Source organism: Pseudorca crassidens, chromosome X, assembly GCF_039906515.1.
Source record: "Pseudorca crassidens isolate mPseCra1 chromosome X, mPseCra1.hap1, whole genome shotgun sequence".
NCBI lineage: Eukaryota > Metazoa > Chordata > Mammalia > Artiodactyla > Delphinidae > Pseudorca > Pseudorca crassidens.
In genome coordinates this window covers 92658303-92946660 of record NC_090317.1, presented here as the reverse complement: position 1 = coordinate 92946660, position 288358 = coordinate 92658303, and the positions used below count along the sequence as shown (strand labels likewise).

The 288358-nt window shown below is 39.6% G+C and overlaps 1 protein-coding gene and 2 long non-coding RNA genes across 15 annotated transcripts; 1 reads left to right on the top strand and 2 right to left on the bottom strand.

Moving 5' to 3' along the window:
- Positions 1–1168: 1168 nt before the first annotated feature.
- Positions 1169–10596, bottom strand: LOC137216779 (uncharacterized). The gene is made up of 3 exons (XR_010939854.1): positions 10432–10596; positions 8217–8296; positions 1169–2102 (listed from the first exon to the last, which is right to left on the bottom strand). It is a non-coding gene; the product is annotated as an uncharacterized lncRNA (long non-coding RNA).
- Positions 10597–140492: 129896 nt separating this feature from the next.
- On the bottom strand, positions 140493–265018 carry LOC137216778 (uncharacterized). Of its 9 annotated transcripts, none has more exons than XR_010939846.1 (7): positions 264881–265018; positions 258586–258716; positions 185611–185696; positions 178319–178487; positions 143632–143763; positions 142103–142309; positions 140493–140796 (listed from the first exon to the last, which is right to left on the bottom strand). It is a non-coding gene; the product is annotated as an uncharacterized lncRNA (long non-coding RNA). The 9 variants fall into 9 exon arrangements; XR_010939845.1 differs by having other exon boundaries at positions 142121–142309; XR_010939849.1 differs by lacking the exon at positions 143632–143763 and having other exon boundaries at positions 142121–142309.
- Positions 264941–287680, top strand: KRBOX4 (KRAB box domain containing 4). Of its 5 annotated transcripts, XM_067722831.1 has the most exons (9): positions 264985–265098; positions 267297–267366; positions 267961–268004; positions 281650–281776; positions 282094–282192; positions 284262–284305; positions 285815–285941; positions 286259–286357; positions 287548–287680. In XM_067722831.1, exons 2-9 carry the CDS (start codon positions 267315–267317, stop codon positions 287613–287615), a joined length of 660 nt encoding a protein of 219 aa, XP_067578932.1. In that variant the 5' UTR covers positions 264985–265098; positions 267297–267314; the 3' UTR covers positions 287616–287680. The 5 variants fall into 5 exon arrangements, with proteins under 5 accessions (XP_067578933.1, XP_067578932.1, XP_067578931.1 ...); XM_067722830.1 differs by lacking the exon at positions 287548–287680 and having other exon boundaries at positions 264985–265083; positions 286259–286502; XM_067722829.1 differs by lacking the exon at positions 287548–287680 and having other exon boundaries at positions 286259–286502.
- Positions 287681–288358: the final 678 nt, after the last annotated feature.

Below are 288358 nucleotides of genomic sequence, written 5' to 3'. Positions count from 1 at the left end.
GTTTGTTAAAGAAAAAGATACATTGTTATACACATATTTATCATTCTTTGATGTGTCAATAGACTACAACATGAAAGTTAAATAAAGTAATCATTAGGAAGAATGAAAGAATTTGTTCATCTGATGATCTCTAAGAGGAATTAGCTTCCGTATTTATAAGCTGTTAAATCATTTATTTTAGTTGCATTAAATCTTCACAATAACTAGGTCCAGTGTTTTCACTTAAAAATTATTTATTGTTAATTATTCTAAACATAAAATGTGAATGAAATTAATATAATAAGCCCCATATATTACCATCTAGCTTAACCAAATATTAACATTAAGTGCTGCTTTTATTATAGCTCATGATTTTCATAGGTAATATTTTCATTATTATTTATTTCTAAATATTACATATTTTTCAAAATGACCCATAAGTGATTTAGGAGTGCATTTTAAGTTTTCAAATGTGTCCTGTATGTTGTTTATGTGTGTGTCTGTTTGCATGTGCTCTTTTTTTTTTTTTTTTTTTGCGGTACGCGGGCCTCTCACTGTTGTGGCCTCTCCCGCTGTGGAGCACAGGCTCCGGACGCGCAGGCTCAGCGGCCATGGCTCACGGGCCCAGCCGCTCCGCGGCATGTGGGATCTTCCTGGACCGGGGCACAAACCCGTGTCCCCTGCATCGGCAGGAGGACTCTCAACCACTGCGCCACCAGGGAAGCCCGCATGTGCTCTTTTTATTGTTGATTTCTAATGTAAATTTCATTATGGTAAACCAACATTATCTATACCATATTGGTTCTTTGAAATATCTGATACTGCTTTGCAACCTAGTATGAGGTAATTCTTTATAAATGCTTTATGTGAGCTTGAAAAAAATGTATATTTTCTATCTGCTCTATATACCCATTAGATATGTTATTAATTTTTCTGTTCAAAGTTTTAAAATTCTTACTAACATTTTTGTCTCCTTGTCTGATAGAGGTATATTAAATTCTTTCCCCATGATTGTAGACTTCTCAACTTCTCTTTATAATCCTAATTTTTTAAAATTTCATATATCTTAAGGATTTGTTATCAGGTGGCTACAGGTTCACAATTATTATATCTTTGGCTATTTTAATGTGTATTGTGTCAGGATAAGCTGTGTAATTCTATAGTGATAAATAATCCCCAAATCAAAGCCTTACAACAATAAATATTTATTTTTTGCTCACATCACACTACCTATTCAACATGGGTTGACATTGAAATTTTATCTCAACATCTCACCTGCTTCCATGACAACCATAGCACAGAGAACATGATGACTTGTATACTGGTTCTTAAAGCTTCCACCCAGAATAACATACATCCCTCTGCTCACATTTCATTTCTCAAGACCAATCACATAGCCACATCTACTGGTAAGGGGCCAGGAAAATGCAATTTTACCATATGTCGGAAAGGTGAAAAAGCTGAAAACATTTGATGAAAAGTATTAATGACTACAATATTTAATGTCCCACTTAATTCCTAGAGAAACCAAAAGCAGTAGCTAGTGAATAGGAAAGGATAAAGAATAAGGAGGAAAAAGAGGTCTTGCATCACCCCTTCTCCAGTGCATACTTCCGAGCCTGAGGTAGGCTTGAGCTTTGGGGATGGGAAGATGCTTTCAATTCATTACAGAGTGAAGTTTTGATTTATACTGACTTTAAAAAAATAAATTTATTTATTTATCTATTTATTTTTGGCTGTGTTGGGTCTTCGTTGCTGTGCACAGGCTTCCTCTAGTTTCAGAGAGCAGGGGCTACTCTTCGTTGCGGTGCACGGGCTTCTTTTTGCAGTGGCTTCTCTTGCTGCTGCGGGGCACGGGCTCTAGGCGCGCGGGCCTTAGCAGTTGTAGCTCGCGGGCTCTAGGGCGCAGGCTCAGTAGTTGTGGCGCACAGGCTTAGTTGCTCCGTGGCATGTGGGATCTTCCGAGACCAGGGATCGAACCCATGTCCCCTGCATTGGCAGGTGGATTCTTAACCACTGTGCCACCAGGGAAGTCCCTATACTGACTTTTTAATGCCTGAAAATGGGACTTTCCTGATGTCAGAGAATGATTGAAAAATTATTGGATCTTCTAGAAATATCATCTAGTTAGGAGAAAAGAGGTAAATTAGAATAGTTCTGAGCAACCATGGTGGGAGAATCATAGATTTACTTCCATTAACACATCCAATTCAATACATCGGTTATGCATTTCTAACCCTACATTTTGCTAATAAAGTCTAAAGTTTTTCATTATTTTTATTCTGTTCCAGTCTAGAATCTAGACACTGTTCATTGAATATGATGGGATTCAGGGCACACTATCCCCCAAATGTGGCACCTTGGCAGATTGAATATTTTAAGCTAAAAGAGTTTGAGAAAATGGCAGAAGCAGGAAGGTTACTCTGACCTTCCCCCCTGAAGCAGGTCATAAAATCCTCATGTGACAGGTGCCCTCCCTTTACCCAAAGGAAGGGAGTATCCTCATCTACAAAGACAAAGGGAGCTGAAAGAATCCTAACAAACAGGACTAAGTTTCCCCCAGGTTACTATTTTACCTCATATTCCTTGACCTATCATATTTTTCCACAACTGTCTCCTCTTCATCAAACCTAGCGGTAAAATACTCTGATTTAACCATTTCTTCTGGTCTTCATTTCCTTATGAAGGTTCCCATGTCACATAAAACTAAATTAAATAAATGTGCATGCTTTTCTCCTGTAAATCTGCCTTTGTCAGTTTAATTTTCAGTTCCAGCTAATCTGGTTGTAGTTTAGAATTTTGACTTTGCCTTTAGAAACAAACAAATAAAAAATAGGATGCAAACAAAACAATCTAATTTATTTCACTTCTCCCTTTTAAATTTATTTGTTGAATAATTTTTTCTTACCTCTGAATGAATAACTTTTCTAATTAGTACTATAGCTTTTCTAATTATTGATAGTATTATATAATAAAAAGTCTTCCTATCACATTCCTGCCACAAGAATACATTCATTTTGGTACTTCAAAACACCCAATCAGTATAAGAATTGAAACTCTGGTCTAGTCGACTGTTATAAACCACTCCAGTTTATGCCCACTTGAGTTTTGGATGCCCCTGGTTTGGGAGGGAACATGATTAGCTGCTTCTAGCTTCCTCACTCATCTCTTCCTATTTGTTAGTTGTCTAGTTTCTAGGGACAAAAGGGATTGAGGACAAGGGCACTGTCTTAAGTTTTTGGTCTGGGTGCTCTCTGATACTGGCCCCTCTAGATGTGGCATATGTACAATTGCTGTCTTTTTCCCTCCTGGAAATTATGTGGGTTCTTCAGAGACAGTCGCACTGGGGAACTGCTGACTGTGGTTCCCTTGGAAGAAGTTTCAACCACTAATGGTTAACACACATAAAAGGTTTTTATGAGTAATTATTGTAATTGAACAAATATTGCTTGCAATTAGTACTATTTATTGAATGAATAAAATAAAGTATACTGGTGATACAAGTCTTGACAACTCATAGTTACTTAACATTTATCTGACATTTGGTTTTATAATTGTACCTTCACTTTAGCGTCTCATATTCTTGGAAATTAATCCACCCACCATAGCTGGAAATAACCAAACTTTCTCAATATTTAATATAAGACACATAAAGGTTAAAAAATGTTTCTGCTATGTAGCTATAGAGACTATTGGGATTTCAGCTCTATTTAGGAGTTCTTTTTTTATATATATAAAATTTATTTATTTATTTATTTTTGGCTGCGTTGGGTCTTCATTACTGCATGTGGTCTTTCTCTGGTTGCGGCAAGTGGGGGCTACTCTTCTTTGCAGTGCCTGGGCTTCTCATTTTGGTGGCTTCTCTTGTTGTGGAGCACAGGCTCTAGGTGTGCGGGCTTCAGTAGTTATGGTGTGCAGGCTCAGTAGTTGTGGTTCCCGAGCTCTAGAGCTCAGGTTCGGTAGTAGTGGTGCATGAGCTTAGTTGCTCCATGGCATGTGGGATCTTCCAGGACCAGGGCTCAAACCCGTGTCCTCGGCATTGGCAGGCAGATTCTTAACCACTGCACCACCAGGGAAGTCCCTATTTAGGAGTTCTTCACATAATCAGCTATGTGTTCAGTGTCCTGGGTCATATTTCTAACTCTTTCTAATAAAATCCCTTCAGTGATATACACACAATGATAAAAAGGAAAAATAAGAGCCCTTGTTTTTAAACCAGGTAAGATCATGTAGTCAGGGGGTTGGCAAACTACTGCCAACAAGCCAAATCCAGCCCACCACGTGTTTCTGTATGGCCTGCGAGCTAAAGATATTTTAAAATATTTTTAGACAGTTGAAAAAAATCAAAAGAAGAAATATTTAGTGACACATGGAAATTATATGAATTCAAATTTCAGTGTCCATAAATTAAGTGTTATTGGGACACAACCACACTTATTCATTTACTATTGTCCATGGCTGCCTTCATGCTACAAAGGCAGAGCTGAATACTTGTGACAGAGATTGTACCGCCCTCAAAGCCTAAGCTATTTACTCTCTCGTCCTTTATAGAAAATGTTTGTTGACCTTTGGTGCAGATTGTAAGTTTTGTTTAATTGAGATGAAATATTGTTCAATTAATGTATCAATTAAAAACTCTCTTCAGAGCTAATTGAAGTAATTCCATAAATATCAAATTATTTCTGCCTGATTAGACATCCTAACTATGATACCAACCCCTAATGTCTTTATGTTCAGTCAACCCTATTAGTTGCCTACCCAGATCACTCAGACCATACTAGTTCAGTGCCTTTGGTTAACTTAAATGGTTGGTATCTGCATCACTGTGTCCAAGGGCTTTTTGCCAGAATTGTGAAAGGCTGTTCTCTCTGCCTACTCATGTATGGCAGGCCAAAAATGCCAGGCACATAATACTTTCCCTACCCCAGTAGCTCTCAACCAATGATTTACAGAATTTAGTGTATAAATACCCCAGCTCTGTTGTCTCTTTTTTTAAATTAATTAATTAATTTATTTATTTTTGGCTGTGTCTTGGGTCTTCGTTTCTGTGCGAGGGCTTTCTCTAGTTGCGGCAAGCGGGGACCACTCTTCATCGCAGTGCGTGGGCCTCTCACTATCACGGCCTCTCTTGTTGCAGAACACAGGCTCCAGATGCGCAGGCTCAGTAATTGTGGCTCACGGGCCTAGTTGCTCCACAGCATGTGGGATCTTCCCAGACCAGGGCTCGAACCAGTGTCCCCTGCATTGGCAGGCAGATTCTCAACCACTGCGCCACCAGGGAAGCCCAGTTCTGTTGTCTTTTGACTGGGCTAATTTTGAGGTGTAGATTTTTATACCATTTATCAGCGTTTTTCTCTGAGATTAAGTTCCAATTGCCCACTACAGTAGCTAGCTTAATAATGCACCTTTTCTTTTTGGCTACCTATCCTTCCCAGTATCATTTCTCTACCTCCCTACTAGTGTTCTTTGCACCCCCCAACCATGCCCAAACAAACTACTTATACTGGAAGTCTTGTCTCATTATCTGCTTTGAGAGTCCAAATCAAGACACCACATAATTAAATAATTTTTAGCTTCTAATTTTGGCTACATAGACAATCTCAAAATATCTTCATTCTCAGACAGCAAGGCTCCTCAGTTTGAATATTATTATTATAATTCTGAATTGTCAGCATCATTTAACAATGGAGATTGAGTGAATGTGAAGGGTAGAGACCATGATGTAAATCAAAGAAAGGCTTGAAACACAACATTAGAAGAACTGATGCTGATAATATCTTCCATATGTATGTGCTCCTTAGCCAGGTACCCTAAACACTCCCCACATTTCACCAAATTTTTTCAATATATTTCTATTGGTCACCATTTTTCACATTAGGATATTGATATTGAGAATGGTTATGCCAAATTGCCAGCATGCTGTACATGGAAGATAGACCAGAGAGAAGACACTTTCTTTACTCTTTTTCATTCTTTTTTCTTTGTTTTCCTATGACTGGATAATTTAAAATGACCTGTCTTTGAGTTCACAAATTCTTTATTCTCCTTGATCAAGTCTGTTTCTGATACTCTCTATCACATTTTTCATTTCATTTATTGTATTCTTCAGCTCCAGAATTTCTATTTGGTTCTTTTTTTATGATTTCTTTCTCTGTGTTAAATCTGTTTTGTTCATGTACTGTTTCACTGATTTTGTTGAATTGTCTTTCTGTGTTTTCTTTTGGCTCATGAGCTTCCTTAAGACAACTATTCTGAATTCTTTATCAGGCAAATTATAGGTCTCCATTTCTTTGCAATCAGTTACTGGAAAATTATTGTGTTCCTTTGGTGGTGTCATGTTTCCTTGATCGTTTTTGTGTCCTAAAAGTCTTGCATTGCTGTATTCACATTTGAAGACGCAGTCACATTCTCAATTCTTTACTGACTGGCTTTGAGAGGGAAATATCTTTGCAGCACTGCTAGGGATTCTGTGGCTTTCTTAGAATTTTTCTGTGGATACACCTGCTGCACACTCCTCTTGGGAGAGTATTCTTAAGATTGTATGCCTTATCTCAGTCCTGCAAATCCAGGCCAGGTACTGACAGTCCCCCATTTGCTTTCCCTAGGGTTGTGCTTAATGCTCAAGTTTGTGTGCTTCCTCTCAATACCTTGGAGTTGGGCCAGCTTTCTGTGCATGCTAACTAGCCATTTCTAAAGATTTACAATTGTCGCCCTTGTGGGCATGCAAAGAAAGCCAGCCACAGAATGTAGATGGGGGGAGAGTTTGTGGGTGAAGTATGCAGAGCATTGGGGGTACTTACTGGGGAGTCCCACAGGTTAGGCATCCCCAGTAGCTTGTGCCTGGTCTTCCTGACGGAGTCTGTGAAGTGGTTAGTAAGATCTGCATACTTTTGATGCCCTCCAAGCCCTGGTTGCTGTGCTCCTAGACCCCTCTGTCCCTTAGTTGTACAACACACCTCAGTATTCTAGATGGGGTGAGAAGAAAGTGAGCCTCTTTGGCAGTGTCCCACATGGCTGGGGAAACCAAGCACTCACGCATATGTCTTCACTTTCCCCTCTGGGAGAAGTAGAAGGTCTCTCTTGGCACTGAACCAGGTAAAGTGAAACCACTCTTCTTACTCTCTTTTATGTGTCCAATGTTAGATTTTTTTCTCCAGTAGTGTGCTGGAACTACTCCTCTGGACTCTCACTTGTCAAAATCAGCATTATTTGGGGGGAAGATGGTAGAAAAGTTCTATTCTGCCATGTTGCTGATATCACTCCTGGCAGTTTATTTTTAAATAAGACAGTGTTTTGGCTGAAAATTGTGACATTTCCCAGTTATCCCACTCCCATGTGGAGGAGGAGCTGGCCTTCCAGTGATTCATATTCGGGATAAAACGTCAAACCTCTCTCCTGTCCCAGAGCTTACAAATTTATACTTATTTTTTAGACTCTTTTTTTAAAAAACTTTTTTGGCTGCATTGGGTCTTAGTTGCAGCACGTGGGATCTTCGATGAGGCATGTGGGATATTTTGTTGCAGCACTCGGGCTTCTCTCTAGTCATGGCATGCGGGTTTTCTCTCTCTGGTTGTGGTGCATGGGCTCCAGGGTGTGTGGGCTCTGTAATTCGTGGCACGCGGGCTCTCTTTTTGAGGCATGCAAGCTCAGTAGTTGTGGCGCGTGGGCTTAGTTGTGCTGCGGCATGTGGGCTCCCAGTTCCCCGACTAGGTATGGAACCCATGTCCCCTGTATTGGAAGGCAGATTCCTCACCACTGGACTACCAGGGAAGTCCCACAAATCTATACTTAAACAGGAGAATGTCATGGTTTTTGTCACTCATTAGAGACTATAACTTAAATTGTCTGTTATTCATCCTCTGTTGAAAGGTCAGCAAAAATAAATGACATATAGGGAAAGTAATCATCTTTCTACCTTTGGAAATAGGAAAAACTTGGATTCATCCAGTTGACATTAATACTTTTTTCTGGTAAGAATAACCATGTACTTTTCCCCATTTTCCTCTTTTATTTGACTTGGGGGATTTAGACCCAGATTCTCTATTCTGTACCTTTTTGAGAAGATATATGAAAGGAGCAGTATCATGCAGAGTTGTATAAGCTATTGAAAAAGCCTTTGGTTTTATTCTGAGTAAAACTGGAAACCATTTGGGGGGGGGGAACATAAATTTAAGAATGACATTGTTTGACATATTTTTAACTAAGTCCTTTTGGCAACTGTAGAGGACTGTCCTTACCCATTGTTGCCACTTCCTTTCCTCCAATTTCTCTCGAACACATTTGATTCATCTTGCCCCCCATGCTTTCCACTAAGACACTGCAATGTAGACACAGAGAAACCAGTTAGGGAGCTGTTGCCATAATCCAGGCAAGAGGGTATTGAGACCTGGAACAGAGGATATAGTAAGTCATCAGTGGTCAGAGTCTGGATATATTTTGACAGTAAATCCAACTAGAATTTCTGATGGGTCAAATGTGGGATGTGGTAGAAAGAGAGAAAACAAACAATTTCCCACAGACTTACTTCTAATAATGAATCTGGGCACCATTTCATGAGATGAGCACCATAAGATAAGTTCATATTCTGATATGAATTCTGGCCTTGCCTCTTCATGTCAAGATATCTGGTGAGTCAGCATAGTGAGCAGTAGGTGTATTCCTAGAAACCATTTGTATAGCTAGCAATAACTTAACTGTATATGGAAGTAACTGTGAATATAACCCAAACTAGAGGTATTTTCAACTTAACTTCACTTTAACTAGATTTCAAAATTACCCATGGCCACTCCAACATCACTCATCTCAAGGGAAAGTATGATGGAGGGGTAGCTGGAGTGGAAAGAGCCAGCAGTTTTAACTGTTTTCAGTTAAAATGCCTAATTTTTGCAAATCTGGCAAAACTGGATGACTATGTGAACACATTGTTAGGGCTTTTCCCAGTACCTTGGAATGGACTTGTGTAAGTGCATGTCTCTACAAAGTAAGCCGATTAACTTCACAGTAACCTCTCTACATGTAGAGTTTGGAGAAAAGAGCAGGAATCAACCTGGGAGACTGAGAATGAACTACCTGTGCAGAAGGAGGAAAACCAAGAGCAAAGGGTACCTTAGAAGCCAAGAGAAGATGTTGATGGGGGAATTCCCTGGCAGCCCAGTGGTTAGGACTTGGCACTTTCACTGCCATGGGCCCAGGTTCAATCCGTGGCCGGGGAACTAAGATCCCACAAGTCGCACGGTGCGGCCAAAAAGATGTTGATGATGAGGCTGGTCAGATAATGACTAAAACTGAACAATGTATTTGGCAACATGGAGGTCATAGTGAACTTGAGAGGAGGTGTCTTGTTGGAAGGCATGGGTGGCAAGGTGAATCAAATGTGTTGGAGAGTAATTGGAGGAAAGGAAGTGGAGACAATGGGCTAAGACAGTCCTTTTCACACTTTTTACTGACTGTCCAGATGCAAACCTTTTGTGGGTTATATAAGGAGTTACTATATCAGAATTTCTTCCTGTAAAGAAATAATTCCAGAAAGGATGAAAATAGAAGATGGTGGAGTAGAATGACGTGTGCTCACTCCCTCTTGCAAGAGAACCGGAATCACAACTAACTACTGAACAATCATCGACAGAAAGACACTAGAACTTGGGATTTCCCTGGTGGTGCAGTGGTTAGGAATCCACCTGCCAAGGCAGGGGACAGGGGTTCGAGCCCTGGTCCGAGAAGATCCCACATGCCATGCAGCAACTAAGCCTGTGCATCCCAACTACTGAGCCTGCGTTCTAGAACCTGTGAGCCACAGCTACGGAGCCCATGTGCCACAATTATTGAAGCCCGTACACCACAACTACTGAAGCCCTCACACCACAACTACTGAAGCCCACATGCCTAAAGCCCATGCTCTGCAACAAAGAGAAGCCACCACAACAAGAAGCCCACACCCTGCAACAAAGAGTAGGTCCCACTAGTCACAACTAGAGAAAGCCCACGTGCAGCAATGAAGACCCAACGCAGCCAAAAATAAAATAAGTAAATAAATAAATTTATTAAAAACAAACAAAAAAAGACACTGGAAGTCACCAGAAAAGATACCCCACATCCAAATACAAAGGAGAAGCCACAATGAGACAGTAGGAGGGCCACAATCATGATAAAATAAAATCCCATAACCACTGGGTAGGCGACTCACAAACTGGAGAACAATTATACAATGTAAGTCCACCCACTGGAATGAAGGCTCTGAGACTCATGTCAGGCTTCCCAACCTGGGGGTCTGGCAAGAGGAGGAGGAATCCCTGGAGAACTGGACTTTGAGGGCCAGCAGGATTTGATTGCAGGACTTTGACAGGACTTGGGGAAACAGAGACTCCACACTTGGAGGGCACACTCAAAGTAGTGTGTGCACCAGGACCCAGGGTGAAGGAGAAGTGACCCCATAGGATACTGAACCAGACCTACCTGCTAGTGTCAGAAGGTCTCCTGCAGAGGTGGGGAAGCGGCTGTGGCTCACTACAGGGACAAGGAAACTGGCAGCAGACATTCTGGGAAGTACTCATTGGCTTGAGCCCTCACAGAGTCCGACATTAGCCCCACCAAAGGGCCTGTAGGTTCCAGTGCTGGGTAACCTCAAGCCAAACAACCAACAGGGAGGGAATACAGCCCCACCCATCAGCAGACAAATGGATTAGTTTTACTAAGCTCTGCCCACCAGAGCAACACCCAGCTCTACCCATCACTGGTCCCTCCCATCAGGAAGCTTGCACAATCCTCTCAGATAGCCTCATCCACAAGAGGGCAGACAGCAGAAGCAAGAAGAACTATAATCTTGCAGCCCACAGAATGAAAGCCACAATCACAAAATGATAGACAAAATAAAAAGGCAGAGGACTATGTCCCAGATGAAGGAACAAGATAAAACCCCAGAAAAACAACTAAAAGAAGTGGAGATAGGCAACCTTCCAGAAAAAGAATTCAGATTAATGATAGTGAAGATGATCCAGGACCTCAGAAAAAGAATGGAGGCAAGGATCGAAAAGATGCAAGAAATGTTTAACAAAGACCTACAAGAATTAAAGAATAAACAGAGACCAACAGTACAATAACTGAAATGAAAAATACACTAGAAGGAATCAATAGCAGAATAACTGAGGCAGAAGAATGGATAAGTGACCTGGAAGACAAAATGATGGAATTTACTGCCATGGAACAGAATAAAGAAAAAAGAATGAAAAGAAATGAAGACAGCCTAAGAGACCTTTGAGACAACATTAAATGCACCAACATTCGCATTATAGAGGTCCCAGAAGGAGAAAAGAGAGAGAAAGGACCCGAGAAAAATATTCAAAGAGATTATAGTTGAAAACTTCCCTAACATGGGAAAGTAAATAGCCACCCAAGTCCAGGAAGTGCAGAGAGTCACAGTCAGCATAAACCCAAGGAGAAACATGCTGAGACACATAGCAATCAAACTGACAAAAATTAAAGACAAAGAAAAATTATTCAAAGCAACAAGGGAAAAATGACAAGTAATATACAAGAGAACTCCCATAAGGTTAACAGCTGATTTCTCAGCAGAAATTCTGCAAGCCAGAAGGGAGTGGTACGATATATTTAAAGTGGTGAAAGGGGAGAATCTAGAACCAAGAATATTCTACACAGCAAGGATCTCATTCAGATTTGATGGAGAAATCAAAAGCTTTACAGACAATGAAAAGCAAAGAGAATTCATCACCACCAAACCAGCTCTACAACAAATGTTAAAGGAACTTCTCTAAGTGGGAAACACAAGAGAAGTAAAAGACCTACAAAAACCCAAAGCAATTAAGAAAACGGTAATAGGAACATACATATCGATAATTACCTTAAATGCTCCAACAAAAAGACACAGACTGTCTGAATGGATACAAAAACAAGACTTGCATATATGCTGTCTACAAGAGAATCACTTCAGATCTAGGGACACATATAGACTGAAAGTGAGGGGATGGAAAAAGATATTCCATGCAAATGGAAATCAAAAGAAAGCTGGAGTAGCAATACTCATATCAGATAAAATAGACTTTAAAATAAACAGTGTTACAAGAGACAAGGAAGGACACTACATAGTGATCAAGGGATTAATCCAAGAAGAAAATATAAAAATTATAAATATATATGCACCCAACATAGGAGCACCTCAATACATAAGGCAAATGCTAACAGCTATAAAAGGGGAAATCAACAGTAACACAATAATAGTGGGGGACTTTAACACCTCACTTACACAAATGGACAGATGATCCAGACAGAAAATTAATAAAGAAACACAAGCTTTAAATGACACAAGAGAGCAGATAGATTTAATTGATATTTACAGGACATTCCATCTGAAAACAGCAGAATACACTTTCTTCTCAAGTGCATATGGAACATTCCACAGGATAGATCACATCTTGGGTCACAAATCAAGTCTCGGTAAAGTTAAGAAAATTTAACTAGTATCAACCATCTTTTCTGACCAAAACACTATGAGATTAGAAATAAATTACAGGGAAAAAAACTGTAAAAAACACAAACATATGGAGGCTAAACAACATGCTACTAAATAACCAAGAGATCATTGAAGAAATCAAAGAGGAAATAAAAACATATCTAGAGACAAATGGCAATGAAAACATAACAACACAAAACCTATGGGATGCATCAAAAGTAATTCTAAGAAGGAAGTTTATAGCAGTACAATCCTACCTCAAGAAACTAGAAAAATTTCTAATAAACAATCTAACCTTACACCTAAAGAAACTAGAAAAAGAAGAACAAAAAAACAAAGTTAGTAGAAGGAAAGAAAACATAAAGACCAGAGCAGAAATAAATGAAATAGAAACAAAGAAAACAATAGCAAAGATAATAAAACTAAAAGCTGGTTCTTTGAGAACATAAATATAATTGATAAATGTTTAGCCAGACTCATCAAGAAAAAGAGGGGAAGGAATCAAATCAATAAAATTAGAAATGGAAAAGAAGTTACAATGGATACTGCAGAAATATAAAGCATCATAAGAGACTACTACAAACAACTATATGCCAATAAAATGCACAACCTGGAAGAAATGGACAAATTCTTGAATAGAATCTTCCAAGACTGAACCAGGAAGAAATAGAAAATATGAACAGACCAATCACAAGTAATGAAATTGAAACTGTGATTAAAAATCTTCCAACAGGGGAGACCTTCAAGCTGGTAGAGGAGTAAGACATGGAGATCACCTTCCTCCCCACAAATACATCAGAAATACATCTACATGTGGAACAACCCCAAAAGAACACCTACTGAATGCTTGCAGAAGACCTCAGACTTCCCAAAAGGCAAGAAACTCCCCCCATACCTGGGTAGGGCAAAAGAAAAAAGAAAAAAAAAACAGAGACAAAAGAATAGGGATGGGACCTGCACCTCGGGGAGGGAGCTGTGAAGGAGGAAAAGTTTCCACACACTAGGAGGTCCCTTCACTGGTGGAGACGGGGTGTGGGGGTGGGGGGAAGCTTTGGAGCCATGGAGGGGAGTGCAGAAACAAGGGTGCAGAGGGCAAAGCAGAGAGATTCCCACACAGAGGATCACTGTGACCAGCACTCACTAGCTGGAGAGGCTTGTGTGTTTACCTACCAGGACAGGTGGGGCTGGGAGATGAGGCTCCAGCTTCGAAGGTCAGATCCCAGGGAGAGGACTGGGGTTGGCTGCGTGAACACAGCCTGAAGGGGGCTAGTGCACCACAGCTAGCCAGGAGGGAGTCTGGAAAAAGTCTGGACCTGCCTAAGAGGCAAAGAGACCGTTGTTTTGGGGTGTGCGAAGAGAGAGGATTCAGAGCACCACATAAACGAGCTCCAGAGATTGGCGCAAGGCGCAGCTATCAGCATGGACACCAGAGATGGGCATGAAACACTGAAGTTGCTGCTGCAGTCACCAAGAAGCCTGTGTGCAAGCACAGGTCACTATCCATACCACCCCTCCAGGGAGGCTGTGCAGCCCAACACTGCCAGGGTTCCCTGATCCAGGGAAAACTTTCCCAGGAGAACACACGGTGCACCTCAGGCTGTTGCAACATCATGCTGCCTCTGTTACCACAGGTTCGCCCCACATTCCATACCCCTCCCTCCCCCAGGCCTGAGTGAGTCAGAGTCCCCTAATCAGCTGTTACTTTAACCCTGTCCTGTCTGGGTGGGGAACAGATGCCCTCAGGCAACCTACACGCAGAGGTAAGGCCAAATCCAAAGCTGAACCCCAGCAGCTGTGCGAACAAAGAAGAGAAAGGGAAATCTCTCCCAGCAGCCTCAGGAGCAGTGGATAAAATCTCCACAATCAATGTGTTGTACCCTGCATCTGTGGAATACCTGAATAGACAATGAATCATCCTATAATTGAGGTGGTAGACTTTGGGAGCAACTGGAGACTTGGGGTTTGCTTTCTGCATCTAATTTGTTTCTGGTTTTATGTTTGTCGTAGTTTAGTATTTAGAGTTAATTATCATTGGTAGATTTGTTTATTCATTTCGTTGTTCTCTTCCTGCTTTTTTTTTTACATATACATATATATATATTTGTTTCCTTTTTCTCTTTTTGTGAGTGTGTATTGGAATGCTCTTTGTGTGATTTTGTCTGTATAGCTTTGCTTTTACCATTTGTCCTAGGGTTCTGCCTTTCTATTTTTTGTTTGTTTGTTTGTTTGTTTGTTTGTTTTGTTTTTTTAAAATAAGATATGGGGTAGGAGTTTATTAATTAATTAATTTATTTTTGCTGTGTTGGGTCTTCATTTCTTTGCGAGGGCTTTCTCTAGTTGTGGGAAGTGGGGGCCACTCTTCATCACGGTGCGCGGGCCTCTCACTATCGCAGCCTCTCTGGTTGCAGAGCACAGGCTCCAGACGCGCAGGCTCAGTAGCTGTGGCTCATGGGCTAGTTGCTCCATGGCATGTGGGATCCTCCCAGACCAGGACTCGAACCCGTGTCCCCTGCATTAGCAGGCAGATTTTCAACCACTGCGCCACCAGAGAAGCCCTGTTTGTTTGTTTTTATAGCATAGTTTTTAGAGCTTGTTATCACTGGTGTATTTGTTTTTTGGTTTGCTTACTCTCATCTTTCATTCCTTTCTTTTTAAATTATTTTTTAATTTTTAATAAATTTTATAATTTTTATTTTGATACCTTTGTTTTATTTTATTATTTTTTTCTTTCTTTCTTTCCTATTTTCTCCATTCCTTCTGAGCCATGTGGCTGACAGGGTCTTGGTGCTCCAGCCAGGTGTCAGACCTGTGCCTCTGAGGTGGCAGAGCCAACATCAGGACATTGGTCCAACAGAGACCTCCTGGCTCCACATAATATCAAACAGCAAAAGCTCCCCCAGAGATCTCCATCTCAACGCTAAGACACAGCTCCACTCAACAACCAGCAAGCTACAGTGCTGGACACCTTATGCCAAACAACTAGCAAGACAGAACAAAAGTGCATCCATTAGAAGAGAGGCTGGATAAAATCGTAATAAGGTCACAGACACCCTAAAACACACCACCGGACGGGGTCAAGTCCACCAGAAAGACGAGATCCAGCCTCATCCACAAGAACACAGGCACTAGTCCCCTCAACCAGGAAGCCTACACAACCCACTGAACCAAACTTAGCCACTGGAGCACACACCAAAAGAAACAGGAACTATGAACCCGCAGCCTGCAAAAAGGAGACCCCAAACACAGTAAGATAAGCAAAATGAGAAGACAGAGAAACACACAGCAGATGAAGGAGCAAGGTAAAAACCCACCAGACCAAACAAATGAAGAGGAAATAGGCAGTCTACCTGAAAAAGAATTCAGAGTAATGATACTAAAGATGATCCATAATTTTGGAAATAGAATGGAGAAAATACAAGAAACGTTTAACAAGGACCTAGAAGAACTAAAAAGAAAACACACAATGATGAACAACAAAATAAAAGAGATTTAAAATTTTCTACAAGGAATTAACAGCAGAATAACTGAGGCCGAAGGACGGATAAGTAACCTTTAAGATCAAATAGTGGAAATAACTAATGCAGAGCAGAATAAAGAAAAAAGAATGAAAAGAATTAAGGACAGTCTTAGAGACTTCTGCGACAACATTAAATGCACAAACATTTGAATTATAGGGGTCCCAGAAGAAGAAGAGAAAAAGAAAGGGATTGAGAAAATATTTGAGAACATTATAGTTGAAAACTTCCCTAATAAGGGAAAGGAAATATTTAATCAAGTTCAGGAAGCTCAGAGAGTCCCATAAAGGATAAATCGAAAGAGAAACATGCCAAGACATATATTAATCAAACTATCAAAAATTAAATACAAAGAAAAAATATTAAAAGCAGCAAAAGAAAAATAACATACAAGGGAATCCCCATCAGGTTAACAGCTGATCTTCAGCAGAGACTTTGCAAACCAGAAGGGAGTGGCAGAACATATTTAAAGTGATCAAAGGGAAAAACCTACAACCAAGAATACTCTACACAGCAAGGAACTCATTGAGGTTCGACAGAGAAAATAAAACCTTTACAGATAAGCAAAACATAAGAGAATTCATCACCACAAAACCAGCTTTACAACAAATGCTAAAGGAACTTCTCTAAGCAGGAAACACAAGAGAAGGAAAAAACCTACAGTAACAAACCCAAAACAATTAAGAAAATGGTAATAGGAACACACATATTGATAATTACCTTAAATGTAAATGGATTAAGTGCTCCAACCAAAAGACATAGATTCTCTGAATGGATAAAAAATATGACCCGTATATATGCTGTCTACAAGAGACCCACTTCAGACCTAGGGACACACATGGACTGAAAGTGAGGGCATGGAAAAAGATATTCCATGCAAATGGAAATCAAAAGAAAGCTGGAGTAGCAATTCTCATATCAGACAAAATAGATTTTAAAATAATTACTATTACAAGAGCAAAGAAGGACACTGCATAATGATCAAGGGATTGATCCAAGAAGGAGATATAACAGTTGTAAGAATTTATGTACCCAGTATAGGAGAACTTCAATACATAAGGCAAATGCTAACAGCCATAAAAGGAGAAATCAACAGTAACACAATCACAGTAGGGGACTTTAACACCCCACTTTCATCAATAGACAGATCATCCAAAATGAAAATAAACAAGGAAACACAAGCTTAAATGATACATTAAACAAGATGGGCTTAATTGATATTTATAGGACATTCCATCCAAAAACAACAGAATACACTTTCTTCTCGAGTGCTCATGGAACATTCTCCAGCATAGATCATATCTTGGATCACAAATCAAGCCTTGGAAAATTTAAGAAAATTGAGATCGTATCAAACATCTTTTCTGACCTCAATGTGATGAGACTAGATATCAATTACAGGTTAAAATCGGTAAAAAATACAAACACTTGGAGTCTAGACCATATACAACTTAATCACTCAGAGATCACTGGAAGAATCGAAGAGGAAATCAAAAAATACCTAGAAACAAATGACAATGAAAACACGACGAGCCAAAATCTATGGGATGCAGCAAAAGCAATTCTAAGAGGGAACTTTATAGCAATACAATCTTACCTCAAGAAACAAGAAACATCTCAAATAAACAACCTAACCTTATGCTTAAAGCAATTAGTGCAAGAAGAACAAAAACACCCCAAAGTTAGCAGAAGGAAAGAAGTCATAAAGATCAGATCAAAAATAAATGCAAAAGAAATGAAGGAAACAATAGCAAAGATCAATAAAACTAAAAGCTGGTTCCTGGAGAAGATAAACAAAATTGACAAACCATTAGCCAGACTCATCAAGAAAAAAGGAAGAAGAGTCAAATCAACAGAATTAGAAATGGAAAAGGAGAAGAAACAATTGACACTGCAGAAATACAAAGGATCATGAGAGATTACTGCAAGAAACTCTACGCCAATACAATGGACAACGTGGAAGAAATGGACAAATTCTTAGCAAAGCACAACCTTCCGAGACTGAACCAGGAAGAAATAGAAAATATAAACAGCCCAATCACAAGCACTGAAATTGAGACTGTGATTAAAAACCTTGCAGCAAACAAAAGCTCAGAATCAGATAACTTCACAGGCGAATTCTATCAAACATTAAGAGAAGAGCTAACACCTATCCTTCTTAAACTCTTCCAAAATATAGCAGAGGGAGGAACACTCCCCCACTCATTCTACGAGGCCACCTTCACCCTGATACCAAAACCAGACAAAGATGTCACAAAGAAAGAAAACTACAGGCCAATATCACTGATAAACATAGATGCAAAAATCCTCAACAAAATACTAGCAAACAGAATCCAACAGCACATTAAAAGGATCATACAGCATCATCAAGTGGGGTTGAACCCAGGAATGCAAGGATTCTTCAATATATGCAAATCAACCAATGTGATAAACCATATTAACAAATTGAAGGAGAAAAACCATATGATCATCTCAATAGATGCAGAGAAAACTTTCAACACCCGTTTATGAAAAAAACCCTCCAGAAAGTAGGCATAGAGGGAACCTACCTCAAAATAATAAAGGCTATATATGAGAAACCCACAGCCAACATCATTCCCAATGGTTAAAAACTGGAACCATTTCCTCTAAGATTAGGAACAAGAAAAGGTTTTCAACTCTCACCGTTATTATTCAACATAGATCTGGAAATTTTAGCCACAGCAATCAGAGAACAGAAAGAAATAAAAGGAATCAAAATCAGAAAAGAAGTAAAGTTGTCACTGTTTGTAGGTGACCTGATACTATACACAGAGAATCCTAAAGGTGCTACCAGAAAACTACTAGAGCTAATCAATTAATTTGGTAAAGTAGCAGGATACAAAATTAATGCACAGAAATCTCTGGCATTCCTATACACTAATGATGAAAAATCTGAAAGAGAAATTATCAAAACTCTCCCATTTACCATTGCAACTAAAAGAATAAAAGACCCAGGAATAAATCTACCTAGGGAGACAAAAGACCGGTATGCAGAAAACTGTAAGACACTGATGTAGGAAATTAATGATGATACAAACAGATGGAATAATATACCATATTCCTGAATTGGAAGAATCAACATTGTGAAAATGACTATACTACCCAAAGTAATCTACAGATTCAGTGCAATTCCTATCAAGCTACCAATTGCATTTTTCACAGAACTAGAACAAATAATTTCATAATTTGTATGGAAACACAAAAGACACTGAATAGCCAAAGCAATCTTGAGAAAGAAAAACAGGAGTGGAGGAATCAGTCTCCCAGACTTCAGACTATACTACAAAGATACAGTAATCAAGGCAGAATGGTACTGGCACAAAAACAGAAAGATAGATCAATGGAACAGGATAGAAAGCCCAGAGATAAACCCACACACATATGGTCACCTTAGTTTTGATAAAGGAGGCAAGAATATACAATGGAGAAAAGACGGCCTCTTCAATAAGTGGTGCTGGGAAAACTGGACAGCTATATGTAAAAGAATGAAATTAGAACACTCCCTAAAACCATACACAATAATAAACTCAAAATGGATTAAAGATCTAAATGCAAGGCCAGAAACTATAAAACTCTTACAGAAAAACATATGCAGAACACTCTATGACATAAATCACAGCAAGATCCTTTTTCATCCACCTCCTAGAGAAATGGAAATAAAAACAGAAATTAACAAATGGGACCTAATGAAACTTCAAAGCTTTTGCACAGCAAAGGAAACCAAAAACAAGATGAAAAGATAACCCTCAGAATGGGAGAAAATATTTGCAAATGAAGCAACTGAAAAAGGCTTAATCTCTAAAATTTACAAGCAGCTCATGCAGCTCTATTGCAAAAACCAAACAACCCAATCCAAAAATGGGCAGATGACCTAAATAGACATTTCACCAGAGAAGATATACAGATTGCCAACAAACACATGAAAGAATGCTCAACATCACTAATCACTACAGAAATGAAATCAAAACTACAATGAGGTATCACCTCACACTGGTCAGAATGGCCATCATGAAAAAATCTAGAAACAATAAATGCTGGAGAGGATGTGGAGAAAAGGGGACCCTCTTGCACTGTTGGTGGGAATGTAAATTGATACAGCAACTATGGAGAACAGTTTGGAGGTTCCTTAAAAAACTACAAATAGAACTACCATATGACCCAGCAATCCCACTACTGGGCATATACCCTGAGAAAACCATAATTCAAAAAGAGTCATGTACCACAATGTTCATTGCAGCTCTATTTACAATAGCCAGGACATGGAAGCAACCTAAGTGTTCATCGACAGATGCATGGATAAAGAAGACGTAGCACATATATACAGTGGAATATTATTCAGCCATAAAAAGAAACGAAATTGAGTTATTTGTAGTGAGGTGGATGGACCTAGAAACTGTCATAGAGAATGAAGCAAGTCAGGAAGAGAAAAACAAATACCATATGCTTACACATATATATGACATCTAAGAAAAGAAAATGGTTCTGAAGAACCTAGGGGCAAGACAGGAATAAAGCACAGATGTAGAGAATGGACTTGAGGACACAGGAAAGGGGAAGGGTAAACTGGGATGAAGTGATAGAGTGGCATGGACTTATATATACTACCAAACATAAAATAGCTAGCTAGTGGGAAGCAGCCGCATAGCACAGGCAGATCAGCTCGGTGCTTTGTGACCACCTAGAGGGCTGGGATAGGGAATGTGAGAGGAAGATGCAAGAGGGAGGAGATATGTGGATATATGTATATGTATAGCTGATTCAGTTTGTTATAAAGCAGAAAGTAACAGAACATTGTAAAGCAATTATACTCCAAGAAAGATGTTAAACAAGAAAAATCTTCCAACAAACAAAAGCCCAGGACCAGTTGGTTTCTCAGGTAAATTCTATCAAACATTTTGAGAAAAGCTAACACCCATCCTTCTCAAACTTTTGCAAAAAACTGTTGAGGAAGGAACACTCCCAAACTCACTCTACGAGGCCACCATCCCCCTGATACCAAAACCAGACAAAGATAATACAATAAAAGAAAATTACAGACCAATATCACTGATGAATATAGATGCAAAAAGCCTCAACAAAATACTAGCAAACAGAATCCAACAACACGTTAAAAGGAGCATACACCATGATCAAGTGGGATTTATCCCAGGGATGCAAGTCTTCTTCAGTATATGCAAATCAATCAATGTGATCCACCATATTAACAAGTTGAAGAAAAAAAAACATGATCATCTCAACAGATGCCGAAAAGCTTTTGACAAAATTCAACACCCATTTACGAAAAAAACTCTCCAGAAAGTAGGCATTGAGGAAACCTACCTCAACATAATAAAGGCCATATATGCCAAACCCACAAGACACATCATTCTCAATGGTGAAAAACTGAGAGCATTTCCTCTAAGATCAGTAACAAGACAAGGCTGTCCACTGTCACCTCTATTATTCAAGATCGTTTTGGAAGTCCTAGCCATGGCAATCAGAGAAGAAATAGAAATAAAACGAATCCAAATTAGAAAAGAAGAAGTAAAACTGTAACTGTTTACAGATGACATGACACTATACATGGGAAATCCTAAAGATGCCACAAGAAAACTACTAGAGCTAATCAGTGAATTTGGTAAAGTTGCCGGATATAAAATTAATGCACAGAAATCTCTTGCAATCCTATACACTATCAAGGAAAGATCGGAAAGAGAAATTAAGGAAACATTCACATTCACGATTGCAAGAAAAAGAATGAAATACCTAGGAATAAACCTACCTAAGGAGACAAAAGACATGTATGCAGAAAACTATAAGACACTGATGAAAGAAATCAAAGATGACACAAACAGATGGAGAGATATACCATGTTCTTGGATTGGAAGAATCAATATTGTAAAAATGACTATACTACCGAAAGCAATCTACAGATTCAATGCAATCCCTATCAAATTACCAACGGCATTTATTTTTTACAGAACTAGAACAAAAAAATCTTAAAATTTGTATGGAGACAAAAAAGACCCTAAATAGGCAAAACGATCTTGATGGAAAAAAAAATCGGAGCTGGAGGAATTAGACCCCTTGACTTCAGACTATACCACAAAGGTACAATAATCAAGACAATATGGTACTGGCACAAAAACAGAAATACAGATCAATGGAATAGGATAGAAAGCCCAGAGATAAACCCATGTACCTATGGTCAACCAACCTATGACAAAGGAGGCAAGGATATACAATGGAGAAAAGGCAGTCTCTTCAATAAGTGGTGCTGGGAAAACTGGACAGCTACATGTAAAAGAATGAAATTAGAACACTCCCTAAGACCATACACAAAAATAAACTCAAAATGGATTAAAGACCTAAATGTAATACTGGACACTATAAAACTCTTAGAGGAAAACATAGGAAGAAAACCCTTTGACATAAATCACAGCAAGACCTTTTTTGACACAGCTCCTAAAGTAATGGAAATAAAAACAAAAATAAACAAATGGGACCTAATGAAACTTAAAAGCTTTTGCATAGCAAAGGAAACTATAAACAAGATGAAAAGATAACCCTCAGAATGGGAGAAAATATTTGCAAATAAAACAACTGCCAAAGGCTTAATCTCCAAAATATACAAATAGCTCAATCAGCTCAATATCAAAAAAACAAACAACTCAATCCAAAAATAGGCAGAAGACCTAAATAGACATTTCTCCAAAGAAGACATACAGATGGCCAAGAGGCACCTGAAAAGCTGCTCAACATCACTAATTATTAGAGAAATGCATATCAAAACCACAATAAGTTATCACCTCACACTGGTTAGAATGGGCATCATCATAAAATCTACAAACAGTAAATGCTGGAGAGGGTGTGGAGAAAAGGGAACCCTCTTGCACTGTTGGTGGGAATGTAAATTGATACAGCCACCATGGAGAACAGTACGGAGCTTCCTCAGAAAACTAAAAATTGAACTACCATATGACTCAACAATATCATTACTGGGCATATACCCTGAGAAAACCATAATTCAAAAAGAGTCATGTACCACATTATTCATTGCAGCACTATTTACAATAGCCAGGTCATGGAAGCAACCAAAACGTCCATCAACAGGTCAATGGATAAAGAAGATGTGGTGCATATATACAATGGAATGTTACTCAACTATAAAAGGAACAAAACTGGGTCATTTGTAGAGATGTGAATGGACCTACAGACTTTCAAGCAGAGTGAAGTAAGTCAGAAAGAGAAAAACAAATATCGTATATTAATGCATATATGAGGAATCTAGGAAAATGGTACAGATGAACTGGTTTCCAAGGCAGAAATAGAGACACAGATGTAGAGAACAAATGTATGGACACCAAGGGGGGAAAGGGGAGGGGTGGGATGAACTGGGAGATTGGGATTGACATATATACACTAATATGTATAAAATAGATAACTAATAAGAACCTGCTATATAGCACAGGGAACTCCACTTCGCTGTATAGTAGAAACTAACACAACATTGTAAAACAACTATACCCCAATAAATAATAATTCCACCCTCCATTAAGTTGTTATATCACACTCCATGCCCTGCGTATTTCAGCATTTTCCAGACTCATATCCACATCCTTGGCACGCTGCAAGGATCATTGTATTGCTTTATCTTAGGAAATATAGTGAACTCAATATTGAGAAAAATAAAGAGACATTTATAAGAAATGTGGGAAATTCTGTATTCATTTCCATGCTAAGCCACTTTTGTGAAAACTGTAGGACATGAGGGGACACTTGTCTGTGGCACACACCAATGTGATTAAATCCTGGCACTTAAAATATCACAGGAATTTTGGGAGAAGCCCAGTACTATTAAACCTAGGAGAAAGAGACTACAGAGTAACATGAAAAACATTACTTGTTTAGGAGAGTTATGGACTAAAAATAGCATTGCTACACCTATTGTGATTGAAGTGAAAAGAGGTCTTTAAAATACAGAAATAATGAACTTCCCACCCTGTTAATATTGGCAAAGATCTGGCTAAACAACTGCCATCAAAAACAGAGGAATGGGGCTTCCCTGGTGGCGCAGTGGTTGAGAGTCCGCCTGCCGATGCAGGGGACGCAGGTTCGTGCCCCGGTCCGGGAAGATCCCACATGCCGCGGAGCGGCTGGGCCTGTGAGCCATGACCGCTGGGCCTGCGCGTCTGGAGCCTGTGCTCCGCAACCGGAGAGGCCACAGCAGTGAGAGGCCCGCGTACCGCAAAAAAAAAACAAACAAACAAACAAACAGAGCAATGGCTCAGACAAGACACCACGTAGTGTGTATTCAGGATGTGGGGATGTTAGTAAGGCAGGTTAAAAACTAAAGAGGAAGAACAAAACAAGATGTGCTCCACTGTGATTCTGAGGAAGGGAAAGCCAGTGAATACATTTCCCTCTTGCCTTTATTCTGGGGGATGTGCCTTTGGGCAATTTGCAAAACAAAGTTTAGCTCCTTCCCAGTTTTGTGAGCATACATATTGCTCTGAGGGTAGCTATTTCTAGACACAACCAAGCTAAGATAAATGTATAAGCTTGGGAATGGGATAGAGGCAGAGCACTGCAGTGGGGAAGAGGCCTGCATTCAGGGTCAGAATAGTTGGGCCACATCCTGATTTTTCAATGAACTTTACAATTTGGAGCCAATCTCTTAAACTCTGACTTCAGCTCCAATATCTATTATTGCAACTCTAGTCATTTCCTTGCCTAAAACCTTCCAGGTGCTAAAAATTATGAGAAAAATGGGTCACATGCTCCTCATGGTACACAAAGTCCTCTATGACTGGATCCTGTTTCCTTCAGCACGGTCATCTCTCTCTACCCACCACCCAACTCCCAACAGCCTAAGTGATATTGAAGTGCTTGAGATTCCTTCATGAACTGTGTCGTTCCAGAGGAGAGACTGTTCCTTCATTTCTTTGGAAAACTGTTAATTTACACTCATCCTCTAGGATTCAGCTCACTGTCATCTCCTCCAAAGAGTCTTCACTGGACCCTCCAGTCAGACTGAGGCCCTTTTCTTGATATTTCCATAGCACTTCATATTAGGTTGAAAAAACATCTTTGACCCTGCCTATGAGGGCATGCCCTGTGTCATGGTTGTCTGTGTCTCCTTAAGCCCATCAGAGGGACAATAGTCACTTTGTTAAAAAAACTATCTGACCATACAATAGTAAATTGAGAGAAACAATGCTTGCTTTGACACCTCATAGGTTTCTGGTAAGCAAAAGTTGAATATTAATATAATGCATGTAAAGGTGTATGGGAAAATGAGCATTTATTTAACACTTAATATATTCATTTATGCATTAATTCCCCCAATACTTATTGAATATCAACCAGGTGCCTGGGGTACTAGAGACATAGAGAAAAAAGTAGATCAAGTCTCTTTTTTCATGGAACCTACATTATAAGTGGGAAACAGTTAATATAGAGATGAATAAATATATATCACATTATGTGAAGTTGTATAAAGAGAAACAGAGCAATGTGAGCAAATAGAGATGGATAGGGGTTACTATTTTAAATAGGGTGGCTAATAAGGGCCTTTCTGATGAGGCAATGTGTGGGCCTGAAGGAAGTAACAAAGCAGGCTATTTGACAATATTGGTGACAGTGTTCTAGACAAAGAACACATCAAATATGAAAGCCTGGAGATAGGATCATGTTTGGCATATTCAAGAAATAGCATGAAGCCAGTATGAATGAAGGACACTAAGTGAGAGAAAATCTGATGGGAAATGAAGTAGAAGAGGTAACAAAGAGACCAGCTGATGTAGGGCCTTGAAAACCATGGACTTGGCTTTTATTTTAAGTGAATGGAAGTCATTGGTGGAAAAGAGCAGGCTTTCATGGTATAGAAGGCTTCCTCAGGCAAGCTGGACTATATGAGGAGCATACATGGAAGCCAGTAACCAACGATCACTGCATGGACCAGGGAGGTACAGATCAGATTTGGGATTTAGTTTGAAGACAGGGCCACCTGGATTTGCTGATTGAATATGTGAGAAAAATGAGTTAAAGATGACTCTGGTATTTCAAGCAGCCAGAAGATTGGAGTTACAGTTTTTGAGATGTGGGAGGCTACAGAAAGAACAGGTTGGGGCAGGGTGTGGGTAGTTAAGCACAGATCTGGTTAATGGATGTCAGAGCGTGGTTATACGCTGACAAGAGTGAAGCAGCAAAGATTTTTAAAAAATCATGTAGGAGACAGGGGCGAATTGCTTAAGTGATGTCCATGAGATGACAATAGGGTGTGAGCCATAGCAGATGGTGCACGCTGTAACACACTATACAAACATAAGGCTCTATTAGATACATCTTTATTAACTAGAGTGATGTATATTCTAGCTGTTGTATTCTTCGGGGGCTAACTATATTTTCCAGTTGAACTAGTCCAGTGAATTAAAAGGGCTAAAAGACCACAGCAATGACACAGAGTCACCCTCAGGCACAGCACTGTAAATATCATCTGCCCTTTTCAAGATTATATTCATATCTATGGTCTCCCTTATAGATGAAAAAACAGAGGCTCAAGATTTTAAAGGGTTTACCTAAAGTCACATAGTTTATTAGTGAAAGAATTAGGACTAGAACCTGGGTTTTCTGTCTGACATCCCAGGGCTCTTCCTAATAATTGGGATCTCAGTCATATTTTGTACCTGCCTTCTAGACCTTGTCCCTGACCAAGAAGAGACTTAAACACATTTCCAAAGGGGCATTTACCTGGCAACTTGGTCTCTCAATTCACTGATTTCCCCTGCTTACTTTCTTCATCATTCTCATCCTCAGCATAAAAGAAAAGGCTTATAATCTTCTCTTAAGAAAGTGATTAATTATGGGGAGAAAGAACTGGCTTGCTGTCAGGATGCATAAGGAAGACCACGTCTCTCTCCTCCCCAGGAAACCAACCAACCAACCAACCTGTTGCCATGGTTCTTTCTGATTTCTGGGCTTAATGCTCCTGGTTTGCACCTGGAGGACTTAAGAGGATTGATTTTCCGGGCAGTTTAGATAAGCAGAGAAGCTTCCACATGTTTATTTATAGGTTATATTGCAGATTTCACCTTTCTTTTCTTCTTCTCCTTCCCCTTACTCTATTTTCCAAACACACTTAAAGGGGTTGCAGAATTCAGACTATAAATTTAGCAAAAACAAATAGATGAGACAAAAAAGATGAGGGAAAATAGAGGAATGAGGATTGGATGATTCTGAAGTAAGATTAGACATGAAGGCCATAAATCCCTACACATCTAGAAATAGCCTGCACACTTGGCTCTGAGCTCAGCAGGCAAAGCAAAGGGGAAAACACAACTAGTACAATATCCACAAGGGTTCACAAGATTTTAATAAGACAGTTGTTCAGAAATATAGCTTTTTCTAGTACTAATATATGACTTTTGTCCCATAGGCCATTGAAAGAGGGCACTGGGAAATAGAATAGATGAAGTCCTCATATCCTCACAGTGAGTACAGGTGTTTCCTGACTGTTCTCCAAAAGGAAAGAAAAGAAAAAGACAAAGAAAAGAAAAATGTTTGATGGTATAAGGCCTTAAATGAGCTAGTTCAGTAATAGTAACTCCATGAAGAAACATTGCAAATTGATCCAGATGAAAACTTTTTGTTAGTCTGGCTTGATGCATTTCTTAAAATTTTTATTAAAAAAATTTTTTTTTAGTCTCAGGACTGCTTTACACTCTTAAAAATTATTGAGGGCTTCAAAGTACCTTTGTTTATGTGGGTTATATCTATAAATATTTACTCTATTAGAAATTAAAATGACAACTTTGAGAAATATATATTTATTGATTTATTTAAAATAATAAATCCATTAGTTACATGTCAACATAATAACATTTTCCAAAACAAAAACTTTATTGAGAAGAGTAAACTGTTTTACATTTTGGTAAATTTCTTTAATGTGTGGTTTCATAGAAGACAGCTGAGTTCTCATATTTGCTTCTGCATTCTAGCTGTTAAGACGTTTTCGTGGAAGTATATGAAGAAAAACATCACACAAATATGTCATTGGAAAATGGAGGAGTATTTTAAGAGCTTTTTCTGACAATTGTGGATATTATTCTCTAATACTACAACAAAATTTGACAAGTGACTATTTCTTAAAGGCTAGTTGCCATGCAGAATCTGAAAGTATGTTAATGATCTTTTCATATGCTACTGTTACATTACAACCCATCACTCTGTCTTATACTTTAAATGGATCTTTTACCCATGCATGATTTTGTAGCATCATGTATTGGTCATTTGGGAAATACTAGCTCACTGAGTTGTTGACACATTTCATTATACAATCTCAAAAATCACATTTGTTAATGTCACAACTGATCTCATTAGAAAGTCTTGAGAAGCTGTCAAGCTCACAGTAGCAGGTACAAGTTTTCCAAATTTCTAATTTTCAGTGGAAGTTCAAATCTTATCACTGACAACAGATACATTCAATTGTTTCCCTTGAAGTGACAGGCTCCTTTTTTTCATTTTGAAGAAAATGTTTGCCAAATACCCAAATCTGAATAGCCATAGCTTGACTGTCAGTTGTTCTTTCAAGAAAAAAATGGTGTTTGAAGAAAAAAGAGGCGAGTTCAGCTCATAACTCAGTTGCACAAGTGCTTTTCCTAGAGAAAACCATCATGCTTTTGTATGCAACGGAACTGCTTCATTCATGCTTTCCATTTCATCACACAGAGTATCATATTATTCTGTGTATTTCAAGGTTGAGATTAAATAAAATTAGTAATTTACTTTAGCATCAAGGACATGAAATAAATAAATAAATAAAATTTGTTTTTTGTTTGCTTATGTTTCTTCTTGTGTTGGTTTGTTTTCTACTGTGAGGGTATGGTAATGAAGAAGAAAAAGATGAACACTACTAGTATAGTTGGCGCCACTGCCTTGATTCATGCTAAGGCACCAGCAGTTTACCACTGCATCTGCACCATTCATGCAACACATGTCAACTCAGTAAAAAAGGCAACATTAGTAATTTTAGTACTAATTAGTATAATATAATTACATATTTGTATATACTCAGAATAATTAGTCTTTGTATTAATATGCAAATAGAATTGATCTTGTGAACCCTCTAAAAAGGTCTCTTTGAGCGCTCTTTGAGAACTACTGATCTAGAGGAAAGGATGAGATACATATTCACCAGGTAATAAATTTTATGTATAAATTAGATATATATATAATATATATTTATAGCATTCAGATGCTACAAAATAATGGATGTACAATATAGTGATTCACAATTTTCAAAGGTTATATTGCATTTATAGTTATTATAAAATATTGGCTATATGCCCCATGTTGTATAGTATATCTGTATAGCTTATTTTATACATAGTAGTTTGTATCTCTCGATCCCTACCCCTATATTGCCCCTCCTTCCTTCCCTCTCCCCACTGGTAACCACTAGTTTGTTCTCTATATCTGTGAGCCTACTTTTTTTGTTGTTATATTCACCAGTTTGTTGTATTTTTTAGATTCTACATATAAGTGATAGCACACAGTATTTGTAGTTCTCTGTCTGACTTATTTCACTAAGCATAATACCCTCCAAGTCCATCCATGTTGCTGCAAATGGCAAATTTTTTTCTTTTATATGGCTGAGTAATATTCCATTGTATATGTATGCCACATCTTCTTTATCCATTCATCTGTTGATGGGCACTTAGGTTGTTTCCATATCTTGGCAATTGTAAATAATGCTGCTATGAACAACTTGGTGCATGTATCTTTTTGTATTAGTGTTTTTCGTTTTTCTGGATGTATACCCAGGAGTGGAATTGCTGGGTCATATGGTAGTTCTATTTTTAGTTTTTTGAGAAACCTCCATACTGTTTTCTGAAAATAATGGACTTTTAAATTAAACTTATTATTTTGAGATTATTCACATGTAGTTGTAAGAAATAATAGGAAGAGATCCTGTGTACCCTTTACCCAGTTTCCCTTAATGGTAACATCTTCCAAAACTATAGTACAATGGCACAGCCATGTTAATTATATTGATACAGTCAAGATATAGAATAGTTCCATTACCACTAAGACCTCTTGTGTTGCCCTTTTATATTTATGCCCACTTTCTTTCTCCCCATTGCCTCCTATCTTCCATCCCTGACTCCTAGCAATCATTAATCTATTTTCATTTCTGTATTCTGTCATTTCAGTAAGATTATATAAATGGAATCATAAAATATGTAACCATTTGAGATTTTCTCTCAGCATAATTCCATGGAGATTCATCCATGTTATTGCATGTACCAATATTTTATTCCTTGTTATTGCTGAGCAGTGTTCCACTGCATGGGTATGCCAGAGTTTGTTTATCCATTCACCTTTGAAAAGCATTTGAGTAGTTTCCAGTTTGGGTTATTATAAATAAAACTGCTATGAAAATTAATGTATGGGTTTTTGTGCTGTGAAGATTAATGACAACATAAGTTGTCATTTCTCTGGGGCAAATGCTCAAGGGTACAATTGCTGGGTTGTATGGTAATTACATGTTTGCCTTCCAATAAACTGACAAACTCTTTTCCAGAATGGCTGTACCATTTTTCATTCCCACCAGCAAAGTATGAGTGATCCACTTTCTCCACCTCCTTGCCAGCGTTTGGTGTTGTCACAATTTTTAATTTTAACCATTATGATAAGTTTATAGTGATATCTCATGTTTTAATTTACATTTCTCTAATGAATAAAGATGTTCAACATCTTTTCACGTGCTATTACAGTATATCCTTGCCATCAAAATGCTGTTCATGTCTTGCCCATCTTCTAATTGGGTTGTTTCCTTTTTTTTTTTTTTTTTTACACATAAGTTCTGAAAGTTCTTTATAAATTGTAGAAGGCATGAGACTCAGGTTGGGATCAATTTTTTGCCTATGAATGTACTAGGACTTATGCATTCCATTTAAATTTTAGAATAAACTGGTCTATGTCTACAAAAGCTTTGCTAGTATTTTTATAGAAATTGCATTAACCTACAGACCAGTTTAGGGAGAACTGACATCTTTACTATGTTTTGTCTTTCCAATCTATGAACACAATATATCTCTCCATTTCTTTATTTCTTCTTTGATTTCATTCATCAGCATTTCATAATTTTCAGAATACAGATACTGTACATTTTTTCTTAAGTTTCTACCTAAGTATTTAATTTTATTTAGAATAAGTATAAATGGTATTGTGTTTTAATTTTGGTTTCTACATGTTCATTGTTAATACATAGATATGAGATTGATTTCTGTGCTTTTATCTTGTATCCTTGACCTTGTTAAACTAACTTATTAGTTCTAGATTTTTATAGATTCCTTGGGATTTTCTATGTAGATAGTCTCATGTAATCTGTAAAATAGGACAGTTTTTTCCTTCCTATTCAATTGCTATTTATTTTCCTTGCTACACTGTAGTGTCTAAAACTTCCACTACTATGTTGAACAAGAGCAGTAAGAATGGACATTTTTTTCCTTGCTCCCAATCTTACAAGGAAAGCATTCAACCCTTCTCCATTAAGCATGACGTTAGCTGTAAGTTTTTTGTAGATGTTCATTATCTAGTTGAAGAAATTTCCCTCTAGTCCTAGTTTGCTGAGAGTTTTTAATCACAAATGGGTGTTGGGTTTTGTCAAATAATTTTTCTGCATCAATTGATATGAACATATGGTTTTTCTTGTTTACCTTATTGATGCAATGGAATATACTAACCGATTTTTTTTTTTTGGCTGCATCACACAGCTTGTGGGATCTCAGTTCCCTGACCAGTGATCGAACCCATGCCCCCTAAACTGGGAGTGCAGAGTCTTAACCACTGGACCACCAGGAAAGTCCCTCTTTTTATGTATTGATGGATTCAATTTGATAATATTTTTAATTTTATTTATTTATTTATTTTTTTCTGCGATACGCGGGCCTCTCACTGTTGTGGCCTCTCCCGTTGTGGAGCACAGGCTCCGGACGTGCAGGCTCAGCAGCCATGACTCACGGGCCCAGCCGCTCCGCGGCATGTGTGATCTTCCCAGACCAGGGCACGAACCCGTGTCCCCTGCATCAGCAGGCGGACTCTCAACGACTGCACCACCAGGGAAGCCCTGATAATATTTTTGTTGAAGTTTTTGCCTCTAATTTCATGATAGATATTGGTGTGTAGTTTTCTTTTTTCCTATTGTCGTATTCCAAATTTGGTGTAAGTAATACTAGGCTCATAAAATGAGTTGAGAAGTGTTCTCTACTCTGAGACTTCCTGGAAAAGATCGTGTAAAATTGGTGTTAATTCTTCTCTAAATGTTTGTTAGTATCTCCAGTAAAGTCATCTGGGCCTAAAGATATCTTCTTTGTTAGCTTTTTAATTACAAATTCAATTTCTTTAATGTTTGTAGGGCTATTCAGATTGTGTATTTCATCTTTCTTGAGTTTTGATTGTTTGTTGTTTCTAAGAAACTGGCCCATTTCTTCTAGGTTGTCAAATTTATGAATGTAAAGTTAGTTGTAGTATCCCCTTATTTTCCTTTTAATGACTACAGGATCTGTTTTAATGAAACAGGATCCCTGTTTCATTCCTGATATTGGTGATTTGTGTCTTCTCTTTTAATTTTCTTGAGGTTTATCAATGTTACTGATTTTTTTCTGAAGAACCAAATTTTTGTTATATTGATTTTATTATTTTCTTGTTTTCAATTTCATTGATTTATCCTCTTGCTATTTCCTTCTTTATGCCTGCTTTGGGTTTAGTTTTTGTTTCTTTTCCTAGTTTCTTGAGGTAAAACTTAGATTATTGATCTAAGAACTTTCTTCTTTTATAATGTATGTATTTAGTGCTATAAATTTTCTTCTCTGCTTTAGCTATATCTCAAATATTTTGATATGTTGTATTTTTATTTTCAATTTCCTTTGAGCCTTCTTCTATGGTCAAAGGAATATTGAGGATTGTGTTGTTAATTTCCTAGTGTTTGGATATTTTTCTGTTATTTATCTCTAGTTTGATTTCGTTATGGTCAGAGACCATATTCTGTATGGTTTCAATTCTTTTAAACTTGTCGAAATTTCCTTTAAGGCCCATGCTATGATCTATCTTGGTGATAGTTCCATGGGCACTAGGAAAAAATGTATATTCTGATGTTGTTGCATGGAGAGTTCTATATATGTTGGTTATATTCTGTTGCTTGGTGATAGTGCTCAGTTCTCCTGCATTCTTGCTTATTTGATGTCTACCATTTCTATCAATTGCTGAGAGGGAGATATTGAATTCCTCAAGTATAATTGCGGATTTGTTCATTTCTCCTTTCAGCTCTATCAGATTTTGCTTCATTATAGTGAAGCTCAGTTGTTGGTGCATACACATTTAGGATTGTTATGTCTTCCTTGTGAATGTATTCTTCTATCATTATATAATGTAACTCTTTGTGTTCATAATTTTCTTTGCCCTGAAATCACTATACCAGTTATTATTATAGCTACTTCTGCTTTTTTCCCATTTTTATTTTATTATTTTTAATTGGTTACTTTCTCCAGCTTCACTGAGGTATAATTCACAAAAAAATTGTATATATTTATGGTGTACAACTTATTGTTTTGTATACATATGCATTGTGAAATAATTACCACAATCAACGTAATTAACATATCCACATGTCTACCACCTCACATAGTTGTTTTTTTGTGTGGTATGTGTGGTGAGAATATTTAAGATCTACTCTCTTAGCAATTTTCAAGTATATAATACAGTATTATTAACAATAGTCACCATGCTGTACATTACATCTCCAGAACTTATTCATCCTATATAACTGAAACTTTGTACCCTTTGACTAACATCTCCCCATTTCCCCCTCCTCCAGCCCCTGGCTCCCACCATTCTATTCTTTGCTTCTATGAGTTTAACTCTTTTAGATTTCACATATAAGTGATGTCATGCAATACTTGTCCTTCTGTGCCTGGCTTATTTCTCTTAGCATAATATCCTCCAGTCTCATCTAAGTTGTCTCAAATGACAGGATTTCTTTCTTTGTTAAGTCTGAATAATATCCCACTGTGTATATACCATATCTTCTTTATTCATTCATCCATTGATGGATGCTTAAGTTGATTCCATATCTTGGCCATTATGAATAATGCTGCAGTGAATATAGGAGTGCAGATGTCTCTTCAAACTGTTGATTTCAGTGGGATTGCTGGATCTTATGGTAGTTGTACTGTTAATTTTTTGAGGAATCTCCATAGTGTTTTCAATAATAAAATTTACATTCCCACCAACAGTGCCCAGGTTTCTCTTTTCTCTACATCCTCACCGACACTATTTTTAAAAAACATCTTTATTGGAGTATAACTGCTTTACAATGGTGTGCAAGTTTCTGCTTTATAACAAAGTGAATCAGCTATACATATACATATATTTCCATATCTCCTCCCGCTTGCGTCTCCCTCCCATCCTCCCTATCCCACTTCTCTAGGTGGTCACAAAGCACCAAGCTGATCTCCCTGTGCTATGCAGCTCCTTCTCACTAGCTATCTATTTTACATTTGGTAGTATATATAAGTCCATGCCACTCTCTCACTTCGTCCCAGCTTACACTTCCCCCTCCCTGTGTCCTCAAGTCCATTCTCTATGTCTGCGTCTTTATTCCTGTCCTGCCCCTAGGTTCTTCAGAACTTTTTTTTTAAATTTTAGATTCCATATACATGTGTTAGCATACAGTATTTGTTTTTCTCTTTCTGACTTACTTCATTCTGTTTGACAGTCTCTACATCCATCCAGCTCACTACAAATAACTCAATTTCACTTCTTTTTGTGGCTGAGTAATACTCCTTTGTATATATGGGCCACATCTTCTTTATTCGTTCATCTGTCGACGGACACGTACGTTGCTTCCATGTCCTGGCTATTGTAAATAGAGGTGCAATGAACACTGTGGTACATGACTCTTTTTGAATTATGGGTTTCTCAGGATATATGCCCAATAGTGGGATTGCTGGGTCGTATGGTAGTTCTATTTGTAGTTTTTTAAGGAACCTCCAAACTGTTCTCCATAGTGGCTGTATCAATTTACATTCCCACCAACAGTGCAAGAGGGTTCCCTTTTCTCCACACCATCTCCAGTATTTATTGTTGGTAGATTTTTTTATGATGGCCATTCTGACTGGTGTGAGGTGATACCTCATTGTAGTTTTGATTTGCATTTCTCTAATGATTAGTGATGTTGAGCATCCTGTCATGTGTTTGTTGGCAATCTGTATATCTTCTTTGGAGAAATGTCTATTAAGTCATCTGCCCATTTTTGGATTAGGTTGTTTGGTTTGTGCTATAGAGCTGCATGAGCTGCTTGTAAATTTTGAAGATTAACCCTTTGTCAGTTGCTTCATTTGCAAATATTTTCTCCCATTCTGAGGGTTGTCTTTTCGTCCTGTTTATGGTTTCCTTTGCTGTGCAAAAGCTTTGAAGTTTCATTAGGTCTCATTCGTTTGTTTTTATTTCCGTTTCTCTAGGAGGTGGGCCAAAAAGGATCTTGCTGTGATTTATGTCATAGAGTGCTCTGCCTATGTTTTTCTCTAAGAGTTTGATGGTGTCTGGCCTTATACTTAGGTCTTTAATCCATTTTGAGTTTATTTTTGTGTATTGTCTTAGGGAGTGTTCTAATTTCATTCTTTTAATATAGCTGTCCATTCTTTTACATGTAGCTGTCCAGTTTTCCCAGCACCACTTATTGAAGAGGCTGTGTTTTCTCCATTGTATATTCTTTCCTCCTTTATCAAAACTAAGGTGATCATATGTGCATGGGTTTATCTCTGGGCTTTCTATCCTGTTCCGTTAATCTATATTTCTGTTTTGGTGCCAGTACCGTACTGTCCTGATTACTGTAGCTTTGTAGTATAGTCTGAAGTCTGGGAGCCTGATTCCTCCAGCTCCGTTTTTCATTCTCAAGATTGCTTTGGGTGTCTTCCCTGGTGGCGCAGTGGTTGAGAATCTGCCTGCTAATACAGGGGACATGGGTTCGAGCCCTGGTCTGGGAAGATCCCACATGCCATGGAGCAACTAGGCCCGTGAGCCACAACTACTGAGCCTGCGTGTCTGGAGCCTGTGCTCCACAACGAGAGAGGCCGTGATAGTGAGAGGACCGCGCACCGTGATGAAGAGTGGCCCCTGCTTGCCGCAACTAGTGAAAGCCCTCACACAGAAACGAAGACCCAACACAGCAAAAATTAATTAATTAATTAATAAACTCCTACCCCCAACATCTTCTAAAGAAAAAAAAAGATTGCTTTGGCTACTCAGGGTCTTTTGTGTTTCCATACAAATTGTGAAATTTTTGTTCTAGTTCTGTGAAAAATGCCATTGGTAACTTGACAGGGATTGCATTGAATCTGTAGATTGCTTTGGATACTATAGTCTTTTTCACAAGGTTGATTCTTCCAATTCAAGAACATGGTATATCTCTCCTTCTGTTTGTATCCTCTTTACCTCCCCAACATTTTTATCTTTTGTTTTTGTAATAGTACACATTCTAACTGGTGTAAGGTAATATCTCATTGTGATTTTGATTTGCAATTCCATGATTAGTGATGTTGAGCATTTTGTCGTATACCTATTGGCCGTTTATATGTCTTCTTTTGAGAAATGTGTATTCCTTTGCCCATTTTTAAAAAAATTTATTTATTTAATTTATTGATTTTTGGCTGCGTTGAGTCTTCATTGCTGCACGTGGGCTTTCTCTGGTTGCAGTGAGAGGGGGTTACTCTTCGTTGCAGTGTGCAGGCTTCTCATTATGGTGCCTTCTCTTGTTGCCGAGCATGGGCTCTAGGCATGCGGGTTTCAGTAGTTGTGGCATGTGGGCTCTAGAGTGCAGGCTCAGTAGTTGCAGCGCACGGGCTTAGTTGCTCCACGGCATGTGGGATCTTCCAGGCCCAGGGCTCAAACCCGTGTCCCCTGCATTGGCAGGTGGATTCTTAACCACTGCACCACCAGGGAAGCCCCTTTGTCCCTTTTTAAATTGGGTTATTTGTTTTCTTGCTATTGAGTTGTCTGAGTTCCTTATATGCTTTAGATATTAACCCCTTTTTGGATGTATGGTTTGCAAATATGTTCTTCCATTCTATAGGTTTTCTTTTTGCTTTGCTGATTGTTTCCTTTGCTGTGAAGAAACTTTCTATTTTGACGCAATCCTATTTGCCTATTTTTGCTTTTGTTGCCTGTTCTTTTAGGGTCATATCCAAAAAATCATTGCCCAGACCAATGTTAAGAAACTTTTCCCTTTGTTTTCTTCTAGTTTTTGTAGTTACAGGCCTTATGTTAATTCATTTTGAGGTGGTTTTTGTATATGGTGTGAGATAAGGGTCCAATTTCATTCTTCTGCATGTAGATATTCAGTTATCCCAGCACCATTTATGGAAGAGCCTCTCCTTTTCCCACTAGGTGTTCTTGGCACCTTTATCGAATATCATAGAACATAAATGTGTGAATTTATTTCTGGGCTCTCTATTCTGTTCCATTTTTTGTATTTCTACTTTTATGTCAGTACCATGCTGTTTTGATTACTATAGACTTGTAATATAGCTTGAAATGAGGAAGTGTGATGCTTCCAGCTTTGCTCTTTTTGCTCAAGATTGCTTTAGCTATTCAGGGTCCTTTGCAGGTCCATATAAATTTTAGAATTTTTTTCTACTTCTGTGAAAAATGTCATTGGAATTTTGGTAGGGATTGCATTGAATTTGTAGATCTTCTTGAGTAGTATGGACATTTAAACAATATAAATTTTTCCAAACCATGAATGTGAGATATCTTTCCATTTATTTGTGCCTTCATCAATTTCTTTCATCAATGTTTTATAGATTTCAGAGTACAGATTTTTTAACTCCTTAGATAAATATATTCCTAAGTATTTTTTAATATTATTGTAAATGGGATTGATTTCTACATTTCTTTTTCAGATGGCTTTTTTTGTTAGTATATAGGAATACAGCTAATTTTTGTATGTTGATTTTGTATCCTTCAACTTTATTGAATTCATTTATTAGTTTTAACTGCTTTATTTTTTAGTGGAGTCTTCAGGGTTTTCTATATATACAATCATGTCATATGAAAACAGATAATTTTACTTCTTCCTTTCCAACTTGGATGCCTTAAAAATTTTTTTTTTCTTGCTGAGTTGCTCTGGCTAGGACTTCCAATGCTATGTTGAATAGATGTGGTGAAAGTGGACATCATTGTCTTGTTCCTGATCTTAGAGGAAGTGCTTGGTCAAGTCTGCTGTTGAAGCTCTCTACTGAATTCTTCAGTTCAGTCATTGCGTTCTTCAGCTTCAGAATTCTGTTTGGTTCTTCTTTATGGTTTCTATCTCTTTGTCGAACTTCTCATTTTGTTCATATATTATTTTATCAATTTCATTTAGTTGTCTATCTGTGTTCTCTTTTTGTTCACTGAACTTCTTTAAGACAAATTTTAAAAATTCTTTGTTGAGCAGTTTGTAGATTCCATTTGTTTAGGGTTGGTTATTCACGCTTTATTTTGTTCCTTTGGTAGTGTCATGTTTTGCTGATTATTCTTGATCCTTGTAGTGTTGTGTTGGTGTCTGCACATTTGAAGCAGTAAGCACCTCTTCCTGTCCTTATGGATGGACTTTAGCTAAGAAAGTCCTTCACCAGTCAGCCTGTCAAGAGAGTCTGGGTGGATCATCTAGCAGGGGTCCGTGGGTAGGCTCACTGCTGTAGCATCCAGGAAGGCTTGGTGGTCTTGGTGCCTGGGTCTGTATGGGTGGGCCTGGAGTCTGAGTCCAGGGTGGAAAGCTTAGAGCTTATGCTCACATGGGCTGTCCTGAAGCCTGTGTCTATGGGGGATGACCTGGCACTGGGGCAGAACTGATACCTGGGTTCAAGATGATGGTTCTGGTCCTACGTTCATGGGGCCTGTCCTGGCACCAGGGTCCATAGAGTGGATCAGGCATATGAGTCTACTGGGGGAGGTTTAGCACCTGGGGCCACAGGGGTGTCACTGTCACCCAGGATTGCAGTGTTGGATCTGGAGCCTGGATCCATGTTGTTGGGCCTGGGGCCTGGGTCTGCAGGGGTGGTCCTGGAGCCTGGGTCATGAGGGCTGGCCTGGCACTGGGTTCTACTGCACAGTCCTGTACTCTGGATCCACTGGAGCTGACCTGGACCCTGAGCCTGCTGGAGTCATGTCCACAGGGGCTGTCTTTGAGGCTGGGGCCATGGGATCTGGCTTGGAGACTGGGGTCACAAGTGTGGGCCTGGAGCTTGGTCTCCAGGGTCCAGCCTAGAGCCTGGGGCTGCAGGAGCCAGCCTGGCACTGGGGCATGCTTGGAGGCTTGGGTCAGTGGGTACTAGCTTGGAGCCTGTGTCCATGGAGACTAACCTGGAGCTTGGGGTCCGTGGTAAACCCACATGCTCACTCCTCTCACCTTCTCCACTGTGAAGTTTACCTCTTTCTGATCTGCACTGCCAAGACTTGGGGGAAGGATGACATGAGTAATGTGGAACTGTCCTTCTTGCTCTCTTCAATGTATCTTATTTCTGTGCTCCACCCAGGTTCTATAACCTCTCACCTGGAATCCTTAGCTCTTGTGAAGGTATTTTTATGCATGGATACTTGTTCAAATTGATGTTTCTCTGAGGTGATAAGCACTGGAAACTTCTATTCTACCATATTGCTACTGTCACCTCCCCCCACTTATTTTTTTTAAATTAATGTTTGCATGGTGCTATGGACTGAATGTTTGTGCCCCCTCCCAAATTCATCATATGTTGAAGCCCTAATCACTAAGGTGATTGTATTTGGAGGTGGGCCTTTGAGAAGTAGATAGGTTTAGGTGAGGTCATAAGGGTGGGGCCCTTATGATGGGATTAATGACCTTATAAGAAGAAGAGACCAGTGCTCACTCTTTCTCCACTATATAGAGATACATTTGTAAGCCAGGAAGAGCTCCCACTAAGAACCAATTTTGTCAGCACCTTAATCTTAGACTTCTTAGCCTCCAGAACAATGAGAAATAAATGTCTGTCATTTAAGCCACACAGTCTATGGTATTTGTTATAGCAGGTGAAGATGACTAAGGCACATAATATATCTTTTATCATCATTTTACTTGTAATCTGTTATTAATTTTCCAGGGCTACTATAATAAAGTACCACAAACTGGGTGACTTAAAACAACAGAAATTTATTCTCTCGCAGTTCTGGAGGTATACAAAATTAAGGTTTTGACTAGGCCGTGCTCTCTCCAAATCCTCGAGAGGAGTATCCTTCTTTGTCTCTTCCAGCTTCTGGTATCTCCAGACTTTCCTTGGCTGTGGTAGCATAACTCTAATCCCTGCCTTTGTCTTTACATCATGTTCTCCCTGTGTATGTGTCTTCACATGACCATATTCATATCAGAGCACTAGTCTATTGGATTAGGGGCCCACTCTACGCCAGTATGACATCATCTTAACCTATTTCTGCAATTACCTTATTTCCAAATAAGGTCACATTCTGAGGTACTGGGGGTTATGACTTCAACATAACTTTTTTGAAGGGATAAAATTCAACCCCATAACACCTCTGTCATTGTCTTTGAAGTAAGTTTTTTATAAAGAGAATATAGCTGGATCATTTTTTAAAAAAATCAACTCTACTAATCCCTTTTAATTGTTGTATTTAGATCAGTTACACATAAGCTAACTATTGATATACTAGGGCTTAAGTCTCCATTTTATTATTTGTTTTCTGTGTGTTTTCTCTGTTTCTCTTTTTTGCCTTCCTCCAGGTTACTTGAACATTATATTGCTTTGTATAATTTTCTCAGTGGTTTTGCTACGGATTACAAAATACATATGTAACTTATCATAGTTTACTGGTATCTACCTTTTACCATTCTGAGTTACATGTAGAAAACTTACTCCCACTTGGGTTCCTTTACTCTCTCCACTTTTTAAATATAACTTTTAAGCATTTCCTGTACATACATTGAATACTATATCCAATAATGTTACAATTTTTCTCCAACCCTCAAAGGTGATTTAAGAATCCCATGAAGATAGTCCATTATATTTCCCCCTTATTTTTTTACCCATTCCAATGTTATTCTTTTCTCACTGACATTCTGATCCTTCTGTTATCATTTTCTTTCTGTTTAGAAAAATGTCTTTTAGCCATTATTCAAGGGTGTATTTACTAATGACAAATTTTCTTAGTTTTGCTTTGCCTGAGAATGTATTTTCCCTTCATTCCTGAAAGGAAATTTTTTCCAGATATAGAATTCATAGTTGAGAGTCCTTTTCTCTCAGCACTTGAAAAATATTGTTCCATGCCATTTTGTACTCTATGGTTTCAGATCTGCTGCCATTCTAATTGGTGTTTGTCTATGAGTAATGTACCATTTCCCTCTGGTTGTTTTGATTTTTTCTTTGCCTAATTTTTAGAAATTTAATTACAATATGTCTTGGCATGAGTTTGGGGAGGTTTATCTTATATGGGGTTGACTCAGCTTCTTGAATCTGTAGGTCTATGTCTTTCACCAAATATGGAGAGTTTTCAGCCATTATTTTCTCAAATTCTCTTTTAATCTCACTCTGTTCTCCTCCCCTTCTAGGATTCTAACAGTACAAATATTAGCTTTTTGGTTATTCTCCCTGAGATTCTGTTCATTTTGTTTCAGTATTTCCTCTCTGTTGTTCCGAATGGGTAAATGTTATTGATTTGCCCTTAAGTTCAGTGATTTCTACCCTTTGTCATCTCAACTCTACTACTGATCCCATCCACCGAGTTTTTATTTTGGTTATTGTATTTTTCAGTTCTATAATCTCCATTTGACTCTTTTTTATAACTTCTGTTTCTTTACTGAGATTTTCTAGTTTTTCAAGAGAATTCATAATTGATTGTTGAAGCATTTTTAGGATGGCTGTTTTAAAATCCTTGTCAGATAACTCCAACATCTGATTCCTCTTTGTATAAAGGTCTGTTAATTGTCTTTTTTCACTTATTTTGTGGTTTTCCTGGTTCTTTGTATAAAACATCCTTTTTATTTAGGACGTTATAAAATTCTGGATCCTATTTAATCTTTTTTTAAAAACTGGCAGTTGACATGTAGCAGGAAGACCAGGTGGGTGTGTATGTTCAGCCTGCCCCTGGTTTCCACTTACATCAACCCAGCAAAGATGAAGTGCTGACTCACAGTGCCTTATTGAAGATGGATGAAGTGGAAGTTCAGCACCCCTCTTGGCCCTGCAGACATCTTCCCAGTGAAAGTAGAACACTGACTCACACTGCCTCATTGTCTCCAAGTGGGGGTGTAAGCTCAGTTCCTTGCTGGGCCCCATTAACATCAGGAGAGGGGAAGATGAGAAGGGAAGTGCCAACTAAAATCTCCCACTGGGAGATTGTTGAAACTGAGTGGGAGCTTACCACTGGGCTCTACTGATACTACCCCACCTGGGAAATCTAAACTTTCCCTGGTCCCACCAAACAGGGGATAGAATATTAGCTGCCTGCTTAGTCCTGCTGACACTCTCCCAGCAGGAAACTTGGATCACTGCTACCTGCTTCTTCTGGGTAAGACATGGAAGATCAGCTCTTTCCTTGGCTAATCAACACCATCCAGCACTGGAATCAAGGTGTGCTTTCTGCTTCTACCAGGTTGGGAAGTGGGGTGAGGTGGAACATCATCTTCCTGAGTAGGATAGGTATTTCCTAGTAGGTTTTATGTTGTTATATCACTCTTTTACAAGTACTTTGGCTAGAGAAAAACAGGCTTTTTCTTGGAACTTATTTGTCTGAGCCTGTTGGCAGTTCTGGGTTGGAGACTTCTGCAATGCCATGTCCAGGATATTTGGAAGGCAATGAGGAAACCCAGGAAACTCACCTCAGTGTTGTGTCTCAAATTCTGAGATCTCTAGGAAGGTTGCCAACTTCTTTCCACTTTTCAGAGTCTATCTGTTCTTGCTGGTTTTGTTATATCCAGGGGGTTTTAGTGGTCAATATATTGAAATTGAATCTCAAATGTTTCTTGGTCCCTACCAGTTTATATGGTCTGGAAAGAACATGTTAATAGGTTGTACCTCAGTCCCCTTTCCTTCTTAAGAAATTTTAGAGGATATTCCCCATCGAAGAGCTTTAAATGTTTTTTTTTTATTGAAGTGCTATATGAATGCAGAAAAGTACACAAATCATCAATGAATTTTCACAAACTGAACACATCCATGTAATTAGCACCTAGATCAAGAAATAGAATATGACCAGCATCCTCAAGGCCCCCATTCTTACCTGCTTCCAGCTATTACCCTCCCTTGGATAACCATTAAACTGTCTTCTAATAGTATAAACTAGTTTTGCCTACTCTCTTTTCTGTCTGGATATTTGACATTTTTGTTCAACACTATGTTATGAGATCCATCTGTTCTATTGTGGGTCATTGTAAAATGTTCATTCTTCTTGCTGTACAGTAATCTGTTTTGTAAAAATACCACAATTAAGTAATCCATTCTACTGTTGATGGGCATTTGGGTGATATATTTCAGAGTTTTCCACAGAAACAGACCCAATAGGATATATATATAGAGAGAGACAGAGACAGAGAGACAGAGCAAGACAGGGAGAGATTATAAGGAATTGGTTCACATGATTATGGTTCCAAGGTGCACAGAGTAAGTCAACAAGCTGGAGACCCAGGAGAGCCAATGGAGGAGTTCTAGTCCAAAGTCTGGCAACCTCAAGTCCCAGGAAAAGCCAATGTTTCTATTCAAATCTAAAAGCCAGGAAAAAAACCATGTCCCGGTCTAAAGGCTTCCCGATGGGAAGAATTCTCTATGACTTGGGGGAGGGCCAGTTTTTTATTCTATTCAATCCTTCAACTGATTGGATGAGGCCCACCCACATTGGGGGGGTGCAATATGCTCTACTCATTCTACTGATTTAAATGTCAATCTCACCCAAAAATACCCTCACAGAAATGCCCAGAATAATGTTTGACAAAATATCTGGGTACCCTGTGGCCAAGTCAAGTTGACACATAAAGTTAGCCATTGTTTTCTAGTTTGGGCTATTATGAGTATGCTGCTATGAACAATCTTGACTATGTCTTTGGGTGAATATATGTGCACATTTTTTTGAGTATATACCTATCACTGTGTCATAGTATAAGTATATTCATCATTAGTAGATAGAGCCGAAGAGTTTTCCAAAGTGGCTGTGTAAATTTACACACCCATCAAAAGTATATGAGAGTTCTGGTTGCTCCACATACTTGTGATGCCATAACACTTGACATTTTTTGTATTTTTCATTTTAGTCATTCTGATGAGTGTGTATAAACATTGCATTGTAGCATCAATTTGCATTTCTCCTTTTGATGCTTATTGGCCCTTTCATTTCCCTCTTTTGCAAAATGTCTGTTCAAGTCTTTCACCCATTTTCTATTGTGTTGTCTGTCTCTTTCTTAGAAATGTATAAGAATTCTTTATATAATCTAAATGTGAGTCTTCTGTTGAATATATGTATTGTAAAAATCACTTCCCAGGCTGTGGCTTGCCTTTCACTTTCTTAATGATGGTATTTGATGTACAGAAGTTCTTAATTTTTGTATAGCTCAGTTATCATTTTACCCCTATAGTTAGTGCTTTTTGTGTCTTGCTTAAGAAGTTTGGGGGCTGTTCTTTTGTTAAATTTATTTTTTATTTAAGTATAGTTGAATTACAATGTTGTGTTAATTACTGCTGTATAACAAAGTGACTCAGATATATATATATATATATATATTTCATATTCTTTTCCATTCTGGTTTATCATAGGATACTGAATATAGTTCCTTGTGCTATACAGTAGGACCTTTTTGTTTATCCATCCTATATACAATAGTTTACATCTGCTAATCCCAAACTCCCAGTCTTTCCTGCCCCTACCCACCTCCCCCTTGGCAACCATCAGTCTATTCTCTATGTCCCTGATTTTGTTTCTATTTCAGCGATAGGTTCATTTGTGTCATATTTTAGATTCCACATATAAGTGATATCATATGGTATTTGTCTTTGTCTTTCTGACTTTCTTCACTTACTATGATAATCTCTAGTTGCATCCATGTTGCTGCAAATGGCATTATTTCATTCTTTTTTTATGGCTGAGTAGTATTCTATTGTATATATGTACCACATCTTTATCCATTCATCTGTTGATGGACATTTAGGTTGTTTCCATGTCTTGGCTATTGTAAATAGTGTTGCAATGAACATCATGGTGCATGTATCTTTTTGAATTATAGTTTTGTCTGGGTATATGCCCAGGAGTGGGATTCCTGGATCATACGGTAATTCTATCTTTAGTTTTCTGAAGAACCTCCATACTGTTTTCCACAGTGGCTGCACCAACTTAACATCCCTACCAACAGTGTAGGAGGGTTCCCTTTTCTCCACACCCTCTCCAGCATTTGTTATTTGTAGACTTTTTAATGATGGCCATTCTGACTGCTGTGAGGTGGTACCGCATTGTAGTTTTGATCTGCATTTCTCTAATAATTTCAGGGGCCCTTCTTTTAATATATCTTTCTCTTTCCCAGAACAACGTTGCTCAAGAAGGAGTAAGGTGGCCAAAGAGGATGGAGTGGGAAACTGGGTCAGGTGGTATTCATGCTTATCCTTGCATTATTCCTGAAGCCATTACCACTTCTAGCCCTGGAAACTTTGTGCTAAATCAAGGTTACCTAGCTCAACTTTGTCCCCACCCATGGTGATTTCTCTTTCTAATGGCAGTGCTTCTATTCCTCATGAATTCTATTAAACTCTTCCATCCACATTTCATCAGACATGTCTGTACATATCTAAACCTCCAATTCTGTACATAGCTCCAGAGTTCTTTCCCACTGAACTCCTGAGATGCAGGCCAATCATGAAATGGTATATTGTTTAACTCTTCTTGAGAATGCCCTTGAAGTTAGGGAAACTTTATCCAATTTAGGTCATTGAGGACTTTGGATGTGCTTTCTAATTGCACAAGCTACCATATTTAAGCATCAGTTCCAGGCCAATCAAGATACCCCCATACACATATTTCTGTTAGGCTGCTTTTCAAATTATCTTTTTATTGTTTAAATAAGAGCATAAAGAGTTCTCTTAAGCTAACACTTTGTATATGTCAGTAGTAGAAATGTGAACTGATGTATCAGTTTAGGGAATAAGATGGAAAAGCATTATGGTGACAATAGTTCAGTAATTATGATTAAATATTAAGAGCTCCCAACCTGCCAGTGATCCTTAGCAAAGAGCTAAATGATTGGAATATGGTGGGAATGAAAGAACAAATTCACACAAAAGGGAAAGAGAGAAGAAAAAGAAAGGGCCCAAAGGAATAATATCAAAGCTAAATTGTGTTCCAAAAGAGCATTTAAAAATATTTGGAAATTGAAGTGTAATTTTCCCTGGAAGAAAAAAGTTAGACAAAGTAGTTCAGTGTATAGGGTAGCCTACAAAGTTTACTTAACCCACAATGTAGCAGCAATAGTACTACACTTGCCCTTAGTTCCAAGTTCCCCCGAGGTGTTTACGTCTTAGTCCTTGAGCCTAAACCATCTAAATTCAGCAACAGAACTTGAGCTTCAGGGAGACCTGAACCCAGAGAGTAGTCACATATGAAAGAGGAGGAGGTGGGAAATGTAGCTCCATGGCAGCAGGGGGCTATATACTTCTGTAGCTAGGAGATGGGAAGAAAGGTGACTTGAGCCTGCGGTGTCCCCAGATCTGCTATGAGTAGTGGGAGGGTGTGTCATGGGTCCCTCAGAAACATAGGTGAGGACTGCAGTAAACCAGCCATCACTACTTGGCCCAGACAGCTATGGTGGGAGCATGGATGTCAGCAGATACCTACAGGCTATTTGGAAAGTGTCGCTATTTGGTACTTCTCTGTAGTCTTGATCTAGTTTGAAGGGACTGAGCATCTAAATTAAATCAGAGCTGACAGACATTGTAATGCCTCTAGTTTATTAATTCTATGGTGATTTAAAGCAAATTTACCAAAAGTCTTAATTAGATTCTTGAAATTCCAAGAGCACTAGGCAAAAACTCAGTCTTGGCAAAAACATGTTAGTCCCACCCACATCCCCTTCTGCACACCCAGCTGCCAAATTGCTTAACTCTCTGAATAATCACTTTCTAGATTAAATAAATTAAGCTCATTCATTTGTGCTTAAGTTTCAAGACTTACCTGCACATCCTTCCTCCCAAAGTTTGTTATGAGCAAAATAGTGGTACAGTTTGTTTGATGTTACACACACACAGACACACACACACACACACACAGACACACACACACACAACTAGTAAAATGTATTTTTAAAATGATATTATCTGGATGTCAGAAAGAACCAAATCAGTAAATATTTAAAAGGTTTGTTATGAACTTAAAGCTACTTTTACCATCTAGGACAGAATGAAGGGGAAAGAGAATTATTTAGCCATGTAGACATGCTTGTAATCAATAGAATTACACATACAGGCTATGGTAATAAGATGAATCACTTACAAAGAAGAATGCCTACAGAAGATGAAAGAGAAGATGAGAGAGGAAAATGTATGCCATTCACCTCAGTAGGAATAGGTGAATAATGCAGCTAACATTCCTAAAAATTACCCACCCAAATCCAGTGGTACATTTGGGAACTAGCTTTCCTGAAGTCCTGTGCTACACCATCATCAGGTGAGAGGCAAGAGGACAGCCCCCTCCAGAATGAGGCTGCCTCTCCCCATCATCCAATCTAGCTTTGAGTGTGGTCCCTGGACCAGTAGCAGCAGCATCTGGGAACTTGTTAGAAATGTAAATTCTTGGATCCCTCCCGAGATGTTCTCTTAGGAATCTGTGTTTTTATAAGTCCTTCGGGTGATCCTGAGGCATGCTAAAATTTAAGAACCATTCATCTTGCAGCCTTTAAATTAAATTTGTGAAGCTTCAATGAAATGGCTTTAAAAATTGATAGTTTACAGATTCACCAGAAAATTTTACAGGGCATCTGAGGAGTAGTTGAATCACATGGGCCTGGGTTCAAATTCTGACTCAACCAACTGAAGAAGGATCACTCTGGGCAAGTGATTGTTAAACAGTGCACTGTTTCCTTCATCTGTAAATACAATCTCTCATGGTGGGATAGGGTCCAGAGAAAACGTAGGCCTAGGTTCAATACATTCATTGGAGTTGCCGGAAATCAATTAAGGAGCAAGCTGTGGCTTTGGGAAATGTTTCTTTCTCACTCTTCCCTATGATCTGGAAAGGCAAAAATAATGTGGATCTGGAAAATACCACATTAAATGAGATATATGTCCAGTAAATAGATGAACAGAATATGGACACAGACCCTGGTCTTTCTAAGAAGAATGAACTAAGACTCACCAAGCATTGCCAATTTTTAAAAATATTATTTTGTATTACATAGGCAATATAACCAAATAATACAAACTTCAAAAAGTCAGAGTGAAAAGCAAGCCTCCTTCTCAATACCTTCCCTCAGACACCCAATCCAGAGTTTCTCGTGTACCCTTTCAGTGCTATCCTATGCATACATGGGCATATAAATATGTGTATATGTTTTTTTAACATCTTTATTGGAGTATAATTGCTTTACAATGTTGTGTTAGTTTCTGCTGTATAACAAAGTGAATCAGCTATACGTATACATGGCCCCATGATTTACTCAACGTATTCCTTTCTTTTCCACTTAAAAGTCTATCTTTGAAAAGGTGCTTGACATCACTAATCATCAGAGAAATGCAAATTAAAATCACAATGAGATATCACCACACACTTGTTAAAATGGCTATCATCAAAAGACAAAAGATAACAAATGTTGGCAAAGATGTGGAGAAAATGGAACACTTGTGTACTGTTGGTGGAAATGTAAACTGGTGCAGTTACTATGGAAAACAGTATGGAGGTTGCTCAAAAAATCAAAAATAAAACTACCATATGACCCAGCAATTCCACTTCTGGGTATATATCCAAAGGAAATGAAAACAGGATCTCAAAGAGATATCAGCACTCCCGTGTTCACTGAAGCATTATTCACAATAGCCAAGATATGTAAACCAACCTAGGCGTCCATCAACAAATGAGTGAGTAAAGAAGATGTGGAGTACACATATAATGGAACATCATTCAGCCACGAGAAAGAAGGAAATTCTGTCGCTTGCGACAACTTGGATGAACCATGAGGGCATTGTGCAAAGTTCAGTAAGTCAGAGAAAGAAATACTGTATGATCTCACTTATATGTAGAATCTAAAAAAGCTGAACTCAGAGAAACAGAGAGTAGAGTGGTGGTTACCAGGTGACGGGGGTGGGGGAAACTGGGAGATATTGGTCAAAGGATAGAAACGTTCAGTTTTAAGATGATCAAGCTCTGGGATATAATGTGCAGCATGGTGATTACTGTTAATAATACTGTATTATATACTTGAAAGTTGCTGAGAGAGTAGATCTTAAATGTTCTCACCACAAAAAAGAAATGTTAATTATGTGACAGTATGGAAGTGGTAGCTAATGCTATGATGATAATCATTTTGCAATTTATAAATGTATCAAATCAACACATTGCACACCTTAAACTTACACAATGTCAATTATATCTCAATAAAGCAAAAGGGGAGTATATCTTTAAAATATTTCGATACCCATACAGATACAAATCTTCCTCATTTTTCTAACAGTGGCATAACATTCTACTGTATGGATGTATCATACTTTTTGGGGGGACCAATTCCTTACTGATGGATATTTAAATTGTTTGCAAGCTTTTGCTAATACAAGTAAAGCTATGATGAATATCTTTAAATATACATCGTTTTGCCCATCTGTGTGCATGTCACATAAATTCTTAGAAGGTAATTGTTGATTATGCATTGGATGGTTTTACTAGATACTCTCAAATTTCCAACATAGTGGTTTTACTAGTTATCTTCCCATTAGCAATGTATAAGAGAGACTATGAGTTTCCCTGATCTCATCTTCAGCAATGTTGTTAAGCTTTGACAAACTAATGGGTTGAAAATAGTACTTAATTTTAATTTAATTTATTTTTCTCTTACTATGATATATTTTTATCTGTAGTCTGACTATATGCCAGAGTTCCATGTAGAACTTGCCACTAAAATGCTTATATAGGGACTGAATCTTTAACAAAACCCCATTTCAGCAATATTTTATGAGCAGAAGCCATTGGAGACAAGGGAACATGGACAAGAGAATTCAGATTATTTCTCAACTATACTCAACTGATGTCCCATCAAGAGCATCAGCAACACAGATGAAGGACTGCATCATTACCACTAAGAATACATGTAAAGTGATAACTAATTTAATCTATGCTTCACTTAAGAGTGGTGTTTATGAGGAAAAATGGATGAGATGAGCAGATTCTGTTCTATTTCGTTTATAATCATTTAATCTAGTTCCTTTTCTGTGCTCTTATATGCTAGTAGTACCACCACTACCAACAACAAAGCAAAAAATACCCATGTTAAAATATGAGCCATTTTAAGTAGATGTTAGAAATTTAAGTGTAGCTTCATAATTCAAATAAATTTTACCATGTTTCTTTTTCTATTTTCTTCTCTTCTGGAATTATATTAAAATATTAAGTCCATTAATAATGCAATGCATGGATATTTTGTACTAATTTAACAGGTTTTATAAAGGAGATATTTTTTTGAATGTAGCCTATACCTGGGCAGTACTTTTACTTATGTGATAAATATGACACAGCTTTAAATGAATTCAGGTCTGAAAAAAGACACTTGAAATGACACTTGTATGTGCACTATAATATTTGTTCAATTTAGACTGATATATAGAGAAGTCAAAAATGAATATTGCTAATTATTGTATTTAATTTATTTTTAGTAGATACCAATTAAGAAGAAATGAGGTAATTAGAAGAAACTTCAACTGAAATAAATATAATAATCCCAGACAATCCTTTAAACCACAGAGGACCTGGGCCCTCCTTTATCATTAGTTAATGCTAATCTCTCTGTAGAGTCATTAATTATTGAGAAAATCTGTCAATATTTAAAGTCTATCAGAAAATGAAAGCTACAAAAAGAGGAAAAAATCTCAGGTCTTCCCTGGTTGTGCAGTGGTTAAGAATCCACCTGCCAATGCAGGGAGCACGGGTTTGAGCCCTGATCTGGGAAGATCTCACATGCCGCAGAGCAACTAAGCCCATGTGCCACAACTACTGAGCCTGCGCTCTAGAACCTGTGGGCCACAACTACTGAGCCTTCGAGCCACAACTACTGAAGCCCATGTGCCTAGAGCCCATGCTCCGCAAAAAGATAAGCCACCATAATGAGAAGCCCAAACACCGCAACTTAGAGTAGACCCTCTAGCCGCTCGACGCCAACTAGAGAAAGGCCACGCACAGTAATGAAGACCCAATGCAGCCATAAGTAAATAAATAAATATTTTTTAAAAATCTTAGTACAGTTACCCCATGACAAAGATATACATGTATGTGTGCACATCTCTCTCTCTCTCACACACACACATAAATAAAGCTAGTAATAACCATGTACTTTCGATAGGCTTGACACTTATATTTCCTGAAAATAATCATTCCACAGCTTAGATGGAAGTAATATAGTACATTGCCATTATAGGTGACATTTACTCTAAATCAGCAGTCCCCAAATTCTTTGGCACCAAGGACCGGTTTTGTGGAAGACACTTTTTCCACAGACGGTGGGGTGGGCGCGAGTTCAGGCAGTAATGTGAGCGAAGGGGAGGGGCAGATGAAGCTTCTCTCACTCGCCTGCCGCTCACCTCCTGCTGTGTAGCCTGGTTCCTAACAGGCCATGGACCAGTACTGGTCCACGGACTGGGGGTTGGGGAACCCCTGCTCTAAAGTACAGATTAGACTGTGGGTACTCAAATTTTACTATAATTAATCTAAACTGTTAAATTCAGTGAAATAGTTTTTGAATGTTTTGAGGCACTATCAGTACATTCATGGCTTCTCTCTAATGGTTAGTACTTTGGAGAGAGGGTACAGTTAAGTTCTTCATGAAACTTATTTATCATTTCAGTGATATTGCTTCCAGGGATAAAAGTCAGTTGAGAATTATAAAATGCAACTAGGCAGAAGATGAAAAGGCTAATCATGCCTTGTTAGGAATCCACTTAAAATGATTCAATGGTGTTTTTCAATATTCTAAGGCTAAGGGTAGTTTACATTTTAAGTTGTAACCATTTTTTGAAACTTCCAATGTATTAGGTAGCAGATTGGACAACCATCAGAAATGAGAATAATAAAGTTTTTTTAATGATATTAGGTCCATTCACGTTACCCATTTCATTTCATGCTTATAAAATAACTCTGTCATTAAAGATGAGAACATGGTACATCTGAGCAGCTTATTAGATTAATTTGGAATCTAGAGATCGTGACTTTCATGTTTAGCAGGTAAAATATGAGGTGAAATTAATGAATATTTATAGTGATTCCACAATATGCAAAAAATAACTGTATTATGATCCCACAGTATGCAAAAAAAAATCTGCTTATTTCCCGAAAAAGACTTATAATTTAGTTTGGAAAGGTCCCAAGGGAAAAAGAATCAGTTCATTGAAGTAGTAATTAAGAAAACTTGAGAGTCAGTTACCATCATCACTGAAGTATCAAAAATCTTAGGCCAAAATGACTAAAAATTCCATTTACTTATAGACCTTCAACATCTAGTGAAAATCTCACAGGGTGAGAAGCTTTCACTGGTGCATGGGAACTAGTTCATATTGGCCATGAAAGCCAGTTTTTAAATTTTCAGGAATTTTTTGAGATCGCTGTGAAAGATACATTATTAAAACTTAAATTATATAAACTTACATTTAAAGAAATTATATTATAAAGCAAAGGTAACAAATACTTGTAACTCATCACTTCCTAATTATTTCACTATTTTTTTCTATTATCTATTTTCTTGAAGTTGTTAACGTCTACTCTATCTGTGTGGTGGAAACACCATGTAATGGTGGCTACCATGTACCTCTTCCCAACTCTGCATTCAATCATGTCGTGTTGGTAGCTTGAAATCAGCCATGGTGGGAGTATTAATAACATGGAAATTGGCAAATGCTGCAAATCACTGCTTTTTGTTTGAGAGAGCCACTGGCTAAACATTTATCAGCACAGTACTGCTCATTAGAACATTATGCTGGAATTCTAGGTCTGAGGAAGATTTGAGAATTAGATTCAAAATATCTCATCAAGTAGATGAGTAGGGTGTCTCTGAAAGTGTTTTGTGAAAGAAAATTGGGCAAGATAGGTAATATTCCAGATGAGTTAGGCCTCATGATTACTTGGTATCCCAATGATCAGGCACTCCATCTCTATCAGAGCACATCAGGAGTTTTTTTTAGAAGGTGTGTATGATATGGCTTTCCTCCAGAAGCCCAGGGGTCTGTATTGTGTTGCTCTGATGGGAGATTATTATAAAATCCACACAATTTTCCCCACTACTGATACCTCTAATACCATACAGTCTGCTGGGTCATATGATTCAAACAATAGGGATGCTTGCATCATAGCCTGGATCTGCTGCAGAACTTTTCCTGCTCTGAGCCTCACTTAAAGCTGGCAGACTTTAGTGTCACCCCAATGTGTGGTCATAGTACTATTCAAAGATGTAAGCACTTTTCCAGATACCCCTAGAGCCCAATGAGACCTGTGAAGTGATGTGCTTCTTTGTGATGAGAGGGGCAAGATGCAAAAATGTTTCCTTTATTGTTAAGGGGATGTCCTGGCATACCCTAGACCATTGAAGTCGTAAAACTGTTGTTATTTGTGGCAGTCCCTTAAATTTTCATAGGGTTTATCTCCTGCTTTCTGGAGTACATGAGTCTTTTATTTATTTATTTATTTATTTATTTATTTTTGGCTGTGTGGGTCTTTGCTGCTGCGCACAGGCTTTCTCTAGTTGCAGCGAGCAGGGGATACTCTTCGTTGCGGTGCGCGGGCTTCTCATTGCAGTGGCTTCTCTTATTGTGGAGCGTGGGCTTCAGTAGTTGTGGCACACAGGCTCAGTAGTTGTGGCTCGCGGGCTATAGAGCGCAGGCTCAGTAGTTGTGGCACATGAGCTTAGTTGTTCCGCGGCATGTGGGATCTTCCTGGCAGGGCTTGAACCCGTGTTCCCTGCATTGGCAGGCAGACCCTTAACCACTGCGCCACCAGGGAAGTCCCAGTACATGAGTCTTGACATTGGAAATATTCTAGGTTTTTTTTTTTTTTTTTTGCTTAACAAGTCAGATTGGCAAGATATCATCAATAGAGAGGACCATTATGATGTTCTGTGGGATGTGTAGCTGATCTAGGTCTCTTTGGACTATTTTAAGACAGAGGACAGGGCAAGTCCTGGGGCAAGACTGTAAAAGTATTCTGTGGTATGTTCCCGATGAACAAAATTTCTGATAAGAATAAAAATAGATGCATTCTTCAGATCAACAGCCACATACCATGTACCTGAGATCATGTTAATTTGATCTGGAAAGGTACTATGCCTGGCACAAGCAGCTGAAACTGGAGCTATTACTTGGTTTGTAGTAGTCCACTTTTATCTTCCAATATATGTCCAGGTTTTACAAGGACCAGACTGGTTACTCAAATGGAGATATGAAGAAGACTACCACCACTGCATCCTTTAGGGCGGCATTAATTTCTGCCATTTCCCCTAAGATTAGATTTTATTTTTTGTTTACTATCATCTTTGGTATTTCTTGGAGGGGGTGCAATTTTAGAGGCTGCCACTTGGCTTTCCCTACTATGATAGCTCTCATCCTGGTAGTTGTGCCAACCACTAAGGATGTCCATTTCAATTACACGTTTAGGGTCAAGGAAATTACCACTGGGTGGGTCTATAGACTCAGTAGAACCACTGTGATCCAAACCATGACTCCACTTTTTACCTGGCACTCACTTCCCCCCACTCCAATAGAGGGTCCATCATGATGCTTTGGGTATACAGATTTCAATGTCAAATTGGGTCTAGTGCCCAAAAGTTCTTAAAATATTTGGCTACTACCTCTTCTTCAGTGTACAGTTACCTAGGTAAATAACTATGGGTCCCTCTCAGGATAGACTGGGGTAATAATTACTGGTGTGCTTACCACCGTGTTGCAGGGTCCTTTCTCCTAGTTACTTACTCCTCTTTCAGTTAATAGGTTCCTGTTCCAAAAACCGACTCAAGTCCAGAACTGGGAAAGAAATAGGAACTTTTACTGGAGTAATTGTGCTTAGCTACCTGATCATCTATCCTTGATTTCATTTGATTTTATGGACTGAGTAGCTGCCTTCTGTTTTTCTCCTAGTGATGCCATGTTCTCTCTCTCTTTTAATATCTTTATTGGAGTATAATTACTTTACAATGTTGTGTTAGATTCTGCTGTATAACAAAATGAATCAGCTATACGTATACCTATATCCCCATATCCCCTCCCTCTTACGTCTCCCTGCCCCCGCCCCCGCATCCCACCCCTCTAGTTGGACACAAAACACAGAGCTGATCTCCCTGTGCTATGTGGCTGCTTCCCACTAGCTATCTGTTTTACATTTAATAGTGTATATATGTCCATGTCACTCTCTCACTTCGTCCCAGCTTACCCTTCCCCCTCCCCATGTCCTCAAGTCCATTCTCAAGTCTGTTCTGTTAAACATCTCCATTACTCTTTGAAGGTCAGAGTCCCCTGGCTCTTGCTCTAAACTTGTTGCTCATTACTGTAATTATATTCACCTGGCTTCTAATGGTTATAGCACTTCCACCTGGCTTCTAGCATCCCCATTTCTATCAGTGAGGCCATTTTCATAGCAGCACCACCACTGGCCAACAGAAGACTACCACCATAAAACATTTTGGTGATGTTGGTCCCCTCTCACCATCACATCTGGCAAATGTGATGATAAGTGCTGTATCCTCTTAGTCTTCCCAATAAATACAGCCCTCCAGTGGGTTTTCTGGACTTACATATTATGTCCACTTTCGCATTCCCACTTTTGCCATATAGTCTTCCACTACCTGCCATGGCAACTCTGGTGTTTCTATCTAAACTAACATTAACCATTGCTTTGTCCATGTTTGGAAAGGAACCATCCTTGGAGTCCTTGCCAAGGAGTCAAATCCTGTTTCCTGGAAGAGTGCTCCCAAATCAATAAACTCTCCCTTTTCCAACTTTATGTTATGTCTCCCTCCCCTGCTTAGTCAAGTGCCCTCAGAATCCAGTCCCACCTATATTCCTCCAACTCATACCAGTATGTATTGACTGGGAAGTGCAGATCTTTTGAGGTCGAGTTCCTTTCCTACCTTATGAGACCATCATTTCCCTGGAGAAGCCATGATATATCTTAACCCTGGTTATTGGGCTAGTGACCAGAATGGTGATGGGGCATATCTTGGGGTGTGGGGTTGGATGGGGAACACAGGTGGTTTTATGTGGTAGACATCTCTGCATCATCTTCAAACAACTAGAGAGAGCTAGCTTTTTATAGAGAAGAGGGGCCAGAGGTTCAGGGGAACCTGGGTATTTAAACTATTGAGACTATTAACCCATCTGTCTCTATCCTTTGTGTCGGGGTCGTATTCTTTCCCAGCGCAGATCAGGAACTTGGCATAACAAAACTTGGTTTTTTTTTTTGGAGGGGGGAAAGTTTATCTTCTTTGGAGCTCTTTTCCTCTTAAAATTAAGTCCTAGGCTTGGTCTTCAGTTTCCACTCAGTTCCACTGTCCTTATAGTTACTCTTTCCCTCATGTTTCTTAAATGCCAGAATCATATCATCAGCTAGTGAATTCCTTTCCACCAGTATACCATTCCATTTCACTAGCACTGAAAGTTTTAACAATGGCACTGCTGTCTTGTGCCAAAAGCTCCTTCTGTTCCACCTATCACCAGTGGCGGAATTCTCATTGCCAGTTGGGTGGCAAGTGATCCAGTTCCTAATTCTATTCTCAGTATTTGCTTTGTCAGATCTGGCACCAACTGTGGTAGGTCAGGTAACTGGGAAACAGTCTCAGAGACAGAGCTTACAGTGCAGTAGGGTTATTAGGGAGTGCATTGGGTTCAAAGCCTACGGAAGAGTTGTGAGAAAACAAAATTGGGAGGAGAGAGAAGTTAAGTTGTGTTTTAGAGTCAGTGGAGGTCTCAGCTGACCCTACAGTCAGCTTAGGATTTATTATGAGTTGAAGTGAGATGATCAGACCTTTCTATCCCTTCTTGAATCAGTCATTATGTGTGGGCTGCCCTGGGAAGGGAGCATGACCTTGGGCCAGGCAGCGCTGAGGCAATCTCTTAAGGGGCTCAAGAGCTGAGGGCTACCTGTCAGCAGTATTCCCAGAGGCTGGCCAGAGTGGGTGGGGAGAAATTGTTTCCCCCTGCAGGAGAATCTAGGTGGCACATCACAGCATTCGTCAACTATAACAGCAAAATATCTTTGATAATTTCTAGATTTCCAACTTCCAAAGAGTGCAGAACTGCCTAGAGATGGAAGTGGTAAACAAATACAAGTGTTATTTAATGATCTATTAGGTTGAAGAATATGACCTTGACATTTCTGTAAGTCAAAATGATTGAATACCAGCAATTTCATACTGTCCAACTTAATTGTAGAATAAACAAGGAAGGAACCTACATTGGGCATGTGGTCATATTTAAATGTTTATGCATTCTAAAGTAATCTATCAAATAGCTTCACCTCCCTCGCAAGCCTGACACCCTCGCCATCCTCCCCATTTTGGTTATACTCATTAAAAACCCTGCTTTTAAAGCATTTGATGTCACCCAAAACCAATGGTAAAATAATGCCTCATGAATGCAATGGAAACTTATCTACTTCTATACAACACTTTCATTCCACCTCTGAGTCTTGACCCTTGTTCCTCTCCTCACTTGGAATGCTTCTTTCTGCATTGCCCCAACCAAACAACAACAAGAACACTACCCTTTTCCAAACCGACCTCCTCCTTATAGCCTCTTTTGATGATACCAGGTTCATCATAGCTTCCCTGAGTTTCTTTAGCACTTAAAGTCCTGTTCAACACAATCTAGGATTTAATAATGGTGCGGTCTGTCTTATGGAAGGATTTTTTTCAATGTGGGTTACCTTTGTTTCACCAGATAGGTATAAGTACCTTGAAGACAGAAGTAACATTTACGTCCTCTGTTTTGCCCACATCCCTAGCACCCAAATGGAAACTCATGACTGAGAATTATGTGGACTATAAAGACCTTTGAATTTGTATATTTCCTATTTATCTACTTTAACTGTCTTTTCAAAGTTGTATATACATAAAAAATTAAATCATTCATAAGCACTCAAAAAGTCAAGGAATGAAGTTTAGGTTCTTTCAAAGTATTCTTGGAGGGTGTGAAAAAGATGAGGTGAGAAGAAAAACTGTAGCCAACCAAAGAGCAGAAGCTATGTTTGGCTTCTTAATTCTTCCTCTCACAGAACTCTGCACTTTCTTTAATAACACCTCTCATCATTTCTAACTATATGTTTATGTCATTATTTAATTAGTTTCTGTTTCACTCCAACTAACTGATAAGCCCCAAGAGGGCAAGGACCATATTTGTTTTATTCATTATATTTCTAGTGAGTAGCATATAATACATGCTCAATAAATGTTTATTGAAATAATTATTGAAGGCAATAACTAAATGACTATCATTTGATGGAAGGACTTATGCTTTCAGCTCCAGGGACTTCTAATCACCAACCCTTGTCCCTGGCTAATGCTCCAAGGTGGCTTCTTTCACCCTGTCATATTTCTCATTTGAGAATATCCCTAATGTGTAAATATAATGTATAAATATTCTTAGTCTTTTATCCCTACTACAAGAACCCATCTTTTCCTCTTCCGGGCATATTTTTAGAGTATGCCCAGAGGTTCTTATTGCCATCATTCCAGAGGTTCTCTGTCCTATGACTGAATCTTCTGCTTGAACCAACAACATCTACCCATAAGATCATGAACTTCAGCAAAACAAGTTCATCTCCTGGCAGTGGCACCTGCAAATTGGCACCACAAACTCTTGAAATCCCCCTAAGAAACATTTCCCCCAATTTTTCCCTTAATATCACCCTCTGGACACACCATCCCTAAACTGTCTCTCATGTTTGACTCAAATATTGGAAGTGATTTCTTGCATTTACTACTCAGTACAAGTTTATCAGACTCATGAATTCATTCTCTCCCTTCCTCTCCCGCTAGTTTTCACAACTCTTATCTCTCCTCTACACTATTATGGGTGTGTGTGTGTGTGGTGAATTGTGGAGTGTGAACGCGTTTGCAGCATGGCAGAGTGAAGAAAGAGTGTCAAGGGAAAGAAGATAAAGTCATTTCAATATCTTTTTATTCTGCATTTACGAGTTCTCTATTGCTGCATAACAGATCACTCTAAGACTTAATGGTTTGAAACAATACCAACAATTTTGCTCACAAATCTGAAATTTAGGCAGGCCTTGGCAGGGGCATTTGTATCTGCCCTACATGGCATCAGCTAGGGCAGCTCAACTAAGGGCTGAAGGATCCATTTCCAAGATGGCTCATTCACACATGACAAGTCAGTGCTGGCTGCCAGCTGAGAGTTCAGCCAGGGCTGAGGGTGGCAGGGAGGTGGGGCTGTTGGATTCAGTGTGTTGGCTGAGTTCCAAGAGTGAACATCCCAAACCTAAATGGATTATGTTTGGATATTATCAAAGAATTTAGCTGAGAATCCCAAGTATTGCCTGATCTTTTCTCCATCTGTTTTTCATTTATAACCAGCTTATTTCAAAATGGATTTGAGGCAGAAGCTCCTTTTATTTAAGGTAGACACTGTAACCTTTAAAAGCAATTCTTATACTCTGGATTCTAAGAGATGGTCTACATTTTGGAGAGAGAAAAAACAGTATGTGCACGGTGCGGGGGAGATATGCTTGTGAATTTGCATGCTGTGTGGACACGTGTGAACATGCCTGTGTGTTTTACGTGTGTGTACATTATATATGTGCCTATATGTGTCTACTCGTGTGTGCATGTGAGAGTGTGTGTATATATGTGTGTCTGCCTATGCTGGTGAAACTGTCTCTGTATTAGCATTTGTATGCATGTGTGTATGGTGTGTAGTTTCCATAAGGATATCAATCTTTATTGGTAGTTCTACAGTGACTTGGAGAATTGCTCCAGGACTGACTAAACGATAGCATGATATTTTTTTAAAAGAAAATTCAGTTCTATGTGCAAATTCAACAGACTGTAATATAATTATTTTAAACTGCATATATATTAGCCCAAACCATAGCATTTTCTTAAGTGACGCCTTCGTTTACAAAACTGACTAAGAGGGCTTATTTGAGCCATCATCTTTTAAATGTTATAGTACCAGAAGTCCTGTAGATTGTCCTGATAAAATACAAGGGATGCTGTAGAAGAATCTGCTGAATTTTCCCTGACAATTATGATTCATGACATACTACTTATACTTAGAACTATCTGAGAAATGCTTATGAAATTATTCATTTGTTCCTGGTTCAAGTTAACAAAGAATGCAGCACATTTTTACCATTGTTTTTAAAGCAAAGATTTTGGTTTCCAAAGAATGCACTACACGACCACCCTAACCTTGGTTTCTGATAATGCTAAACCTTATTTCTGTGGTGCATGAGGCACTTACAGCAGTTACCTTTTGCTTAATTTTGTTATTTATATACAGTAATATACACCATTTTACAGTTCTATGAGTTTTGACAAAATGCACAGAGTTGTAAAATTGCCATCAAAATCAGGATACAGAATAGCTCCCTTACCCCAAAATATTAGCTCATCATACCTCTTTAGAATCAAACCTTCCTTCTCCTCTAACCCTTGGTAACCACTTATCCGTTCTCCCTCCCTATAGTTTTGCCTTTTCCAGAATGTCATAGAGATGAGATTACACCACACATAACCTTTGGAGTCTGGCTTCCTTCACTGAGAAAAGTGCATTTGAGATACACCCATATCATTGCATGTATGTACATTTAGCTTGTTTTTATTGCTGAGTAGGATTTCATTTTATGGATATACACTATTTGTTCATCCACTCACCAACTGAAGGACATTTGGGTTATTTCTAGTTTGGTGCTATTGCGAATAAAGCTGCTATAAACATCCATGTACAGTTTTAGTGTGGGAACATAAGTTTTAATTTCTCTAGAGTAAATAGTACATACTTAGCAAGTGGGATTACTGGGTCAGACAGTAAGTTTATTTTTAACTTTATAAGAAAATGTACCTTGAGTTTCCATCAGCAATGTATGAAAGTTCCAGTTGTCCCATATCTACTTCAATATTTTGTATCGTCAATATTTTTTATTTTAGCCCTCTTAATAGGTGTATAGTAGTATCTCATTGTGGTTTTCACTTCCATTTCCCTAGTAACTAATGATGACAATCATATCTTTATGTGTTCATTTTCCTTCCACATAGTTTCTTTGAGAAGTGTCTGTTGAAACTTTTGCCTATGTTTGAGGGTTGTATGCTTTCTTATTGTTGAATTTTGTTTGTGAGTTCACTACATATTCTAGATATAAGTACTTTGTCAGATATAATTTGCAAATATTTTCTCCAGTCTTTGGCTTATCTTTTCATTCTTTTAACAGTATTTTAAAGAGCAAAAGCTTTAATTTTCACAAAGTCTGACTTATAAATTTTTATTTTATAAATCGTGCTTTTGGTTCACATCTAAGAACTCATTCCCTAATACAAGGTCACAAAGATTTTCTATATTTCATCTAAAAGTTTTATAGTTTTATATTCATATTAAATCTAGGAATCATTTTTAGTTAACTTTTATATCAAGTGTGAAGGATAGGATATGGTTCATTTTTATGCCTATGATGTTCAATTGTTCTAGCACCATTTGTTGGAAAGTCTATCCTTTCTACATTGAATTACTTTTGCATCCATTGACCATATTAGAGTGGGTCTATTTCTGGAACATCTACTCAGCTGCATTGATCTATGTGTCTATCTTTTCACCAATATCACACTAACTTAATTACTGTAGCTTTATAGTATGTATGGAAATCAGGTAGTGTGAGTCCCTCAATTTTTTTTCTCTTTTTCAAAATTCCTTCACTTATTCCGGTTTCTTTATCTTACAACACAGATCTTAGAAGCACTTTTAGATATCTACAAAAAATCTGGTGAAAAATTTGGTTGTGATTGTGCTAAATCTATAGATCAGTTTGGGGAGAATAGACATCTTAACAATAGTGGGTCTTCTGACCCACGACCATGGCATATTTTTCCATTAATTTCGGTATTATTTGATTAAAAAAATTTTTATTGGAGTATAGTTGATTTACAATGTTGTGTTAGTTTCAGGTGCACAGCAAAGTGAATCAGTTATACATATACATATATCCACACTTTTTTAGATTCTTTTCCCATATAGGCCACTAAAGAGTACTGAGTAGAGTTCCCGGTGCTATACAGCAGGTCCTTATTAGTTATCTATTTTATACATAGCAGTGTGTATATATCAATCCCAATCTCCCAATTCGTCCCGTCCCCCTCTTCCCCCCTTGGTAACCATAAGTTTGTTCTCTACATCTGTGACTCTATTTCTGCTTTGCAAATAAGTTCATCTGTACCATTTTTCTAGATTCCGCATACAAGCGATATTATATGACATTTGTCTTTCTGTGTCAGTCTTACTTCACTTAGTATGACAATCTCTAGGTCCATCCATGTTGCTGCAAATGGCGTTATTTTGTTATTTTCTATAACTGAGTAATATGTCATTGTATATATATACCACATCTTCTTTATCCAATTTCTCACTTGAAATTGGGGGACTTCTAGAATGCTGGGTTTATTTATTTCATAAGTTCTAGAAATTAATAGCCATTATAGCTTTATTCTCTCTCTACTGCCCTTTTGGGATTCTAATTAAATTACTGTTAAACCCTTTCCCTGTATCCCTCATGTCTCTTAATTTCTCTTTTGTAGTTTCCATCCTTTATTCTTTCTGTGGTGCATTCTGGATAATTTTTTCTGACTTATCTTCAAATTCTCAATTATCTTTTTACCCATGAATAATTTTTAAATTCTACGCATTGATCCATAATGTATCCACGTATGTGTGTGTGTATATATACATGTATATATATGCATGTATATATACATATATACATGCATATATATCCATACAGATATATATCCATCCATGAATATACCTATATTGATCTATTTATCTATATAAATATATTCATTTCTAGAAGTTCTAACTAGTTCTTTTCCAGATCTGATTTTACTTTATAAGGTTTCCTGTTTGCAAGGATATTTTCAGTTTATCTTTTATTTATTTAAACATTGAAAGCATAGTTGTTTTACAAGCCTTAACTAATAATTCCATATCCATAGTCTTTGTGGATCTCTTTCTGTTGTCTGTTCTTTCTGCTTGTTCTCATGCACAGTGCTTTTTTTCTTGTGTGAATGGCACTGTTTGCTGCTAAATATCTTTGAAAATGTATTTATAGGAATAATTTGAGCTCTGCTATAAAAGGTGCAAAAATACACAAAAGAAAATACACATTTGCTTAAACCAAATATCTAGGGACACTCTCTGTTCAGTATCACTTCAAACTAAATTCAGCTAGAGGGTTTCATTTTTATGTTGTTGTTTCTGGGTTTGCTTTTTTTTTTTGGCCATCCATAGGACGTCAATTTCAGCTAAAAATACATTCAAAGGCCAATTTACTTCTGCTTCACACTGACCCTAAGAGTATAGCCCTTTAGGATTTCTACTTATAATGCAAAGCATCTCCTCTTAACTTCCCACCTTGGACAGACCATGTCAGCCTGGCTGTTAACACTAAAGTTCTAATTTTTCCTGGTTGACAAAGGCCTTCAGAGGTCTCTGGGCTCCCTTTACCTGTCTGGGTTCCTGCTTTCCCTTCAAGTTTGCCCTGGAAATTCCTATCTTGTCAGCTCTTCAATGCTTTTTCTAAAAAAAATTCATTTTTTTGCATTTTATCCATAATTTGCAGTTGTTTTTCTGAAAAAAGTTGGTCCTAATAACCTAACTTGCTATTACTAGAAACAGAAATGAATTAATAATGTATACAAGAAGAGTCTCACTGCAGATTGGAATTGTATGGGTCCTGATGTGACATGGCTGTAGTATTTTTATTTATTTTCATTTTATTTTTGTGGGGAGGTGTTGCCCATTCTAGTTTCTGCACACAACTATTTTATTTTAGGGATAAAAAAATGAAATATTCAGTAGGAGTCTTTGTCTTTTGGCGTCAGCAATGAACAGATTATCCTCCCCATCTGTTAGTGGGGGGGAGGGTCAAAAACATTTTCGTTTTCTCTTTTCAGACATACTTATATAATTTTACAATTACCTTTATGTTACAGAATATTTGTTAGCACTTCTCAAATTGACCTTTCTTATTTTGTGCTCACAAGTCTTTGTTATTATTTTTTCCTTCCTTTCTCTTGTTTGTATGATAATGAGGATCAGGGTTTGTAAGTTTCATTTTCTGGGTTTGTTTTTTTTTGGTAGGAGTGTGTGGGTGAGGGAAAACTATCTTTTTTTTTTTTTTGTCTTACCTGAACTCTTGTTATTCTATTTTCCTTATTTAAATTTGTTTTATAGAAATAGAACCACAGACATAGAAAACAAACTTATGGTTACCAAAGGGGAAAGGGGGGGAGGGATAAATTAACAGTTTGGAATTAACGTTCACACACCACTATATATAAAATAGATAAACAACAAGGACCTACTGTATAGCACACGGAACTATACTCAATATTTTACAATAACCCATAGGGGAAAGGAATCTGAAAAAGAATATATATATATATATATATATATATATATATATATATAACTGAATTACTGTGCTGAACTAACACAACATTGTAAATAAACTATACTTCAATAATATGTATACACACACACACACACATATATATAAAGAAAAGAAAAAAATTTTTGATTTAATCCACTTTATTTTTCTTGGCTACCTATGAAGTGCTGATAAAGACATTTCTCTAAGTTTTATGGTGATGGGATTGGATTCAGAAAATTTTTCTAAATAAATAAGAGAGGATTATAAGAAGTTTCAAAGAAACTACAAGTCAGACTTTTGGTAACAACTGGATTATCTCATCTATTAATAAATCCAACTTCATCAAGCAATAACTTGCTACTCTCTCATTATAATCAATGCTTAAAGTGTTTATAGTCTTGTCATTCATGAGTCACCAACTATTGGAAGCTGTACCTACCTAGGGGTTTTGTGAAGAAGGGAGACTCCACCCTTACACACCCGCACTGAGTAAACCAAGAGTTGATGCTTGAAAAGAAGACATAAAAGATAAGTAACGAGCCAATAAAATAACAGAGGCTGATAAAAATTAAAAGATAGCATGCAGAAAAGAATTAGATATACAAAAATTAATAATTATTTGGGATTATTGCAAACTTAAAGACCATACTATCACTTTATTAAAAAATGTGTAAGCTAGGACCTCCAGTTTTCCAGATGAGACATTATAGCTTCACTGTGGACACTCCTGATTTCCCCTAAATTCAGTGATCCTTTTTTTCCGACGGTGCCTTAGAGGATCCATTCTCACAGTGTGTTTTCATCAAAGAGTCATTCAGAAAGCTGGTAAGAGGTATCATCAGAAACAAACAAACAATCCTCTGGTCAAATAAGATTGGGAAACACCAAATTAAATAAAAATCAACCGGTTTTCTCTTCTGTATAATTCCTGAGTCTTCAACATGCCAATTGGTATAATGAATCTCTGAAAGGGAAGTTAGGGTGTAGTGGTCCCTCTTTTTGTGAACATGTCTTAGAACATTTGTTCTGTGGAACACACAAGAAATGTGTCTTTAGATAGAGAGTGAGAACTTTAAAAAGGAGGGGGAGAGAGGAAAATCTAATTCTTCATCCTGTTGAAAGTTGCAGTACCAGTAAAGCCCCCAAGAGTCTTTATCTCACTTCCTAATATTGTGTGAAATATGTATTATCCTTAGAAAACTGAGATACTAAGAGGTTAAGTAACTTGTCCAAGATCACACATTTGTAAGTGTCAGAACTAGGATTTGAGTCCAGAAGTTCTTCACTCATACCCTTGACAGTATCTCTTCTTTCATACAAGAAAAAAAAAATCTTCCTGATGTATCCACGAATTTTCCAGTAAGAAAAATTCTTTTAAGAAAATGTGCATAAACACATAAATCCACACAGGTCACTGACATTCTGATAGATGGACATTTGTGCAGCCAGGAATGGATTGAATTTTACAAAATATGTTTGGGTGTTTATCGTGTACCTACACTTTGATTAATTGACCTAGCACACAGGTACAATTTAGAAGAGCCTAACCTTCCACCCTGCCCATCAGGAATGAGAAAAATGCCTGTGGCATTCACTAAGTACACTAGCCTGCATGGTTTCCCTTATCACTGGGAAGGAGGGGAGTCCAGTTTCACCAGCAGCATCTCCTGCCTGCTCCTCATACATTCACTCTCCTTCACATCCCTTCCTGATTCTATTCCAAGTTTCTGTTTTAGAAGTGATTATCAAGGAAAAAACTTACTGGTGGAATTCTTATGTGGTTCATGTTGGACGTGAGGTTCACAGAGAATTTGACATGTACCAAGTCTCATTCCTTTTGAATGATACACTAAACATGCCCCGAGATGTTTCAGATTGTTCCGGGGCATGCATACCAGGATTCGTTAGGGCATGATGTGTATCTCTGCATCCAAGTTAAAATGGTGTGTGCCTTCTCAAATCTGATGTCTTCCCCAGGAAGATGGTGCTACTCAGATGCTGTGCATGGTGACACACACATGATTCCTTCCAAGTCTTCAGCAATTCATTACTAAGGAGGCAAGATTTTAAATCAAGTAGATTTTAAATCAAGTACCAAAGAAAAAACAAACCCCACAAGTACAATAATAGAGTATCCATTAAACGAAATATACCCCAATTGACAAAAGATCAAAGAGTCTTTAAAATGTTCATGACTTTTTAATGATATGGAGAAACATTCATGATATAACTTATTTAGCACATACTACTTGTCAGGTTCTGCTTTAAGGACTATCTTGGGGCTTACATTCTGTTGGAGGGATGGGTGTTAACAGGTGCCAGATTCGTGACAGATGTGTCTCATCCACTGAGGTTTTTATGAAGGCTGGAGTGTCTCCCGCACTCCAGTTTCACTAACGCCAATCACAATTGGCTTCCTCCATTTTCCCCAGCATGCTGTTCAAACAGTATCATTTTCTCAGTGTGCCATGATGGAAAAAAATGTTAGGATGTCTTACCAAAGGAAAATAAACAAACAGGTAATGTGATAGATGTTGATATGAAGAAATATAAATCAGAGTCAGAAGGAGAATAATAGCAGTGTCATTTTATGTGCCTAGTAAAGAAAGATCTCTTCATGGAGGTAAATTTTAAGCAAAGTGTGGATATTTCCAGGCAGAGGGAACTGCAAGTGCAAAGGCTCTGAGGAATAAGCATATTTGGCATGCTAGAGGAATAGTAAGGAGGCTAGTATAGCTAAAGTGGAATAAAGGGGAAGAGTGAAAAAAGATAGAGATGTAGGCAGGATACATTAGTGAATATCCTTTAGACAGAGGGACCATAAACTAGAACCAGTTTATGCCAAACCCAGCAAGCTAGAGTTGAAAGTTGAAAGCCTTTAGATCGGGCATGAGCTCCCCAGATGAGTATAATATTCACATAATCAGTGTCTTTTTTATGTTATCCACCTGGCCCAATAACCAGCATTCAACTTTGTACCTCTTGCTATGTGATATGAATATGCCATAATGGTAGCTATTACCAGGTGATTTTTAATTTCTCCTTGAAAGGTTTATTTCCCAAATTTTCTACAAAAAGTATGTGATTTTTTTACAGTGAAAAAAAAATGAAGTTGGTTTTGAAACAATTGAGTGGAAGTCTACTCTAAGAGGAAAAGGCAGTTCAGGATTCCATGCCAATAAAACTTTCCAGCCAGTAAAACTCTTTATAATAAAGGCGGTTGAAGATGTAGTTCTGTTCAGCCCAAGGCAGCCTGAGAGGATGAAGAGAGGCCAGCAGGGGTGAGGCATTTCTAGGCTCAAGTCCAGTGCAAGCTGGAGGTCTCTCCTTGTGGTCTTAGCATAGGCCCCTCTGAGGCAAGCAACTGCCTTGTCTCAAGGGAAGAGTTACATCTCACAGGACAGTTAACAGGCTCAGAGACCAGGTGGCACAAACAGCAACCAGGGTTATCTTGTCAAAATGCAAATGGATCCTCTTACTCTCTATTCAAAATTCTTCTATGGATTCCCATCTACTGCATCTAGGAGAAAACCCAAACTCTTCCATAGCTTACAAAATCATGCATGACTTGGCCCTTGCTTACCTCTCTAGTGTAATCTCCTTCCATTCTATCTTGTCTACCAGGACCTGTCCACCCTAAGGACATTTATTTTCTCTTTCCACCTGTTGCAGGTTGGGTTCTCCTGGAAATAAAACCTGTGGCAGGGTTTAGCACGCAGGGTGTTGATGTAAGGATCAATACCAGTAAGAGGTAGGGGGCTCAAGCAGCCATGAGCAGAAGGAGAAATCCAGGCTTTTGGGTCAGTGCCAGCCCAAAAAAGACATTAGGCAACACTGGGGGGCACTCTGAAGTTAGAATGGCCCTTCGGAGCTGTTCCAAGTGGAGACAAGATAGCCAGACCTGCCTCCATCAGTCACCAAGTATGGGCCACCCTGGCCAAGGGCATGGCCTTGAGTGAGATGGTTTTCTGCAGCTGAGGCAGGCCTCCTAGAGGCTGATAGCTTGAAGCTGTTTGCAGGCAGCATTCTCAGCAGCTAAGGCAACAAGATCTTCCTTAAAGGGGGTGTTATGGGTTGAATTGCATCCCCCAGAAAAGATATGTGGAAGGCCTAGCCCCCAGTACCTCAGAATGTGAACTTATTTGGAAATAGGGTCTTTACAGAGATAATCAAGTTAAAGTGAGGTCATCAGGGCGGGCCCTAATCCAATATGACTTGCGTCTTTATAAAAAGGGGAAATTTGTTAGCATACTAAGTGAAGTAAGTCAAACAAAGACAAACATAATATGATATCACTTGTATGTGGAATCTTAAAAAAAATGATACAAATGAACTTGTCTACAAAGCAGAAACAGACTCACAGACTTCGAAAACAAACTTATGGTTACCAAAGGGGAAAGGTTGGCGGGGGGAGGGATAAACTAGGAGTTTGGGATTAACATATACACACTAATATATATAAAATAGATAATCAACAAGGACCTATTGTATAGCACAGGGAACTCTACTCAATATTCTGTAATAACCTATAAGGGAAAAGAATCTGAAAAAGAATGGGTATATGTATATATGTATAACTGAATCACTTTGCTGTACACCTGAAACTAACACAGCATTGTAAATTAACTATACTCCAATATAAAATAAAAATTAAATTAAAAAAATAAAAAAAATACAAAATAAAAAAGGGAAATTTGGAGACAGACATGCACAGAGGGAAGACTACATAAAGAAACATGGTAAGAAACACCCTGTGAAGGTGGAAGATTGGAGTGAGGCATCTACAAGCCAAGGAACTCCAGATTTCCAGTAAACCACTAGAAGCTAAGTAAGAGACATGAAAGAACCAACCCTGCCGACACCTTGTTCTTGGACTTCCAGCCTCCAGAACTATGACCTTTCCATTATTTTAAGCTACCCAACTTGTGGTACTTTGTTACTGCAGCCTGAGCAAACTAATACAAGGAGCCTTAGGCAGTGAGTTGCAGTGAAGACCACAACCTGCACAACCCCATGTACTATGTGGAGGCAATATACTGGTGTTTTTTCTTTAACCACTCTCTTCTCTTTCATCTCTCTTTGGTGATAGTGGTGATTGTCTCTTTCTGATGAACTTGTACAGCAGGATCAGTGTTGCCTAAATGTTTGTCAGTCACCTGATACTAGAACTCTATGCCACCTGGGTCAGATACTCTACCTATTTGTGTTCATGCATTACTGTGTCTATAGAGTCTCTCACATAATAGGTGTTCAATGAAACTGTGTTTGTGAACAAATAAATTAGTTCATGAATATTCAATATTCACATGCCTATGGACATTCAATTATGTCTGAAACTCAGCCAAGGGAATGCTCTTTTGAACTGGGCTGGAATCAGACCTGGAAGAAACACATCAGTTTTATCCTACAGTAGCAATGCCAGGGAATGAGTGGAGGAATCTGGAAATAAGACCACGTAAAAGGCAAACAAACAAATAGAAATAGAGTCAGATCAAAGTGATGACTAAGAGCCTGGTATGAGGAAGACATGAGAGTATGGAAATACATATACCAGGAAGCAAAGCATCAGAAGTCACACCCAAGCAGGGAACAAGAGAATTATATTTTCCAACCTAAGGAATTTAATCAGAAACCAAGAAGCTAAGGGATTCTGGGTGTCAGGAACACAGTCAGCGAATAGAGGACATGAGCAGTAATGGATACTTTTGTACTCTTGAAACTGAGGCAGTCTTGCTGGAGCCAGAAAATAAAAGACCATGGGCCTTGGAGTCAGACTTTGATCCCTACACTAACTCTGCCATTTACTAGCTGGGAGACCTAGGTAAGAGAAGTCTCAGTTTCTTCTTGGACAATATGAATATAAAAATGACTATCCAGGTGACAGCAGAGTATTTATTAAATGTGATTTGCCTGCCTTTATGTGTTTCCTGCAAGGTTCAGAGTTGTTTGTTGGGGGTCATCTGCGTAGTGGACAAAAACAAGCATTTTAGGGAACTGATGAGATAAAGAAGTTAGTGGTCCTGGGGTTTATCAAGGCAGGGTGACGGCAGTGCTTTCCAAGTGGGGAAGCTACCCCCTCAGGGACTTTCCTGGCTGAGGCAACCCACCAACCCAGAGTGGTTCCAGCCTAGGCCCCATTCAAAGAGCTGTTCTGAAAGAGACATAACTTTCTAACATACTATGATATGTATCTCTTTCTCTTCTCCATCCTGATACCTCCAAAAAGCCCCAGATTCCCTCCCATGTGCTGGTCCCTCATGACCAGGGAGCTTATATGTATTCTTCCCAGTGTTTAGCGCATTACCCTTGTCCATAAAAGTTGCTCAGTAAATGTTGAATTATGAAATGTTGCTCCTCTTGTATAGGCCCCTATTTTATAAACTTCTGTGATCATAGCAGGTATAATATCAAGCATATTTGAAAAATAATATCTCTACTTTCCCTTCTGGTCAAGTTGAAATAACAGGGACCACCCAAAAAAAACAACTAAAAAACTGGAAAACTATATGAAACAATGGGTTTCAAGATATCAGACCTGAAACAGTGGAGAAGAGTGATTGCCAAGACATGGGAAATAAACGAAGTGAACCTGTGATTACCACAGCTTACTGCTTGGAGAGAGATTCCAGGCTGTAGGGCAGTCACCCTGAGTTGAGAAGCAAGAACAAGGGGTCCGGTGAGGCCCAAAGTTGCTAGATTTCAAGGGAAGAGTAACAGACAGAAGAGAACGGGACACAGAGAGAGCTCCAGAGATTTGCAGAGGGATCCCCTCAAGTATTTAGGTGAATATAGATCAGCACGTGCCAACGAAGAAAATACCCAAGGTTGGAGAAAGAACTACTTAAAGGATTGGAGGAAGCAATCCTCAAAACTCACACAGGACAAAAAATAGTTCTTATTCCCACAAAACAAAGTAGAAAACCTCATATATGGTGTGGTAGACTAAATAATGGGCCTCCAAAGTTGTCCATGCCCTAATCCCCAGAACCTGCAAATATGTTGTATTACATGGCTAAAGGGACTTTGCAGATGTGATGACATTAAGGGTCCTGTGATGAAGAAATTATCCTGGATTGTCTATGTGGGTCCAATGTAATCACAAGAGTCCTTATAAGAGGGAAGCAGGAGGGTCAGAATCAGAGAAGGAGAGGTGACAATGGAAGCAAAGGTAAGAGAGGAAGAGAGAGAGAGAGATTGGATGATGCTATGCTGCTGACTCAAAGATGGAGAAAGGGACCTCAAGCCAAGGAATCAGGCAGCCTACAGAAGCTGGAAAAGGCAAGGAAACTGATTCTCCCCCTGAGAGCTTCCAGAAGGAATCAACTCTGCTAACATTTGACTATAGCCCAATTAGTTTGATTTTGAACTTCTGACCTCCAGAAATTTAAGATAAAAAATTTGTGTTGTTTCAGGCCACTAAGTTTGTGGAAATTTGTTACAGCAGCAATAGAAAAATATACACATGAGTATTGAGTAGAGTACTCAGAAAGGTCTTGCCTCAGTAGTATGGCAAAATTATTTTTCGACTAAATGGTACTCTAGTCCTGCCCAACAAAGCTTAAAAAGCAAGACTCAAAAGGATTAAACTGTTTCAGGATAGTTCAAACACATCCCAGAACAAAGCTCAAGAATACTTATAGGAAGACAAAAATATCCAGTACCTAATAAGGTAAAATTCACAATGTTTGTCATCCAATCAAAATTACCAGGTAAGCAATGAGGCAAGAAAATATGACTCATGATGATGATAAAATCAATCAATTGAAACTGGCCAAGAAAAAAACAGGTGATGAAGTTAGTAGACAAGGTCACAAAACAATTACTATAACTGCATTTCATATGTTCAAAAACCTAGAATAAAGATTGAACATGTTAAGCAGAAAGAGAAAACACTAAAAAGACTGAAATAGAAGTCCTAGAGATGAAAACTACATTTGAGATGAAAAATACACTGGATGAGATTAATGTCAGATTATACATGGCAAAAGAAAAGATTACTGAACCTACAGCCATAGCAATAGAAACTAGCCAAAATGAAACAGAGACAAAAAGAGTAAGAAAGAAAGAAAGAAAGAAATTAAAAGAAACTAAAAGAGTATCACTGAGCTATGGGATAACTTAAAACAACCTAATATAATTAGAGACCCTGAAAAGAGAAGGGACAGGAAAAATACTTGAATACACAAAATTTTTCCAAATTGAATATTATAAAGTCACAGATACAATAAGTTCAACAGACCCCAAACACAAGAAACATGAAGAAAATCACACAAAGAAATCACACATATCATACAATCATATGTGTACATATATATATCATAACCAAATCACTTTAAACCAGTGATAAAGATACCTTAAAAGCAGTCAAAGAAAAATACACACTATGTAATAAGCAAAAAGATAAGGATAACAGCAGATTTCGTGTCAGAAACAATGCAAATAAAAATAGAAATAATATCAGTTATAAATAAACTCTTATACAAAATTAAAGAGGAAGGGATGTTTCCTAACTCACTCTCTGAAGCCAACAAATGAGATAAAGATATTACAAGAAAGGAAAGCTACAAACCAATATCTTTCATGAACAAAATTGATAATGAAATTTTAGTGAATTGAATCCAACAATGTATAAGAAGGATAACACATCATGAGCAAGGAAAATTTATGCAAGGATTCCACAGTTAGTTTAATATTCAGAAACCAATCCATGTAATTTGCCAAATTAACAGATTAGAGGAAAAAAATATGATCATTGCAATAGACACAGAAAAAGCATTTGACAAATCCAACATCCATTCTGGATAAAACTCTCAGCAAACTAGGAATAATAGGGAAGCACCCTCAACCTGAAAAAAATGATCTATGAAAAACCTACAGCCAACATCATGTAATAGTGAAAGACTAAGTGTTTCCCCTTCTATTCGGAAACAATGTAAGGATGTCTGCTCTATATTCAGACATCTATTCCACATGTCTGCTCTTCTATTCAACTGTGTACTGGAGACTCTATCAGTGTATCAAAGCAAGAATAATAAAAGCTGTCCAGATTAGAAACTCTATTTGTAGGTAATATGATCAAATATGATCAACCATACAGAATCTCCAAAAATGTGAAAATCAGTGAGATTAGCAAGGTTGTATGACAGAAGATCAATATTTAAAATTTAATTGAATGTGTTCTAGTAAAGAATTGGAAGTTAAATGTATTATAACATAACTGAACACTAAGCAATGACACATTGCTGAGAGAAATTAAAGAATTCCTCAATACTCCCTGTTTTGACAAGTTCAGCTTTTTTAGATCTCACATATAAGTGATACCATACAGTATTTATCTTTCTCTGTCTGACTTATCTCACTTAGCATAATGCCTTCAATATCTTTAATATAACATTTTTAATATTGAAAGACAAAAAAGCCAAACAACCAATAGAAAAATGTAAAAAAGTCATGAATAGTCTTTCTCTCTCAACATAAAAATTTTCAAACTCACTCATAATTAGAGAAATGCAAATTAAAACAACACTGAGATACCATTTCTCAACTATCAGACAGACAAAACTTTAAAAGTATGGCTACACGTTTAGTTCGTGAGGCTATGGGAAAGCAGGCACTCTCATACATTGCTGGTGGGAATGCAAATTAGAATAATCCTTCTGGGGCGAAATTTGACAATATCTGACAAAACTACTTATGCACTTACCTTTTGACTCAGCAATTCCAATACTAGAAATCTACCCTGAAATTATACCTCTAGCAATACAAAAATACATATGCACAAGGTTATTAATTGCAGCATTGTTTGTAATTGCAAAATATTGGAAACAATCTAAATGCCCATACATAGCATGGTTGAATAAACTATGGTGTATCCGCACAGTGGAGTGCTCTGCAGCTTTTTGAAAAAGAAAAGAATGACTAAGATCTCTATGAACTGATTTAGGGTGAAAATAACAAAGTGCGAAAAAGTATCTATAGTTCTTGTAAGAAAGAGATATAAGAAAATACACGCAGGGAATTCCCTGGTAGTCCAGTGGTTAGGACTCTGTGCTTTCACTGCCGAGAGCTCAGGTTCAATCCCTGGTCAAGGAACTAAGATCCCACAATCTGTGTGGCCAAAAAAAATAAAAGTACATGCATATCCACTCTTTTGTGCAAAAGAAATATAAGAAGAATAAACCATACATTAAAAGTGTTTCTCTCCTATTAGGAATGGTCAACAAAAGAGGGAAAAGAAAGGTGAAATGGGAATGGGTTAGTAGGGATGAAGAAGGAGCTACACTTCCCTGATTATACTTTTTTGTATAGCTTTGACTCTTAGAAACATAATAATGCTTAACATATCTTCCCCAATAAATAGCTGAAACAAACCAAGATGTGAGAGCAACCCAAAATGGAATACAAACAATAATAAATGAACAGAAGTGTATTACAAATGAATAGCATAACCACACTGAAGGAAATCAGGAAGAAAATTCCTAATCTAAGTATACTTGGAGAAGAGTATTTTGACTGGATACTGGAGTAAGGCTAAAGACAAAAAGAACTGGACAGAAATACTGTATTATAGTTAGTAAGTCTGGTTCTCACACGCATATGGGTTAGCAATTCTGAAATTATTTTATATGAAATCTAGAGTTGAACAAATAGGTAAATATATTTTAGATAATGAGAGCCAGGTTTTTCACTCTCAGAATTCCAAATAAGGAAAGTGTTAGAATGAACCCTGTGGTGTGGTATTAGAATTGGAGGTATCAGAAGGAACTCATAGTTTTATATATATATATATATATATATATATATAGTTAGATAGCTACAGAAATAAATACAGACATGTGTATATATGGGTTAGTACACACAGATATATTTCCTAGCTCTGTTTACTGAGAGAGCCTAGAAGCAGTGATATCCCAGTAGCAATAAGCACCCCTAGTGTCCAGAGCTTGGTTTCTAAAACACCATTCTCCAATAAAAGAAACAAGGACTCCTTGGAGAAGTAGTTGATTCCAAGACAGGGACAAGAATAATGCAAGATGAGCCTGGAATATTTTGTGGTGCCAGGAAATAAAGAAGTACTCAGAAAAGGATGAGGGTATGTCAAAAGGACATAGGACCCAACTTGAAGAAGGTCCCAATGGCCAAAGATGGAACAATTTGAGAAATGAAATGAATAATGATAGTATTAGATTATAATCCACAGAAAAAAATAAATGTTCATGAGTCTATGTTGATAAAAATAATTAACACATGAATCAGTGAGTGAGAATGGACAGCTCTCCCTTACTGAAGAATTCCAATTTTAAAACGTAGAAAGAATGAGAGAAATGCAAAAATGACCATGGGGCAAACACCACAGTGATCATTGTTGTGGGAAAGATCCACTGATGGATGCTAAAATCAGTGAGTGAAAGTTTGAGGAGAAACAGAGTATTAGCATACCCTAAAAATATCTCTCTCAAGGTATTTATCAATTCCAAAGGAAAAAATAGTAATTTTCAGTAGAGAAACTTGGAAGGCACCACCCTTACCAAGTAATCAAGGTTCATAGTAATAAAACATATTGACATCATGTACCCCCAGTATGATGCACTGAGAAGGACACGACATAACTTCTATATTGGTCTTGTCAAAAATGCATAACCTCAAACTAATCATGAGAAAACACCAGAAAAACTCAAATTAAGGGTTCTACAAAATAACTGACCTGTACTCTTCAAAAGTTTCACAGTCACAAAAGACAAGGAAAGACTGAGGAATGGTCACAGATTGGAGGAGACAAAGGAGACACAGTGACATGCAACACAGGATCCTAGAACAGAAAAAGTTAATTTGGGGGGAAAAACTGGTAAAATTCAAATGTGCTCTGTAGCTTAGTTAATCATGTTGTACCAATGTTAATTTCCTAGTCTGGATAATTGTACTGTGCTTATATAAGATATTAACATTAGAGGAAGTTGGGTGAAACATATACCTGAAATTTTTCTACTATTTTTGCAACTATCCTGCAAATCTAAAATTATTTCAAAAGGCAAAGTTAAAAATAATCTGTGTGTATGTGTCTGTAGGCAGCGGAGAGAGAGACAGAAAGAGAGAGAGAGAGAGAGAATGAGCGAGAGAGAGAAATGTCACGAGAGTCACCAGAGATGTATGGCAGTAATCAAATATGACATGAGTCCCACTAAAAACCAACATGTTAAATAGCATAAAGGTGAATGCCCACCTACTGGAGCTACGAGAAAGGCAAAGTAGGGGCATCAAGCCTCCTTAAATTACAGAAATACCATTGTATTTCTGATATCTAATCCACTGAAAGATAAACCAAAATGAGATTAGTCTAGTTAAACATGACAAGCCTGCACAGGTTTAGTGAAAGCAGACATGGGCAGGCATTACCTCAAGACCAGAACAAACTCAAAAAGACAGGTGAAAGCTCACCTTTACTGAGAAAGAAATGACCATTCTCCCAGAATCTGAAGGTCCCCAGGATTTCAGAAACTCCTTTTTCTCTGATGTGTGAGGTTACCCACCCATGGAGATAGGTACAGAGCCGCAACAAAGGGTCTAATGGCTGAGTTTTTGTGCTACTATCTATTCCCTGTGTTCGTTACAATCTTACCAGCTCCCTTTTGTTGATCTTGGACTAATGCCCTCATGCTTAAAAGCCGCTTCAAAAGATAGATTATTTAAATATCTTTGTTCTGACTTTTATTTTTTCATTCTGAAGAATTTTTCTATTATCTTATTGCTACACTGGTTTTCACCTTTAATCCAGATGGAAAATATATGCCTAATGCAATACCCTGCAAGTATTTTTAGTCTCTGAACTTTTTTGCCAAGAGTAGCCATTTTAAAGGTGGAGTTTGATAACATCACTTTTGCTGATTAATTGCCTCCATGTTAGATAGATGAGTGTTAAGAGCTTTAAGTTTGGCAAAATGACAAGACAGACAATAATTAAAGACTAGTAGAGAAAAGACAATTCTTTTCATTTCAGGTTGGACAAGAAAAAGAATAATAATGGTAGTGAACCATGGGTACAATCTTTTGGATTAAAGAAAAATGGCTTTGTGAGTAGTGATTGTAAAAGTAGGGAGAGCAAAGAGGGTTTCTTTTGTGGCAGAAGAGTTCTAGCATAGAATGATCATGAAATGCTTTTATTAAAAGTCAGTTGATGTCATATCTTATAAGTCACATTTTGTTTTAGCCTGGGTTCCCTAGAATCTGAGGAAGGCTTATATACCAATGTATTTTTTTTTACATTTTTATTGGAGTATAATTGCTTTACAATGGTGTGTTAGTTTCTGCTTTATAACAAAGTGAATCAGTTATACATATACATGTCCCCATATCCCCTCCCTCTTGTGTCTCCCTCCCTCCCACCCTCCCTATCCCACTCCTCTAGGTGGTCACAAAGCATTGATCAGATCTGCCTGTGCTATGCGGCTGCTTCCCACTAGCTATCTATTTTACATTTGTATACCAATATATTATTCAGGAGGATACAATCCTAGGGAAGCAAGAAGGAGGGAAAAAGGAAAGTGGGGCAAGGAAGGAAAGAGAGCATATATAGGTGATGAGCTGGCCACAGCTTCTCAAGAAAATCTAACTAGTTCTCAGTTGTGTGGGAAGTTTTCAGAGAAGCCACACAGAGAAACTCCTTCTATGCCCTTTCTCATTCATCATTGTGGGAGTCGTTTAGCAAACATAGGACTAGAATAACTGACCTCTTCCAGCGGGGGACCAGACACACCACTGGTTTATTATAGGCTTACTAGTTCATCTAGTGGTGTGAGAGGAGAAAATGTAGGGAATGTTATCATTATTGGCAAACCCACTGCTATTGCTCATCTACACCAGGTTCTCCAACATCAATACAGCTAATGTTTTAGTCTCCATCAGCCACTCTGCTGCTTATAACCATTGGTATAGAGCTCAGGCATGGGAAAGAAGGGTGTTATCTATTAGCCCCTTCAACCTATAATAGCTATGATTATACTGTGTTATTTGATATTACATATAGGAGTCCGGGTGGGGGGAGAAGGGAGAGAGGCAGAATGTACCTATGGTTCACAATTTTGGACATACCACTGTAGAAAATTCTCACATTCTCATCCTTGGAACAAAGTTTTGATTTAAGAGACAAAGTTCATCACAGCCAAGTCCAATGGATGTAGTGAATGACTTTGGTGTGGGTAACAGGATTGCTTCTTCTTAGGATAGTGAAAAATAGTGTGAGACAATGAGAGAAAAATGCAGAATAAGAAGGGATTAAAAGGAATTGGATGGCTCTTGTGAATATTTCATATTCTAGTCCTGCCAGTGATTCCAACAGTATAATTCTAAAAATGTTTGAGTCAATGACAGCATCTTTGGAACAAGTATTTATTTGGTCTTTTAAGATGATTCTTTTGAAGCATAACAGTCATTTGGATATTCAAATTCTCTCTGGTATCTGTAAGGTCACCATATAATGTATTATACCCAAAAGGGGCACTTTTGAGAGTGAAAAGGGTGCTATTAATAATTATGCTGGAATAAACTAACACAACAACGTAAAGCAATTATACTCCAATAAAGATGTTAAAAAATGAGTGTGGGTGAGTCTGGGGGTGTTGGGGTGGAGAAAGTATAAAGCCATGTAAGCCATTTAGAAGAGCAATGCTAGAACTTTGCCCACTTAAGAGCATTCATGGGACTCCCCATCCCCAATTTGGAAGCTTTGCTGTAATGTGACCTCTCTAATCTAAATGGAGTGGCAAGAACAACACAGCAAACCTAAAGTCAGGCCTGGTACAGGGATTATGAAAATTCAGAGAACTAAGATCCTCAACATATAAGCACTTCAGGCCTACAGGATTGCTCCCTGAATGAATGTCCTAGACACAGAGCTCATCTGAGCTTCCCTAGCTGGCAACATCTCACATGGGCAGGGAATTAGGCACATCCACTGGGAGAGGACCCCTGGAATCTTGCTCCTGCTTTCTCTGGACGCTGCACCATGTCTCTTCTTCCTGTGCTGATCCTACTCCACACCTTTTCACTGTAATAAACCATAACTGTTAGTCTAACAAAAAAATAATAATTATGCTGCAACAAAGGCACAAATCAGGACTGTACCAGGCAAATGGGGACATATGGCGGACATATGTAAAACATACCATTGTCTTTCCATATAGTCACCCTTTTAAATACCATCAGATGTCTCTTTTTGAAGAATTTCCATTGTGAGGTCCTATGGAAGGAGAAACATTTACTGAAATCTCTTATTGAGATGATATCATATTTAGAGAGTAGGGAGGAACTTTATTCTTTTTATACCAGTGAAGGGGACCAGAATATGCTATCCCAAAATATGCCACTTTGGCATAAGAATTATTTTGAGCTAAAGGCAATTGAGAAGCAGCAGACCCAAGAAAAGCTTTTTACCTCCCCCAACTGCCTAAAAATAAGGTATAAATTTCCCCTTTTGTAAGGACATTTACATTTATATAGGAAATTTCCTTATTTCTTTTTCTTTTCTTTTTTTTTTCCAGTACGCGGGCCTCTCACTGTTGTGGCCTTTCCCGTTGCGGAGCACAGGCTCCGGACGCGCAGGCTCAGTGGCTATGGCTCACGGGCCCAGCCGCTCCACGGCATGTGGGATCTTCCCGGACCAGGGCACGAACCCGCGTCCCCTGCATCGGCAGGCGGACTCTCAACCACTGCGCCACCAGGGAAGCCCAGGAAATTTCCTTATTTCTTTTTGTAAAAATGTCTGTACCAGGCAGACAGCTACTCCTAGAGCCAACTCTCATCACCTACGTGAGAGACTCTTATCTGCATACAAAATAACACTTATTTACCACACATTTCCTCCCCTCCCCTTCCCATAATTTACCTCCCCTGCCCAGAAGTCACAAACCCCTTTTCCTTTGTTTAGCCTAAAATGGTATATAAGCCTCAATCATATGGCCACCTACTTGAGCCACATTTTTCTTTCTAACTCCCTTGTACATCATTAAAACCGTTTTTTCTCTTGTTAATCTATCTTTTATCAATTTGGTTTGCAGGCCCCAGACGTTGAACCTAGAAGAAAGGAAGCAAAAATTTTTTCCTCCCCTACACCAGCTGTGTTGTCAACAAAAAATGCCAGAACAAATGTCAGAAAAGAAAAATTTAGTCAACTGACTGGAATTTAATTACTAGATGTTCTGACTGTATCATTCCAAGTGGCTAGTGGGGATGACATTTCTTCCCCAGGCAGCCTGAATTCCCTGGTTTTATTGGATCTAGAAAAATTGCCTTAGTGTTACCCCAAAACTGGGTTTACCTCGTGGTGGGTGTTGAGCCAATAGACACAACCAAGCCAAAGATCAGGAGAAGGAAGGATTTATTATTACTTGCAGCAAGTAAGGAGAACACTGGGGATCTTTCCCAAAGCAGTATCTCCCCAGAACAAAGAATGGGGAAGTTTTAAGCTAAGGGTATGAAACCAAGCAGGACCCTGTGGGGCTCCTAGGCATGGAAGCCTTTTCTGTGTCCCCCATTTCTTGTTTGCAGGGAATAGGCTTTAGCCTCCATGACCTTCCCTGAGTTCCAAAGGATAGGTTCAAACCGTTGCTAATCAGGTGAGGGAGGGGATGCAGAGACATGGGAGGATCAGTCAAGAAACAATAGTGCAGGCCTGGGACAGGATTCCGCCTCTAGGGATACACATAGCAATATCTTTGAGCTCTTCTGAAGAGCTAAAACCCCCAACAAATGGAAGATGTTAACTACTTGATGGAACATTCTTCATTCCAGGCAAAAGGTCACAGTTTGATAACATTGAGAACCACAGAAGCTCATCAGGAGGCCACCTGAGGACAGATTAAAGGAGTGCAGGCCCTGCACACACCCTGATCCTTAACAGTAACCTCACCCTTGAACCATTGCTATAAAACTCCTCGCCAAATTCCCCCAGATTGGGACACACAGTTTTTTTTTTTTACATCTTTATTGGAGTATAATTGCTTTACAATGGTGTGTTAGTTTCTGCTATATGACAAAGTAAATCAGTTATACATATACATATGTTCCCATATCTCTTCCCTCTTGCGTCTCCCTCCCTCCCACCCTCCCTATCCCACCCCTCTAGGTGGTCACAAAGCACCGAGCCGATCTCCCTGTGCTATGCGGCTGCTTCCCACTGGCTATCTATTTTACGTTTGGTAGTGTATACATGTCCATGCCACTCTCTCGCTTTGTCACAGCTTACCCTTCCCCCTCCCCATATCCTCAAGTCCATTCTCTAGTAGGTCTGTGTCTTTATTCCTGTCTTACCCCTAGGTTCTTCATGACATTTTTTTTCTTAAATTCCATATATATGTGTTAGCATACGGTATTTGTCTTTCTCTTTCTGACTTACTTCACTCTGTATGACAGACTCTAGGTCCATCCACCTCACTACAAATAACTCAGCTTCGTTTCTTTTTATGGCTGAGTAATATTCCATTGTATATATGTGCCACATCTTCTTTATCCATTCATCTGATGATGAACACTTAGGTTGCTTCCACGTCCTGGCTATTGTAAATAGTGCTGCAATGAACGTTTTGGTACATGACTCTTTTTGAATTATGGTTTTCTCAGGGTATATGCCCAGTAGTGGGATTGCTGGGTCGTATGGTAGTTCTATTTGTAGTTTTTTAAGGAACCTCCATCCTGTTCTCCATAGTGGCTGTACCAGTTCACATTCCCACCAGCAGTGCAAGAGTGTTCCCTTTTCTCCACACCCTCTCCAGCATTTATTGTTTCTAGATTTTTTGATGATGGCCATGCTGACTGGGGAACACACAGTTTTTGAGGGCATGAGCCCCGCTGTGTCCCCCTTTGCCTGGCAAAGCAATAAATCTATTCTTTTCTACTTCACCCAAAACTCTATCTCTGAGATTCAATTCAGCACCGGTGCACAGAGGCTGAGTTTTCAGCATCAGGTACATGCATATTCATGCGGGGACTTGAGCAGAGGAGAATTCAGCATAGAATTGGGGAAAATGTTGACAGAGTCCAAGCTTTACTTGATTGAGATCAGGAGCGTCAACATCATCATTCCTTCTCCAGCTGGGTGGGGGCCTTAGTTCCTGAACTCAAAGATATATTATTATGTATATCCCTTGAGAAACCAGGACCTTGCCCCAAGGCTGCACTAGTGTTTCTTGATCGTTCCTCCTTAGTTTCTGCATTCCCTCCCTTAAGATCATGAATTACTGAGACCTGTTCAAGGGCAGGAAGTGCAGCCAGGCTTAGATCACAAAATAGCTTAGGCCAAAATGGGTTCTCTCATGTCAAGAAAGCTATTCCTGGTTCTCCTTTTTTGGGAACCCCCTAATCTATCTGCTTACATTAGTGTCCTCAGAACTGATTGCACAGAGTTGTGGTAGACACTATGATGTGCTGCCCAGATCCTCCTTCAGAAATGAAGAACTTGTTCCATAGCTACTGGGAGTGCCGCCTACTAATAGCTCTCAGTTCTCAGCCCCCTTCAGGGCTTGCCTTGGCTGAAAAAAAAATTCCTTCACTCAAAGTGCAACTGGGGAAGCCCACATCCAATGCCTGAACAATGCAGGGGTTATAAAAGCCTGGCCCCCTTGCATCAAGTAGAGAAGCTCTGAAGAGCTATCCCAATTCCATTGCTCCCCAGGACATCAGCTGAAGGCTTCATTGAGACTGGCAGCTCAACTTCTCCCTCAACCCAGTCTTGTTTCCTTCCCCTCCTTTCAGGTATTGATCCCAAGAGCACTTCCTAATAAATACCCTGTATGCTGATCTCCATCCTGGAGTCTGATTCCTGGTGACCCCACACTGTGACAGTCAGCTTTAGTCTAACATTTGATCCATTCTGGTCTCAACTCCTAAGTAAAAGGCTCAGATTTATTCTTGGCTCACAAGTTCTACTTTCCATGAATGCCCAGATGGAGAGATTAAAGGCCTCTGCTCTTAAAGTTGCCACTCTCCTTTGAGGATAGACATTTAAGGAGGAATAATGGAAATATCTGTACAACTTCAACAATCAAAACAAACCCATTATGCATACTACAGCAACAGTCTTTGTAGCTTGGAAGCCACTTGACTCATCAGAATTGTGAGGTCCTACTCCCTGTCTCTCTATAAGACAGAAACTGTCTTATTCCAGGTGGATCCCTGGTGCCCTGCACATAGTCAAGAACAGAAGAGATACTTGGTAAATGTTTGTGAATGAATGAATATATGCCTGGAGAGAATGATGAACCAACTCATGCAGTCCCCCAGGGCAGTGCCTGAGAGCCGTAGAAATGAAATATCCAGCTCAGGATGAGGAGATGAGAAGAAAGAGCTGAAGAATTAAGTGAATGGGAGGCAAGTAGGAAGGTCCATAAAAGGGAGACAGAAGACTGAATAAATTCAAGCCAGTCTTTTACTAAAGAAGGAAGCATTCTGCAAGCTTAGTCACTCCTTAGACTTCTCTCCCCTTAGTTACTTTTCACCAGATTCTCACCTCCATTCAACCTACTAAAGTAAAGGAGCATATTACAGGCCCTGCTTTATTGCAGAATTATTTGTGGCATTATGAGAATTTGTCTATAGCACCAGAACAGTGCTGGTTAACTCTGAGTTCTTTTTATAGAAAACATTTTCTACAGCAGTTGGAATTGAAATTGGAAACATGCAGGCCTCGAGTGTTAAGCTGGAGATGATGAGCAGGAAGTGGTAAATGAATAACTACCTTATTAGATCATATTCTCATTTTTACAACTCTTTAGAACAAAGACATTTGCTGCCACAAAACTTGTTACCTAGTGGTATAGTTGTGTCCAAGCCAATAATGATTGTACCAGGCTAAAAGCCTGTTCAAATCCATCACTGGTAAGTATAAAGAAACCTCAGACACTTCAGGATTTACTATAATTTTTTCTGGATAAACTATGACTTAGTAATGGAAATTTCTGAAAGTGATTCCAGGCATCAACTAACATAAAATATTTTAAACAATGGTGTGAATGGATTAGTGTTCTCTTGATCACAAATAAAATCTATTCTTTTGTTTCTATTTTAAGAGAAAAGACAACTAAGATAAATGCCTTTAGGGATCCTTTCAAACTCCCAAATGTCTAACTAGGGTTTCAAATAACAATGGATCAGAGAATGAACCAGTCCACCCCATGTCCATAAGTATGGACAACATACTTATTCACACTACACGAGGCTGAATGAACTAATCCTGAATGCTCAGCAATATTATTAGTAGGGGCAGCTGTATTTGAAAGCTCTGACTACCTCTAGTAATTATGCTAATTACAGGTGTAAAAATTTTTTTCATAGTGTGTGTCATAAAATTCACTGTGAATGTTAACCATGTTTCATCTTATGTGGCGCATTAGGCATGTGTGTCGATAGGCTAGGATAAAGCATGAAGCACTAATCAGATGATTATAAAGCATGAAGCAGAAATCAAATAAGAGGGCACTTTCTACTGACAGCACTTAGAATTGCCCCATGAGGTCACTCTGAAGAGTTCAGGTTCTAGTAAAATTATTTATGGTTAAGTGCTATAAGGCTATTCAAAGAATGTATAAACAATAACTAAATCGAATTTTTCATGGATGCCATAATTACTTAGAGTTCTTGTTTTTAGTTAACTTTTAAAAGTACAGGTTTATTTCAGAAATGGATTTTTGGGAATGCTTAAGAATTGCAATCTTAAAAAAATTAATAGTCAAATAATGTACCAACAAATGAATAGTAGTTCAAATTTAGTAAACTATAATTCAAGAAACTCTATTGTTCATAACTGCTCCCAGAATAGCTTAGTTCAACAATGTTCCAAGTTTACCCTATGACCGCACCCTTGCAGAGCTCTGTCAGCTACTTGCATTCCTATACCTGGGGGTGGAAGGAAATCATGTAAAAAGTCAATAATGAAAGGGGTGCAAAGCATTTTCAGAACCTGATTTTCCCCATTCCTTACCCTAGTGCTCAGAGCAAAGGGAGGGCAGAAAGAGAAAGAATACATACATTTCAAAGGAAACTATAAAAGTTTATCCACATTTAGATAACCCAGAAGGCATAAGTTTTACACAGGTCATGGAACCACCCACTTCCATTCAGGAGGTAGTCACACCTATTTTGTGTCCAAAATAAACCTATACAATTGTAGATATTGTGGAGGAGAAGGAGTCAAAGGTTAATACAGAGTGTTCAGAGGAAAAACTCATAAATTGTGCTCTTGGGGAAAATACTAGTACAAATGAATATGAATCAGAAAATGCATTCTTCAATAATTGGTGGGAGAGAAATAAATCTCAGAGTTTATATTTATTCAAAATGTATTTTCTCTTTTTTTCCCCCAGTAAGCCAGAAGCATATGCCTCTTAGCACCATCATTGCCCTGTGAGATCTCACCAGAAGTACAGCTAAAAATGGGTTCATATGTACCTTTATGCACCTTTGGCAATAAAGATTTTTTTTAATAACAGCTGAAATTTGCTTGCGTGCTTGTAACACAAAATTTAGCCAGGTTTACTATTACACCTGATGTTGTATATAAAACTGTGTGCTATTTTAAAAGCTCTGACAGAATTACAAAAATAACCATAGCACAGGAACTCTATGCTAACGTGATGAGTGAATGAGTGAACATGTGAATTTCAGCTTACATTATTGGAAAACATTTCCCCTCATGTATTCTTGCAGCTTAATCTCCAATTTTATCTTCCCAGGAACAGTGTTGATATTAGAACAGAACCTATGAAGTTCTCCCCCAAGAAAGTACTCCCTTTTAAGTGGAGAGTAAAAAAGACTTCAGCTTTTTTCCTATTCTTTAAAGTAACAGTTTTTTAAAAAGTATAATTTACATACCATAAAATTCACCAGTTTTTAGTATACAAGTTAATGATATTTAGTATAAAGAGTCTTATAACTATCACTACAATCCAACTTAGAATATTTCCATTACCCCAAAAAGATCCCTTACACCCATTTACACTCATTCCCTATTCCTATCCCCAGCCGCAAGCAACCAATAATCTACTTTTAGTCTCTGTAGATTTATCTTTTCTGGACATTTTATATAAGTGGAATCATACAGTATGTGGTCTTTTGTGACTGGTTTCTTCATTATCCCATTGTATGGATATATTACATTTTGTTTAATCATTCAAAAGTTGGTGGACTTTTGGAGTTGCTATTATAAATAATGCAGCTATGAACATTTGTGTACAAGTCTTTTTGTGAACATATGTTTTCATCTCTCTTGGGGAGATATCTAGGAGTGAAATTGCTGGGTCCTATGGTAGATTTATTTTAACTTTTTAAGAAACTGCCAAATTGTTTTCCAAACTGGCTCTACCATTTTACATTCCCCTCAGAAATATATGGGGGTTCCAGTTTCTCCACATTCTCATCAACACATTATTATCGTATTTTTGAGTATAGCCAATCTAGTGGATGTGAAATAGCATCTCGTTTTAATTTGCATTTTCCTAATGACTAATGGGATCGAGCATCTTGTTCATGTGTTTACAGGACTTTAGTATATGTATTTGCTGAAATGTCTATCTCAAAACTTTTACCTATATTTCAATTGGGTTATTTGTATTATTATTGAGTTGAAAGGATATTTCCTATATTCTAAAAACAAGTTCTTTATAATATATTTGATTTATTAATATTTTCTCCCTATCTGTGGCTTGCCATTTCATTTGCTTAATTGTGCTTTTGAAGTCCAAAAGATTTTAATTCTGATAAATTCCAATACATCATTTTTTCTTTGGGTGTCATATCTAAGAAATCTTGGCCTAACGCAAGGTCACAAAGATTTTTCTGCTATGTTTTTCTCTAAGATTTTTTTTTTGTTTCTTTGTTTCAGCTCTTACATTTAGGTTTATGATCTATTGTGAGTTAATTTTTGATTATGGTGTAAGATAAGAGTCGTTTATCTTTTTTTATCTGTATGTACAATCGTCCCAGCATCATTAGTTGAAAAGACCATCGTTACCCTATTGGAATACATTGGTGACTTTCTCAAAAATCAATTGACCATAATTTTAAGGGTTTGTCCCTGGACTCTCAATTATGTTCTCTTGATCTATAATATGCCTATCCTTGTTCTTGTTTCTGACTTTAGAGGCAAGCATTCAGTCTTTCACCATTAATTATAATGTTAGTTCCAGGCTTTTCATAGATGCCTTTTATCAAGTTGAGGAAGTTCTCCTAGTTTGTTGCGAGATTTTATCAGGAATGTTGAATTTTGTCAAGTGATTTTTCTGTGTCTTTTGAGATGATCATATGATTTTGTCCTTTATTCTATTAATATAGTGTATTAATTACTTAATTTTTGGATATTAAATCAACTTTGCATTCCTGGGATAAATCCCACTTGCCATGGCATATAATCCTTTTTCTATGTTGCTGGGTTTGGTTTGATAATATTTTCTCAGAAATATTTGTGTATATATCCATGAGGGATATTAGCATAGTTTTCTTGTAATGTATTGTCTGATTTTGCTATTAGGGTACTGGCCCTATAGAATGATTTGGCAGGTGTTTCCTCCTCCTATGTTTTATGGAAAAGTTGTGAAGGACTAATATTATTTCTTGTTCAAGGGTTTGGTAGAATTTACTAGTAAAGTCATCTGTGTCTGGACTTCACTTTGTGGTAAGATTTTTATTTACTAGGTCTGGGACTATACATATTTTCTATTTGTTCTTCAGTAAATTTGGGTAATTTGTATCTTACTGGGAATGTGTTCATTTCATCTAAACTGTAATGTTTATTGACATAACTTTGTTCACAGTTTTGCCATATAATCCTTTTAATATTTGTAATTTAATAGTGGCATCTCCTCTTTCATTCCCAATTTTTGTAATTGTCTTCTCCTTTTTATTGGTCAGTCTAGCTAAGGTTGGTCAATTTTGTTGATCTTTTCAAAAAACCAACTTCTGGCTTCAATGATTTTCTGCATTTTTTTTCTGTTTTCTGTTCCATTGATTCCTGCTCTAATCTTTATTATTTCCTTACTTCTGCCTGCTTTTGGTTTAATTTGCTCATATATCACTAGTTTCTGAAGGTGAAAAGTGTGGTTATTTATTTGAGATCTTTCTTCTATTCTAAAATAGGTGTTTATAACTATAACTTTCCCTCTAATCACTGCTTTGGCTGCATCCCATACATTTTGATATGGTGCATTTTGTTTTCATTCTGCGCAAAGTATTTTCAAATTTCTCATACAATTTCTTCTTTGACCTATGACTTATATAGATGTGTGTTGTCTAATTTTCAAATATTTATGGATTTCCCAAATTTCCTCCTGTCATTTATTTATAATTTGATTCCATTTTGGTTGTAGGTCACACATTAATTTATGGCTGGATGCCATTCTGCTGCTTGTCCCAACCAGTAATGTAACCTCAGTCTAGCTGTGATGTTGTTCTTCCCTGATTGTTTGCCACTGAAATTGGTATTGTTTTTGACAGTCCCCCAGGTATAGAATGCTGCGAACAAGTCATCATTCTTGCACGGCTGCAGAGCACAACATGCCCACCTAGGTAGGATTATGGAGCTAAGGGGAAGGAATTGGAGTTGTACAAGGCTAAAACACCAGAGACTCTTACTGTTTTTATAGATGTTCATTAAATTTTCATGAATAAACACTCTTTGATTTGTTCCATGTCTTTAGTCAATTTTCAGAGTCTTTAAAAGGTAATTTTTGACAATTGTGCCCAGTTTAGCATTGCCTTTTGGAGAGAGGCTTATACAGCCTTTCTAGATGCCCTGCAGAATTTCAGCTTTTTAGATAAGTAAGACAGTCTAAAGGCCAGACGGCTTTGGGACATTTTAGTTATTTTGGTGCAATTAGTACTTAAATTTTACTAATTTCTTTAAAACGTTTTTTTAGAGTGAGTAAATTGGCCATAGAATTATTTTTAGAATTCAACCATTATTGTCACTTACTAAGGATTTGTTATGTGCCAGGTACTTGGCATAACTTATATTCAGTAGTAAAAATCTTCCTTTAATATATTATTATTTCACTTTATAGATAAAGAAACTGAGACTTTAAGTTCTTTGCCTAAGAACTCACAATGAATAGGTCCTTGATCTGGGATTTGAATTCACAAATACCTGACTTCAAAGCCATTCCTTTCCATACACCATGCTACAGAACTAAGCACTACCAGATATATTTCTCCCCAAGACATAATTGCAGGTTACTAGATGAATCTTGGATAAGAAGTAAATTTAGATCATTAATAGAATTGGCATTTATCTACTTGGTGGGACATTAGAGGATAAAAAATGCCACATAAATTAAAATAACCTCTAGTGCCTGCAATTTATTCTATTAATTTATTAGTCAGTTTTTTATGAATGATTTATGCTCTGCCTACTTCAGAAGACTAGAAGTGACTTAGGAGAGTCTTTAGATGCAATGATTTTAAACATTTGGGGGTTCATACATCATTGAAGATCAGATAAAGTCTCTCCCAGAAAAATGGAAAAATATATACCCAATTGTGAATAATACTTCTAGGAGTACATGGGCTCCAAAAGTCATAAACTCCAGTTTGAGAACTCTTGCTTCAATAATGGGGATGAAACCTAGAGCAACTGCTTGCCCATACAACACCTTTGTCAAGTATTAGAAGAAGGCAGCCATCACAGTCAAATGCCCCTGTACAATAGAAAACCTGCACGGCTGTACATGATGATCCTGAAAAAGACCGTGGACTTCCTAATGAAGGTGTCTATGCTTCCTTTGTTTTGTATCCCTAGTTCCCAGCACAATACCTGGTACACAGTTATGTTTGATTCATGAATAAATGATTACTAAAACACTTTATTCCAAAATAAGATATGACTTAAAATGCCAATGACCTGAGAAAGGTAACAGTGAGTCTAAAATTTAGAGTAAGGGTTAAATCCCTTGTTTGTTCCTTTGAGATGGACTAGGAAGGTCACAATGTAGAATTTGGGCATTTCAAAAAGACTTTCACCCAGGCCTGAGTCAGACAGGATCTTAGTCACCTAGTTCTTTTCTGAAGAAAATAGTGAATAAAGAGTGAAAGAATAACTTACTTGTGGGTTGTCACAGATTAAGTAGACCTCCATAGATAAAAACAACACAACTTTAGCAGTGCTAGAACACCTTAGTGTTTTCCACATCTCTGCAAGTTCATTTTGCTTCCATGTAAATTATTGATTTACATTGACTCATAACAGCTTCTACAGGCAAAAATTTAGAGAAAGTCAAATGCAGGTATGTTGGGTTCCATGTACTCAGCGGTCTCCAATCATCCTGTTCATGGAAGGCTGTCAGGGCAGCCAGCACACATTCTGACCTTCAGTTTATTTTCAACACTCTTATAGGCATTACTGAATATATCATATTGAATCCCCAAACTTCTGATTTTTACAATTCAATTCAGCAAATATTTATTGAGGTTCTACTATATGCCAAGCATGGTCCTAAGATCTAGAAATATAACATCTGTGATTAATGCATTATTGACCACAGGGGAAGGGCTAATGAAGCAACATTCAACTGCTATGAAATTCCAGGTGCTTATTGGGGCTCCTCAACACCTAAGTGATAAGTTGTCCTGCTTATCCACCACCAAGACACCTTGGGGATTTCCTTTGGTAGCACTGGCCACATTAGTTTAATGGCTAATTTCCTATTATACTGGGAGACCCATACTCTCTTATTCACTATTTTATCTCTTACATCTAGTATAAAGAATGCTACAGAGTGGTATCTCATAAATGTTTGTTGAATAAAATACATGTTAAAGCAGGTTAAATATTTTCTGATGGCAGGATTATTTTCTAAGCGTAAAGAACCAGCATTCTGGAGAGAAGGGAACACAATAGAAGGTAGGGGTTAAGGCAGAACTGTTTCTCTCTTAGGGCAATTAGACCATAAGCCTTCATTCCCAGCAATATTTCTTAATGCTGTATCTCTAGCACTTTAGTTTTTTATTCAGTCAGCTGTTTTCTATTGACAGGAACTTCTAGGCTTAAGAGCTAACTATACATAGATACTTTAAAGAAGCCTACACTTTGTCCACCTCTAGGAAAGGAGAGTTTGGTGGGCAGACTCTAAAAGGATCCCAGCCTCCTGATATTTACACCCTTGCATGATCCCCTGCCCTCGAGTATGGGTGGGACCTGCTTCTAACAAACAGAACACAACAAAAGTGATGGGATATTGGGACTTCCCTGGTGGCACAGTGGTTAAGAATTCGCCTGCCAATGCAGTGGTCACGGGTTTGATTCCTGGTCCAGGAAGATCCCACATGCCATGGAGCAACTAAGCCCGTATACTACAACTACTGAGCCTGTGCTCTAGAGCCTGCGAGCCACAACTACTGAGCCCACACACCCTAGAGCCCGCACACCACAACTACTGAGCCCATGCACCACAACTACTGAAGCCCCCACACTGTAGGGCCCATGTGCTGCAACTACTGAGCCCGTGTGCTGCAACTACTGAAGCCCGCATGCCTAGAGCCTGTGCTCCACAACAAGAGAAGCCACTACAATGAGAAGCCCGCTCACTGCAATGAAGAGTAGCTCCTGCTCACCGCAACTACAGAAAGCCCGTGCACAGCAATGAAAACCCAATGCAGCCAAAAAAAAAGTGATGGGGTATCACTTCTGTGATTATGTTACATAAGATTGTAACTTCTATCTTGCTAATTGAATCTCTGACTTGCTTGCTTTGGTAAAACAAACTGCCATATTTTGAGTTGCCCAATGGAGAGGACTAGGTGGCAAAGAAATGAAGACAGCCTCTGGCAAATAGCAAGCAAAGAATTGAGGTCCTCAGTACATCAGTCTTAGAGGAAATAAATCCTGCCAACAACTACATGGTCTTGGAAGCAGATCATTCTGCAGTCAAGTTTCCAGATGAGACCTCAGTCCTGGCTGACATCATGATGGCAGCCTTATAAGAGAGTCTGAATCAGAGAACCTAGCTAAGCCATGCCCAGATTCCTGACCCACTGAAATTGTGAGACAATAAATGTTCATTTTTTAAGGTGCTAAATTTGTAGTAAATTGTTATGCAGCAATAGATAATTAATACAGAGGGGTAGCTTATTTTTTGCATTTTCCTTTAGGCAAATAACTTTTGTAGCATTATATTCCATCTGTCAATTTTGTTCTGGGATTCAATAGTAAGAAGAGAGAACAGTATCCAAAGTGATAAATAAATTTCAAGGCTAATAATATCAATAGCTATTAACAGAACTGCTAGAATCTCAGTAAGAGAATGGAAATGTACAGTCACAAAAAAAGAAAGAAAGAAAAAAGAGGAATAGCAAAACTCTTCTTTATAGATCATAAAAGGAAGCACCTGAAGACTTCAGTTTCAGGCCAAGAGGGTATAATGTTGCCAGGATTTAACCTACACATTGAAACAACTAAAAAATAGACTTGTCATATGAAATAGCAATTTGTAAGACACTGTACATCAGAAAAAAAAGGATTGTGATCTATGAGAGATGGCAAACAAAGGAAGTGAGCCCTACAATTTTCCCAGCTTACTGCTTTGAAGGATTTTCCAAGCCATGCATCAGGAAGGGGAAATGCAAGCAGAGTCCAGGGATTTCCTGAATCGAAGAGACAAATCTGAGAGCCTGGGGACACCAAGGCAACTAAAGTTCTCATGAAAGAGTACTGAAGAGGAAATGACTGTTCACAAAAAGTTCTGGAGATCTGCAGATGGTCCCCCTGAAGTATTCAGCTTAGTAATGATCAGTGCATATGTGTGAGGAAATTACCTGAAGCCAAGGAAGGAACCACCTAAAAGGATTAGAGACAATGCGCCAAGCCCTCACATAGGGCTGGTAATAGTGCCTGTTCCCACCATCCAAACTGAAAAGCCTCAAAATTCACAGAGCATTGGTTTTTTTTTAAACATTGAGTCTAATTTTTTTTTTTTTTTGGCTGCTTTGGGTCTTCGTTGCTGTGCGTGGGCTTTCTCTAGTTGCAGTGAGTGGGAGCTAATCTTTGTTGTGGTGTGCAGGCTTCTCACTTCAGTGGCTTCTCTTGTTGCAGAGCAGGAGCTCTAGGCATGCAGGCTTCAGTAGTTGCAGCACGCGGGCTCAGTAGTTGCAGCACATGGGCCCTAGACCGCGAGGGCTTCAGTAGTTGTGGCGCATGGGCGCTAGAGCGCAGGATCAGTAGTTGTGGCTCATGGGCTTAGTTGCTCCATGGCATGTGGGATCTTCCTGGACCAGGGATCGAACCCTGGTCCCCTGCATTGGCAGGTGGATTCTTAACCACTGCACCACCAGGGAAGTCCCATGGTTTAAGTATAGAGAGGGGTCTTGCCTCAGTAGTGGTGATTAGTCCTAGAGTGAACACATCTTTTGTTCTGACTAACAAATCTTAAAAGGAAGACCCAAAACAATCAAACAGTTTCCAAGTAACTTAACTGCATACCTGAACAAAGCTCAAAAATACTTTTAGTATACAAAAATATCTGACACATACAGAGGTAAAATTCACAATATCTGGCATCAAATATAAAATTATCAAGAAAATATGACTCAAAATGAGGAGAAAATTCAATCTGTCAAAACTGACAGAGAAGAGACACAGATGTTAAGATAGTAGAAAAGGATATTAGAACAGCTTGTAACTGTATTCCATATGTTCAAAAGGAAAAGTGGCTATGTGAAAAATATTAAAAGGCCCAAATAAAACTCCTAGAGATGAAAATTATAATGTGTGAGACAAAAATAATATACTGGATGGGATTAATGTCAGATTAGAGACTGCAAAAGAAAAAAATAGTGAATTTGAAAACATAGCAATAAAAATTATCCAAATGCAACACAGAGGGAAAAAATATATTTTTAAGGAAAAAAGGAGGTAAAGAAGAAAACAACAGAGCATCATTTAGCTGTGACTTCAAGCGGCCTAATGTATGTGCAATTGGAGTCCCTGAGATGGGGAAGAAAAGTGGGGAGAGAAACATATTTGAAGAAATAATGGCCAAATTTTTCCAAATTTCCAGATCAAAGACACTTAACAAACCCAGTCACAAGAAACATGAATAAAACTATACCAAACCACATCATAAACAAATTTCTGAAAAACAATGAGAAAGGTAAAATCTTAAAAGCAGCAAGAGAAGAAAAAACATTATGTATAGAGAACCAATGATAAGGATTACAGCAAATTTCTCATCATAAACAATGCAAGTGAGAAGACAGCAAGCAATATTTTTAAAGTACTAAAAGAAGAAAAACTCTTAACCTAGAAATCTATATCCAGTGAAAATATCTTTCAAAAACAAAGGAAAAATACTTTTCAGACATACAGAAGATAAAACAACTCATGACCAGCAAACTCACACTACAAGAAATGTTAAAGAATATCCTTCAGACAGAAAGAAAACAGTATCAGATGGAAATATGAATCTATGCAAAGGAATGGTAAATACATGGAAAAACATATAAGATTTTTTTCTTATTTAAATCTCTTTAAAAATTGCTATTTAAAGAACAATAATAATAAATGGAGATGGACTTCGTAACATATGTAAAAGAAAACTGTATGGCAATAATAGCACAAAAATTGGGAGGGGAAAAATAGAAGCATAGTGTTGTAAGGTTCTTATACTCTAGGAGAAGCGGTACAATATCACTAGACGGTAGATCGTGATAAATTAAAGATGCATACTATTACCCTAAAGCAACCACTAAAATAACAAAAAAAAAGTCTACCTACTAAGCTATTCAGGAAATAAAACACAACAATAAAAAATAAATACTCCAAAATAAGATAGAAAATAAGGAAAGGGGAACAAAGAGGAGATGGAAAACAAGTTGGTAGCTTTAAACCCAACCATATCAACAATCACATTAAATGCTAAAAATGTGAAACACCCCAATTAAAAAACAGAGATTGTGAGATTGATTTAAAAGGCAAAACCCAATTATATGCTGCCTATGAGAAATGAACTTATATAAAGTCACAAGTAGTAAAAGAACTGAAAAATATATTCTATCATAACAATAAGCAAAAGAAAGCTAGAGTGGCTATATTAATATCAAGGTAGATTTCAGAGTAAAGAATATTACCAGGGATAAAAAGAGTCATTTCAAAATGATACAGTGGTCAACTCATCAAAAGGACACAGCAATTCTAAACATGCACCTAATAACAGAGCTTTAAGATATTGATACATGAAGAAAAAACTAACAGAACTGCAAGGAGAAATAGACAAATCAACAATTATAGTCTGATATGTGAATACTTCTCTCTCAATAATTGATAGAACTAGTAGACAGAAAATTAGCAAGAATATAGTATACTTGATCAACATGATCAACTAAAAGCATGATTGGCATTTATAGAACATTCCACCCAACAATATCAAAATACACATTCTTTTTAATTGCAAATGAAACAGCTACCAAAATAAACTGTTTTCAGAGAAAAATACATTAAAACAAACAAAAGGAATTAAGTCATACAAAGTATGTTCTCTGACAACAATGGAATTAAATTAGTAATCAATAACAGAAAAATATCTGGAAAATCCCCCAAATATTTGGAAACCAAATAATACACTTTTAAATAATCCATGAATGAAAGATGACATCAAAAGTGAAATTAGAAAATATTTTGAACTAAATTAAAATGAAGACATAACATATCAAAATTTGTGAGGTGCTACTTAAACAATACTTTGGGGAAATTCTTTAGCATTAACTCCTATATTTGAGAAAGAAGAATGGTTTCAAATCAATGACCTCAGCTTCTACCCAAAGAAACTAGAGAAAGAAGAAAAAAATTAAGCTCAAAGTAAGTAGAAGAAAGGAAATAAATCAACAAAAACAAAAGCTGGCTGTTTGAGATGATCCATAAAATGGATAAACCTCTAGCCAGTCTAATCAGGAAAAACAGCTTTAGCTTTATTGAGGTATAATTGACAATAAAATTGTAAGATATTTAAAGTGTACAATACCTTGTGAAAAGATTCTTCCCATCAAGTTAATTAATACATCCATCAGAGAACTTAAAGAGCTCTGAAACCCTGGTTATAGAATAACAAAATCATAATATATTTGAGCAAAGGATTTAAACAGACCAAAGAAGATATATGAAAGGCAAAGAAACAAATGAAAAGTCATTAGGGAAAAACAAGTTAAAATCACAATGAGAGATTACTATATATTTATTAAAATAGCTAAAATTTAAAAGACTGACCACACTAAGTATTGGTGAAGATGTGGAGCAACTATAACTCTCATACATTGGTGATCAGAATGTAAAATGGTACAAACACTTTGGAAAACCATTTGGCAGTTGTTTCAAAAGTTAAGCATGCACTTACTATATGACCCAGCCATTCCATTCTTAGGTATTTATCCAAGAGAAATTAAAGCATATGTCTATTCAAAGATTTGCACATGAATGTTCAAAGCAGCTTTATTTATAATAGCCAAACCAACCCAAGTCTCCATCAACCAATGAATGGATAAGCTGTGCATTCAACAGAATACTACTCATCAATATAAAGGAATGAACTATTGATACAAGCAATAACATGGATGAAGCTCAAAATAATTATTTTGAGTGAAAGAAGCCAGAAGAAAAGAGTGCATGATTTATGATTCCATTTTCATAAAACTTTAGAAAATGCAAACTAATATACTTTTGACTTTTGGGGGTGATGGATATGTTCATTGCCTTGATTGTGGTGATAGTTTCAAATATATATATACATAAATTTCACAGATATATACATAAATTTTTACAAAATGATAAAATGTATATATACATTTTACCAGTTTGTAAAAATTTATTAATTTCATGGTTAAATTATATGCAGTTTATTGTATGTCAATTATTCATCAGTAAAGTTTTTTTTAAAGAGAAGCCAAAAATATTGGCATTGAACATTTGAATGGAAGACCAGATGGGGAAAAAAGAGCCTCTTGGTATGGGCATTCAACAAAGAAGATAAATATCCATCATTTATTGCAATGGAGGTAAATTTTGAAACATTTACAGGTATCAAAAGGGGAAAAATATAAATTGTATGTATAACATTGATTTTTACCAACGTAATTTATGTCAAGTATCATCTTTTCCTTATTAAAAAAATAATCCACTGAAATGTACATTCCTTATAAAGCTAACATGATGAACCCTACATGGAAAAGCACACCCTGCCTGTTACAAAATCCAGATTTACAAATGCATCACATTTTGCTCCTAAACAATCTGGAGATTTGTCTTCAATGCATAATTAGTTAGGAAGGCAGTTTTGAAGGTACCTTCCTAAAGGACCAGTCAAATCTTTGAAACTGGGACAGATCAAACTCTTAGGCAGGGTTTTCTGTCTCACTGGTGCTGAATACTTTCCTCATAATATCCCTTCAAAATAATCATTATTGTCTCCATTTTGCAGATAAGAAAAACTGAGGCTCAAGAAGAGTAATTTTCTCTGGCTCACTCAATTGCACCAGAGGGCATCATGAAGCTTTGTATTAGATAGGCTAGATTATAAAGTCTAGGATATTCACACAAAGAGCTCTCTACTCATGTTATCCTATTTAATGATGATAAAAATTCTGAGTGATTTTACTATTTCTGACTTACAGATGGGTAAACCAAGCCAGAAACGGATCAGTGCTGGTGAGTCAACGAAGAGCTGTGGGTGGATTACAAAGATGATAATGCCATAAACAAGCCCAACAGCCAGATGAGTTTCAGAAGCAGAAGAGAGGGGACCAAGGAGATGGTAGAGGTATGCAGGCTACAGATGGGGACCAAAGAGATGGTAGAGGTACGCAGGCTACAGTCCAGAGACAATTTGCCAGAAAAGATGATTTGGCTGTAGCTGCCTTTTATTTCCATTTAAGACCCTCGAGAACATCCCACTCTATTTCTTAAGGGAACACTGTTGATTTCTGACAATGTTCTAATAGATTCATGGAGATGGATCTGTGATTAGGCCTGGACCAGCCTTCATGTCCTTCTCTGAGTCCTTTACTACAAAACAATGCTAAACCCCAGAACAGAGATACCTCTGTTTAGTATTTACTTCATCCATGTTATCCCATGGTAAATTATTTGTATGCAGGAATCTTGGCTTTATTTAATTTTTTGTTCAAAGACAAGAAAAGATATAAAATTTTTGAAAAGAATATCCCAAGAGAATTTTACCTCAGCACTTCTTAATTTGGAAGATCAAAACCTTTACCTCCAAAATGATAAAGTTTGTAGTTACCAATGAGAATTGACAACATATTAAAGGGCATTGCCTATATAGAGTTCTCGTCACCTGAGAGGGATTTGAAACAAAAACTAAAGTTCTTTGGGTGCAGTTTTGTTGATCATTTAAAAAAATGCATGCATATATTGTAGAAATTCAAATGATAAGAGAACCACTTTATAAAGCTGAAAACAATAATAATAGTAATTTTTTGAATGTCACTAAATGCCAAGAAGTTATATACATGCTCTTGATTAATCCTCACAATAATCAGGTAAAGTATGCATCATTATCTTCACATGAGGTTCAGAAGGTCATATGACATCTTCAAGTTCACATGACTAATATATATCAGAATAAGGATTCAAACACAGCTTTGTTTGGCTCCAATCCCCATATCTCACTACCACCCTGGTACTGGGGGAAATAGCTACTTCTGCTCTATTTCCACTTTCCTGATTAGACATGTTTCAGAGGATGTGAACTGGTCAGTGTATGGCTGAAACAATAGGAAATTCTCTGGTTAGAAAAGATCATCAAATGCTGCATGGCTTTAGGAGGAACCACTTGGCTTTGAGCCTCCATCTTTCCTTGTCTCCAAATTAGGTCTAATGGTGGATATTGTGGAAATACGGGCATTGAAATTGGTTCATGTCATTTCAGGAAGATGCATGTTGGACTGATCCACCTATACAAGTGTCAAAGGTCCCTCTCAGAACCCTGGTGAAGTGCCTGGGGTCTTGCCATTTGTTCACAGACTTAGCATTAATATTTATTAAATTCTTTATGTGGATTATCTCATTTCAGCCTCATGTAATTTGACAAGATGGCAGTGTTTCTGATGAGCAACAGGGCAGAGAGCGGATGAATAATTTCCCTAAAGTCACATAGCTAGAAATTATAAAACCAAGATTCAAACTAGGTCAGTCTGACTTCAAAATCTACCCCCAGACATCATGGCAGTGTTGCTGAAAGCATGGTTGTTTTCGGAATTACACAGCAGGGCCATCTGTCAAGGGGAAGGGGGTGTGTAATCACACAGATTCTTGGGCGTCACTCAGACCCACAGCAATAACATTGAATCAGCTGCACTTGAAAGTGTGAAGACCATGATGCTCTTCAGTGAAGCCCTGTTCCTTGCCTGAGCATCTCAGAAGTGCCTGCTCCTGCCTCTCCTCCCCCACTGCTGCTCACACACACCTGCTGGTCACTCTCTGCTGGCTCCCTATGTTGCTGTCAGCTCTGGGCACAAACCCTGTCACCCTTCCCATCTTATATGCGTTCTCCCCCAGCTGTTATCAGGACCCAGCCCCTAACTGTCAGTACCATGTCCCCAAGACATGGCAAGCACAATTCTGTGAAACTAAGGACTGCACATCTCAGAGAGTAAGGTTGACTGAGTATTGGATTGTTTAGAGCTGCTGGGGCCGACATGCTTGGGCACCAGAGCCCCGGAAAGAAGAATCGCAAGTGAGCTCTGCTACCAGGCACTGTGATCAATGCTGAGTATATGGATCAACACAATTCCATATAATCCCCCCCAGCCACCCCAAAAGGTGGGTTTCATTATATCCAGGAGGAGAGCCATGAGGTAAAAAATGTGAAATAATCTCCCAGCATCACATGCGGTATCTGATATCTTCCATTTGCCTCTCCAGATCCACTCCCCCACTTGCTCTCTGTCCCAAAGTCTGAATGGTCCCTTTGCCCAACTAGGTTCAACCAATGGGTGTCCTGGCAGGCTATGGGAGGGCAGGAGGAGAATGAGGTCAGGGTAGTTATTCCCTGGCTTCCTCCCTGCAGGGTCCTTTTAGACTGTTTGCAGCCCTCAACTGAAGGTCACAGTTCCTGTCAGATGCCCCTCTCTGTGTTATTGTAACCACTCCCTTCTCATTCTTTCAGGCCCAGGAGTAGTAACAGCCACTCCATGAGTGCACTATCCTATGTGGTTCTCCTATACCCTTCCCGCACCTTTGCAAATTGTTCTTTTTTTAAGCTTTCCTGAAATCATCCTACTTTGAATGTGCCTGGGACCCTGACTGATACACATGGTTATGGAGTCATGGAGGTAGGATTGGAACCCAGACCTACTCTGGCTCTAAAGCCCGTATTTTTACCACTACCCTGTTCTAATACTTTGGCTCCTAACCAGAGCAGATCCAAAGAAAACACCACACATCTCGCTCATTCATTTCAATTCAACATTCACAGAACATCTGCTGTGTGTTAGGAATCATCTGAAATCACAGACAAGTTGCTAAACCTTTCTGAGCCCCCTTTATCCATTTCTATGAAGTATGAATAGAATTATCTCCCTAAATTGTAAGATTGTTCTTAGGCTAATATAATATTCTTTATAAAACATGACAGGAAAAGAATGCTACTCATTTTTCTGTCAGAACTTTCTACAATACATGATTCATAGTAGGACTCCAGTAAATGTTATTTGAATGATTGAGTACCTGGATGGATGGATGGATGGATGGATGTACAGACGGACAGAATATGGTCATGCTAGAGATCTGTAATGTATGTATTAACTTCCTCTTCCATTGGACTTTGAGCATTCAAAGGGCAAAAGGCTTCCCCACTCCTGTGTGGGGCACTTCTCTTTCCACTTTAAGACTAAGAAGGCTGGGAAACGAGATGAAGTCCGAATCTGCTACACTGGCCCAAGGATCATCTTCCTGAAAATGAATGGACCAAGTCTGTACTTACGCCAAAAACTTTACATCGATTTTAAAACCATCCATGGAACTTCTGCAGATACTTGGAGAAAGACTCAAAATGTGCTCAAACACTCAATAACTTCCAACACAGCATTTTAATGAATTACGGTAAATGTAAATTGACCAGGAGCATATGGATTTCATTTATTCTTAAGGACGTGCATTTAAACATTTAAGGAGAAAATGTGTCTTTTGAAACATATTCTGGACTATGTCCAGTGTAGCACATTTAAAACAAATTTTCAAATTTTAGATGTATCCAGATCTCTAGTATGCTCACTCGGGCGTTATCAAGAGATGCAGATGGAAAGTTATTTTTATTTTTAAAATGACATTCTCAAAAAGAGCTAGGAATTGGAGTCCTGGTCTGACCATTTAACGTGTGACCTTGGCAAAGCCTCTTACCTCTGTGAGACTGTTTCACACTTGTGAAAACCATCTAATACCTTGTGCACTTCACCTGCTTTTTGTGAGGATCAAACAAGATGGTTTATGTCAGAATCTGGTGGCTGGGGACTTCCCTGGTGGCACAGTGGTTAAGATCCGCCTGCCATTGCAGGGGACATGGGTTCAAGCCCTGGTCCCGGAAGACCCCACATGCCACAGAGCAACTAAGCCCGTGCGCCACAACTACTGAGTCTGTGCTCTACAGCCTGCGAGCCACAACTACTGAGCTCACGTGCTGCAACTACTGAAGCCCGACCGCCTAGAGCCCGTGCTCCACAACAAGAGAAGCCACTGCAATGAGAAGCCCACGCACCACAACGAAGAGTAGCCCCCGCTCGCCGCAACCAGAGAAAGCCCATGCACAGCAACAAAGACCCAACACAGCCATAAATAAATAAATAAAAGAATCTGGTGGCTGGTAAAGTGCTACAGAAATTAAACAATTATTTGCTGCCATGCACACAGTAGACACTTTATAAATACTTGCTTTTCTCATAAATATTGATTTTAATTATGAAACAAATGACTTCCCTTTTCTTTGTATTTCCCTTCTATCATCACACACTCAGTTTAGAGTTCACTTAACTCACACCTACTTGGCTAACTACACAGGGATGCTTGTTGCTGGTTTTTGACATTAGTTTTTCAGACTCCCAGATTCCCTGGAAGGAGCACTGATCAAGCTTTATTCGATTAACACAAAGAACTTCCACTTTTATCCTTCTAGTATTGCTTATTAAAATATATTCTACTGATAATTTTGCTGATCAACTCTGGCCCAGGGCAGGATAAACTGTGCCTGCCCCAAACTGCCAACTTGTTCAAGGGCATTTGTGTGGTACAACGTTGATTTATCTTTGCTGTTCCAGTAGCTGAGTCCTTTGACCTAGAGTAATCTCAGGTGTGGAAGGCAGCCATTCAGAAATTCCAGAAGCTGTTATCTCTAGCATACTTTGTTCCTCAACCCCAAAGACAAAATTTTTGTTTTGTGGTTATTTTTCTTTTGCTTGAATCTCTGCTGCATCTGGACTCTTTCAGAGAGACATTTTTTCACTTTTTATTTCAAATTTAGATAGAGATAATTTTAGATATAGAGAAATGTTGCAAAAATAGTAAAAAGAATCCCCATGTGTTCTTCACCCAGCTTCCACTAATGTTAACATCTTACATAACAATAGTACAACTACCAAAACCAAGATATTGATGTTGGCACAGTAATATTGACTGAACTACATACTTTATTTTTATTTCACCAGTTTTTCCACCAACGAACATTTTCTGTTCTGGGATACAAATGGGTATTCCAAATTTCATTTAGTCATCATGTTGCCTTCATCTCCTCCAGTCTGTGACATTTCTTCACCCTTTCTTGTCTTTCATGGCCTTGCCACTTTTGAAAAGTACCAGTCAGTTATTTTGTGTAATGTCCCCCAAATTGGATTACTGTGATGTTTTCTCATGATTATACTAAGGATATGCATTTTTGTCAAGAGTATCACAGAAGTGATGCTATGCCTTTCTCAGTACATCATATCAGAGGATCTTATGACTGGTGATGTTAACCTTGATCACTTGATTAAGGCATTATCCGTTGAGTTTCTTTACTGTATGTAAAATTATTATTTTCTCTTTGTAGTTAATAAATATCTTGTGAGAGATACTTTTAAAGTACAGAAATATCCTGTTTCTCCTCAAACAGTTGTTGACTAATTCTGGCATTCGTTAGTGGATATCTTGCTTGCAACAATTATTACTGCAGTCTTCTAATAGTGATTTTGTATTTCCTTTATACCTTCTATATATATTAATTGTAATTCTTCTGTAAGGAAGAGCTATCTTTTTCCCCTGTTCATTTATTTATTCAATCAATTATTTATTTACATCAGTCTGGACACATGAGTATTTATTTTATCCTGTGGTTTATGATTCAATACTATTGTTATTCATTTTGTTGCTCAAATTGCTCCATCTTTGGCCATTAGGAGCTTTTTCAGGTTGGTCTCTATGCTCTTTTGATAAGTCCCATACTTTTTAAAGAACTTCCTTATTTCCTGGCACACAAGATGCTCCAAGTTCATCTTGTGTTTTCCTTTTCTCAGCTCTGGAATCAACCACTTCTACAAGAAGCCCTGGTTCTTTTTATTGAAGAATGATGTTTCAGAAACCAAGATCTGGGTGCTAAGGTGTTTGACTGCTTATAGGCCTCCCCCTGTCTTCTCTCCGTATATATAAATTGACTATAAATGTTCACATTTATAGTCAATTGATTTTCAACAAGGGTGATGAGACAAGTCAATGGGGGAAAATAGTCTTTGTAAAACAGTCTTATAGTCCCTCAAAAAGCTGAACACAGACTTACCATTTGACCCAGCAATTCCACTCCTGGTTACATACCCAAGAGAAATGAAAATCTATGTACATATAAAAACTTGAATGTTCATAGCAACAATATTGCTTAATTTTGATACCTTAGAAGATTTTAGAGAAATCTTTCTGTGATTGATTTCTAGTTCAATTCCATTATCATCAGAGAACATAGGTTGTATGATTTCTTTAATATTAAACACGCTCTTTGATTTTTGACACAGAATATGTTCTACTTGGGGGAAGTGTACTTGAAAAAAATGTGGATTCTGTTCTTACTGGTTTGCATTCTCTATATATGGCATTTAGGTCAAGTTGTTTGATAGTGTTGTTCAGTTCTTCTGTGCTCTTACTGTCTATGTACTTGTTCTACCAATTACTGACAGACTAGTATTGAGGTGTCCAACCATAATTGTAGTTTTGTCTATTTCTCCTTTCAGCTCTATCAGTTTTTGCTCCATGTATTCTGAAACTCTGTTGTTAGGTGCATGTCCATATAAAATTGCTATGTCTTCTTAAAGAATTTATTCCTTTATTATTATGTGATGTCCTTCTTTATCTCTGATAATATTCCTTGTTCTGGATTTTACTTTGATAATACTATAGCTACCCAGCTTCTTTATTTATAGTGTTTGCATCATACATCTTTTCCATCCTTTTATTTTAACGTACCTATCTTTCTATTTTAAGTGGATTTATTGTCGCAGCATATAGTTCTTATTTTTTTGCCTTCTCTTGTATTCATTGTATATTTTTATTGAGCTTTTTGTTATTCTGTTTTATCTCCACTACTGTTTAAAACTTATTATTTATACTTTATAAAAATCGTTGTGTTATTCTAGGGCTTACAATATATATCACCAGTTAAACAGAATCTATCTTCAAATAATATAATATCACTATATGTGTAGTGTACAGACTTTAAATAGTGTGCTCCCAATTCCTCTCTCCCATTCTTTATTCCATATTGTCATTCATTCAACTTTTACATATTATGCCATATATATAATTTTGCTTTAATTAGTTAGTTTTATTTTAGGACAATTTAAGGTAAGAAGAAAGCAAATTTTATTTTACCTTAATTTATTCCATTTCAAGTGCTCTTCATCTCTTTGTGTCTAAGTTTTTACCTAGTATCACATTCCTTCTGCCTGAAGAAGTTTCTTTAACTTTTCTGGTAAAATTGTTCTGATATTTTGTTTGTCAGAGAGAGTGTTTATTTCTCCTTCATTTTTGAAAGGTATTTTTGTGGACTTTAGAAATTCTGGGTTGAAAGAGTTGCTTTTCTTTCAGCACTTTAAAGTTGTCACTCATTGTCTTCTGGTCTGTGTGGTTTCTGACAAGAAGTCTATGGTAATTCTTATCCTTCTTCCTCTGTATGTAATGTGTCTTTTTTCCTCTGGATGCCTCAAGATTTTCTCTTTGTATTTCCTTTTAAGCAGTTTAATTATTTTATGCCTAGGTGGGTATGCTGGGGGTGGGGGTTGGATTTGGGTTTTCAGTATTTATCTTTCTTGGTATTCTCAGCCTCGTGGTTCTGTGTTTCAAAATTCTCAGCCTCTTCGTTTTGTTTCAAAATTCTCAGCCATTAATTCTTCAAATATTTCTCCTGTCCCATTCTCTTTCTCTTTTCTTTCTGGGATTCCAATTGTGTGTATGTTAGACTATCTAATGTTCTGGGATTCCAATTGTGTGTATGTTAGACTATCTAATGTTGTTCCACGGCTCTTGGATGCTCTGTACTTTTTTTTTTCACTCATGTTTATCTTTGTGTTTCAGTTTTGATCATATCTATTGACCTAGCTTCAAGTTCACTGTTTCTTTCCTTGGGTGTGTCAAGTCTCCTAATGAGCCAGTCAAAGGTATTCTTCACCTCTGTTACAATGTTTTTCATTTTATTCTTTCTTATAGTTTTGGTCTCTCTTTGAAAATTTCCCACCTGATTATGCATGTTGTCCACCTTTTGCACTGGGGCCTTCAGCATGTTACTCATGGCTATTTTAATTCCATGTCAGATAGTTCCAACATCTGTGTTATCTCTGAATCTTGTTCTGTTGATTTCTTTGTCTCTTGGATGTGTTTTATTTTTTTCTTTCCTTTTGTATGCCTCATAATGTTAAGTTGAATCCCAGACATCTTGTGTAGCAGAGACCAAAGTAAATAGTTTTGATGCCTGGAAATGGACATGCTTTTTCTTTTGCTAAGCCTTTAATGTGGAGGTTTGAGAATCTAGTAAGGAGTTGAGTTGGGCTGGAGGTTTGTTGTTGCTCTAGTTTGTTGTTGCTTTAGTGTACCCTCAGTGCCCCCCAGACTTCAAATTCCTATAGCAATACCTTATGCTTAGACTGGAGACCAGTTTGCTAAAGAGACTTTTTTCAATGTCACATCAGCTTTAGATTTTCTTTTTAAACTGTGACCATCTCTACAGTCTTGCAACTCTTCTGGCAGTATTCCACTATTACTTGTTACTTGACACTTGGTTGTAAGGAAGCATGGCAGCAGGGTATCTATTGTTCTGATTAAACCTCAGTTTTAGGCAGGCCCCATGCCCCTGGATCTCTGCCTCTTCCACAATGGTTGCTACTCCTCTCCCACAGGCCTTCACCAAGAAGGATGCTTTCTCAGAACTCTTAGCAAGTGGAGTCCATGCAGAAAATTTTTCTTATATCTGCAGCCCCCAGGGTCTCCACACTCTCTCACCAGTCCACACTCATCCTCCACTGCTTCTAGGTGAAGTTTTCATACCAGTGTTTAGGAACTTCTGCCCTGGTTAAAAAAAAAAGTGCTTACATCCTGTCTCCAGGATGCCCATCTCCCCTTTGATTTCAGGCTAGTTGGTTACCCTGCTACTCAGCTCTCTCAAGAAAATTCATGTACATGCAATTTGGCTAGCCTTCTTTATTGCAAAGCTGGGAATGACTCACTCTAGCTTTCTAAATCTCTGTATGGAAATCAGAAATCCCTCGGAGAGATGTTCAAAAGCAATTTTTAACTATCTTTATAGCAAAGAGGTTACTCTACCAAGGCCATAGAGCAGTAGCTCCAATGGCATGGCATACAAATAATTGTTCAGATCAGTTTGCTATGAAACAGAAGATGAAGAAAGGAAAATGATATTGAACATTTATATCCTGAGGAAAGCATTATAGCATTTTCTCATCTACTCCTTAAGCCTACATAAACTTCCCCGTGTCTCTAGGCCCTTCCATGACCAACCACTCAATAAAAAGAAGGTCAGAATTTGATTTAATTAAAAATTCAGGGCTTCCCTGGTGGTGCAGTGGTTGAGAGTCCGCCTGCCGAGGCAGGGGACATGGGTTCGTGCCCTGGTCCAGGAGGATCCCACATGCCACGGAGTGGCTGGGCCCGTGAGCCATGGCTGCTGGGCCTGCGCGTCCAGAGCCTGTGCTCCACAATGGGAGAGACCACAACAGTGAGAGGCCCGTATACCGCAAAAAAAAAAAAAAAAAAAAAAAAATTCATACTGTGTTTTTGTGTTTTATTTAGTCCATTGCATTCTGAATTCTGTCTGTTTCTTCTTCTAATCCCAAGGCAAGTAGAGAAGCAGTCCTTAAATAATTAATAGTAATAAGTCAACAAGAGCTGCTTGGGTGTCTTTCACCACCATACCTGCAAACAGCTGCAGTTATGGACCCAGCCTACACTCACTTCATCCATCCATCAGTCAAAGCCAAACTCTCACTTTAGTTACAGGTTACATGTTCTTCCTATAAACTTGTGTGATCTCATGGTGGTTTCCGAACCTGGCTACACATCAAAATTATTTAGTGAGCCCACAACAGAGATTCTGATATAGTATATCTTGGGCAAGGAGTCTGTGTTTTAAACAAGTTCTCCAGGTGATTCCGACAAAACTGGTTTGTCTTTGGAACCAAAGAAGTTGCAGATACACTCTGGATCCTTAGTTCTTGATTCCTTAGATAGTGTGTCAACCACAGCCAGGGTTATATTTATGGGACATCGATACTCACAGGGCCTGTTCCTGTTTCTCCAGCCACACAGTTAAAACTTCTTAGAGCCCTTTGTATCTGACCATTCACTGCTGAGAGGAGCTCCTGGACTCTATCATGAGGAGCCTCGTTGTCTAACATTTTGCCAAGATCAGGGTGTTATAGGCAGCCTCCAAGATGGCCCCCAAAGATCCCTGACTCTTCACTTGTGTAGTCCCCTCCCACATTGTGCCATGGTTCTTCTATGTGACAAAGAACTATGGTAGAAGTGATGGCATGTCATTTTCAAGATTACGTTATAAAAGACTTCAGCATCTGTCTTGGGTGAGCACTCTCAGATCACTCTCTGAGGGACGCCATGCTGCGAGCAGTCCTTCAGAGAGGACCACGTGGCCTATGTTTCATTTTTTTTCTGCCAACAGTCATGTGAGTGAGCTTGAAAGTGAATTCCCTAGTCACTTCAAGAGGACTTCAGTCCTAGCTGACAACTTGACTACTCCTGAGGGACCCTGAGACAGAACCATCCAGCTAAACTCTCCCAATTTTCAAACCCTCAGAAATTCTGTGAGATAATCAGTGTTTATTGCTTTAACCTTCTAAGTTTGGGGGTAATTTGTTCTGCAGCAATAGATAACTGATACACTGGGTCAGACCCACAGCTGATGTGAGGAGGCAACAACTGAGAACAGACCTCTCCTGATTCCAGGTAAGATTGGTTTCTAGTAGGCTGCAGGCATACTCTACCTGCTTTCACAAACAGGTTCATTTCCTCAGATAGCTTTCCCAGTCCATGCATTCCTGTACATCAAGGATAGGGCAGCCCAAGTATGGAGTTTCTCAGTACAAAGGAATCTGAAGGAAGCCAGGCTTATCACAGCTCAGCTATCACATGATTAAAAGCATCTATTCCTCATTTCACCTTTTCAAAACACCTGAGTACCATGGTGATTGATGGTATAACAGCAAGCAGCCAGTGGGCAAGAGAACAATGAAAGTATGTGTTGTATAGAAAACAGGAATGATGTCCATACATAAGCACTCTGGAAAGGAAGCTTCCAGGATACACAGAGGTTTTCTGTGAAGACCAGGAATTTGGCACTCAAAGAAAGCAAGAGAGGCAAGCAGCTTCTGGTCAGTGTAAAGCAGCCAAGTGAGAGGCTTCTATTCAAGCAACAGGGTCTTAGGTGTAAAAGGAAGGCCATCATGTTGACTTGATTTGGGGAAACATGGCAAAATGAAATATATTGATCATTGTTAAGTCTCTGAAGTTTAAAGCAATGAGGAAGGGAAGCAATAATGTACAATGGGGAAAAGACAGCCTCTTGAATAAATGGTGTTGGGAAAACTGGACAGCTACATGCAAAATAATCAAACTAAACTACTCTGTCTCACCATACACAAAAATAAATTCAAAATGAATTAAATACTTAAATGTAAGACCTGAAACCATAGAACATCTACAAGAAAACATAGACAGTAAGTTCTTATCTACTCAATCTAACTTGATCTTAGTAATATTTTTTTGGCTATGTCTTCTCAGGCAAGGGAAACAAAAGCAAAATAAATGGGACAACATCAAACTAAAAAGATTTTGCACAGTGAAGAAAACTATCAAATAAATGAAAAGGCCACTTACTGAATGGGAGAAGATATTTGCAAATGATATTTTTGATAAGGAGTTAATATCCAAAATATACAAAGAACTCATACAAATCAACATCATAAAAGCAAGCCAATTAAAAAATGGGCAGAGGATCTGAATAAACATTTTTCCAAAGAATACATACCAATAGTCAACAGGCATATTATAAGATGCTCAACATCACTAACCACCAGGGAAATGCAAATCAAAACCACAATGAGATATCACCACACACCTGTCAGAATGGCTATCATCATAAAGACCACAAATAGCAAATATTGGAGAGGATATGGAGAAAAGTGAGTAATTAACACCTTGGAGGAATTTAGAGCTATAGAATCATATGTGATGACTTGGAGCACTGGTTCCCTAAATTTCTTGGTTCATGGCACCCTTAGGGTCTCAGTAATTTTTTAGACAGAATCCTTATGCCAAAGGAGATACCCAACAATTCTGTTTACCAAGTACAGAACAGAAGAGATTTGAGGACCTCCTGTATTACTCCATCTCTAAGAGGAAGATGATCTAGAAAAGAAAGCTGCAGTGAAGCTGCCACTGAGGTAGGAGGAAAGCCAAGAAATATCCTGAAAGTTAAGGTTTGTTTTTAATTTTTTTTAAGTGTCTCAAGAAGAAACCAACTTTGGGGAAAAGAGTAAGATAAAGTGTGAGGGAATTCTGAGGAATAACATCAGCGAGATAGCGGTATAGAAATTTCTAGCATTTGTCCACCCCCAGAAACATAAATTTAAACAACTATCTACACCTGAAAATAAATTCATAAGAACTAAGGATTCCATATGAGGGATTAAAGCACCAAAGTGGGGCATAGAACTAAGAAAAGACACATTGAAGAGGGTAGGAAAGAGTCCCACATTAGTCCTGTCACCTCTCCCCCAAGTCCCAGCAGCCCAGTGTGGAGAGAGATGCTCTCCCTGTGGGGGAAGGAGAGTGAAGTGAACACCCAACTTCAACACGGACCCCAGCACCAGGCTCACACCAACGCAAGGCGGCTCCTGTGGGCCCAAGCTCCCAGTGGGCTCCTACAAACCCAGCCCCCAGCCCACTCCAGTACCAGGCCACCCCATACACAACCCCAACGTCACTAATCATCAGGGAAATGCAAATCAAAACCAAAACGAGGTACCACTCACACCTGTTAGAATGGTTATTATCAAAAATCAAGAGATAACAAATGCTGGAGAGGGTGTGGAGAAAAGGAAACCCTCCTACACTGTTGGTGGGAATGTAAATTGGTGCAGCCATGATGGAAAATAGTATGGCGGTTCCTCAAAAAGTTAAAAATAGAACTACCCTATGATCCAGCAATCCCACTTCTGGGAATATATCTGAAGGAAATGAAATCACTATCTTGAATAGATATCTGCACCCTCATGTTTATTGCAGCATTATTCACAACAGCCAGAAATGGAAATAACCTGTGTCTGTCAGTGGATGAATGGATAAAAATATGTGGGACATATATACATATATATATATATATGGAATATTATTAAGCCATGAGAAAGAAGGAAATCCTGCCATTTGTGACAACATGGATGGACTTGGAGGGTATTATGCTTAGTGAAAGAAGTCAGACAGAGAACACAAATACTGTATGATATCACTTATAAGTGGAATCTAAAAAAGTCAAATTCATAGAAACAGAGAGTAGAATGGTAATTATCAGAATTGGGGGTGTGGGAAATGTGGAGATGTTGGTCAAAGGGTAAAAATTTCCAGTTTTAAGTTGAATAAGTTCTGGAGATCTAATATACAGCATGTTGACTATAGTTAACAATATTATACACTTGAAAGTTACTAAGAGAGCAGACCTTAAATGTTCTCACCACCAAAAAAAAAAAAGATAACTATGTAAGGTGATGGATGTGTTAACTAACCTTATTGTACTAATGACTTCACAATATATATGTGTATCAAATCACGTCATACATCTTAAGGTTGTTTCCAAAGGAATTGGCAGAGTTTAGGGAAATGGTCAGGGCATTGTGCAATTCCCTGAGGCTAGCGACAAACGGGAGCTGTTATCCCCTAGGCCTGAAGAGGCAAGAAAAAGAAGTTACAGGGACTTCCCTGGTGGTGCAGTGGTTAAGAATCTGCCTGCCAATGCAGAGGACACGGGTTTGATCCCTGGTCTGGGGAGATCCCACATGCCACAGAGTAACTAAGCCTGTGCGCCACAACTACTGAGTCTGCGCTCTAGAGCCCATGAGCCAAAACTACTGAGCCCACGTGCCACAACTACTGAAGCCCACACGCTTAGAGCCTGTGCTCCACAACAAGAGAATCCACTGCAATGAGAAGCACGCGCACCACAATGAAGAGTAGTCCCTGCTCACGGCAACTACAGAAAGCCCACGTGCAGCAACGAAGACCCAACACAGCCAAAAATAAATAAATTTAAATTTAAAAAAGAGAGAGAGAGAGAGAAAAAAGAAGTTACAGGAACCAGGGAAAGTATGACAAACAGGAGCCTTGGGTGGAGCCTTAGGTCAAGGATTCAGTCAACTCATGGTGATCAGGCTGGAAGGGACCCAGAGCATAAATACCTTGACTTTGCTCTGTCCACCCTCTGACTTCCTTCTAGTGCCTCCCATTGGCTGAACCCAAAACAAAGCCAGAGGTTAGGGAGCCTATTGATATAACCCATAGATGTCAGTCTCCTGAAGAACAGAGAAGGATGGAGAGGGTGAAGAGTGAATCTGGAAAAGATTTTAGTGTCAAGAAAAATATAGTTAAAGTGACTCAATAGGGATTACAGGTTTTGTTCAAATGATGCACATCAAGGAGCACCCCAAAATTAGGTAACTCCCTGAGCTGAAGCAGGATTGGAGAAGAGAGGGGTACATGACTTTGGTCTTGTCTCTGGTTGCAGTTTTCTTTATCTGTAACTGATGCAAAACTTGCGGTTGGAATAGGTTGGTTTTCATGCCTCAGGATCACTGGTGCCATCTCATATTGGCAGCGGATAGAACAGTTCTTTCCAGAGTTATCTTTGTAAGCCGGGACAGTTGTCTGTAAGCTCTCTAATGTCAGTCAAGATTCAGGAGAGTGGGAGATAGGAAAGGGGAAAAAATGGAAAGGAGAAGAGAGGGAAAAAAAGAAAAGGAGGCAAAGGTCTAGGCAAAGAAAACTGAGGTCTGCCTTAATTCTTTTATAGCTCTTCCTCTTGGCCAAGATAAACTACTTTTATCTCCAGGAAAATCTTTTGGGAGTGAAAACAAAATTACAGGGATGTTCAGCATTCAGGAATTGAGTCAAGAAGTCTCCCATAATGGGTTGGAGGAGCAGTTTGTTCTTCGGTTTTCTGTCTTTAACCATAGTTTGGGTCAACTCTTTGGACAGGACAGTGCTGCCAGTCTTGATTAGATGTGATTGGATGCACTTGAGGAGGGGTTTTCCCATAAGAAGAAAAAGGAAATGATCACTAGCCCTCGGCCAGAAGTGTATCCCATGGGACTTCCCTGGTGGCGCAGTGGTTAAGAATCCGCCTGCTAATGCAGGGGACACGGGTTCGAGACCTGGTCCAGGAAGATCCCACATGCCGCAAAGCAACTAAGTCTGTGCGCCACAACTACTGAGCCTGCACTCTAGAGCCCATGAACTACAACTACTGAGCCCACGTGCCACAACTACTGTAGCCCGCGCATCTAGAGCCTGTGCACCACAACAAGAGAAGCCACCACAATGAGAAGCCCACGCACCGCAATGAAGAGTAGCCCCAGCTCACCACAACCAGAGAAAGCTCGCGTGCAGCAACGAAGACCCAACGCAGCCAAAAATTAATTAATTAATTATTTTAAAAAGTGTATCCCATGGACTGTATCCCTGTTATGAAGACCCAGGGAAAGAGGTTCCTTCCCCAATCACCTGAGGATGATCCATAGGTCCTAGAGCAAAGGACTGCATCATTCACTCAACAACTGTCTTGGTTTGCTTCACAGATGTGCTCATTCAACAAAAAGACATCAGAAAGTTTTGAGAGGATGTGTGTGCAGCAATCATCATTGACAACTGCACAAGTGTATCCCCTAGGTATCAGGATGATGTCTAATGCCAGTCAATGGTGGACAACAGCCTCTGGAATTCTGGTATTTCTTGAGTGTTTCAATATTTTGGTGACATTGTTGGTGGCGTGGGTAACTGAAATTTTTATAAGCCCACAGGGTTTTAGTGATAACCACAGCATAAAATCCAACCCAGGTGGTGGTGAACACATCTAGATTGATTCTGGGTCTTTTAGCTTCTTCACATAGTTCCTTTGCATCACTTGCTGGAAATGGATGTTTTGCAAAGAGGGGTGCTTGACTCCCCTTGTATTATTCTTCCATTTCGGGATCGAGAGTTTGACTCCTCATCTAAAGAGGTCATAAATTCAGATAGGTGAGAGAATATGGTTCTGTATAATTGCTTATTGTTAAAAACCTGTGCTTTGCATCTAGTAGGCCCTTGGCAATGGGCCTCTCAAATATAGCAAGAGTCCTTTGGCCACTGTGGTAGCAGCTAAAACAAACTCCTCATGGGCAGATTTTCTATGACTGAAACTGCAGCCAGCCAGGGAAAAGGAGGCAGAAAAACTGTTTGGACAAATTTTCTGGAACAATGCATTCCTGAACTCTGCCCACCCACACCTTTGCCCCACCCCGAGACACTGGCCACTCCTGAACCTGGAATTCACACGCAAGCCAGAGGCCAAGTTTGGAGCTAAGGAACACCTGTGTCTATGAGGAAATGAGCTAGTCTGATCTCTTCCCTCTTCCCAGAGGCTACAAACTTGAGAGGCTCACACAGTCTTGCGTTTCCCTGCCCAGGAGTGGGGCACAGCCTGACTCACTGGAAAGCAAGCATTAAGCAGCTACTCTGGGCCAGCATCAGTGAATACAGAAATGAATATCACCAAGCTATGAATAAATGTAAAGCTGATAAACTTACCTTTGCTCATACATTTCTTAGCTCAGCAACATGTTCTCCCAGAAATGGCAGACTCCACCATTCACAGGATCTGAATATCCAATCATAAAGAAGTTCAGAGTCTTGAAGTTTTGTGTAAGGAAGAGGTCAAAGGGAAGAAGGAAAGGTAGAACCTGAAAGGTCTAACTCCCCAGCTGATTAAGGACTTCAGTCAAAATATCAGGTCTTCTCCTAGAAGTCACCGATGCAGCCCTAACCCCATACCTTGTTCTCTTTGTATTTGTTCTGGTTCCAACGCTAGAAAGGCAAATTTTTTTTCTTTTTATATTTAATGTTGAAGTACCTTAGGTCAAGAAGGGGCTTTGACATGTGGGGGAATATAAGGGCAAAAGAAAACTGCATTAGAACAGATGGGTAGGGTAATTTCCCTGGTCCAGCTCACCTATCCAGAAACACTAGAAAGGTCATAACCAGTCTTCATGAAGTATGCTTCCAAGACTAAGTCATACCTGCAAAACATCCTTTCCCCCCTGACTTTGGCAGGGTTCCCAGAAGCAGTGGCTGACATAGAAATTCCAGTTGAAGGGATGTATTGAGGAAGGACTATAGGCTGGCGGGGGGGGGGGGGGGGAGCTGGGGGCGGGGGAGATATAGCAAGCAGGAACATGATCCAAGCAGGAGTGTAGCTTCAGCCTGATCCCATGGGGAGGCTCTAGAGCACTAATCCTACCCGTGTGTCAGTAGGCCAAAGTCTGCAGTAGGCAGAAGAGCATGGAGATTGCTAGGCAATTGTCTCTGGAGAAGAAGGTATCCCATAAGTTATCAGCCAACAGTGCCGGCAGCTGGGATATGAGTGCAAGGGCAGGAAAAGGGAAACTGGGTGAGGCATCAGCAGCATCCTCTACCACTCCCTCCACCATTATCTTCTAAATCGGGAGTCAGCAAACTTTTTCTGTAAAGGGCCAAATAGTAAATAGTTTAAGCTTTTGCCATAGTCTCAGTCACAACCATTCAACTCTACCATCGTAGCACAAAAGGAGCCGTAGACAAAATGTAAATGAGTGGACAAGGCTGTATTCCAATAAAATGCTATTTACAGAAACAGGAGACTGTTTTTCATCTGTCCTTTTGAAGAAAAGGTGCCATCTTGGTCTGTCACCAGTACCAGGTATGAGAGGCAGATGTGGACTGTGGTGGAAAAGCTTGGGCTGCTAATTGCAGCCGTGTCTCTCCATTTCTTTCAGATGCAGGGGCGAGAAACCCAACTCAAATGAGCTCAGAGGAAATGGAGTAGGGGAGAGGGAGTATTTAGTGACTCAGGTAACCTAACCATGGGTGAGCTGGGCTCAGGGACAAACAGTTCCAGGAGTTCAAACTCCTTAGGACCTGCCCTCTGCTTATTCAACATTTTGGCTTTGGTCTCTCCTACTCTCAGTGGACTTTATTTTTGTGTCAGGGAACTTGGCTTCTGGCAGTTCTGGACTCAAACATTGATGGCCCCAGCTCTGGAGAGGAAAGAGGATCTTCTCTACCCAAGGCTAAGAAAGAAGGTCATGGGAAGAAAACTGGAGCATGTGCTCATCAATGTTTTATTCACTCCTCCTTCTTTTCCTCATGACTAAGGTGACAGAGTCTCGCACAAGAAACATGGCAAAGAGAGCCCAGACCTGGCCAGTGGGGAATCATTTTGACCCAGAGTCTCCCCAAATTATGTCAATTACATTAACCTTGAGCTACTAACCTTTGGACTTTCAGTTTTTTCTCAATGCCTACAGTAATATTTCAGTACTCAACAAATATTTTTTGAGCATATACTATATTCCAGGTACTGTGCTAGGTAGGTAGTGTAGATTTAGTACGACCAAGACAAAAATGTCTCTGCCTTCACTTAACTTCCTACAAGTGAGCATTGCAAAACTCAGAACAGCCAGCCCTGATCTTTGGTCCCAATGGTTTGAGAATCACAGAACAGGGTATGTTGCTCTAAAGAATAGTCCCCATTCACGGTCTCCACTTCTTCCCTCATTATTTCTGTCCTACTGCATAGTCCTTAATCATTTCACTGAAACCACCCTGGAAAAAGTCACCAGGAACCTCCTTATTGCCAAAAGGAGTGTACCATTTTTGTCCTCACTTGTACTGAATTTGGAGGCCTTTGATGTAGCTGTCTACTGCCTACATTCTAAAATTGTATTTTCTTAACTTCGGTGCATGTACTCTTCTGGTTCTCCTCCTAGATATGTGGATGAGAGGTCGGTTAATTATGCTTTTTAACTTTACTTTCTATGATTTTTTATAAATAGGAGGTTTTATATTGAAAATTGAATTTTAAAAATAAATTTCAGTTAAATATGGTTAATAAGAAAGTTTAAAAGTCTAGGATTCAAGAGAAAATGGGTTTTAATCTAACTTTAATCCTATCTAGCTGTCAGAATAAACTCTCTACATTTCATTGACTTAATCTCTAAGAAGAGGGGATATAGGTTCAAATTAATAAGCACTGACTGGATAGTCTCTTTGCATTAGGAGTACATACATATATATACATTAGGAGATATATATATATATATATATATATATATATATATGCATTAGGAGTACAAAGATGATGAAGACCTTGCCAACGGCTTCCACAAAGAGCAATGGTGGAGGGGCAGGAAAGATTTTATACATGAGATGATAATTGTCTCGAGATTATGAGGAAGTGTTCAGCAGGCCACCAAGGTGGCATGCCAAACAGGATCACGGCAGGTACATCAGAAACAGCAAAGTTTGTGCTGGGAGTCCTAAGGAGGTCCTCATGGCTTAAGTGTGAAGTTTGGGGGTGGGGACAGAAGGGCCAGGATGAGGCCAGAAACAGAGACAGGAGTGAAATTAGGGGAAGAAATATGACATTTGAATTGTTTGTGCAAGCAGTGGGAAGGCAGTAGAGCTGTGCTTTCTTAACCTGGGCTATAATGTGGTTGATCACCTTTTTTTTTTTTTTTTTGGATTTTTGAATTTTATTTTATTTATTTTTTTATACAGCAGGTTCTTATAAGTCATCAATTTTATACACATCAGTGTATACCTGTCAATCCCAATAGCCCAATTCATCACACCACCATCCCCACCCCACCACGACTTTCACCCCTTGGTATCCATACGTTTGTTCTCTACATCTGTGTTTCAACTTCTGCCCTGCAAACCAGTTCATCTGTATTATTTTTCTAGGTTCCACATACATGCGTTAATATACGATATTTGTTTTCCTCTTTCTGACTTACTTCACTCTGTATGACAGTCTCTAGATCCATCCACATCTCAACAAATGACTCAATTTCGTTGCTTTTTATGGCTCAGTAATATTCCATTGTATATATGTACCACACCTTCTTTATCCATTCGTCTGTCGATGGGCATTTAGGTTGCTTCCATGACCTGGCTATTGTAAATAGTGCTGCAATGAACATTGGGGTGCATGTGTCTTTTTGAATTATGGTTTTCTCTGGGTATATGCCCAGTAGTGGGACTGCTGGATCATATGGTAATTCTATTTTTAGTTTTTTAAGGAACCTCCATATTGTTCTCCATAGTGGCTGTATCAATTTACATTCCCACCAACAGTGCAAGAGGGTTCCCTTTTCTCCACACCCTCTCCAGCATTTGTTGTTTGTAGATTTTTTATGATGGCCATTCTGACCGGTGTGAGGTGATACCTCATTGTAGTTTGGATTTGCATTTCTCTAATGATTAGTGATGTTGAGCAGCTTTTCATGTGCCTCTTGGCCATCTGTATGTCTTCTTTGGAGAAATGTCTATTTAGGTCTTCTGCCCATTTTGGATTGGGTTGTTTGTTTCTTTAATATTGAGCTGCATGAGCTGTTTATATATTTTGGAGATTAATCCTTTGTCCGTTGATTCATTTGCAAATATTTTCTCCCATTCTGAGGGTTGTCGTTTCATCTTGTTTATGGTTTCCTTTGCTGTGCAAAAGCTTTTAAGTTTCATTAGGTCCCATTTGTTTATTTTTGTTTTTATTTCCATTACTCTAGGAGGTGGATCAAAAAAGATCTTGCTGTGATTTATGTTAAAGAGTGTTCTTCCTATGTTTTCCTCTAGGAGTTTTATAGTGTCCGGTCTTACATTTAGGTCTTGAATCCATTTTGAGTTTATTTCTGTGTATGGTGTTAGGGAGTGTTCTAATTTCATACTTTTATATGTAGCTGTCCAGTTCTCCCAGCACCACTTTTTTTTTTTTTCGGTATGTGGGCCTCACACTGTTGTGGCCTCTCCCGTTGCGGAGCACAGTCTCCGGACGCACAGGCTCAGCGGCCATGGCTCATGGGCCCAGCCGCTCCGCAGCATGTGGGACCTTCCCAGACCAGGTCACGAACCCGTGTCCCCTGCATCGGCAGACGGACTCTCAACCACTGCGTCACCAGGGAAGCCCCAGCACCACTTATTGAAGAGACTGTTTTTTCTCCATTGTATATCCTTGCCTCCTTTGTCATAGATTAGTTGACCATAGGTGTGTGGGTTTACCTCTGGGCTTTCTATTTTGTTCCATTGATCTATGTTTCTGTTTTTCTGCCAGTACCATATTGTCTTGATTACTGTACCTTTGTAGTATAGTCTGAAGTCAGGGAGTCTGACTCCTCCCGCTCCGTTTTTTCCCCTTAAGACTGATTTGGCTATTCGGGGTCTTCTGTGTCTCCATACAAATTTTAAGATTTTTTTGTTCTAGTTCTGTAAAAAATGCCATTGGTAATTTGATAGGGATTGGATTGAATCTGTAGATTGCTTTGGGTAGTGTACTCATTTTCACAATATTGATTCTTCCAATCCAAGAACATGGTATATCTCTCCATCTGTTGGTATCATCTTTGATTTCTTTCATCAGTGTCTTATAGTTTTCTGCATACAGGTCTTTTGTCTCCCTAGGTAGGTTTATTCCTAGGTATTTTATTCTTTTTGTTGCAATGGTAAATGGAAGTGTTTCCTTAATTTCTCTTTCAGATTTTTCATCATTAGTGTATAGGAATGCAAGAGATTTCTCTGCATTAATTTTGTATCCTTCAACTTCACCAAATTCATTGATTAGCTCTAGTAGTTTGCTGGTGGCATTTTTAGGATTCTCTATGCATAGTATCATGTCAGCTGCAAACAGTGACAGTTTTACTTCTTCTTTTCCAATTTGTATTCCTTTTATTTCTTTTTCTTCTCTAATTGCCATGGCTAGGACTTCCAAAACTATGTTGAATAATAGTGGTGAGAGTGGACGTCCTTGTCTTGTTCCTGATCTTAGAGGAAATGCTTTCAGTTTTTCACCATTGACAATGATGTTTGCTGTGGGTCTGTCGTATATGGCCTTCATTATGTTGAGGTAGGTTCCCTCTATACCCACTTTCTGGAGAGTTTTTATCATAAATGGGTGTTGCATTTTGTCAAAAGCTTTTCCTGCATCTATTGAGGTGATCATATGGTTTTTATTCTTCAATTTGTAAATATGGTGTGTCACATTGATTGATTTGCGTATATTGAAGAATCCTTGCATCCCTGGGATAAATCCCACTTGATCATGGTGTATGATCCTTTTAATGTGTTGTTGGATTCTGTTTGCTAGTATTTTGTTGAGGATTTTTGCATGTATATTCATCAGTGATATTGGTCTGTAATTTTCTTTTTTTGTAGTATCTTTGTCTGGTTTTGGTATCAGGGTGATGGTGGCCTCATAGAATGAGTTTGGGAGTGTTCCTTCCTCTGAAATTTTTTGGAAGAGTTGGAGAAGGATGGGTGTTAGCTCTTCTCTAAATGTTTGATAGAATTCACCTGTGAAGCCATCTGGTCCTGGACTTTTGATTGTTGGAAGATTTTTTTTAACATCTTTATTGGGGTATAATTGCTTTACAATGGTGTGTTAGTTTCTGCTTTATAACAAAGTGAATCAGTTATACATATACATATGTTCCCATATCTCTTCCCTCTTGCGTCTCCCTCCCTCCCATGTTGGAAGATTTTTAATCACAGTTTCAATTTCATTACTTGTGATTGGTCTGTTCATATTTTGTGTTTCTTCCTGCTTCAGTCTTGGAAGGTTATACCTTTCTAAGAATTTATCCATTTCTTCCAGGTTGTCCGTTATATTGGCATAGAGTTGCTTGTAGTAGTCTCTTAGGATGCTTTATATTTCTGTGGTGTCTGTTGTAACTTCTCCTTTTTCATTTCTAATTTTATTGATTTGAGTCCTCTCCCTCTTTTTCTTGATGAGTCTGGCTAATGGTTTATCAATTTTGTTTATCAAAGAACCAGCTTTTAGTTTTATTGATCTTTGCTATTGTTTTCTTTGTTTCTATTTCATTTATTTCTGCTCTGATCTTTATGATTTCTTTCCTTCTCCTAACTTTGAGTTTTGTTTGTTCTTCTTTCTCTAGTTCCTTTAGGTGTAAGGTTAGATTGTTTATTTGAGATTTTTCTTCTTTCTTGAGGTAGGCTTGTATAGCTATAAACTTCCCTCTTAGAACTGCTTTTGCTGTGTCCCATAGGTTTTGGATCGTCGTGTTTTCATTGTCATTTGTCTCTAGGTATTTTTAAATTTCCTCTTTGATTTCTTCAGTGATCTCCTGGTTATTTAGTAACGTATTGTTTGGCCTCCATGTGTTTCTGTTTTTTACTGTTTTTTCCCTGTAATTCATTTCTAATCTCATAGTGTTGTGGTCAGAAAAGATGCTTGATATGATTTCAATTTCCTTAAATTTACTGAGGCTTGATTTGTGACCCAAGATGTGATCTATCCTGGAGAATGTTCTGTGTGCACTTGAGAAGAAAGTGTAATCTGCTGTTTTTGGATGGAATGTCTTATAAATATCAGTTAAATCTATGTGGTCTATTGTGTCATTTAAAGCTTCTGTTTCCTTATTTATGTTCATTTTGGATGATCTGTCCATTGGTGTAAGTGAGGTGTTAAAGTCCCCCACTATTATTGTGTTACTGTCTATTTCCTCTTTTATAGCTGTTAGCAGTTGCCTTATGTATTGAGGTGCTCCTACATTGGGTGCATATATATTTATAATTATGTCTTCTTCTTGGATTGATCCCTTGATCATTATGTGGTGTCCATCCTTGTCTCTTGTAACATTCTTTATTTTAAAGTCTATTTTATCTGATATGAATATTGCTACTCCAGCTTTCTTTTGATTTCCATTTGCATGGAATTACTTTTTCCATCCCCTCACTTTCAGTCTGTATGTGTCCCTAGGTCTGAAGTGGGTCTCTTGTAGACTGCATATATATGGGTCTTGTTTTTGTATCCATTCAGCAAGCCTGTGTCTTTTGGTTGGAGCATTTAATCCATTCACGTTTAAGGTAATTATCGATATGTATGTTCCTATGACCATTTTCTTAATTGTTTTGGGTTTGTTCTTGTAGGTCCTTTTCTTCTCTTGTGTTTCCCACTTAGAGAAGTTCCTTTAGCATTTGTTGTAGAGCTGGTTTGGTGGTGATGAATTCTCTTCGCTTTTGATTGTCTGTAAAGCTTTTGATTTCTCCATCAAGTCTGAATGAGATCTTTACCGGGTAGAGTAATCTTAGTTGTAGGTTCTTCCCTTTCATCACTTTAAGTATATCATGTCACTCCCTTCTGGCTTGTAGAGTTTCTGCTGAGAAACCAGCTGTTAACCTTATGGGAGTTCCTTTGTATGTTATTTGTCGTTTTTCCCTTGCTGCTTTCAGTAATTTTTCTTTGTCTTTAATTTTTGCCAATTTGATTACTATGTGTCTCGGCATGTTTCTCCTTGGGTTTATCCTGCCTGGGACTCTCTGTGCTGCCTGGACTTGGGTGGCTATTTCCTTTCCCATGTTAGGGAAGTTTTTGACTATAATCTCTTCAAATATTTTCTCTGGTCCTTTCTCTTTCTCTTCACCTTCTGGGACCCCTATAATGTGAATGTTGTTGCATTTAATGTTGTCCCAGAGGTTCCTTAGGCTCTCTTCATTTCTTTACATTCTTTTTTCTTTATTGTGTTCCGCAGCAGTGAATTCCACCATTCTGTCTTCCAGGTCACTTATCCATTCTTCTGCCTCAGTTATTCTGTGATTGATTCTTTCTAGTGTAGTTTTCATTTCAGTTATTATATTGTTCATCTCTGTTTGTTTGTTCTTTAATTCTTCTAGGTCTTTGTTAAACATTTCTTGCATCTTCTCGATCTTTGCCTCCATTCTTTTTCCGAGGTCCTGGATCATCTTCACTATCATTATTCTGAATTCTTTTTCTGGAAGGTTGCCTATCTCCACTTCATTTAGTTGTTTTTCTGGGGTTTTATCTTGTTCCTTCATCTGGTACATAGCCCTCTGCCTTTTCATCTTGTCTATCTTTCTGTGAATGTGGTTTTTGTTCCACAGGCTGCAGGATTGTAGTTCTTCTTGCTTCTGCTGTCTGCCCTCTGGTCTGACCATCTTTTTATATGTGTTAACCATCTCAATTTCTACTGGGTGGCTTATCTTTTTCTTATCAATTGGTAGGGTACTTTATGTAATCTGGATCTTAATAATTTGCCTGTTTCTAGTGGTGCAAATATGTCCTCTCAGTCTGTCACTAATTTTTTCTGCTTGCCTATGTGTCATTACCACACAGAACGTCTGTACTTTTGTGTAGATACATGTGTTGGTCTTTTACTTTAGTGAATTGAGAATTAATTTTGTGTCTTAAAAAATCCTTCTCCATTTCAAATATGAAAAATATTTCCTTGTCTAATTCTTTCATAGTTTTGTTTTATAGTTAGCTCTTCATCTGGGAATTATTTCTGTGAATGGTGTAAGATAAAGATCTAACTCTTTTTTTCCACAAAGAAAGAACTATCTTTCACAGCACCATTAATTATACACTCTATTATTTTCCACAGTATGAATTGCCATCTTAATCACACTCTAAATATTCCAGATTTCCCTATGCACATTAATTTACAGCTGTAAATATGTGTAAAATTGAAAAACACCAAAACCTAAGTAAGAAAATGGTTTAAAGACATTAACAGGCACTACATAGAAAATATATTTAGCTAATCTCCAACCTCAATAGAAATGGAGTGCTGGCTAAAATAATAAAATAGGATTTTCTTCCAGTTTTATTGAGATATAATTGATATACAGCATTGTATAAATTTAAGGTGTACAGCATAATGATTTAGCTTATGTACCTCATGAAATGATTCTCACAATAAGTTTAGTGAACATCCATCATCTCATATAAAGAAATAGAAAAAAATATTTTTCCTTTCGATGAGAATTCTTAGGATTTATTCTCTTAACAACTTTCATATATAACATAGAACAAGCTGTATATTATATCCCTGGCACTTATTTCTCTTATAACTGGGAGTTTGTACCTTTTGACTACCTTCATTTACCCCACTACCAACACCCCGTCTCTGGTAACCACAAATTTGATTTCTTTTTCTATGAGCTTGTTTTTGAAGTATAATTGACCTACGACACTATGTTAGTTGTTTTTTTTTTTTAAATTATTTATTTATTTATTTTTGGCTGCCTTGGGTCTTTTTTGTTATGCGCAGGCTTTGTCTAGTTGCAGCAAGTGAGGGCAATTCTTCATTGCGGTGCGTGGGCTTCTCATTGTGGTGGCTTCTCTTGTTGCAGAGCATGGGCTCTCAGCATGTGGGCTTCAGCAGTTGTGGCTCGTGGGCTCCAGGAGTTGTGGCTCGTGGGGTCTAGAGCACAGGCTCAGTAGTTGTGGCACACGGGCTTAGTTGCTCCACAGCATGTGGGGTCTTCCCAGACCAGGGCTCGAACCTGTGTCCCCTGCGTTGGCAGGCGGATTCTTAACCACCGTGCCACCAGGGAAGCCTGACTATGTTAGCTCTTGTTACGCAGCTTAGTGATTTGATATTTCTGAACATTTCAAAATGATCACCATGATAAGTCCAGTTACAATATGTCACCATATAAAGATGTCACACAGTTATTGACTATATTCCCCACACTGTACACTTCATACTGGTGACTCATTTATTTTACAGCTGGAAGTTAATACCTCTAAATCTCCCTCACATATTTCCTTCCTCTCCCCACCCCCCTCCTCTCTGGCAACCACCTGTTTGTTCTCTGTATGTATAACTCAATTTCTGTTTTGTTATGTTTCTTCATTTGTTTTCTTATTTAGATTCCACATATAAGTGAAATCATACAGTATTTGTCTTTCTCTGTCTGACTTATTTAACTTAGCATAATACTCCTCCAGGTCCATCCATGTTGTTGCAAGTGGCAAGATTTCTTTCTTTTTTATGGCTGAGTAATATTCCATTATATATATATATATATATATGTGTGTATATATATATATATATATATATATATATATATATATATACACACACATAAATATATACCACATCTTCTTTAATATTCATCTATTGATGGGCATTTAGGTTGCTTCCATATCTTGGCTACTGTAAATAATGCTGCAGTGAAAATAGGGATGACTATATCTTTTCTAATTATTATTTTTGTTTTCTTTGGATAAATATCCAGGAGTGAAATTGCTGGATCATATGTTAGTTCTATTTTTAATTTTTTGAGGAATATGCATAATGTTTTCCATTGTGGCTGAACCAATTTACATTCCTACTAACAGTGCACAAGGGTTCCCTTTTCTCCACATCCACACCAACACTTGTTATTTGTTGCCTTTTTGATAATAGCCATTCTGCCAGTTGTGAGGTGATATTCATTGTGGTTTTGATTTGCATTTCCCTGATGACTAGTGATGTTGAGCATCTTATCATGTGCCTGGTGGCCATCCATATGTCTTCTTTCTAAAAATGTCTATTCAGATCCTCTGACCATTTTAAATTTGGTTGTTTGTTTTTATGATGTTGAGTTGCATGAGTTCTTTGTATATTTTGAATATTTACCCCTTATTGGAAATATCATTTGCAAATATCTTCTCCCATTCAGTAGGTAGACTTTCGTTTTGTTGATAATTTCCTTCACTGTGCAAAAGCTTTTAGTTTGATGTAGTCCCATCACTACCCTGAACTCCTTCTCAGGTAGATTGCCTATCTTTACTTCACTTAGTTTTTCTTCTGTGGCTTTATCTTGTTCCTTTGTCTGGAACATGTTCCTCTGTCACTTCATCTTGCCCAAGTTGCTATTTTTATTTTTATCTGGTAGGTTGGTTACGTTTCCTGACATTAGAGAACTGGTCTTTTGTAGGAGATGTCCTATGCATCCCAGCAGTGCACTCCTCTCTTATCACCCAGGCTGTAGGGGTTTCCCCTAGGCAGGCTGTGTGGGTCCTTCTATTGTGGTGCACTGACTACGTGGGCAGTCTGGTAGGCTCAGGTGGCTCCAGGTCCAGTTGGTTGCCAGGTCTGCCTTGTGTGGAGGCTGCTAGCCCCTGGTTAGCGGGACCAGATTACAAGGCAGCTGACTGCAGAACCCTAGGGGGCCCCAGGGCTTGTGCTGACTCACTGGTGGGCAGAGTCAGGGTCCAGAAAACTCTGGGGTTGTTCCCTGCCCACTGGTGGGTGAAGCCAGGTCCTGGAGTCTGGTTGCAGGACCCAGGGGTCCCAGAGCTGGTATTGCAGGGGGGCGGGAGGGGTAGCTCCTGACACAGTTGTGTACCAGGTCTGGGGTGCCCTGAAGCTTGTGTTAGCCTACTAGCGGGCAGCGCCAGGGCTCAGCTGGTCCTAGGGCAGGGTCTGGTCTGCTGATAGGCAGGCTGGTTCCATGAACTGTGGAATTATGGTTTTCTTGAGTCTGGTGTCTGCCCCCTGGTGGACAAGGCTGGTCAAGAGGCTAGACCAGGCTCCCTGGAGGGAAGGGCCAGGGCCTAGGGGATTTGGGGTGCCTGCCCACTGGTAGGTGGAACTGGGTCCTGGTCCCTCTAGTGAGCAGGGCCATGTCTAAAGGCAGGTGTGGGCTCAGGGGGTCTTAAGGCAGCCTGTCTGCTGATGGGTAGGGCTGTGTCCCTGCCCAGTTAGTTGCTTGTCTGGAGGCATCTCAGCACTGGCACCTACAGTGCCAGGTTCTGGCACTAATGACCTAGAGGGAGGATTCCACAATGGTGCTTGCCAGCATCAGTGTCCACATGGTAAAAGGAGCTCCCCAAAATGGCTGCCTCCAGTGTCTATGTTCCTAGGGTGAGCTGCTGTTGCCTCCTGCCTCTCTGGGAGACTCTCCAAGATCAGCAGGTAGGTGTGACCCACGTTCCCCTCCCTGGGTCCCAATGAATGAAATTTTGTGCATGCTCTTTAAGAGTGAAATCTCTATTTCCCCCAACCCACTGGGACTCCCGAAAGTAAGCATCACTGGCCTCCTAAGCCAAATGCTCTGGGCACTCATCTTCCCAGTGCAGGACCACCATGCTGGGGAGCCTGAAGTGGGGCTCAGACCTCTCACTCCTTTGGGAGAACCTCTGCAATATAATTATTCCCCATTCTGTGGGTCACCCACCATGGATATGGGACTTAACTATATAGCAAGTCTGCCCCTCCTACCCTTCTTGTTGTGATTCCTTCTTTATGTCTTTAATTGTAGAAGATATTTTTTTGGTAGGTTCCAGTCTTTTTCATCAAGGATGTTCTGCAGATAGTCGTGATTTTGGTGTGCCCATGAGAGGAGGTGGGCTCAGAACCTCCTCTGTGCAAACAGCCTACCTGCAGGGCATTTGTAAAAATAATCATTGGCAACTGTTTAACATCACAGCTGCCTGAGATGGTATTAAAAGTTGGGTTCAAAAGAAGCTGACCAAAAAAGTTAAAAGAAAAAACTGGGGAATGATATTTCCATAAGGTGCTTTGAAAAGCTCTGACATATTCTCAGAAATCTAGACAGCCACATGAGTGTTCTGGGCTGTTCCCATGCCTAGGAAAGACCTCAGAAGGCCCTAAACTCTCACCGCTGGTTTATCTTGAGGCTCTGCACAAGCAGGAAGTGAAGGCTAACACAGAGGTACAAAACTGCCTACTACAGCATTCAAAGTATGCCCCAACACATGTACAGAGCCCCTCAGAAAATGCTAGGAGACTTCCTGATTCAAAGCATTTAAGAAAATCTCTGCTCTGTAGATAGCTGATCATTATGCTAACCATGCAGAGACTTCAGTAGCCACACATAACAAATAATATAGATCTTATAGGATCAATACAGAAAAGTCACTAAACACACTACAGATTAATATCTTTTATGAATATAGATACAAAAATCCTTTAAAAAATAGCAAACTGAATCTAGCAACATATTAAAAAGTGGCATTTATCACAGGAATGCAAGGTTAGTCTAACATCAATCAATGCAATACACCATATAAATGGAATAGAGGACAAAAAACACATGATCATCTCAATAAATGCAGAAAAACTATTTGACAAAATCCAGCACAATTTTATTATAAAAACACCCAAGAAACTAGGAGTAGAGGAGATCTTACTCAACCTAAGAAAGAACATCTACAAAAACCTACAGCCAACATCATACTTAATGGTGAAAGACTGAATGTTTTCTCCCTAAGATCAGCACCAAGACAAGAATGTCCGTCCTCACAACTTCTATTCAGTATTGTAATGGAGGTTATAGTCAGGGCAATCGGGTAAGAAGAAGAAATGAAAGACTTACAGATTTTAAAAGAAGAGGTAACAATATATTCACAGGTGATGTGGCCTTATATATACAAAATCATAAGGAATAGACACCAAAATTATTAGAATAAACAAGTTCAGCAAGGTTGTAAGATACAAAATCAATATACAAAATCATTTGTATACACTAACAATGAATAATATGAAATTAAAAGAACAATTCTATTTAGAATAGCAGCAAACACTGAAGAAATAAAAGAGGAAATTAAAAAATACCTAGAAACAAATGACAATGGAGACACAACGACCCAAAACCTATGGGATGCAGCAAAAAAAACTTCCCTTCTAAGAGGGAAGTTTATAGCAATACAATCCTACCTCAATAAACAGGAAACATCTCAAATAAACAACATAACCTTGCACCTAAAGCAATCAGAGAATGAAGAACAAAAAAACCCCAAAGTTAGCAGAAGGAAAGAAATCATAAAGATCAGATCAGAAATAAAAGAAAAAGAAATGAAGAAAATGATAGCAAAGATCAATAAAACTAAAAGCTGGTTCTTTCAGAAGATAAACAAAATAGATAAACCATTAGCCAGACTCATCAAGAAAAAAAGGGAGAAGACTCAAATCAATAGAATTAGAAATGAAAAAGGAGAAGTAACAACTGACACTGCAGAAATACAAAGGATCATAAGAGATTACTACAAGCAACTCTATGCCAATACAATGGACAACCTGGAAAAAATGGACAAATTCTTAGAAATGCACAACCTGCCGAGACTGAACCAGGAAGAAATAGAAAATATGAACAGACCAATCACAAGCACTGAAATTGAAACTGTGATTAAAAATCTTCCAACAAACAAAAGCCCAGGACCAGATGGCTTCACAGGCAAATTCTATCAAACATTCACAGAAAAGCTAACACCTATCCTTCTCAAACTCTTCCAAAATATAACAGAGGGAGGAACACTCCCAAACTCATTCTACGAGGCCAACATCACCCTGATACCAAAACCAGACAAAGACGTCACAAAGAAAGAAAACTAGAGGCCAATATCACTGATGAACATAGATGCAAAAATCCTCAACAAAGTATCAGCAAACAGAATCCAACAGCACATTAAAAGGATCACACACCATGATCAAGTGGGGTTTATTCCAGGAACGCAAGGATTCTTCAATATACGTAAATCAATCAATGTGATACACCATATTAACAAATTGAAGGAGAAAAACCATATGATCATCTCAATAGATGCAGAGAAAGCTCTCGACAAAATTCAACACCCATCTATGATAAAAACCCTGCAGAAAGTAGGCATAGAGGGAACTTTCCTCAACATAATAAAGGCCATATATGACAAACCCACAGCCAACATCATCCTCAATGGTGAAAAATTGAAACCATTTCCACTAAGATCAGGAATAAGACAAGGTTGCCCACTCTCACCACTATTATTCAACATAGTTTTGGAAGTTTTAGCCACAGTAATCAGAGAAGAAAAAGAAATAAAAGGAATACAAATTGGAAAAGAAGGAATAAAGCTGTCACTGTTTGCAGATGACATGATACTCTACATAGAGAATCCTAAAGATGCTAGCAGAAAACTACTAGAGCTAATCAATGAATGTGGCAAAGTAGCAGGATACAAAATTAATGCACAGAAATCTCTGGCATTCCTATACACTAATGATGAAAAATCTGAAAGTGAAATTAAGAAAACACTCCCATTTACCACTGCAACAAAAAGAATAAAGTATCTAGGAATAAACCTACCTAAGGAGACAAAAGACCTGTATGCAGAAAACTATGAGACACTGATGAAAGAAATGAAAAATGATACAAATAGATGGAGAGATACACCATGTTCTTGGATTGGAAGAATCAATATTGTGAAAATGACTCTACTACCCAAAGCAATCTACAGATTCAATGCAATCCCTATCAAACTACCACTGGCATTTTTCACAGAAGTAGAAAAAAAAGTTTCACAATTTGTATGGAAACACAAAAGACCCTGAATAGCCAAAGCAATCTTGAGAACGAAAAATGGAGCTGGAGGAATCAGGCTCCCTGACTTCAGACTATACTACAAAGCTACAGTAATCAAGACAGTATGGTACTGGCACAAAAACAGAAATATAGATCAATGGAACAGGATAGAAAGCCCAGAGATAAACCCACACACATATGGTCACCTTCTCTTTGATAAAGGAGGCAAGAATATACAGTGGAGAAAAGACAGCCTCTTCAATAAGTGGTGCTGGGAAAACTGGACAGGTACATGTAAAAGTATGAAATTAGAACACTCCCTAACACCATACACAAAAATAAACTCAAAATGGATTAAAGACCTAAATGTAAGGCCAGACACTATCAGACTCTTAGAGGAAAACATAGGCAGAACACTCTAGGACATAAATCACAGCAAGATCCTTTATGACCCACCTTCTAGAGAAATGGAAATAAAAGTAAACAAGTGGGACCTAATGAAACTTAAAAGCTTCTGCACAGCAAAGGAAACCATAAACAAGACCAAAAGACAACCCTCAGAATGGGAGAAAGTATTTGCAAATGAAGCAACTGACAAAGGATTAATCTCCAACATATACAAGCAGCTCATGCAGCTCAATAACAAAAAAACAAACAACCCAACTCAAAAATGGGCAGAGGACCTAAATAGACAGTTTTCCAAAGAAGATATACAGATTGCCAACAAACACATGAAAGAATGCTCAACATCATTAATCATTAGAGAAATGCAAATCAAAACTACACTGAGGTATCACCTCACACCGGTCAGAATGGCCATCATCAGAAAATCTGCAAACAATAAATGCTGGAGAGGGTGTGGAGAAAAGGGAACCCTCTTGCACTGTTGGTGGGAATGTAAATTGATACAGCCACTATGGAGAACAGTATGGAGGTCCCTTAAAAAACTACAAATAGAACTACCATACAACCCAGCAATCCCACTACTGGGCATATACCCTGAGAAAACCAAAATTCAAAAAGAGTCATGTACCAAAATGTTCATTGCAGCTATATTTACAATATCCAGGACATGGAAGCAACCTAAGTGTCCATCATCGGATGAATGGATTAAGAAGATGTGGCACATATATACAATGGAATATTACTCAGCCATAAAAAGAAATGAAATTGAGATATTTGTAGTGAGGTGGATGGACTGTCTGCCATGCAGAGTGAAGTAAGTCAGAAAGAGAAAAACAAATATTGTATGCTAACACATATATATGGAATCTAAGAGAAAAAAAAAAGGTCATGAAGAACCTAGCGATAAGACTGGAATAAAGACACAGACCTACTAGGGCATGGACTTGAGGATATGGGGAGAGGGAAGGGTAAGCTGTGACAAGGTGAGAGAGTGGCATGGACATATATACACTACCAAACGTAAAATAGATAGCTAGTGGGAAGCAGCCGCATAGCACAGGGAGATCAGCTTGGTACTTTGTGACCACCTAGAGGGGTGGGATAGGGAGGGTGGGAGGGAGGGAGATGCAGGAGGGAAGAGATATGGGAACATATGTATAACTGATTCACTTTGTTATAAAGCAGAAACTAACACACCATTGTAAAGCAATTATACTCCAATAAAGATGTTAAAAAAAGAAAAGAATAGCAGCAAAAAAGAACAAAAAGGAATAAATTTAACAAACGAGGTTGCAACATAAAAATAAGTAGACAGATGACCCAGTTAAAAACTGGGCAAATGTTTGAGTAAATATTTATCTAAATAATAAAATATTTACAATATTTTTCCAAATTTATACAAATGGCCAATAAATACATCCAAAGATGCTCAACATCACTGGTCATTAGAGAAATAAAAATCAAAACCACAATGAGATACCACTTCACACTTACCAGAACGTCTATAATCAAAATGACAGATAATAACAAGTGCTGACAAGATTGGGGAGAAATTGGAACCCTCATACACTACTGATGGGAATGTAAAATGGTGCAGCCACAGAGAAAACAGTCTGTCAGTTCCCCACAAAGTTAAACATGACCCAGTAATTCTACTCCTAGTTATATACCCAAGAGAACTGAAAGCATGTGTCCACACAAAAAGTTGTACATGAATGTTTATGGCAGCATTTTCATAAGAACCAAACGAACTTTACTAACCCATCAATAATAAAAAATTTTAATCATCCATACTAAATGGAAGACTATCTTTGTATTCTCTCTATAAAAAATATATTATAAAATCATTGTAATATAAAGAGGTGATCATATACTATGCAGCCTAAAACATAGGGAAAGTACTTTAGAGGTGTGTCAGATATTAATTAATTAAGATGTTGTGCTGTTAGAAAAAAAAGTGGAAACAACCCAAATGATAAATGGATAAACACAATGTGGTATATCCGTATGATGGAATATTATTCAGCCAAAAATGTAATAAAGTTCTGATATGTGCTATAACATAAATGACCCTTGAAAGCATTATGCTAAGTTAAAGAAGCCAGACACAAAAGGCCACATATTATATCACTCCATTTATATTAAACATCCAGAATTGTCAAATCCATAGAGACAGATAATAGATTGGTGGTTTCCAGGGCCTGGGAGCAGGGGAGGGAATGGGGAATGGCTACTGATGAATATGGATTTTCTTTGGGGGGGGTGATTAAAATGTTCTGGAATTAGATAGTAGCAATGGTTGTACAACTTTGTGAATATACTGAAAACTACTGTACACTCTAAAAGGATAAATTTTATGGTATGTGAATTATATCTTAATAAAGCTGTTATTATACTATAATAAATAATAAAATACAAGAAAAAATAGATGAGGCCGGAGTGCTTGCCAGCTACAACCTCTGTATAGGGAAGTCACAGGACCTCCTGGGTGACATCAAGGCCAAAGCCCTCAGGCCACTTTCAGCATCCTTTGAACCCATCAGTGTAATTTCATGGTACAATAGGGGATAGCGAAGGGCTGGAGTATTCTCTTCCAGAGAGCCTCCTAAAACAACCAGCTTGTGTGCAGTTTGCAGGGCAAATGAGAAAGAACAATCCTGCTTGAGCACCTGACCTCGGCATGCCAACTAACAGTGATGGATACAAACGTATATTTATACACTGCTTCAGAAAATGATTCAGAGAGGAAGTTAACAGAAAAGCTGACATGCCTGCAAAACGGGAGGAAGTTGAATGAAAAGATTTCTTCAGGGCCAACTTCACGGGTGTACAACCTGTGCAGTCATACAGGGCCCCACATTCAGAAAGGTCTTGTGCTTGGCTTAATGCTGTACTGTCCCACTGTCTTGAAATTCTTAGTAATTTTATCTTCAAACTTGTGTTTTCTAAGGGAAATCTGATAGAACAATGGAGCATGAGTGTGAGCAGGGAATATATGGGCAATGTGTGTGTCTACTGTTCCTTGTCACCCCATTCTCATATAACATTCATGATATTTCATGAGCACAGAGCTCCAGTAGACTCATGTTGCATCAAGAGTTCAGTGACACTAAAAGTGAGTACGAGGTAAGTGTGCTACATCTACGACTGAGTAAGTAGGGGCACTGACAGCCTGTAGAAGCCACATTTACCATTTGAACTAGAAATTGCTAAGATGGCATTGGTATTCTAAGAAACACAAACAACCAATGGGCCCTATTATATCCTTTCTTACTCTTAGTACTTTGCTGCATTAGCCAACCACTTATTCTGAAAATGATGACACAGAAGGAAAAGGGAAAGATAGGGCAACCCACAGTTCTTTTCACTTTTTCCTTACTCATCCATAAGCTGAAGGTAGAGTGCTGGTAGAATGTGAGCACATCAAGAAGTGAGATAAAAATATTTGGCTTCGTCTTCAAATTTTTAATAATTTCATTTTTGACCTTATGTTTTGTAAGTGAAGCCCAATGAGACGATAAAGCCAAAGAGATACGAGCAAAAAAAAATATTTGGTGTCATTTTGTGTAGTATTTCTACTGTCCTGGTACGAATTAAATATATATGCACCTATGAGCTACAAAATACTAATTGTCTAATTTTGGTGATTTGACATACAGGTTAATTTGCATTTAAAAGTAGCATTGGGCAATATAAAGATGAGTGGTAAAATTCATGCTAATAATTCAATTTTTAAATTTTTCTTTATTTAGAATCATATTAAAGAGCAAATAAAAAACATCATGACAAGTCAAGAGAAAGAGAGAGACCACAGAGGAAAGGACAAGTTAGTACCATTTAGTACCTTTAATGGCACTTTGTTCCTGCTTTTTGAACAAAGGGCCCCACATTTTTCTTTTGCATGGGGCCCTGCAATTTATGTAACTGGAGATTGCCTTGATGTCTGCATTTGTGGTTCTCAAAAAGTCTGCTGCTTCACAAGCCTACACTTTATGTTGGAGTCATTGTGTGGGTGTAAATTGTGTCAGTGGGTGTGTGTTAGCAGGGGTGCAGTGAGGTAGGGAAGGTGCTGGAGAGTAGGCTGACAGTAGCAAGCCCGAATTAAGAACACACAGAGGGGTTTCAGAAAAGGAGGTGCTAGTTGGATTCTCTGAAGGGCTCACTCTCAGTATTAAAGTCACAGAAATAAAATTATCATCTTAAATTTTCCAAGTCAAATGATGAAGAAAGAGATGGCGTGGGGGAGGAGTTTCTGCTGCACCATGGCAGCAAAAAGGTTTTCAGGTGCCTGAGTGAGGCAGTTTTCCCTAGATGCTTAAGGTACAGAATGTGAAGGAAAATCAGAATTGGTCATGAATGTCATTTGTTGTGAGATATAAGCAATCTCAAGCTTTTCTCTGTGTTTTATTTACCCTTTCCACTTTTTAAAAAAAGAGTTGCTGCCTCCCAGTGCCCAGGTAGTGAATGTTTTCAAACTCACTACCTCTCATTGCACAAAATGAGTTTTAGATTATTTTCTCTATATTTTTTAACATCTGTTTGAGGAGCTCAATATTTAATATACATTATCCTGCAATAGGTATAAAACATTTTAAAGATACAAAATTGAAGCTCGGTAAAATTAAGTAGTTTGCTCAATGTCACACAAAAGGCTGAAGAAGAGCCCAAATCTGTTGCTGCTTGACATAATGAATGGGATACTGGATCTTATTCCCTTACTCTATAAAGACAGTGCATGGTTTCCTTATTTGGTATTGGTTGTGTGGTTTTGTGGGCAGAAAGGAATAATGATTCATTTTAGACTAAGAGCTACTTCAGATATTATAAAGGTCAGCTGATTAGCAATATTAATTCCATCTGCAACCTTAATTCTCTTTTGCCATGTAACATAGCATATTGAGGGATTCTAAGGATTATAACTTGGACATCTTTGGGGAGCCATAATTATGCCTACGCACACGATACAAAAATGAAGAAATAGGCAATTCAGCCATAAATTTGGAGACTTCAATATTTGATTCCCCCAAATTGAGAGAAGAGTTAGACAGAAAATCAGCAAGGATATATAAGACTTGCTGTACCTTATAGGTACAACACTATCAAACAACTTGACCTAACTGGCATCTATAGAACACTCCACTAAACAATGTCATATACATTCTTTTCAAGTACACACAGAACTTTCTGCAGGATAAACCATATTCTAAGCAGTAAAACTAGTACCAACAAATTGAAAAAGATTGAAATAATTTAAAGCATATTCTCTGAAACACAATGGAATTTAATTTGAAATAAAAAAACAAAAAATTGTGAAATCCACAAATATTTGGTAATTAAATATCACTTTTCTAAATTACTCATGGGTCAAAGAAGAAATTACAAAGAAAAAGATTTTTGAACTGCATGAAAATGAAAACACACCATATAAAAATATATGGGGGCTTCCCTGGTGGCGCAGTGATTGAGAGTCTACCTGCCGATGCAGGGGACACGGGTTCGTGCCCCGGTCCGGGAAGATCCCACATGCCGCGGAGTGGCTGGGCCAGTGAGCCATGGCTGCTAAGCCTGCGCGTCCGGAGCCTGTGCTCCGCAACGGGAGAGGCCACAACAGTGAGAGGCCCGCATACCACAAAAAAATAAAATTAAATTAAAAAAAATATATATATATATGGCATGCAGCTAAAGCTAAAGAGTTTATATCCATAAACAGTTATGTTAGAAAAGAAGAAAGATCTCAAATCAATATAGTAAGCTTCTACCTTATGAATCCCACCCCCAAAAAAGAGCTAATTAAACACAAGGCAAGAAGAAAGAAGTAAACAGAAATTAGAATGGAAATCAATAAGATACGAAAGAGAAAATCAGTAAAGAAAAATCAATTAAACCAAAGTTAATTCTCTGAAAAGATAACAAAACTGATAAACCTTTAGCTGGACTGACCAAGAAAAAAGAGAGAACCCACAAAACACCAAAATCAGGATGAAAAAGAGAGGACATTATTACTGACCTTACAGAACATAGAAGAGCTATGAGGGAATACCATGAACAACTTTATGACAAGTTAGACAGTTTAAATGAAATGTATGAATACCTAAAAAGACACAAATTAGCAAAACTGACTCAGAAATGTAGAAAATCTGAATAGACATATAACAAGTAAAGAAATAGAATTAGTAATTTAAAAACTTCCCACAAAGCAAAACTCAGGACCAGATGGATTAAATGATAAATTCTATCGAACATTTAAAAATGAAATAATGCCAATACTACACAAACTTCCAGAAAATACAGGAAGAGGGAATAATTCCCGACTCCTGTGAGGCAGCACTACCATGATACCAAAACCAGACAATGACATCACAAGAAAAGAAAATTAAAGAGCAACATCCTTCGTGAATATAGACACTATAATCCTCAAGAAAATATTAGGAAGCCAAATCTAGTTAAATATAAAAAGGATTATACACCACAACCAAGTGGGATTTATCCCAAGAATACAAGGTTGGTTTAAAGCCAAAAACCAATTAACATAACAAACCATATTAAGAGGATAAAGGGCAAATACTACATGATCATCTCAACAGATACAGAACAGGCATTTCACAAAATCCAATACCCATTCATAATAAAAAAAACCTCTCAACAAACCTGAAATAGAAGGAAACTTCCTCAAGCTGAGAAAGGGCATCTGTGAAAACTCTATAGCTATCATATTTCATGGTGAAAGACTGAATGCTTTCCTCCTAAGATAAGGAACAAAGAAAGAATGTCCATCTCACCACTTCTATTTAACATTGCACTTGGGGTCTGGCCAGTGCAATCATGTAAGAAAAAGAAGTAGAAAGCATTAAGGTTGAAAAGAAGTAAAACTTCACAGATGACATAACCCTGTGAATAGAAAATCCTAGGGAAATCTCAAAACACTATCTGATAAACAAGTTCGGCAAGGTTGCAAGATAGAATATCAATGTATGAAAATCAATTATATCTTTATATATACGAGGAATAAATGATCCAAAAGTGAAATTAAGAAAACAATTCCATTCATAATATCATCAAAAAGAATAAAAGTTTAGGAATAGATTTAACAAAAGAATTGTAAGACAAGTACACTGAAAATTATAAAACACTGCTGAGGAAAATTAAAGAAAATCTAAATAAATGGAGAGACATTCCATGTTCATGTATTGGAAGACTCCATATTGCTAAAGTGGCAGTTCTTCCAAAATTAATCAATAGTTTCAGTGCAGTCCCCATCAAAATTCCAGCAATGTGTATGTGTCTCTCTCTATAATTGATAAGATTATCCTAAAACTTATATGAAAAACCAAAAGCCTCAGAATAGCTAAAAAACAATTTTTAAAAGAAATCTGGCAGACTTTCATGTTAAAACTTTAAAAGCTTACTATGTATATGTATGGTTGAGTTGCTTTGCTGTGCACCTGAAACTATCACAACATTGTTAATTGGCTATACTCCAATATAAAATAAAAAGTTAAAAAAAAGGCTTACTATGAAGCTACAGCAATCAAGACAACATGATACTGCATTAAGGATAGACATATATAAATGGAACAGAACTGAGAGTCCAGAACTACACTCTTATATTTACAGTCAATTGATTTTTCAGCAATGGTACCAAGGCAATTCATTGAGAAAGGATAGTCCTTCCAACAAATGGTGCTGGTACACATGGACATCTATAAGCCAAAAGATGAACTTAGACCCTTACCTAACACTATACACAAAAATTAATTCAAAATGAATTGTAGATCTAAATGTTAGAGCTAAAACTATAACAACCTTTAGGAGAAAATTTTTTAAGACCTTAGGTTCTATAAAAATGTCCTAGATACGATCCCAAAAACATGACCCATAAAAGAAAAAAATTGTTAAATTGGAGTTCATCAAAATTTTAAACTGTTGTGCTTCAAAAGATACCATTAAGAAAATAAAAAGACAAGCCACAGCCTGGGAGAAAATATTTGCAAATCACATATCCAGTAAAAGATGTGTATACAGAACATACAAAGAACTCTTACACACAATAATAAGATAAACAACAATTAAAAATTGGCAAATGATTTGAATAGATATTTCCCCCAAGAAAATATATGAATAACCAATAAGCACATGAAAGGATGCTCACCATCATTAGTCATTAGGAAAATGCAGATTAAAACCACAATGAAATACCATTTCGTATCTGCTAGAATGGCTATGATCAAAAAGACAGACAATGAGAAATGTTGCAAGGATATGGATAAATAAGAGCTCTCATACATCGCTGGGGGAGATGTAAATGGTGCAGCCACTTTGAAAAACTGGAATTTCTTAAAAAGTTAAACATACCTTTACTATATTACCGAGCAATTCCACTCCTTGGTATCTACCCAAGCTAAATGAAAACATATGCCCACACAAAAAATTTCTACACCAATATTCAGAGAGCATTATCCATAAAAGCCAAAAAGTGGAATCCACGCAAGTGTCCATCAATGGATGAATGGATAAACAAAAGGTGGTATATCCAAACAATGGAATTTTATTTGACAATAAAAAGAAATGAAGTTCTGATAATTGCTACAACATAGAAGAACCTCAGAAACATGCTATGAGAAATAAGCCAGACATCAGGGGCCACAAATTGTACATCTCTATTTAGGTGAAATATCCAGAAAAGGCAAATATAGAGAGACAGAAAGTAGATTAGTGGTTGCCTGGGGCTGACTGCAACTGGGCACAAGATTTCTTTTTGGGATGATGAAAAAATATCCTAAAACTGGATGATGGTCATAGTTGCACAACTCAGTAAATTAAAAAAATCATTAATCGTACACTTAAAATGGGTGCATTTACAGTATACAAATTATACCTCAATAAATTGATTTAATAATTCTAATGGAAACCAAATTCCCCACTTAAGGTACAAAACATACTTCAGTTACTTTGTAAAGCAAGGCCCTTAGAAGCATCTCTTTATACAGTTACTAACCATAATAACTATCACAGTTATTGAGCTCTTACCATAAGCCATAAACTACCCTAAGCACTTGAAATGCATTTGCTCCTTTAATGCTCATAATAAATTTGAGTTTGATTTAGTAACGTCATGAAAGTCACACAGGTGGCCAAACCAGTACTTAAATTAATGTCTGCCTGACTCTAGAGTCCTTGCTGTACATCCCTATATTCTTATCTATTAATATGAAGCTAGAAAAAAAGAACAAACCACCACCTTTAAAGAGATCTGGAAGACCTGATACCCATTTGACAGAATAGTAAGTACAATAGCAATTATGATCACAGACTTTAAGACAAAGAAAGTGTATTAGTCTCTAATTCTGTGTAAAAAAAATTACTCTAGACTTAGTGATGTAAAACAACAATAAATATTTATTATCTTGCAGTTTCTGTAGGTCAAGAATCTGGGGCTGGCTTGGCTGGGTGGTTGTAGCTCAGGGTTTCTCATGAGGTTGCACTCAAGATGTCAGCCAGGACTGCAGTCATCTCAAAGCTCAACTCAGGCTGGAGCATTCACTTCCAAGGGGGCTCACTCACATGCTTGGTAAGCTGGTGCTGGCTGTTGGTGGGAGGCCTTAGTTCCTCTGTACACAGTCATCTCCACAGGGTTGCATGTGTGTCCTCGTGACACGGTTGCCCACTTCCTCCAGAGCAAGCTGTCCAAGAGATCAAAGTTGCAGTTGTGTTGTCTTTTATGACCTAACCTCCAAGGTCACACACCATCATTTTTTCAATGTCCTATTCAGTGTAGGAAGAGTCTCCACAAGAACATAAATATCAAGAGGAGAGGATCATCACAGTCCCTCTTGGAGGCTGGCTAACAGGAAAGGTTCAGCTCACTCTGGGAGGGCTGAGAGAAGTGGAGTTGCCAAGCGTTCAGTCCCACATGTACCACAGACATACACATGACACTCTCACCAAGTTAAAACTACTTGCTCCAAAGTCATGGATAGCAGCCTGTCCCTTTGGGCTGCAGTCTCATTCTGCTTGCCACATGTGACAATCTGAGTGGACCCACATGGTGAATGGGAAGCGAGAATGACTTTTGGTGCCTCTGAAATCCCCTTATCCTCTCTATCTGCAGTCTTATTATGGTATCCTCCTTTCTGTTGATTTCCTATCCTGCACATAGCTTCTCTGAACCTCCCCACATCGCCTATTCCTCATCAAAATGGACCTGTCCCGCATCCCATCTTTTTGAATCCTCCTTTTCATCTAGAGCTTGGAAAGTTCTAAATCCAGAATACTCATTCAAGGTAGTGGGTTAGGAACTCATTCAGTATATTTGCATTCTAACTGCCTTCCAAAGCTTTAGCCCCCAAATGGAGGCATATGAGGGTTTTAGTCATCTTCAGGCAAAGGGAGAGCATTTCTGTCTCTTCAAATTATATCAAGTTGATTCAAACCATATCTTCATGCATTCATTCATTCAGTTAATCACCCAACCAGCGTTTACTGAGGGCCTACCATGTACCGTGCACTGTACTTGGCACCATAAACCTCATCTTGGATACTGTGAATGCATGTCAGCAAAACATTTTATAGGTCACACAACTGCAGAGTATGGAAAGATCGAACATAGGCTCCTTTCCTAAGGTTCCAAGGGAAGGGAAGGAGCACACAAAGGCATCTCCTCGTATAGCACCCTATGATATGCATACATTACTGGAAGGGTAGATTTGTTAGAGTCTCAGCCACACCTAGGAAAAGCTTGTCAGCCAAAAGCAAAACCCAAATTAGTTCCTTTGAGTGCAGCTTTTTTAAAGTACATTTAAAGTACCACCCCCATGAATGCTTCAAAAGGTACATTTCTGAACCCTATGAATATGAAAATATAATTCACATCTAAGAGTTGACATTCTGCCTAAAATAAGGCAGCTAACAAATGTTGCCTTCGGAATAATTAGATATTACAAGTGTAAAGAGCTATCAGGACAGGACACCATTGTTTTAGAAACCAACCAATTAAAAATGTATTACAGGGCTTCCCTGGTGGCGCAGTGGTTGGGGGTCCGCCTGCCGATGCAGGGGACGCGGGTTCGTGCCCCGGTCCGGGAGGATCCCACGTGCCGCGGAGTGGCTGGGCCCGTGGGCCATGGCCGCTGAGCCTGAGCGTCCGGAGCCTGTGCTCCGCAACGGGAGAGGCCACAACAGTGGGAGGCCCGCGTACTGCAAAAAAAAAAAAAAAAATGTATTACATTCCTCAGCAACTCTTGGGTTCCCCCCACCCCCATTAACAGAGAGAAATAGAGGAATGAAGAGTTTATTCAGTCAACAAAAATTTCTCAGTAACTATTCTGTATCGTAATTAACTGTCCTGGTGCTGGAAATACAGAAATGGACAAGACAGACACATAAATTGAATAAATATTTCAGAAATTTACTCACAGGGGTGAGCAATGCTAGAAGATAGTCCAAAAATATGCAACCCTACACTTCAAGAAAAAATTTTTATGACCAGGACCATGGTCTTATTTTAGCATACAGGGAAGCAGTATAACATACTCATCTTGGAAAACAAGTCCTAAAGTCTGACTACTTGAGTTCAAATTTCAACTCTACCATTTAGAAGTTGTAAGACCTTGGGTCATGTAAATTTTCTAAGTCCCAGTTTCCTCACTTAAAAATAAAGCCTGCTTTGGGGTGCCCTTGAGATAACTGAGATACATAACAGAGCATACTGCCTGGGAATCCCCTGGCGGTCCAGTGGTTAGGACTCCACGCTCTCACTGCCGAGGGCCCAGGTTCGATTCCTGGTCAGGGAACTAAGATCCCACAAGCTGCGTAGCGTGGGCAAAAACAAAACAAAACAAAACAAACAAACAAAAAATCACAAATTGGTGGGGGAAAAAAAGCATACTGCCTCCTATATAATGAATGCTTAGTTAATGTTATCTGTAATTTTATTAACTGTGGATCAAAGTAATAATAAAATTAGTTTCCATTCCTTGAGGATACACTCACATTATGAAAGAAGGCTCAGGTTTATATTTTCTCCATGTATTTATTCAGCCACTTATTTACATCTTTGACATCTTTCTTGCCAAAACCAAGGAGAATATAGGATCCCAACACTTTCTTTAAATGTCTTACTTGGCCTCACTTAGATTTTGCTCACTCCAGATACTTGAGAGCATAAGTTTCTTCACTCCCACACTCCAAACCCCATTTCTCTTTTCCTTCCCCTTCTTCTCAAGGGCATCATGGATTAACAAATGGGCTCAACCCCCAAAATAAAGTCAACTCTTCTCATAGGTATAATAGCAGTCAGAGACACAGTGCCAGAGCTTTTAGCACAAGAATGAAATCCCAATATGAGCACGTGGTCTCTGTTTTAAAAATGGTTTGGGTAACCATTTTAGAAAGGGAATTTTTAGCCCTGAAAAAATTCACTATATCCCAGGCAGAAAAGCGATCCTTCAATATATGGACCCAGATTTCATCCACCTATAGAAAAAAAAGTCATTGTAAAGCAAATAGCTATTATTCACCTTAGGAGAAAAGGCAGAGGTATGCCATTCTTTCATTTCTCATTTTTTTTCATGTCAGTGAATAATAATGACATTTACTCCCTTCATCCTCAGTTCTTTATTCTTCTGTTTTAAATGTTGCTGGGGTTGTTCCTAAAAAAAAAAAACTGTCTTGCATAACTTAAGCATCTCATATAACTCAAAATATGGTTATGGTTTCAGCTTCTTAAGATTATTAATTTGAAATCCATTTCTGGGTTCAAACTGTATATATGTGCACAACCACACATGCAGATGTGTTTATGTTACCAGGTAGCATAAGGAGATAGTGTAAAAAAAGCATGGGTTCCCAAGTCAAACAAGTTAGGGCTCAAATACCAGGTCTGCCATTTACTAGCTGTGTTTAGTAGGCAAACTATTTACCCTCAATGAACCTCAATTTTCTCACCCATGCATTGGGTTTATCGCAACGAATAAATGAGATAAGATCTGTAGAATGCTTGGCACCCTAATAGGTGGTCCATAAGTATTAGCAGCCTCTTTTGGAGGAGGTATAGGAAGGGAGTCACGTGTAACTTAAATTTCCACAGGCTGCCCAATTCTTTGTGTAGACAGTAGAAACTCAAATCCCACTGGTTCAGTCCCGTCACCTGCACCAGGACACCTTTCTCCCCAAAGTCTCCCCACTTACTTCTGAGAATTCTTAGAAAAATTTTATATGTGTTCTCAAAATCTTCACCCACCTTGGCCTTGGTTTTGGAGTCCCCAAGACCTGTGAAGCCAAAAACAGTCCTCCCTTCACCATTTCCCCCAGCTTCAGTGCTCTCCAGAAGAGCATCATTTTCCATGCCATGGAAGCAGCTTTTGCTTCTCCTCAAAGCTGTGGATCATGAGGTATTTGAACAGAACTGGTTTGTTTTGAGTCCTTACTCTGATGCGCCACACTGCGTTCTAGGCATTCATGGCGGAAAAGCCCCTCCTCCCAGCTCTGTGCTGCATTTTGTCACCTGGTCCCTAAGAAGCACTATTTTTTTCCCGAGTATTACAGGAAGCCTCATGAGAAAACCTTCTTTAGTTTCTGCCAGAAGCCCCTCTGCTCATGGGCCACATACTTCCTCGCTGGCCACAAGCTGGGACACATACCATGTTTTCCTCCTGTGTCACATGCCCTCTGTGTCATGCCCATATCTCCTCAGGCCTTACCGATGGCCAACAGCTGCATCACTTTGCCTGAGGCCTTCTTCAGTAGCCTGCCTGCCCTGCTTGCAGGCAGTCTTCTTGGGTGCAGTCCTCAGCCAATGACTGACAAGAATAGGTGTGGATAACTCCAAGGCCTATGTTCTACATCAGCTTCTAGAGTTCCCCAATACAAGGAAACTCCAGTTAACCACAGTGGTAACTGGCTTGATAAGGCATTCATTCAGTGACTCTTTTCTTACCTGTCTCACTTCCCTACCCCCTTATTAGTATTTCTTAGGATTATCTCCCCTCAAAACTACTTGCACTCAAATCCTTGTCTTCAAGTCTACTTCTAGGGGAACCTAAACTAAGACGACTGCCTCATGTCCCCATCTTTCTCTCCAGACCCAAAGAGCACATATCTCCCCAGGCAAAATCAACACATACCAGTAAATACTTGAGGAACTACTGATCCACCAGTTCCTTAGACATGGCCAAGGTCTGAATCCAGATCAGCCCCAGCTGGGCATTCTTCTACAAATATAAGTATCCTCCCATATACAGAGATCCTGGGTTAGGTGCCCCTTCTATCGACTTCTCCAGTTTCTATGTTTCCCCAGTTGTCATAATGGCAATGCTGTATTATAATTCCATATTTTATTAACCACTGATGCCATCACATTCTAAGGTCTGTGAGGGCAGGACAGTGTCTGTCTTGTTTATCATTTATACCTATTACATATGATAGTGTATTGTGCAGAGTCAATCCTCCATAAGCATAGGTTGATTTCAATTAAATTTCTAAGGAATAACAAAAGCCTGACACCTCAGGCAGTCTGAAACCAGGGAAAAGGAATGAGTTCATACTAATCAATAATACTGACCACTTGCAGAGAGTCAGCTATATGCCTGGTCCTATGTTAAGTAATTTTCAAACATTATTTCATGGAACATTTATATTTACCTATGAGATAGGTACTACAATTCTCATTTTAGGATAGGGAACATGAAATATAGAAAAGTTCAACACCTTGGCCAAAGATACACTGCTACTAAGTAGCAACATTGGTAACAGATTCAGGTCTGTCTGACTCCAAGAGTTACCTTATTAAGCACTACACTGTCTCTGTTGAGAATCTCTCAATACTATTCTGCTTTGCGCATAGAAAGTATCATCAGAGGCCAAGCATTATTGTTTGAATAATGGTGATAGTTTAATGACCATTAAAAATAAGTGTAGTGGCTTGAATGGTGGCCCCCCAAATATGTCCATGTCCTAATCCCCAGAATGTGTGAATGTGACCTTACTGAAAAAAAGGATCTTTGCAGATGTAAGTGAGTTAAGGATCTTGAGATGAGGAGATCATCCTAGATTATCCAAGTAGACATTCAATCTAATGACAAGTATCCTTAGAAGAGGCAGACGGAAGAGGAGGAGGCAATGTGACCATGGAGGCACCAGAAGCTGGAAGAGGTAAGGAACAGATTCTTGCCTAGAGCCTTCTGAGAGAGTGCAGCCCTGCTGATACATTAATTTCAGATTTCTGGCCTCCAGAATTGTGAAAGAACAAATTCCTGTTGTTTTAAGCCACCGTGTGTGGTAATTTGTTATGGTAGGCCTAGGGGACTAATATAGGCCCAACATTCATTTGTCCATTCATTCATTCTACAAACATTTGAAAAGCATCTCTTATTACATGCAAGACACTGCTACACAAACAGATGAGACGCTATCTCTGCCTTCAAGAAATTTATAGTTAAGTTCAGGACCTTATGCCTGAGTCGTATGGGCATTCTACTCTGGCACTAGACCTACTGGCCATTTTGCTGGCCAGTCCACTGCATAATTATGTGGCAAGTTAGAGTGCTAGGCCGCCATTGGATATCTCTGAAACTTGAAAGAGATAGGGATCTTGAAGATCATTTGGTTCAACCTCTCCCCTCCACCCAGTATAGGAATCCACTTTTCAGAGTTCCGGGTAGGGGGCCATTCAGCCTCTTTTTGAGCACTTCCCCAGTGAGTAGTGTATCCCCTTCATACTAAATCTCTCATGTATGGGCAACTTTCACTGTAGAGTTCTCACCGTCACTGAGCTCCAATTTGCCCATTACGGCTTCCATCCAATTATCAAAATTCTATCTTCAAGACCCATAAGAATATGCCTAATTCTTCTTTCATATAACAATCCCTCAAATTATTTAAAACACCTGATATGTTTCCCCAACTATCTTCTGCTACCTGGCAACTAGCCCAGTTTAACTTACCATTCCTCAGGTGAAGTGGTTTCTAAACCTTTCACCATATTGCATTCCTTCTCTAAATACAGTATCGTTTATCCATACAATTTAAAATATGGCACTGAGAACAGAATACAGTTTACACATAACTCAAGCAGAGGAGAATGGGACCATTATCTCCTTTATTCTGGGCTTAACTCACACATCCTAAGACTGTATTCATATTGTAAAAAAATGATGTTACACGATTGACTCATTCTGACCTTCTTGGCAGCTGAAACCTAAGTGTTTTACTGAATTTCCATTAAACCTGGTTTCCCTTATATGCCTATATGCTTGATTTTGGAATCTGTGTGAAATATTTTTTATTTACTTCTGGAAATTGCCTGGTTTTTGTTTCAGCTAATTTTTCCAAGCTGTCAAAATACCTTTCAATTCTGATTTCTCATCCAGCATATTAACTTGCTTTGAGTGATTCTCATTCCCATGCTCCCCCACCCCATCCCTGGAACTTACCACTATGTCTTCAGGCTCTGGTTTAAACCCTTTCTTTCTGGACTCTTAGAACCTGCTCACATACTCCGATAAGCCATTACTCCTAGCCCTTGACTCCTGTCAAGTCATGACAAACAATTTCTGGGTCAGGGCTCCAATCTCTAAAGTTCCTTCCAGCTCTAATCTTTTATTCATGTTAGAAACTGGCAGATATTCAAAATCATTGCAGTTGATAGGATGCATGTAAATGTAGGGGGCAGCTAGCACCTTATGAGATCCAGGAAGACAACCAATGTTTTATAAATGGCATCAAAGCAACATAACTGGGGAAGACCCTGGGGAATTACAGCATCGTTAAGAAAGTTCACAGCAAGGTTTTGGAAGCCCTTTTGGGTTCTATTCTCTGAGCTGCAGGTATAAACCTGAAGAACCCAAATGTGGCTCTCATAGGCCTATGGACCAGTTCTAAAGCTCTGGGGGCATCACCACCTGACACTATCAAAACTAACTCAGTAAGAAGGGCCCAGAGTTCACTGTGGCTATTGGGGCATAACAAATAGTATCTTGTCAATACCTTGCAGTCGTTCTTCATTGAATTAAAAGGCATGTCGATAAGAGAGGTGAAAGGATGAGGTAGGAAGATGTGACATGTTTGGGAAAAAGAAGAAATCCTGTTTCAATGCCACATTTTCTCATTATTTTTCTCCATTTCTTTTCTGAAAAAAAATTCAGTGGAGTAGTTTGTGGTGGTGAGGATGTGATGTAAGAAAAAAGAGGGAAAACTACTATTTAGAAGTTGTTTTATTACTATTTTACAAATTTTCATATTCCCTATGCTATTGAGATGCCAGTCATATTTTAAAGTATTTATGGGACTTCCCTGGTGGTGCAGTGGTTAAGAATCCGCCTGCCAATGCAGGGGACATGGGTTCGAGCCCTGGTCTGGGAAGATTCCACATGCCGCAGAGCAACTAAGCCCATACGCCACAACTACTGAGCCCACGTGCCACGACTACTGAAGCCCGTGCGGCCTACAGCCTGTGGTCCGCAACAAAGAGAAGCCACCACAATGAGAAGCTCGCGCACCGCAATGAAGAGTAGCCCCCTCTCGCCGCAACTAGAGAAAGCCTGCGCACAGCAACAAAGACCCAATGCAGCCAAAAATAAATAAATAAATTTTAAAAATAAAAATAAAAGTATTTATGACAAATGATGGGCTAGAAGGGCTAAAAAAATTAAAATTAAGCAAGTACCATCAATCCAAAGTCTCCAATGATACTTTATACCTACATAGCACTTTACATTTCTCAAAACACTTTTTGCATGCATTAAAACTTCACGACAACCCTGTGGAACTGCCATTACTATCTCTGCTTCAAGATGAGATTTGGTAAGGTCAAGAGACTTGCCCAAGTTTATAAAAGTAGTGAGAAAAGGCAGAACTGGGAACTGAACCATTATATTCCAAGCAGTATTCTTTACACCACGGTACAACTATTCTGAAAGAAGAAAGAACAAATCATTACTAGCACAGCAATTCTGAAAAACTGCAAGTATCTTTAGATTTCATACAAAAGGAGTGGAGATTCCTTTCTTTTATATACAGATGGAAATAATGCAATCACTCTGCAAGTCCCCTATCTCAGTCTCTCTCAGTTAGTCCACAAAGATGTTTCTAACTACTCCAATTTAACGATTTAACAAATGTTTATACTTGCAACACATAAGGTGCTATGCTAAAGGAGTGGAAATTACAGAATTATCTTGGCTCTCAAAAATATTATCATCCAGTAGAGAAGACAGGTGTCTTAGTTATCTATTGCTGCATAACACACCAACCCAAAACATAATGGTTTAAGAGAACAACAACCGTCTCCTATTGCTCATGATTCTATAGGTTGGCTAGGCTTAGCTGGGCAGTTCCTCTCTTCCGCCAGCATTTGGGCGTCCCCAAGACTACCCTCAGGTTCACTAGAAGGACTCACAGAACTCAGAAAAGCCATTATACTCAGAGTTATAATTTATTACAGTGAAAGGATACAGATTAAAATCAGCAAAGGGAAGGGCACATAGGGCAGGGTCCAGGAGAGACCAGGCATGGAGCTTCTAGTTGTCCTTGCCCAGTGGAGTTGGATGGACAGAACTTACTTCTCCCAGCAGTGATGTGTAGCAACATGCACGCAATATTACCAACCAGGGAAGCTAACCTGAGACTTGGTGTCCAGAGATTTTATTGGAGCTCGGTCACATAGGCTTGGTTGACCCCCTACATGGCTGACCTTAGTCTCCAGCCCCTTCAAAGATCAAGCTGATACCACATGGCCCAAGTCCCTTACAATAAATCACATTATTAGCAAAAACTATCTGGTATGGCCCATGGCCCCCAGGTAAACAAAGACACTCTTGCCAGACAGGACATTCCAAGGTCTTAGAGATACCTCTCAGAAGCTGAGCAGGACCAAACCTTTCTTTGGGGAAGATTAATCCTTTGTTGCATATCCACATAATGTCTGCTGGGGCTGCAGACATATGGAGACTTGATTACATTGAAACATCCAAAATGGCTCACTCACATGATGGCAGTTGGTGCTGGCTATAGGCTGAGAGAACTCAGCTGGGGCTGTCAGTTAAAATATCTTATACATGGCCTCTCCATGTAACTTGGCCTTCTCATAACATGGCAGATGAGTTCTAAGAGGGAGCCTTCCAAGTACACAAAAACAGAAGTTTCAGGTATCTTAAGACCCAGCCTTGGAAGTTGCACAGTGTCACTTATACTGTATTATACTGGACAAAGCAAGTCACAGACTGAAGAGGAGGGAAAATCAACTCTACCTCTTAATGGGGGAAGTAGAAAAGGATTTACAGCCATATTTAATGCATGGAACAGCAGATAGGTTTCCTTCAAAGGGACTAGAGTTTTCTTTTCCAAACTCCAGTGACACTGCCCTGAAGACACAGTGTGAACCCTTGTTGGAACAAAACAACTGGAGGGAACTGTAGCTTATACTCTGGATCCTGTTCTGGGTCTCAGAACTACAGGAAAGTTGAGACCAAGGACAAACCACATAGCTATGCCATATTTGTAAGAGGCATACAGTCTATGTGACAAGCTGAAGGAGAGATGGTGAGTGCATTGTAGTCGGCAGCTGCTGACTGCAGTCAGCAGAAGACAAATACATATATACTTAGATACATACAAAGCAACCACAGAAAAACTCTCACCTCTCCAATGTCCCTGTCTCCAGGGAAGCCACCATCTCTGTATCTCCTTTCTGGGACATAAACCAGTTGCTGGAACCTTGAAATATTTAAGAGTCTTAGTTTGGCAAATCTGTACCACTGAAGTGGCTCTACTAATCCTAAATTTATCATTGGCCACATGATGAAGACCTTGACAGCCAACTGTGCATATGAAAACTCCATAAGACAGGCAGTTTCTTTTAATACTAGAGAGTCCTGGTGAAAACAACAAAATGGTTTACCAAAATGACCAAGTAACTACAAGTTCAAGACACTGTGTTTCCAGTTTCAGTTCAAGAAAAGATTTTTTTTTTCCCATGAGTTTTGTCACCCTCTACCTCATTCAAAAAAGAATCGGACTTCCCTGGTGGCGCAGTGGTTAAGAATGCACCTGCCAATGCAGGGGACACAGGTTCGAGCCCTGCTCCGGGAAGATCCCACATGCCGCGGAGCAACTCACCACAACTAGAGAAAGCCCGCGTGCAGCAACGAAGACCCAATGCAGCCAAAAATAAATAAATAAATAAAATTACACCACAAAAAAGAATCAAATTTTCCAAAAAAATGAGGAAGATTTCCTAAACAATCAAACAAGACTGTCAAAAACTGATAGATCTGAAAGGAGCAACAGACAAATCCACAATTATAGTTGAAGACTTCAACACCTCTTTCAGTAATTGATAGAACAAGTAGACAGATAACTGAGATAACTTACTTACTGAGATAACTCAGTAAGTAAGTTACTGAGATAACTCAGTAAGGATATAGATGACCTGGACAGCACTATCAAGCAACTTGACCAAATTGCCGTTTATAGAAGACTCCATCCAATAAAAGCAGAATACACATTCTCTCCAAGTGCACATGGAACATCCACCAAGATAGACCACATTCTGGGACATATAACAAAGCTGAACAAATTTAAAAAATAGAAATCATACAAAGTACATTCTCAGACCATAACAAAATTAAACTAAAAATCAATAATAGAAAGATATCCAGAAAATCACCAAATATTTATAAATTAAATAATATACTTCTCAGTAACCCATCTCTAGAGAGTCAAAAGAAATCATCTCAAGGGAAATTTTAAGGCATTTTAAACGAAAATGAAAATGAAAATAGAATGTGTAAAAATTTGTAGTGCTACAACATGGATGAACCCTGAAAACACTCTGCTAAGTGAAAAAAGTCAGACACAAAGGGACAAATATTTAATAATCCCACTTATCTGAGGTACCTGAAAAAGGCAAATTCATAGAGATAGAAAGTAGAACAGAAGTTAGCGGGGCTGGGAGGAGATGATGAAAAAGTCCTGGAAAAGGATAGTTGTGGTTGCACAACATTGTGAATGTACTTAATGCCACTAAATTTCTCACTTAAAAATCATTAAAATTGTAACTTTTATGCTATGTATATTGTACCACAATAAAAAATGCACGGGATGCTGATAAAATAGTACTTAGAGGGAAATTTACAGCATAGCATTAAATGAAAATGTTAGAAAAGAAGAAATATCTAAAATCAACTTAAGCTTAGACTTTGGGAAGCTAGAGAAGAGCAAATTAAACCTAAAGCAAGCAGAAGGAAGAAAGTAATAAAAATTAGGGAAGTCAAAGAAATTGAAAAGAGAGAGGACTCAATAAAAGCAAAACCTAGGTCTTTGAAAAGATCAATAAAATTGATAAATCTTTAGCCAGCATAACCAAGAAAATTTTAAAAAAGACACAAATTATCAATATCAGGAATAAAAGAGGAAGATCACAGCCAATCATACTAAAAGGTTAATAAGAGAATACTATGAACATTCCTATGACCATAAACTGAATAACTTAGATGAAAGACACAAACTACCAAATATCATCCAAGGTCAAAGAGATAACTGAATAGCCATGTATTGCAGAAACTGAATTGATAGTTTAAAACCTTCCCCCCCAAAACTCCTGGCCCAGATGATTTCATTGGTGAATTCTACCAAACATTTAGGAAAAAACAATATCAATACTACATAATCTCTCATAGAAAATGGAAGAGGAGGGAACATTTCCCAACTCATTCTATGAGGTTAGCATTATCCTAATCAAAACCAAACTATACAGACCAATATCTCTCACAAACACAGATGCAAAAATCCTTTAAAAATTAGCAAATTGAGTCCAGTCATGTATATAAAAAGAATATCAAGACCAAGTGGGATTCATACCAGGAATACAAAGCTGGTTCAATATTCAAAAATCAATATTTAAAAAATTTTAAACATTTGAAAAGACTAAGGAAACCCGTATGATCATATCAATAAATGCAGAAAAAGCTTTCAGTAAAATTCAATATCCATTGATGATAAAACCTCTCAACAAACCAGGAACAGAAGGGAACATCCTTAATGAAATAAAGGGTCTCTAGAAAAAACCTGTAGCTAACATTACAGTTAATGGTGAGAGACTGAATGTTTTCTCCCTGAAATCAGTAACAAGGCAAGGATATCTTTTCTCACAACTCTTATTGAAAATTGTACTGTAATTACTAGTTAGTGCAGTGAGGCAAGGAAAAACAATAGAAAGCATACAGATTAGAAAGGAAGAAATAAAATTGTCTTTATTCCCAGATGACATGATTGTATATGTAGAAAACCCTAACCTACAAAAATAGCTATCATAAAAATGGTTAATTTGCAATTATGAACATTTTTGAAACAAATAAAAAAAGTAGTCTCAGCAAAGAAATAGAAAATATAAAGAAGAAACTAATGGAAATTTCAGAACTGAAAAATACATTGACCAAAATTAAAAACTCATCAGAAGGGCTCAATAGCAAAATGGAGATGACAGGGAAAATAATCAGTGAAAGTTAAGATAGATCAAAAAAATTACCCAAACTGAATAACAGAGAGAAAATACATTGGAAAAAGAGAGAGAGAACAGAGCCTCACACACCTATGTGAAAATAACAAGAGATCTAACATTCATGTCATCTGAGTCTCAGAAGAAGAAAAGAAAGGATATGGGGCTGAAAAAAAATCAAGGAAATAATGGCTGAAAGTTTCCCAGATTTGGTGAAAAACAAACCTACAGATTCAAGAAGCTGAGAAAAACCCAAATATATAAACCCATATCTATACCCAGACATATTAAAATAGAATTTCTGAAAACTAAAGATAATGAAAACATCTGCTAAAGAATATGTTTTAAATTGGAAATCCAGAGAGGTTTACTTAACTTTAAGGTTTCTTTTGGAAAATAAAAGGCAATAAACAGAAACAAGGATGCAAGATATAGACACATGTTCATTATTTGGTACAAACTAGGGTAATTATTTATGTTTATCTTCAATATTGAAACAGCATTTGGTTTGGTTATTTATTTATATCTTGCCTTACTCAAAGGAATATGAGACAGTTCACAAAAACAAATAACTTCAAATATTTAGCCCAGCTATTTGGTTTGATCTCACACACTGTTTGGCTAGTATGGTAGGCAGTACAATGGCCCCCCAAAGATGTCCACAGCCTAATCCCCGGAACCTGTGAGTATTTTATGTTAGAAGGCAAAGGGGGCTTAAGGTTGTAGACGGGATTAAGGTTGCTAATCAGCCAACCTTAAAATAGGGAGATTATCCTGGATTATCTGGATGTGCCCAATGTAATCACAAGGGTCCTTAAAAGTGAAAGAGGGATGCAGAAGAGGAGGTTAGCGTGATGGAAATAGAGAAGGACTCAACCTAATGTTGCTGGCTTTGAAGATGGAGAAAAGGGACCAGGAGGCAAGGAATGTGGATGGCCCCTGGAAGCTGGAAAAGGCAAGGAAATGGAGTCTCTCCTAGAGCCTCCAGAAGGAATACAGCCCTACAGGCATCTTGATTTTACCCCAATGAGACCCATATTAGATGTCTGACTTCCAGAACTGTAAGATAGTAAAATGTATTGTTGTAAGCCACTAAGTTTATAGTAACTTGTTACAGCAGCCACTGAGAACTAATACAGCTGGGAAAATGGTTTTTCCAAGCACACATTTGAAGCTAATAGAAATTTAAATCAGCTTTACAGATAGTTGTTTGCTCTTTTAGTATCATATTTCCTTTTTTTGGGACCTGACAACATGGACACACATTCATTTGCAAGCATAATTTGGACCAGCTTTTTTTTTTCAGGTTAAACTTTTAGGAAGATAAAGCCTTTAGGAGGCACCCTTCTACAATTAGTTAATAGATTTGGGTGGCATTCTCAATGATCATCCAGTTTTAGATATGGAAATTGAGGTTGTAGAAAACATTAAGAAAATAAAATTATTGTTATAGATGAATATCTTATTGCTGATTGGAAAACCTTTAGACATTCTGAATTAGAACCCTGATGAAAATTACATGACTGTTTGTTTGTTTGACTTATGCTAGATTTTACCTCTGGAAAACTTTTCTAGAGCCATTTACAAAAAAAAAAAATCAAAGAGCAAAGCCCTTAACTGTTTACTGAAAGGGCCTTTGGTCTGATTTAGAGCTTAATGCCCTCCCACTCCACATAGCCAGAGACAAAGAATTCTTCTACAGAAAAAAAAATTCACAAATTTCTGAAGCATTGAAATTGACTTAAAATATACTAGGAGATACTACAGATTCTCAAGAATATGCTAGGATAGAGATAAAATGGTGATTCGTGTAATTCAAAATAGCTGATAAGCCTATAATCCTTAATATTTGTTTGTGAAATGTGCTATATGCCATACCATATATGAAGCATTCTTGCAAAAAAAAAATCAAACCTGAATATGATCAAGTCTGGTTCAAATACCATTTTACAGGAAATTCAGAAGACAGGAGAACATGTCATGTTAAATGACAAATCAATTACAAGAAGAGAGAGACTTGTAGATTTAAATGGACCTAAAAGCCAAATAACCAATTACAATGTGTGGACCTTATTTGGATCATGATTAAAACAATTTATGCTATTTATGAGAAAATTAGAAATTTGAACACTTAATGGATACTTGATGACATTAAGAAATTTTTGTTACCTTTTTAAAGTCTGATAATGGTGACTATATTTTTTTAAAGTCCTTACCTTTTAGAGGTACATGCTAAAATAGTGATAGATAACATAATATGACATTTGAGATTTGTTTTAAAAAATATATGGGAAGGAGAGAAGTGGATGGGGTCAAATGAAGCAAGACTGGCCATGAACTGACAGTTGTTGAAGCTGGGTGATAGGTAGGGGGGTTTCATTATATTATTCTGTCTGCTTATTTTTATGTTTGAAATTCTCATAATAAAATAAATACTAAAACATATATATTCTATATGATGTTTTACACATCCAATTTTCTTTTTTTTTAATTTGTATTGAAGTATAATTGATTTACAATGTTGTGTTAGTTTCAGATATACAGCAAAGTGCTTCTTTCTCAGATTCTTTTCCCTTGTAGGTTATTACAAAATACTGAGCATAGTTCCCTGTGTTATCCAGTAGGTCCTTGTTGTTTATTATATATATATAGTAGTGTGTATCTGGTAATCACAAACTCCTAATTTATCCTCCCCCCCATTTCCCCTTTGGTAACCATAAGAACACATCCAATTTTCATTTCTCATCACCATTCACTGAGCTAATATTTTAATGGGATCATGTCTCAGGAAAGTAGATGGTTGCTATGACTTCTGAGAGGTGACACAGATGTGTGTTACAGAAAAGGCAAACCTTTTTCATTTTTTGTTCAATATTTGTTTTGTGGGGTTTTTTGGTTGTTTTTGTTCTGTTTTGTTTCCATCAGAACAAAAACTGCACTCAGGAAAAATTATAACCAGCCTTTTTCACTCCCTTCCTAGGGGCTGCCTAATGCTTTCAGATGAGCTTCTATTTGCTGATTTAATCCTCTCAGCAACAGAGGGACTAGTAAATAGACTAGGAAGGAGTGGCTCCCGGAGGGTGGGTGGGGAGGGAGTAGAAGGATGGCTTCGAAGGTACTTCAGATACAACCTGAAAGGAAATCCATTAGGAGTTTGGGATTAACATATACACACTACTATATATAAAATAGATAAACAGCAAGAACCTACCATATAGCACAGGGAACTCTACTCAATATCTTGTGATAACCTATAACAGAAAAGAATCGGAAAAAGAATAGATATGTGTATGTGTATGTATAACTATATCAGTTTGCTGTATACTTGAAACTAACACAACATTGTAAATTAACTATACCTCAATTTAAAAAAAAAGAAAAAAGAAAATCCAGGACAAGAAGTTGGACTGAGAATTATTACTCACCACCTAACAGCAAAACCCAGGGTGGTCCCATTTTGCTAGGCATCTTCCTCCCCTTTTTCCAGTCCACCCCATTTTCCTTACCTCCTTGGGGTTAGGACTGCAAGCATCAGTGAGGAAAAGGACAGAGCTAGGCATATTGGGAGGGCAGGGAAGTTAAGCCTTTAAGGGGTATGCCTCAATATGTCTGACTCCGATAACAAGGGAAAGGAGATGAGAGAAAAATTTATTCTCACCTAAAGCCCAACATGCAGAGGCAGACTGCTGGCACCCAGAACACAGGAGCCAAGGAGACCTGCTAGAGCTGTAACTCGAGGTCCCTGGAGGAGAGGGAAAACATTTGGGAACTGAGGGGCTGAATGAAAGGTGTTTCCTGACATCTTCTTCTGGCAATAGCAAGGGGATTTTCTTGCTGCTTTTTTTAAAATCTCGAGATAAGGAAGGAGAAGGGACCCCCAGAGAAAAGAAGCCAAGCCTTCCTCCCTGCCCTTACCTCTCCCCATGGCTCACATTTGCAGCAGTGGTTCTCACACTTAGTGCATCAGAATCACCTGCAGAGCTTGTCAAAACCTGCTAGGCCCCAACCCCAGGGTGTCTGACTCAGTAGCTCTGGATGTGACCCAAGAATTTGCATTTCTAACAAGTTCCTAGGTGCTGCTCTTCCTGCTGGTCCCACAGCATGCTTTTGAGAACAGCTGCCCTAGAAGAGAGCTGATGAAAGTCACCAGGAGGTCCCCAGCTCGTAATGTGAGGCTGTGAGGCTTGAGCTTGGGGCCCAGGAAGGTTGATGTGGGGTCCAAGTCCCGGGATGGTTAGCAAACCATTAGCAAAGTGAAGTAGAAATCACTGGATTTCAGTTTTCATATGTTATCACAAAGTAAATGCTTGAAATTAGTGAGTTGCTTTTAGTTGAGGATAATAAATATTTCTTGAGCATCTGTTATGTGTCAGCCCCTGTTTCAGGCTCTTTAACTAATCTAATCTTTTAGCCTTTTAAAAAAATTTATTGAAGTATAGTTGGTTTACAATGTTGTGTTCATTTCTGCTGTACAGCAAAGTGATTCAGTTACACATATATATATTCTTTTTCATATTCTTTTCCATTATGGTTTATCACAGGATATTAAATATAGCTCCCTGTGCTATACAGTAGGACCTCGTTGTTTATCCATCCTGTATATTATAGTTTGCATCTGCTAATCCCAAACTCCCAATCCTTCCCTCCTTAACTAATCTAATCTTAATGCTTATAGCAACATCTTTGTAAGGCCGTGTTATTACACCAGTTTGCAGAAGAAGAAACTGGTTAGTTAGTTAGCTGAACTACAGATTAGCTGAACTACAACAAATGGCTACAACAAATGCTACACCACTAAGGTGATAAGAATCCTTACAGGAGATGAGTAGAGAGCATTGGTTTACCCAGTCTAGTAAACTATTTCCAGGAGAGCTCTGGGGGTCTGGGTTCAAGTGACAGGAGGTTTTCTATAGCAGAGCCAGTCAGGATCAAGATCACTAACGTGGCACTGGATGATTTGTGGTTTGCACGAAAAATAGCCAGCATCTGCGACACTGCTGCAAGTCCTTGGGCCCAGCAGTTGATGGGAACACTGCCCAAGAACTGAAAACCTTCTCGGGTTTCTCTGGCTATTTGGTGCAAATTTCATGAGGACGCAAGGAGAAAAGAGTCTATCCTCTTTAGCATGTAGGTTACTGAAGAAGATACAAAATCCAGGGAATTCTGTCAGTGGCCTCTAGCTAAATAAATCCCAACAGAGCCTGTGTGTCCTACGCTGCAACCAACAGGAGCACGAATCACACTTTATTGTGATACTAAGGAAGAAAAGCAAGGGTCCACCATTTCAAATTGTGATCTTTGTTTTCCTAGTTATTCATTGGCATGAATCAACTTAGAACCCATTCCTTAGCAGATTAAAAGGTTACATTCGTTCCCCAACCGGCTAGTCTCTACATGTTCTAGCGGAGCTATTGGGGTTTGGTTATTACTTTGATTCGAGTAATGTCATAGCCATGCTCAGCATGAGAGAAAGATGTGAGAAAATGCAAACCTTTCTAATCTAGGAAAGCAACTGCCATAAAGAACATGAGAGAGAGAGAAAAAAATCAAAGCTCAGCATTTGCCCAAGCAAGGGAAATACAGCAGGTTGAAAGTGCTCCTTTACACGTGCATATGGGCAATGTTTTCTAACTCTGATGAAGACACAGTCGTTTGCATTTTTCAACCGCAACAAGCTGCTTTGACTTTGTAGGATTTCATGACTCATCATCAGTGAAGCTGATGTTCCTCGGCGTTTGTCCTCCCCACTCCAATAAGCATCTTCTCTCCAGGGTGAAGTCAAGGCATGGGTGCACCAGCTGCAGTGCCCACACCTGGGAACGGGGCTGGGAACCCCCGTCCACCCCTTGCCTCTGGCCCCAGGCCTCTCCTCCAAGAAGTAGCACCATCTCCGGTTCTCAGTTCATATTGACTGTGATGTTTCTCTCTCTCTCCTGCTCAAAAGAAAACCTCTAAACTGAATTAGGCTGAACCATTTTGTAGGTAAAAAGTGATCAAATATCAGCCATTTCATATAGTTCAACCTCATAAAAATGGAACAATCTGACTTCAGCTGTATACGGGAAACGGCTTTTGAGAGGAAGGAGTTGGAAATATGGGGCAGGTACCCACACCCCGATAAGAGGGCTTTAGGAGATTTGGGGGTAGAAGGGGAGGCTCCAGGTCACCAATGACATGAGCCCATAGCATCTTTATCTTAAAGACAAAGGAAATTCCCTGACTCAGCCATTCCACAGTTGCAATTGCCCCTGTTCAAAAAGTAATTGCGACCCCAAAGGATAAAATCCCTGCCAGTTTTTCTTTCTATGGGTGGAGTGAGCAGCAATTAACCACTAGGAAAATCCTCAAGCTGTCACATTTATTTTGGTCTCTGGCCTCTAGGAAGAAGGGCAGAGTGAAAGGCCTGATGCTGTGGGCCCTCTGAGGCTGGAAATTAGTCAATAAAATGGTCACAGCCACGAGCAAAGAGCAATGCTTTTCCTGCAGGTTCTGCCACATTATAGCTTGAGTGTAGGCAAAGCTGTGGGGCTACCATGGCAAAGGTAATGTATAGTCATGTCTAAAGTCAATTACAAAAGGCGTAACGTGAGGGCTCTGACACTGGTGTGAATCTCCACCCCTGCATCCCTCAAGTGGATGCTTCTTACTCACATTTTTTCCAAAAAGCTAGAAATTAGAAATGGCTCCAGGATAGTCACACGTTTCTAGCTTTCACTTAAAAAAAAAAGAGAGAAAGAAAGTAAAATGTGCGGTCTCAAAAATACATTGCTGCTGCACAACCAAGAAGGAAGTTTAAATGACAAAAGATTTCAGGCCTGAGAGTGCATGTGCCCCTTGCAAGGAGCTCATTCCTGACCTGAACAGCCCACCCTCAGGAGGTTGCCCTGGCAATTCTGAGAGGAGGGCAGCAAGGGAGAGCCTCAAACCCCCATCCCCGGTAGCACCCCAAAGCCTCTGGATGAAGTATCTGAGCCACAGACTGACACATGGGGGAGATGATGTGTGCTTCAAAGCCCTAGAAACACAAAATCATTGTTCCCCTAACATCAGAGCAAGACCAGCAAACTCCATTGTCTCCCTTGCATCCCTGGGCTTTGTTATATCTGAGACTTGAGATGGCTTGGCTGCCTTTTCTGCAGTTGACATTTTTTTTAAAATTATTATTCTAATGGAAAAGAATATGAAAAAGAATATATACATATATGTATAACTGAATCACTTTGCTGTACATCAGAAAGTAACACAACGTTGTAAATCAACTATATTTCAATTAAATAAATACTAATTATTATTCCCTTAGCAGATATAGTATATTGAGAGATTACATACATGCTCTGTGCCTCAGTTTTCTCATCTGCAAAATGGAGATAATAATAATACACCCCTCATAGGCTGGTTGTGAGGCTTCAGTGAGTTAGTAAAGTGTTTAGAACAGTTTCTGGGCCATAGTTAGCACTTAATTTTAGATATCATCGTCATAATAATATTTAGTTATTACTATTGTAAATACTACCACTTCAATAATATATCAGGTACTCTCCTGGATAAGACGAGATTCTCTGCCTCGAAGGTGCTGCAATCTGGCAAGGAGGAGGCAGAGGCATAAACAATTAATAGCAATATCTATTGTGTGATGCCTGCTGGACCAAAGGTATCCAGAGTAATTAATCTAGGCAAGTGGGAGGAGAGTAAGATGCAGGGAATGGAGCCACAGATGACCTGGGTGTGTGCTCACTGAACCTGGTGAGAAGTGTATGCAAAGGTCAGGAGAGCCTAACCAGGGTCCCCTGAAAAGGTATGAACAGTCCTTTGTTATCAGGTTGTCAATCTTCCCTGAGCTAGAGATACACAAATTCTATCCACTCTGCCAAACACTTGTAACAGAGAGGCAAAGAATCAGTAGGGGCCCCAGAGGGTATAACAAAAACCATCCACCTCAGTAAAGGGTACAAACAGTGTGCCTCATCAGGGAATACAGCCAGAGGGAACTAACCTGTGAGTCTCCACATGAACTTTGATGATCCCCCCCCGCCCCCGCCCCACCAAATTCCATGAATCTGATGTTTTCACAGAATAGGAAGCATTCAGCTGTTGCTGTGAAAACATCATGGGATAGGAGGTGGGACTTCCACAGTGGCTGTATAAGGAATTCAGCAATGCTCTCCCCAGAAAAACAGTGATAAAACTGGGGGAAACTGTTAAAAACAACAATAAATTGAGAAGCATTTATTCAATAAAATCTACTGAATCTCAGTAAGAACAATGGGAGCCTGCAACATTTGAGCCAGGGACTGCTCCCATCCCCGCCAGCTCTGTATTGTGGAAGATCTATTCTGGATGCGTAAGGCAGCCCACGAAGACCGGCAGCTCCCACCCTCCTTCAGTTCTGGTTCCACAGTGTGGAGGTTCCACTTTAGGTGGGGTGGCATGTGGCCAGTGGCTCCCCTCTGCACGTCTCCCCTACAGCTCCAGATCTGTAGCACAAAGGGTTGACTCTAGCAGGGAAAAGCAGGCCAGGAAGAACAGTAGCCCATATATGTCCCTATGGCTCAAACTCTCCTTGGGGTGGGGGGAGATGATAGGGCATGGGAAACTGTGAAGGCTGGCAGGTCTGAGGCTCTGCCTAAGAGGGATGACTTTATTTGGAACAGAGTGTGGAGAAATTTATGCCCAGGAGTAATGTTGAAAACATTAGAGATTATACTGGCTAGAAATTAGAGAAGACTAACAGCTACATGATACTAGGACAGGCAAAAAAATGGCAGACCAGCCAGAAATTTGACAGGGAGAGCCAGGAAAAAGATAGGCAAAGAGCACCCTGCTAAAATCATACTCTTCTTTGGTGCTTCAGAAAACTGCGTGCATATGCAGGACTGTGCCCTCTTAGGAGCATCCAGAAAGGGTACTTGTGAGCTTCCAGTCCCTGACTGAATGTGGAACATACTTGTAAAGTCTCTGAAATTTGAAAGCAGTCCCCAAGCCACACACAGATCCAACAGCAAAGGGTGGAAGGCTTACTGGCTCAGGGGGCATAAGCTCAACCTCTGGCCAATCACTGACTGACCAATAAGCTCTGCTGACCACGGATGACCTCCAGGATGCCAGGCTTAAAATAAGAATAAGGAAAAAACATGAGCAGTTATACCACAAGCTGCACACTGCAAGAGAAATAGATTTTACAGAATTAGTCCAGGCAAGTCACTAAACAAATAAGCAAACAAACAACATAAAATGAGCAACAAGAACAAAAAGGCTGGTAAGAGGGGGGCAGGAGGGAAGTGGACCTGGGTAATCAGAATCCAGAGTTAATCCAACATATTCTGTAAAATGTCCAATTTTCCCCCAAATGGTAAGATAGTTAAAAAAAAATAGAAAGAAAGAAAAGAAAAGAAAAGAAAAGAAAGAAAGAAAGGAAAAAAAAACAAACAGGAAACTGTGACCCATGCATAGGGCAAACCAGGCAATAGAAGCTGCCACTGAGGGGGCCAAGATGTTTAACTTAGTAGAAAAATACTTCAAAGCAGCTATTATAAATATGTCCAAAGACTAAAGGAAAGCATGTTTTAAAAAATTAAGGTATGATGACACGGCTCATGAAATAAAGAATATCAATAAAGAAATACACATTTTTAGGGAATTCCCTGGCAGTTCAGTGGTTAGGACTCCATGCTTCCACTGCAGGGGGCCTGGGTTCAATCCCTGGTCAGGGAACTGAGATCCCGCAAGCCATGCTGTGCAGCCAAAAAAAAAGACACACACTTTTAAAAGAACCAAAGAGAAAAGCAGCATTGAAAAGTATAATAACTGAAATGAAAAAGTTACTAAAGGAGCTCAACAGTAGATGTGAGCTGGCAGAAGAAAGAATCAAGGAGATTGAAGATAAATCAAAAGAGATTATGCAATCTGAAGAAAAGAAAGAGGAAAGAATGAAGAAAATGAACAGTCTCAGAGACAGTTGATATCATTAAGCACACCAACATATGCATAATGGGAGTGCTGGAAAGAAAGGAGAGGGAGAAAGGGGCAGACAAAATATTTCTAGGAATAATGGCTGAATTTCAAATTTTATGAAAAACTCCTAATTTTTGATGATGAAATCCAATCAAGAAAATCAGTATATATCCAAAAGAATTGAGAGCAGGGTCTCAAAGAGGTAGTGGTACACCCATGTTCATAGCAGCATTATTCACAATAGCTAGAACATGGAAGCAACCCAAGTGTCCATAGATAAATAAATAAGCAAAATGTGGTATATCCATACAATGGAATATTATTCAGCTTTAAAAAGGAGTGAAAGGGACTTCCCTGGTGGCGCAGTGGTTAAGAATCCACCTGCCATTGCAGGGGACACAGGTTCGAGCCCTGGTCTGGGAAGATCCCACATGCCGCGGAGCAACTAAGCCTGTGCACCACAACTACTGAGCCTATGCTCTAGAGCCCATGAGCCACAACTACTGAGCCCACGTGCCACAACTACTGACGCCCACACGCCTAGAGCCCATGCTCCACAACAAGAGAAGCCACTGCAATGAGAAGCCCGTGCACCACAATGAAGAGTAGCCCCCTCTCACCACAACTAGAGAAAGCCTGCACGCAGCAACAAAGACCCAACTCAGTCAAAAATAAATAAATAAATTTATTTAAAAAAGAAAAAAGGAGTGAAGTTCTGGCATGTGCTATGACAAGGATGAACGTTGAGGACATTATGCTAAGTGAAACGTCAGTCACAAAAAGACAAATACTGTATGATTCTACTTACATGAGATACTCGAAGTATCTCATATTTTGAATACTTTGAGTAATCAAAATCATAGAGACAAAAAGTAGAATGGTGGTTTCAAGGGCCTGGGGGGGAGGCGGAAATGGGCAGTTATTTTTAATGAATAGAGACTTTCAGTTTTACAAGATGAGAAGAGTTCTGGAAATTGATGGTGGTGATGGTTGCACAACATTATGAATGTATTTAATACCACTGAAATGTACACTTTAAAATGTTTAAGATGATAAATTTTATATTCTGTGTATTTTATCACAATAAAAAAATGGGACAAAAAATCATGGGATAGAGGCTTTGCTGCAGATTTCCTAGGAGAAGGTGTATAACACAAAAATTCCATGCCTGCCCCATGTGACAAATAACTCCTTAATGCCTGAACTGGCTGTCCTGGGGGGACAACTTACTGGAGCACTTTGTGGGTAATTTTCCCACAGCTTCACCCATTTGCTTCTCACAAGACCCTGAAAAATAGAAAGGGTAGTAATTACAAGCCACACCATGATTGGTACAGCACGCTTCCATAACTGACTTGTCTGCAATGAACTAAGACCAGAGTCAAGGACAAGCAGGCCACTTCCACTCCACACAACGTGCTCGACCTACTCCCCTCTCATCACCACGGAGTACACAGAGAGGCCCTCTGAACTGATTGTCTACACCAAGGTCTGCAAACTTTTTCTATAAAGGGCCAAATAGTAAAGAGTCTAGGCTTTGTGGGCCATATGGTCTCTGTTACAACTACTCTGCCATTGTAGCAGGAAAGCAGCCGTAATATGTGAAGAAATGGGAGTGGCTATGAGCCAAAAAACTTTATTTACAATTGGTGCAGCCACTATGGAAAACAGTATGGAGGCTCCTTAAAAAACTAAAAATAGAGTTGCCATATGATCCAGCAATCCCACTCCTGGGCACATACAGTAAGTCCCCTACATACAAACGAGTTCCATTTGGAGAGCAAGTTTGCAAGTCCAATTTGTTCATAAGCAACAGAGTTAGCCTAGGTACCCAACTAACACAATCAGCTATATAGTACTTTACTGTAATAGGTTTATAATACTTTTCACACAAATAATACATAAAAAAAAGATACAAAAAATAAAGAAAACATTTTTAATCTTATAGTACAGTACCTTGAAAAGTACCATAATACAGTACAACAGCTGACATCCAGGGGCTGGCATCGAGTGAACAGGGAAGAAGAGTTACTGACTGGAGGAGGGAGAGGAGGTGGGAGATGGTAGAGCTGAAGGATCGTCAGCAATAGGAGACGGAAAGCAAGCTGCAATTTCACTCACGCCTGACGCTGATGGCACAGGTTCTGGTTCCTTGCTGGATTCAGTTCTATCTAGCCTCTTGAAAAAAGGATCCAGTGATGTCTGGGTAGTACTGTACCAGCTACATCACCACTGCCTTTACACTTGCTTTCAGACATCCTGGGCTTGAAATAAAGATACTGTACTACTGTACTCTATACAGTACTGTACAGTAAAGTACACAAAAGCACAACCACTTGTAGAGGATGCACGCACGCTGACAGTGTACACCAGACACATGAACTAACTTATGTGACTGGACGTGCGAACAGCCATTTGCATCTCTGAAAGTTTGCAACTTTAAGGTTCGTATGTAGGGGACTTACTGTATCCAGAAAAGATGAGAACTCTAATTCAAAGAGATACATGCACCCCAATGTTCACAGCAGCACTATTTACAACAGCCAAGACACGGAAGCAACCTAAGTATCTGTCAACAGATCAATGGATAAAGAAGATGTGGTATATATATATATATATATATATATATATATATACACATACATATATATATATATACACATACATATATATATTCCATTGTATATATATGTACAATGGAATGTTACTCAGCCATAAAAAAGAATGAAATAATGCCATTTGCAGCAACACGGTGGACTAGAGTTTATCATACTAAGTGAAGTCAGTCAGAAAGAGAAAGACAATTATCATATGATATAACTTATATGTGTAATCTAAAATATGATGCAAATGAACTTATTTACAAAACAGAAACAGACTCACAAACATAGAAAACAAACTTATGGTTACCAAAGGGGAAAGGGGTTGGGGGAGGGATAAATTAGGAGTTTGGGATTAGCAGATACATACTACTATATATAAAATAAATAAACAATAGGTCCTACTGTATAGCACAGGGAACTATATTAAATATCCTGTAATAAACCATAATGGAAAAGAATATATATATGTGTGTGTACATATACATAACTGAATCACTTTGCTGTACACCAGAAACTAACACAACATTGTAAATCAACTATACTGCAATAAAAAATTTAAAGAAGAAAAGAAAAAAAACTTTATTTACGGAAACAGGTGGCAGACTGGATTTAGCCCAAAGACCCCAGTTTGCCTATCCTGGGTCTGCATGCTTGCCATGCAGGCAGTCCCACCAGGACCCTCACCACTAAAGAGTCAGCTCCTTGATGCAAAATCTCTTGACTGTGAAATTGTCTCAGGGTTGCCTTGGGCATAAGGAACACCTGGCTGCTCGTGGAACTAGCTGGATGCTGCTCAGGGCATCTACCATTCTCCTTGTCCCAGCCCATTTCCTCTCTCATGCTCCCTGCTCCACTTGCAAGTCAGCTCTCTTAACTCCCTGAGGGAGTTTCTGATTCTCTAGGATTTCACTTCAGTCTAGATTGTATCCCCACCCTCCTTTCCACTGTGCTTCTCTGCTCCCCCAAAGCACAAAGATCACCTGGGCAGCTAAATCCCACTGATTTGCCTCTGATCAGCCAAGATGTTCCTCTCCTAGCGCTCACCACAGCTCTTCTATCTTTGAGTAAAATGGCATGCCCCTGGAGCCTCAATTTCTTTGTTTTTTTAATGGTATGTGATACCTCAAACTTTTATTGAATAAATTTTGCATGTAACATAGTACGAATTGAAGGTGTACATTTATATATTGTAATATGTTTGCCCATGTATCTCTATTTATCACATTATATAATTACAGCACAGTATTATTTTCTATATTAATTATACTGTGCATTAGATCTCTATGGTGCATTTACTATTCTTTACAAGTCTGTACCCTTGAACACCATCACTCTTATACCCCTGCCCCCCATTCCCTGGTAACCACCATTTTACTGTTTTTTATAGGTTTCACTTGTTTAGATTCCACATACAAGTGAGATCATACAGTACTTGTCTTTCTCTGTGTGACATCCTCCTTAGCTTAATGCATTCAAGGTCCACCCATGTTGTCACAAGTGGGAGGATGCTTTCGCATCCCGGAGCCTCAGTTTCTTTCAACAGCTTCCCTTTCTCTCCATGCCGGCTCTAATCAGATCACCGAATTCCATAGAAATGGTGGTCTATTATCAATTTTTCATCGAATGAGCATTTTCAAAGCCTCATTCATTCAGCCATTTCATCATTTCAGCAAATATTGATTAAGTCCTTGCTATGGGATGAACAAGACAAGCATAGCCCTGGCCCCTTTGAAATTAGCAGTCCAGTTTGGAAAGCAGGTCAATAGGCAATCAGAACAGAGAGGATCCTGGGGGAAAGTGTAGGAGGAGTGCCTAATTCCATTTCTTAATCTGTTTTCTCTGTGCAGAGTAGGATAAAACAATATAATCTTCACTGACCCGGGGCAAGGCATCCGGCTTCATCAGTGGGCTTTTTAACAGGAAGACAAGCACTGCTGCTTCCCACACTGGGCCTATCTTTTTGAGTGTGCAGGAGTATTCTCGAACACATGGCAGGTTTGTATTCCTTTGGGGTTTTTTGCCAGCTCTGGTTGCCGCCTAACAGCACTCACACCAGAGGTCAAGGGACCTTCCAGGTTCCCTGCATAGCCAGTCCAGTCCTTGGCTTTAGCCTTTCATAAGTGGGGGAGAAACGTGCCCAGCTCTTAGACTGTGGATCTCAGCATATTAAGGGTCTGTAGAAGCTCTCCACGAGTTATTAACTGAAGCCCATGCAAAGAAAATAGTACATTGGAAAACTTTCTGTTATGTAGGCTGGCTACCATGGTAACAACAAATTTCTCCCAGATCTGGGCGATTTTAAATGCAAAGTGGATTGAAAAATCTGTTTGAATTTACAGGATTTAAAGCTTCATGGAGGGTCACAAGGTGGTAAGTGCTACAGATTAACCACACAGATAATATTGGTATCTCCATTTGGTAAATTGCTTCTCATTGATTCTACCTTACCTGGCACATCAGGCCACCCTCTGGCCATTTCTCATAACAGAAACAAAACAAAGCAAATCCAAGCCTTTTTACATATGCAGTGAAGGCTGTTTCTCCACAGAAACATTTGCTCAGAGTCCAAGGCTCTGCCCCATGCTTGAATCCACTGTGTAGGCTCTGGCAGGGGCCCTATGTCATCAACAGGTTGATGGACCTCATAGGAAATGTGCTTGCTTGCCAATTAGGCTAGAATCCTGGTTCACCTCATGGAATGGTGGGGTGGTGGTGGTAAGCAGTGGGTCTTTTAAAAGTTATTTGTATTTTTTTAATCCCTGCCATAAGTGTATTAAGATTTTAGTGGACATAGCAGTCATAAAATATTCTTAAGACCCAATATCGTGAATCAGGGATATCTGGAAATGGAAGAAAGTATAGGGTCTTCAAGTCAGACAGAGAAAGACAAATATCATATGATATCGCTTATAGGTGGAATCTAAAAACGTGATACAAATGAACTTATTTACAAAACAGAAATAGACTCACAGACATAGAAAACAAACTTATGGTTACCAAAGAGGAAAGGAGGGGGAAGGATAAATTGGAGTTTGGGATTAACATACACACACTACTGTCTATAAAGTAGATAACCAAAAAGGACCTACTGTGTAGCACAGGGAACTATACTTGGTATCTAGTAACAATCTATAAGGGAAAAGAATCTGTAAAAGAATAGATATATACATATGTACAACTGAATCACTTTGCTGTACACCTGAAACTAACACAACATTGTAAATCAATTATATTTCAATAAAAAAATTTTTAAGTATAGGGTCTTCAAATAATCATGGTCAGAATATTTGCTTAAATGCCACACACTTGTTGATGGTTATAAGTCGTGGGTATCAAGTTTTGCTTCACTCTTAGAATAGTACAAAGATTTTCGAATCAGACTGCCTAGTTCAGGCCGGGGCTCTTCTGCTACTGCTTATGTGACTTTGGACAGGCTACTTGGCTTTTTTAGCTTTAGTTTCCTCATCTGAACCTACTTCATAGGGTTGTGAGGATTAGACAGGGCTAAGTACATAGCACCTGGCACACTGGCTAAGATGCAATACAGTGTACTTTGGAATGGAATGGTTAACAGAAATCCAGAGGTCTATGAGAGCAAAGAGGAGTCTCAGACACCCCTGAAAGGTCCCTTACAAGCCTTCCTGGGACCTCAGTTGTGGACAGATAGGAGAAAGCTGGGGCCAGAAAGCACCAATGGAAGAAGAAGAGAGAAAGTTGGGGACAGCATCACGGAAAAAACTCGTCATTAGACTGTGTGCATCAGGAAGGTGGAAACCAGGGCTGCTTTATGTCTGTGTCCCCTGAACAGGCTGAGTACTTGAGCACAGTAGGTGCTCAATGTCTGCGGAATTGAATAGAAATCATTGAACTGAAAGGATCTGGAAGCCTCCCAGAACTGGAGTCAATGCAAGGGGAAACAGAACAATTCTGTTGCCAGAGCATCAGACTGACGCTGGGAACATTGAGTCACAATCACGGGTGTTGTTGGGGTCATTTATGAGGTGAGTCATAAGTAATCTGTTAATAATAAAGTATGGGATGTTCTGAATGATGTGCTCTTTCACAGATTAGAGCAGATTCAAGGTTATCACTATAGCAATGATGTAGCACAATACGCTTTATCGAGTGCGTTTGCTTGTGGGGGCGTTGTACACCTACCTGTATGTGCTGACTGCAGAATAGGTCAAAGCAAACAAGAAAAAATAAAAGCAAATGAGAGTCACTGACTCAGACTGCAGGAGAGGTGGGCCCAGTTTGATTTCCAGTGTGAACCAGAGAAAGTCAATTCCTTTCCTTCATCTTTCCCCCCAGGACCCAGGGTGGGTGATGCTGCTTTTTTTACAGGAAAACGGCAGAGAAATGACATTTAAAGGTTGATTTTAATAATATAAAAACTGAAACCATACCATTCATATTTTCTTGGCATATTAGGCATTACAAATGCTTTCGTATGAATTATCACTTGTTAGAGGATCAACTTGGCTTAAGTGAATGGCCTGTATTTGAAGGCTGACTATGACAGCAAGCAGTGTAAACATTGCAGGGATGTCGTCTAAATGAGATCTGAGAGGTGGGGTCTTTATCCATGGAACACACACCAGCTTGTTAGGGATTTCATGATCCACCTCTTCCCAACGGCTCATCCCACACCCAGACATATCTCCAAATATGGGAAGGGGGGAGGGAGGAAGGAAGGAAGGGAAGGAGGGGAATGTTTATTTGTCTTGACAATCAAGCAATCTGGGGGGAAGCGGTTGTATCTTTTGGTTTTCGAACCCAGTTTGCCCTCCAGTCTCACAAGGCAGGTAAGAGGAGAAAGGCTTAGAGGCTGACCATGGAAACCTGAAATTCACAGTCAAGATCGCATCAATCTCACAAAGCCTTTTCCCTGTTCTCCCACTGAGATTCCTATGGGCCATGCTGGCCCAACCAGCCCTCAGCAGAGGTTGGTTCCAAATCCCCTGCCACCATGGGTTGCTTGTCACACCTAGATAGGGCCTATGACTTCAAACAATGACCTTTTCAACTGGCTGCTCTGCTTCGCTACTTAATTACACAGACTATGCATTTATGGGTAAAAGGAAATGTGTCTCCATATACAATCACTGAGTAAGGGAGATATGGCTGAAGCCTTGATTCCTATTTTAGTGAACGTGATTTACTCTGATACCTGCATCCCATAAGAGGGTAAACCTCTTGAGGTCACTGATCATATCTCATTGCATTCTTTACAATGCCTTGGCCAGTGCTAGACACATAATAATAACGGGTATTAACTCAAAAGAGTTAGCTGTAGGAATATTGGCCTTGTTTCGTTTTATTCACGTCTTGTTGCTAAGTGTTTGTTGCTGTTATTGTTATTTTAAGGTTATTTCTCTGCCCGAATGCTATCCTTTTATGGGGATACCCAGAAATGAAATGATATCGTGGCTACCCATTAAAAATAAATAAATCAGCAAAGTAAAACCCAGGGAGGCTGTACTTCACACCGCTGTAAAGTACACTTAAAAATGGTTAAGATGCAACAGTTGTTATATTTAACCACCATGCCAGGTACTTTTGGAACCAAAATAATGTTAAAAAAAATTAAATTTGTTAAATATTAAAAAAAAGATGGTTAAGATGGTAAATTTTGTTATGTTTTTTACCTCAAAAAAAAAAAAAAACCCAGGCAGGTTGAAGCCAGATGTCTCACTTCTTGTACGTGCTAAAGGATGGCACAGGGCACGGCACTGTTTGCAAGGGGCAGTTACACAGCCATAACCCTCGTATCCAGTAATGTATTTACAATGAATCTTTTGCAGCAATAGATCAAAGAACAGCTTTTATTGACCTATATCCACATTTGACTGTACAGCAAATTAGCACAAACACACACCCAGAGACCAGCTTCAGTTTCCTCTTACCACACTGGCTCTCTAAAGCGAAATAAATCTTCTGTCCTAAAAACAGAGTTTTGCAAAGAGGAAACTTCTGAAAAACAAGCATTTGTCACTGAGGTTAACAGGGCTCAACTTGAAAAATGACCTTTTGGCTCATGAGAAAACATAACTCTCTCCTAAACTACTATGGGTGAGAAGGGGTGGGAGGGGGGAGAAGAACAGTGGGAGTATGGAGAAAAACAGTGGGAGTATAGAGAACATGATGAATGAAGCAAACAGAAAGACACATATATGTGCGTGTGTGTAGACCCGTTCACAAAATGTCCATTATTTGCATGTTTCATTTCCAAAGGTCCAGATAATGTCAGGTAAAAGTGTAACTTATGACTCAGTCAGGGCCATGCTTTTGCTTTGATAAATCAATGTTAGCTAAGTCAATTAGGGTGGAGGTGGCCAAAAAAAAAAAACCAAGATGATAAGTGGCAGACGCATTGTTCAGCGGAAAGACAGAATAAGGTAGCTCTCACTTTGAAGAACTGAGTTCAGAGGTTTCAAAGTGCACACAGGAAATGCTCCAACAGCATAAACTGTGCCCCAAGCATCATTCCAGCAAACTTTCAGCCCTCCACATGGCTTTATCTGATCGCCCGATGCTCTATCTCCAGATCCAAGGTACCCACAAAGAAAAAACGCTTTGTGATAAAATCAAGAGCTCAGGGCTCTGATCACCTTTCTGATCAGTGAAGACTGGTAGGTGTCGAGATGAGACTGTCAGATGGTCAGAATCTGGTAGGTTCTCCTGAGTTATTGGAATCTTGATTTTTTTGTTGGTTTCTGGTTCTGAATGTACTTAGGCACACACAGTGACTGTTTTCATCACAGATATAACAAGTTGACTACCAAAAAGGAAAAGGACGTAGAGCTCCAAACCAGGCCTGTAAAACATTATAAACTCATCTCTGGCTCTCAAAAATATCTACAAGGCAATATTTTGGTGATGATGAATATACACTGAGCCTTGGGTACCCCTTGGACCAAAGGCGGAGAAAACCCAGCATTTAGGGCATCCCATTTTGCTTTTTTGAGGTGCTTTTTTTTTAAGGCACCAATTGAAGTAGTATAAATTAAATCTAGAAGACCAAATTGTGAATGCTACTATTTCCCCAACACCAAATAGTATCCACAGAACAGAGAGGTGGAATTGGATGAAAAGTCTTCATGTAAGAAAAGCAATGTTCTTTTCTCTCTGTTACTCTGTGGTTCGCCCTCATTGTGTGGGATTTGGGGCCCACGGTTAGAAGAAAGTGTATACTTTGAGGATAACAGCAAAACAGCGACAAACACATTTTGTGGGAGAAGAGAATACATTAATTGTATATCAGGCTTGAGAATCAGGTACTACAAGTTAACATGGAAAGGTTTCACAGAAAATTGTTTATGTCAGAGGAGATGATGTCCAAGCTTTCAAACATCCTGGCTGTATAAATCTTCAGGGGAAATCAATGTAGTCATCACAGATAATTCACAAGAAGTAGTTTGTGATCATAACTGAATACTTCCACAAATGTTTTCTTAAGAAAAACCATAGAAAATGAAGTTAGTCATAGAATAACTGTATACTCTAATAAACATATACCCCTCAGAAATGTTCCAGATATAAGATCTTGCTGCTTTCCTTATATCTCTTTAACCTGTGGAAAACTCCTCTTCTTTACAACTTATGTGTCAGGTATTGCAAAACTCAAAATATGCACTTTTGATGAGGCCACTGATCATAAAGAGAGAAAAAAGTTGTTGGTAGCAATGCTGTGGTTTATCACGTGCTATACAGAACCAGTGTGAATTTCCCTTATTTGATTTATAGAATTAAATTGCAAACATAAAATTCAAACAACAGCCCCCATGATGATTCCTCTCTTTGCTTTTCTCTACTTGGTTTCACTGGGAGACTAGCCTACTGCCTCCCTCGGACACCTCAGGAGTCCCTGGGCCTCTGTTATTAACCCTGAAGGCATGAAATGGAGAAGTCATTTTCTTTAATTGACCATGACTTTATAGTCAGTGGTCTATAGTCACTCTGTCTAAGCAGGCCCATGTGGGAGAAAGGAAAAAATGAATTTTCCAGAATAATGGGAAAGTCTGAATCCAAGGAATTTTCCTGGACTGCTGGGACTCAGTAAGGCAACACTGCCAAGGTACAAAGCAGCATCCCTCAGGGCAGCACACTTTAAACACATGGTCATGAGGGTCTTAATAGCTGTCTTCCAGAATAAGCAACATGTTAGAGGAGCCTCTATGGAGATCTCTAATTGCTACTCAGCCAGCACAATGGTAAACCATATGTTTAATAGAAACAGGGGGAAAGAAATCCAATAACTCGTTTCCTGAGCAATCAAACAAAGTCAAACAAAGGAATACTAATGGTGGTATAGCTGAGGAAAAATTTTCTCTACCCTCTTAGACTCTGTTCTTGGGGCCTGTGAATTAAACTGACAAAAGACAGATTAACGGGAGAAAAGGCATATGTTTCTTTATCGATGCTAATATTTTTATGTGCACAGGGGCTTCACAGAAACAAAGTGAAACCCAAAGGCAGTTAGATCTTTTAACAAAGGGCAATAAATTGTGGAGAAATGATTAGACAAGGAAAAGGGGTTTGGGTTCTTAGGGGCAGTAAACTGTGGGAAGGTGACTAGGAAATGTATGGTAGATAGGGTTGTTCAGTAGAATCTGTTATACAGACTCAAGTTGCTCTCTGATAAGAGTCTTGTCCTCTTCCTTGTATAGAAGAGGGGGACACCTTTACAAATGGAAGTTTATGTCACTTTTACCATGGGAAATTTATGCCCTGCTTTTAGGCAGAAAGGGGGAGTTCTTCCTTTGTCTGCTGCTTCTCAATTGCCTTCAACTCAAATCATCTTTATGCCAAAATGGCATATTTTAGGGTAGCATGTTCTAGGGTAGCATCCCCTTCATTGGTGATTATATCTATGCCTGCAAGGCAATCGATTTTATCCTTCCTTTGCAGATGGTAGACAGCAACAGAACACAGGAACCAATGAGAAACTCCCAGGAATTTGAGGCACAAAAGTGGGTTCACATCTCATTACCCCTTTCTCCATCTTCTTCTCTCCCTCAGTCTCTTTTCAGAATATAAGATGCTAAACTTTGACTTTTTCTTCATCCCGCCTCAGGATGTAGCTTTGGGGCAATAGGGGCAGCTGTGGCCTACAGGTAATGCTTGATCAAAGACCCTCTTTCTCAGGCCCTTCCTGGAACTCCTCCTCCTTGACTCCCATCCCTGCTTTTGGCTTCCCCAGGCTTCTGAGTCCTCTACTCAAATGGGGGAAGTTGGCCTCATCTACCACAGCCTCCGGATCTCTAGGCTATGCTAGGAAGTTCATTTCCTTATTCCAGTGATACAAGTATTATATTTTAAAGCCCTGTAAAACATTCTGATGCCTCTCACTGAAGGGGATCAGAATATGACACCCCAAATTATGCCACTTTGGCATAAGGATTATTTTGAACTGAAGACAATTGAGAAAAAGCAATCACAAGAAGAGTTCTCTCACAAGTTTCCCTTGTGAACATGTCCCCCTTTCCCATACCAGGAAGAGGACAAAAACACGTCACTGAGACAGAGAAGGTACCAAGATGAGTCTGCATAAGCAAACCTGTTAAATAGCCTTTGTCCACCATTAATTTCCCCCACATATTTCCTAGTCACCTTCCTACATTTTATTGCCCCTGAAAGCCCAAACCCCCTTTCCTTTACCTAGTCACAGTTTATCACCCTTTGTTAAAATGGTATATAAGCACTCAAGCTTGATAAATTTTGGGGGATTTCACTTCTTTTCTGTGAAGCCCCCATGAATGAAAAACATATTAACATCAATTTCTCCTGTGAATCTATTGTTTGTCACTTTAATTCGCAGGTCCCAGCTATAGAACAGAAGAGGAGAGAGTAAAAGTTTTTCTCCCCTAAATTACTGTCTGTCTCACTGTCTGTCTAGTTGATAAATATGTGTTGACTGGGACTTTCATGGTGGTCCAGTGGCTAAGACTTCACGCTCTCAATGCAGAGAGCCTAGGTTCAATCCCTGGTCAGGGAACTAGATCCCACATGCTGCAACTAAGAGTTCGCATGCCACAACTAAAGATCCCACATGCCACAATGAAGATCCCACATGTGGCAACGAAAATACTGCGTGCCACAACTAAGAACTGACGCAGCCAAATAAATAAATTAAATATTTTTTAAAAATATGTATCGACTGCCAGACTGCCAGGAGAGTCTACATGTACCAGAGCCTGTGACAGGTAAGAGCTCTCAGCTCAGAGGCAGCTGTGCCATGCTCATATGACAGAGCTTGGGAGCAAGTCTTAATGATTAGCCACAAAAGGAAAGTGCAAAGGGGCACAGTTTCTCTTTAGAGAGCTCCAAGATACCATCAATCTCTGTCCCAGCCTAGGGAAATCTGGAAAAAAAAAGTGCCTCAAGCACTAAGGAATGGGGAATGCAGGGGCAAAATGGGTAATGAGTCAGAAAGGAATGTCTGCTAACCCACACTCACATACCTGCATGCCTATGTGAAGACAGCCCTGCATAAATTCTTTTACCCATACCATGTACTTCTGAGGGCATTTTTCCACGTGAGAATCTGCCCTGTGCTTTACAGAACAGTAAGTAGGTCACTTATTTGCTTTCGGATGTAACTCTGCAGAAGTGTGTTGTCACTGTGATATCTTTTTTTCTCTCATGCTTTCTCAGTATCACCAGCCTCGGCGTTCTTCGTTAGATAATAGATTGAAATTCATGCAGTGGCCCGAAAATCACTGCTCCAGAGGAAAATGGGGGAGGAGGTGGTCAATCAAAGCCTGGGCTAGTGGGTTTGGTGTTTTTGGTTGTTTGTCTTTAAATAAATGAGCCTAGAACAATATTTCCCGAATTCGAAAACAGATGCTTTTTAGAGTCAATTTCTTATGCAACAATATAAAAATAAGACATTAAATCCAGGAATGAGAAGTAATTCTCCAACATGGTTTTGTTTTGAATCTCTACCTCTTCACTTAGATACAGGTTTGGGGAAAGAGCTCCATCTAAAGAGCCCATATTTCCATCTGTTACTTTACATATCAGGTCAGAGTTAGTACTTTTAGAAAGCTTGACAGATCTCTTTGATGCAACAGGGGGAAAAAAGACATACTTTCTAAGCAGTAGAATCCAAGATATCCCTGCTCTTTGTCTCCATGATGCAATGGGTCACTTTGGAGACTCTCAGCAAAATAAGCCCAAAATGGCCATCAGGACTAAGGCATCTGCTGGCCAAAACAGCTGCAGAGCAAGTGGGTTCTCCATCCCAAGTTCCCATTCTCCTTGTGATTTCTCTTTAGTGCAAGAGGTGTGACAGAGAGCAAGATGACATGGGCAAAGCAGCATCTTCGTCATCCTTCTCATCTTGCCAAGGAACAACCCAACCAGGATTCTATGCATTTTTATGTGACAAAGAAATAAAATAAGGTAGAAAATTGTGGAAGAGGGAAATCAACTTTGGCCAAAGGTTCTCAAGCCCACCTCAGTCTTTGGTTAAAAAGTACACATACGGTTTTCTGGGGGGTGGAGGGGGGAGCGCGGAGACAGGGCAGGGGTTAGAGGTAAGCAGATAGAGGGGACACTTCTCTTAAGGCAATATGTAGAAAGCAAAATTTCTTGCCCTCGTAGAGAAAATTCATACTTCAGGGGAAAACTCTTTATTGCCTAAAGCACTTGTTTCCTACAGGAGCTATTCTATAACTCTGTAAGTTGTAGAGAAGGGATAGACATGTGAATTCTGTCCTGCCTGGTTCAACTTACCTCCTTCATTGTGGGGGGCTGGGGGCGGGGAACGTTTGCCTCCATTTGTAATTCATTTCAACATTCTTTACTCCCTATAAATCTGGGCTGCTTCTTTTTTAAATCAGTTATAACACGTGCCTAGTTCCCTCAGTTATTACGAGTAAAATAAAATCTTTAACACATGTTCATTTTTATGTCTGTATAAGGATCAGGATTTTACCTTTTTTCTAAAAATTGTCTTGTAACAGCCTTGTAAGACTTCTTTATTGGGTAGCAGCAGAGGGAAACGTGGTGGAGCCCTTCAGGCTGCAGGAGGCTAGCACGGGGTCATCTGATCTACAGGTAAGGGGAGCGAACTGGCTCTTCTCAGGGGACATGCCCTTTCTCCCCTCTAATCTTACAGGTTAATACCACCATCCAAAACATGAATTTAGTCACCTTTCAGGAGAAGGCATCCGTTCCATTTTCGAAGGCATTACTTCTGGCTCCTCTCTCCACTTGCAGGTTTCTCACGCTCTCGATTTGCAGATCGCTGTGTGGGAGAGCTGCAGCTTCACCCAGTGGGCAGGGCTGGGTTTCTGTTATCCGGCCTGCAACCCCCTGCGCTCTGCCAACACACAATGATCAGTGGCATTCCTGAAATTCCTGACATAGCAGAGAAGCCAGGCTTGGCCCTGCAAACGCCCTTGAACTGTGGTTCTGACCCTAATGGGGCATTTATCTTTTATTCACAGCCAGAGGTTAGGACCTATTTATGTAAATCCTCCGCCAAGGGTCAATTCATCTTGACCCCCTGGTTTTCATTTCTCTAATTGTCTCAGGTATTTTTTAGACCCCTTGGAAACTCTTCATTCAGTGAAAAGCTTCGGGGTCAGTAAGAATTCAGTTACAAAGGGAAGGGGTGGAGGGCTGGAAGAGTTGAGAAGGCTTCCTTTGAAGTGTTTTAAGAAGCTTTCAGAGGCCACCCAGTTGACAAAGTAAAAACAGCAATGACCTTATGCACCCCATTTTATTCACGAAAAGTAAGCTTTCTTGAAATGGTATCCTCACCTAAGAAGTTGCTTAGAGCACACATTGTCCAATTTCAGTTTCCTAGAGCACGTATTGTCCAGTCACAGCGGTGGTAAGAGGTTGGGAAAGGAGCTATTAGAATGGAGGGCCTCTGGGCGGGCACTGGCTGCGAAGACAATTGTTCCCACTTAATGGGCCCCAGCATCCTCCTAGCTTTGCATTTTAAAAGGAGGCCCCAGAATAGTGAGAAAATACTTTATTCCTAAGAACTGACCCAGGTTACAGGGATTTCAGGCCACATGGGAAGCCAGCAGGGGAGATATTTAGAGGTCAACAGGTCTTTGGGGGGCCCTCAAATCATCTTGATTGAGAGCCTTGTACTCTAGCTTCCAACTCCCAGTAATGAAGACTTTGAGGGAAGGAATCAATTGGAAAGCAGCCCAACTGTTTAACAACCTTGACGGCGAATTTCTCCTTTTCACTAACTGGATTTTCGCCTTCTGTACTTTAAGCCTGTTGAATTTTTCCATTTTCAATTGAGAGTTGGTGGGCAGAATCTTCTCTTTAAAAAAAAAAACTTTTTTCTTTATTTGCTGTCAACATTTTATTATGAAAAATGTCTAACATACAGGAAAGTTGAACAAATAGTACTGTGAACACCCCATATACCCACCATTTAAATTCAACAAATGCTGACCTTTTGGTATATTTGCTTTATCTATATACACACTGTACATACATATTTGCTTTATGTATGTATATACATTTTTTTGCTGGTCTATTTAAAAGTAAATTGGAGACCTATGTAAGACCGAATACTATAAAACTCTTAGAGAAAAACATAGGCAGAACACTCTTTGACATAAATCACAGCAAGATCTTTTGGGATCCACCTCCTAGAGTAATGGAAATAAAAACAAAAATAAACAAATGGGACCTAATTAAACTCAAAAGCTTTTGCAAGCAAAGGAAACCATAAATGAGATGAAAAGACAACCCTCAGAATGGGAGAAAATATTTGCAAACGAAAAACTGACAAAGGATTAATCTCCAAAATACACAAACAGCTCATGCAGCTCAATATCAAAAAAACAAACAACCTAATCAAAAAATGGGCAGGAGACCTAAATAGACATTTCTCCAAAGAAGACATACAGATGGCCAAGAGGAACATGAAAAGATGCTCAACATCACTAGTTATTAAAGAAATGCAAGTCAAAACTACAATAAGGTATAACCTCACACCGATTAGAATAGGCATCATTAGAAAATCTACAAACAATAAATGCTGGAGAGGGTGTGGAGAAAAGGGAACCCTCCTGCACTGTTGGTGGGAATGTAAGTTGATACAGCCACTGTGGAGAACAGTATGGAGGTTCCTTAAAAAACTAAAAATAAAACTACCATACGACCCAGCAATACCACTACTGGGCATATACACTGAGAAAACCATAATTCAAAAAGACACATGCACCCCAATATTCATTGCAGCACTACTTACAAGAGCCAGGTCATGGAAGCAACCTAAATGTCCATCGACAGACGAATGGATAAAGAAGATGTGGTACATATATACAATGGAATATTAGCCACAAAAAGGAACGAAATTGGGTCATTTGTAGAGACGTGGATGGACCTAGAGACGGTCATACAGAGTGAAGTAAGTCAGAAAGAGAAAAACAAATATCATGTATTAATGCATATATGTGGAATCTGAAAAAATTGGTATAGACGATCTTATTTACAAAGCAGAAATAGAGACACCGACGTAGAGAATAAACATATGGGTGTCAAGGGGGCAAGGGGGGTGTGGGATGAATTGGGAGATTGGGATTGACATATATACACTACTGATACTATGTATAAAATAGATAACTAATGAGAACCTACTATAGAGCACAGGGAACTCTACTCAGTGCTCTGTGGTGATCTAAATGGGAAGGAAATCCAAAAAAGAGGGGATATATGTATACATATAGCTGATTCACTTTTGCTGTACAGTAGAAACTAACACAACATTGTAAAGCAACTATACTCCAATAAAAATTTTAAAAAATAAATAAAAAACAAAAAGACAACACACAGAATGGGAGAAAATATTTGCAAATGAAGCAACCAACAAAGGATTAATCTCCAAAATATACAAACAGCTCATGCAGCTCAATTAATCTCCAAAATATACAAACAGCTCACGCAGCTCAATATCAAAAAAAACCAAACAACCCAATCCAAAAATGGGCAGAAGACCTAAACAGACATTTCTCCAAAGAAGATATACAGATGGCCAACAAGCACATGAAAAGATACTCAACATCACTAATTATTAGAGAAATGCAAATCAAAAGTACAATGAGGGGGCTTCCCTGGTGGCGCAGTGGTTGAGAGTCCGCCTGCCGATGCAGGGGACACAGGTTCATGCCCTGGTCCGGGAAGATCCCACATGCCGCGGAGCGGCTGGGCCCGTGAGCCATGGCCACTGGGCCTGCGCTCCGGAGCCTGTGCTCCGCAAAGGGAGAGGCCACAACAGTGAGAGGCCTGCGTACCACAAAAAAAAAAAAAAAAAACTACAATGAGGTATCACCTCACACCAGACAGAATGGCCATCATCAAAAAGTCTACAAACAATAAATGCTGGAGAGGGTGTGGAGAAAAGGGAACCCTCTTGCACTGTTGGTGGGAATGTAGATTGATACAGCCACTATGGAGAACAGTATGGAGGTTCCTTAAAAAATTAAAAATAGAACTACCATGTGACCCAGCAATCCCACTCCTGGGTATATACCCAGAAAAGACAAAAACACTAATTCGAAAAGATACATACACCCCAATATTCATAGCAGCACTATTTATAATAGCCAAAACATGGAAGCAACCTAAATGTCCATCAAGAGAGGATGGATAAAGAAGATGTGGTATATATATATACACACAATGGAATACTACTCATCCATAAAAAAGAATGAAATAATGCCATTTGCAGCAACATGGATGGACCTAGAGAGTATCATTTTAAGTGAAGAAAGTCAGACAAAGACAAATATCACATGATATCACTTATATGTGGAGTCTAAGAAAATGACACAAATCAACTTATTTACAAAACAGAAACAGACTCACAGACATAGAAAACAAACTTATGGTTACCAAAGTGGAAAGGGGGTGGGAGAGGGATAAATTAGGAGTTTGACATTAACATACACACACTACTATATATAAAATAGATCAACAAGGACCTACTGTATAGCACTGGGAACTCTACTGTAATAACCTATATGGGAAAAGAATCTGAAAAAGAATGGATATATGTATAACTGAATCACTTTGCTGTTCACCTGAAGCTAACACAATATTGTAAATCAACTATACTCCAATATAAAATAAAAATTAAATAAAATGATAAAATTCCTAAAAGACTGCATTATAAAAACAAAAGTAAATTGGAGACATCATGACACTTCACCCCAAACACTTTAGCCTGCATATCCTAATATAAGTTCATTCTCATATATAGCTATCACAGAACGAGCACCCCTAAGAAAATTAACAGTAATTCCATAATATCATTTAACTCTTAGAATACCCAGACCATAGTCAAATCACCCCAATTTCCATCATAATGTCTTATAGCAGTTTCTTTTTTAAACCAGGATCCAATCACAATTCATACATTTGGTTTCTTTAGTCTTTTTGGAATAGTCCCCCTACTTCTTTTTATAAATGACATTATCTTTCTGAAGAGACTTTATAGGAAGTCTCACATTCTGGACTTGTCTGATTATTTCCTTGTGGTGATATTTAACTTGTTCTTCTCTCTCCTAGATTTCCTGTTGTTATGAGTTGAATTGTGTCTGTCCCCTGAAATCATATGTTGAAGCTGAAGGTGTGCAGAATTTGTCACCTTAAAATCTGCCTCTTCGGCATAAGGATTATTTTTGGTTGATTATTTTTTAAGAAAGTGCAGACATAGGAAAAGCTCTGAAAACCAAGTAGAAGTTACTCTTTGTAAGGGACATTTACATTTATAAGGGAGGTCTCCATTTGTAAGGGTGTCTCCCTCTCTGTACCAGGAAGAGATGATGACTAAACCTCTGGAAACTCTTATCAGTGGAGAAGGCACGGACTCAAATATTCATAACAACCATACCCTTTTTTACTTCATTTTCCTTGTGCTTTTCCTGGTAGCCTACCATAACTGCCTCCCCTGTCCTCCCATCTGTCTTTGTCTTTAGCTGGAGATGGTATTTAAGGTGGTGGCTTGAGCCACTTGGGGGGATTACTCAGCTTTCCTGGGTCTCTCCCATGTAAATAGGCAGTATACATGTTCTTAAACTTCTGTTTGTTTTTCTCTTGTTCATCTGTCTTTTTATTACAGGGAGGTCTCAGCCAAGAACCTAGAAAGGTAGAGGGAAATTTATTTTTCCTCCTCTATAAGGCCCTAACCCCCAGTGCTTTAGAATATGACCTTATTTGGAAATAGTGTCGTTGTAGACGTAATTAGTTAGGATGAGGTCATACTGGAGTAGGGTGGGTCCCTAATCCAAAATGACTGGTGTCCTTATAAAAGGAAAAATGTGGAGATAGATGTGCACACAGGGACAACACCATGTGAACATGAAGGCAGATATCAAGGTGATGCTTCTACACATAAAGGAAGATGAAAGATTGCCAACAAACCATCAGAAGCTAGGAGAGTGGCATGGAACAGATCCTCACAGCCCTCAGAAGGAACCAACCCTACCCACACCTTAATCTCATACGTCCAGTCTCCAGAACTGTGAGATAATAAATTTCTGTTGTTTAAGCCACTCAGTTTGTGGTACTGTGTTATGGCAGCCTAGTAAACTAGGCTATAAACTGGATGTTAGGTCTAGAGGCTTGATTAGATTCAGGTTAAACATTTTTGGCAAGAATGCTACCTAGGTGACACTGTGGTCTTCATATTGCATCACATCATATTACACCACATAGCCTCAGTCTACCTCACTGTAAGTGGTGTTAACTGTGATCACAGGGTTAAGGTCATGACAACCAAGCTAAGTTTTTCTCTTTGTAATTAAAAAGGAACTTGAGGGGTGATACTTAGATACCACATAAGTATACGGCCTCCATCAATGTCACCCAATTGTTTTAGCATTCCTTAATGATCCTTGCCTGAATGGATTATATTCTTGGAAGATGCCAAAATGATGCTACTGTAAAAATTCATTTGCAACTGTTAGCTGGCATTCTTCTATAAAGAAGAATCAAAAGGAGACAAACAAGTTTTTCCTTAAAAGTCGGGGTAAACGCTTAACTCTTTCCTTTGGTTGCCAATTTTCAGAATAAAGTGTTTGTATAATTAGTCATCACCAATCACTAATGAGTTTTTTCTCTCATTTGAGTGTCATGATGGACTCATGATACTCATGGTTTTAATTTATTCAATCATCATAAGCAAAGGCATTCATTTTTCCTCTTGATGCTCAACTGTTCCCATTGGTCTTTTGGTGCTTTCTTAATTTCTGGCATAAGAAGCCCCAGCCTCACCTTATATATTGTCTGTACCAAGCCAGAAATAAGCCATTTCTCCAAGAAGCACTGTTTCCTTCTATTAGGGAATTTAGAAACCAAGATCTGGTTTCAATGTAAGCTTATTGCTATTGGGATGTCATTGCTTCTAGACCAGAGAAGTGAACAGCGCTATGAAATAGATGGGCCAGCTTCATGGGCAAGCTACCAGGACAGTCATACAGGCACTTGTGCCCAGAAGGGCCGTGTGCTTGGAATTTAATACTCTGTAATCACTGTCTTGAAATTATTTGCAATTTTATCTTTATATTTGTATTTGGTCAGTAGAGTCCAATGTGATAATGGAGCATGCGCCAGGGGCTTGGAGCCTCAGTTCATGCTTGGGTCCCCAGGACAGGTTCCCAGGGGCTGCTCCTGTGCCTCCTGGTGCCCTGGGCCCTGCCCAGCCTCCCCATCTCCAACCCTTCCTAGCAACCACTGTTGGCTGCCCTCTGTCCCGAATGGGAGCCTGGGTATGAGTGTAGGGAAGGTAGGGTTGGGTGCATTTGCCCCACAACATCTTGGGACAAGGCATGGTGGTGGTGTCCCCACCCCAGGTTAGCAGTGCCACATCACATTTAGCAGGTGACCAAGCAAGGATAGCCTCTCCCCCACCACCAATCCAGATCACTAGTGTATCCCAGCACTAAAGTTCCAATATGCTTGGAGGTCTCCCATTAGCTGTTGAGTTGGAGCAGCAGGCCCATAGGAAGGGGAAATGGCTGGCTTGACTTCCCTGCCCCTGGCCCGGGGTGTACATCATATCACATTAGTCATGCCCCATTGTCACAGGGCAGGGCCCCTGGGGGCCTGGGAGCATCTGTACTTGCCTCCTAAGTATCCCATGCAAAGGGATACCTTTTCTTCCTCCTTCGCATTTCCTAAATCTGGTTTGTGTTAGTCTCTTCCGGCCAGCTCAAGACAGTCTCCAGGATAAGTCACAAAATACAAATTGTGACGTTTCAGCTATTCCACATGCAAGTCAAATGCTCTTACATTTGCTTTTAAAACTGACATTGTACAATATAAAGACTAAGGGTAAAATTCATGCTAATAATTTAAATTTTTAATTTTTCTTTACTTAGAACACCATTAAATGGCAAATAAAAAACACCATGACAAGCTGAGTGAGTGAGAGACTGTAGAAGAAAGGAAAAGCCTTTATGTTTTACCTTTAATGGCACTTTATTCCTGGTTTTTGAACAAATAGCCCCACATTTTCGTTTTGCACTGGGTCACACAAATTATGTCGCTGGTCCTGAAAAATATATATACGTTTTATATTTTTATATATATAATAACATATATTATATATATATTAATCATGATATCATGCTTGATATATATGATATATATTAATCATGAGATCATACTGATATTTTCCATTCAAATTTAACATTATAAGGCTTTTTCAAAAGTTATTTTATACATGTATTTATTTCCTATTATACTGAAGATTTTAGTTCTATATATAATTAACATAATTACTTATTTGCTTTATCTATAATACAAAACATACACCTACATGAGTTTCAAAATTTCAATACCAATGCTACCACTAACAATAAAACTACAAAGTAACATTTAAGATTCTTTTCACTTCTTTTTGACTTCAGTACAGTTGAAATACTATGTTCATAAATTATTTGAAATAATTCTTGTCTCTGAGCAATTCTGTTACCTTTGATATAGAGTCAGGTTTATTCGTTTCTTTCCAATTTTAGGCTTTGCTTTGTCTTCTTTTTTATTTCATTGCATTTTTTGGAAGTTAAACATTTATATATTTCAAAAGTCAAGCTATATAAAAAGGCATACTCAGGGAAATCTCTCTCCAATTCCTATTCTCTCCTCTGCAGCCCCTTCCCAAGCTCTCTACAGGTAACTGTTTCTATTAGTTTCTGGTATTTGGGGGGAGGGGAGAGCAAACATATACACATATTCTTACTTCCTTTCTTTTATATACAAAAGATAAAACACTATATAAATGCTCTGCACATCTTTTTAGCAAAATAACCTCCATATCAGTACACAGTCAACTTCTCATTCTTTTTATACAATTGTATAATACTTCATTATGAGGCTATACCTTTGTTTATTCAATAGGTCCTTTATTGGTGGACATTTCAGAGTTCCAGTCTTCATTATTAAACATAATGCCACAATAAATAACCTTGTGCATTTATTATTTCATAATTATAGAAGCATACCTACCAGGTAAATTCCTAGCAGTGAGATTGCTAAGTCAAGGGGTAAGTGTAATTTTGTTAGATAAACCAAATTCCCTTCCTTGGGAATTGTACCATGTTGCACTCCCACCAGCAACGTATGAGAGTACTTGTTTCTTCACAGGCCTGTCAACAGTGTGTTCTGTCAAACTTGAGGATTTTAGCCAATGTGATTTTGGTAAAATGGTAACAGTGTAGTTTTAATTGGCATTCCTATTATTATGAGTGAAAGTAAGCATCTTTTCAAATGTTCATTTGCATTTCTCTGCAAACTCTGCCATTTGACAATTTTTTCTATCAAGATTTTAGACTTTTTTGTCTTCATTGTTAAGATCTCTTTATTTATTAGGGAAATTAATCTTTTGTCTGTCATATACATGTCAAATATTTTCTCCAGGTTTACATTTGATTATGATTATGTGTTTTTAATGTAAGAAAATGTATTAATCTTTTATTGATTGATTCTAAATGTTGAGTCAGTTCGAAAAGCTTTCTCTACTCCCATATTAAAAAGAAATACAAGGAACTTCTGGTTTGGGCCAAGATGGAGTGCTTCATTCCTCCCAGGGCTTTCCCTTTACAACTAAGAAACCCTGGCTATAACACAACAAACAAGCTTAGGAAGACTCTGAAAGGTGGAAAGAAGTCAAACTTCCCAGGCACCTGAAACATGACAACGCAGGGGAGATCCCCGAGTTTCCTTACTGCCTCCCTTATATCCCAGACAGGGCCCGGTAGAAACCTCAAACCAAGAATTGCCAACAGGTACAGATAAAAGAAAAAGCTTCAAGAAAAGCTGGATACCCCTAGTTGAGGGACCAGAAAAAGGATGGCAAAACAACAGAAAACTCTTTTGGCAACACCGGCACTACTCCAACCAACCAACAGAAAAAAAGCACGTCTCCTTATGTGGGATCTTGCAAGCCCCACTGGAAGAAGCAGGTGGTGCTCTAATTTCCCTGCAGGGGTACTGATGGGGCTGAGCAGAGAGCTGAGCTTCTATCCCTGTGCAAGGAAGCAGGCAGTGCTCTGATTCCCCCCCCATAGGGTAGTATCAGCAGATCCAGCAGTGAGCTGAGCCTCCACCCACACTGGGTAGTAGGGGGACTTAACGAGGCAGTGAGAAATGAAACTAGTCAGTACTCTGATCTCCCCCCATCCCAAGTGTTAGCAGGGCCCAGCAGTGGGGAACTAAGTATCCACCCCCATCTGGCATCAATGACACTGGACAAGGTGGTGCTAATCAGGTCTAGTCAGTGCTACACCATCCACTATTCTCCTGCTTCTTGTGTCAGCATGGTCCAGTAGGAAGCTGAATCTCCACAGCAACCCAGTAGCAACAAGATTGAATAAGTTGGTGTGAAACAGGGCTAGCAGGCGTTCCTTTTCTCTCCCGTCTGCTCCCATCAGCAGGTCCCAGTGGAGAGGTGGGCCTCCAGTACCACCCAACATTAATGATGAGGCTGAATGAGGTGGCGAGAGGTGAGCTAACCCAAACTTTGCTTTCTCCCTCCCCTAGTATCAGTGGGACCCAGTCAGGAGATGAACCTCCATCCCTACCAGGCATCAACAAGGCAGAAGGAGGTGGTGAGAGGTGAGGTTTGTTGGCATTCCACTTTCCCCTTCCTCTCCCTGTATGTTTGAGGGGCTCAGCACAAAGCCAAGCTACTGCCCCTACCCTGTAGCAAAAAAGCAGTGAGTCAACCCTTGGCTTTACCCCTCACTAATGTCAGTGGGAACCAGCGGGGAGCTGAGCTTACATCCACACTAGGAGGCAATGAGATGTCATGAGTCAGTGCCCTATTTTCACTGGGAAGGTGTCCATGGAGCCAAGGGGGGAGCTGAACTTCCAGCCCACATATCTAAAATATGGCAGTGGAGTCACTGCCTACTTTTGCTGGGGTAGTATCATCGAGCACCAGAGGGAAGCTGAACATATACACCACTCAGCCCTCCTGCTACAACTCAACCAGGGGACTGACTGTTTAAAAAAAAAAAAAAGAATTAATAGGATCCAGAGTCTACTGATATAGTATCCAAAGTTTTCAGGATACAATTAAAAAGTCACTCATCATACCAAGAACCGGAAAATCACAACATGAATGAGAAAAGACCATCAACAGACACCAACATGGAAATGAATCAGATGATGGAATGATCTGACAAGAATTTTAAAGCAACCGTCATAAAAATGCTTCAACAGGCAATTACAAATTCTCTTCAAACAAATGAAAAAATATAGAAAATATCAGCAAAGAAATACAAGTTATATAAGAAAACCAAATAGAGATTACAGAACTGAAAAATACAATAATAAAAAGAGTGGAGATGACAGAAGCAAAAATCTGTGAATTTGAGGACACATCAATAGAATTTTCCCAATCTGAACAACAAGAGAAAAAAATGAACAGTCTCAGAGACTAATGGAGTAATAACAAAAGATCTAACATTTGTATCATGGGATAGCAGAAAAGAGAGAGAGAGAATGGAACTGAAAATATTTTTGAGGAAATAATGGCTGAAAACTTCCCAAATGTGGTGAATTCAAGAAGACTCAAGAAACTGAGTGAAACTCAGACAGGGATAAACCTAACAAAATTCATGTCAAGACACAAAACTTCTGAAAAGTTTTGAAAACCAAAAAGGAAAAAAAAAGAAATCATGAAAGCAGCCAGAGAGAAATAATGCATTACTTATAGTGGAATACCAATTTGAATCACAGGGTATTTCTCAAAGGAAACCATGGAGGCCAGCAGGAAATAGCACAATATTTTTCAAGTAGTGAAAGAAAAGATCTGTCAATTGTGAATTCTATATCAAGTGAAAATATCATTCAGGAATTAAGAGGAAGTAAAGGCATTCTTTGTCAAAGGAAACTAAGAAAATTTGTTACTAGCAAACCTACCTTTAGAGAATGGCTAAAGAAGTTTCTCTAAATAGCAGAGATGATAAGAGAAGAAGGCTTGGAACTTCAAAACGGAAAGAAGAACATCAGAATGGGTAAAAGCAAGAAATTAGAAATAGAAGAACAAAATAAACCCAGAGGAAGGGAAAAATAAAGATATGAGCAGAAATCAATGAAATTAAAAACAGGTACATAAGACAGAAAATCAATGAAACAGAAAGTTCTTCTTAAGAAATTGATAAAAACAGATAAACTTTAGCAAGAGTGACAAAGAGGAAAAAAGAGAGAAGACACATATCATCAATACAAGAAATAAAACATCGGATATCATTTCAGATCCTGAAGGCATTAAAAGGATAATAAAGGAATACTATGAACTGTATGCTCATAAATTTGAAAACTTAGAAGGGGACCAGTTCCTCCAAATCCACAAACTACCATACTCAACCTCAATAAAACAGGCAACCTAAATAGTCCTATAAGCACTGAAAAAAATGAATTTGTAATTAAAAAGCTCCTGAATGGTTTCACTGGGAATTCTACCAAACATTTACAGAAGAATTAACACCAATTTTACACAATCTTTTCCAGAAAATAGCAGATGGGAAAACTCTCCAACTCATTTTATGATGCTAATATTACCCAGATACCAAAACCAAAGACAGTAACAAGAAAAAGAAAAGAAAAAGAAAAAGAAAAACTGTAGAATATCTCTCATGAACTTAAACACAAAAAGTCCTCAATAAAATATTAGCAAATCTAATCCAGCAATATATAAAAGTAATTATACACCATAACCAAGTGGGATTTATTCTAAGTGTGAAAGGCTGGTTCAACATTTGAATACCAGAATAGCTATAATAAAAAACAATAGTACAAACACCTAATGTTTGCAAAGATGTGGAGAAACTGGATCACTCATACATGGCTAGTGGGAATGGAAAATGGTACAGCCACTCTGATAAAGAGGGCAGCACCTTCTTAGAAAACTAAACATGGCTTACCATACAACCCAGAAATTGCACTATTTGGCATATATCCCAAAGAAATGAACACTTATGTTCATACAAATATCTGTATACAAATGTTCATATAAGCTTTATTAATAATAATCTAAAACTGGAAATAACCCAAATGTCCTTCAGTGGGGGACTGGTTAAACAAACTGTGATACGTCCATACCAATGGAACACCACTTAGCAATAAAAAGGAACAAACTATCGATACAGCAACAGTTTGGATGGATCTCAAGGGAATTAGGCTGAGAGAAAAAAGCCAATCCCAAAAGGTCACATACTACATGGCTTTATCTATACAACATTCTTGAAATTATAAAATTATAGAAATGGAGACCAGATTAGTAGTGGCCATAGGTCAGGGATAAGGGAGGAGAGTGTGACTATAAAAGACAACATGAGGGATCCCTGTGGTGATACAAGTGTTCTGTATCTTGACTGTATCCTGGTTGTGATATTGTACTGTAGGTGTGTTAGTCTGCTCAGGCCTCCATAACAAAATACCATAGACTGGTGGTTTAAGCAACAGACATTTATTTCTCACAGTTCTGAAGGCTATGAAATCTAAAATCAAGGTCCTGACAGATTCAGTTTATTGTAAGGGCCCTCTTCCTGGCTTGCAAATGGCTACCTTCTTGCTGTATCCTGACATGGCCAAGAGAGAGAACTCTGGTGTCTTTTCCTCTTCTTATAAGGGTACTAATACCATCATGGGGGCCCCACTCTCATGACCTCATCTAAACCTAATTAACTCACAAAGGCCCTACCTCCAAATATTATCACATTAGGGGTTAGGGCTTCAACATATGAATTTTGGGAGAGAACATTCAGTCCATAACAAGGTTTCTTTTTATTACTGTGATAAATTTTTATTATTGTGATAGCATGAAGTTTGCCATTCTGACCATTTTTAACAGCATAATTTAGTAGCATTAAGCACATTCACAGTGTGATATAACCATCACTGCTATCTATTTCCAAAACTTTTCCATCACTCAAAACAAAAACTCTATAACCATTAAAATAATAACTCCCCATTTCCCCTCTCAGCCCCTGGCAACTTCTATTCTACTTTCTGTCTCTATGAATCTGCCTGTTTGTACTATAGTTTTGCAAGATGTTATCATTGGGGAAAACTGCTAAAGGCTACACAGGATCTCTCTGTATTATTTCTTACAACTGTATATGAATCCACAATTACCCCAAAATTTTTAAAAAGAAATTCATTCATGTTTTTGTCTATTATTTTTATTATTATTAAAATCTCTGATCCATTTACTAATTAACCTCTTAATCTCCTGAACTAGTGCTGCATCACATGGTGGCAACCACTCCTCTCCCCTAGTCAAACATGTGGCATGTGGCAACAACTCCTCTACCCGAGTCAAACCTTTTTACATTGGATCAAATAATTTTGGTCTTTTCAACTTCTCTCATGCCCACTTTCTACCTCTTAACCATTTTAGTGAATGTTCCAGAAGACAACATACTTTCAAGGAAAGACAGAAATTGGAACAGCCACAAAATGAATACATAACACTAACAAGCAACTACAATGACGACAGCAGGAAAAACTACAATGATTTATTAACTGCTAGGAATTCTAGATAATTACAGCTGTCCCTTGGTATCCACAGGGGATTGGCTCCAGGACCCCCTGTGGACACCAAAATCCATGGATTCTCAAGTCCCTTATATAAAATGTCATGGCAGGATATTTGCATATAACCTATGCACATCTTCCCGTATACTTTAAATCATCTCTAGATTACTTATAATACCTAATACAATATAAATGCTACGTAAATAGTTGCTGGCATGCAGCAAATTCAAGTTTTGCTTTTTGGAACTTTCTGGAATTTTTTTCCCAAATATTTCTGATCCAGAGTTGGTTGAATCTGCAGATGTGGAACCTGTGGATATGGGGAGCCAATTGTATATCATTTAATCTTTACATCAACATTGCAGGAAAAGTATTATTAGTGCAATTTTATATACAAAGAAATTTCATCTTGGAGAGGTTAACTAAGCCAAAATTACACCTTTATTAAAATGATGGAGAATGCAGGTACATTTGGCATAAGAGCTTATGCACTTTCCTCTGCGAAGAACTGAATTGAATCCAGAAACTCTCATTTGGAAAGCAGCAGGACATTCAGTTAGCCCAGGTCTTTTCTTGTCCCAGGTCTCAGAAACAAAATATCACACTCTAACTCTGTATTAGTTTGCTAGGGCTACCATAACAAAATACCACAAACTGGGTGATTCAACAACAGAAATTAATATTCTCACAGTTCTGGAAGCTAGAAGTCCAAGATCAAGATGTTGGTAGGTTTGGTGTCTCCTGAGGCCTCTCTCCTTGGCTTGTAGATGGCCTACTTCTCCCTGTGTCCTCACATGTTCTCTCCTCTGTGCATGCACGTGCCTGGTGTCTCTTTTTGTATTCAAATTTTCCTTTGACACCAGTCAGATTGGATCAGGGCCCACCCCAATGGTCTCATTCTAATTTAATCACCTTCGTAAAGGCCCTATCTCCAAATACAGTCACATTCCGAGGTACTGGGGGTTAGGGCTTCAACGTGTGAATTTGGTGGGAGGGACACAAATTCAGCCCATAACAGGCCCTGAGACTGGATGTGGGTGGGGAGGAGAGAAAAAAGGAAGTTTAAAACCAAGATAAACACCTCCACAAAATCATGTGTTTCAAGTAGGTGCAATCCTGCTCATTTACATTTCATCTAGCCCAGAGTCTTCTAAACTTCTTTTGACCGTACTCATGATAAAATTTTTTTAATACATTTTGCATTATGGCTCAATACATATGTATTTATTATTATAAAACCAGACAAGAGTCACAAATTAATTCTGATCTTACTATTTGCAATGCATTCCAACGTTTTCTATTTTGTTCTTTTGAATTAAAAGATTGTTAGTTGCCCCTCACTGAATTGATTTTAGGAACTGCTCTTCTTTACAACCTGCTGTTTGAAAATCAATGTTCTAATTTGTGCTGTCAGCAGTGATTGTTAAATTATTTTGTTCATTCTACCACTGCTCTTAAATCCCGGATCCCGCTCTCTTACCACCCCACACATGTACTGGATCAATTGAATTTTGTTTTTTTTCAAAGCCTCAATCCACTTATTCATTAGTTTCGTTTCGTAATTCTTTCATTTCTGTCAACTGCCCAGGAAACTGTGGCGCCATTTCCTCCGTAACAAATAGAAAATTGCCATCTAATGGTGGAAGGGAGACAGTGCAGGCCTACATTTAGCATCCTTCCACCCTTTTTTTTTTAATCTCTGCTTTTCCCCCTTCCCCCTTTCTGATGCAATTTTCACAAATACTTGGCAGCATTTTAGTAGGGATTCTTTAAAAATCTTCCTGAAGTGATATTGCATTCTGTAAATTTAGCTACTCCTTTCACAGAAGTTTGAAGGTCTGGGTGCTAGATGCAGCTCTGTCCTATACTAGCTGTGTGACCTTGAACATGCTACTTTACCTCTCTGAGTCTCAGTTGTCTTAACCAAAAAATGCCGTGATAAAACATGCCCTGACAACTTTGCTGAGTTGTCTTGCAGTTCAACAAAGAAAATACAGCCTGTTTCTGCCCCTTCCCTGTCTATCCTCAACTCCCCAGGCAGATCCTGTTAAAACTAAGTCAGATCATGTCACTCCCTGCTCAAAACCATCAACTGGTTTCTCAGAGTAAAACTCCAAGTCTTTACCATCACCTAAAAGGTCCTACATAATGTAATCTGCTCGGCCCCCTAATACCACCGGGTAGGGACATTGGAATGCCACTGCCTGTTTCCATAGGGCCAAGGAGGGGGGTTGGGTGGAAGATCAGTTCCCTGTTTGGCCCCCCTGGAGTAGGGTGTGTATTATCAAAAAGATTTTCTGTTCTGGAAGGCCACCATTTTCCTGTTCCTTTGGCTAGGGAAACTAGGCTTTTCTTGGAGCTTTTTGTTCCTTTTTTTTTTTCTTTTTTTTTTTTTTTGCTCTGTGCCTGTTGGAAGTTCCAGATTGGAGGCTTCTGCAGCCATTGTCCAGAATGTAGAGGCAATAAGGAAGCCAAGGAAACTCACTACCATGTTGTTCCTCAAGTCCTGAGGTCCCTGGACCATCTACCATCTTCTTTCCACATTTCAGATTCTTCTTATGCTTGTTTGTGTGCTATTTCCAGGGTTTTGTTTTTTTTTTTTAAGTTGTAAGAGATAGGATGTGGTAGGAATGGGGCTACTCCATCTCAGACAGAACTGGAAGTGAATATTAGATTTGAGAACCTCTGAAGAGGGCCCAGATGTGAAAAACATACAATGCTGTTTGTGCTACCTTAGAGGAACCTTTCCACGTAGCACTTGAAGAACCACCTTCCCTAGGAAAGACAGAGGAACTCTCACGTACCTATCTTGCAGACACAACAAAACAGAAAAAAAAAAAACACAAAAAAACAAACAGGGCAACCAGCTAAGGCTGTAGAGGTTTTTCCCTGAACAGAGACATCCCACTGAGGCAGTGAATAGGACTGAAATCAGTTATATTCGCCTTTCAAAACTCTGTGTCTTGGTGTGGGCAAACCCATGAGGAAGACATGCCATTTTGTAATTCATTTGCCAAGAAGGGGCACCATCTTGTATGCAGAAGGTGCTGTTATGGACTTGGAGGCACTAAACATACAAGTTATATCTTCACTAGAGTACCTCCTTACTATAATTATGACCATTCTTCCTCTCTGTGCTTGTGAACTCAGAGTTTGGTATGTCTTTGGGTCTCTGGGGAAGAAGGGGGCCCTCTCCAGGCAGCTGTCCTCTTTCGGTTTTCTCATCAATTAGGAACCTTTCCACTTTCCATCTTCCAAAAATTACTTAAAAGTTCTGGTCCACTGATGATATCCTTCTTTTTTCAGAGCTTTTATGGATGAATATTTTTAAAAATATCTATTTGGATGTTTCACTAGGATTTTGGAAAAAGGCAAGACAAATACAAGTGTTGGTTTCTCATCTTGTGCTTGAAATCTGACAATGACCTAACAATGACATTTGAAAAATTTGTCCAGGATGCTTGTGTCCTATCAACCTTAAAATAATAAAAGATGCAATGAAATAAAGTAAAACACAAATTTACAATCTAACTAAAACCTCAACAGTATTGATATCAGAAGTTTGTAAAAGAGGAAACAATAGACAAAAGACTTTGTAACTTCATCTCATACCTCCTAGCAACTAAAATGAAGAAGAAAACCAAACATATAAATGACAGTAATACAATCTGAGAAAGTTTCCTAAATATATTATTACTATAATCTCAGTCTCTCCTTACCTCTTCCTCCCTCCTTGTCACTACTCTTTCTTTCTACACACACACACACACACACACACACACACACACACATACACACACACGCAAACACACTCACCACAGTACTATGGCTTTTTAGTGAAAAGTTAACTATTTTTGTTTACAGAAAAAGCTTCTGTTTTTTTTTTCATGTAAACTCAGATAATGGATTAGAAAATATTAAGTTCTTATTTGCATAGTTAAGAATTAACCTTACCCAAACAAAAGTCTGGCTTGTGTCCATGGCTCTAGGGAGGTAATGTTTAAGTCCTTAGTAGTCCCACCTGATGAGTGTCTTTGTTTTACTTGGTGGGGGGGCAGTCTTGGACCACACCAGATACTCTAACAATGTGATTTACGGTGGGGCTTTGGGTCATGTGGTATCAGCTCCCCTCTGGAGGAGCTGGAAACTAAGATTGGCCACACAGGCAGTCATCTGTGTCTATGTGACTGAGTCCCAATAAAATCTCTGGACACCAAGGCTCAGGTGAGCTTCCCTGGTTGATAATAATCTGTGTGTATTGTTACACATCATTGCTGAGAGGAGTTAGCTTTGTCCATGACTCTTCTGGGAGAGGACAGTTGGAAGCTTCTCACTTGGAACTCTCCTGGACCCTGTCCTATGCACCTCTTCCCTTTGCTGATTTTAATCTGTATCCTGTCACTGTAATAAACCATAACTATGAGCTTAACAGCTTTTTTTGAGTTCTGTGAGTTCTTATAGTGAATTATTGAACTTAAGGGTGGGGTTAGGGTCCCTCTGACAACAATACCAAATATTGTCAAAGACAGAGTAACAGGAATCTCATTTATTGTTGGTGGAAATGCAAAGTGGTACAGCCACTTCGGAAGAAAATTTGGCAGTTTCTTATAAATGTAAACTCATATAATAGACTTATCACATGATCTGGCAATTCTGCTCTTAAGTATTTACCCAGGTGAACTGAAAGACTATACTCACACCAAAAAACCTGTATGCTAATGTTCAGAGTAATTTTATTCATAATCACTCCAAACTGGAAACAACCACAACTGTCAAAGAAAACAAAAGAAAAACAAAAAAAAACTATGTTATATCTATGCAATGGAATACTAGTTGGCAATAAAAAGAACATACTTGATTCATGCAACAATGTGGATGAATCATAAATGTATTTTTATAAGTGAAAAAAGCCATATACAAAAGGCTATGTATTGTATGATTCTATCTATATGTCATTCTGCAAAAGGTAAAACTATAGGGATGGCAAAAAGATCAGTAGTTGCCAGAGGTTGGGGTAGAAGACAAGTTAACTACAAGTGGTTTGCACAGGAAAATTTTTCTGTTATGGGACTGACTCTTCAGTATGGTACTAGAGTGGTGGATCCATGATTCTATGCATTTGTAAAAACCCATAGAATTTTACAAAACAAAAAGTAAACTTTATGCAAGTAAAAAATGTCAACCAAGATATCAGGGCATCCCAGGATGGAATGAAACATGTGACAAATGAATTTCAGTATATTACAAATGCATGACATGACTTCACTGAAGGCTGTGAGAGAAAAAAAGCCAACCTCATTAATTTTTTAAAAAATAGGCCTATTTTTGAATAATTTTAGATTTACAGAAAAGTTACAAAGATAGTACAGAGTTCCTTATTCAATTTTCTCTATTGTCAACATCTCTCATTTTCATGGTGCATTTGTCAACTAAGAAACCAACATTAGTACATTACTATTAACCAAACTGTAGACTTTATTTGGATGTCAGCAGTTTTTCTATTAACATTCTCTTTTCTGTTCCAGGATCCAATCCAGGATACATTGCATTTATTTATGTCTCCCCAGTCTCTTCTGGTCTTTGACAGTTTCTCAGTCTTTCCTTGTTTTCCATGACCTTCACACTCTTGAGGAATACTGGCCTTATATCCAGTAAAATGTCCCTCAGTCTGAGTTTGTCTGATGTTTTTCTCAGGATTATACTGGTATTATTAGTTTTGGGGAAGAATACCATAGAGGTGAAGTGTCTTTCTTATCACATCATATCAGTTGGTATATATTATCAACTTCACTTATTACTGATGATGCCAACCTTCACATCACTTGGTTAATGTAGTGTTTGCCATGTCTCTCCACTGTAGGGTTACTATTTTTCCTTTTCCCTACTTTACTTTGGATATGAGCCACTAAGTCTAGCCCACCCTCGGAGGGAGTATCCACCTATATTATTTGGAATTCTTTTGTAAGCAAGACTTGTCTCTCCTCCCCCATTTATCTATTTATTCAAGCATTTCTGATTAACTTATGAAAACAGTGTTTTCACTGAACAATCTAAGGCTAAATACAAAAAGAACTTTACATAAACACTGTATTCTAGTTGATAATTTTGTTTCTCACAGCAACAATTCTAAAACTACTTTACATTTTTATTGTTGAACAAACAAGTAAGCAAATTGTGGTAATAGGACCCAGATTTCTCCCTGTCAGAGAAAGAACTTACAAATAAGCAAGTGGGATAAGCTAGAATAAACCCAGAGGTGCTGGGGTGCTAGATTAGAATCAGAAATATCAGTATGAATACAGGTAGGTAGGTAAGTGGGAAGGTAGGTAGATAGATATTTATAGATAGATTGATACAGAATTATAGATATTTGTGTATACAGGAGTTAGTATACATACATATATTTCCTTTCTCTGTCTGCTGAGAGGGTCTAGAAGCAATGACATCTCAGTACCAATGAGCACTCCCAGTGCCCAGATCTTGGCTTTTAAATACTACTCTCTAATAAAAGGAACTCGGGTTCCCTGGAGAAATGGCTGAATCTAAGGATGGAATACACTACCTGTGTACAGTAATACACTGATATCCATATTATTACATGACATATTTTAAATATTGGCAACTAATTACATAATTGAAAAAATATGTATGCAAGCCATTGGTGTAGGGGCCAAACACCTCTAGCAGCTGAATAGAGCCTATGGGTCAGAGCCATTGTGTATGGTTGTGTAGGCTATGTACTGCAAAACCCTATAGGCACCATCCATGTAGAACACAACATAAACAGTACCCTTAGGGTTAGGCAGTGTATAATCATACAAGTGCTACACCATGGGGTCAGCAGTTTGCAATGTTTGCTTGATCTCCTTCACCAAATTTGTGTCAACATCACTGCCAGGACTTCGAGTTCCTCTATAATATGGACCTTTTCCAGCCAAATATCCCTCTACTGAACGTTCCTTAATCTGTCTTACATCCTAAAGGGACCACATGCTCATCAATCAATTTGTTCAGGCTTTTCTCACACCCTTCTTGGTTCATGCTGCTCTCCCTACTCCTTTCCTTATTTCTTTCCCTACCAACTCATCTCCACTAGAATACTACCTGTTTATCTTCTCCCAAGAAGCCTCAATTAACTGTGACGTCATTGCCCTTTGAAGCTTTATAAAGAGAAAAGAGTCATTTTTGGCATTTGTCCTATTCTTCCTCTTATAATATAAATCTGAGTTCAGGATTCTTATTTATCATTTTGTCCCAAAGTAGGGCCTCCATATAATAGTTGTGCAGGCTATGCATCCTGCTCTATGTAGATGCGCCCTCTGGAGGTGTGCAGTGTACAGTCTGCCCAACTCTATGGAGCAGTCCTGCAATATTAATGCTTTCCACATAAGTGTCCTGTAAATCGCTATTTAGTTGAAATAGAAACATAAACTTCATAGTTCTATAGGAGTAAGTTATAGAATATATAAAATACATTGATTTTTTTGCTCATGTACAGGAAAGATGGTTGCATAAAGTAAGTTTTTACTATCAAATTTTTAAAAACATTTAGCTCCTAAGGATCTCTAGATGTGAAAATTCAAAAGCCTTTTTCAACTCTCTAGAGGTACCATTTATAATTGAGTGTGTATGCAAGCACCCAACTCTGATGGAATTTTTCATTCTTACTCACCACCACAACAAAAGCAATAATGTTTATTTGTCTACAGTGACTTCCCCTTCTCCATCTGGCTAACTTCTTCTCATCTTTCAAGACTCGATGTCTCCATCGACAGATGAATGGATAAAGAAGATGTCATGTATATATACACAATGGAATATTACTCAAACATAAAAAAGAATGAAATAATGCCATTTACAGCAACATGGATGGACCTAGAGATTTATCATACTAAGTGAAGTAAGTCAGACAGAGAAAGACAAATATCATATACCACTTATGCATGGAATCTAAAAAAAATGATACAAATGAACTTATATATAAAACAGAAATAGACTCACAGACATAGAAAACAAACTTATGGTGACCAAAGGGGAAAGGTGGGGGAGGGATAAATTGGGAGTTTTGGATTAACAGATATACACTACTATATTTAAAATAGGTAAACAACAAGGGCCTACTGTATAGCACAGGGAACTATATTCAATATCTTGTTATAACCTATAATGGAAAAGAATATATATGTGTAACTGAATCATTTTGCTGTACACTTGAAACTAACACAACACTGTAAATTAACTGTACTTCAATTTTTTAAAAAACTCTGGAGGGCTTCCCTGGTGGTGCAGTGGTTGGGAGTCCGCCTGCCGATGCAGGGGGCGCGGGTTCGTGCCCTGGTCCGGGAGGATCCCACGTGCCGCGGAGCGGCTGGGCCCATGAGCCATGGCCGCTGAGCCTGCACGTCCGGAGCCTGTGCTCCGCCAACGGGAAGGGCCGCAACAGTGAGAGGCCCGCGTACAAAAAAAAAACAAAAAACAAAACTCTGGAAATGAAAAAGAGACTCAATATCACCTTTAGAAGGCTTCCTGAATCATCTCCCACTTCTGTAGGGCTGATGCTCTACTGGACCCCATAGTACCCAGTTACTTCTATCATATAGTGACAGTATCTTTTCATGTTGATGCCCTTCATTGAAACATAAGGTCCTGGGACTTCCCTGTCGGCACAGTGGTTAAGACTCTGTGCTCCCAATGCAGGGGGCCTGGGTTTGATCCCTGGTCAGGGAACTAGATCTCACATGCATGCCGCCACTAAGGGTTTGCATGCCACAACTAAGGAGACAGCCTGTCGCAACTAAGGAGCCCTCAAGCCACAACTAAGGAGCCTACGTGCCGCAACTAAGACCCGGCGCAACCAAATACATATACTATTTTTAATTAATAATAAAAATAGAAATATGATCTCAGTCAGTAACATTGCTAATGGTTGTTCTCTATGTTTAGTGGTCCAAGATATCAATATTCAATCAAATATCTACAAAAATCTGTGCAGTGGATTTTAGCATAGTTCTTTTTTATTACAAGTGTTGACTTTCTTTTTTAAATAACTTTTAAAAATTTTATTTATTTTTGGCTGCATTGGGTCTTCGTTGCTGCACGCGGGCTTTCTCTAGTTGAGGCGAGGGGGCTACTCTTCGTTGTGGTGTGTGGGCTTCTCACTGCCGTGGCTTCTCTTGTTGCGGAACACTCGCTCCAGGCGCGTGGGCTGCAGTAGTTGTGGCTCGCGGGCTCTTGAGCACAGGCTCATTAGTTGTGGCGTGTGGGCTTAGCTGCTCCAGCTAAGCATGTGGAATCTTCCCGGACCAGGGCTTGAACCCGTGTCCCCTGCATTGGCAGGCGGATTCTTAACCACTGCGCCACCAGGGAAGTCCCAGTGTTGACCTTTTTGATTTTTGAAAATACTTCTTTTGAGAGACTGCTTCATCTTGTCTCTACAAGTAAGGACTTATTTACTCAAATAACCATTGAACATATTGTTTCTGTGAGAGCAATAAATGACTACAAGAAGAACATATCCATTTCTGGTTTGCAGAACCATCATTCCACAGTTGTTTGAGGCATTATCACAGCATCCTTGAGTAAAGGTTTTTCTTCTGCTGAAATCTGTGACATGTATCAGCAAGAGTTGGGATAGCTGCTGTGGACTTGTGGAACCTGCTCCCTCATGCCTGGCTTTGAGCAACAAACTGATCCCATCAAAGCTTTTTTCTCCCTAAGTGTCAGACAACTGACTCAACTTTGAAAAACCTAACCATCCAGTTGCTTAATTTCATTAACCAAATAAGCTGGTGTGTGTTGTGTGAGTGTGCGTACATATGTGTTGTGTATGCAGGAGCTGAGATGGTTGTTTACAAACTGTAAAAAACTCAAATTTAAAAACAAAACAAGAAAACTAGATCTCAGGGAACAAAAACCAATACGTCCAAACTATGACTGCCTGTGAGGAAGCTGTCACATTTTCTCTACTTAAAGGCACCTTTGACAAGGTCAATTTCTTCACTCCCATGAGTAATCTTTTGTGGGTCATTGATTAGGCCCTTACATAACACAGAGATGAATAAGAAAGTTTGATATTAAATGAAAGAGATGAGGGACTTCCCTGGCGGTCCAAGTGGTTAAGACTTCACCTTCCAGTGCAGGGGGTGTGGGTTCGATCCCTGGTCGGGGAGCTAGGATCCCACATGCCTCACAGCCAAACACCAAGACATAAAACAGAAGCAATATTGTAACAAATTCAATAAAGACTTTAAAAATGGTCCACATGAAAAAAAAATCTTTAAAAAAATGAAAGAGATGAGAAAAGAATTATTTCTCACTGAGAAAGAGGAAAGCTATGGTCATACACTTAAACAAATGAACTGAAGTATTTTGCTGAGTTAATTCACACAAAGGTACCAGGGAATATAAGGAGTTTTTAGAGATGTTATCCTCAAAGAATACATATGAGAGAGAAAAATATGCATATGAAATTAAGTTGGAAGGGAAAGTTAATACATACAATTACAACAATAGATCAGCTAATGTCGGACTTAAAACTCAGTTATGAGAACTGTATAAAAGGTGAACATGCCTTAATTAATACAAATGAGAATGAACAGAGTCACGTTCTGCCCCTAAATGTACCAAGAACCCCTAGAGAAGAGCATGCTCAAAACGGTACAGAAACAGAGATGGGCAGGGAGCAAAGTTTATAACTTCCCCCTCACAGCTGATCATCCTTAAACACATTGTCCTCTGAATTCAAAGTAAGCATAAGACAGGAAAACCCTCCTAGATCTTGTTCTAGACACATCTCTCTTTTTTTTTAACATCTTTATTGAAGTATAACTGCTTTACAATGTTGTGTTAGTTTCTGCTGTATAACAAAGTGAATCAGCTATACGTATACATATATCCCCATATCTCCTCCCTCTTGCATCTCCCTCCCACCCTCCCTATCCCACCCCTCTAGGTGGTCACAAAGCACCGAGCTGATCTCCCTGTGCTATGCGGCTGCTTCCCACTAGCTATCTATTTTACATTTGGTAGAGACACATCTCTTTTTATCTCTTTATCACAAAGATAAATACTCTCCAGAATGGTAGAATTTGCCAGTTCTCTGAAAGCGTGATGAGGAGGAAACAATTTTGCTTTGACAGTCAACTGACACATATATGACTGTTTATGTCAATTATTTCTCCAATTATGGAAAGATGATCGATTTTAACTGAAGACATAATTCTAGCATTCAGAGTCCTTTTTTTTCTTCTAAGTCGTTGGCTTGGATCAGTTATCCAGCTTTCAATGACATGAGTTTCAGGGCCACAGCCCTTGATCTGCCCTCCCACACTTCTCCTATCATAAGGCCAAGAGTACAAGTACCTGCCCAGAGCAAAAACCCCAGCATGTTTCCTCACAAATTCCCAAATCCAATGGAAACCAAGCTGAAAGGACTCAAGAAACTAGAAGGGAGAGCATTTGAAAACAACCTAACAAAACAGGTACTTTTCTTACCTATTTTACCACCACTTTACTTGTGCTCATGGAAGTGGTGAGGGGATGAGGAAAGGCCTTATTTTCTATAATACTGGCTATTGGCAACTTGATTTAAGGCATTTTTTTCCTCACAAAACACACAACTGAAAGTGGAAAGTCCTTCGATAGGTGGCCAATTGTGATTGTTAGTTTTATGTGTCAACTTGACTGAACTAAGGGATGCCAGGATATCTGGCAAAGCATTATTTCTGGATGTGTCTGTGAGAGTGTTTCTGGAAGAGATTGGCATTTGAATCAGTAGACTGAGTAAAGAAGATTCCCCTCACCAATGCAGGTGGGCAGCATCCAATCCATTGAAGGTCTGAGTGGAACAAAGAGGGGGAGGAAGGGAAAGTTCACTCTCTCTGCTTAAGCTGAGACATCCATCTTCTCCTGCCCTTGGACGTTAGTGCTTCTGGTTCTCAGGCCTTCGGACTCAGACTGGTATACCATCAGGTTTCCTGGTTCTCCAGCTTGCAGGCAGCAGATCAGGTAACTTCTCAGCTTCCATAACTGCATGAGCCAATTCCTATAATTTTCTATCTATCTATCTATCTATCTATCCTATTGGTTCTGCTTCTCTGGAGCATCCTAAATAATATACCAATGTTTTTGTGGAATGTAGAAAGCATGGCTTTTTATATCACCTGGTGATATAAATACTCAGAAGGTTAACCCCAAACTTCCAAGGTATAAAGTGATAGTGGGAAGGGATGGTCATATTCAAATTGTTAAAATATCCATAGGGAAGACATAGAAACTCACCACAGACGTTTATAAAACATCAATCATCAGAAATCCCATCCTAACACTAGCCTCAAATACACCTTCTGAATACCTGAGCTTAAGTAAGAGTGATTAGCTCTAGTACTTGGAAATGTGGGAACAGAACCCTACTGGGAAGTAAAAAATCAAACCTGTCAAGAAACAAATCTCTCTTTCCCGTACGTAAACAATTGCCCCAAAAGAGACTGAAGGGCTAACACCGTATCCTTAAAAGAGAAAATCAGAATACAAAGGGTAACATCTCTAAAAGGAATTTCCTGTTTTCACACCAAGCTTCTGCTTCACTACGTTGATGGTGTGCAGAAAACAAAAACAGGAATCCTTTGGGTTGACTGAGCAGAGGCACACAGAGTACAAGCCTGTGAAAATAGTAGCCCTGCTCATGGACCAAGGGCTGAGAACGTCCAATAGAAATATAACCATAGCTGGCGTTGACCAAGGTCAGGCCCCACACTGGCTACTTCATACCTGCATTTGATTATTTAACTCTCATGGCAACCATCTGAAATAGATATTTTTATTTCCATCTTAAAACGAGGAGACAGAGGCATCAAGAGACTAACTAACCTGTCAAGCTAGCTGTATAGAGCCTAACACAACTAGCAAGTGACAGTCAGGAGTCAGCCCATGTCTTTCTGATTCCTCCCTTTAAGCAACTCTTGCTCCCTGTATTGAGACTGATTCTTTACTCCCAGGTCTTTACAGCCTCTTCTTTCGCAGACATGCAAAGGACAATGCCATGATTAACTCATTCAGCATGGAAACTGTCATTGTAAAAATTACAGAGGCTCTCTCTAGAGAAAGCCAAAATATCGGTATGAAAAATAAAATTCACAGTCAATCTGACATTAATTTGCCACGTCTGAAGAATTGAGTGCTACAATTTTTATTTGCTAATGTATCCCATTCCTGAAAGTGTTGGATAGCTGATATTTTTGTTTTAAATTAAAATGGAAAAAATATAGGTTTCAAACTGTTAAAGATATTGTGAATGTGCTTCAAATTATTATTTTTTAGAGGGGAAGTCTCAAAATCAGAGCTGGAAACAGCTAGTTTGAATGATTTTTTAAAAATAATTAGTTTAGCAGACTTATCCAGATGAAGCTCACATCTTGGAACTGTGAAGTTCTAGATTGTCCTTTGGCAGAGGGAAGCAGGTAAGTAATCTATAATAACCTACACCTCAACCTCCCCCTCCCGTACTTCCAATCTCTCTAATAGCAATAACTTCTCTCTCTGGCTTAAAACATCTGAACAGCTCTATGTTCTGTCAGTTTACTAATTACAATAATTCTATCTCTGCAATCGTTTCCTTCCTGCTCCCTGTCTGTTGCAACCACCTGTATCCTACTTCAGATCCTTTTTAACTCTTGCCTCTGAAGTGGCTTCTTTCCCTGTGCCCAGTTCTTCCTACTCTGTCTTATATTTAGCCAGAGAGTTTTATCTACAAAAGCACATCAGTCAATTAACATAAAGCACATAGATCATCTTCAAAACCTCCAGTGATTCCCTATTGCCAAACCAGAAACAAGCAAAACAATACAAAACAAAATGCAAAACAAAATGCAGTTCTCAGTTTCGCATTAAAGGCCTCCCATGATCTGATCACTGTTTATTTTTCCAGACAAGATGGCTTCCCAATATCCCATCCGCTGCACCATACTCTGTAGTCACAGAAGACAATGCAATAGGTCCCTAAAACACCTTGCATTCTCCTACTAGGGCTTTTTTTTTTTTTTTTTGCTTCAAAATACTATAAGTTCTGTGAAAATGGAAATTTTGCTTGGTGTACTATAAATATTTGTTAAATAAATGAGTGAATGAATGGTGTTCCCCCTGTGTGGAATGGTCTTTTCTCCCATCCTTACCTGTCTATGTACTATCAGTTCCCTCCATACATCATTTAAATCATTCCTCCTCCACAATCCTTCCCTGATGACCCTTACAGAGTCCGTCCCTTGACTATGTCTGCTCTTCCCTTGATTGGCTCTTCTCTGTTCTAACATTTCCACAGGCTGCCTCAGATTACAGGCCCTCCGGCCTCTTGTTCTGCTAGAAAAGCCCTCGGAGAGCAGAGGTAAAGTGTGTACTTCAAGCATGGGGCCTGGCACATAGTAGGAGCTCAAAAGGATAATCATCATCATGTATTAAACTGAAGCTTATTAACAACAGCAGGCCACACAATACATTCCTGTGTACATGGTTTTTATCTGTATGAGATTTATTTTATCTTCAGGGACAAACTGTGGAATATACAAACATATGTATATATCTAAATCAGGGATCAGTAAACTTCTCCTGAAAAGAGCCAGACAGTAAATATTTTAGGCTTTATGAACCATAAGATCTCTGTTACTTTTATGGCAAAAATAGGCATAGACGTATAAACAAATGGGCATGACTGTATTCCAGTAAAACTTTATTTATAAAAGCAGGCAGTGGGCCATGAAAGGGACCAGGATGTCACCCTGGCATTAAGAATTATTTTGAGCTGAAGCATTTGAGTTCCAGAAATTCCTTATCAGCCTAAAAGCAGAGCCTCCCACAAGAACTCAATTGTCACAAATCTCTCCCCAGGAGCAAATCCCATCTTCTCTTCTCCAGGAGAGGAGGAGTTGACATCACACTCAAACAGACATTACCATAAACTATCATAACTCCCATCTATGTTCCTAAGGACCCATTTATCCTTCCAAAAAGTCATTTGCGTTTCCATTAGTACCCTTTCTCTGTCCCCAACCCCTCTCTAAAAAGTCATTTGTCCTCCCAGAAGTACCCCCTGCCCCTCCCCATCTCCTATTGAGATGATATATAAGCTCCAAACTCTAACCACCGCCTTGAGTCACATTTTTCTGCAAACTGTTGAGTACCTATGCAAATAAACACCTGTCTTTTTTTCTTGCTAATCTCTCTTTTGTCAGTTTAATTTGCAGGTCTCTGAGCACTGAACCTAAGAGGGTAGATAAAAAGGTGTTTTTCTCCCCAAAAGTTGGATTTGCCCCAAGGGGCATAGTTTTCCAGCCCTGTATTGAATCATAACATCAAATTAGCAGGAACAATGGCTGCTGTGTTTCTTCAGTTTCTCCTTTCACTGAGGCAGACAAAACTCTGTTTCCAATTAAGATCAAAAAACACTCATTCCTATACTTCAATAAAGGGCTTCTCAGTGCTGATGACTATGTTCCTGCTGGAGGGATGCAAAAATAAATACGTGAAAAGTCACTTGTGAGCATCCAGTACATAAATATTTGGCATTTTGTAGTATCATTTCCTTCCCCTCTATTTCCCAATTTATACCCTGTTGATTTTTTAAAATTTTTATTTATTTATTTATTTATTATTATTTTTTTTTTGGCTGTGTTGGGTCTTGTTTCTGTGCGAGATCTTTCCCTAGTTGCAGCGAGCGGGGGCCACTCTTCCTTGCGGTGTGCAGGCCTCTCACTGTCGTGGCCTCTCCTGTTGCGGAGCACAGGCTCCAGACGCGCAGGCTCAGTAGTTGTGGCTCACGGGCCCAGTTGCTCCGCGGCATGTGGGATCCTCCCAGACCAGGGCTCAAACCTGTGTTCCCTGCATTGGCAGATGGATTCTCAACCACTGCACCACCAGGGAAGCCCTATCCTGTTGATTTTTGAACTTTGTTAACTTTTTGGCACTGAAAATAGATTCTGTTTTCAGAGTGATTTGCCATTCTAGACATATATAATATTTTCCCTTTCTAAAGAATTCCTTTTTGAGAGGGAAAAAAAGCACACAAAAAATAAATCCAAATACTGAATTGAATATTCATTATGGTCTCAACTATATAACAAATGTTCACAGAATTGGTAAGTAAATACTCTTCAGTATTACAGAGAAAAATTTTGTTTCAATGGAGAACACTGCATCTTTTATAGCACACCCTTTGGGTTATCAGATTCTGGTCCTGTTCATTGTCTTTGAACCGTTTTGCATCTCTTTGTAAATTACAGGTAAATAGTAAATATTCAAACTCTACCTTGTCTGACGGGAGATTTAATTGACTTCCTCTCCCTCTGGAAAAACCAGTTTGGGTTCTTACCTGCAAACTGGACTGGATCCTATTACTTTACCCAAATTGTCCATTCTTAACACATTGTCCATTCTTCCAGTTTTCTTCAAAATCTGGCTACAACCCTACAAACTAACATATCCAATTTTTCTCCCTCCTGCCTGACTCAGAGTCACCAAGAGCTACAACCTGACTACCCAGATCCCTATTGAGACCCTGGGCTCCCTTGCAGCTGGCCTTTTCCCCTAGGACTTGAAGAAACCTTGCAAGCTGAATCGGCAAGACTCCATAAAAACCTTGAAGGACTCACTACCCCAGCAGACCAGGCATGGGCTAGAATTCTGCATGGACAAGCCACTGCCTGGACCACTTAAGGATGTCCAGTGAAATGATCAGGCCACACATGCCCTTATATGAGAGGCAACCAAGACTGTGGACAACATGGCCATGAGCATGAACATACTAACTTGAGAGCTTCAAGAAAGTCAGTGAGCTGTGCTGCCTAACCAACTGGTGCTCACATAATTCTGGCTTCCAGACAGGGTGCATGCACAGTAAGTGGAAGCAACTATTCTAAACTTGTTTCCCGAAACTTCTTTGACATCTTCATATAATCACATTTGAGAGGCCAACAAAGAAATTTGTCAGGTGTCTGCAATTCTCCTGACTCTTGAGCTAAATATTTTCCTCCACCCATTTCTTGGAATCTAGTGGACTGGTTACCCTTAGTGTTCAACTCCTGACACTTCAACATAACTTTTTATTTTTATATTGGTGTTTCTCTTTTTCACTTGGGGCAACCCTCTTTTGAAATGCCTGGTCTCCAGGATCCTAAAACAACTTACCTTTGCCAGCAAATCTCAACAGATGGTTTCACTGGTTTTACAGGAACAATGCCAACAAGAGTCCTGGAAAGACTATTTCTTAGACCCTGCTTCCTCCACTCAGGAAGTTTCTGATCACCTCTGTGTTGTTAACTGACTCATGATACTTGTCTTGAACAAAAGCGGAGATTGACTGCACTGAATTTTATCTGAAGCCTGTGCTCCTAGAAAGCAGCAAGGGTTAAGAATTTCACCATCCCTTTCCAGAAAAGAGTGAGTGCAAAGGACCACCTGCCCTTGGTATTCAGAGATAAAGACCCACCTCCACCATTCCTTGTGGCTCCTCCTGACTCCCACAAGACTCCCTGTCTACCCTGCCCCATGACTCCCTTGTTTACGACTTGCCTGTGTAAAACTTCAGGTGTTCTCTTTCTTCTTTGAGATGTTCGTTATTAATGAACATTCTCCTTACTGCAATAGTCTGCATAAAATCATCTCCTTAATTGTCCAGTGCATTTTGTCTTTGATGGTATTTTCAAAATTTTTACAATCAGTATTGATTATTGTAGGACAGGAAAAACTTTTTTCCTCTACTCTCCTAGGTTTTTCAGTTGGGGCTCTGCAGATTAGACTGACAAAAGATAGATTAATAAGAGATAATAAACAGAGTTTATTAACATGTGCATTGTGCATATACACAGGAATACTCAGTGATGAGTAACTCAAAGAGGTGGTTAGAACTTGGGCTTATATAGCATCTTAACTAAAGAACAATACATTTTAGCGAAGTGAGAAGACAAAGGAGAGGACTTTGAGTTTTGGGGGGCAAAAAACTGTGGGACAGCAAATACATGGGGAAACTAATGGAAAATCAGGGCTAGCTGGTAAAGTTTGTTATGTAGATTCTTCTGGTGCCCTTTCTGGGCTGATAAGAGTCTAGAGTTGTCTCCAGGGATTAAGACTCTTCTTGCCCTTCGTGGTAAAGAAGGAGAGGGCAGAGAGTTTTTCTTGTGTCTGCTTCTTCTCAATTGCCTTCAGCTCAAAACAACCTTTATGCTGGAGTAGCATATTTTGGGGAGGCATACTCTGAATGCCTTCATTATCCTTATATTTTATTTATTATTTTTTTTAATTTTTAAAATTTATTTATTTATTTTTGTTTTGGGCTGTGTTAGGTCTTCACTGCTGCGCATGGGCTTTCTCTAGTTGCGGACAGTGGGGGCCACTCTTCATTGCAGCGCACGGGCTTCTCACTGTGGTGTCTTCTCTCAGTGCGGAGCACGGGCTCTAGGTGCGTGGGCTTCAGTAGTTGTGGCTCGTGGGCTCTAGATCACAGGCTCAGTAGTTGTGGCACACGGGCTCAGCCGCTCCACCGTATGTGGGATCTTCCTGGACCAGGGACCGAACCCGTGTCCCATGCATTGGCAGGCAGATTCCTATCCACTGTGCCACCGGGGAAGCCCTATTCTTATATTTTAAAAGAATAAATAGTACAAAAGTTCTTTTTTAGTTTTTCGTTCAAAAAGTGTTTTGGATTTCTGTGATCCTATGATGATTTTTCCATTGGAAGAAAAGGGACAAATCATTTTTGAGCTTTGTATCACAGTTACTTTGTGCACATTTTGTGTGTGTGTGTGATAGCTGTAGTTGTGAATATTATGATATCTATTTTACTAATGACGACACAGGCTCAGGGACATAATGCCTGTGTAGTCCAGTTGTGCTGGGCTGTGCTGGCACTCAGCATTCTTTGTACCTCCTTCTATACCTTGCCTGGTTTTCAGGGGTTAGAAATCTGGGAACCACATTCCCCAGATTTCCTTGCCAATAGGATTCTGGATTCAGTTTAGGTTCCCCTAATGAAATGGATATGCACGAAATTGGGTAGGTGGAGAAAAGGTACCAGCAGGTAGACCTATATGTATCAACAGATATGAATTCTTTTAATTAGCCTCCAGATGTTTCTCTGCTAATCACCCTCCCTGATGGTGCCAGCAGCTGCGACCACTGGTGGCAGTGTCCTGCAATTCCTTTGCTGAACAGCTGAAGCAACTTCCTGAGTCTCTGAGAGCCAGCAGGGAATCTGAGAGCTACCAGTGGCTTTCCCTGACCTTTCCTCTTCCAGCCCTTCCAACAGTCACATAAGCACCCAAGTCTCTGTGTTATCACCCTTATTGATTGAAATACCGAGAGTAATTTCTGTTTTGTTGTCCTAATCCTGACTGATACAGGGGTGCCTGATGCTACAGACCCTGGAAGCACAGAGCTAGACTTTTGATCCAGCTCTGTTTGACTCCATAGACCAAGTTCCTTGCCTAAGACCTCCCTGGTTCGCCAGCAGTTCCCTGCACCACAAATCATCCATCCTGGAATGACCTACTTCATGGAGGCTGACAATGGAGTTTTGAGAGCAGGAAGAGAGATGAGAGGAGGCATGAGGAGAATGAGTCCTCCAGTACAACCTCCAGAGGGGAAAAGCACATTATGTAGCTGTTGGACACAGGAGAGAAATGTCAAAAGAACGTGATATCAGGTAGCTATTTATTCTGTACAATACAAAACAAAAAAGTTTCTTCAAAATGACACCACAATGGAGCCAGTATCTAGCCTAAGTAACCCGAGTCCTACCCAAACCCTTCCCCACCATCATGTAGGACCTGCTGCATCTGGGGTGAAGGAGAGGGCTCCAAGCCAAACTTTGGTCAAAGTCTGCCTTTGACACTGTCGACTGAAAAAGAAAAGCACAATGTAAAAGCTGTGAGTCGAATGTATTCAGTGTCTTACTGAAGACCACAGCCTGGGACACAGCATCTCAGAGAGCTCTGAGAAACTGTTCCAGAGAGGTAAGGGGAGATGTTAGTATATATGTGATACTGGCAAAGGGGATACATGCAACCAAGCACACATCTCGTCAGGTTGCTGCTAGTCATGAGGGACAGATATCTTAGTTAATGGTTTTAGTGCTTTTCTAAGTATGGGAAGATGCAAGAAATGGGGTTCATAAAAATTTCTCCTGAAAATATCTAACCATCTGAAGCCTTCTTCTGCCAGTTTTCCCAGAGCACAGAATGCCTCATTCTTGATCTCCACCCTGAACTCCTTTCAGAGGGTTCTAAAGGTCAGCAACTGCAGTGGCCAATAACTCAATCCTTGCAGAGCCAGATGGCGAGTGACATTCTTTTGTTGGCAACACCAGCCCACCACTTCTGACATCACCCCCTTTTTGCTCCTGGGTTCCCACCCCACCTATCTAGGTGTCAGTCTCAATCCCTGTTAACTGATCAGAATTGAAAGTGTGACGGGTTCCTGGAATATCTCAATTCCAATAAGGGATACCCAAGCAAAGCCTTCTCCAGCCCCATCTCTCTCTCTTGAGAACATGTATCTTGAAATCCTGATCTGGCTCACATCCACAAAGCATGACACAGACACTATTCCTACGAGACAGGAGTCTACCCTTTCCTCAGAAACCTTCAGAGAAAGTCCCTCTGCCATCAGGTTCTAGTTTCAAACAGCTCAAACGTAAAACACTTGGGGTTACTATTAAGCTGTGACCAAACCAAGACACATAGGGATTTCCTAAATATAAAACTATAAGATTGTTGGTCTCTCTGTCCCTAGAAATGTGTGAGGACTGGTTGACACCAGTCATAAAAGGCATTTAAGAAAATAGGGATGCTTTAACTACCACACTCCTCTCCAACTTCTCCACAGATCAAGTAGATTTCCTCAGAATGGTATCAGACTGGAAACAGAAGTATCCTACATACATGTAAACACACACACACACACACACACACACACACACACACACACACACCTCTTTTCCACCTCCAGTCTTTCTCAATTGTGTTATCTAAAATTAATAAATATTGACTCTTCCCATACACACACATTATGCTCAAATATCTTTAGGTTAAATTCCCAGCTGTTATCAGCATTAAGGGTACAGTCAAAGACAGCCCCTAGGGTGACCCTCACCAAACCCTCTCCCCTGATGGGTGAAATATTAGGTACTTTGAATCATTTCCACTTCAAAAAGGTTTTAAGAGTTTCTTACTGGTCTCATCTGACAAAAGTCTTTTGAGCCTCTAAGAAAGTATTTTATTTTTCAAAAGGTCAAAGTCACATAATTCCATGAATAAGTAAATTCATGAAGGCATTCAAGTTCAGTCTAAAAATCTAATCTCTGGCCCAAGTTGGGCTCTCAATTTAACAAAATTTTTAATTTAAATTTAATTAAAAAAAATCATGCCTGGGGCTTCCCTGGTGGTGCAGTGGTTAAGAATCTGCCTGCCAATGCAGGGGGCATGGGTTCGAGCCCTGGTCCAGGAAGATCCCACATGCCGCAGAGCAACTAAGCTTGTGTGCCACAACTACTGAGCCTGTGCTCTAAAGCCCGCGAGCCACAACTACTGAGCCTGTGTGCCACAACTACTGAAGCCCGCACGCCTAGAACCCACCCTCTGCAACAAGAGAAGCCACTGCAGTGAGCGGCCCGCGCACGGCAACAAAGAGTGACCCCCGCTCCCCGCAACTAGAGGAAGCCCTTGGGCAGCAACGAAGACCCAACACAGCCAAAAATAAGTGAATAAAATAAATTCTTTTAAAATCATGCCTGCCTGTAACTCTCCATGACTCCTCCTTCTTCTTTACTTACATCCTTTCATTTACCACAGCCCACAACTACTTTTTGATTTCCTTTGTTTGCAACCCAGAAATGTAATCTTTGTTAAGAATCATAAGACTTTAAGTTTTCCCAGTTCTAGCGCATATATGAAATCATTTAACACCCTATGAAGTTTTCATTTCTGATGTTTAATATTCAGGTAGGAAATTGAGGCTCAGTGACATCAATGGTTTCATTCAAGAAGAAGCAAAGTAGGATAAGAACTCAGGTCATTCTAACCTGAGTTCATTCATCCTGTGAAAATTATTGGACCCACTCCAGATTCTCAGAATCAGAAACTCTAAGGATGGGGCCCAATAACCTATCTTTAATAGGCCCTCCAGGTGATTCTGATGCTCACTGAAGTGTGGGAACCACTGAGTTACCAGATGCCACACAGTCTGGTCCTTGCCAACACTTCTGACCTCATCTAGTTCTGCTCCCCGCCTCGTCCACTCTGCTCTAACCCTCTAACCACTCTGGCCTTCTTTCTGCCTGTTAAATACTCCAGGCTGATGTCTAACTCGGGAATGTTTCACTTCTTACTCCCTCTGCCTGGAATGCATTTCCTGAGGTCTTGGTATGGCCTATGCCTTTTCATCTTACAGGTCTGAACTCAGATGTCATCTCCTCAGAGGAGCCTTCCCTAAATACTTTAAAAAGTCACCTTCCTCAATCCCCTATCTCATTACTTTCTTTTCTTATCTTCATAACAGTTATCACTATAGGGGTGGGAGGGACTTTTCCTCTACCCTCTTAGGGTCAGTACCTGAGACCTTGAATTAAACAGACAAAAGACAGCTTAACAGGAGAAAAAGGCATACATAGTTAATTCATATTTCTAATTTTATGTTGGGGGGAGGTGCTATACAGAAAAGAAGTGAAAACTCCAAAGTGTTAGACTTTATCTAAGCCCCAGTTAGACTCCAGGGCTTAGCTACCATTTTAACAAAAGAGTGATAAATTGTGGAACAGTAACTAGTCAAAGTAAAAAGGGATTTGAGCTCCTAGGGGCTATAAATTGTGGGAAGGTAAATATATGGGGGAAACTAATGCTAGATGAGGGTTGTTTAGTAAGGTTTGTTATGTAGATTCAAGTCAGTGCCATCTCCAGTGATAAGAGTCATCACTGGTGATTAAGAGTATTCTCCTCTTCCTCTTTTGTGAAAAGGAGACACCATTACAAATGGAAATTTTTGCCCTGCTTTAAGGCAGAAAGGGAGAAGGGAAAGAGATCCTCCTGTGTCTACTGTTTCTTAATTGCTTTCAGCTCAAAATAATATACCAAAGTGGCATACTTTGGGATGACATATTCTGATGCCCTTTCCCACCTTAAATTTTCTTATTAAGTTTCATTTTCTTAAATTGCTATCTCCTCATCACTATACTGTAAGCTCTGTGAAGGCAGGGACCTTATCTGTACCGTTGGTTCAATAGTTATTTGTTGAATGAACTGACCTGGATTTCTTCTGTCTCTGCCCAAGTGTTCCCCCACATATGTCTTACCTCAAGTAATGTATAAAGGAATATTGCTGTAAATCGACTGGACAGGTTTTTTCTTCTATCTTTAACTTAAAGAGGCAAAAATATGTGGAAAAAATATGTGCAAAATAAAATGACATTGAAAAAGCCACTTCTAAAGGAAAGTTGATATGTGCCTACTGAAGAGATCAGAACATGCCACCCGAAAATATGCATCTTTGACATATGGATTATTTTGAGTCAATTGAGAACCAGCAGACACAGGGAAAGCTCTTTATCTCCCCCTCACTGCCTGAAAATAGAGTATAAATTTCCCCTTTTGTATAGGAAATTTACATTTATAAAGGAAATTTCCATTTGTAAAGCTGTCTCCCATCAGGAAGAGAGCTACTTCTCAGGAGACAACTCAGCACGTGAGAGACTCTTATCTGCATACAAGATAACCCTTATTTACCACACATTTCCTCCCCTCCCCTTCCCATAATTTACCTCCCCAACCCAGAAGCCCCAAACCCCTTTTCCTTTGTTTAGCCTAAGGTGGTATATAAAGCTTCCATCATCTGGCCACCTACTTGAGCTACAGTTTTCTTTGTGATTTCTCATGTGCACATACATAATTAAAATTGTTTTTTTCTCTTGTTAATTGGTATTTTATCAATTTGATTCACAGGCTCCAGGAGGATAGAGGGGGAAAGAGATTTCCTCCCCTATACTACCAGGCCAGGAAATATTTTTTGCAAGAAATGTTTTAGGTCAAATTAATAAAACTCAGTTTGCCCCTTTGAATTTATCTTTATCAAGTGGGAGATATCCTTCCTTCTCAGTCCACTACTAGAAGTTATCTGAAATGAAAAAAAAATTTTTTAATCAAGATCCATATTGAAACAGGAGGGAAGGGGGCAGGGCACGACCCTTAAAGAATGACAGAGCCGTTGTGGGTATGACATAAACTGGTTAGAATCAACTAGGCCCAAGATGGCAGAAGATTCAACTTCCAGTAGACCTTGAGCCTCATTATATGCTCATTTTAATATATTAGCATACACTAAATGACACACCCACAGGCACCATGACAGTTCTGGGGCTAACCATAATAGGCTAAAAAGTGGGCGGTGGCCCAATTCCTGGAACTCCCCACCCCTTCTCCAAATTAGTTGGAATAATCTTCCCACTCTAGCCTATGAAATTATTCAGGCCATAAAAACTAACCACGCCATATTTCAGGGCCTCTCTCGCCTTTTGAGACGGACCATGTTCTGTCTATGGAATGTGTATCTCTCTAAATAAATCCACTTTTTACCTATCACTTTGCCTCTGGCTGAATTCCTTCTGTGCTGAGACATAAAGAACCTGAGCTTCATTAAGTCCTGAGACCAGGTGTGCAATTTCAATTAAAAGGTAGTGGGTTTGAGTCCCAATCTGTGGGTTCAAGTCCCAATCTGAGTTTTGGCTGCATTCAAATCCCATCTGAGTTGTGTGGTTTTCAATATTACGCATCTGGGAAGGTCCCTCTCATTCCAACACTCTTCCAAAATCATTGTCCTCATCATTATCATTAGCATTGGTATTGTTACCCAGTGCTCTGCTCTGATAATTCTCTTCTCATTCACATATCTAGTTTCAGATATATTTTTTCTCAATGGGAAGCTATTGATCTTCACTGTTTATGTATATGTGAAATAGAGATAATAACTGCTTTTGATTCAAAAGTGCTATAGAAAGGAAAGGTATTATGTCATTATTATATTATTTTTCAAAGACATCTGCATGGGAGCAGATGCTTTTGTTTCCTTTAAAGATTTCCTACAAGCCATTCCCCCATCATCTATACCTACAACATGCATTGATTTTACATAGAATCAAGTAAGATTGCTTATTCCTATAGAGACCTAACCTTAAGTAAATGAGAGAAGCTAGGTAGCATGAAATTCGAGTCAGAACTCATGTTTAGGGAGGGTCTGAAGGAAATGGACATCAAAAAACTAACTCAAAGTGCAGCCATGGACCATCTATCACTCGTCAGCATTGTTCATCAGAGCATGCTTCATAAAGCCAGTTATATCAATACATACAAAGTAAAATAAATGTCTATCATGGATCACTGAATCAGAAATTCTCTTCTGAGATACATTCATGCAAGGGCCAAGCTATTCCCCCTACACAGACTGGAAACCTCTAGAAACATTGCGATTCTCTTTTTGTCACTAGGATTCCATTGTGAAAGCTGCTGCTTCTATATAGCAAATAGAAGTCTGGAGTTCTCTCCAAGGCCCCACATCCTCAAGAGCCCCTGCCTAACCTGCAAAAAGAGAACAACTACATTCCAAGAGAGCAACTTGGATTCTGAAAGAACACGATGCAGTATCTCATGAGACCCTTTTCCGTGGCCAGGATTTGCATCAGGGCTTACATGCAAATCCTGGCATTATCCTTATTTGTAACAGCACAACACATAAGAACTAGGACAGAAAACCGTAAATGTGATTGTAATTTACAGGACAGTTGTGAAGTCATAATCATATGTAATAACACCTTGTAAAATAATGTCACTCCTGTCCCCTTAGGAACCTCACGCACATTTCTTTGTTCTCAGCTCCTGTGCTGCAAACTAGCACTAAGCTTTCCTCTCTTCAACTTAGTAGGAGTGAAAGAAATTTTGTCCTCACTGTGTCTGAGCTGGACCTCCAGAGTGGAGGTCCTTGTATTAGTTTTCTATCGTTAGGTAGGAAATTACCACAAATGCAGCAGCTTAAACAACATAAATTTAGGACCTCACAGTTCTGTAAGTCAGGCACAGCATGGCTGGCTCTCTGCTCAGGGTGTGACATGGTTGATATCCAGGTGTTGGCCTGGCTGGGTTCTTGTCTGGATGCTCTGGGGAGAAAATCTACTTCCAAGCTCATTCTGATTGTTGGCAAAATTCAGTTCCTTGCAAGCTGTAGGACTGGAGTCCCCATTTCCTGGCTAGTTCTCAACGGGGGGCCATGCCCTGCTCTTAGAAATACATCATTATTTCTCAGTGCCTTGACTTTTTTTTAACCATTTTTTAATTGAAGTATAGTTAATTTACAATGTTTTATTAGTTTCAGGTGTACAGCAAAGTGATTCAGTTTTATGTATATATATTTTTCAGATTCTTTTCCATTATAGCTTATTACAAAATATTGAATAGAGTTCCCTGTGCTATACAGTAGTTCCCTGTTGTTTATCTATTTTATATATCGTAATGTCTATCTGTTAATCCCAAATTCCCAATTTATCTCCCCACCCCACTATCCCCTCTGGTTTGTTTTTTATGTCTGTGAGTCTGTTTCTGTTTTGTAAATAAGTTCATTTATATCATTTTTTTAAGATTCCACATGTAAGTGATATCATATGATATTTGTCTTTCTCCACCTTGGTTCTTGTGCTTCAAAACTCTGCCCTCCTTTTTGGCAGCCAGCCAGAGGACACTCTTTGCTTTTTTTGTTTGTTTGCGGTAAGCGGGCCTCTCGCTGCTGTGGCCTCTCCCGTTGCGGAGCACAGGCTCCGGACGCGCAGGCCCAGTGGCCATGGCTCACGGGCCCAGCCGCTCTGCGGCATGTGGGATCTTCCCGAACCGGGGCATGAACCCGTGTCCCCTGCATCGGCAGGCGGACTCTCAACCACTGCGCCACCAGGGAAGTCCTCACTCTTTGCTTTTAAAGGGCTCACCTGATTAGGTCAGGCCCACTCAGGATAACCTCCCTTTGCTACACAACATAACATCAGCACAGGAGTAATATATTCACAGGTTCCAACCGCACTCAAAGGGGAGAGGATTATATAAGAGCAAGGCTCATGGGGAGCCATCTTAGAATTCTGCCTACCACAGCCCAAACGGATAAAGGTGACAGAAATAGTGAATGTGGGCAAGTAGTGGGTATAACAAGCCTCCAGGGTCATTTCAAAAGCACAAACCCTTCAGCTCCCTTATTCCTCCAAGCGTGCTTACCACCCTTTTTAGAGGGCAATACTGAACTCAGAGCACAGTACTCTAAAACTTGTGTTTCCTAAGGGAGCTTCCCCAAGCCCCCAAAATTCAGGAGATCCTCTAATGTTTACCTTGTCATACAGTTTGTCACAAGGGGCTCAAACAGGCTTTTGTTGTGTTCTCTACAAGATTCCAACTTATGGGTAGGAATCTGTCTTCTCCACTGCAATCTCACCACAGTGCCTGTAGACAGTAAGTTCTAAGTGCATGCCTGCTAAATGGATGGCATATAATAATGACACAACTGTCTTGTAATTCCTCCATGACATACTCCTGTTTGATCATGTTTGCTGGCTTCACTAACCATTATTTTTACCAATCTGTATGGTATTTATGAAACTCCATTAGATCAACCAGCATTTATAAATTGTCTATTGTGTGCAAAATTTTACAGGAGATACAAAAAATAATGAAGATAGGGACTTCCCTGGTGGTCCAGTGGTTGAGAATCCACCTTCCAATGCAGGGGACGTGGGTTCGATCCCTGGTCGGAGAATTAAGATCCCACATGCCGCGGGGCAGCTAAGCCCACGTGCTGCAACTACTGAGCCCACGCGCCACAACTAGAGAGGCTGTGTGCCACAACTACAGAACCCATGTGCCACAACTAGAGAGCCCACGCACCGCAACTATTGAGCCTGCACACCACAACTAAGAGAACCCGCGTACCACAACTAGAGAGAAGCCCACGTGCCTCAACGAAAGATCCTGCATACTGCAACTAAGACCTGATGCAGCTAAAAATAAATAAATATATATATAATTTTTTTAAAAATAATGAAGATGAAATCCCTCTCAAGGAGCTTGCACTCTTAAAAAAAACAAGCAGAAAATAAAAGGAGCTTTCTCTCTGATAGGAAAGACTGGCATATAAACAACTAGAACAAGAACACAAATCTGACCCTGCAACTCTCCTGATTTAAACTCTCAGATAGCCCCTAGATATACTTGGGTTAAAATCCAAAATCCTTGCTGTGGTTTTCAAGGCCCTGTATGACTTGGTCTGCACCTCCCCTCCAGCCACACTTCATTATGGTCCAGCCATAGGAGACACATGTCTTTTTTTTTAATAGAAGTATACTTGACTTACAATGTTGTGTTAGTTTCTGGTGTATAGCAAAGTGATTCAGTTATATATATATATTCTTTTCCAGATTCTTTTCCATTATAGGTTATCACAAGATATTGAATATAGTGCCCTGTGCTATACAGTAGGTCCTTGTTTATCTATTTTACACATAGTAGTGTGTATCTGTTAATCTCAAACTCCTAATTTATCCCTCCCCACTTTCCCCTTTGGTAACCATAAGTTAGTTTTCTATGTCTATGAGTCTGTTTCTGTTTCGTAGATAGGTTCACTTGTGTCATATTTTAGATTCCACATATAAGTGATATCATATGATATTTGTCTTTCTCTTTCTGACTTACGTCACTTAGTATGATAATCTCTAGTTGCATCCATGTTGCTGCAAGTGGCATTATTTCATTCTTTTTTATGGCTGAGTAATATTCCATTGTATATATACCACATTTTCTTTATCCATTCATCTGTCAATGGACATTTAGGTTGTTTCCATGACTTGGCTATTGTAAATAGTGCTGCTATGAACATTGGGGTGCACGTATCTTTTCGAATTAGAGTTTTCATCTTTTCCAGATATGTGCCCAGGAGTGGGATTGCTGGGTAATATGGTAGCTCTACTTTTAGTTTTTTGAGGATTGGCTGCACCAATTTACATTCCCACCAACAGTGTAGGAGGGTTCTCTTTTCTCCACACCCTCTGCAGCATTTACATGTAGACTTTTTGACGATAGTCATTCTGATCTGTGTCAGGTGATACTTCATTGTAGTTTTGATTTGCATTTCTCTAATAATTAGTGAGACACATCTCTTTTTGGACTCAAGGTCTTTAAAACAGTAGTGCACTGATTGAATGTTTAACAATTGCCTCTCCAGAAGAAAAATAAACAAATCTGATTTGTAGCATTCAACAATTTCCATGGTGTAAATACTCCCATCACGGCCAATTTCAAGTTACTGATGTAAAGTCAACCAAATAACAAAATTGCTGAAAATTTAACAATCAGCTCTTAAGAGTGCATTCGAGCCAACTTCCGCACGTCACTGCTTCAAACATATTATTTCTTCTGGTCATCCCCTGTAGTAGGTTGAATAGTATTCCCCCAAAATTCACGTCTACTCAGAAGCTCTGAATGTGAACTTATTTGGAAATAGGGGCTTTGCAGATTTAATTAGTTGAGGATCTCAAGATGAAATCATGCTAGATTTAAGGTGGGCCCTAAATCAAATAATTGGTGTCCTTATAAGAGGAGAGGAGACGGAGACATATGCACAGAGAAGAAGGCTATGTGAAGACACAAGCAGAGATTGGAGTTATGCTGCCACATGCCAATGAATGCCTGGGGCTACCAGAAGCTAGAAGAGGCAAGAAAGGATTCTTCCCTAGAGCCTTCAGAGAGAACCTGGTCTTGCTGCACCTTGATTTCTGACTTCTAACTTCCAGAACCACAAGAGAATAAAATTCTGTTGTTTTAAGCCACCCAGCTTATAGTATTTTGTTATGGCAGCCCTATCAAACTAATATATCCCCCCAATTTTATCTTGGATGATCCCTTTCTATCCTTCAATCTTTGACTAAAATATCACTTCCTCAGAGAAGCCTTTCCTAACTAAATCAGATCCCCCCTGTATATATTTTCATTATGCTTTTCCTTCAGAGCCTGTATTATACTCCATAATGAGAGAGATGGGGGGAGAGAGAGAGAGACCAAGAGAAAGAGACACAGAGAGAGAGAGAGATGATAGATGATATGGATGATTTTTTTTAACCTGTCTGTATACCCTACTTGACATAAGGTCCATGAGGGCAGGGACATGGTCGATCTTGTTCACTGCTTTATCCCCAATACCTAGCAGAAATCTTATACTTAGTAGGTGCTCTTCCTTTCTTCTCATTCTTTCTTGGTGTCTCCTCCTACTTCCATGTCTGCTCCTTCTCAGTCTCCTTTGTTGTCTTCTTCATCTCCCCAATCATTAAAGGTTAGAAGTTCCCACAGTTCGGTCCTCAAACCCCCTCCTTATCCACATCCTCTTCCTAGGTGATTTCATCTTGTTTCATGGCTTTAACTACCATCTATATGCTGACAAATCTCAAATTTATTTCTCCGCTGGGCTAGAGACTTGTATACCCAAATGCCTACTTGAAATCTCTACTTCTGTGTCTGTTATAGTGTTTTATTCCTTGAGCCAGATGCAGGTTATGCATGCAGTCACTTTGTGAAAATTCAATGAGCACTTTTCTGTTAGAATGTGATATCTCAATTAAAATTATTTTTAAAGTAAAAAAAAAAACTGTAACAAATCCAAAATAAAACTCCTGATCTTGCCCCCCTCACCTGCTCCTTGCACCATCTTACCCATCCTGGGATTTAGCAATTCAGTATTTCTATCTGTTCTGGGCAGAAACATTGGAGTCATCCTTGATTTCTGATACCCCATGTCCAATCCATCAATTCTACAATTCTGCTCTACCCAAAAACTATATCCAGATGATCCCTTCTCACCACTTCCCAGTGCAAGCCACTATCAGCTCTTCACTCTTTGCCCATCAACAGTCTATCAACACTGCAGCCCTGTCATTCCTCAACTCAACACCTTCCAGTGGCTTCACATCCCACCAGAGTAAAAACCCAAGTCCTTTCCATAGTCCAATTTTATCTTCTGCTTTCCCCCTCACTCACTCTACGTCTCTGTCCTCCTTGCCCTTCCTCAAACACGCCAAGCACCATCCTACCTTAGGGCCTTTCTTCCCTCTGCTTGGAATGCTCTTACCCAAAATACCTGCATGGCTCACTTCCTCCCTTCCTTAAGATTTTTACCCAATGTCACCTTCCCGCCAAGGCATTCCCCAATCACCCAATAAAAAATAGTAACCTATCTCTTTCTAGCACTCCCTAACTCTCTTACATTGTTTTGTTTTCTTCTCAATGGTTATTCATTTATTCACTAGAACATAATCTCCAAGAGACTGGAGACTGTCTATTTCATTCACTTCAGTCTATTTCATTCACTGTTCTATCCCTAGGCCCAGACTAGCACCTAATACATAGAGGGGCCCAACAAATAAATCAACTCAGAAGGCAGATTTAAATTAAGTACCAGAATAGATGTGTAATGAAACAGCCTTGAGAATATTGAAGAGGACGGAATCTATTCCAGTATCTGTGGAGGGGTAGAAATCAATAATGCCTCACAAAGGAACTAGTATTTGAACATATTCATGGAACATGAGTAGGATTTCCATTCTCTGTGAAAGGATAAAAGGCATTCCACAATTCCGCTACAAGCAAAAATATAATAGTATTACTTGAAAATAAAAATCAAAAAATAAATTAAAAGAGTAAAAGGGACTGTCTCATTATTATAAACCAGGACTTTTCCCTACCAATTGTGGGACTAGTTGAAAATACAGGGCAAAACTTATGCTGGATTAAGCAGTCTCATTGTTTAATATATCATTCTTAAGAGAATCCATTTTAAAGTAAAGAATTCACTAACTTAACTGTCAAAATAGAAATGTGTTATAATGAGATCAGCAATGCCTCTTGAACTTCAGTTGATAAGCCTGCTCAATCTGGTTTCGGCTTATTCTAAGCCTATGCTTATAGGAAAGCAAGTTTTTAAACTACTGGCTTGAAGAGCAGTTTCTTATAACACTAGATTTACTCAAAAAAATTCAAGAACATTTATAAACATGTCTATTCTACTAAGATAAGATTTCTAAACCTAACACTATAAAAGCACACAAAAGTGACTTCAATTTTGCTTGTGCTTCATGTGATACAAAATGTAAATAACAAATCTGAAAATGTAATATCAACATTTCTTTCCTGTACTACTATTTGTAAGAAAAAGAGGAAAGTATACGACTGAATGACTGAAGTAGAATCCATCTGATAAATGTATCACCTCAAAATTTAACACTGTTTGGGCAGCCAAAGGGAGTAAAAACTAAGGTAAACTAGCTCAGAAGATAAAGCCCTGTATTCCCGGGGCTTCCCTGGTGGCACAGTGGTTAAGAATCCACCTGTCAATGCAGGGGACACGGGTTCGAGCCCTGGTCCAGGAAGATGCTGCAGAGCAACTAAGCCAGTGCACCACAACTACTGAGCCTGTGCTCTAGAGCCCACGAGCCACAACTACTGAAGCCTGCACGTGTAGAGCCGGTGCTCCACAACAAGAGAAGCCACCACAATGAGAAGCCTGTGCACCTCAACGAAGAGTAACCCCCGCTCGCCGCAACTAGTGAAAGCCCACGCGCAACAGCCAAGACCCAACACAGCCAAAAATAAATAAATTAAATAAATAAATTAAAAAAAGAAAAACAAACCCTGTATTCTGATTTTCTGGTCTTGGCTTCGGCACTTATTAGCTTGGGCAAGTCACTGGGCCTCATTTGATCTACACTATTTACAAAGTCAATCCCTGCTCTCATGTTCTATCTGTAGAAGGTAATGCATTTGGAATTAAATCAAGCAGGCATTACGGAAGCTGAAATGTTTTGAAGTACTGGTACAGAAAATCATACATTTTCCCAAGGTAATCTGAGATTCAAGAGGAAGTTATTTTAGCTAGTACAGATTCTGATTTTGACATGCCTACGGCCTTACACCATGGGTCATTTTTTTCCCCTTCTAAATTCTTCCCACGGTGAACTGTGGAATGTTACCGTGCACCATTCAAGTTTTAAAATAACCAATTCACAAACCAGGTAAGTCAGTTGTGAATCTGAGAAGCCCTATAAGATCCAAATCAATTAAATGATACCAGTCTACTCTCAATGAAATCCAAGTAAAATTATGAGCTTTCTATTTTTCTCCTAGGAGAGGAAAGAAGGAAAGAAAGAGAAAAAACACTTCATCTTATGCCCCTAACAAATTCCATCCTAAGTGGTGTTGAATCATGGATGGGGGTATTATTCAGGTCGACACTTACTGCTTCTCTTTCTGTCTGCTCAGAGGACAGCACATGCAGCGGCCTGAAACCTGACCTCAGACACTGGTTTCTATGTGACCCCGTGAACTTTGCCTGGGACAGTTTGGTTATACACATTCATGAATCATGTGGCTATCACTTTCTCCTGTCACAGCTGATTAACCTCAGGGAATTGCCATGGGAACCCTCTTGCCCCATCAGACACTAACAAGATCCGATGCAGATACTGTGTACCTGCCTGAATTGAGTTCCCTGGGAGATGCTTCTCTTTTCTCCCCCAGCATCTGTCTCTCCTCAGTTAGAGGAGGGCTTTGTGTGCCCCCATACACCCCAAGACTTGCACATCTATAATGAATTCCAAACCCAGGAGACTTACTTTCTACTTTTCCTGATGTTTAGATTTGAACTGGGACCTCTGAAACCTAGAAGTTTCCTCATTATTATATTAGCTTAGGAATTCCAAATATTTTAACCAAGGTGTATGGCAGGGGTAACTTTAACACAGAGAAAAGGACTTTCCTGGATGCCAGTGAACCTAGGGTCATGCCAGTGGCTTCAACATGCTGAGGACTCATTCTGGAAATTCCAGGGATGCTTCTGGAGGGCTGCTGGTGCGAGAGAAGATCCTGAAGATCTACCGTTCACTGACAAATTGCCTGGGCCTGGAAATATTAAACAAACTTGCAGGCTTTTGTTGTTTGAGTTAAGAATATGCTTGGAAAAGTGCATCATTCAGCTCTGAAACAGAATGATGTGGGCTCTAAATAGCTCCCATGACAGTCTGTCTTAGAAAAGAATGCACTTCACAGACATATTCAGGGATTCCACTTTAAAGAGTTCTTATAAGCTGGTAAGAACTGCACACATAAGATATTAGAAAGAAAGGAAAAAAAAAGCATGGAAAAATCTCCTTTCAAAGGTACTCCTGAGAAACTCAATTTGAAGTTCTTAGGAAAAACAATCTGCCATCATTGCAACCAGAGATTTGCTGGAGAAGAAAAGGTCAGGCTTAGGGGGAAATTCAATTCACTTCAAGAACATAACACAAACATCAATATCAGTAGCACAGGTATTTGCTTAAGCTCACTGCATCAATTGGTGTAAACTTTACTAAGAATTAAATGGCCACAACAAATACTCAATGGCAACTTTCTCAGCAAGTGGGACCAAACAGATCCTCGGGATCCAGCTACTGTTCTTACACTCAAGAAAACTCCAGAAGACCGCCAAACATAGAAAACATTGGTCAGGCTAGTTTGGAATTCAGACATTCACTGCTACCTGGCTCGACAAGGCTTTCTGGAAACCAGAAAAAGAAAATAGACAGAAGGAGAGTTCTTTGTCTACAAGCAAGTGTGCAACAACTGTAGGTTGATGAAGGACTGTGAACTTCTCTTCACAGAGAAGCTAACAAACAAAATAATGTTTCTTCCCCCATGACACCGACTTTGAGGACAATATCTTGCACTCACTATTAAAATGCCAGGGAAGAAAGAGTTATGGCTGTTCATGGGTAGGGATGAGGTCTGAGGTGAGAAAGAGAAGATATGGGCCCAGATAGTAGAAAAAGCAAACAAAAAAGCCTTACTTATTCCAGAAACTATTTTCACTTATGTCAAGTTTCTTAACTCCAGAGCTAGGCAAGTGAGAATTGATTCAAAAGTAGAAATAACCTATCCCCCACCTGATCATAAATTCCAGGAAATGCCAGGCACTTTGATTATTATGGCCCATATGCCACGAATTCATTAAAACACAGACCTGTTTCTGCTACAGGAAGCACAGCTTTGTGGAATGAGCACCAGAGTGTGTCCTGGCTTGACTGTTCTCTTTTAAGTGATGCTAGGCAATTTGCTTAGGTCTTTCTCTGTGTTGTAACTCTCCAACTGTAAGAAGGGGCGGGGGAAGAAAGAAGGAGAAAGAGAAAGACAGAGAGAGAAGGAAGGAAAGAAATTCTCCATTCCTCCTGTTTATCATTCAGAGATGCTGTGAGAATTGACAAATAGCATCCTTAGAACACTGAGAGGCTTCTGGAAGCCCGATAGGGGGCATCTCCCAGGGCTGCATGCCTGGAGCTAGGCCCATATCACCATAGGACTGCACAGAGCCTGGGATGTTGAGAAGTTTACACTACAAGCTTCTTCCTTCAGCAAGTCCCACTTATAAATTACAGTTCATTGGTATTTTCTGATGTCCCTTGTGTAGGAGGTAAAAGCTGACTGCTTGTTTTAAAAATAATTTTGTAAGGAAGATTTTGTTTTTTAAATATCAAGGCATTTTAACTCGGGAAAGGAAGGGAAGGGAAACATCTCATTCAGTGATAAATGGATTGATTCATTTACTCATTCCACAAACATGTATGGAGCAGCTCCAAGGTGCCAGAAACTCTGCTAGACTCTGGGAAGGCAAAGCCAAATGAGGCAGAGCTCTGGCCTCAGGGAGTTTATGGTCTCATAGGAGAGGAAGAGGAGCTCTGTGATCTAGCACTGTGCTCAGGGTAAGACCAGGTGCTATGAGAGTCTATTGAGGCCACATCTAAATTGTACCGGGGTTCCCAGAACAGGGTGTGCTTTTAGCTGGACTGTAAAGACACATAGGAATTAGATTGAGAAAAAGGAAAGGGTATTCTGGGCAGAAAGAGTAGCACCTGCAAAAATAATGTGAACAGGGACTTCCCTGGTGGTCCAGTGGCTAAGACTCCACACTCCCAATGCAGGGGGCCTGGGTTCGAAACCTGGTTAGGGAACTAGATCCCACATGCTGCAACTAAAGATCACAAATGCTGCAATAAGACCCGATGCAGCCAAACAAATAAATAAAATTATTTTTAATAAATAAGACATGAACCAGCTTTCCCACAATGTAGTGAAATATTAAATGAGATATATGTGAGGAGCACCTAAGGAAGAGTAGGCATTCAACAAATGGGTGAAACAAATGAGGTAGAGCCAGTGAAAGAGCTAAAGAGCTAGGCAGTTGGCAGGGTGGGCATAAGTGTCTCACTTCCTCTAGGAGGCCCTGATGTTTAAGCCTGGTAGGGGGACAGGCAGGACGAAGGGCGTGATACACACAGGATGGCAACCTTGGCCCTCCCAACCTCAGACCTCCACTGTAGTTCTTGCCCCAGCACCATGTTCTTGCCCCCAGAATCACTGATTTTATAAGGTTCCTTGAGAAGCCAGGGACTGAATTATGTATAGATTCATGACAGTAGAACTGCAGAAACTGTGCAGATCTTCTAGACAGTGTGAGCACCCTTAGCTAAAGAGATATAGCCCCCTCTGTATGCGGTGGTCCAAGAGCTTAGAGTTTATGCTTTGGTGAGTTGTAGCAGTTACCTTCTAAAAACACTAATGAAAACCAAACATTTATTGAGCCCTCACTAAACGCCAGGCACTATGATTGCCCTGAGGATATCCAATGACTAAAAAACAGTCCCTTGCTCTCAGTGACCACTGAAAAATTCATTAAAAAAAAAAGCAAGCTCCTGCCCAACCTCTAATTAACTCGTGCAGTTTCTGTTATTAGTATTTTAAGGATAGTCATTTCTCTTAGTCGGGCAGTCTGGAAAAGGCATTTAGATCAAAGAGAATCGATCTCTCCATTTACCACAGTTCCAGGAGAGAAAGCTAGAAAAGTCAAGTGTCTGCTGCCCCCATGTGGCCACAGTTCATCCTTTACTTTCCTTAATCACATGAAAGTACATCTCACACACCAACATCAAAAATGTGAAATTAAGAATTGTGGAGAATAAGGGTACAGTCTTGGGTAAGGGGCTTCTCTTTTTCTGTGTCCCTAAGAAAATCCGATGATAAAAATTGAAAAAAAATTAAATCTCTCCAAGACAGCCTAAGAGATCCCAGTAGTAAATTCTGGTTTATCTTTCTGAATTGAAGGCCCTTGTTCTGGCATTCTAAATTCCATAAGTTTCTGCAATATCCAAACTGATAAAACAGTTCATGTCCAGGAATTCAGTAAGCAAATTATGGAAGCTACTTCAACCAACATCTTAGCTACGTGCTGTGAGAGTTGTGAAGAATTCCAACCAAGTTTCATATCTGTTATTTTCAGGTCTCCTTCAAATAATCTTTCCATCCTACACCCACTCCTTAAAAATCTGTCATGCAGTAAGTTTAGCCAAGCAAATACATTTGTTTTTCTCTGTACAGAGGCCAACAACTACTGAATCAAATTATTCTCCCATATTTATTTCAAGCCAATAATTCAGTATCTTCCACCCGAAGGAAAAAACAGAGCCAAAGATAGAAAGAGACAAAGAAAAAAAGACAAAGAGAAAGAATGAGTAGGAACTTATATATAAACTATTCAAAAGTAAGGACCGCACGTTGCCTTTCCATTTTGCCTTCTCCTACACTATTACAATGGGATATATATATGGAGAGAGAGACACACAATAATGAGAGGAGAGTTCAGGATACTATTATTTAAATCCACCTTTCCCAAGAAGAATTTTGAATTTTAACTTCAGGTATGAAATATAATGGGAAAGAAAACCATAGCACGTTGAATATATTTCTATAAATGAAATTAGCTTAAAATATTACATTTAGAGATCTGTCTGTTACCTCAGCTAAATGTCAGGCACCTTGCATCTCATGGGTATGAACCATGCCTGCTTTGATTTTTAAAAAAACAGGTTTATTGATGAATAATTTATATGCCACAAAATTCACCCATTTTGAATGTACAATTCAATGATTTTTAGTAAATTTATAGAATTGGGAAACCATCAACACAATCGAGTTTAAGAACATTTCCATCACTCCAAAAATATCCTGTATGATGTTTGCAATCCCCACTCCAACTCCTCACTCCAAGCAACCATTAAACTGCTTTCCATCCCTATAGATTTGCCTTTTCTGGACATTTCATATAAATGGAATCATACATGTTATTTTGCTTCTGGCTTCTTCCATGTTATTACATGTATATGTACTTCATTCCTTTTACTTGTCCATTGAGTGGATATAACCCATTTTGTATTCATATGTCAGTTGATGGACATTTGAATTCTTCCCACTTTTCAACTATTATGAATAATGTTACTATGAACATTGAAGGTCAAGATATAGTCTTTCTATGTTATGTTTTCATTTCTCTTCATTAGATACCTAGAGAATTGCTGAATTTATGGTAACTTTATTTAAGAAACAGCCAAACTGGTTTTTTCCAAAGTGGTTGTCACATTTTATTATATATTCTCACCAGCAATGTGTGAATGTTCCAATTTCTCCACATCCTTACTAACATTCTAATGGGTATGAAGTGGTATGTCATTGTGGTTTTTATTTGCATTTCCCTAAAGATTAATGAGTGTTGAGCAACCTTTCGTGTGTTTATTGGTCATTTGTATGTCTTCTTTGGTGAAATGTGTATTCAAAATTTTGCCCGTTTTAAAATTTAGTTGTCTTTTTATTATTGAGTTATAAAAGTTCTTTTTACATTCTGGACACAGTCCTTTGCCAGAAACACAATTTGCAAATATTTTTTTCTGGTCTGTGGATTGTCTTTTCAATTTCTTAATAATGTCCTTTGAAACACAAAAGTTTTATAATTTTGATGCAGTCCAATTTGTTAATTTGTTCTTTCATGTATTTTGCATTTGGTGTTATATATAAGACATTTTTGCCTAACCCAACAACACCAAGATTTTCTCCTGCATTTTCCTTTTAAAGTTTTACAGTTTTAGCACTTACATTTAGGTCTATGACCCATTTTAACTGAATGTTTGGGTATGTTGTGAATTAAGGGTACAAATCTATCCTTTTACATATGGATATCCAATTATCCCAGCACCATCTGTTGAAAAGACTACCCTTTCTCCATTGAATTGTCTTGGCACTGTTTTCTTCTGAAGTATAGTTGATTTCAATATTATATTAGTCTCAGGTGTACAGCATAGTGATTCAGTTTTTTTATAGATTATACTTCATTTAAAGTTATTACAAAATAATGGCTATATTTCCCTGTGCTGTTCAATATATCCTTGATGCTTATTTATTCTATACATGGTAGTTTGCATCTCTTAATCCCATATCCCTATTTTACCCCTCCCCCCCTTACCTCTCCCCATTGGTAACCATTAGTTTGTCCTCTACGTGTCAGTCTGTTTCTATTTTGTTATATACATTCGTTTGTTTTTTTATTTTACTTATTATTTTTTTATTTTTGGCTGCATTGGGTCTTCGTTGCTGTGCGCAGGCTTTCTCTAGTTGTGGAGAGAGGGGGCTACTCTTCGTTGTGGTGCGCGAGCTTCTCATTGCAGTGGCTTCTCTTGTTGCAGAGCACAGGCTCTAGGCGCACGGGCTTCAGTAGTTGTGGCACACGGGCTCTAGAGTGCAGGCTCAGTAGTTGTGGCGTACGGGCTTCATTGCTCCGCAGCATGTGGGATCTTTCTGGACCAGGGCTCGAACCCGTGTCCCCTGCATTGTTAGGCAGATTCTTAACCACTGCGCCATCAGGGAAGTCCCTAGTTTTTAGATTCCACATATAAGTGATAACATAAAGTATTTGTATTTTTCCATCTGACTTATTTCACTAAGCATAATATCTTCTAGGTCCATCCACACTGATGCAAGTAGCAGAATTTTATTCATTTTTATGCCTGAGTAATATTCCATTGCATATATGTACCACATCTTCTTTAGCCATTCATCAGTTGATGGACACTTGGATTGCTTCCATATCTTGGCTATTGTAAATAGTGCTGCTATGACTGTTAGGGTGATGCATCTTTTTGAATTAGTGTTTTTGGGGTTTTTTTCAGATATATACCCAGCAGTGGAATTGCTGGATCATATGGTAATTCTATATTTAGTTTTTTGAGGAACCTCCACACTTGTTTTCCATAGTGGCTGCAACAATTTACATTCCCACTATAGGTGTACAAGTGTTCCCTTTTCTCCTCATCCTCGCCAACATTTGTTATTTGTAGACAAATATTGAAACTCCCTGGAATAAATCCCACATGATCATGGTGTATGATCCTTTTTATACATTGTCAAATTCAGTTTGCTAATAGCTTTTTGAGGATTTTGCATCTAATTCATATTGGCCTGTAATTTCCTTTTTTTGTAGTGTCTTTATCTGTTTTTGGTATCAGAGTAATAATGGCCTCATAGAACGAATTTGGGAGTATTCAATCCTCTTCAATTTTTTGGAATAGTTCGAGAAAGATAGGTATTAGCTCTTCTTTATATGTTTGGTAGAATTCCCCTGTGAAGCCATCCAGTCCTGGACTTCTGCTTGCTGGGAGTTTATTACAAATTCAATTTCATTATTAGAGATAAGTCTGTTCAGATTGTCTATTTCTTCTTGATTCAGCCTTGGAAAATTTTATGTTTCTAGAAATTTTTCCATGTCTTCTAGGTTGTCCAATTTATTGACATATACCCGTTCATAATTTCTCTTATTATTTTCTGTATCTCTATGATATTGATTATTATTTCTCCTCTTTCATTTCTCATTTTACTTGGGTCCTCTTTTTTTCTTGATGAGCCTGACAAGATTTATCAATTTTATTTACCTTTTCAAAAAAAACAGCTCTTGGTTTCATTGATCTTTTCTATTGTTTTTTGATCTCTATTTTATTTATTTCCTCTCTTATCCTTATTATTTCCTTCCTTCTACTGACTTTGGGCTTTGTTTGTTCTTCTTTTTCTAATTCCTTTAGATGGTTGGTTAGAGTGTCTATTTGAGATTTTTGTTTCTTGAGGTAGGCTTATATCACTATAAACTTCCCTCTTAGAACTGCTTTTGCTGAATCCCATAGATTTAGGAAAATTGTGTTTCCATTTTCATTTGTCTCAAGGTATTTTCTGATTTCCTCTTTGACTTCCTTATTGACCCATTTTTTTTGTTTGTTTTTTGGGTTTTTTTTTTGCGGTACACAGGCCTCTCACTGCTGCAGCCTCTCCCGTTGCGGAGCACAGGCTCCAGATGCGCAGGCCCAGCGGCCATGGCTCAAGGGCCCAGCCGCTCCGCGGCATGTGGGATCCTCCCAGAGCGGGGCATGAACCCGCGTGCCCTGCATCAGCAGGTGGACCCTCAACCACTGTGCCACCAGGGAAGCCCAACCCATTGGTTTCTTAGTAGCATGTTGTTTAGTCTCCACATGTTTGTGCTTTTCCTACTATTCTTCCTGTAATTGATTTCTGATTTCACGCTGTTGTGGTCAGAAAGAATGTTTGGTATGATTTCTAACCTCTTAAATTTGTTGAGACTTGTTTTGTGCCCCAGTATGTGATCTATCCTGGAGAAGGTTCCATGTGGACTTGAAAAGAATGTGCATTCTGCTGTTTTTGGATGGAATGTCCTGTAAATATCTATTAAGTCCAAATGGTCTAATATGTCTTAAAAGACTACTGTTTCTTTATTGATTTTCTGTCTGGATGATATGTCTACTGATATGCGTAGAGTGTTAAGTACCCTAGTATTATTGTGTTATTGTCAATTTCTTCCTTTATGTCTCTTAATATTTGCTTTATGTATTTAGGTGTTCCTGTAATAGGTGCATATATGTTAATGAGCGTTAGATCTTCTTCTAATATTTACCCCTTTATCACTATATAATGTTCTTCTTTGTCTTTTGTTATAGACTTTGTGTTAAGGTCTATTTTGTCTGAGTATTGCTACACCTGCTTTCTTGTCATTTGCATTTGCATGAAATACCTTTTCCCATTCCCTCTCTTTCAGTCTCTGTGTGTCTTTAGCTCTGAAGTAAGTCTCTTGTAAGCAGCATATAGATGGGTCTTGTTTTTTTTTAATCCAATCAGCCACCCTATGTCTTTTGATTGGGACATTTAGTCCATTGACATTTAAAGTGATTATTGATAGGTATGTTCTTATTGCCATTTTGTTACTCGTTTTCTTGTTGTTTTGTAGTTCTTCTCTGTTCTTTTCTAAGTCTTCTAGTTTATTCATTTGTGGTTTGATGATTTCCTTTAGTGGTATGCTTGAGTTCCTTTCTCTTTAGTTTTTATGTATCTACTCTAGGTTTTTGATTTGTGGTTACCATGGGGTTCATATATGTTGATTTATAACTATATCTACTAGTTTTACACTGGTAGTCATTTAAATTCAAATACATTCTAAAAGATCTGCATTTTTCCTCTCCTCTGACACATTTTGTGTTTTTGATGTCCTATATTACATCTTCATGTTCATCCCCTTACTCATTATTGTAGTTATAGTTGTTTTACAATTTTTGTCTTTTAATGTTTGTACTAGCTTATATAACTGGTTGATCTTCAGCCTTTAACATATATTTGTCTTTACTAGTGCGATATTTCTTTTCCTATAGATACTTCTTGTTATAGCCTTTTCTTTTCCACTTGGAGAAGACCCTTTACCATTTCTTTTAGGGTCAGTTTAGTGTTGATGAACTCTTTTCGCTTTTGCTTGTCTGAGAAGTTCTTTATCTCTCCTTCAATTCTAAATGATAATCTTGCTGGGTAGAGTATCTTAGGTTGCAGGTTTTTTCCTTCAGCACTTTGAATATATTATGTGACTCACTTCTAGCCTGCAACGTTTCTGCAGAAAAATCAGGCAATTGCCTTACAGGGGTTCCCTTGTATATTACTCTTTGTTTTTCTCTTGCTGCCTTTAGAATTCTCTATGTTTAGCTTTTGCCATTTTAATTATGTCTTGGTGTAGGTCTGTTTGGGTTCATCTTGTTTGGGACTCTCTGCTTCCTATACCTGGATATCTGTTTCCTTCTTCTTTTTTGGAAAGTTTTCAGCCATAATTTCATCAAGCACATTTTTTACCTCCTTCTCTTCTCTTCTCCTTCTGGGACCCCTATAATGCAAATGTTGGTATGCTTAATATTGTCCAAAGATCCCTTTCTAATTTTTTTATTTGCTTTTCTTTTTGCTGTTCTGATTGGGTGATTTCTATTATCCTATCTTTCAGATCACTTATGTGTTCTTCTATATAACCTAGTCTGCTGTTAATTCCTTCTAGTGTGTTTTTCATTTCAGTTATTGAATTCTTCAGTTCTGACTGGATCATTTTAATATTTTCTATTTCCGTGTTAAAATTGTCATTGTGTTCATCTATTCTTTTCCCTAATTCAGTTAACATTATTACTACTAATGTTTTGAATTCTTGTTCTGGTAAATTGTTTATTTCTGTTTCATTAGTTGCTTTTTTCAGGGGTTTTCTCTTGCTCTTTCAATTGAAACAAATTCCTCTGTCTTCACATTTTGCTTAACTTTCTCTGTCTCTATGAAAGTAAGTGAAACAGTTACCTATTGCGGTCTTGAAGGGGTGTCCTTGTGTGGGAGCAACACTATACTGCCTGCATGTGTCCTGTGGCTTTGAAGGAGGAACTGGATCTGACACAAACACAAGTCACATCTTTCCCCAGGGTGTGCAGGCAGTTATCACCTCGATAGGAGGTAGGGCTGGAGATTGAGGGGCTAGGGGCTGAGCCAGGTGTGAGCTGAGGGTTCTCCTCTGCTCAGTGGCCATCCCTGCCCTTTCTGGGTTGGGACTGGATCTCAAGTTGCTGGAGTAGAAACCCTGAGGGTTGAGTCCCAGCTGGCTCCATTCCCTTTAAGTGTGTGCTCTCCCCATTCCCAGCACCAGCACCCTCGCCCCAGAGGGGAGCAGCGCTGGGGCAGGAGTTGATGCAGGTGCTGGGCATGGGTTGGGGTGCAGGCTGTGGGGGTCAAGCCACAGTCAGTGACCCTGACCGCTTTTGATGCCCTGCCTGTGTAAGCACCAGTAATGGCTGCCCCTGCCCTGCTCAGATGCTCCTCTGGGACTGGGCCACCTTTATCCTCGGCTGCAGCAGTCCTTGCCCCAGTGTGGAGCTGTGCCATGAAGCTGTCACTCAGCTCAGACTGGGGTGCACACCAGGGTGGTGGGGGAAACTGGCCAGTGACCCATGAAGATTCAATCTGCCCTCTCTACCCTGTTTCAGGAGTAAATGTGTGCTCACTCTTCATGAGTGAAGTCCAGGCTTCCCACAGCCCTCCTGTTAGTCCCACTGACCCTCCAACCAGCCAAGGGGACTCATCTTCCCAGTGTCAGACCCAAGGGCTGAGGCACCCAATCTGTGGCTCAAACCACCACTCCCCAGGGAGGATCTCTACCTGTGTAATCCCCCTCCTCTTCTGAGTCCCCTCCTAGGGGCACAGGTCCCACCCTAATCACTTCTCTTCTCTTCCTATCCGATTCTGTGTGGATCTTTCTTACAGCCTTGGCTGTACAGGAGTAGTTCTGCCAGTCTCCTGTTAGTTTTCAGGGAAAATTGTTCCACGTGTGGATGTATTTTTGATGTGTTCATAGGAGGAGTTGAGTTCCACCTCCTCCTTCTCCACCATCTTGGTCTCCTCTTCTCTCTTGGCATTATTGGGTTTGGCATTTCAATTGTCAAAAATCTACTGACCATAAATATAAGGGTTTATTTCTGGAGTCTTGATTCTGTACCACTGTCTGCCTGTACCACACTGTCTTGATTACTGTAGCTTTTTAGTAAGTTTTTGAAATGAAGAAGTGAAAGTCCTTCACCTTTTTCTTCTTTCTCAAAAATCCTTTTGCTATTCTGGGCCATTTTAGGATCAACTTGTAAATTTCTGGGAGGCAGGGGGAAGCCAGTTAGGATTTTTGTAAGGATTGAGTTGAATCTATAGATCTAGCTAACAGAATTTGGTTTTCTAATCTATGAACATGGACTGTCTCTCCATTTACTTAGATCTTCTTTAATTCCTCAGCAATATTTTGTATTTTCGGTGTACAAGTCTTGCATTTCTTTTGTTACATTGATTCCTGAGTATTTTATTGTCTTTGGTGCTAGCGTGGATGGAATCCTTCCCTTAAATTTCATTTTCAGATGGTTCATTGCTAGTATATAAAAATACAATTGATTTTTGTGTATCAATCTTGTGTCCCACAACCTTGTTCACCTTGTTTATTAGATCTAGTAATTGCTTTTTGTAGATTCCCGTAGGATTTTCTTACATACAGGGTCCTATAATCTGCAAAGAAAGATAGTTTTACTTCTTTCTTTCCAATCTTGATACCTTTAATTTTTCCTCTTGTTGCATTGGCTAGAACATACAGTTCAATGTTGAATAAAAGTGGCAAGAGTAAACATCTTGCCTTTTTCCCAATTTAGGGAAAGCATTCAGTCTTTCATTATTACATAGGATTTTAGCTGTAGGTTTTTCATAGATGCCATTTATCTAATTGAGAAGTCCCTGCTTATTACTAGTTTGCTGACAGGTTTTGGTTTGTGTTTTTATCTTGAATGTTAGATTTTATTAAATGTTTTTTCTGTATCTATTGAGATGATTCATGCATTTTTAATCCATTACTTGCTAATACAATTTATTATACAAATTGATTTTGAGATGATAAAGTCAATCTTGCATTCTTGAAATAAATTCCACTTGGTAATGGTGTATAATCTTTTTAATATGCTGTTGGATTTGGTTTGCTAATATTTTGTTGAGGATTACTGTATCTATGTTCATGAAGGTTATCAGTCAGTATTGTTTACTTTTTTCTTGTGCTATCCTTATCAGGTTTGGGTATCAGGGTAATACTGGTCTCATAGAATGAATTGGGAAGTGTTCCCTTCTCTGTTTTCTAGAAAAGTTTGTGAGAATCAATGTTAATTCTTCTTTACATATTACATAGAATTCACCAGTGAAACAATCTGAGCCTCAACTTTTCTTTGTGGGCAAAATTTTAATTACTAAATTCACTGCATTTACTTATTACAAGTCTATTCAGATTCTCTATTTCTATCAGTTTTATCTATACTCTATCAGTTTTGGTGATTTATATATTTCTAATAATTGGTCCATATTATCTACATTTTCTAATTTGTTCGCATAAAGTTGTTCATAGTATTCCCCAACCGTTCTTTTCATCAATAGTGAAAGATCAATAATGATGATGCCTCTTTCATGCCAGATTGTGGTAATTTGTGCCTCTCCTTTTTTCTTAGTCAGTCTAACTAAGGGTTTTTCAAATGCGTGGATTTTTTTCTAAAAACCAACTTTTGGTTTCATTGATTTTCCCAAAAGTTTTGTTTTTGTTATTGTTTTCTATTTAATTGATTTCTCCTCTAATCTTTATTATATTCTTCCTTCTGTTTGTTTCAGTTTGTTCTTCTTTTTCTAATTTCTTAAGACATAAGCTTAGGTTATTGATTTGGTATCTTCTCTATCTTTTCTAATATACGTGTTTAAAGCTATAAAATATCCCTCTAAGCACTGCCTTAGGTGCATCCCATAAAATTTGATATGTTATATTTTCATTTTCTTTCACTTCAACATATTTTTAAATTCCTTTTCTGATTTTTTTCTTTCACTCAAGAGTTATTTAGAAGTTTGTTACTTAGTTTCCAAATATTTGGAAATTTCCCAAATTTCATTCTTTGTGGTTTCTAATTCATTTCTGTTGTGGCCAGGGAATATGCTTTGCATGATTTCAAATCTTTTAAATTTACTGAGACTTTTTATGGACTAATATGGTCTATCCTAGAGAATGTTCCATTTGCACTTGAAAATAATATGTATTCTGCTTTGGTTGGATGGAATGCTTTATAGATGTCAGTCAGTTCAAGTTTGCTAATCTTGTTCAAGTCATTTATATCCTTGCTGATTTTCTATCTAGATTTTTATTTATTATTTAGAGTAGGGTGTTGACATCTCCAGCTATGATTGTTAAATGTCTATTTCTCCTTTCAGTTCTATCAGCTTTTGCTTAGTGCATTTTGGGGCTCTATTGTCATGTGCATATAGGTTCATAATTGTTATAGATTCCTGGTCAATTTACACTTTTATCATCATGAAATATCCTCCTTTAACTCTGATAATACTTTTTTGTCTTAAACTCTATTTTGTCAGATATTAGCATGGCCACTTCAACACTTTCTTAGTTGCTGTTTGCATTGCATATCTTTTTTCATCTTTTTACTTTTAATGTACCTGTGTCCTCCAAAATAAAGTGTGTCTCTTACAGACAGCATAAAGTTGGATCTTGTTTTCTGTCCTAACAATGTCTGGTTTTTGACTGGAATGCTTAATCTACTCACATTTAATGTAATTATTTATATGGTGAATTTACATCTCCCATTTTGTTATTTTTTATATGTCCCATGTCTTTTTTGTTTCACTGTTCCTCCTTTACTTTCTTCTTTGCTGTTATACATTTTTCTATATTATACCATGTAAATTCCTTTGCTGAATTGTTTCACTATTTTTTTTAAGTTACGGTCTTAGTTGTTGCTCTAGGGATTACTATATGTATTTTAACTTGTCACTATCTACTTCATATTAATACTAACTTACCTTTGGCAAAATATAGAAAAATTACACTAACGTAGCTCCATTTCTTCCTCCCCCTTCTTTGTGCTATTATTGTCATATATTATATCTTTATATGTTACAAGCTGAACAAAAGAGGCTTATAATTATTATTTTATGAAACCTTATTTCTTTTAAATTTGTTAAGAAAATGTTTTAAATATATATAGCATTTTATATTTACCTACATTTTATCTTTTTCTGGAACTTTTAATTTTTCTAGGTGAATTAGAGTTACCACCTAGTGTCATTTCCTGTCAGCTTAAAGGACTATATGTATTATTTCTAGAAAAAAAATCTGTCTATAAAAAATAAGGTTATTGGAGAGACCTTCAAGATGGCAGAGGAGTAAGACTTGGAGATCACCTTCCTCCCCACAAATACATCAGAAATACATCTATATGTGGAACAACTCCTACAGAACACCTACTGAACGCTGGCAGAAGACCTCAGACTTCCCAAAAGGCAAGAAACTCCCCACGCGCCTGGGTAGGGCAAAAGAAAAAAGAAAAAACAGAGACAAAAGAATACGGATGGAACCTGCACCACTGGGAGGGAGTTGTGAAGGAGGAAAAGTTTCCACACACTAGGAAGCCCCTTCACTGGCGGAGATGGGGTGTGGTGGAGGGGAAGCTTCGGAGCCACGGAGGAGAGCACAGCAACAGGGGTGCAGAGAGCAAAGCGGAGAGATTCCCGCACAGAGGATTGGTGCCCGAACAGCACTCACCAGCCTGAGAGGCTTGTCTGCTCGCCCGCTGGCTGGGACGGGTGGGGGCTGGGAGCTGAGGCTCTGGCTTCTTCAGTGGTCAGATCCCAGGGAGAGGACTGGGGTTGGCTGCATGAACACAGCCTGAATGGGCTAGTGTGCCACAGCCAGCTGGGAGGGAGTCCAGGAAAAAGTCTGAAACTGCCTAAGAGGCAAGAGACCATTGTTTCAGGGTGCGCGAGGAGAGGGGATTCAGAGCACCGCGTAAACAATCTCCAGAGATGGGTGTGAGCTGTGGCTATCAGCGCAGACACCAGAGATGGGTATGAAAAGCTAAGACTGCTGCTGCAGCCACCAAGAAGCCTGTGTGCAAGCACAGGTCACTATCCACACCTTCACACCCAGGAGCCTGTGCAGCCCACCACGGCCAGGGTCCCGTGATCCAGGGACAAATTCCCCAGGAGAACACACAGCACGCCTGTTGCAATGTCATGAGGGCCTCTGCCGCCGCAGGCTCACCACACATTCCATGGCCCTCCCTTCCCCTGGCCGGAGTGAGCCAGAGCCCCGTAATCAGCTGCTACTTTAACCCCGTTCTGTCTGAGCAAAGAACAGACACCCTCAGGCGACCTACATGCAGAGGCGTGGCCAAATCCAAAGCTGAACCCCAGGAACTGTGCAAACAAAGAAGAGAAAGGGAAATTTCTCCTAGCAGCCTCAGGAGCAGTGAATTAAATCTCCACAATCAACTTGATGTACCCTGCATCTCTGGAATATCTGAATAGATAATGAATCATTCCAAAATTGAGGTGGTGGATTTGGGGAGCAACGATATCTATATATATTTCCTTTTTCTCTTTTTGTGAGTGTGTATGGGTATGCCTCTTCATGTGATTTTGTCTGTATAGCTTTGCTTTTACCATTTGTCCTAGGGTTCTGCCTGCCCATTATTTTGTTGTTGGTGGTGGTGGTTTTGTTTTCTAGTACAGTTTTTGGTGCTTTTCATTGGTGGATTTGTTATTTGGCTTGCATGCTCTCTTCTTTCCTTCTCTTTTTTTTTCTTTTTTTATTACTTTTAAATTTTTTTCATTTTTAAAAATTATTTTTTATTTTTAAATTTAATAACTTTATTTTATTTTTTCTTTCTTCTTTTCTTTTTTTCTCCTTTTTCTTCTGAGCTGTGTGACTGACAAAGTCTTAGTGCTCTGACTGGGTGCCAGGCCTGTGCCTCTGATGTGGGATAGCGTAGTTCAGGACATTGGTCTACCAGAGAACTCCCAGCTCCACATAATATCAAACAGCGAAAGCTCTCCCAGAGATCTCCGTCTCAATGCTAAGACCCAGCTCCACTCAACGACCAGCAAGCTACAGTGCTGGACACCATATGCCAAAAAAGTAGCAAGACAGGAACACAACCCCACTTATTAGCAAAGAGGCTGCCTCAAATCATAATAAGATCACAGATACCCCAAAACACACCACCAGACAGGGTCCTGCCCACCAGAAATTCAAGATCCAGGCTCATCCACCAGAACACAGGCACTAGTTCCCTCCACCAGGAAGCCTACACAACCCACTGAACCAACCTTAGGCACTGGGGGCAGACACCAAACACAACGGGAACTACGAATCTGCAGCCTGCGAAAGGAGACCCCAAACACAGTAAGATAAGCAAAATGAGAAGACAGGAAAACACACAGCAGATGAAGGAGCAAAGTAAAAACCCACCAGACCAAACAAATGAAGAGGAAATAGGCAGTCTACCTGAAAAATATTTCAGAGTAATGATAGTAAAGGTGATCCAAAATCTAGGAAATAGAATGGAAAAAATACAAGAAACGTTTAACAAGGACCTAGAAGAACTTAAGGGCAAACAACCAATGATGAACAAAACAATAAATGAAGTTAAAAATTCTCTACAAGGAATCGGTAGCAGAATAACTGAGGCAGAAGAACGGATAAGTGACCTGGAAGATAAAATAGTGGAAATAACTACTGCAGAGCAGAATAAAGAAAAAAGAATGAAAAGAATTGAGGACAGTCTCAGAGACCTCTGGGACAAAATTAAACTCACCAACATTCGAATTATAGGGGTCCCAGAAGAAGAAGAGAAAAAGAAAGTGACTGAGAAAATATTTGAAGACATTATAATTGAAAACTTCCCTAATATGTAAAAGGAAATAGTTAATTAAGTCCAGGAGGTGCAGAGAGTCCCATACAGGATAAATCTAAGAAGAAACACACCAAGACACATATTAATCAAACTATCAAAAATTAAATACAAAGAGAAAATATTAAAACCAGCAAGGGAAAAAAAACAAATAACACACAAGGGAATTCCCATAAGGTTAACAGCTGATCTTTCAGTAGAAACTCTGCAAGCCAGAACGGCATGTCAGGACACATTTAAAGTGATGAAAGGGAAAAACCTACAACCAAGATTACTCTATCCAGCAAGGATCTCACTCAGATTCGATGGAGAAATTAAAACCTTTACAGACAAGCAAAAGTTCAGAGAATTCAGCACCACCAAACCAGTTTTACAACAAATGCTAAAGAAACTTCTCTAGGTAGGAAACACAAGAGAAGGAAAAGACCTACAAAAACAAACCCAAAACAATTAAGAAAATGGTAATAGGAACATACATATTGATAATTACCTTAAATGTAAATGGATTAAATGCTCCAACCAAAAGACATAGACTGGCTGAATGGATACAAAACCAAAACCCATATAAATGCTGTCTACAAGAGACCCACTTCAGACCTAGGGACACATACAGACTGAAAGTGAGGGATGGAAAAAGATATTCCATGCAAATGGAAATCAGAAGAAGCTGGAGTAGCAATTCTCATATTAGACAAAATAAACTTTAAAGTAAAGATTAGTACAAGAGACAAAGAAAGACACTACATAATGATCAAGGGATCAATCCAAGAAAAAGACATAACAATTGTAAATATTTATGCACCCAATAAAGGAGCACTTCAACACATAAGGCAAATGCTAACAGTCATAAAAGGGGAAATCAACAGTAACACAATCATAGTAGGGGACATTAACACCCCACTTTCACCAATGGACAGATCATCCAAAATGAAAATAAATAAGGAAACACAAGCTTTAAACGATATATTAAACAAGATGGACTTAACTGATATTTATAGGACATTCCATCCAAAAACAACAGAATACACTTTCAAGTCAATTGCTCATCGAACATTTGCCAGGAAGGATCATATCTTGGGTCACAAATCAAGCCTTGGTAATTTAAGAAAACTGAAATCGTATCAAGTATCTTTTCCAACCACAATGCTATGAGACTAGATATCAATTATTGGAAAATATTTGTAAAAAATACAAACACATGGAGGCTAAACAATACACTACTTAATAACCATGAGATCACTGAAGAAATCAAAGAGGAAATCAAAAAATACCTAAAAACAAATAACAATGAAAACACGATGACCCAAAACCTATGGGATGGAACAAAAGCAGTTCTAAGAGGGAAGTTTATAGCAATACAATCCTACCTCAAGAAACAAGAAACATCTCAAATAAACAACCTAACCTTACACCTAGAGCAATTAGAGAAAGAAGAACAAAACAAATCCCCAAAGTTAGAAGAAGGAAAGAAATCATAAACATCAGATCAGAAATAAATGAAAAAGAAATGAAGAAAACAATAGCAAAGATCAATAAAACTAAAAGCTGGTTCTTTGAGAAAATTTTAAAAATTGAGAAAACATTAGCCAAACTCATCATGAAAAAAAAAGGGAGAAGACTCAAATCAATAGAATTAAAAATGAAAAAGGAGAAGTAACAGCTGACACTGCAGAAATACAAAGGATCATGAGAGATTACTACAAGCAACTATATGCCAATATAATGGACAACCTGGAAGAAATGGACACATTCTTAGAAAAGCACAACCTGCCAGAACTGAATCAGGAAGAAATAGAAAATATGAACAGACCAATCACAAGCACTGAAGTTGAAACTGTGATTAAAAATCTTCCAACAAACAAAAGCCCAGGACCAGATGGCTTCTCGGGCAAATTCTATCAAGCATTTAGAGAAGGGCTAACATCGATCCTTCTCAAACTCTTCCAAAATATAGCAGAGGGAGGAACACTCCCAAACTCATTCTACGAGGCCACCATCACCCTGATACCAAAACCAAACAAAGATGTCACAAAGAAAGAAATCTATAGGCCAATATCACTGATGAACATAGATGCAAAAATCCTCAACAAAATACTAGCAAACAGAATCCAACAGCACATTAAAAGGATCATACAACATGATCAAGTGGGGTTTATCCCAGGAATGCAAGGACTCTTCACTATACGCAAGTCAATCAATGTGATACACCATATTAACAAACTGAAGGAGAAAAACCATATGATCATCTCAATAGATGAAGGAAAAGCTTTCGACAAAATTCAGCACCAATTTATGATAAAAACCCTCCAGAAAGTAGGCATAGAGGGAACTTATCTCAACATAATAAAGGCCATATATGACAAACTCACAGCCAAGATCGTTCTCAATGGTGAAAAACTGAAACCATTTCCTCTAAGACCAGCAACAAGACAAGGTTGCCCACTCTCACCACTATTATTCAACATAATTTTGGAAGTTTTAGACACAGCAATCAGAGAAAAAAAAGAAATAAAAGGAATCCAAATCAGAAAAGAAGTAAAGCTGTCACTGTTTGCAGATGACATGATACTATACATACAGAATCCTAAAGATGCTACCAGAAAACTACTAGAGCTAATCAATGAATTTGGTAAAGTAGAAGGATACAAAATTAATGCACAGAAATATTTTGCATTCCTATACACTAATGATGAAAAATCTGAAAGAGAAATTAAGGAAACACTCCCATTTACCACTGCAACAAAAAGAATAAAATACCTAGGGATAAACCTACCTAAGGAGACAAAAGACCTGCATGCAGAAAACTATAAGACACTGATGAAAGAAATTAAAGATGATGCAAACAGATGGAGAGATAAATCATGCTCTTGGATTCGAAGAATAAACATTGTAAAAATGACTATACTACCCTAAGCAAACTACAGATTCAGTGCAAACTCTATCAAACTACCAATGGCATTTTTCACAGAACTAGAAAAAAAAATTCACAATTTGTATGGAAACACAGAAGACCCACAATAGCCAAAGCAGTCTTGAGAAAGAAAAACGGAGCTGAAGGAATCAGGCTCCCTGACTTCAGACTACACTACAAAGCTACAGTAATCAAGACAGTATGATACTGGCACAAAAACAGAAATATAGATCAATGGAACAGGATAGAAAGCCCAGAGATAAACCCACGCACATATGGTCACCTTAGTTTTGATAAAGGAGGCAAAAATATACAATGGTGAAAAGATCTCCTCTTCAATAAGTGCTGCTGGGAAAACTGGACAGCTACATGTAAAAGAATGAGATTAGAACACTCCCTAACACCATACACAAAAATAAGCTCAAAATGGCTTAAAGACCTAAATGTAAGGCCAGACAGTATAAAACTCTTAGAGGAAAACATAGGCAGAACACTCTATGACATAAATCACAGCAAGATCCTTTTTGACCCACCTCCTAGAGAAATGGAAATAAACAAATGTGAGGTAATGAATCTTAAAAGCTTTTGCACAGCAAAGGAAACCATAAACAAGATGAAAAGATAACCCTCAGAATGGGAGAAAATATTTGCAAATGAAGCAACTGACAAAGGATTAATCTCCAAAATTTACAAGCAGCTCATGCAGCTTGTATGAAAAAAACAAACAACCCAATCCAATAATGGGCAGAAGACCTAAATAGACATTTCGCAAAGGAAGACATACAGATTGCCAACGAACACATGAAAGCATGCTCAACATCACGAATCATTAGAGAAATGCAAATCAAAACTACAGTGAGATATCACCTCACACCAGTCAGAATGGCCATCACCAAAACATCTACAAACAATAAATGCTGGAGAGGGTGTGCAGAAAAGGGAACCCTCTTGCACTGTTGGTGGGAGTGTAAATTGATACAGCCACTATGTAGAACAGTATGGAGGTTCCTTAAAAAACTAAAAATAGAACTACCATACGACCCAGCAATCCCACTACTGGGCATATACCCTGAGAAAACCATAATTCAAAAAGCATCATGTACCACAATGTTCATTGCAGTTCTATTTACAATAGCCAGGAAATGGAAGCAACCTAAGTGCCCATCGACAGATGAATGGATAAAGAAGATGTAGCACATATATACAGTGGAATATTACTCAGCCATAAAAAGAAACGAAATTGAGTTATTTGTAGTGAGGTGGATGGACCTAGAGTCTGTCATACAGAGTGAAGTAAGTCAGAAAGAGAAAAACAAATACCGTATGCTAACACATATATATGGAATCTGAGAAAAAAATGGTTATGAAGAACCTAGGGGCAGGACAGGAATAAAGACGCAGACGTAGAGAATGGACTTGAGGACATGGGGAGGGGCAAGGGTAAGCTGAGACAAAGTGAGAGAGTGGCATGGACTTATATACACTACCAAATGTAAAACAGATAGCTAGTGGGAAGCAGCCGCATAGCACAGGGAGATCAGCTCGGTGCTTTGTGACCACCTAGAGGGTGGGATAGGGAGGGTGGGAGGGAGATGCAAGAGGGGGGAGATATGGGGATATATGTATATGTATAGCTGATTCACTTTTTTATAAAGCAGAAACTAACACACCATTGTAAAGCGATTATACTCCAATAAAGATGTTAAAAAATATTAAATTAAATTTTTTTAAAAATTAAAAATAAGGTTATTTTGGCTTTACAAAATACTAGGTATCCCATCCTACAGGCAGGTACAAAGATAAAATGGGAAGAGTACAAATATTTTATTTATATCTATTAATTTCTGGAAGATTCATTCTCTTATGTGGTGTCTAGACATACTCTGGAAAATTTAACTGTAAGGTGGCCAAGTTCTTGGGTTATCAGTCCATCATTTTCCTTCAACCTTTGTGAGAGTAGGTTGGATATTTCTTTCTTAAAAGTATTTTTTGAGGGCTTCCCTGGTGGCGCAGTGGTTGAGGGTCCGCCTGCAGATGCAGGGGACGCGGGTTCGTGCCCCGGTCCAGGAGGATCCCACATGCCGCGGAGCGGCTGGGCCCATGAGCCATCGCTGCTGAGCCTGCGCATCCGGAGCCTGTGCTCCGCAACGGGAGAGGCCACAACAGTGAGAGGCCCACGTACCGCAAAAAAAAAAAAAAAAAAAGTATTTTTTGAAAGGAAATCTTGCTTTAGAGATTACTTTGCTGCTTTCTTTTGGATCTCACCACCACCACCTCAAGTTAAGAAGGGGAGTCCCAAGATAACTCAGAATAATGGAGGTTGCCTTTCAGATGGGGAGGGTGACATCTGTTTCTTCCCCAGCTGCTGAGCTGCAGAAATTCACAGACCAATCCTGTCTCTTGGGTGCAACTTGAGAGAGTTGTTGGTAAAACTTGTCCTCAGGACTTTGGAGTGTTGGTGAAGATAATGACTGATGACTTCTCCCACCTAGATGAACTTGTAGAGCAGAGGCTGGTATAGCAGCCTGAAATGGCAAGATGAAGAAAGAGCAGTGGTGAAGACAGTTTGCATGTCCAGAGTTTGGTGGAGTGAGAGGGTTTGGGTTTTCCCAGGGGCCAAGTGGATGCCACAGAAGGCATCCAGCTGGAAGAATCTTAAAGGGTCTTGACCCAAGTGGACAATCTGTCAGGTGAGGACACTAGGGGTAGGGGTAACCCCTGTGGTAGAAACTGAGGCAGTAAGTAAGTGAGCTGAGGAGTAAACACTGAGGAATTCAGTGCTCTTGGGATCATGGACCATCAGAATGACCCTATATTCCCTCTGGTACTCTTCCGTACTGCTAAACCTGTGCAAAGATCTTGCTGTTATTAATGTCTTGGTTTCACTCATTTGCATTATAAGGTTCCTGGGGATGCTTGTCACCTTGTTTTGTTCAAAATGTAGTCTGTGAAGTTTTTCTTTTGCTATCATAATGGTTCTATTTTTAAGACAGTATTTAGAGAAATCAAATCTACACCATCATCACCTTGCCATGACCTGTTAGCCTAATACTGACTTTTTGAAGAAACAGTGCTAGTTGACTTGTAGAATGTCCCATGTTCCATGTCATCTGATTGTTTCCTATGATCTCATCTCAACTTTTCTTTTCTCTCCTGTATTTTCTACAGACTTGAAGTTAGGTACAGAAGTTTGATCAGTTTTAGGTTAAGCATTTTTTTAAATTTATTTATTTTATTTTTGGCTGCATTGGGTCTTTGTTGCTGTGCACAGGCTTTCTCTAGTTGCAGCAAGCGGGGGCTACTCTTCGCTGCGGTGTGCGGACTTCTCGTTGCGGTGGCTTCTCTTGTTGCAGAGCACGGGCTCTAGGTGCACGGGCTTCAGTAGTTGTGGCATGTGGGCTCAGTAGTTGTGGCTCATGGGCTCTAGAGCGCAGCCTCAGTAGTGGCACATGGGCTTAGTGGCTCCGCAGCATGTGGGATCTTCCCGGACCAGGGCTCGAACCCGTGTCCCTTGCATTGGCAGGCGGATTCTTAACCACTGCACCACCAGGGAAGCCCAGGTTAAGCATTTTTAACACAAATACTTAATAACTGCCAAGAATATTTCATAGGTGCTACTATGCAACCCCCTATTAAGGATGCAATTAGCAAATAATTTGTAGAATAACATTTTGGTTCTATGTGAGCATCTTGTTCAAACAACCTTTTATCAAATGCATTTAACATCTGCTACGGACTGAATGTGTCCCCCCCAAATCCATATGTTGAAATCCTAACCCTCAATGTGATAGTGTTAGGAGGTGGGGCCTTTGGAAGTTGATTAGGTCAGGAGGGTGGAGCCTCATGAATGGGATTGCTGCCCTAGTAAGAAGAGACCAGAGGGCTAGCTTGCTCCTTTTCCACCATGTGAGGATACAACAAGAAGTTCAGCTAGCTACAACCCAGAAGTGGGCCCTCACCAAGAACCCAACCATACTGGCACCATGAGCTCCAATTTCCAGGCTCCAGAACTGTGAAAAATAAAGTTCTGTTGTTGATAAGCCACTCAGTTTATGGCATTTTGTTTTAACAGCTTAAGCTGACTAAGGTAACATCTCTTGAGGTTCCTTACCTGAATCAATTATCTAATTCTTTCTCTATTTATTGGGTGGCATTCTTCTATAAATAATTGCTGTAGTGAATACTGTGTTGCTCCACTCAAATCTCTTTTTTGGGGCCAATACATTATCCCCCAGTTTCTGGGAAAATCAGCTACTGACCTCACAGCTATCTCTCTCATTGGGAACTGCCCTCAGCTACAGGCAACTGCCTCACTCAAAGTTATGCCCTCACCTCCCCACCTCTGCTCAGGGAGCAGGCAGTATTAAATGAGTGTCTTATGCAGGAACACAAAGGTCCAGCCTTCCATTTGGGACAACTCTGAAGGGCCATCCCAGCTCCAGAGCTCCCTGTAAGACTGTCTGAGGCCTCAGTTGCAACTGCATTGAGGGTAAATTCTCCCTCTGTCCAATCCTATCTTCCTCAACCTCTTACAGATGTTTCTCCCCAATAAACCTTCTGTATGTAACTTTCCATTTTTGTTAACCCAGAACTCATTCTAAGACAACGACAAAGAGCTTTCTTCTCTTTTTCTTTCATCTTTTTTTCATTTGACTGTTTTTGGAGTATCAGTATGAACTCATGGTTTTGTATTTATTTAATGTATTACAACAAATTGCAGCCATTTTCATCTTGGTGCTCAAATGATCAAATGTGGCCAGTGAAGGCCCTTCATGATGCCTCCTATGTCCTTTAGACATTAATCTTTTATTTATTTATTTATTTATTTAGCGGTACGTGGGCCTCTCACTGCTGTGGCCTCTCCTGTTGCAGAGCACAGGCTCCGGACGCGCAGGCTCAGCGGCCATGGCTCACGGGCCTAGCCGCTCTGCGGCATGTGGGATCTTCCCGGACTGGGGCACGAACCTGTGTCCCCTGCATTGTCAGGCGGACACTCAACCACTGCGCCACCAGGGAAGCCCTAGACATTAATCTTTAAGTGTGTCTTTTCTAGCACAAGAAGATAACCTATGCTCATCATGTATTCTTCTAGGTCCAGACCCAGAATCAGATATTTCTCTAAAAATCTCTGGTTCCCTTTTAGTGGGAATGGTGGTTAAAGATCAAGATCTGGGCACTAGGGATAAAATGTTTTCTTTTAATTTCATTTTCTAAATGTCTTTTTGCTGGTATACAGAAATACAATTTACTTTTGCATAGACATTTCACTATGGTCACATTAGAATTAGAACCAAGTTCTCCTGAATCTCAGTTTCTATTAGTTAGAAATATTTTCAGCTGCAAATAATGGGAAGCTGACTCACAATGGCCTGGGAAAAACAAGATGTTTAGTTAGCTCCTCTAATAAGGAGTCTGATGATAGCCAGTCTGGGACTGATGCAATGGCTCAATAATCCTGTCAGGGACCCAGATTGTTACTATTTAACCACTTCTTAGTTTGTTCTCATGTTTCTTTTCTTGTTCTTACAAAATGACTGGGCTCCTACCAGATATTATCTATATTCTAGGCAAAAATAAGCAAAGATAAAGAGGTTAATGGTAAAAAAAGTTTTCTCCTTTCCAGGCTTTGTTTTTTTTAATTTGAGAAAGATGCCCTCTCCATATAATTCCACTTAATCATTAATGGACAGAACTGTCACGAGTCCAACTCAATATAAGGTAGGTGAGAAAACTGAGGGGTTTTATTTCTTAACTTCCAATAACTGTTAAAAGGAGGGAAAGTTAGAAGGAGTCAAGAATGGATGTTGAAAGTACCTCTTGTGGTATCTGCACTAAAGCCAACATTCTTCCCACTAGATAATTCCGTTAGGTAAAACTTTGACAAAGTGTGACAAAGCTTGATTCATGTAAAAAAGGATTCCTTTGAACAAAAAGACCTCAAAGTACTTATATTTAGTATGTGTATCTGAAGACAAGATACGCTATAAAAAATGTGATCCTTGTTCACTGGAGAAGAATTTTTATTTAGTTTTCTCAATATAACTGAGGTATAATATTAACATCACGTAAGAAAAAATTCTAACAAAAGATGAATTACTTGTTTTGGACCAACTATCCCAGGGAAAACAACTAGAAAACCTGGGGAAAATATAAAAACAACTGTTTGAAGGCATCATAGAATCATAGGCATTAAGACTTTGTACAGCTAAGACCCAGAAGTAGAAGGAAGCCAAGAACGGCTGGCTTTCCTCTCAAAGTGATCACCATTCTGCGCATTCTACAAGTGAGAGCTGCAACTCAGCGATTTCAGCACTCTCGTGGTCGTTGAAAGTTCAGGGCATGCCAATGCAGAGAGGTCTTTATAAACACTCCAAGATTTTAACTGGAATAAGTGTGAACTGAAATAGATCATTCCTAGGAACGAAGCTTGGACTTAAATTAGCTCAATACCTGACTGGATTAAGGTAGGAGGTCACAAATAAATTAATATCAGGAATGAAAAAGGGAATATCACCACAGATCTTACAGACACTAAAAAGGTCATTAGAAAAGATTATGAAAAGCTTTTACTAAAAATATGAAACTGAGATGCAATGAGCTAAATTCTAAGGAAATACTGTAACAAACTGACACATGAGTAGAGAATCTAAATTTTCCTGCATCTATTTATAAACATTTAATCCATAATTTAAAACTTTTCCATACAGAAAACTCAAGGTTCACATGGCTTACTTGACAAATTTTATCAGGGAGCTAAGGAAGAACTAACACCAATATTACACAAACTCTTCCAAAGAAAAGGAACTCTTTCAGGGCTTCCCTGGTGGCGCAGTGGTTGAGAGTCCACCTGCCGATGCAGGGGACACGGGTTCGTGCCCCGGTCCGGGAAGATCCCACATGCCGTGGAGTGGCTGGGCCCGTGAGCCATGGCCGCTGAGCCTGCGCGTCCGGAGCCTGTGCTCCACAACGGGAGAGGCCACAACAGTGAGAGGCCCGCGTACCGCAAAAACAAAACAAAACAAAAAGAAAAGGAACTCTTTCAAAGAGAAGAATGAAGGGCACCTTTTCCATCTCGTTTTATGAGGTCAGCATTACTTTGATCCAAAAGCTGACAAGAACATTACAAGAAAGGAAAATTTAGTTCAATCTTTTTCATGACATTCTAAATGAAACATTAGTAAATTAACTCCATAAATATATTAAAAGATAATAGGTCATTAGTAAACTGGGTTTTTTCTGGGAATGTAATATTCATAAATCAATGAATGCAATGTTATAATGATAGAATAAAGAAGAAAAATCACATCTCAATAGATACAGAGAAGGCATTTAATAAATGTAACATCCATTCATATTAAAGCCTCTTTGCAAACCAGGGATAGAAGGAATCTTTCTTCAACTGGTAACTGATATCTATAGAAATTCTATAGCAAGGATTTTTTTCTTCCAAATGTGACAGGTTATCTTCTCTCATACCAATTCTTTGGCTGATAGAAACTATGAAAACTAGACAAAACACCAAAAGATCACAGCTTTTTAAAGGCATCAGAGATAAAGCAAGGAAACCAGCATTAGAGAGGTCTAGATGATTAAGTAAAGGGAAACACACTGAGGTGAGCTGCTTCTTTCTCCCTTGAGGCATTTGTCAGTTCCTAAGCTGTGTGGAGCCAAGGTGAAGAGCCAAGGTGAAGAGCAGAAAATAGCGATTCATAGCTTTGAGAAGTCTCATGAAGTAGGGCACAAAAATTGGATTTACTGCTTGTTATTAAGGCAGCCAAGACTTGAAGGTCAAGATCCAACAAAAAAAAAAGGAACCACAGAAAACTGAGCTCCAAATTGTGAGCATAGTTCAATTTCTAAACTACACAAGATAAGATGTCATGAAGTCAAGCAGAAAGCAGCAACTAAAAAGCTAAAAACTTAAGCAGAGCTTTTGGAAGTCTCATAGTAATAGAGACAAAAACTAGAAAACTAGAGATCAGGGTCTACCAGGCTTTCAGGTAAAAATCCTGAATGGCTTTGTCCTAGGAGAGGCAAACCAGTTATACATCAGCCCTCATGAAGATGAAATAGATTCTCAGATCATCTTAATCCTTTTCTAAAATTTATTTATTTATTTATTTAATTTATTTTTGGCTGCGTTGGTTCTTCATTGCTTCGCACGGGCTTTCTCTAGTTGCGGCGAGCAGGGGCTACTCTTCGTTGAGGTGCGTGGGCTCCTCATTGTGGTGTCTTCACTTGTTGCTGAAGCATGGGCTCTAGGAGCATGGGCATCAGTAGTTGTGGCACGTGGGCTCAGTAGTTGTGGCTCACGGGGTCTAGAGTGTAGGCTCAGTAGTTGTGGCGCATGGGCTTAGTCGCTCCACAGCATGTGGGATCTTCCCAGACCAGGGCTCGAACCCATGTCCCCTGCATTGGCAGGCAGATTCTTAACCACTGCGCCACCAGGGAAGCCCTCATCTTAATCCTTGATGGACCAAGGTTACCTGCTTCTACTATATCTGGCCCCCAGGAGAAAAGTAAATTATTTCTAGAGGATGAAACATTATCCAGAGAAAATTTTTAAAACACTTCATATACAATTTCTGGCATTCAACAACAAAAAAATATCACAGGCATGCCATGAATCAGATGAAGGAAACCAAGATAAAACAGGTGATATAAATAAACCCAATAGTGATCCAAATATTTGAGTTATCAGACACAACTTTAAAAAAAAAACTATGATTACTATGTTCAAGAAATTAGGTGACAGGGACTTCTCCAGCGGTCCAGTGGTTAAGACTTCACCTTCCAAAGCAGGAGGTGCAGGTTTGATCCCTGGTCAGGGAGCTAAGATCCCACATGCCTCGCAGCCAAAACAACCAAAACATAAAACAGAAGCAATATTGTAACAAATACAATAAAAACTTTTAAAATGGTCCACATAAAAATAAAATGAAATTAGGTGACAAAATTATTGACATTAGAAAGAATCACATGGGGATTCTAGAACTAAAAAACACAGCTTAAATTAAGCACTAAGTAGATGTTAGATATAGCATAATAGAAGTTTAGTGAACTGGAAATGAGTTAGCAGAGACTATTCAGGCTGGAGCATTATGAAAAAAAGGAACGAAAAATAATGGAAGAGTGTAAGAGACATGGAACATGGTGTAAAGGTTCAATATATGTTTAATTGGAAGGAATACCAGATTGAAAAGATACCAGAATTGACAAATGATATCAAGCCACTGACTCAAAAAGCTCTACTAATCTCAAACAGAATGAATACAAAGGAAATCATAACTAGGCACATCATAGTCAAACTGCTGAAAACAAAAGAGAAAAAAGGAAAATCTAATTGCAGCCAGAGAAAAAAGGCACATTACATTCAAAGGAGAAACAATAAGAACGGCAACTGACTTTTCAACAAATACAATGAAATGATATCTTTAAAGTGCTGAAATAAAATAACTGCTAACTTAGAATTCTATTCTCAAGGAAAATATCCTTTTAAACGAAGATGAAATAAAGCTGATTTCAGAAAAACCAAAACTGATATAATTAATTGCCAGCAGACCTACACTAAAATAAACACTAGAGGGATTTCTTAAAGTTAGGAAATAATGATGCTTAAAAAATAAAAAGTGAAAGCGTTATGAAGAATAAAGAGTAAATATGTGGATAAAACTATATGAACACTGACTGTATTAAGCAATTATAATAATGCATAGAGAGACTTAAAATATATGTAGAATTAAAATTCAGGTCAACAATAGTAATAAATGATAAGAGGGGATTGACCTAAAATATTTTCTATCATTGAATTGTGGAAGAAGCAGTAAAAGTATTAATCTACAGAAGACATAAATTGAGGCATGTATGTCGTAATCTCTAGGGTAACCACTAAAATAATAATTAGGGGGCTTCCCTGGTGGCGCAGTGGTTGAGAGTCCACCTGCCGATGCAGGGGACATGGGTTCGTGCCCCGGTCTGGGAAGATCCCACATGCCGCAGAGCGGCTGGGCCTGTGAGCCATGGCCACTGAGCCTGCGCATCTGGAGCCTGTGCTCCACAATGGGAGAGGCCACAACAGTGAGAGGCCCGCGTACAGCAAAAAAAAAAAGAAAAAAGAATAATTAAAGACTGCAAAACTAACAGGGCAATAGAAGGGAAATGGAATGATAAAAGTTAATCAAGGGACTTCCCTGGTGGTGCAGTGGTTGGGACTCCGTGCTTCCAGTGTAGGGGACATGGGTTCGATCCCTGGTCGGGGAACTAAGATTCCGAATGCCATGTGGCACAGCCAAAAATTAAAAAAAAAAAAAAAAAGTTAATTGATTCATCTAGACAAATTATCCAATCTCTCAGATTCCTTCAGCCCTTCATGGTACCAGTCTTGGGAGAAGCCTTACTATTTCCATGAAGTGTCACATTTTTACATGCACCTGACTTTCTCCAAAAGTCCTCTATCTGGTACACTGAATGATGATAAAATCTGAGGGGTTGGGCTGCATCAGCTGCCACAGTGGTGTCCGGATTTGAGGGGCCCTCTCTTGTCCCTTTCTTTTCATCTTTAAAGCTCAAAAGTAGGGTTTCCCTGGTGGCGCAGTGGTTGACAGTCTGCCTGCCGATGCAGGGGACACGGGTTCGTGTCCTGGTCCAGGAAGATCCCACATGCCGCGGAGCGGCTGGGCCCGTGAGCCATGGCCGCTGAGCCTGCACGTCTGGAGCCTGTGCTCCGCAACGGGACAGGCCACAACAGTGAGAGCCCAGTGTACTGCAAAAAAAAAAAAAAAAAAAAAAGCTCAAAAGTAGAGTAAACGAGAGATCTAACAACAGGCAGCCTTGTCTCTCAGCCTCAATTTTTCATAGTGACACAGCCAAATTATCTGCCCATTCAGGTGTGCATCTGTGGCCCCTAGACATTTTAACTACACAGTGACTAGCCACCAAGAAGCAAATGAACTGCCCATTCAGCAGTGTTTCTGGGACCTATAGACATTGTGGCCATACAATCATAAGGCCATAAGTTCACATGGCCTGCCAGTTCAGGGGCATTTGTGGCCCACAGAAAATGAGGCCATTCAATCATTAGCACTACTGGTGATTTGTCCTCAACCCCAGAGAGGATGCTTCCCACCCCTCAAGTGAAACAGTTCAACTTTTCTGCCATGTTCATTCCACATTAGGTACCACTGTCAGGCAAAGGGCTCAATCACCAGCAAGCATCATTGAGGCAGGCTGGGTCACAGACACATGGATCAGCACAAAGCACAAGTCTCACATTCTCTCGTTATCCTGTAGAGAGACATGCTTGGGTTGGGTGCAGCTGGACCAGGACCACCCCTGACAATCTTCCTTTTCACAGCATGAGCATGAAAGTGCCATTGTAAGCAGAGGAAAAGTATTTGAGCTCAGGTGCCAGATGTTCAGGGGAATGCTGAAAATGACAGCTGCCCAGCAACCTTGTGGGAAGTTGAGATCATGAGCAGCCCCTCACTCTATCTGGGGGAGGAGGAGCCACTGGTCCCGCCTAGCCCACTGTCAGGCCACCCAGAGAAAGCCTCTTATTATTCCACGTATAATCCTTTTTGTCTCCCAACACGTTCTTTGGAAAGAGTTCTATGGTGAAATACATTTGGAAAATGCTGTATTTTTTTTTTTACCTTTTTTTCCACCTTTTTTTTTTTTTGCGGTACGCGGGCCTCTCACTGTTGTGGCCTCTCCCGTTGCGGAGCACAGGCTCCGGACGCGCAGGCTCAGTGGCCATGGCTCACGGGCCCAACCGCTCCACGGCATGTGGGATCTTCCCGGACCGGGGCACGAACCCACGTCCCCTGCATCAGCAGGCGGACTCTCAACCACTGCGCCACCAGGGAAGCCCCTGGAAAATGCTGTATTTTACAGACCTTTTGGGAGATCTATATAGTATCCTACCTACATAGTATCCTAGTGGTTGTAGAAGTCTCTCCATTAAAAAAAAAACACATCTAAACAATGTTTCCCAAGTTTTTATGATCATAGAACCTTTTACTCACATCATGATTGTTAATAAGCTAGAGAACCAGTGTTTCATGGAAGACATTTTGTGAAATGCTGACCTAGGGCAGGCATAGCAAATAGGTTTCAACATAATTACCAACTCTGATTGGTAGAGGTAGACTAGAACATACTGTTGAGAAGAATTCTAAGAGCCTGTCTGACCTTGACCAGAAAGAGTAACATTATTTTTTTTGAATTTTATTTTTTTATACAGCAGATTCTTATTAGTTATCTATTTTATACATATTAGTGTATATATGTCAATCCCAATCTCCCAATTCACATTATTGACAAACGATAGCTGCCGTGTATGTAGAATATAATGGCAGCATAAGGGCAACAGATTTGCCAGTCTTGATCTAGGTTCTCTAGCTTTATTTTCTCTGGCAAAAGATTCCTCTAGGTCAGAATCGGTGACTTAAGAATTCCTCCAACAGGAACACAACTTGGGAAATGTGAGTCTTCATTCATTATAATTTGCTCATGTTCACTGAGTCTTTACTGAGTAGACTGGTCCCTCAGGAAGGGAAGAAAATTCTTTCCATTGAAAGGAATGCTCTCAGAGGTGTCATATAAAATAAATCCTGGAATCCATCTCCAAGCTCAGTACCCAGGAGGATGCTCTTTACCCGAATGCCCCCATGACTACAGCCTTGGCCTCTGAGGTCAGGGGCATTTGGGCAGAATCTAGGAATTTCTCCCAACTCTCTGAAGCCTCCTTGGCCCTAACACCTATGAATGTTTTGGGCTTCTCCACTGTGAAGCTGCTCAGGGCTTTGGAGGCCAGTACTTTGCACTTGAGGATCTGCTGTCTGAGATGTGGGTCTGTGTGTATGTACCCGCACATCTATAAGAACATACATGTACAAGTGTGTACAAAGATAGTGGGGAGCACAAATTAGGGCTCACTTGATATCCATAGGGTCCAGGGCCAGGAGAAGAAGACAATTCCATGACACAAACCACTGTTGCTTGCCTCAGCAGTTGATGCTTCAGTTTGCAGAGTGACACTGGAGACATCGGCAGGGATCAACTTCAGTCTGGAAGGAGGAAAAGGGAGACAAATCTTTCAATTTTAATGGGATTTTCAAAGATGTGCCAGGTATTGTCTGTTGGCACTCTGCGACATTCCCATTCCCATCCCCTCTCCTGTACTGCCGGGGCTGGAAGCATTGAGATTACATTTCTCAGACTTGCTTGCCAATGTGACCTCTCTGCATGAAATTTGGAAGAAGGGAGTTAGAAACCATACTTTTCCTCTAGCAGGAAGAGTAGGCAAGTATTTTTCAGCAGATGTGAGTTTTGTTTGGTTTTAATTTTATTTAAGTATAGTTGATTTACAATGTTGTATTAATTTCTGCTGTAAGCAGATGTGAGTTTTGCAGCACCTGCTAGACTCCTTGCTATGCTAATCACCCAACCACCCTGGGGCCATGGGACACCTGTGCTGTCAGCAATGGTTTTCTGCAGTTTTTTGACCTCTGGGTCTCAGAAAAAACTTCCTGACTTTCTGTACCATGGTGATCCTGAAAGCTAGTGGTGGCTCCTGACTTGTGCTCCTCCATTCTCTTTCTCACTTCCAGGAATGATGACAACTAGAGTGCCCTGGAAGCCATGTTGAAGAGGGCAGAGATGCCAACAGCCTCGATCTATATGGAGGAACACCACCGGTCAATATGGACTACCCATGGTTGATTCTTATGTGAGCAAGAAAGGTTGTGTCTGAGCCATTATATTTTCCATCTAATTATTCCAGTAGTTTGGCTTACCCAGACTAATACAAGAGTTGTAGCATGTATCTAGTTACGGGTAGTCCCTGGGGTTGTAGACAGGGGTGTGCTTACAAATAGTGTCTGACCATCTGAGAGACCTCTGTGGGTCCGTTTTCCCCAGAGTGGTGCCTGCATGGGTATGCAGACCTATGAGGAGAGCTATTGGGGTTGACCCAAAAGTTTGTTCCGGTTTTTCTGTAACATCTTATGGAAAAACCCAAACAAACTTTTTGGCCAACGCAATATTTTGACCTTTTGACCTGGGCTCAGTATAGCTGGGTCCTCTTGGGCAGCTGAGACCTGTGTTCAGTACAACATGGAGACAAGGAGGCCTAGAATGGAGATCACCCTGGTGGTTCTTATAAAGTCTTAAATAATCCATCATTGAACAATGCCCATTCCTTTACTATTCTCTTCCCGCAGAAGCTCCTGTGCAACAGGAGGGAAGGAGGAGAGGGGCACATTGGCTGGGAAGTCAAGTGGAACAGGTCCCAGTCTCAGCCTGTTAACAACTCCCTGAAGCATCCTCTCCCTCCACGGGCCTCAGAGTCTTCAACCCCAAAAGGGAATTAGTGAGGGGTCTCACTAGTGAGATCAGAGAGCACCCCAATCCTACTCCCTCATCACTGTGTCTCCATGTGTGCGTGTGTGCGTGTGTGTGTGTGTGTGTGTGTGTGTGTGTGTGTGTGTTCCAAGCAGAAGTCATAGCTGCTAAACCAGAGGGTCCGTAAAACCTTATTTGGACTCAAAGTGTGTTCTGAGGACCAGCATATTAGCACCACCTGGGAGCTTGTGAGAAATGCAGACACTCAGCATCCCCAACAGAACTGCTGAATCAGAAGCTGCAATTTAACAAGATCCCTAGGGGAACCCTATGTAAATTCAAGTCTAAGATGTACTGCTCCAGAGGACGGGGGGAAAAGACGAATCACCTTGAAAAATGAATGGGATCTGGAGTCAGGACACCTAAATTCTAGTTTGAGTTCTGCCACTTACTCCACAAAATTCACCAAGACATGTAAACATCCAGATCCTTTTCTTAAATGACGATGTGCTCATGACTACTGAATGGTATAGAAGTCAAGGGTATGCATTCTGGAGCCAAACCGCCTAATCTTAACTCTTTATTTCATTTACTAGCTGTGAAGTGTTGGATAACTCACTTGACATCTGTATGCTTCAGTCTGCCGATCTGGAAGGTATGGTATAATAACAGTGAGGGATTCTACTGATAATTTTAAATTACAAATGAATATAAATAACATAGCACAGTGCCTGGCATAGTCTAAGTCCACAGTACATATTATTATACTCTGGCTTATTACAACATCTTTCAATAACAGAAAGAGACCTTGAAAGTAGAATCGTCATCAGCTAGCTGAAGTCTTCCTCCTTTGGGGTTTATTGTGGTACACACACTTCTCAACTAACAGACACAGTCATCCAAAGACTAAAGCTCTAACCTCTGTGCCACCTGACAGTCATGTGATTGGCTTCATGCCAACATATTGGAGCCATCAACCAGTTCCCTGGGGTGGATTCCCATTTTGTCTATTCCAGCCCCATTCACTCTGCACACTCTCCTGCCTGTGGGAAATCTGCAGAGGCAGTGGCACACACAGCGATGCAGTGCAGCAGGAGATGAACACTTGCAACTGGCCTTCCCTTTCCTACAGGAACTCACGCAGTTCAAAGAGCAGAACGCCATCAAGACATTGCTTGATGGACCTGTCACCTCAGTCACTGCAGGGAAAACTTCCAGGAAGAGGCAGTACCAGGGACCCTCAGCAGAACCCTGCACCACAGCAAGACAGCAAGCTCCCTCAGCTGCCGCCCACTGCAAGTACTCAGGACCTCTGCTCCTCGGAGGCGGGAAAATCACAGCAGTGCCCTCCGGCTGCTGCTCCTCAGGTCTGCAACCTCCACACAAACACCAAGCAAGTGTACTGCTGGGGGCGGAGTCACACTGTGTTCATGAGGTCCACCCACTGGGATGGTTGAAACAAACCAACCTCAGAATCTACAGGAACAGTATGTTCGGGTTCCCCAGGACCACCCTCAGGCTTAAAGATTCCCTAGAAGGACTCGGAACTCAGAAAAGCTGTTAGTTCTTTTCAGAGTCTGTGAGTCCTGCTGAGCTGTTATATACAGAATTATTATTATTTTTAAAAGAAATTTATTTATTTATTTACTTATTTATTTGGCTGCACCAGGTCTTAGTTGTGGCATGCGGGCTCTTTAGTTGTGGCATGCGGGCTCTAGTTCCCTGACCAGGGATCGAACCCAGGCCCCCTGCATTCGGAGCATGGAGTCTTAACCACTGGACCACCAGGGAAGTCCCATACACATAGTTAGGATTTATGACAGTGAAAGTAAAATCAGCAAAGGCAAAACGTGCAGGGGTGAAGTGCAGTGGAAACCAGTGGTGAGATCCAGTTGTCCTCTCCCAAAGGAGTCACATGGACAATGCTTAATTCTCCCAGAAATGATGTGTGACAACACATGCAAAGTGTTGCCAGTCAGGGAAGCTCACCCATGCCTAGGGGTCCAGAGATTTGACTGGAGGTCAGTCGTGCAGGCATGCAGCTTCCACGTCACTCACTTTAGCTACTCGGTCTACAGCCCCCAGATGTCAAACTAATACAGCACAGCCGAGGGCCTCAGACATACAAAACAGACCCTCACCATACATCACACCATTAGCATGAAGCACCTGGTCAGATGGAACAGAGGTGCCTGGATTACAGAAATACCCTACTAGGCAGAACACGCCAGGCTCTTTGTGGTGCTCTCCCAGGAGTGGGGCAAGGACCAGTCTTCCCGAGACAGGCTTTTCCTGGAACGTAAGGGCTTGAGTAACCTGGGCCTGCTGGGGTTACACTTTACAATGAATTTTAACTTAGAGGCCTAATTGCCATTTAAAAACATGTTTTCAGGGAATTCCTGGCGGTCCAGTGGTTAGGACTCTGTGCTCTCACCGCCAAGGGCCCGGGTTCACTCCTGGGCCCTGGGCAAAAAAAAAAAAAAAACAAAAAGACGTTTTCAGTGGTGACCCTGGGCAAGGTTGGTGGCGAAGGGGAGGGAAGCACACAGTGCAGGAAGGAGCAGCATTGGCACCAGCACGTCCCCTAGTGTTGGGGAGAGGACAGCAGAAACTGCCACGGTAACCAAGCAGGACCCTAGAGGCCTTCCCGGGACAGACCCCTCCCATGTCCTCCACCTGCTTCTCATCTGTAGAAAAACTCTAGCCTCCTTGGTCTTCCCCAAGTTTCAAAGAATAATTTAATCAGAGAAGTGAGAAAAGGCAGAAACAAAGGAAAACAGTCAAGCAAGACAAAATAATAGTTTAGCCATTAAACAAAGTCAAGGACCTTTAGTTCCTCCCCAAGGGCTATAGATAATATCCGGAGCCATATCCTGTGAGCTGTTTTGCAGATACTGAAATCCCCATCAGGTGGAAGACCTTAACTGCATGCTGACCACAAGCACTTAGACCCCAGGCTGGTTGGAAGCAGAAGGTTGATGAGGTTGACTCCCCGATTACCTCACCAGCAACCAATCAGAAGAATGGCCATCAGCTGATCACACATCCCACCACCTCCTGCCTCACTCTGTCTTTAAAAACCCTTCCCTGAAAGCCATCGGGGAGTTCAGGCCTTTTGAGCACTAGTTGCCTGGACTCCTTGCTTGGTGCCCTGCAGTACACGCTGTACTTTCCTTCACCACGACCTGGTGTCAGTACATAAGTTTTATGGGGTGTGGGTGAGTGGACCCAAGCTTGCTTTGGTAATACCACCACTTACCAGGTGCCTGCCTTAGGACACATTCTGGGCTGGGGGCGCTAGAGATGTTCCTTTAAACAATCCTGACAGCCCGTTGGGATGTGCGGTCTTTAGCTATGATGTAGAAGAGGCCCAAAGGGCCAGTAAGTGGTGGAGGCAAGCCTTCTCTTCTACGGATCGGTAGATCCCAACAGCTGGGCAGAGTGTGGGCTGGAAGAACACCTTGGCATGTTTCTTGGTTCCTGGATGCCCAAGTCACACTAGGACATGCTGGCACGGCATGAGCAACAACTGCACGCCCTTCGCCAGCCCCTTCTCTTTCTGAGAAAGCACTCATTCCTGCAGTCAGGATATGGGGAGCATCTGACCAGGGCCAATGACCAGGTCTTTCTGCAGCTGGGGGTTTCTCTACTGTCCTCAGGACACTGTCATACTAACTCTATTAACTTTCTCCTGCCTCCTGACAGTGGTGTCAGAAAAACTTATCAGGTCACCTCTCTTCTGGAAATAAATAGGTTAGCATCCCTAAACCTGGCCAACATTTAAGAAGGTACAAAGAATCACAGTGGGGGGCAAGTCCCCAGTCACGTGCCTGACAGAAAACACACTCTTCTCCCGGGACTTCTACACAAGACTGGGACAGAGTCACTTCCCAGGAGAACTCCAGGTTGTAGATCTGGGCAATGATTCATCCAACCAACCTGGGAATATCACACATGCCACCACCTCCTCAGAGGCGAAAGGGAAAGACAGGGAGAAAGCAGTATGTTCAGATGGAAGAGTAAATAAATGTATGTTGGCTTCCATGACTGCTTTTGTCACTTGCTTCTCTCAACAGTGCCTGGCACCTGTTGGCTGTAGCACAGAAGGAATTGGGTGTACTGAGCCCAGACCCTGCCTTGACCAGCCCAAGGAGTTCTGCTTGGTGACCAGGCGGGTACCACAAGCACACGGCACACCCTTGGCCTCTTTCCCCAGACCCCGACAGGGAACAGAAAACTTTCCTCAAGGGCACTACAGGACTTTTAGCAGGCCATGTTGCCACTGGCTGGCATCGTCAGAGAAACAGCTCTCCCTCCACTTTATGCTGTGCTTTCCAACCGGCAAAGCCCAGATTCTCCAAGGATCCCCAAGGTCCCAGAAACCGGAGTTCCTCGATTTATTTCAGGAGAATCAGGCATCATGGTTTCCCCTCATTTGTGCATGCTGCCTGCCCTGCAGCACAACTCCCAGCCCCTCCTCCATGCTGCTTCCCCGACTGAGCCTGAACCCTGCTCCCCGACCCCAGGCCTGAGACCGGAGTCCGGCTCCGACGGCTCCACCCCGCGCCCAAGATAGCCGCGCCCATGTGCCGCCGTGGAGGCATCAGGCACGACTACCGGTATCTTATTCTGAGGATCTAAAGAAAGAGGAGAGCGTGCTTTGGAAGATGGAGGGGCGGGAACTCCCCAGGGAGCACAGCAACAAGGAGGCCGGGCCGCGCGGGAGAACGGACTGGGAGAGCGGGCCTCGGCCTCGGAGGCGGCGGACTCGGATCGCCACGACAGTCCGCGCGGAGCCCGCTCGCCTCCCGCCGCCCGACACGCCTCCCCAGATTCTCATACGACTCGTCGCGGAAAATGCTCGCACGCTCTCGTCGCTCCATCTAACCTCAGAGGGAACCACGTCAGAATCCTTTGTCCCCGAACGGCGCCGTGTTGCCCATTGGCTGTGTTGCACCCCCGCCCCCAAAGCCCGCTCCTGCTTGTGCACAGCGCTCGGGCTCCCGGGGCGACGGCGAGCGGAAGTGCCCTGCTGACCCCGAGGGCGGTGCCAGTTGACGCTTCCGGTTGTTATCTGCCCTGAGACCTCAGGTTCCTGGCGGTGGAGTAAGGGGAGGCGGAGTTGGGGATGGGCTGGATGGGGAGGTCGGAGGAGCCTTGGGCAATGAGGTCGCGCCCCTGGGGGGTTGAGTGACAGGGCCGCGGTGGTGAGGGGAGGGGGGGCTACGGGGGTCAGCGAGTGATTGGTTCATTGCTTGATTCATTCAGCGACCATTTCCTCAGTGCCTAGTAAATGCCGGGCACCCCTGTGTTTCACAGTAGTCTGTTCACAATAGCCCTGTGAGTAGGTACTACGATGCTCTTTGTTTTACAGAGAAAGCAAGAACAGAAAGGCTGGGAAACCTAACCAAAGTCACACAGTAAAGTGGAGGGATCCTTTTTCTTTTTTCGTTTTTTCGGCATAACGCTTATGCCTTTCCAACAAACGCACCCTAAATTTATCACTTTGCTGGCTCACTGTCTGTATCTCCCCTGCTAAGAGTATGGCTCTGCAAGATGGCGGAACTCTGAAGTTTTGTTCACGTAGAACAGTAGAACCCGTAGAACAGTAGAACAGGCACACAGTAGGCCCTGACCTCTTATGAAACGAATAAAAGCGGCAGAGCAGGCAGTCAGTTTCGTTCCAGAGCCCAGACCTTATCAGGCGGTAATTGAGCTCTTACTGAATGTCAATTCTTAAAACTACAGTGAGGCACTGTGCCTTCTGATGGCAAGGAAAACTTTGGGCTTTTCCTCAACTTCGCTCCATCATGGAGGTTGCTAATTGCATCGCCTGTGTGGTCATTGCCTTTCCAGGGTCAGGGTTCATAAGTGAGCCCACGGCTCAGCAGCTTCAGACACCAGCTGATCTGCCATGGGCTTCCTTAGTTAGACTACAGAAGACCCAGTCTGAGGCCTCAGAAGGAGGTGAGCTCCTCGGGTCAGAGGCAGAGACATAGTCCTGAAGTGATGGTCCCAGCAAAGATACCTTTGTCTTTGAATCCTTGGGTCCTGCCTCCTTAGAAATAAAATAGCTCCTCTGAGGGGAGTTGGAAGAGGAGCGCCAGCCCAGACCCCAGGGGCAGAGGGGGAAGGCTCACAGGACAGACCCAGATGCTCTGGTTAGAGGGAGGGGGCTCACAGGATAGCAGGTCCTAGAAGAACTGGACCTGCAGTGCCCTCTGTCCCTTCCTTCAGCTGAGAGAGAGCAAGGCTGACTCGGTGACTCAACTTCTAGCCACCATCAAGAGCTGTGTGATGGTGGTCAGTTGAACCCCTATTGGAGGAGAGGGATGAAAGTTACAGACGGATGGAGGGACGCTGCCCTGCGGTAGTGCCTGCAAAGGCAGGATCAGGCTGGAAAGATTGACCACCTGCCTCACGGGACTTTCTCCACTCCTGACACATTTGTGCACACATCATTATATTTCCCTCTTGTGCCATGGGCTATTTTTGTTTTGTTTGTTTGTTTTTTGTTTTTGACCGCCCCGCGCGGCATGCGGGATCTTAGTTCCCCAACCAGGGATGGAACCCACGCCCCCTGCGGTGGAAGCACAGAGTCTTACCCACTGTTCGGCCAGGGAAGTCCCCTGGGCTATTTTTGGATTTGAGTCAGTCCCATAGTATACACAACCCACTTACCTGTAGCAGAAATGTTGAATCTCCTCTACCCTGACTAGATGACCAAAGAGGTGTCTTTGGTTTCTGTGTGTCTGTGACCTTTCAGCGTGGTCTCTAGGTAGGCCATCACCTAGCTCTGCTGCCTCTCATTTTGATGCTAGTAACTGGGTCTGGGAAGTGACTCATTAAGCTGCATCTTGCTGAGCCCTGTTGTCCTGATCCTAAGGCAGGGATTGCTACAGTAGCAATGGTTAACAAAAGCTCCTTGCTGAAACTGTGTTTTGAACACCGCCAAATAAGGGAGAGCATGGCGATCAAATGGACATAATTGGAAATAAGGAAGTATTGGGGCGGGAACAGGGTGGCGGTGGCCCACTGAAGGGCCGAAGGAGCCTGGCGCAAGGTCAGTGGTTTCCAGCTCCATGAGGAACTGACCAATGCCTGGCCGTTAACCTCACTCTACCCACCTCCTTTCCTACCTCCTCGCCCCTCCCTTCTGTCCTGTGCTCAGCTCTGGTTTGTCTCCTTCCCCCAAACCACAGCAAGCTGTCCCTGTCCTCCAGACTTTGCTCAGGGTCTATCACCTCCAGGGCTTAGTGTGATAATAGGTGATTTGTAATAATTTCTCCTTTCTATTTTACTAGTAAATGATATTGTGAAAAATGAAAAAAATGCAAGTAAATAAAAGAGGAAAGGTGGAGTTACCACTGGAAGGTAAGCACTCTCAACGTTTTCATAAATGCTCTTCTGGACTGCTCTTCCTCACTAAATACATATTGCTTAACAAAGGGGATCACACTACACTTGCTTTCTGGTAACCTACTTTTAAATACGTTAAGAAATGAGAACAGGATTGCATTGCATTTTTAAAGCCCATGCAGTATTTCCCATGTTGTGTGTCTAATTTTTGATCTGAGTCCCCTTTGCTGGAGGTTTAGTTGCTTCCAAATTGTTGAATGGTGGAAACACCTACAGTTAACATCCTTGTAGCCTGTGCTTATTTATGATTGCCTTTTTACGATAAATTTCCAGGCATAGAATTCCTGAGAGAAAGGAGATGTCAGGTTGTTAATGGCTTCCGAGGAGATGTCTTTAAACACAAGTCATAAATCTGTACAGGAAGAGAAAATAAATTCATGTGGAAAACCCACAGGATCTTAGCCGTGTCCCAGGGGAACAGGCTGGAGCTACCAGGCCACGTGTCCAGATCATCCCCGCTGTGGGGCAAGAGTGATTGTTATTAAGCTGGTGATGGTGGTCTCATGGCTGTATGCACTGATCTCGACCCCCCTAATTCTGCCTTCCTAGATCTCCATCCTTTGTCAGGGCGGAGCCACATGGCCGTGTCCCAGGTGAGTTCCTAATTTACCCCCTACTTTGTTTCCAGTGAATTTGAGGCAGCAATTAGGAAATTATATTCCAGCCTTGAAAAATCTATTAGTCCACTTAGCTCTGGCTGTTTTCTGTTCAACCTGTCATCGACCTCAGGTTTCTCCAATCCTTCTCTTCCCCACCAAAAAAAAAGGGTAAAATGAAAGACACCTCTCAACTTTTTTTTTTTTACATCTTTATTGGAGTATAATTGCTTTACAATGGTGTGTTAGTTTCTGCTTTATAACAAAGTGAATCAGTTATACATATACATATGTTCCCATATCTCTTCCCTCTTACGTCTCCCTCCCTCCCACCCTCCCTATCCCACCGCTCCAGGCGGTCACAAAGCACCGAGCTGATCTCCCTGTGCTATGTGGCTGCTTCCCGCTAGCTATCTACCTTACGTTTGGTAGTGTATATATGTCCATGCCGCTCTCTCGCTTTGTCACAGCTTATCTTTCACCCTCCCCACATCCTCAAGTCCATTTTCTAGTAGTTCTGTGTCTTTATTCCTGTCTTACCCCAAGGCTCTTCATGAGCTTTTTTTTCTTAAATTCCATATATATGTGTTAGCATATGGTATTTGTCTTTCTCTTTCTGACTTACTTCACTCTGTATGACAGACTCTGGGTCTATCCACCTCATTACAAATAGCTCAATTTCTTTTCTTTTTATGGCTGAGTAATATCCCAATGTATATATGTGCCACATCTTCTTTTTCCATTCATCCGATGATGGACACGTAGGTTGTTTCGATCTCCGGGCTATTGTAAATAGAGCTGCAATGAACATCTTGTTACATGACTCTTTTTGAATTATGGTTTTCTCAGGGTATATGCCCAGTAGTGGGATTGCTGGGTCATATGGTAGTTCTACTTGTACTTTTTTAAGTAACCTCCATACTGTTCTCCATAGTGGCTGTATCAATTTACATTCCCACCAACAGTGCAAGAGGGTTCCGTTTTCTCCACACCCTCTCCAGCATTTATTGTTTCTAGATTTTTTGATGATGGCCATTCTGACCGGTGTGACATGATATCTCATTGTAGTTTTGATTTCAGTTTCTCTAATGATTAATGAAGTTCAGCATTCTTTCATGTGTTTGTTGGCAGTCAGTATATCTTCTTTGGAGAAATGTGTATTTAGGTCTTCTGCCCATTTTTGGATTGGGTTGTTTGTTTTCTTGTTATTGAGCTGCATGAGCTGCTTATAAATTTTGGAGATCAATCCTTTGTCAGTTGCTTCATTTGCAAATATTTTCTCCCATTCTGAGGGTTGTCTTTTGGTCTTGTTTATGGTTTCCTTTGCTGTGCAAAAGCTTTGAAGTTTCATTAGGTCCCATTTGTTTATTTTTGTTTTCATTTCCATTCCTCTGGGAGGTGGGTCAGAAAGGATCTTGCTGTGATTTATGTCATAGAGTGTTCTGCCTATGTTTTCCTCTAAGAGTTTGATAGTTTCTGGCCTTACATTTAGGTCTTTAATCCATTTTGAGCTTATTTTTGTGTATGGTGTTAGGGAGTGATCTAATCTCATACTTTTACATGTACCTGTCCAGTTTTCCCAGCACCACTTATTGAAGAGGCTGTCCTTTCTCCACTGTACATTCCTGCCTCCTTTATCAAATCTAAGGTGACCATATGTGCGTGGGTTTATCTCTGGGCTTTCTATCCTGTTCCATTGATCTATATTTCTGTTTTTGTGCCAGTACCATACTGTCTTCATTACTGTAGCTTTGTAGTATAGTCTGAATTCAGGAAGCCTGATTCCTCCAGCTCCGTTTTTCGTTCTCAAAATTGCTTTGGCTATTCGGGGTCTTTTGTGTTTCCATACAAGTTGTGAAATTTTTTGTTCTAGTTCTGTAAAAATACCAGTGGTAGTTTGATAGGGATTGCATTGAATCTGTAGATTGCTTTGGGTAGTAGAGTCATTTTCACAATGTTGATTCTTCCAATCCAAGAACATGGTATATCTCTCCATTTCTTTGTATCATCTTTAATTTCTTTCATCAGTGTCTTATAATTTTCTGCATACAGGTCTTTTGTCTCCTGAGGTAGGTTTATTCCTAGCTATTGTATTCTCTTCCTTGCAGTGGTAAATGGGAGTATTTTCTTGATTTCATTTTCAGATTTTTCATCATTAGTGTATAGGAATGCCAGAGATTTCTGTGCATTAATTTTGTATCCTGCTAGTTTACCAAATTCATTGATTAGCTCTAGTAGTTTTCTGGTAGCATCTTTAGGATTCTCTATGTATAGTATTATGTCATCTGCAAAGAGTGACAGCTTTACTTCTTTTCCGATTTGGATTCCTTTTATTTCCTTTTCTTCTCTGATTGCTGTGGCTAAAACTTCCAAAACTATGTTGAATAAGAGTGGTGAGCGTGGGAAACCTTGTCTTGTTCCTGATCTTAGTGGAAATGCTTTCAGTTTTTCACAATTGAGGACGATGTTGGCTGTGGGTTTGTCATATATGGCCTTTCTTTTGTTGAGAAGAGTTCCCTCTATGCCTACTTTCTGGAGGGTTTTTATCGTAAATGGGTGTTGAATTTCGTCAAAAGCTTTTTCTGCATCTGTTGAGATGATCATATGGTTTTACTCCTTCAATTTGTTAATATGGTTTATCACATTAATTGTTTTGCGTATATTAAAGAATACTTGCATTCCTGGAATAAACCCCACTTGATCATGGTGTATAATCCTTTTAATGTGCTGTTAGATTCTGTTTGCTAGTATTTTGTTGAGGATTTTTGCATCTATGTTCATCAGTGATATTGGCCTGTAGTTTTCTTTCTTTGTGACATCCTTGTCTGATTTTGGTATCAAGGTGATGGTGGCCTTGTAGAATGAGTTTGAGAGTGTTCCTCCCTCTGCTATATTTTGGATGAGTTTGAGAAGGATATGTGTTAGCTCTTCTCTAAATGCTTGATAGAATTCGCCTGTGAAGCCATCTGGTCCTGGGCTTTTGTTTGTTGGAAGATTTTTAATCACAGTTTCAATTTCAGTGCTTGTGATTGGTCTGTTCATATTTTCTATTTCTTCCTGGTTCAGTCTCGGCAGGTTCTGCATTTCTAAGAATTTGTCCATTTCCTCCAGGTTGTCCATTTTATTGGCATAGAGTTGCTTGTAGTAATCTCTCATGATCTTTTGTATTTCTGCAGTGTCAGTTGTTACTTCTCCTTTTTCATTTCTAATTCTATTGATTTGAGTCTTCTCTCTTTTTTTCTTGATGAGTCTGGCTAATGGTTTATCAATTTTGTTTATCTTCACAAAGAACCAGCTTTTAGTTTTATTGATCTTTGCTATTGTATCCTTCATTTCTTTTTCATTTATTTCTGATCTGATTTTTATGATTTCTTTCCTTCTGCTAACTTTGGGGTTTTTTTGTTCTTCTTTCTCTAATTGCTTTAGGTGCAAGGTTAGGTTGTTTATTCGAGATGTTTCCTGTTTCTTAAGGTAGGATTATATTGCTATAAACTTCCCTCTAAGAACTGCTTTTGCTGCATTCCGTATATTTTGGTTCGTTGTGTCTCCATTGTCATTTGTTTCTAGGTATTTTTTGATTTCCTCTTTGATTTCTTCAGTGATCACTTCATTATTAAGTAGTGTATTGTTTAGCCTCCATGTGTTTGTATTTTTTATAGATCTTTTCCTGTAATTGGTATCTAGTTTCATAGCGTTGTGGTCGGAAAAGATACTTGAAACAATTTCAGTTTTCTTAAATTTACCAAGGCTTGACTTGTGACCCAAGATATGATCTATCCTGGAGAATGTTCCATGAGCACTTGAGAAAAATGTGTATTCTGTTGTTTTTGGATGGAGTGTCCTATAAATATCAATTAAGTCCATCTTGTTTAATGTATCATTTAAAGCTTGTGTTTCCTTATTTATTTTCATTTTGGATGATCTGTCCATTGGTGAAAGTGGGGTGTTAAAGTTCCCTAGTATGAATGTGTTACTGTTGATTTCCCCTTTTATGGCTGTTAGTATTTGCCTTATGTATTGAGCTGCTCCTATGTTGGGTGCATAAATAGTTACAATTGTTATATCTTCTTCTTGGATCGATCCCTTGATCATTATGTAGTGTCCTTCTTTGTCTCTTCTAATACTCTTTATTTTAAAGTCTATTTTGTCGCATATGAGAATTGCTACTCCAGCTTTCTTTTGGTTTCCGTTTGCATGGAATATCTTTTTCCATCCCCTTACTTTCAGTCTGTATGTGTCTCTAGGTCTGAAGTGGGTGTCTTGTAGACAGCAAATATATGCGCCTTGTTTTTGCATCCGTTCAGCCAATCTGTGTCTTTTGGTGGGAGCATTTAGTCCATTTACATTTAAGGTAATTATCAATGTGTATGTTCCTATTCCCATTTTCTTAATTGTTTTGGGTTCGTTATTGTAGGTCTTTTCCTTCTCTTGTGTTTCTTGCCTACATAAGTTCCTTTAGCAGTTGTTGTAAAGCTGGTTTGGTGGTGCTGAACTCTCAGCTTTTGCTTGTCTGTTAAGGTTTTAATTTCTCCATCACATCTGAATGAGATCCTTGCTGGGTAGAGTAATCTTGGTTGCAGGTTTTCTCCTTCATCACTTTAAATATGTCCTGCCAGTTCCTTCTGGCTTGCAGAGTTTCTGCTGAAAGGTCAGCTGTTAACCTTATGGGGATTCCCTTGTGTGTTATTTGTTGTTTTTCCCTTGCTGCTTTTAATATGTTTTCTTTGTATTTAATTTTTGACAGTTTCATTAATATGTGTCTTGGCGTATTTCTCCTTAGATTTATCCTGTATGGGAGTCTCTGTGCTTCCTGGACTTGATTAACTCTTTCCTTTCCCATATTAGGGAAGTTTTCAACTATAATCTCTTCAAATATTTTCTCAGTCCCTTTCTTTTTCTCTTCTTCTTCTGGAACCCCCATAATTTGAATGTTGGTGCGTTTAATGTTGTCCCAGAGGTCTCTGAGACTGTCCTCAGTTCTTTTCATTCTTTTTTCTTTATTCTGCTCTGCAGTAGTTATTTCCACTATTTTATCTTCCAGGTCACTTATCCGTTCTTCTGCCTCAGTTATTCTGCTATTGATCCCATCTAGAGTATTTTTCATTTCATTTATTGTGTTGTTCATCATTGTTTGTTTCTTCTTTAGTTCTTCTAGGTCTTTGTTAAATGTTTCCTGCATTTTGTCCATTCTATTTCCAAGATTTTGGATCATCTTTACTATCATTATCCTGAATTCTTTTTCAGGTAGACTGCCTATTTCCTCTTCATTTGTTACATCATGTGGGTTTTTATCTTGCTCCTTCATGTGCTGTGTGTTTTTCTGTCTTCTCATTTTGCTTATCTTACTGTGTTTGGGGTCTCCTTTTTGCAGGCTGCAGGTTCGTAGTTCCCGTTGTTTTTGGTGTCTGTCCCCAGTGGCTAAGGTTGGTTCAGTGGGTTGTGTAGGCTTCCTGGTGGAGGGGACTAGTGCCTGTGTTGTGGTGGATGAAGCTGGATCTTGTCTTCTGGTGGGCAGGTCCACATCTGGTGGTGTGTTTTGGGGTGTCTGTGGACTTATTATTTTAGGCAGCCTCTCTGCTAATGGGTGGGGTTGTGTTCCTGTCTTGCTAGTTGTTTGGCATAGGATGTCCAGCACTGTAACTTGCTGGTCGTTGAGTGAAGCTGAGTGCTGGTGTTGAGATGGAGATCTCTGGGAGATTTTCGCCGTTTGATATTATGTGGAGCTGGGAGGTCTCTTGTGGACCAGTGACCTGAAGTTGGCTCTCCCAACTCAGAGGCACAGCACTGACTCCTGACTGCAGCACCAAGAGCCTTTCATCCACCCGGCTCAGAATAAAAGGGAGTAAAAGTAGAAGGAAAGAATTAGTAGAAGAAGAAAGAAAGAAAGAAAGGAGGGAGGGAGGGAGGAAGGAAGGGAAGAAGGAGGGAAGGAAGGAAAAAAAGAAAGAAGATAAAGTAAAATAAAAGTAAGATAAAATATAATAAAGTTATTAAAATAAAATAATTGTTAAAAAAAAATGGACGGATAGAACCCTAGGACAAATGGTGGAAGCAGAGCTATACAGACATAATCTCACACAGAAGCATACACATACACACTCACAAAAAGAGGAAAAGGGGAAAAAATCATAAATCTTGCTCTCAAAGTCCACCTCCTCAATTTGGGATGATTCGTTGTGTATTCATGTATTCCACAGATGCAGGGTATATCAAGTTGATTGTGGAGCTTTAATCCACTGCTTCTGAGGCTGCTGGGAGAGATTTCCCTTTCTCTTCTTTGTTCTCACAGCTCCCAGGGGCTCAGCTTTGGATTTGGCCCTGCCTCTGCGTGTAGGTCGCTGGAGGGCATCTGTTCTTCGCTCAGACAGGATGGGGTTAAAGGAGACGCTGATTCGGGGGCTCTGGCTCACTCAGGCCGGGGGGGAGGAAGGGGCACGGAGTGTGGGGCGAGCCTGCGGCAGCAGAGGCCGGCGTGACATTGCACCAGCTTGAGGCGAGCTGTGCGTTCTCCCGGGGGAGTTGTCCCTGGATCCCGGGACCCTGGCAGTGGCGGGCTGCACAGGCTCCCCCGAAAGGGGGTGTGGATAGTAACCTGAGCTCGCACACAGGCTTTGTGGTGGCGGCAGCAGCAGCCTTAGCGTCTCATGCCCGTCCCTGGGGTCCGCGCTTTTAGCCGCGGCTCGCTCCCGTCTCTGGAGTTCCTTTAAGCAGTGCTCTTAATCCCCTCTCCTGGCGCACCAGGAAACAAAGAGGGAAGAAAAAGTCTCTTGCCTCTTCGGCAGCTCCAGACTTTTCCCTGGACTCCCTCCCGGCTAGCCGTGGTGCACTAACCCCCTGCAGGCTGTGTTCATGCCGCCAACCCCAGCCCTCTCCCTGTGCTCCGACCGAAGCCTGAGCCTCAACTCCCAGCCCCACCTGCCCCGGCGGGTGAGTAGACAAGCCTCTCGGGCTGATGAGTGCCGGTGGACCCTGATCCTCTGTGCGGAAATCTCTCTGCTTTGCCCTCCGCACCCCTGTGGCTGCGCTCTCCACCACGGCTCCGAAGCCTTCCCCCTCCGCCACCCACAGTCTCCGCCCGCGAAGGGGCTTCCTAGTGTGTGGAAACCCTTCCTCCTTCACAGCTCCCTCCCACTGGTCCAGGTCCCGTCCCTATCCTTTTGTCTCTGTTTATTCTTTTTCTTTTGCCCTACCCAGGTACGTGGGGGGTTTCCTGACTTTTGGGAGGTCTGAGGTCTTCTGCCAGCGTTCAGTAGGTGTTCTGTAGGAGATGTTCCACGTGTAGATGTATTTCTGGTGTATCTGTGGGGAGGAAGGTGATCTCCGCGTCTTACTCTTCCGCCATCTTCCCAGAAGCCCCAACTACTTCCCTTTTGGAACTGCACTTCATCTTTTCCTCTTTTCCTTCTAAGAGAAGATTGTTTACATACATAGACTTACCTTTCTTCCAGTTCACTTTTTTCTTTTTAATTAGGGAAAATAATGAAAGTAAATTGATGCTTAATGTTTTAAAATGCATATAAAAATAATAGCCCAATCATCCGTATTTCTTCTCCCCCCAGTACCTCAATTTTCCTCATAGATGCCCACTGTTAACATTTTGGTGATAAGGCACTGTAGATGCATTTACATCAGTGTAATTAAGTGAAAATAGACGTATGTGTAACATGTTTTTGCACAAATGCCATCACATTCCCATACCCATCTTGCTTTCCCCACATGATTATATCCTGGGTGTTGTTTCTCATCAATACATAAAGATTATTTCAGTTCCTATTTCGTGGTATGGATGTATCATTTAACTATTTCTCTATTCGTAGATATTGGGGTTTTTATTCATTTTTTTTTACTATTATAAACAGTGCCTCATGAACAGCTTTCTATATACCTATAAGCTCAGTAGTATAAGTGTTGTGGAGTGTTCACATGGAAATCAGATTGCTGAATAAAAGCCTCGAAAATTGGATCACAGAAATTATCTGGTCTTCGAAAATTAATGAAAGTAGTAATTATGAAGGATTTGGGAGTACAAATTTAAATGTAAGATGAAAAGGCACCCAATTCATTTTATGAAGCCACTTAAATTTGATGAAGAGGGCTTCCCTGGTGGCGCAGTGGTTGAGAGTCTGCCTGCCGATGCAGGGGACACGGGTTCGTGCCCCGGTCCGGGAAGATCCCACATGCCGCGGAGCAGCTGGGCCCGTGAGCCATGGCCACTGAGCCTGCGCGTCCGGAGCCTGTGCTCCACAACAGGAGAGGCCACAACAGTGAGAGGCCCGCATACCGCCAAAAAAAAAAATTTGATGAAGATACTACAAAAAAGAAAATTATAGACCAGCTTTGCTTAAGAATATGAATTCCCAAAATTTAAAAATATTCTGCATAGAACAGTAATAAATTGAATTACACATTTTTTAAAGTAATGCATGCACAGGGTAAAAATTTCAAGCAAAAGCTTTGTTCAAGAAAAGGTAAAAAGTAATTCTCTCTCTCACTCTGTCCCCATGTCTCCTTCAGTGTTTCATACATTCTTCCAGAGATAATGTATGCATCTCTATCTAGATATATGAATCTCTTAAAAAATTTGTTTTGCAAATTAAAGCACATTGTGGTCCTTGTCTTAATGATCGTTCCATTGCAGTTGTACATAGCTTATCCCAGGGATTCTGAACTGTGGCACTCTTGCCATTTTGGGCCAGATTATTCTTTGTTGTTTGGGACGGTCCTGTGCATTTTACCATGTATAGCAGCATCCCTGGCCTCTATCCGCTAGATGCCAGTAGCACTCCCTCCCCCAGTTTTGACAACCAGAATGTCTCCCGACATTGCCAAGTGTCTCCTGGGGGACAAAATTACACAAGGTTTCAAACCAGTGGTCTACCTTATTTACAAAAATAGCCACTTGATATTCTACTGGATGGAAATGCCATTTATTATTTACCTTTCTACTAGTGATGTATATTTAGGATATTTCTAGGCTTTTGCTACCATAAACAACATAGCAGTGAATATCCATGTACATTCCAGTTGTATGCATATGAGTATATCTTTCTAGAAGTGACATTTCTAGGTCAGTGGTTACAGACATTTTGAATTTTGATTTAAGATTGTCAAATTGCCCTCCAAATAGCACGTAGCAGTTTGTACTCCTAGCAGCAGTATGATGCCTTTTCCCATAAACAGGCAATCACAGTGATTTTTGCCATTGTGAGGGGAAAAAAGAGTGGTGCATTTTAATTTGCATTTCTTGAATTGAGTGTCTGTTCATATTTTTAAATGTCATTTGCACTTTTTCCTTTCAGATGATTATTCTAAGTTGTTTGCACATTTTTCTCTTGGGTGTGGAATTACTTTGATTGCTGATTGCTAGCTCTTTATGTTAACTTAATAAGTAAATTAGACCTCTATCATGTATGTTGTAAATATTTTTTCATGGTTTCTCATTTGACTGGGTTTACATATCTTGGAGAGTAGACACTTAAATTTTTAAAATGTGATCTAATTTCACAATCTTTAGTGGCTTCCAGATTTCATGTATTGCTTCAAAAGGCTTTTGTGAGTCAAGATTATAAAAATGTCATTTCAGTTATGGGAAAAGGAGTGGTTAATGAATGATGGTGGCACAACTGAGTTTCCATCTGGATGGAAACAAAGCTAGACTCTTCTACATCATAGGAAAGTAAAATGCCAGATTGATTAAAGAACTACATATATATTTGAGAAATTAGATGAAAATTTAAGAGGATATTTCTGTAACCTTGCTCAATGCAAGAAATATTTTTAATGAAATACAAAACCCAGAAACCATACAGAGAAAGACTGTCAGATTAGACTGCATTAAAATGTTAAAATCTGTACAGTCAAAAGACATTTGAGGCTGAAAGGCGGTGCATATGGTACACAGAGGATTTATATACAGAAAATGCAAACTGATGATACAAAAAAGACCAAAAATGTGATAGAAAAATAGAAAGATAGTACAGACAATCCAAAAAAAAAGTGGGTGATGCCGTAAGGGAAGATGTTTACCTTTTCCTTATGGCTCATTTTTATTCCTCCTTTTCTGTTGCATTCCAACAAATGAAACCAGTCTTGGCCCTTCTACTAACTGTTTGTCTTCCAGGTGGAAGTGTGTGTGTGTGTGTGTGTGTGTGTGTGTGTACAAAAAAACCCAAAATTTTTGCACGGGTTATTTTTAATGAAAATATGCTACTACTATGCATACTCTGCTTTTTTTCATTTAACAAAAATATATCAGACATCCTTTCATGTCAGCCAATTTTTATAATGGCCGTTTTAGAGTATAGCCATAACAATTTATTTAACCACTCTGTCATCCACCAGTCCAGATGCAGCTTGTTGACTATCAGGGTTCATTCTTATCAGAATCAATGTTGCCTGGTGATATAGCTGTCATGCCACCATTATTAGATTCCCAGGAACACAGGACATTGAGGGTCATCTCCCCTTATTTTTTGCTAATACAAATAATGCTGCCTTGACCATCCTTATGCCCATATAAATATTTCAGTAGGATAGAGTCCTGGTTAAAATATGAGAAAAAATGTAATAGGTACTGCCAAACTACCTGTCAACCAGCCTTCTATGAGAGTATTCATGTTCCTATATGAGGAACAGTAGCTCATGAACAGTGAGCCGCTCGTGAACAGTGGCTCTTCTCTATCATTTGAATGTTTACCAACCTTATAGGTAAAAGACAGTATCTTACTGTTTAATTAGCATGTATTTGAACTTTAATGAGGTTTATAATCTATTTGTATGTTTATGCTTATATTTTTGTTGCTATGAATCTTTTGTCTATTTTATTGAGTTGTCTTTTCTTAACTGACATCAAAAAGTCTAGGGTAACAATCCTAGAAAGGGCACTGCTGCATTAAAGAGTATTTACAATATACATTTTGATGTATATTAACCTGTTGCTCCACCCCCTCCCCCCGAAGGCAATAAATAGTTTATAACTTCTTTGGTGTTTTTCTACACACTTGACTGCAGTAGGTATTATCAACCTGTTGAATGTTTAAGAAGCTGAAGGGTATAAATAAATCCTGGAGATCTAATGCCCAGCATAGTGATTATAGTCAACAGTACTGTATTATAAACTTCAAAGTTGCCGAGAGACTAGATCTTAATTGTTCTCACTACAAAAAAGAAATGATAATTGTGTGACGTGATAGAGGTGTTAGCTAATGCTACTGGACTGTTGGTAATCATACTGCAAAATATAAATGTATCAAATCAACACATTGTACATCTTAAACTTACACAATGTTATATGTTAATTATATCTCAAGAAGAAAAAGAATCTGAAGGGTGATAAATGGTATACTATTATAAATTTATTCCACATTCCTCCAGTTATACTCTATTAGATTGTGGTCTCTTTCTTAAAGATTTGTTAGAATTTTAGTGTATGAAGGAAATTAGATCATTGTTATGTAGCTTACAAATATTTTTACCACTTTGATACTGATGTTTGAGAATTTAAAAAATTATTTTCTTTCTGCTATTTAGAAATTTCTAATGTCTAGGTAATCAAGTTTGCCAGTCTTTAGCTATATGTCTTCTGAATTTGGGGATGGCTTAGAAAGACTTTCGCCACTCTAGAATTATAAAAACTTTCAACTAGTAATTTTATGGTCATCCTGCACACATTTAAATCTCTGACATATCTGTAATTTATTTTGGAGTTCGGAGTGAGATAGCTAATGCAGCTTTATGGTATGCTTTTTCCCTGCATAAATACCTAGCCAGATTTTGCTAATGACTTCTTTTCTACAGCGATTTGAGATACTTTCATTCTGAACTAAATTCTGACCCTGTGTGTGTAGGATCTGTTAGGGGTTTTTAACTTTCTTCATTGTCATTACTGAAGCATAACACTAAGTATAGCATGAATAAAATTCTTCCTCCTCATTAGGGAAATCTGACCTTGAGTTAACCTGGTTTTAGCTTTGTGTCCCTGGAAACCCAATAATGGTGGAATGACAGCTGTATTACCAGGCGTTGTTACTTAGGATCAAAATGACTCTTTTCTTTTTAATCTGTACAAATCAAGCATTTTATTTATATAGCAAGGAAGCACTCATTTATTCTCCATTTAAATACCACACTTGAGATTTAAGATCACGTTTAGCAGTGTACTGCAGGATGCTAAATAAGACTTCACTCATATCACTTTGGATTTCTTGATACCTTGTTACAGTTTCCATCATCCACTGGAACAATTAGTTCAGCTTCCTTAACCTAAACTCGAAGCTTCCCGGATGTAAAAGCCACAATGACTCTTGATTGGTAAACAAACTGCACCTGGACTGGGAGGACTGTGAATAACTGAAAATTGCTGATAGGAAGCCACCGATTTGGGTTTTCCTGAGTCCAGTGTAACTCTCATAACTGGGCATGTCCTTTGCCAGGACCTTGGAAGATGTGCTCAGGGGCCTGTTACAAGAGATACTGGTACATGGAGCAGCTTCTGGCTTCCAAGCCAGATACTGCCTGCACTTGCCAGTGTGGCCCTGTTCCCGGGCACCTCAGGTGGGCAGGGGCAGGTTGAGCTACTGGATTGTACTGAGAACTCCTCTTGCTGGCGTCACTGCCCTTTGGCCCACTGTTTCCTGTCTCCCTCTGCAAAGCTGAGTAAACTGGTGCCACATATGGCCCATGGGGGCCTTGTGGGTGCAAAATGTCTCCTTGAATTTAAGGCCACCAAGTGTGGGTGGGACAGGATGGAATCCAGAATGTAAATAGGTGGATTATTGCTCTCTGATAGGAATCCAGGCACTTAGAGAAGTAAATTCTTATTTGGTGGTGATAAGATCAAGTACAGACCTTTCCTTTTTTACCTCAATCTGCTGACCAGGCCAGATATAGTCCTGTTCTTTGACTCATGATTGATTGGATAATCAGCACTGTTGGTCATGATTGAGTAGCTGTGTTTCGAACTGTTTCTTCTAGATCTACATCCCCTTCAAAGCCTTCTCTGTCAGCCCTAAGCAGAACTGACTTCTTCCTCTTCTGGGTTCCCTGCCCTACCTCTGCCATTGCCTCCTTCCTTTCCTCCCACCCTTTCATGTATGAGTTTGTAAGTGTTGTTTTTCTCCCTCTACTAGACTGTATGTAGCTCCTTCAATTCAGGAGGTGTTTGTTTTTATTAACCTTTACATCCTTAGAACTTATCAGCTTGCTCTCCAGTCAATAAATATGTGTTGGAAGAATGAATTTCCAGGGTAAAATATTTCTAACACTCGATCTCTTTCCCCATAGAGTTTAAAATAATTTTAGTTACATAAGCACCCTATATACTATACTGTGTCAAATTGTGGATGGTGAATAGCATAAGAACAATTACGTAGAGAAAGGCAATGCAGTGTCTAAAAAGTGCATGCGGAAACCAGACTGAATGGACTTTAATCCTTAATTCCTACCTGTGTGATCCTGAGCAGGTGACCTCACACTCTGTGAGCCTTCCTGTCCTCATCTGTCAGGGTTCTCCTGGGTGGTGGGGAGGACTGAAATCTTTCTACGTGTGAAGGACATAGGATGGGCACACAGTGGGCACTTGATGTAACATACTGTCTCCGTCTGCAAGCCCATCACTGGGCTAAAGAAGAGTGTGCTGTTGCAGGAAACGTTGACCTTCAGGGATGTGTTTGTGGACTTCACCCTGGAGGAGTGGCAGCAGCTGGACGCCACTCAGAAGAACCTCTGCAAGGATGTCATGCTGGAGAACTACAGCCACCTTGTCTCCGTGGGTGAGGGACCCTTCACAGGGTGACTGGAACGCACCCCCCGGGGCTCCCTCTCTGTCGGCTGCTGCAGCTCAGGGGCGTCTGGGCCCTGAATGAATTGGGCCTCAGGCTCAGGGTCAAGAATCCATAATGGCGTTTGCACCCTGCACGGGATGTCTGTGCTCTCACCTTCTCTGTGGATGGTCTTCACTGAGGGCCCACTAGCTGGGCTCACGGGGCAGTCACCGAGGCCAGACCATCTCTGCCCTGCAAGGGTGGGCCTCGGTTCCGGAATGCCTCATGTGTCAATTAGAAAGTCCTCTGTCATTTCCCCTTAACAGGATTCCTCGTGGCCCAACCAGGTAGGACCTTCAGGTTGGGACAAGGAGAAGAGGAGGCCAGGATGGCAGCTGGAGAAAGCCCAACACGGAGGTGTCCAGGTGAGCCCGTGCCGGGCCAGTTGGGCCAGGGCAAGGGGACCTGGTGGGTCAGGGAGAGCTTGGCCTTGGGGGCGCGCCCAGGAGTTCTTCTCAGAAACCCCAGACTTGGGGACACAATTCGGGTCTGATGGAACGAGCTGCTGTGATAGCCACACGATGCCCCACCTGCTGCCCCTCTGCAGCCTCTTGTTCTTGGGGTTCAGACAGAGGCAGCCACTGCTGTTCTGTAGATCCCGTCTCCACCTTCCAGCATCTGGGTGGCTAGGGAGACGTGCCCAGCCTTGTCTCCTTCTTCCTCCCTCTCCTTTCTGGAAGCTGTTGGGACTTTCCCATCTCTTGGGCATTTGTGTGTTCATCAGAAGACAAGCAGATGGAGGGGTGATGTTTCCTCTTTACTTGGCATACTGTGGGCCCTCGAAGTCTGAAACACAGAGTCTTTAACCTCAGGGAAATTATCCTACCTGGATTACTGGAGTTGGGATGGACAAAAAAAAAAAGGCTTTGCTAGTGGCCTTCAGCTCCACCAGGCCAAGTACCACCATGCCCTTGTCTGCCCTCACTTTGTGGTTAAACAGTGTCCATTTCACACAGGTTTCTGTTTTCTTATTTCTCTGAGGCTCTTCCAAATCTGACTTTTTCCGCCTGTTGTTAGATTCCTCCTCTTGTCAATACTTCCCGCTCACTCAATTATTTTGTCTTTTGTGTTATCTCTATGTATTAAAAAAATAAATAAACTTCAGAGCATATTACTCGCACGATGGCATGTTCTGGATAGAGCTGCTTCTTTCCTTTTCTGTTGAATCTCCTCTACCCTGACTAGATGACCCAAGAGGTGTCTTTGGTTTCTGTGTGTCTGTGACCTTTCAGCGTGGTCTCTAGGTAGGCCATCACCTAGCTCTGCTGCCTCTCATTTTGATGCTAGTAACTGGGTCTGGGAAGTGACTCATTAAGCTGCATCTTGCTGAGCCCTGTTGTCCTGATCCTAAGGCAAGGATTGCTACAGTAGCAATGGTTAACAAAAGCTCCTTGCTGAAACTGTGTTTTGAACACCGCCAAATAAGGGAGAGCATGGCGATCAAATGGACATAATTGGAAATAAGGAAGTATTGGGGCGGGAACAGGGTGGCAGTGGCCCACTGTAGGTCCGAAGGAGCCTGGCGCAAGGTCGGTGGTTTCCAGCTCCATGTGGAAGTGACCAATGCCTGGCCCTTAACCTCCCTCTACCCCCCGCCTCTCCTCCCTCCTCGCCCCTCCCTTCTGCCCTGCGCTCAGCTCTGGTTTGTCTCCTTCCTCCAAACCACAGCAAGCTGTCCCTGTCCTCCAGACTTTGCTCAGGGTCTATCACCTCCAGGGCTCAGTGTGTTAAGAGGTGATTTGTAATAATTTCTCCTTTCTATTTTACTAGTAAATGATATTGTGAAAAATGAAAAAAATGCAAGTAAATAAAAGAGGAAAGGTGGAATTACCACTGGAATGTAAGCAGTGTCAACGTTTTCATAAATGCTCTTCTGGACTGCTCTTCCTCAATAAATACATATTGCTTAACAAAGGGGATCGCACTACACTTGCTTTCTGGTAACCTACTTTTAAATACGTTAAGAAATGAGAACAGGATTGCATTGCATTTTTAAAGCCCATGCGGTATTTCCCATGTTGTGTGTCTAATTTTTGATCTGAGTCCCCTTTGCTGGAGGTTTAGTTGCTTCCAAATTGTTGAATGGTGGAAACACCTACAGTTAACATCCTTGTAGCCTGTGCTTATTTATGATTGCCTTTTTACGATAAATTTCCAGGCATAGAATTCCTGAGAGAAAGGAGATGTCAGGTTGTTAATGGCTTCCGAGGAGATGTCTTTAAACACAAGTCATAAATCTGTCCAGGAAGAGAAAATAAATTGACGTGGAAAACCCACAGGATCTTAGCCGTGTCCCAGGGGAACAGGCTGGAGCTACCAGGCCACGTGTCCAGATCATCCCCTGTGTGCGGCAAGAGTGATTGTTATTAAGCTGGTGATGGTGGTCTCATGGCTGTATGCACTGATCTCGACCCCCCTAATTCTGCCTTCCTAGATCTCCATCCTTTGTCAGGGCAGAGCCACATGGCCGTGTCCCAGGTGAGTTCCTAATTTACCCCCTACTTTGTTTCCAGTGAATTTGAGGCAGCAATTAGGAAATTATATTCCAGCCTTGAAAAATCTATTAGTCCACTTAGCTCTGGCTGTTTTCTGTTCAACCTGTCATCCACCTCAGATTCTCCAATCCTTCCCCTCCCCACCAAAAAAAAAGAGAAAAAAAAAAGGAACAAGATAGAAAGGAAAAGACTTTTCAAATCTACTTCTTACTCTTGGGACTGCTCTTCTTTTTTTTCTTTTCCTTCTCAGAGAAGATTGTTTAAATACATAGACTCATCTTGCTTTTTCTCTTTTTTCACTTTCAGTTCACTTTTTGCTTTTTCATTATGTTTGAAATAATGAAAGTAAATCCATGTCTCATGTTCCAATATGCATAAAAACAGCATCCAAAAGATCCCTACTTCTTCTCTCCCCAGTACCACATCTTCCTCGCAGATGCCCACTGTTAACAATTTGGTGATAAGGTGCTGTAGATGCATTTACATCAATTTAACTAAAAATAGACATATATGTAACATGTGTTTTTGCACAAGTGCCATCACACTCCCATACCCATCTTGCTTTTCCCACCTGATTATATTCTGGGTTTTGTTCCTCATCAGTACATAAAGATTAGTTCAGTTCCTATTTCATGGTATAGAAGTATCATTTAACTATTTCTCTACAAATGGACACTTAGATTTTTAATTTTCTTTTCTATTATATACAGTGCCTCATGAACAACTTTCTATGTATCTCTTGGCCCATTAGTACAGGTATTTATGGAGAATACACCTGGAAGTAGGATTTTTGAATCAAAGGTGTTCACACTTTAAATTTGCTCTTCCAAATCCTGGACTAATTGCTGCTTTCACAAAATTTTAAAGAGCAGATAATTTCTGTGTTCAACTTTTCCAGGCTGTTAAAAGGTGAAAAGGAATCCAGTACATGTTATGATGCCAGTTAACTTAAATTCAAGGAAGATACTACAAGAAAGCAAAAAGTGAAAGACCACTTTCACTTAAGAATATGGATGCCAAAATTCTAAAAACATGTTCTGAATAGAGCATTAATAAGTTGAATTGAGTCTTTTAAAAAGTACTCTGTGCATATGGCAAAAAATTCAAACAAAACTTTGTTCATCAAAAGGTGAAAAATAATTTTCCCTCTCACCCTGTATTTGTGTCTCCTTCATTTTTTCATGCATTCTTCCGAAAATCATGTGTGCCTATTTATCTATCTTGATATGAATCCCTTTTTCTTTTCTTCTTTTCGCATATTACAGCACATTCTAGTCCTTTTCATGATCATTCCATTTCACTGCTCAACCCCGGGTTTTCTCACCCCTGCCCTCTTGACCTTTGGGCAAGATAATGCTGTGTTGTGGAGGGCTGCCATGTGCATTGGAGGATATTTAGCAACATCGATGGCCTCTACCCTCTAGATGCCAGTGCCCCCCCCCACTGCCCACCTTGTTTTGACAGTGGGCTAAGGAGGAGTGTGCTGTTGCAGGAAATGTTGACCTTCAGGGATGTGTTTGTGGACTTCACCCTGGAGGAGTGGCAGCAGCTGGACGCCACTCAGAAGAACCTCTGCAAGGATGTCATGCTGGAGAACTACAGCCACCTTGTCTCCGTGGGTGAGGGACCCTTCACAGGGTGACTGGAACGCACCCCCCGGGGCTCCCTCTCTGTCGGCTGCTGCAGCTCAGGGGCGTCTGGGCCCTGAATGAATCGGGCCTCAGGCTCAGGGTCAAGAATCCATAATGGCGTTTGCACCCTGCACGGGATGTCTGTGCTCTCACCTTCTCTGTGGATGGTCTGCACTGAGGGCCCACTAGCTGGGCTCACGGGGCAGTCACCGAGGTCAGACCATCTCTGCCCTGCAAGGGTGGGCCTCGGTTCCGGAATGCCTCATGTGTCAATTAGAAAGTCCTCTGTCATTTCCCCTTAACAGGATTCCTCGTGGCCCAACCAGGTAGGACCTTCAGGTTGGGACAAGGAGAAGAGGAGGCCAGGATGGCAGCTGGAGAAAGCCCAACACGGAGGTGTCCAGGTGAGCCCGTGCCGGGCCAGTTGGGCCAGGGCAAGGGGACCTGGTGGGTCAGGGAGAGCTTGGCCTTGGGGGCGCGCCCAGGAGTTCTTCTCAGAAACCCCAGACTTGGGGACACAATTCGGGTCTGATGGAATGAGCTGCTGTGATAGCCACACGATGCCCCACCTGCTGCCCCTCTGCAGCCCCTTGTTCTTGGGGTTCAGACAGAGGCAGCCACTGCTGTTCTGTAGATCCCGTCTCCACCTTCCAGCATCTGGGTGGCTGGGGAGACGTGCCCAGCCTTGTCTCCTTCCTCCTCCCTCTCCTTTCTGGAAGCTGTTGGGACTTTCCCATCTCTTGGGCATTTGTGTGTTCATCAGAAGACAAGCAGATGGAGGGGTGATGTTTCCTCTTTACTTGGCATACTGTGGGCCCTCGAAGTCTGAAACACAGAGTCTTTAACCTCAGGGAAATTATCCTACCTGGTTTACTGGAGTTGGGATGGACAAAAAAAAAAGCTTTGCTAGTGGCCTTCAGCTCTACCAGGCAAGTGAGAATGGTCTCATGGAGATTGTCCTCCAATATTTATAATGATATAATATCAATCCTATACAAACCCTTTAGGAAAATAAGGAGGAAATAATTCCCAGCAAGTTTTTTAGACCAGCATTACCCTGACACCTGACCAAGAAATTAAAGGGAAAGAAAAGTACAGACCAATAAATCTCATGAATATTGATGTACAAACCCTTGACAAAATATTTAGCAAATGGAATCCAATAATATTTGAAAATGAATGCAAGGTTAACATTCAGAATTCAATTTAATTAAATATATTAACAGAATAAAGGCAAAAGCATATGATCATCTCAATGGTTACAGGAAAATAATATGGCAAAATTAATATATGTTCATGATTTTAAAAAATCCCTTAATAAACTAGGAATAGAAAGGAACTTCCTCAGTCTGTTAAAGGGCATTTATAAAACGCCAAAACCATATTGAATGGTACAAGCCTAAACACTTTCTCTCAAGCTCATTAATTCTTTCCTTGGTTGTAATGAATATATGATGAGCCTGGCATCCCTAGGAGTAAGATTGATGGGCACCAACAGAATTGCAGTTTAATATTACAATCAGAAAAGGGCAAGATTTGGGAATTCCCTGGCCTAACCAGGGACTAACCACTGGACTCCGCGTTTCCATTGCAGGGGGCTCGAGTTCGATCCCTGGTCAGAGAACTAAGATCCTGCAAGCCAGCTGGTACGGCGAAAAATAAAAAAAAAAAAAGGCAAGATTCAAAGAGAGAAGTCTGAGGGCAAATGCTTCATTAAAAAGTGAGGGTCCCTTGCTGAGTTCCCAGACCTGAGCCTAATTTTAGATCTGGAACCAATTGTCTAGAGAGGTGCCCATGTCCCTTATAGGAAGAACCCTACAACATTGTAGCAAACATAAAATACTTACCTTAGTCCCTTTCCGAGGGAACCTATGGCCATTTATCTGGGTGACTATGGTCATTGGGGAAAAGGGAATATTTTTAGGACTATTGGACACAGCTTTCTGAGTTGACATTAATACCCAGATATGCAAAGCATCACCATGGCCCTCCTGTTAAGAGTGGGGGCTTACTGGGTACAGGTGTTACACTGAGTCCTCGCTTAAACCTGATTCACAGTGGCCCACTGCACATGCAGACCCATCCAGTGGTGATTTCCTCAGTCTTCTAGTGTATAATTGGAATTCATATACTTATCAGTTGGACCATTTACTACCTCTCTCCTCACCTGTAATGTTTGTTAGCTGATAATTTATGTAACAGTATTCAGTGGTTACAGTGTAAAGAACTATGGAGATAACTTATTTTTACCCAAAAAAATCACACACAGATATTACAATCACAGGATACCCATTTTTAAGATGCAAAACATATACTCAAAACCATACACTCAGACAACCACATGGAAAAGGAATAGGGAATATATAGACATATGTGAAAATGGGGTCATTTTAAGAAGAGAATTG

Bases quoted from the DNA above. Each gene is read 5' to 3' on its own strand.
- KRBOX4 (XM_067722830.1), top strand. From the start codon at position 267,315: ATGAAAAAAATGCAAGTAAATAAAAGAGGAAAGGTGGAGTTACCACTG. The intron at 282,193-284,261 runs GTGAGCCCGTGC...CTGCCTTCCTAG, and splicing joins CCCAACACGGAGGTGTCCAG to ATCTCCATCCTTTGTCAGGG. The intron at 285,942-286,258 runs GTGAGGGACCCT...TCCCCTTAACAG, and splicing joins CAGCCACCTTGTCTCCGTGG to GATTCCTCGTGGCCCAACCA.